Source organism: Panthera pardus, unplaced genomic scaffold, assembly GCF_024362965.1.
Source record: "Panthera pardus isolate Hobbes unplaced genomic scaffold, ASM2436296v1 HiC_scaffold_6, whole genome shotgun sequence".
In the NCBI taxonomy this organism is placed as follows: domain Eukaryota; kingdom Metazoa; phylum Chordata; class Mammalia; order Carnivora; family Felidae; genus Panthera; species Panthera pardus.
In genome coordinates, this window is record NW_026526991.1 from 31,437,711 (window position 1) to 31,726,068 (window position 288,358).

Sequence of the window (288,358 nt, forward strand, 5' to 3'; positions counted from 1 at the left end):
TTCCACACAATGTAACCCAACATCCTTTGTTGACTGTTAGTAAGCTAAATGGAGTTTTTACCTAAGTGATAAACTAGTTCACTAAGCACTTGATTGAAAAGAAAATATTATTCTAATAACAGTATTCAGTAATTTTAAATCTCCAGTGGAAGACTGGATTCCATTCTTCTGATTTTTGTCAGACTACCTCCAAACTTGCAGGTAAGGCAGCTAGTGGCATCAAAAAGAGAGATTTCTCCATTTATTTCTTTTTTTAATGTTTATTTATTTTTAGAGAAGAAGAGAAAGCATGCAGGGGAATGTCAGAGAGAGAGGGAGACAGAGGATCTGAAGCAGGCAGCACACTGACAGCAGACAGCCCAATGAAAGGCTCTAACTCACAAGCCATGACATCATGATCTGAGCCAAAGTTGGACGCTTAACCTGAGCCAACCAGATGTACTAAGAATACTCCATTTCTAAATTAGAATCAAACTGGTAGGAACCTCTGGAGTCAAGAGAACTGTCTTTTAGTAAAATGATTAGGAAATATAAGCTTAAATGTCATTTTTTTAAAGCACTGCTGTGCCATTTTGTTCATGTGGATGAAGTCCAAGTCGCTAAGCTCTTTTCATTCATTCACTCATATATTCAACAGGCATTGAATTAAGTAATAAAAATTGTATTAACTACTAAAATATGGAAGACATACTCATTATGTTTGTGAATCTTAAAATTTCTTCATTTATACTGGAGTGTGTCTTCAGAAGATGTTAGTAACTTGGTCTGTTTCTTAACGATGATAGCTCTGAAATGTGCTAATAGATTTACAAAGCCCTTAAAAAAGGGTGCCAGTAAAATAGAGATAGAGATAGGAGCCATTTAGCTTGTCCTAAAAAGTATTTCCTATATTGAGAGTATTCTCAATGAATATAGACAATGTATTCATCGTCTATAAAAGTGATTGGGGGAGGGTGGAGGTGGAAGAAGAGAGGATTTGTACAGACATGCTGACAAGGGATCATTTCTTTCAGATCCTGTGTTACATTTCACTTTCTCTATTTTTTTTTAATGTTTGTTTATTTTTTAAGAGAGAGATAGACAGAGCCTGAGCAGGGGAGGAGCAGAGAGAGTGGGAGACACAGATTCGGAAGCAAGATCATGACCTGAGCCGAAGTAGGATGCCTAATCCACTGAGCAACCCAGGAGCCCCTATACCACATCTTTATTCATTCATCTACTGATGGACACTTGGGCTGCTTCCATAATTAGGCTATTTTAAATGATGCCTAAATATATAAATATAGGGTTGCATACATCTTTTTGAATTAGTTTTTTCATATTCTTTAGGTAAATACCCAGTAGTGGAATTACTGGATCATATGGTAAGTTTTAATTTTTTGAGGAACTTCAGTACTATTTTCCATAGTGTCTGCACCAGTTTGCATTTCCCCCAACAGTGCACAAAGGTTCCTTTTTCTCCACAGCCTCACCAACACTTGTTTCTTATGGATTTGATTTTAGCCATTCTGACAAGTATGAGGTTATAGCTCATTGTGGGTTTTTAAAATTTTTTTTAATGTTTATTTATTTTTGAAGGAGAGAGATACAGAGCGTGAGCAGGGAGGGGAAGAGAGAGAGAGGGAGACACAGAAACCAAAGCAGGCCCCAGGCTCTAAGCTGTCAGCAAATCACAACGAGGGGCACCTGGGAGGCTTAGTCAGTTAAGCAGCCAACTTCACTTTCTCTATTGAAGTAATTGCCTTTGTTAGTGAAGTTTCCAAGATATTAAAGCTCCATTCCCACACTGCATCTATACCCTACTGGGTGGCTTGCCACTAAAGATGGCTGAGCTATATGACACTAGCTACACTTCAGCAAAAAGTGTGTACATTATTCCTTGCTAGCATTATTTCCAAAAATCTCTGCTATAATGAGTTTGGCTGGAAAAGTCATAAACATCAAAAATCTTTCTCACTTTTATATCTATTCCTTAAAGTTTAATACACAGCTAATCTACCCTCCCTTGATCCTTTTTCCCTTGATTCTATGTGGGCCCCCAGATTGTTTTGTAATCCTATAAGAAATATTAGTCCCCTATCACAGAAGTCTTTCCCAAGAAAAAATTGCCAATCCAATCATAACATTCTGCTAGGAAGGTAAATCACAAGGATAAAGAGAATTCTGATTCTTCTTTCTTCCCATAAAAAGCCCCAATCCAGTATGGAAATCTCACTGTGTATAGATTAGCATCCACTTCATATCATTAGCCACTCTGAAGCTAGAGTAATGACAGTGTGGGAAATAATTTTTACTGAAAAGAATAAGATTACGGGAAATGTAGCATTTGAGAAAATTTTAGTCACGGCAATGTTGAGCCAACTAGAGGGAAAAAAAGACAGATAACCTAATTAAAAGAAATTCTTGGGCAATAAAAAGCTGATTTTACAGAAAGATTTTACAAAAAGGAGACAGTCTTAAATTCTATATTCATTCCTATCTCTGAGATAAATAATGTTGAGCAACAAATGATGAAATGCTGAACAATTCTGCATGGGAACATTGACAGTACTGGGCAATTGATTTTATTTTTATTTTATTTTTTTTGCAATTGGTAGCTTTTATTTTTATTTTATTTATTTATTTATTTATTTATTTATTTATTATTTTAATATGAAGTTTATTTTCTTTTTTTTTCTTTTTTTATTTTATTTTTTTCATGAAATTTATCCTCAAATTGGTTTCCATACAACACCCAGTGCTCATCCCAACAGGTGCCCTCCTCAATGCCCATCACCCACCCTCCCCTCCCTCCCACCCCCCATCAACCCTCAGTTTATTCTCAGTTTTTAATAGTATCTTATGGTTTGGCTCCCTCCCTCTCTAAACTTTTTTTCCTTCCCCTCCCCATGGTCTTAAATTTCTCAGGATCCACATAAGAGTGAAAACATATGGTATCTGTCTTTCTCTGTATGACTTATTTCACTTAGCATCACACTCTCCAGTTCCATCCACGTTGCTACAAAAGGCCATATTTCATTCTTTCTCATTGCCAAGTAGTATTCCATTGTGCATATAAACCATAATGTCTTTATCCATTCATCAGTTGATGGACATTGAGGCTCTTTCCATAATTTGGCTATTGTTGAAAGTGCTGCTATAAACATTAGGGTACAAGTTGGGCAATTGATTTTAAAGCCCTGATACCCCTCCCTGATACAAGGGAAGTGGCCATTTCAATTCAGATGAGAATCGACACAGACTTAAAAGAGGGAGAAATGAATTTAACGATTAAATAAAAAGAAAAAAATCAAATAGTACTGGTATAATATCTTTAGAGATTTTCCTTGGCCACATATCCCAAGGGTTTCAGCAGGTAATTCAGTTTAGTTTCCTAAGAACTGCATTCTTGACAGCAGGCTGTATTTATAGTTATTCTTAAGGTAATTGCATGGTAATGCATTATTTTGTCAAGTCTTAGTATATATTTAGTTATTTTCAATATATTCCTACATTATCTTTGTAAAGCCCCAAGTAAAATAACTCTTTAAGCTTTTATTAAAGGCAATGATCTAATCCAATAAATACAAGATAATTGCTAATATTCAGAGTCCTGAATGGCTAAGGAAGCACAGCCATCAGAGAGAGAATAGTGCTATATTCTATACTATATAACTGATTCCCACTGAGATGTGCAAAGAGCTCCTGCATCAACCATGTCATAGACCTTGCTACTAGTTGGCAGGTAGGAGAAAACTCTTTACGACAATTTTTATTGCCAGTGAGCTGAAATGTTTATGTACCTCCATTGTCAATGAGAGCATTCTTGGTTTCCTAACCAAAACTATAAGGAATAATAAGTAGCAATAAAAATGACCACTTAATGTAATCTTAAAAGATACAGATTCAGAATATAGATTTAAAAAGGCACTTTAATAAAATATTAACTAACTCAGTATTGGAACTGGGAACTTAATGCATCTTAAAATTTATTCTAGACTTAAGGCATGTTTTGTTTTCTTCCAATTTCAGATTTACTAGCCATGACTATTAACTTCTTTAAGTTCTATTTCAAATACCATCTCTTTAGTGAAGCTGTCTTTGACCTCTATCTGCAAATAGGGATACTTTCTCCAGCAGGACTCACTGTTCTCCATATAGGCTCCTAGAACACTTTGTATTTAACTCTGTCATAATTTGTTATTAGAGTTGGTTGTTGTTACGTATTCCTTTCCCACTAGCTGTGAAATTATCTAAGGACAGCATTTTATTAGTATGTTTATCCCCAGTGCTTAATACAGTGCCTAAAACTGAGTGGTCACATATTAAATATGGGTTTGGTATATTCCATGTGCATCTTCATTTTCAAAATTCTCTGTGGATTATGTTCAGCCAAAAGACAAAAGACCTACTGACTTAGACTTCCCTTCTGTTAAGAACTCTTTAAGCAAGTCTCAGAATTTGATGCCTTTATACAGCTATGGACATATATTATGAAATGTATTATCAGATAGATCATATGTCTGGATCACGTTTTTAAACTACATTTTATTTAAAGTCTATATGATCCATCCAGAGACAATTCAACTATTAAGAAGCAAAAAACTCTAAGCAGCTACTGAAGAACATTGTGTGATAGATCAAGTTCTTCTGGGTGCCTGATAAAAGGTTTTAAAAGGCTTCTGATTGAATTTTTAAAGGAATTCATCTTTATAACCCTTGTAAGAATAAAATAATGTGATTAGTGTCTGACTGACAACAGGGTGTCCTGAATTCTTCTACTGATGTGGGTTTACTCTGAAGTATCCCAAGTGAAGTTGCTTTCAAAAACTTAGCTTACTTACAGGAAAATGTCAATTGTCATGAGCACATGGTAATCATTAGACTGATCAGTACATGGCTTTCCTGTTTTGTGTTTATAGCCATTTGTTTCTAGTACACTTACCATTGTGTGTATCCTCCTTGTAGTGTTTTTACTGGTGTTGATTTAGATTCAACTATGAAATTTTTGGCTAGGTACAGAAGACAAGAATTTTTTTAGGATTATACTGATATTTTCAGTCCAGGCCACACACAGAAGACAACACTGTCAGTGCCAGTGTCATGTCCTCAGCACATGAAAGGATGACTGAATTAGCATGGAAGTCTAATTTAACAAAATCCTGTAATGTTCAGTAATTAAATAATTACTCCTATTAGGAAAACTAGGGCACTCCTCATTCACCAGCAAGACAACAAAGATAGCATCAGTCCTAATCTCAATTCCAGAGGGCTTTTTTTTTTAATATATAGAAACTAACAAGCTAATTTTAAAATGTATCTGGAAATGTTAAAACCCAGAATATTCTACATAGTCATGAAAAAGAAGACTAAGGTTGGAGAACTTATATTACCTGATTTCAAGACTTGATATAAAACTATAATAACCAATCAGTGTGGGTCTGGCATACAGATCAACAAATAGATCAATAGAACAGAATAGGGAGCTCAGAAATGGACTTACACTTAGTTTTTTGGTTTTTGATAAAGGCTCCAAAACAATCTAATGAGAAACAAAAGCCTTTTGGCAAATGGTGCTGAAATAAATGTTCACATGAAAACAATAAACTCTGGCCATACACATACCACACACAAAACTAATTTGATATGGATCACAGATGTAATACAAAATTAACATCATGAAAATTTTTAAATGAAATATAGAAAAACCATTGTGACCTGGGGGGGTAGCCAAAGTTTTCTCAGATAAGAGAAGACATTAAATAACAAAACAAAAAATAATAGAATTCATTAAAATAAAAATTTACTCATTAAAAGACACCATTAAGACAATAGGCAAGTAATAGAGTATGAAAAAATATTTATTAAACTTATATGTACTAAAGGACTGATATCCTTTACTATACATATAGATATGGGTATGTCAACAGCATGGTTATTTTGTTGGCTGTTTATAGGTAGAAACTAATGAGAAACTGTAGCCAGATCAGCATTGGTAAGAGGAAGTTCAGATTGCTGAGCCCATGTATAGCTTCTATCCTGTCACCATGGCCAGTCTACCTATGAGTTCACTGAACAAGTACTAGATGGAGAAAGAGATATTTGACATTTTGGAGAACATGTCTTTTGGTACACTTAATTGTTGAAAGAGTTCTCTATAGTAGATGCCATTTAGTGAGGACTCACGAGACAATTATTTTCACACTAGATGTCAAGCTTGAGAAGTTCATCCATATGCATTTTTCCAAACCTCCTTGCCACTACACTTTCAGTCCTGTTCTTCCTAAGTCCCTGGTCATAAAACCAAACCACTAGCAATTTCCCATAAGTCAATGTAGATTCATTCTTCTGATCATCTTTTTTTTCTAGACAAGGTAGACACTAAAATGTCCCACTCAATGTTCTGCCTACTAGAGTGATTTATATTCACTCTCTTCCTCCAGACCACCCCTGAGTGAGGTTGTCATGTTACAGCAGTGCAGCTATGGTTGGTGCTAGCAAATTGTGTATAACCATCTATAAACCAGGCTTTTTTTTCCTCCTCAACTGACTGGTCATAAGGAGCTCTCCATAAGATCACAGGTGTGTACTGAAAGCAATGAGACAATGCAGCAGCTGGAGTCAGTGTCAAAGGAGCCTGAGCCTATATATACTATTTCCATTTGATGACAGAGTGCTGTTGTACGTGTCCAACTTAATGGCAGGTCAGAAACACCCAGTTTGAGATGGAAAGCTCAGGTCACATGGTCACTTGATGTTCCATGGCTAGGCATTCAGTCTCTACCAGGACCCAATAGGAAGTTAGGATATATTTCTCAAAGGAGGAATAATAATCTGCAGAAAAAGGCAAAGGTTTACTCCAAAGTTCTGGAGGTCTGATATTCTCCTATTGGTGCTTGCAAGCAACTCCACAGTACATCAATATTTGCCATAGATGCTCTGAGTATCATTGGATCTGCTAAGTCATGAGGCCCAATTAGCAGAGCAACCTGTATTTGATGCCTTAACTTGCTGCACAGACTTCTCTTGCTCTGGTCCTTACTCAACATCAGGACCCTCATGGGTTACTCAGTAAATGGTTTCAATTAAGACATTCAAATAAGGTGCACATTGTCTCCCAAATCCATAATGGCTATGTAGCATCGAGCCCCATTTAGTGCTAGGTGGTACAGGCACAACAATCTTTGAGGGGATATGTTCATTGGTTCCAAACCATTGGGCTTGAAATTTCAATGATGTGGCAGACCTCTGAATTTTCATGTGATTTCTCTCCCTTCCTCTGCTTTGCAAATATTGGGCCAATTAATGCAATCTGTGAGTTGTGGCTTCTCTTTTTCAACAACACTAAGATAACTCTGTGAACTATTCTAAACTGTCACACTGGATGGAGTTTTACATAATCCTGTGACTTTACATAGCACATACAATATCTTCTGTATTAGTTTCCCATTGCTGCTGTAACAATTGCCACACGTTAGAGGCTTTAAATAACATATACTTATTGTCTTACAATTCTGGACATAAGAAGTTCAAAATGTGTTGGCAGGTCTGCATTCCTTCTGGGGGCCCTCAGGGAGAATTGATTACTTTCCCTTTTCTAGTTTCTAAAGACTATCTGAATTCCTTGTCTCATGTCCCTGTATTACTCTGACTTTGTCCATGGTCTCATCACCTTCTCTGACTCTGACCCTCCTGCCTTTCTCTTATAAGGACCCTTGTGATTATTTTGGGCCCACTTGGATAATACAGGATAATCCTTTATCTCAAAATCATTAACTTTATCACATCTGCAAATCCCTTTTACCGTGTAAAGTAGCATTTTCACAGGTTCTGGGGATTGGGATGTGGACATATTTGGGTGCCATTATTCTGCCTGCCACATCCTAAACTGAGGGCTGCCTTGAAAACATTTCAGAAGAATTCCAATCCATTTTTTCTTTCTTTTGTGGTTCTTGCCCAGAATTTCTATAAAAATCAAAGTAAATATTTTTCCTTTATCTGACTTCTGACTGATCCAAGTGTTGTCTGTTTAACCCTTGTTTTGGTGTCTTGGAGCAAAGTGTAGAGAGATGGTGTTTCAGAGAGAGAGTGTGGGATCTGAGTCTTGGCATTGCTACTGACTATGGTGGGTTTGGTATGTTTTCTTATATGTAAAGTAAAAGCGCTTTTACTCTAGAAATTAAACTGCATGATGTAGGTTAAACACCTAGCTTGATATTTGACACAGAGAGGAACACTTCACAGATGGGGGTGGTTATTATTATAACAGCTACAATTACTCATTTAGATTAGACATTCTTAACTCTAAGTGTTCATGAGAATCATTAACAAAACAACAAAGTCCAGGAACCACCCTCAGAGATTATGATTTAATTGCTCTATGATAGCTTCTGGACATCAGTATTTTTTTAAAAAGCCCCCCAGATAATTCTAGTTGACGATCAAGGTTGAGAAAACACTGACTTACATGAAGTTGGCTAGGATATTAACCAAATCTTTTCTTGTATTGTGGCACATTTAAAAAACTCTTTCTTTTAAAGTCATTATTTAAAAACATATTTTGCAAGGGGGTGCCTGGGTGACTCAGTCAGTTAAGCATCCAGCTCTTGATTTCAGCACTGGTCATCATCTCACAGTTCATGGGATCATGCTCCACATCACTTTGGGGCTCTATGCTAACAGTGAGGAGCCTGCTTGGGATTCCCGCTTCCCCCCCATCCCCCACCTCTCTCCCTCTCTCTCTTTCCCTGTCCCTCCCCTATTTGTGCTTACTCTCTCTCTCTCTCTCAAAAATAAACATTAAAAAATACATATTTTACAAATATAATTTGACTAAAGCACACATGTGGTGAACAGATGTACATTGATTGCAAAAGACTCTTTTTTCTCTAATGTGTTTAGGCTCTAAAAAATATTATAGTTTTATCTTTTTGACAAATAATGATTTTACTTGAAAAAAATTATTTCTCTATTGAGCATCCATAAGAGGTTTTCAACATTTTAATATAGTTTTTGAATATAGTGGGAAATAGTGACTTGTTTAAAAATTGTCATTTAATATTTAATGTCAGTATTTTAACATAGCTCAGAAATTATTTCCAATATGTCTGAGGGTATGTTCTTGCTAAAAACAATCTCTATGAATTTTGTCCTGTGGCTTCAGAATAAGCATTTGTCTCAGATTATCTGTTGAAGATTCTGATTGTGTGTCCATAAAATTAACAAGATGATTTAATGAACTCAAAACAACCAATTGATGAGGGTAAGATAATTTTGAAGCAAACTAACTGAATGAATTGACAGGTTATTTGAATTTATCTACCTTTCTAACTATCATCTATAGATTTAAAAATTAAATTATTGGTAATGTATAGAAAAGAGATGTATACCATATTCCAAATTGCAGGGGTTTGTGTTACTGTTATTTTAATTTTGGAATCAGTATTTTAAAGATAACTTTTAGTGAATTAAGCCTTTATTCGGGTTAAAATAGACTCTGACCCAGACTCATGTTTAGATATCTTTGTGAAGAACAAAATAAAACTGTGTATCCATATCAAGTTATTTTTGGGAATAGCTGGAGCAAATATCCTTCACAGCCAACTATTTTTATATAAGGATAAATAATGAGAAACAGAACATATATTTGAGTATCAAGCTAAGCAAAACAGGCAAAAATCAGTATTTTCTCATTCATGAAAAGACTATCATATTTCCCCTTAATAACATAGTGCATTAATCCCCTAAATATTTTCAAGAGAATAAATAAATCCTCTTGCTAAGAGTATCATTCTAGTAAGTATCAAAAGAAAACTAACTTTTCTTATATTCTTTTCTACCAATTATTTACCATTTGCTACAAGTATTTTTTTTTTCTAGATAAAAGGAATACATTCCTTTTGTGAAAAGGCTTTTTTTTTTTTTTTTTTTTTTTTTTTTTTTTTTTTTAAAGAAAGGTAATCATAGATCCCTCCTGGTCCTCTCTGTTGCTAAAATTATGGTAGAACAATAGTCTGCAAAATGAGATGATCCCATTCCAGTAGTTGTGCAAAGCAATCCATTGGGGAATGGGAAGAAAATATTCACTTACCTCTATTTATTATGTAGCATTCATACAGAAAGAAATAAAACACATTCAGATTTAAAATACGAATTGACAGTAGTATGTGTATATAATTTATAAATGAATTGCTATATATTGGGACTGTATACAAAATTATTTTTCTCTGAGTGATATGTGATCAAAGGAGTGTGAAGATTTGCTAGCATTGGTGCCCTTTTTCCAGCTGCATCCATGTGAACTCTGGATATGGCTGCAGAGTGCTGGATTTAGAAGAGTCTGAAAAGAGTGGATTTCTCTACATGATAGAATGAGAAGATATTGGAATAGGATGGAGTGAATGGCACATTTCTACACTCCTAGTGGGAGGGATGAGGAAAAAAAGGTGAGGAAAAAGAAAGAAGGAAAAAATGGAGAGTCCAGGCTATTGCCTGTAAGAAGACCACATTTAGAAGTGTTATAGAGTAGTTTTGGGGTGCCTGGGTGGCTCAGTCGGTTAAGCGTCCGACTTTGGCTCAGGTCATGATCTCACGGTTTGTGAGTTAGAGCCTGCATCGGGCTCTGTGCTGACAGCTCAGAGCCTGGAGCCTGGAGCTTGCTTAGGGTTCTGTGTCTCTTTCTACCTCTGCTCCTCCCCCACTTGTGCTCTGTCTCTGTCTCTCAAAAATAAATAAACGTTAAAAAAAATTTTTTTTAAAGAAGTCTTATAGGGTAGTTTAATAGCAAAGATTTTTTAAAACAGGGGCTTCTTTTACTTAATGTTACATAATTTAAGTGTTAGTTGATGACCTTTCTCCCGTGATTCCCAAATCTCCAGTAAAAGTTTTTCCATCTGCCACAGCCTTGAATATATGGTGACTGGGAGGAGGAAATAAAGAGGAGAGGCCACATTCACATCATTGCCATGGCAGCAATTGCATTATCTGCTTCCTAGCTGTGGAATCATGAGCATCATGTAACACTGAGGCTTATCAATTTATTTCTAAAACTCCTCTTCCAGCCTTGCCCTGGAACCTTGACCCAACACTATGCTGCCTAACCTGGATTTCACCTTTTTTGGGTAACTGTTTATTTTTTTCTCAGTTACAATCCTTGAGTCAATACTGGTAAACTATAGTTAGTGTATTTGATTAAGTTACCTTCAGAATTTTGACGTATTTTCAGAAACATGGGCATATTAATGATGGTGAGAGTGTGAGTGTTAGTAGAGGAAGAAAAGGCGGTATTCCCAGGATACCACAGGGGTTTTTCTAGCATATAAAAGGAATAGCACAGTCTCTGGAGTTTATCCAAGAAAAGAGGGCTTAAATTCAATACCAGGACCTGCACTAACAATGGAAATTTGTGCTATAATATAACATCTTTGAGTCATAAGTTCCTCATTTAAAAATGGAGATAAGAATACCTACTTACCTAGAGATGTTTAAAAAAAAAGAAATGTTAAAGAAGTTAATTATATATATATATAAAATGTCTGGCACAGAATACTCAGTTAATAGTAGCTGTTGTTGTTATTATTATAATAATAGTATATATATATATAATCAAATCTGGTCATCTAAACACTTATTAACCTCACAGTATAACACAGGATAACTTGGACAGGCAAACTACATAACTGATGTCCCAAAGTGCTTCATTCCTAACTGATTAAGTCAGGCAAGTACCCTCTCACATATACATTGGATTTGTTTTACTCAAGCTATTATATTTTTCTCCTTATATGTTACATAAACAAACTACAAAATAAAATAGTACTTCAAAATCTCTTATGTTTATTCTTTTTTCATATAACCTTACCTTATCCTTATTTTATTCTTTAAAATGTTTATGTTGCTGGCTGGCAAAAACAACCTAAAGACTTAAAAAAAATCCATACCATATAAGCAGGGAAAAGTTTAACCGTTTCTCAGAATATGTGTTTTCTCTGTGTATGCGTGTGTGTTACAATAGAATCTTGAAGAAAAAGATTTTATACAAATCTAATAACTTTTTAATTATTGATGTGTTTTTCTCTTTTCCTTTCTTTGTCCAAGTTAGCTTGAAATATCTGTTTAACAGGAAGGAGATAAGAACTTCTTACTAGAGAAATACAAGACGTGAAGAGGTCGGATTCAGCCACTAATATGCAAACTAGAGCTCTGTGTAACCAAGAAACAAGATTACAGTTAAGAGAGCAAGAGGGAAAACTTTCCAGATTACATCATTTTCTCCATTAAAATATCAAGGGCTTGAAGGACCTAGCTTACAGAGCTCTCCTGTCCCACAGAGATACTTCTTAACCCATGACAGAAAAGTAGCCAAGCTTGCTTCTCTGTGGCAGAAAGGAGATGCTATGAAGGGAAAGGAAAACAAACAAAAAGCCCATTTTCTGGTCCCAGGAGAGAATGGGAAGGGACAAGCAAGAAAAAGAAGCATGAAGTGAGTGTATGACAACCTCCACCCCCCATCCCGATTTACTTTCAGAGAGAGGAAAATGTGGTTTAGAAAAGTGAAGGTAACGTGGGAGGAGAGTGACTGTTCCCCAATTTCCTATTTAAGATGCAGAAAGAGCTCACCTTATGTGATGCTCTTGTGGCTTGGCCATACTTCCTTGATGTTCTATGAGATAGGAGAGAGGGGCCTTAGGGCTTAACTTTGCCAAGCTGCTTTCTAGACTTAAATGATATGAATGAATGTTGAGAATAGAGAGATCAGCTATGGGGCTTACTGGGAGCAGCACAATGATCTCTGGCAGAGATTAAGGTTTGAGAGTTGGAGGACATGGAAGAACCTTGTGGGTCTGTAGCTAGCCAGGAATCAAGTCAGCTAGGGAATGCCATCAAAATCTGGTTAGGACAAGAGGCATCATTTTCTGAGTAACACTCCCTACAGACCAGCAGTAGAGACTGCATCTAATTGAAATCAGATGCTAACCAGGGCTCCTCCATAGTAATTCTAGGACTTTCTTTCCAACCTCATCTGGGAATCCCTTTCACCCTTCCTAGGTTGGAACACTTGTTTCTTGAAGCACACACTTCTTTGTTTTCATCCTCATTATTTTCTGGAACATACCAGTTTCCTGAAAGAGTTTTTTGGGGAGAGGAATGATCTTAGGTACCTGAAAATGTCTTTATAATATTATAAGTATTATATTACACGTATCCCTCAATTAACAGTTTTAGTTTATTTCTGAGAACCCATTGCTAACTCAAAAGTTGTTTAGAAAAAGAATAATTCCATCAGTTTTAAGGGGGAAAAATATATTGTATTTCTTTCCCAACGCAAAATAATACCCAAATGATTTTCACAGAAAAATATATCAATTGAGCAAATAATTACTTATATAACTAAACTATAATAATCTGAAAATAAATATACATGGTTTGTAGGTGAAATTTAATAATAAATATTTATTGTACTCATCGAGAGAAGAGTCAACTTGATAGTGGGTAGTGGTTAGTGGAGGAAAGTATAGGAAGCAATTCTTTGAAAGAGTGGAAAATGTGATAGATAATGAACTTTTAGGCAGGCATTCGGTATCTGAAGCAGGTATGCTTTATAATTTTGTTTTCTTTGAGACTGTGATAAAATAAATGCCATGCATGACCACATTTTTAAATATATACACATAATATTTATGTACTAAGGGTCATAGAAAACCATGTGTTTTCCTCCTTGGCTATTTATTCATATTTAAGAATGGGGCACTAAAATGCTGACTGGACAGTGTATGTTCAGAGGTTAGATGTGTGGATTGGGGGGTTGAGACTGTGTGGTGACTGAAAGGGGACACAGATTCTTGCTTTAGAACCCTCAAATTATAGAAGCTGTAGGATTTTCCTTTTAGACTGGTTTGTTTCTTCAGAAAGCACTGCTCCAATCTTTAACTAAGGAATGCATTTGATGGATGGCATAGGCTTAGCTATCAGTATTCTCAAAGCTGAATATGAGAGGACGGCTAGGGTCTCCTAGTTCCCTCCATATACTTTCAATTAATCAAGTCTTCAGTATATGTCTCTAAGGCTAGTGCCAGGCTGACTCAATTTCTCCAGAGAACAAATTTCTTTTATACTACCAGCATGCAGGAAGGTAGATACTGGCAAAAGGATGGAATTAAGATGCCTAACAGACTTTCAAACAATCTTTCTGCCCTCTATGGTACCTAATGCTTCTGATTCATGAATGTTTATGGTTCTGTGATGCTTATCCTCTTGTGTCATTTGACATCTTTGTCTATAAAAACTTAGATTTCCATTTTTTCTTCTTTGCTTACATCAGTTACTAATTCGTTCATTGGCTTTCCCACTTCAAAAATTTGTTGACATCCGTTATATAACATCATCTCCCACCCTTTTGCCCCTTCTAGTTTATACATTGTTATTCATTTACAACAGTTTTGAAAGAAAAAGGGCAAACATGAGTTCCTCTATAATATTTAACTAAAAATTTTCTTCTCTCTCTTTTTCTCAGGAAAAGACAAAACAAAAGTTTGCTCACATCAAATGATTTTGAACTAAAATTTTCAGACCAAAGAGTAAAATTGAAGGACTATAGTGACAAAAAAATGAGAACTTAGGAAGTGTTCTAATTGACCTGGAAGTGAAACTTGGGATAGTGTGGTATGGGGAGTTTAATTATTAAATGGTACCACAGTCATTAATGTGTAAAAGAAAAGACTTTAGTGTTAAGTAAACCTGGATTCAATTTGGGACCTGCCATTTATTAGCTGTCACCTAGAAAAAGTTGCTTTGGCTTCCTCCTTTGTAAAGTGAAGACAGCTAATGTCTATGATAAGGTTTTCATGAGGATTAAAGTAGGTAATATTAAGTGCTTAATCTAATACCTCACACAAACATGGTGCTCTTTGATAGTTATTACATAAATTTGGCTACCCATCATAATATTTTGTACTCCTGAAGAGTTCTAATTTCATAACACTATTATTTTTTACTGTTTTTATATAGGATTTAAATAGTATATATAGTAAATACATCATATAGAGTATGAGCATATTATATTGTATAAAGTATGAGTGAGCAAGTTGAAAAGGCACCAGCAGAAGAGGGATGCAGAAAGAAACATAAAGAAGAACCAGAATCTAAAGTTTCATCTTTGAAACCACCTATTCCCATTCTACTCTACCTGCCTTCCACATTGTAAAGACATTTCTACAAGTGGTGGTTGCTCAAAGCTATCCACTGAGCTCTCCTGTGGATGTGGAAAGGATTCGATCTATTCCAGGAAAAAGGAGTAAAATTTACAGCTGAGCTAAACCTCTGAGTGTCACAAAGGGTTGAAGGTTATGAACAGACACTTCACCTGGCTTCTTCCACTGACTCTATTCTCTGCTTCCCTGTGGTCTTCTTTGGGATTTTAGCATAAGTCTATCTTCACAACCACAGGCAAACTTCCACCAGAGTTGTTGACCAGGGATCAAATGTGCAGTATCATGTTTTGGTATTTGTTTGAAGTACCCAAGGATATCAAATCTTGCAAAGAAAACCTGGAAAAATGCATGTGTTGGTCCTTTATTAAAATCAAACTTCAGATTAAGGTCTAAATCTGAAATTTGAACTGCTTAAGGAAAATTATAAATATTAAAACCACTTTTCAATCATTTTCCAAGCCAGGCAAATTTCCCTTAACCCAGCCTCTAACATATCTATATATGTATCTATCTACCTCCTTCTCTGTCTGTCTGTCTCTCCATTGATACCATTATGGAGTTACTAAAGTAATTCTCTTGTTTAAAGCCTTTTTTTTTTTCTTTTTTCTGTTCTAAGTTGAGCATGGCTACAGACAGAATCAATTTTGGAATAATTTGTCAAATAATTTATATTGAAAATTTCAGTGGAAGGAAAAGATAGAAGCTCCACATATGCATAAAACTCTACCTAAATAAATAATACTACATGCACATATAAACACATTTTAAGTTTAATTTACCCATTCTTATTCTTTTAACACCTTCAACTAATAACAACATTTATAGCCTGAACATTTCCTCTGGGCATAGAGAAACACTCTTTTATTTATTCCAAATTTTCTACCTCATTATCTTTAATAACATACATTGTCTTCTCAGTTATTTTCAAGGAGAAAATGATTAAAAGGCAGTTACAGATAAGAGAGCCTTTAAGGACTTCAAGAAAAGGGATCTGGTTTCAGGCTGAATTTACTATCTTCTTGATGCCTGATTCAGACTGAAGGCAGGAACTTTTTAGTACGCTAAGTTATAATTTAAAATTTTTCACATGTGGAAATTATGCTGGTGTCTGATAGAGTTTGGGTCCCAATCTAATCACACTAGTCCATCACAGTGGAAAACCCTTCCTGGCTGTGATCGGAGAGAGAGAGATGCAACAGACAAAAGGATCAGTGAGAATCAGCATGAGAAGGACTTGGTCTATTTCTGGCTTTGGAGACAGAGGACAGGGAGAACAAGACAAAGAATGCAGGTGGCCTCTAAAACCTGAAAAAGGCAGAGAAATGAATTCTTCCCTAGAACTTCCAGGAAGGCACTCAGAGCTGGCCAATACCTTGTTTATAGCCCAGTGAGATTATGCATCTGACTTCTGACCCACAGAACTATAAGATAATAAATTTCTGTTGTTTTATATCCCTAAGTTGGTAGTGACTTGCTATGGCAGCCATATAAAACTAACACACAAACTTCAGTAAATTTTATAATCTAAGCATTTCCTTAGTGTTTCAACTGTGTTAAAATAGAAATTATCTTAATAAAATATTTTCTATAATAGAGAGAATAAGTAATTAAAATTTTTCAATATTTCATATGACAAGTCTAGGAGTTAATAAACTTTGTACATGAAGTTTTTACTCACAAGAATGCAAACAGCTATCTTAATCACAAGTAAATTTTAAAATTCAAAAGAAACTTCCAGTTATAAGACAAGTTTTGGGGATGTAATGTACAGGATATGGACTGTAGTTAATACTGTATTACACATTTGAAACTTGCCAAAAGAGTAGGTCGTAAAAGTTCTTATCAGAAGAAAAAAAAGCTTTGTAATGATATGAAATGATGGATGTTAACTAAACTTATTGTGGTAATCTTTCACAATATATATTTATATCAAATTGTTACATTGTGCACCTTAAACTAATACAATGCTACATCTCAATTAAATCTCAATAAAACTGGAAAATATTAAGGGGCATCTGGGTGGCTCAGTCAGTTAAACTTATGACTCTTGGTTTCAGCTCAGATCATGATCTCACAGCTTGTGAGATCAAGCCCTGTATCAGGCTCTGTGCTGACAGTGCAAAGCCTGCTTGGGATTTTCTCTTTCCCTCTCTCTTTCTGCCCTTCCCCTGCTCACACTGTCTCTCGTCTCTCTCAAAAATAAATAAATTTTTAAAAAATTAAAAAAATAAAACTGGAAAATATTAAAAGTGCAAAAGAAAGTGCTTTCATAATACCAAAGAAGAAATCTTATGTAAATTTTAAAAATAATATACAATATCTCTTGTCACAAAGGAGCTATCAAATTAATTTCTTACTATGTCTCAAAGTCTATACTAGTCATAGCTATGTCCCAAGTGATCAAATATTCTTATCAAGGCTTGAAGAAGTGACTTATAAAGCTGTTTGTGACATGTTCTAAATATATTTCAATTCCAGGTCTTTTGTGTATGAATAAAACCAAATATCAAGATTCACAAGCACAAGTTGAAGAAAATACACTAACATCTGGAAATTTACATCATAAGAAGAGACGGTGTCATGGAAAACAAAGGAATAAATGATTCATCTTTTGGGAATGTTTGCTTCCTGGAAAGTAAAGGCAATTTTCCTCTAAAGTGAGAAATGTGGTGAATTTAACATAAAAACAGAATAGATAAGACAAAACAACCTAACATACTCAAAATCAAATTCCTATAGCAGAGAATAATCTGGATATTTTCTATAATAACATGCTGTTTGTTAATGTATGTAATCAGTACTCAGAATAAGGCACCAAGCATGTTTAGATCTCTGCTGTGCAGAACATTCTGTTAGGTACTGTGAGATATTTCAGAAAATCTGGTCCCTGACATTAAAGAGTTTACTCCCTGCGAGTCAACAGGGAATTACTACATGACAATTATCAAGGAGCACACAATATTAAAATGACATAGAAGAATGACAGGAATAAAATGTGATTAGTCAGGGAAGAGAATAGATAGGAATCCATATCCAGAAATAAATAGGGTTGCCAGGTGCACAGTGCAAATGGAGATGTGCTGAGAAAGCCACTTTCAGAGAAAAAATATGTCCCCTACCAGTCCTTCAAGATGACTTAAATTTTTGCCATTTATCTGACCTGTCAGCTATTCATCTATCCAGAAAATATTTATTGAATTCTACACACCAAGTTGCATGCATGTCAATGTAAGTATTTTCCTTTCTTTCTCCTTTTTTCTTCATTTCTGGGTCATTTTAAATATGATTGTTCTGTGGAAGAGATAACATAGAAAATCATTATTAGATCCTAACATGTAATTATGACCCACATTTTCCTCTCCTCCCTCTTTCTCACTTCACTGAAGAATTACACTAACCTTTTAGTTCATGTTCCAAACACCCATTGTCTACACTACTGTCAGAGCAATCTTCTAAAATTGTAATTCTCATTATTTTCTCATGGTATTGATTGCTTTCAAAATTTACCTGTCCAGTAGCTCGATTCTCCAGGGCCCTAAAAGAATAGCTGAAGTGAAATGATGAAAAGTTTAGACACACACGGTGAGTAGTTCAAGAAATGACCTGAGCTTGACCACTTTTATGAAGTCTAGAGGTCCTGGTAAAACACCCACATGAGAGATATATAGGTAATGATATAATGGAGCATGGGTGCATGAATATATTTTTAAAAGGTATCATTTTCTGGAAAGAAAGATAACAGGTTAGCATTTGCTATGAGCATGATTGGTCTACATACAATCACCAGGAGTTTGGAACTTACACATTTAGCAATCAATCCATACAAAATTGGCAAGTCATAACATGAGGATGGGGTACCTTCTGAAGAAGATGAATTTTAAGGGAAAAGAGCAAAGAACAAGGGATTAATTCCTGGAAATCTCTATAGGGTGGTAGAAAAAAAGGATATCAGAGAAAGAGCATTGAGAGAAATAATAGAAGAAATGAATCTTATAAAATTTGTATTAGTGTTGTAAAAAAAATTCTATTTCATTTGTAGTCAGAGTTTGTATATGGGACGATGTTAAGTAAAATAAAGTATTCTGTGAAATTACTCCTGATTTTTCTCTGGGTCAGGAGGGTTTTGATATTAAGCAGGCTAAATGGTTCCAATTCTTCTTTTCTTGAAATTAAATAAACCAGAGCTGCTTTTTTGACTGTTTATAAAAGAAGAAAATGAGCTGCCAAGATACAGTTAATAATATTGTGTATCTTTGAGTTTGTCACGGAGGGACTTTTAACAAGCCCTAGCATGATCTTGTTTTTGCATACCCCAGCCAAATAACTTCTCAAATTTCTTATTCTTAAAACTGCTCATTAGTTCAAGCTGGTAATCTAACTACAGCAATAGCCAAGAAACATTGCTTATTCAGCCACTAGAACAAACTGAGCTGCTTTAAGTGATTTTACCTACTGACTCATTAAAATGAACCATCATAATCCAATCTTTTTATTTATGCTGAAGTAGCTAATGGCTAAAGGTGTTTTAATTTATCAACAAGAGTTTATACATAACTTGCCTATGAGGAAAAACATAATTTTAGGATGTTATCCAAGAACATAGACCCTACAAGAAGAGACAAGAATCAAGAAATAAAAAGGCAAAAGGGGAAAGTTTATACAGTCCTGCAACTTTTAAATTCCCATTATTGAAGTGTTTCAGAGGTTGATCTGCCCAGAGATGGCCATGGCTCTTCCCTCCCCAGCGCCCCACCCCCCCCCAATTCCAAAGCACATCACAACCTCTGCTTCCATTGTTAATTTCCCTTCTGCTGCTTTAAAAAAAAAAAAAAAATTAAAGTTTATTTATTTTTGAGAGAGAGAGTGAGAGAGGGGCAGAGAGTGAGAACCCCAAGCAAGCTCCACACTGCCCTTGCAGAGACTGATGTGGGGCTCAAACCCACAGACTGTGAGATCATGACCTAAGCCAAAACCGGGAGTCTGATGCCCAACTGACTGAGCCATCCAGGTGCTCCAAGGACCCTTCTGATTACATTGGGTCCGCCCAGATAATCTAAGAATAAATTTTTATCAAAACATCCTTAATTTAATCACATCTGTAAGAGCACTTTGCCATTTGAGGTAACATATTTACAGAGTCCCAAGATTAGGATATGGACATCTTTTGAAGGCCATTATTCAGCTTACCACAATCACTATACCAGGGAACTCATAACTAACTGGAAAAGACTCTCAGCTGATTCATGAACTTCTTTAATTATATCTAACCTGCTACTTTTACAAAAATTTTTCACTGTATAGATGCACATTTGGGAAAGTGCCAGTTCTCTAAACTTTGTGTCTTTCACCTATAAAATGGAATTAAGGCCTACTTCCATAATAGGGATGTTCTAAGGATTAAATGACATAGTGGATGAAGAGCAATCCCCACTGCATCATACAAGAGTGCTGTGGCATTGTGCTGAAAAGTGAGTCTTCGGTGCAGAGGGGACACATTCAACTTACTGTTGCATGTTTGCAGTACACTGGAATTTCATACTAGTCACACTGAAACAACTTGAATTAAATTGCATGCTTGATGAGAGAAAGAAATAATATAAAAATATATACCATGCTACCTGTCATTCTACCCAATAGACATATGAAAGAATGAGTATGTAATGGGTTACTTGAATCTGCTCTTCCTTGGTAAGGTTCAGTGTTCTCAGTTGCCCATCCCATGTCTTACTCCTGAACTTTGTGTGAATATCAAGGGCTTCTTTGCCTTTTTCTGTTTGAAGACATGAATAGAGACTACCTGCTCCCTTCCCACTTGCCCCTCCATGGAAATTCAGGCTACATTTCAATTTCTCATAATTTCAACCATTCATTAAGGTCATGAGTAAAATGTCTACCTCACAGACTCCATCCTCTGAGCTACACCTTGGCCATACTTGACTATTCGAGATTTTCAAAGACCTTCTGAGAAGTTGCTCCTAGATATGATCCCATATATGAGCCATCTATGAAGAGAGATAACTAAGGAAAAATAAATATCAAAAGAAAACACATCAAAAAGAAGAAAACACAACACAGGCAACTATTTAAAAAAAACATATTTTACAGAATCATACCCTTTACTCCACTCCCTGAGACCTGCACAACCTGCTTCAATTACCCTTGTATGTGCTGACATTAGGTACATCCATTCTAGGAAAGCTGTGCCCTAAACAGTGGACTTGAAGACAAGACCTCCATGGTAATTACTTCAGTTGCTCTTTAAAATTTTTAATAATTCTCTTTCAAGGATTGGTTTTTCTATTTATTATCAATGTTCTGAGCTATAATCAATTGTTACCTTTTTCTCAGCTCTTTACCCTTATGCTTTCTTTCTCATTGCATTTGGTGTTCAATTTTGAGAAGAAATCTAAAGGATTTAGGAACCTATATGGCTACCTGAAAGAGGAGTGTTCTATGACCCAGCAATTGCACTAGGAATTTATTCAAAAGCTACAAAAATGCTGATTCAAAGGGGCACATGCACCCGATGTTTATAGCAGCACTATCAACAATAGCCCAATTATGAAAAGAGCCCAAATGTCCATTGACTGATGAATAAAGAAGATGTGAGATATATATATATATATATATATACACATATGTACATACATACATACATACATACATACATACAATGGAATATTGGTGACCAAACAGAATGAAAGCTTGCCATTTGCAACAATGTGGATGGAACTGGAGAGTATTATGCTAAGCGACATAAGTCAGTCAGAGAAAGATATCATACAATTTCATTCATATGTGGAAATTTTAAAAACTCAACAGATAAACATAGATAGGGGAAGGGATGGAAAAATAAGATAAAAACAGAGAAGGAGGCAAACCATAAGAGACTCTTAAATACAGAGAACAAACTGAGGGTTGTTGGAGGAGAGGTAGTTAGGGTTAAATGGGTGATGGGCATTAAGGAGGGCGCTTTTTCAGGATGAGAACTGGGTATCATATGTAAGAAATGAATCACTGGGTTCTACTCCTGAAGCCAAGACTACACTGTACGTCGACTAACTAGAATTTAAAGTAAACAAATTAAAAAAAAATAAACTAGGAAGAAGAAGAAGGAGGAGGAGGAGTAGAAGGAGGAGAAAGAAGAAGGAAGAAAGGAGAAAGAAGAAGAAAGAAGAAAGAAGTGTTCTAGACAAAGAATGAGAAGTACAAGGGCCTTGAAGAGGGAGCTCAGTAAGAAGACTGGCTGACAGGAAGTGAAACAGTTGAGGACGAGAGAGGTAGGAGCTAAGCCAGAAGGATAATGTAGGAGTTTTAAAAGCACATTAGTCAGACTTATTTCTTGCAAATTTTTCAAAAGGATACAAAATCCAGAAAATGTGAAAAAAAAGTCCTCATAGTCCCCACTGTTGTGCAATTTTATCAGTTCCAATCTGTCTTTCATTAATGTCAGACTGACTCCAGAGAAAAACGTTGCTTTGAAAAAATTTTTTCTTGGATTATGAAGCATTGAAAATTTAAATGCTTAAAAATTATGTATCAGATTTTTTTATAATTTCATGTGACAGGAAACCCAATCTAAAAGGGATTAAGAAGCGTTTAAGAACAAAGGGAAAGTAATTGCTTCATGTATCTGAAAAATCAATTATTTGATGGGTAAAGGGGAATGGGAAATTTAGGCTTCCAATTATGGAAAGAATAAGTCACAGGGATAAATGTACAGGTACAGCATAAGAAATGTAGTCAATGGTACTGTACTAATATTGTATAGTATGACACATGGTAACTACACTTGTGGTGGACATAGGATAATGTAGAGAGTTGTTGAATCACTATGTTGTACACCTGAAAATAATGTAACACTATGTGTCACCTATGTTTGAGCTAGCTGTTCTAACTCTAGACTTGGATTGTTCCTCAATCAAATCTAATGGAAAAAGAATGAGAGATTTTGGGAAGTTCCAGCATGTTACTAATTTTTATTATGTCACATACAAACTCCTGAACTTGGCTACAAATGGCCATATCCAAGGGGATGGAATATGTTTATTTCTCTCAATTCCTATCCAGTAGAACATCCCTGAATGAATCTCCAAATGGTGGTACCAGAAATAGGGTGACTTGATGTTTGACAGCAAATAGACAACCGAGGAAATAAATGTTCACTTATTTGTCTACCCCATCTTTTCATCCAATCATCTTTTAAAATATCTCTATCTACATAAAAAAACTTATGCTATGTCCCACAGAAAACACAATATCCTCACCTTTCCCAAAGCAGTAACAAGTCTCATTCACTTACTGCATATATCTGTTAAGTACAAAATATCTTCTCAGTGCACAGTCTTTTCAGACCCATCTCTAACTCCTCTCAGCCCACAGAACTAATGCTATATAATATGTTTAATGAATACCAAAACATCCAATACACCTTTCCTTGCTAATCTGACATTGGGGAAGAGATACAACATACAGCAGTTGCTGCTACATAACTCATCATATCTTGCACATAGAGAAGGCAAAGACACTTCAACTCAGTAGTGAAATGTGGTTCCTTGGTCAACAAATCTAGTTGTCCTGTGCTCTCTAGAAGGATCTTTATTGCATTGTTGAGAAGGAAATGATTAATGACAGGTTAATAAACCACTTACTAGTGGGGATAATGGGGGGAAAGAATTATGTCCACCAGATCTTCTTGCACATAGGGATTCCCTAACTACAATATAGGATATTTCTGATCCATCTATTTTTCTTACTGTAGAAAAACCTGACATTTATAGATTTTGCCTGTATCTGGTGTCTGTAACCTTTGAAATATTAATAAAGTTTGATGTAAAGTGAGATCTATGATTTTAGTGGGTGTGTTTTGATAATTCAATCTAGTGAGTTAACACAATTGTTTTCCATGACCATAACTGAGATGAGTAACGTAATTCTTTATCAGTGTTCTTTGTTTAACCTCAAGTTCTGGAGCCTGAGGATGATTTTCAGGTTTGAGACAACCCTAGCCTCTTGTTTGTAAAGAATGAGACTTCTCTAATAGTAAAATTTATTTAAACTCTTGATATAATTTTAATCTATTTTCATTCACTCTATAGCATGGGGTAGTAAACAGAGATATGAAGAATCAGTGTTTAAATCTGAAAAATCACCCTTCAATTTCCTGTCTTCTAGAAATTGACTATGACCACTATTTGGCTTTAATTATGTGCTCCTAAAAAATATGTTGAAGTCCTAACTCTTGGTACCTCAGAATGTGACCTTGTCTGCAACCAGGGTCATTGCAGATATAATTAGTTAAGATGGGATCATACTAGAGTGGGCCCTAAATCCAGTATTACTGGTGCCCTTAAAGGAAGACACATAGATACAGAGAGAATGCCATGTGAATGGAGGCAGATTCAAGTGATACATCTACAAACCAAAGAATGTAAGAATTGTTGACAATAGTCAGAAGCTATGAAGAAGTCATGGAACAGATTCTCCTTCAATGCCTCCAGAAGGAACCAACACTGCTAACACCTTGATTTTAGACTTTAGCCTCCAGAACTGTGAAACAATAAATTTCTGTTTTAAGCCATCCAAGTTTGTATTTTGGTGCAAGTTGGTACTCTGTTATAGCAGCCCTAAGAAACTAATACAGCCACAATGCACTGCTAATGACATTAGGCCTGGGCTGAATGTGTTTTGTTTTGTATCTGTGCCCCTGGACTGCATATTCCCAATGGGAGTAATTTATCCCCTTCTTGGGCCATGACTGCTTAAATGGAAATATGTGTGAGAAGTCGGAGATACTAGAATCGCTTCTCAACTACCATTCTTGCTAAATTGTCCCACCTCTGATTTTGCTTGAGTCAACAGTAGCCTGGGGCAGAGAACTTGGCTTTTCCAACCCTGTCAATATACTTGCAGCTATCTCAGATTTCAGACTGCAGGTAAAGGACCATCATACAAAACAATATTCTCTGATTTGTTTTCAGATGGAACAGATCCAGCTTAAAACTTCCTCGTTCTGGTTTGACCTTACTAATGACTCTATTTTGCTGAATTTTTCAAAACAAGTTCCCTTGTCCTGTAGTCTTGTTCAGCACAAGACACAGAGTGGACAATTTAACCAGTTATTTTGCTTATGCTTAATTAAAATTCTTTTCAAGTCTGGGATTGAGAGACCTGCACTGCCCACCATGGGACCTCATGAGCTTGGCCAGACAACATACACAGTATAGTTCCTGCTCAAAAGCTGGCACAACCAAATATGGCTCAAGATTCTTCCACTTTGGTTTACTTTATTGCCTTTCCAAATGTAGTTAGACCAGGTTTCTAACAATATCCACTGTGACCTAACTTTTTGTCTCTATAATCAACTACTTTGTCCTAGCTGTATTCTCACATAAGATCTCTCCATGTGGTGAGATGGTTGTCACAATTTTAAACTCTCATTTTCTCTCAAGTCATTGGTGTTAGCAAAATCAAGGGTCATTTCATTGGCTTTGATCTGGTTACATTCTCATTCCTAAATGAATCATAATAGATGGATTAATACCAAGTGCTTAATGACAAGTCTGAGTCATATGCTCCGGCCTCTACACCTCCAAAAACATATGGGCTCATTATGAGGAAGGACTAAATCCCCAAATGGCCATTTGCAGAAGTGGAGGACATTGAATATCGACAGTCAGAAAATGTGTAAATAACAGAATTAAAACTTTTTTTTTTTTAATTTGTATTTGAAAAATATATAATGCCTACAGGAGAAAATAAAAACCACTGGACCAGTCAACTGATGAATGGATAAAGACTATAGCATATCCACATAATGGAATATTACTTGGTAATAAACTATTGATGAATGCGTCTAAAATTTTTTTTGAGTGTGTCTTAGCTTGGGTTGCTATAACAAAATGCCACAGACCTGGTGGCTTAAACAACAGATATTTATTACTGATAGTTCTGGAGGCTGACAACAAAGAGCCAGCAGGTACTCACGCCCAGTGAAAACTCTCTCCTTGCCATGCAGATGGCTGCCGTCTTGCTGTGTTCTCATCAAGTGGGAAGACAGAACTCTGATCTCTCTTCCTCTTCTTATAAAAACACTAATCCCATCCCATCCCCACTGTTATGAACTTATCTAAACCTAATTACCTCCCAAGTGCTCCATCTCTGATTATATTAGGGGTTCAGACTTCAACATATGAATCTGTAGGTGGGGCACAAACATTCAGTCCATTGCAAGAGTGGAAAGCCAGACAAATAATGTATGATGCCCTTATATATAACTGTAGAAAAGGTAAACTAATCTACAGAGGCATAAAGCAGATCAATTGTTTTAGGGACAGGGCTGGAAAGGAATAGTGGGACTGGAGGGACTACTCAGGGCATGAGAAACTTTGAGAAGTGTATATGTTCACTATCATGATTATGGTGATGGTTTCACAGGTGTATATAAGTGTCAAATTTAACCAATTGTACACTTTAGATATGAACAGTTCACTGTATGTCAATTATCTCAATAAAACTGTTTTAAAAATATTCTATGGTACATTCTTCCAGTCATTCTCTGTATTTGATATTACTAAACTGATTGTAGAATTCTTTTATAAATGGTTCACCTAAATTTTTATTGTATTTTTCCATATTTTTAACACATCTTTTAATATTACACTTCTTTTTGAGGTTTATTATACATCTGGAAAAAAGCATATATCATGAATTGCCAAAAATTGAACATATCTGTGCAAATATCCCTCAGACCAAGAAGCAGACCAGAACATCAATGCCCACTTCACATTCCTTTCCAATAAACATTCTATTTCCCTTCCTAACAGAACCACTATTCTGACTTGTAACAGCACAAATTCATCGTGCCAGTTTTGAGTTTCATATTAATAGAATTGTAATAGTAGTATCTTTTGTGTTTGGCTTTATCCAGTATTATATTTGCGAGACCCAGCCATGTTGCTTCATGTAGCAGTGATTCATGCATATTCATTATATATTCATAGCATTTCATCGTTTGACTATATCATAAATATCTTGTCTGGTTTTCATGAGTATTTTGGTTATTTCAAGGTTGGAGCTTGCACAGTTAATCCTAAGATTATTCTTGTATCTTGTAGAGCATGTGTAGGTATATTTTTGTCAGTACACCTCAGAGTAGAATTGTTGGGTCATGAATATTTGTATCACCCTAAAAAATTCCTTTGGCTTCCTTCGCTCCTGACCCATACTTTAGTACTAGAAATTTACAAATAGTCCGCTCTGGAATTGCATATAAATGCAATCATATATGATGTACTCTTGTATATGGCTTCTTTTTGCTCAGAGATACAATTTTTTTTTTTTTTTAATTGCTGAAGAGTGTTTCATTTGAATAGATTGCGCTTTGTTTATCCATTTATCTGATGAGCATTTGGGCTGTCTCCAGTTTTGTTACCATGAATAAAGCTACTGTGAACATTTGCATTATGATTAAAGAGCACGGTCTTGGAATTTACTGAGGTTTCCTTTATGGTCTGATACATAGTGTGGTTTTGTAAAGATTCCTTATGTGCTAGGAAATAATGCATTGTGTCAAGTGAAATTCTATATAAATTTAATAGGTCAAGGTTATTTAGATCTTTATCCAGTTATTTTTTTCTCTGCTTGACCCCTTAGTTTCTCAGAGGATTTTGTTAAAATCTCTAGTTACAATTTCTGATTTCCCTGTACTATTACTCCTTAAAATCTCTAGTTACAATTTCTGATTTATTTCCCTGTACTATTACTCGCTGTTATTTTTAGATTATATTGTTGATGTATGTGTTTATGATGGACATGTCTTGTTACATTGTTCCTTTTACTAGTATGCATCATTCATCTTCTCTTCTGGCCTTGAATTTTGTTTTGTCATGTATTAAAATTGTTACCCTGGCTTGCTTTGATTCATATTTACTGGTAGGCTTTTTCTCATACTTTTGCTTCTATATAAAAGCGTTTCAGGGACAACATGTTGTTGGACCTTGTATCTATAACTCAATGTAATTATATAAAACTTAGTTGAATATAATGAAAACAAAAGAGAGCTCTAACAGCTTATTTTTTGTTAGGTTTAACTTATTTTACATTCATTTGAATTACTGCTACATTAGTCCTTTATATCTTAGCATCTTTTTTTGTACTGCACTTTCATTTGCCCTGGCCCCATTACTAAATTCCATCGGGCTACGGTGAGTTTTCTTCTGATGGATTAAAAGTTACAAATTGTTCATATATTTGTAGTATTTGTTTTTAACCTAAGCCCCATAATGTTTAATGATGTCTTAAACTTTGCCACTGTTTTTGAGTAAATAAACCATTAGTAAGCTCTCATGTTCTTTTGGTTTCTCCCCTACCTCCTCCTTCCCTGCTTTAAACTGGATATACTTTTTCTTTTAGTTTCTCTTTCTTAAACTTATCCAATAGGCATGGGGTTTGGAAGAGAGGATGGGAGGAATGAACACCTCTGGATGTGATGTTTAATAGATCACTGGGTTCATGGTCCTGAAGTTTAGAGAAACTCTAGGCTGGAGGTTTGGAATCCTATAAAGCTGAAACCACTGCTCAAAGGAAACAGGGAAATAAAAAGGGTAGAAGAGAGAACATTGGTACTTAAGGTAGAGGAATAAATTAAAAAGCTTGCAAATGACACTGCAGATCCATCACCAAGGGAAATTGCAGTGTCATATAAAGAGATCATGTATTAAAAATGTACACACTACAAAAGGTTCCCAATTTACAATGGTTTGACTTATGATTTTTTGCCTTTATGATGGTGTAAGAGATATACATTCAGTAGAAACTGTATTTCAGTTTGAATTTTGATCCTGTCCTGGGCTAGTGATACCCAGTATGATACTCTCTAGTATGGTGGTGGGCAGGATCAGCCAGCCATGAGATAATCAATACACTGACAACTGTTCTATACCCATACAACCACTGTTTTTCACTTTCAGTACAGTATTCAATAGTTTCATGAGACATTCAACACTTTATTATAAAACAGGCTTTGTGTCTAATGATTTTGCCCAATTGTAGGCTAATGTAATTGTTCTGAGAACATTTAACATAGGCTAAGCTATGATGTTCACTAAGTTAGATGTATTAAGAACATTTTCAACTTACAATATTTTCAACTTCAACGGGTTTATTAGTATGTAACCCCATCATAAATCAAGTAAGATCTGTATATTCACTACTCAGGAATTAGTTTTACAGATGTCACTATTGAGCATAAGTCCAATTCTGCTGACAGTTTGATTACTCTGATTCCACTCCCAAAAGGCAGTTACCTGGCCTGCCAGTGCCCATCAAAAACAGGATTCTGGTCATAAGTGGCCTTCTTGCAGTTACAAAGATTTTCTGTGGTCTTTCGCAATTCCTTGCTTAGATAGGCGGAATGGTGGAGAAACTCCATATCCCTCAAATAACTCCCACTGTATTGCCTGCAACTTTATAAAGAAAGAAGTTCATTTGATTTACTGTTAAGATGACTAACAAGACCTATCATTTGTAGTTTAACATGGATTAATCAGATGACTTTCCTAATATCAGAAACTAAATCCATGGGGGAAGGAAGGAATAAGGACAATGGAGTTTAACCACTGAAGTCTTTAAGAAAGGGAAAACTAGAATGGTTTGGTGAGAAGTATTTTGCTTAAGGTAAAAACTGAAGGCATCAGGTTCCTATACAATAAAAACACGACTTGACGGGAATTATGCTATCCATTGGCAGAGTCACAGAAATGTTACTTTGAATAAAGTGGGTTCCAAAGAACATGAATTTGCCTGAGATTAAGTCTTCAGAGACTTTTAGGAAAGATTTTATCTTATGCTACCTTCCTAAAAGCAGTGAACAGCAAAGAACAAGTTCCTTAGCTAGCTAAGGAACCAGCATTAAATATCTAATAATCTGTTTGCTACACAACCATCATTAACATTATCTCTGCTAACACATAAAGCAAATCATATGTATCAAATGCAAGCCTAAGCCTGTGATTACATTAATGATTAACATCTATTATTTACTACATACCTAAGCCTTATGATTACATTAATGATTAACATCTATCATTTACTATACCACGAACTATCCTAAACAATTTAAATATATTAATATTTTTAATATAAATATATAGATTTTTCCACTTGCTGAATTTATTTCAACAAATCAACTTAGAAATGTCATAAAACTTCTGACATATAAACATACTGCCATGTTATGAAACAGATGTTAACACCCGCTAAAAGTCAATAATCACTTGTTAGGAAAGCTGTTCATTAATAAGGCCAGTCTTTAGCAAAACTAAAACCATTGTTTCTTTAGTTTTCCCAATCTAATAAAATATTATCAAGCCACAATCAAATAAAATAAAGACAACACTGGATGGATAGATCAGTACTACTGGTTGGTTACAGCTGTAAACAGATTCATGTTGATACTACGTGAAAAAAAATTAAGCCAATTACATCAAATAAATCATGGCTTTTCTTTAACACAATTTACTACGTGATGTTAATTATGGTCCTTATCAAACATGTTTGGTAAAGACTATTTACAATGTACATGGCTGAGCATGCATTATTTATAGTTACAAAAATACCTGCCAGTTTATACAATAGGATATATACATATTAAACCTATATAAATGTAAACCAAGGACATATAGGTTAAACATTCCTTTAAGTTATATTAGTAAGGGTGGTACCAAGATTTGAATCCAGGCAGATCCATAACTCAGACTCCTAATTATTTCACCACACTGACTTCTACTTATGTGTATAAAAATCCATATTTGAATTTGTCTCATTTTCTTTAGTTTCTGTCACTAAGGGTTGAAAATGTATCACTGTTCTTGAAGCAATTTAACACGTCTTTCTCATATCACTGCTAATAAAAACTACCCACCAGCTCTTCTGTCTTTGTGGGGCAGAAATCTGTTGATACACTACTGTACTTCTCATTTGAACACTAAAAGGCAATTCAGGTGAAGGTTTTAAAAAGCATTTTATACTGAATATTTAGAAATATGGTACACACAGACACCACCATAATATAAAATGCATATAATATTAAACTATTTTCTTATAAACCCTTAACATGGATGGCTGATAGCTTCCAAGAGACAAAATTTTGGACAAAGGTACCAGATATTTTGGGGGGTTCATTTTAAATATCATTTAGTCATGCAAACAATTAGGAAGTTTTTAAAAAAATAAATATGACAAATATATGGATTTCTGAAGTAGAAACTGACATACAAATCTATATATTTTCATAATAGTTCTCATTAAAGCATCTTCAAAGAAGTATTCTGCAACATGAAGTGGAGAGGTCAAATTAGATGTAATGAAAACGCATGAGGTTTTATTAGAATTGTGTAATTCACATACTAAATATTTACATAAACGTAAACACAAAATTGCAAACATATTTGTTTTATCCTCCAAGTCATGAGCTTCATGAAATCACTTACTGGTATAGTTACAAGATAAACCTCCCAATTCTGAATGTTAACAAGGAAATACCATAGGAGCAATAGGAGAAAAATGTAATTCTTTCTTCTGAGCAGTGAAAAAGTAACCTAACTGCCCCTTCGGGATTGTCAAAGCTTTCCTAGAACTCCTGGGAGAATATATTCTTTTGTAAAACAGTGAGAACTAAAACTACATCGCTTTACCAGCACACAGACCTATGATAAGCTTTCTTTTCCAAACATACAGATGCCTACAACTATGAACCATAGGTTAGTGACCTGTACTAAAATGCCCCTAACCATCCATATCCCTATAAAGGCAGTTCCAAAGAGGTGGGAAAAAATCTATTACCTTTTTTCACTTGAACAGCTTCAATAAAATTTCTACTATGAGTTTAAAGAGAATAATCACCTTACACATAAGCAAGCTTGACGGTACTTAAGATGAAATAAATACTAGTTATCAGAAGAGCATAATTATTAAAACATCAAAACTTAACCGGGTTATGTTACTAAATTAAAAAGTTAACACAGAAGAGATAAAGAGGATTTTCTTGAACTAATTTAGAATTTCCTGAACTAATTTTGAGCAGTGGTCATTAACCCTGACTACAAATTAGAACCTGAGAACTTTAAGAAAAATAGAAGCATGGCCCCCTAAGAAATTCAGATTAAATTGTTGTGGGGTGGGATTCATATTTAAGAGCCCTCCAAATGATTCTAATATGAAGTGAGGGTTGAAACATTAATTTGGAAAAATCATTAATTACTCAGGGTGGATTTGACTTAAATAAATTATTTAAAACTCAAATACATGAGCACTTCCTACATGATAGGCATTGTTCTAAGTGCAAATAAGGAGGAAATTCTTTTTTTCTATAAAAATCATTGGATAACAATATATTTTTTATCTTTTCAATAGTTATACAATTTTATTAAAATATTACTCAAAGCTCTTATTATAATCTGCTGTCATGAAAGATTCTCTTTACTTTTCTGAATTATCTTTGTTTGATACTATAACAGAAGAGATCAAACTCAGAAACTTTTTCTCAAGATACGTGGAGAGAACATAAGATTAACATAGATTTTGTTTTTCAAGTCATAGTATATGAGGTATTCTCCATCTTATACCTGGAGTCACAAATCCATAATTTAAAAACTGAAACTGGGTATTGCTTTAAATCCTGAATAGAATCTCCTAAATCAAAAATGAACTATGACTGGTGTCAGTGCTTGATTTAAATTGCCTAAAAAATAATCTATGACACAACCTCAGGGAAGCTAGTAAGAGTGGGTCTTTAATGTAGACTATGTTTCTTGTGACCTATTTAGAAAATATTTCTTTATAAAAACTTACAGTAATGATTTTTGAAACAATTTAGTTATCTCAGAGGAACAGAAATACAGTTTTTTAAATTCTACATAATTAGAAATCAGTTACTATCTCAGGATGATAGCTTGAGCTTTAACATTTTAAATTAAAACCAACTTTACTCGATACTGTAAAACTCATTTGAAATGTATTTTAACTCAAAAAATCAGATATAAATTAATAAATTTGATTTATATCTACTCTTCAACCTAACAGTTTTCAGGTTTAAATTTGCTAAAATTAACTATTAATCCTATATGAGGCTAACTACCTTTTATAGCTGGAAAGTATGCCAAAGACGATGAAATTTTGTTTAAACTGTAATATATGCATTTATAGGAAAATGCAACAGCAATTTGTTTTCCATAGTTGATGGAATTAAAACAGCTTTAAATTTTTTATGAAAGCTCAGTAGTCAAAATAAATATTTAATAAAAATATACACCATAGGAAGATATCAAGAACTTAGTGTTTAAAAATAAAACTTTGTCACATTGTTTTGCCTTCAGTTAAATAAAGAACTCAATTTAGTTGTTTAAAGTATCTAAGAATGATTATGTTTTTGGAACAATTAAAATTCAAATAACACTAGAGAGAGAACACTAAGATGAAAGAGAATCTTATTATGTTTTAACTCAAAAGTTTAAATGAAGTTATAATTATTGGAACTTTTTCAATCTGACTAGACTCTAATAAACCTGAACAGTTTGGGGAGTAAAAAAATCAAAGATAGCTATGATTTATGTGGGGTTCATGCTGTGAAACTCTCAGTATGTAAAAAAATAAAAATACAGTATATATGAGCACCATTAGAAATGTGTGTGTGTATTTAAAACTTTACCTGATTAAAAATTGCATTTCAGAGTAAAGTTAAGGACAAGCACACAATTATGAAAAATACATTCTTAAACTAACATGTCATAGGACTTATTTTAAAAAGTTTTACCTGGCAGTCCTTCTAAAAATCAACCAAAGAACATAACCTAAAAGAAGCCAGTATTCTTTTGTGGTGCCAAGTTCCTTTGTTAAACAGAAGTTACCAAAGAAAAAAGAATGTGTTCATTAAGTGTTTTCAATCCATAGTCAGATTCCAAAGGTAACAGAAGGTAATGAAGTCAACTAATAAATGCAAATTCATAGAATAAACTAGCATATGTTGAATCTGCCCCCAAGGGTTTATCATTCAGGCTTTAGATTATTTTTGAGAGTAGTCAAGATTACTCTGCAGGTAGATTCTTCTACATAAAAGATATAAATTTGCCAACTGTAATTTAGTATTTCTGCTATATTTGCCAAAACTCAGAACTACTGTCATATCTTATACAATACATACCCTGGGGTAACACAGGTATTTAATGAAAATCGTATTTTGATCCTATGTAGAGGCAGCTCATGATAGACTGTCACATGTACACTTGTTGTTTTTTCAAAGCTCCCAGTATAAACAATCACATAAGATAGACTGAAGTTATTTGAAGACATTGTCACATGATAAATAATGCTATTCACCATTTAAAATACGTTCAATCTCTTCTAGTCTTTTTAAAGCAGCAACTCTTTTTTTCTCAATTTCTTTGATTTCTTTTGTTGTTTTATGGGGGGTCTCTTTGTCTGCACTTTTTCCCAATAGTTTGTTGGACTTAGACTGACTTTTATTATCACTTGGTTTTATGATCTGTGTAGGTCTGGGTTCACTTCTTACTTCTTTTACATTTTCAGTTGGAATTTTGTCTCCTTCTACACCTGAAGTCTTACCAGCTGGGGATACTGGCTGTTCTGCAAAACTAGATGAGGATATTTTATCCCTGACTATATTCAAATGGCGTTGAATATATTCTTCATGTGGTGCTAATGCCAATGTTTCAACCAGGCATCTTTCAGCTTTTAGTAAGTCCTTCTCTTCAAAATAAACAACACAAAGATTGTGTTTTCCTTGCACATTGTTTGGATCCATCTCCAAAATTTTTTCAAAACATTTTTTTGCTCCAAGTATATCTTTCTTTTGATTCATCAGAATGTCTCCCTTTAAAATGAGACCCTTGATATGGTCAGGATAGTATCTGAGTAACTCTTCCAAAATTGGCAAAGCCATTAATTCCTTTGCAGTCTGAGAATACAGGAGAGCCAGATTAAATAAAGCACTTCTAAAATCGGCTTGTAATTTTATGGCTTTCTTCATCCACATCTCTGCTTCACTGTCCTTTTTGTCATCCATGGCAAGCATTCCCAAATTGAAATAACCATTAGCATCTTGTGGCTCTTCATTTATGTAGCTAAGAAGGCGTTTTCTAGCTTCAGGTCTAAGTTTAACCTCACCTAAGAATAATTTTTTTAAAGAAAAAATACATATTGTTAACAAATGAATTAATAAGCCTGAGGAACAAAAGCCACTTTCAGTATTTATCTAGTTAAGATTACAAAAAGACAGCATCAAAACAACTAATTTCTGTACCTACATCAAAAAGTGGAATGAAAAAAACCCAAAGTTTTCCCAGGAAAGACAGTTGTGTTTGAAACACTGAAATGATAGCCCACTTCTTTTCCTTTAAAGCAGAAAGAGTGCCTCAAAAATCAGAAGGGATGACATATCTCCTTAGTTAACCATCTAACTGGTAGTAGCAGAGGAAGAAAACGCAATTAGGGGGAAGAGGCCTGGGATTTGCCAAAAATGACATGTATTCTAATCTTGACTCTATTAACACTATGACTTTATACATTAAACAAATAACTTCTCTGGGTTAGCCTGCTGAATTTTCTAGGCATTACATGGGATATATGTAAAACAGCTCAGCAAATAGTAACTACTACTGGATAAGCAGAATGTTTCAGTCTTACAAAATCAGATTTTTAATTACTTCAATTTTTTAAAGATTTTCAAAGGTAAAAATATACCATTAAATCTAAAGCTTATAAATTTAAATATAAATTAGGATGCAAATATTTGAGATAATTTCTATTGCAAATAAATAGAAAAACTTCAAGTTCCACAACTACAAATCTTAGGGTGCAATCTTGTGTTGAATACTGGGCATTTTTCATGATTGCCAAGGTTAGCTAACTTTACAAAAACATTAGCTTTTCTCTAAATTTATGTTTTGAATACCAGGCATAAATATCTTCCTCTATACTTTTATTTGACAGTAAGATGAATAAAAAACATTGTAAAATAAATCAGTCAGCTTAAGTTCTTATCTTGAACTAGTTTTACTAAACTAGCCATATGACATTTGGGGTAATTATTAGATCTATTTGGTCCTTACTCTAATATACTAAATAGAACAATGGCAAAAGTAAATTCAAATACCCTCTTTAACTCAAATACTATGATTTTATGATTCTTTCATTTTTTGTAAAAGTTTTTAAAAAGTAAGATTTAACTACAAAAATCTAAATGTACAAATTTTTTCCAAATTAAAAATTAAGATTATAAATTATAAATACTGCCTTTTGTTGTAGTACTAAAGTACCCATGTATCAAAGATCCTAATTTACTGTCACGAATGATTTAGTTTTGTTAAATTACAAAAAATTGTAAATTACAATAATACGTCACAAAATAAAACTAGATATAAAATGATACCAAAAGTACTTGCTCTTACAAATCAAGGTAAAATACATTGTTCTGTTTTTTTTCTAAAATAAATAGAAATATAATGCTCGTCTCCCTAGAAATAATTATATAAGAATTTTTGCAAGTTCTGATTATTTGGATGGTATATTTAGGAGTAAGAAATTATATATTTCTGTGCATAAAATTGACAAAATAGATTAAAAAGGCACTGCTTACTAGACTGCTTGAATATTAAGTCTTAACACATACCCAAAGAACTAATAATTGTGTTAAGGCATATTACTTGAAAACTTTAAGTATTTTAAATATTCTTATATTTATCTGCAGTTTTGATATAAACTATTCATAAAACGTTTGCTACTCATAATGTAATTTAAGTTCAGATTTCATTATACTTCAAACTATAATGTGTTTAAATATAGAACTATTTTAAGAAAACATACCTGATTCTTGCATTAATATAGCAGAATTGAATAATGCTAGCTTATGCTTTGGATTTAATTCTAAAGCACGATTAAAATTTTTTAGGGCTTCATTTGGTTCTTTAAGTTCAATATGAACAATCGCCAAGTTGTACCAAAGATCTGCATTATTTCTGTCCAGCTCTAGTGCTTTAAGATATGCTTCTTTTGCCTTAAGAGGTTTATTCATTTTTAAAAGCAATTCTCCTCTGTGGAAAAATCAAACACAAGCTTTACTTACAACATTACCATGTCAATGTGTAGATACAATTTTTTTAAGTTTCAACTTTTTCCACGTATTCACAGCTTTCCTTTTTCCTTTTAACCCAGGCTTTTAAAGTTTTCTACCAAAAATATCTGAAAATGTCCTCAAACCTGAACTCATTAGTTTAGCAAATTTGGTTTGTTAGGTTTTCAAGTATAATTAAAGAAAGAAACAGCATACCTGACTTTAAAGGGTAAGATGCGGGGAGGTATCCAAGAAAGGGGAACAGAGAAAATATATTCTTTAATTGTATCTTGAAAGAAGGCAGACCAGACTACATCATAAAATTGGCAGCGACAAGAATGGGAGATTAAGTTTTCAGGGGACCAAATAATAGCATTTGAAGAAGGAAAATAAATATGGGAGTGATGGGGAAATTCCAGTATTCAAATCTATGTTAGAAGTCTCGTTTATAAAGAGCAGAATGAAAATTTTGCCCCTTCTTATATTAATTTAGTATTCTACAATGTATTCTTATAAAATGGCCATTCATTAAAACGAAAGAAAAAACTCCCCAAAACAACAAAAAGAGTTTTTAAAAAAGCTGACTAGTAGTCAGGGTAGGAGGGCACTAGTGCCACCTGCAGGTACCTTTGAGGAACACATGTGGAACAGAAGATCACAGTTTGAAAACCATTTTACAAATCCTTCTAATACGGATCTATTATCTGTTAGAGCTTTAAAAAGTCATTTTGTTTAAGCACATATGTGCAAATAAATTTAGGCAGTAATATGAGAATACTTTTATTATGATACCATTATGTCCTTTAAGTATAAGCATAGGAATAAAATCAAATGAATGACTAATATTCTCAATTAAAGCAACTTCTGGAAAGAGCATCTGTCCAAGATGTTATTTTTTAATGCAGATTGTTGAATAATTCTTCATAGATTAACACATGACAGATTTTATTTATATATGCAACCCCACTAAACTTAGCTAATTTCAACAACTACTGGATAAAACTGAACAAAGACAGCTTCCCAACTTATGAACAGATTTTTATCTCAAAAACTAATGAAATTCTGAATGCATTTTCCCCATAAGAACAATGTTAAAAATTATGATTAGGTTTCTGGGCCAGCGGATGAAGCAGAGTTTAATACACAATTTTACTCAAGTATAATACAAATGATAATCCTTACATGGTAAAATATATTAAGTTCTCTCTAACATGTGCGGCCAAAAGTTTTTGTACTGACAACTAAAAAGTTTCTTTGTGATAAATAAAAGGCATAATAACCAATCAGTTGTCAGTATTTAAGAAAGCTCTTGAGAGTTGGATATTAGAAGTAATTATTAGAAAATACAAGTTTCAAGTGCTTTAAGTAAAAAAGAATGTGACAATAAGAAGTAAATGAAACTAACAAGAAGCTTCTACTCTTTCTTCCGTATAAAACCTTAGTTTGCTACTACAAGTGACAGTCAATTTCAAATCAAATCAATTAAATTTGATTGTAAGTCTAAACTAGGGTATGTTTCTATGTTCTTGGTCACAAATAAGATTACTAAAAGAAAAAAAAAGGCAATTTAGTTCAGACAGTCAAAATGTACATGCAGATACAGCTTCAATTCTCTGTAATACAACTTAAAAGTGAACTACAAATACCTGCTAATATAAGCCTGCTTGAAGTCAGGTCTCATGCTTATTGCTTGTCGGTACAGCTGATCTGCTTCTTCCAGCCGGGACTCATTTGCTCTGATCAGATTGGCCAGATTAATATAAACGTTTAGGTGGTTAGGGGCAATTCTGGCTGCATATTTTTTACCAGGAATAATCTGTTCAGAAAAACATAACTGGATGTTTCAGTACCACATAAAAATAAAAAATAAGTATTCTTAGTAGCTTACTTCAAATATATATGACATAAAAAGGTTATGGTACCAGTTTGTATTGCTATACTGAAATAAGTCATAAAAACGTGAAAGTACCTACAGTATTTATAAAATGTTAATAAAATAATTAATATTTTGTGGTATTAAAGGAGATAATATTTTTTCACTCATGCCAGCTCAATGGAATATTGTTAGCTTTTTATTCACATGCATCATTTTATAAAATCCTAACTAAATCTAAACTTTTGAGACTAAGGTCTGTTAGCATATTTGTATCAGACAAGGAATAGAAAGAACTCGGGTCTCTTTCCTCTCAGTCTAGTGTATTTGTTACAGCATGTCAGCTTCCATGTTGTCAGCAAAGTACTTCCTGGTTGTGACAGGGTGGTTAATTTGTTAAGAGTTATACTAAAGCCTCATTTGGTAGAATTAGGAAATAAAATTCCCTTGTTAACTGATTTTTCAGGTTAAGTAAAGATTATAAAAGATATATAGACCCAAATTTTCAATGAAAGTAAAAAATTATATCTGAAAAAAGTCTATATTGAACACAATATAACTTTAGAATCTTAGGACTGAAACAATGCTTAAGATCATGTGGTCCAACTGTTTTTGAAACATTTACCAAACTATATCTAGTTATTTTAATATTATAATTATTAATGTAATATTAATATATACTACCATTGAGAAGACTGTAGTGCAGTTTTTTTGTAATGTTTATTTTTGAGAGAGAGAGAAAGAGAAAGACAGAAAGAGAGAGAGCATGCACCAGTGGGGGAAGGGCAGTGACGGAGGGAGACACAGCATCCATAGCAGGCTCTAGGCTCTGAACTGTCAGCATAGAGCCTGACATGGGGCTTGAACTCACTCATAAACCGCAAGATCATGACCTGAGCCAAAGTCCGACACTTAACCAACTGAGCCACCCAGGTGCCCTGCAAACCATCTTTTCTGATGAAAGACAGGATCTGACTTTCCAACTTTCATGCTATATTATAATATCCAGTGAATTTTCTGCATGTGTCATTGTTACAACTGAACACAATACAGCAACAGAGGTATATCCCCTCATTTTATTAGTTTCTTATTCATTTATCTTTTGATAGGAATAATGTTGCATTTAGTGCTTAATGTACTATATAAAAATCTCTTCACTTAAAGTTACTTAACTCATTGATAACTTGTAATCAAGAATATCTAAAATTCATAACTTTATAAAATTTTTTAAAACATAAGTTTAATCTTTGCCTTTTTAAAATTTATTTATTTATTTTTGAGAGCGAGTGTATGCACACGAGCATGTGGAAGGGGTGGAAAGCAGGTTCTACACTATCAGGCACAGAGTCCAATGCGGAGCTCGAACTCACCAACTGTGAGATCACGACCTGAGCCGAACTCAAGAGTTGGATGCTTAACCAACTGAGCCACCCAAGCTCTCCTAGAAATTTTTTTTTAATTAAGTGAGCTAGAAAAGTAAATATAATCCTTTATAAAACTTGTAGTACTGTGCTCAGCAAAATAAGTTAAGTCAGAGAAAGACAAATACTATATGATTTCACTCATGTGGAATTTAAGAAACAAGCAAGCAAAGGAGAAAGAGAGGTAAAACAAGAAACAAACTCCTAAATATAGAGAACTGATGGTTACCAGAGGGAAGATTGGCGGGGAGATGGGTGAAACAGGGAATGGGGATTAAAGAGTGCACTTGTATGAAAGTGTTGAATTACTATATTGTACACCTGAAACTATTATCACACTATATGTTAATTAGACTTTAAATAAAAACTTGTAGTAATAAATGGTTTATTGGACACTTTACATTTGTATCAACAAATTGAAGAAAAGATAATCTAGGTAATTCTATTCAATATGGACATCTAGTAGATATGACACAATAGAAATAAATTATGACAACTTACTTGGGGCATCAGGGACTTAGCCATCATGTAAGATTCTTCAGCTTCTTTGGTTCTATTTAAATTTTTATAAGTTCTTCCTACATTCATGTGAGCACCAATATCATCTAAAATTAAAAAAAAAATCATTTGTTGGCAAATATACTAAATAGTATTCAATGTAAACCCAAAGTTTCTAGCAACAAAACACTAGGCAAAAAAATACAAAAGCAAGCAACAGGTCCTGCATCCTCCTTAAAGTTCTTCTAACACAGAGTGATCGATGCTATACTAGAAAATTATGTCATAAAGTACTCTAAGGACAGAAACTGCATATATGACATGAAAGGGGAGATATAGAGGTAATAAAGAAATCTGTATCATTTCTCTTCAGATTTTACTATACTATACTAAGGCTTGTTTCCATTTCCTTGATGCATAGCTCTGGAATTCACTCAAAATGTATGGCTCAACTCTAAAAGTAAAAAGATCTACAAGTGAAAAAGATCATGATTCCTAGAATTATTTCGAGTGTTATACCTAACAAATATACATGCATGGTGGGATGGGGCAATGAGACTGTGAAAAAACTCTGCAATTTTGTTTTTTAAAATTTTTCTGAATGTGGTCAGAATGCAAGTATAATAAAATATTAGGATTCTCCAGTACCACTTAAGATGCAGCAGCCCATCCTACATAACATATTTATAACTTTTTAAAAGGCTGTGTTACTATCAGTATGTCAGAAACTTTTATCTGATTTTCTGGTATGGAGAATCAAACCCACAGCAAATTTTTTCAGGGAAACAAAAAATATGTTATTTAAATAAGAAAGATATTAGGGCCCACTGCATACTACTTTTAGGACACATTTCCCAGTAAATATTTCAAAGGTTTGGAATAAAGATAGAAGAGAGAAGATCTTAAATCAGACAAATGTTATTGAATGAATCTCTCGCAGACATGACAAGGTTTCACATTATGATTTCTACTTGCCTATGACACCAATGATTTTGCCTGCTGGACAGTTTTCTGCCTGCACCTCCTAGGACACATAGGGGCCAAGCATATATATCTTAGTCATTCTCTTAGGATGATAGTAAACAGTCCTAAAATCTTGGTACATTATGTTTCAGGCTGGTAATTGTGCACACTGCACAGAAAATGTCACATGCAGCACAGGTTTGGTTAAAGAAGTAAGGGACAAGATTGGGAGGAAAGGGCTGATTTTTTGTTTTTTGATGTACTGCTGAGTCTTTAAAAAAAAAAAAAATTAATGTTTATTTATTTTTGAGACAGAGAGAGACAGAGCATGAACAGGGGAGGGTCAGAGAGAGAGGGAGACACAGAATCCCAAGCAGGCTCCGGGCTCTGAGCTGTCAGCACAGAGCCCGACGCAGGGCTTGAACTCTCAAACGGTGAGATCATGACCTGAGCTGAAGTCGGGCACTCAACCGACTGAGCCACCCAGGTGCCCCAATGAGTCTTAAGGGGTTTCAGGAGAGAGGTCAAGAGGGAAATAAAAAAAAAAAGAAAAAAAATTGCTTAGGCAAACCATTCCCAGTCCTGGCTGCAAATTAGGATACCTATGTACTTTCAAAAAGTCACATAACCTCAGCACCACCTCACTCTATCAAAATAGAATCTATAGAAACATGATCTGGGAAAATGTTTTTATAAGGTTTCAAAGGAGGTTCTGATGTAGAACCAAGGTTGAAATTCACTGCATTACCAAGAGCATATAAAAATAGAGTAGGTAGTATTTGCTCTTATATAGCTCATTTTTTTTTAATTTCAAATAAATCTATATCATTTATTTTTATGTATTTTTAATTTTTTAAAGTTTTTATTTTTTTAATTCTTTTTTTTTATAATATTTATTTTTGAGAGAGAGAGAGAGAGAAAGAGCCTGAGCAGGGGAGGGGCAGAGAAAGAGGGAGACGCAGAATCCAAAGCAGGCCCCAGGCTCTGAGCTATCAGCACAGAGCCCGAAGCAGGGCTGGAACTAATGGACCATGAGATCATGACCTGAGCTGAAGTCAGATGCTTAACTGACTGGGCCACTCAGGCTCCTCAAATCTATACCATTTATTATGGAGATCAGAAAGTTACTTAGAAAAACTAAGTTACTAAGAACCTGAAAAAAATTAATTATAAAGTGAGAATTTAAGGAAAGAACAAAGAAACTGGTAGTTTAGATAAACAAAATTCAGTGAAGTATTTACAATGTTATTGACATCAGCTCCAATCGTAGAAAGAAAATATGTTGGGGCGCCTGGGTGGCTCAGTCGGTTAAGCGTCTGACTTTGGCTCAAGTCATAATCTCATGGCTCATGGATTCAAACCCCACATTGGGTTCTGTACTGACAGCTCAGAGCCTGGAGTCTGCTTCAGATTCTGTGGTCTCCCTCTCTCTCTCTGCACTTACCCCTTTCACACTCTACCTTCTGTATCAAAAATAAACATTAAAAAAATTTTTTTTTAATAAAAGAAAAGAAAGAGGTTACCTACTTGGGTGAAAGACAAGGCAAATTAATACCCACAGAAATCAGGTTCTTAAAATTATGGCAAGGAGATATTGTCATCAACGCAGACTTCAGACACTAGAGTAAGGCAGCCCTACTTTCTCAAAGAACTAAGGTAGCAATTAGATATCCTACAACAAAGCTAATAAAATGAAAGACAAAATTTCTAAGCAGTTTCTTATAAGTTAACAGAGTTTTAAGATTTCAGAGAAGGAAATAACCATTACTAGAGTAAAGTAAATTTAAATTTGAAAACAAAAAGGGTTGGAAAAGAAGACAAGATATAAAAAGCAATGACATTTAAATGACTTTTAAAAAGCTATAGGATTTCAACAGACAGTCTTGCTATTATGAGTATGCTATCCAAACCAACAATAGCATGAATCTAGCAGTCTATCTTTAATTCAATGTAAATGAGAACTGACAAGTACTAGGCAACTTTGTACCTAATAATTCCTTTTCCACCAACAATGAAGCTAAGCAATCTCACACTGGTGGCCCTGGCATCTATGTTGCTTTCCAGTATTTCCTATCTACAAAATTATCTGTCAATTCATCTAAAGAGATAAACTTAAAAACACCTGAAAACTCATAAATACTCTTTAAACATTTCCATATTGACAACATCAAAGTTGAACTACAGGTCCATGATTTTTTTCTCGCATGAATAATTTCAAAGATTTGGATTTAGATAAAAATGAAATCAAAACAAACCTTACAGAATTCTGGTGTTCCTTGACAAAAATCTATCCTTGTCTTGTAAAGATGTTTATGGAAACTGCAATTCCATTTGTAAAAATTTTATCTTTGTGAATTGAAATTTTTTTTTTTAAACACTGGTAACCATCAAAACAAAAAAACCACAATTCTTCGTTTAACACAACATGTGTGTCACCTTCTCAGACCACTGCATAATTTATAATCTTACTCTGGTTAAGCAAGAAAAGCCTTCAGACTCAATGTTTTATTTATTTTTTTAAAGTAATTTTAAAATGTTATGAATCCCTATTTATGTGCTCAACTGTTCCAAGGTTTTAAATATCTAGATACTTGTTACCCCAAATTTTTACCTCTAGTCCCAATATCCCTTATCTCCAGTCTTATGAATCTATCTGTGTATGTGTAACACTGACAAAAAAGGACTCTTGATATCCCTCCATATATGCCATTTCATCTATCAAATCTATGAAGAACACAACTAAAAAACAAAGAAAAAGCTAGGATGCCTCTAAATACCAAATTCAATGTTTCTAACTTTATGTACTTTTTCAAGTACTTTACGTACATAGAGGGGAGGGGCAAAGAGGAAGAGAAAGAATCCCAAATAAACTGGTTTACCTATTTTCTTAGCCCATGGCTAATTAGAAACAGCAATTTTGAGAATATTGTAGAGAAGTCATACTAATGGAAGTATCAGCAATTATCTCAAGAAAGGCAAAGAGTGACAACTGACAATGAAGGGAAAAATTATTTTAACACCGAGTACTTGTACCTGGCAAAGCTATACTTCACCAAATGGATTATCAGTACCACCCAACAACTCTGCTATATCAAAATAAATTCCTTAAATGTCTAAGTAGCTCTAACATATAATCCAACTCAAAATAAGACAGCATCGAGCACTATAGTTTTCAAGTCACCTGGAATGAACAAACCTCTTACTTTTATTTTCCCAAATATAATTCAAGTTTTAAAAACAAGCTATCCAAATAGTTTTATTAATTAATAATGCTTACCTGGCTGAACATGAGTAGCCTGTAAGAAGTATTTCAAAGCTCTCTCAAAGTTCTTTTCATTTTCCAGAGCATGACCCACATTATTCCATAATTTGGCATTATTTTTATTTACCTTAAATACATAAGCATAGATAGAAATTAGTTACAATTAAGAAAATACAACTCCAATTAACACAGATATTTATCTGGTATACCATTAGGAATGGAGTATTCTACAGAGATATCCACGAATGGGTGAAGGTGGTCAAAGATACAAACTTTCAGTTACAAGATAAATAAGTTCTATGGATGCAAGGTATAGCATGGTGATTATAGTTAACAATGTTGTATATTTGAAAGTTTCTGAGAGTAGACCTTCAAAATTCTCATCAAAAGAGAAAAACTGTAAATATGTGACAGATGTTAACTTGTTGCAGTAATTATTTTGTAATATATCCATAAATTACATTGTACACCTTAAACTAATACAAAGTTATATGTCAATTCTACCTCAATAAAACTTGAAAAGTGATTGAGACTTTCTCCCAAAAAAGAAAAACTTGTGGATCTATATCTATATATAAATATATGTATCTCCAATCAACCCAGATATTTGTTTGGTATATTATTAGAAATGGAGTGTTTGACAGAGGTGTCCCTGGAGAGGAGAAATAAGCAAAATGAACACGGCTTCACCAAATTTACTCTCCTTCCTTTTAACATCAACATACTAAAACCATAGCAGTCTGATTTCATCTGTTTTATATATTAGAATTTTACTAAAACTTTTATTTGATCAAAGCAGCTTGGAGTGCTGGCTGACTCAGTCAGTAGAGAATGTGACTCTTAATCTCAGGGCCATGAATTCAAGTCCCACATTGGACACAGACCTTACTAAAAAGAAAACCAAAAAACAAGCTACAATGTTGTTTGAAAGCTGCTCTATTTATATTCTTTTGGAAGAGAAGGTATTTGAACATGAGAATATATTTAACACTTCACTATTTATTTTTTAGGCTTAGTATAAAGCTGTTTATGTGGTCTATTATGGTAATGGGAGCCCTGGGATTAAAGTTCTAAGTTGATCTGTGCTTTCAGAGTTCACTGATGGGCATGGTGTTCCTGCAGGAAGAGGATGGTAGCTGGCCAAGGAACTAGCTTCAGTGACTAGGACTGTGGTTTTGAGATTGTCCTAGGAGTAAGGATAAGCAAAATCTTGAAAATTATGGGGCTCCACTGGTATTTTAGGAGTGCAGATTAAGAGGAATGGTAATGAGGTCTCTTCTATTTATAAACTTCTGAGCTAGAGGAAAGAGTGGAGCTACTGAGACTAAATGATAGTCATGTGATCTTAAACTGATGTCAAATCAAGAAATGACATTGACTACTGGAATGAAGCAGTATTCTAGTAAAGCCAGGCAATGGGGAGTACAGAAATAGCCAAAAAGAATTTAAGAATTTACAGATTTGAAGAGAAGCACCTGAAAAACAAAATCATTGGTTTTAACTTTTACAGAAACCAAATTTTATGATTTTTAAAAAGACCTTATTCCTAGATGTTGTCCATTCTACAGAAATGCTTTATCACTCCTTCCTGCCAGTGCGTATCTTAACTACCATACTGTAACCACCGGTTATCTTCCACATAGTAAGGTGCCATTTTTGTTATGTATTTTATTTCATTGAATCTAAGATGCCATCATTTCTAAGACTCACCATTAAGAAAAAAATAAGCCACTAAGGGCGCCTGGGTGGCTCAGTGGGTTAAGCATCCGACTTTGGCTCAGGGAATGATCTCACGGCTGGTGAGTTCAAGCCCTGCGTCAGGCTCTGTGCTGACAGCTCAGAGCCTGGAGCCTGCTTTGGATTCTGTGTCTCCCTCTCTCCCTGCCCCTCCCCTGCTCCTGCTCTGTCTCGCTCAAAAATAAATAAACGTTTAAAAAAAAAATTAAAAAAAAAAAAAGAAAAAAGGAAAAAATAAGCCACTAATTGTTAAGATGCCTCTCACTCTAAGATTTATTCTGATTTTAGAGATGTTAAAAGGTAAAAATAAAAAAAAAGAAAAAAGAAAAAGTGCACCTTTAGAACTAGTGAACTATATATAGTATTCTTAAATTTTTTTTTTTTTTAATGTTTATTTATATTTGAGAAAGAGAGATAGAGCCTGAGCAGGGGAGAGGTAAAGAGGGAGACATAGAATCCGAAGCAGGCTCCAGGCTTTGAGCTATCAGCACAGAGCCTGATGCAGGGCTCGAACTCATAAGCTGTGAGATCATGACCAGAGCCGAAGTCCAATGCTTAACCAACTGGGCCACCTAGGCTCCCCTACAGTATTTTTAAACATTCTATTATCATTTGAGCTTCTAACAACTATATAGTATTTCGAAAATTATTCATATATGCTGTAGACATACAACTAAGTACTATTCAGAGCCATGGTTATGGTATATATTATATAAAGAACAAATTTTTATTAATCTTTTGGTGAAGTACTTAAAATTGACAGTTAAATGTCTAATGAAATGTAAAAACATCTTAAACATGACTATAAGAAATCATTAATGACATACTTTCCTGTCATTCTGGGTAATACTTTACCTTCAAGGCTGACATAAACAATGTATATTCAGACTCCCAATCCCAATTTCTGTGGAGTGTTTTTAAGGCATGAGTGAATATCACCATAGACAGACAAACCCAGGATAACTTTTTTAATACACTGTTTAAAAGAAAAAAGCAGAACAAAAACAACATTATCTATATCACCAGAAGCATTTTACCTTTTACAATAGAGGTAAGAAATATGTTAAATATCCCCAAATATCATGTTTGAGTTTATTTTAAGGAATGAGGATCCTTCTAACAATCATCCAACTTCAAAAGCAACACCAAAAAATTAAATATTATGCACACTGCCTTCTACTTCAGTCTTAAATTATATTAAATATTCCACTATTGGTCTCTATTTCAAAAAGTCTGCTTAAGTTTAATGACAAAAAACCCGATAAACCAATTTTTAAGTATGACTTTCTTTTTGGGGCTTTTACTTACAACTTGAACATTCTTAATTGTGTTCATCAAGGGTCTATTTTATCATTGGCTGTATTTTAAAAAATTTTGGCTTACCCAGACTGCATCTATACCACAGATTATCATGACATTCTTTGAATATTTTTACATTCTAAAGCTAGAGTTATTTATGACAAGTCATAGTAAAACTAACTCTTTATATAATAGATACAATATAGCTTATATAGCTTTAGGCTAATTATTTGGGAAACAATTCCTCATGTATAAAAAGGTTACACTTCAATAATCCCTATGATCACATTCATTACTAATGTTCTCTGAGTCTATTTTTTTGTCTCAGTAACACAGTTTAACTTCTTTCATTTTGACAGATCCACTTAATCAGGATAAGAGTGCATGGATCAGAAAGAAAATGGACACTGAAGGCAGTGAGATGTAAATGTGAATCAAGAGTCTACTCTTTACTAGCTGTGTGATCTTGAGGTAATCTGGTTCAGTAACTTGTATGAGCTTCAATTTTCAAATGTGCACACCAGAGTTAAGGAAAGTTAGATTAAATGAGAAAACAAATCTAAAAGGTCTATCATGGCTCTTGGCACCTGGGAAGCACTCAAAAACTGGTAGTAATTATAACTGGATAAATGGGTAGAAGTTAAGAGAAAAGGCTTGGTAGATGTTAGCAAAAATTGTAGACATGGATGAGATCATCCAAAGAGAATATGCATTGTGACAAAAATGGCTGTGAATAAAACTCTGAGAAATAAATATTTAAAGAGCAGTTACAGCAATAAGAATCTGAGAAGAGTCTGAACGGAGATGAAGAGACATGGAAGAGAATTAGGAGAGACACTTTTTACAGATGCCCAGGAAATAAATTTTAAATACAAGCACTGACTGGATTTAGTTACTAGAACGCAATGATATAGAGAGAAGTCAGAATTCTGTGTGTTGAAGGATGACTAGAAAGTGAGAAAGCAGAGTCGGTGACCATTTCTTGCATATATACAATGTGAATATTCTGTTCCTTAATTGTTAGTTTGAGGCCTCTAGGACATGGTAGTTATGATGAAGATAGTGATATCAAATTACAGACTGCTTACTATATGCATTTTACATATATTAAATCAACATGACTCACTTAAATAAGAAGCCTATATCTTAGTTCACTGCATGTGGAAGTGGCAATGGTAATTTGTAACTTTAGTCTCAATAATATCCTTGTTTTCATTTGGGTCTAACTCAAAGTGTGTTAGGTTTCAGGCTTACAACAAAATTATATAAATAAGAGAAAGAACAAAGGGTGAGGTGGGTGCCATGGAGCTTTCTTAACTTCAATTACAGAAATATGAGGAAACGATCAAGATGGAAAATAAAAAGGTATAAAAATATGACTTATAAAACTAAACACTTTAAATACTTAAATGTATCACACTTAATTCTATAGTTTGTAAGCATTAAATGAACTAACATTTTAATTCACCTTTTGTTTGATATTTTCTGCCATCCATGGGCTACCAAAATACAGAACCCCATGCTAGGAACATATAATACTCGCTCAGCAACAACAAATCCCACTGGGAAGAAAAGGTTTGATGCAGGAATAAATGGTAATGCCATTAGACAAAGTGCCTACAAAGAAAAATAAGACATTTTATTTAAAAAATATGTGGACATTCAATAGCAAAATCCAAATATTTTATCATTTAACTTGAATGATAAATGACCATTAATTTGAATGGTTCACTGCACTGGTGGACCATTTTTAATAATACTCTAAACAATACTAGTTTAAACATAAGGAAGGCAATTTAGGGATAGTAATAACAGACATCAGGATTATGTCACCAAAGTGAGATCAAGCTAGAATTTATAACCAGAGATCATCCAATTAAATAAAAAAAACTTGGGGGGAATATATATAAATAAGACAATTTTTATACATCCAACTAAAGTACGTGTGGTAAAAATAAACTGATAAAGATGTTAACAGGTTTTAACAAAAGAAAACCAATCATACAAGTTTTTATAATTTTACTACTGTAACTATTCAAATATTGGAAATTGAGGAAATGACATAAGGTATACTTCAGACAAGACAGTAGACTACTACTTCTGTACCCCAGCATTACTTGCATAACATTCTGATGGATCATATACATTTAACAGTGGCTTAGTATATACACAAAAATAAAACTGCCCCATTAAATAGTAGTCCTTTATTCTACAAGAATTTCTAAAATTCTAACACTGTACATTGACATAAAACATCATAAAAATGCTTAATTTGTTTTTGCCATTTTGAAAATGAGTTAACATAAGGTTGCTAGATTATAAAGCCATTAAAAAGATAGGATACAAACAGCTAGCACACAAATAACTTGTGAAAGAAGTTGGTTGTTATTAAGACACCTGTTTCTATGGATATCTGCTTCCACAATTTGTTACCCTAATTTGTTTTATAGTATCTAACTGAATAACTGCAAATTGTTCCTTGAGCTTCAGAAGTTTGAGTCTTCTAACAGTTTGAGAGGAAAGATTGTTTTTCCTTTATTATATTTTATTAGTAAAATATAGATACAGAGATGTGTATTTCTCCATCACAAATTAATGACTTGTAATGAGGAAATAACTCTAAAGCACTACCAAATTGCTCAGTATCATGCTAATTTACAGATCTAAAATTTTAGTGTTTTCTTTTTGATCAAAAAGGTAAAACATTCAGAGTACATAATTCACTTTCCATTTCCCAAGAGTGGTTGATAAAAATAACCAGCTAGCTGCAAAAGAGACATTCCAAAATATGTAGTCCTTTTCTAAAAACAAACAAGAAAACATTTTTTTAAATAATTCATGGCTTCCTTATAGCAATTTTATTTAAAAGAATTAAAAGTGTTAAATTCATTCAAAGATGCATTGGTTATGATGCATAAGCGGCATACACAAAAAACAATCTCACAAAAAACCTACCGGTTCCTAGATAAGGAATGCCTCTAATTAACTTAATGAAAAGTTCTAATATGTTCTCTACTGGTATATGCTAACCTAGGTAACTATGGCTACCATAAGTTCCTTCTTCAGTAATATAAAACTCTCTTTAAAACAACAGGTGTTAGGAGTGCCTTGCTGGCTCAGATGGTTAAGTATCTGACTTCAGCTCAGGTGATGATTTCATGGTTTGTTGGTTCGAGCCCCATGTCGGGCTCTGTGCTGACAGCCCAGAGCCTGGAGTCTGCTTTTGATTCTGTGTCTCTCTCTCTGCCCCTCCCCCACTTGCACTCTGTCAAAAATAACATTAAAAAAACAACAACAACAAAAAAGAAAAGGCGGTAGTGGAAAGCTCACAGAGTTTGGACAAATCTCTTTCACTTCTTATTTCTTATGTAACATAATAAGGTAAACCACTCAATCATCTTGCCAATCAGTTTCTTCATAAAAAGGGATTAATAACTGCTTATATTGTTGATACATATGGCATTTTATTTAGTAAGTGCTTATCATGGTATCTGGTACTTGGCAGGTACTCCTCTGATCTACTCAGTCCCTTCCATAGATCTTCAGAAAATATCACCATAAAAAATAACCTGTTTAGTACTCTCTTAAGGCAGTACTTAAGGTCACAATTGTTCTTTTGTACACATAAAATAAAATTTATGTAAATCTATGCTTACTTCACTGGCACGATCCTCTTTTTATTTTTTATTCAGCTTACATTACATAAATCATTACTTTATTTGCCCAAATTTTAAATTCACCCAACCTTCCTTATTTTTCCTTTCTTTTAGCAGAACCTCAGCTTTGGATGTGTTCTACCATATATCTGCTTTGTATTTACCTGAGCAACAAAGCACTACTAGAGACAGTCCCAAAGCAGAACAGATTAGTATCATCAAAAATTCATGGTCAACTTCAAAATGATTCTTAAGACTGCTCAGAATTTCTAGGTTTCTTTGGTAGGCTCATTCCCACTCTCCTAGATTTTAAATCTTGATTACTTTACTCAAACTTCTGATCCATGACATTTTCAGCAGGTGACTATACTTCCAAACATACAGAGAAAACTACACTCATAAAACAAGAATTCCTTCAATTCCCTGCTCCTATACCAACCAACATCCACATTCACATGTATTTCCATCCATTCTGAGATATAAGAGGCATCTCCATCTGTCTCAGGCCAAACCTGAGCTGTATCTACATGGCCCTTGCTCCGCACAAATCTCACAATTAGCCATCCCTTCATTTACTCAGCCACTTTCTAATCAACTGTATCGTTCCTATCCATATTTAAATATGCCCTTGTCTCCCCAATCTTAAACATGTCCTTTGACAACATATATTTACGTTACCATTCATTATGTACTTCAGGTGTAAATCAAGTTCCCACACTCTTATGAAAGCACTTTTATAGTGGGGGTATGAAGTAGCTCGTTTTAACCCCACTTAATCAACAGTTCAAATCAATGAGTATGTTTTTGCAAATCAACCCATTATTGACATCCCCTGCTTCTAAAAGTCAGCCAACTGAGTACTCCAATCAAAGTGATTCTCCTACTTCTGAAGGTACACCAAATCTAGATCTTCATGCTTCCTCCAAGCTCTACATGAGATCAGTCTGTGATACTTGAAGTCGGCATAGTATTCTCTCACTTAGCTAGTAATAAATTCAAGTTTGCTCATCCTTTGAGATATTCAAAGTTGAGTTACCCTATGGGTTGGTTATCTACACTAGCAATCTTCACGTCCTCATCTCCTAATCAAATTTTTCCACAGAAATAAATTTCATTTAAGTAACTAATACACCAAAAGAGGTAAAATATGACTGATCTCACTTTTCTGCTTCACAGCATCTGTTAGTGATAACCATTCCATCTTCCTTAAAACATTTACTTACCTTCTGTCCACTTGGTCTAGCTCCTACTTAGGTTCATTCTCTTCTACACAGTATCTAAATACAGAAGGTCTTTTTTTTTTTTTTAATTTATTTTATTTTATTTTTATTATTTTCTCAAGTTAATATACAGTGTGGTCATGGCTTCAGGAGTAGAACCTGGTGATTCATCTCTTACATCTGACACCCTGTGCTCATCTCGAAAAGTGCCCTCCTTAATGCCTGTCACCCATTTAACACACTCCTCACCAACCTTCAGTTTGTTCTCTGTATTTAAGAGTCTCTTATGGTTTGCCACCCTCTCTGTTTTCATCTTATTTTTCCTTCCCTCCTCCTATGTTCATCTGTTAAGGTCCTCAAATTCTACATATAAGTGAAATCATAGATCTTTCTCTGACTTATTTTAAGCAGGCTCTGCACTCAGTGTGGAGCACAGCGTGGGGCTTGAACTCAGGATCCTGAGAACAAAATCTGTATTGAGATCCAGAGTCAGATGCTTAACCAACTAAGGCACCTAGGCACCCCCAAATATAGAAGTTTTTTAAAGACCTACTTGTAGGTTTCTTTTCTTTTCACTCTATCTAGACCCTTCAACTATCTACTGAGGAAGAATTAAGACCAAATACTCCAAGGCATTAATTATGTGTATGAATTATCTTCTATTCCATGCATCTACAATGGTAATAGCTGATTACTATCTTTGAGAACAGTGACAAAACCCCAGGTGAGAAACCTCTAAAATCGCCATAAACTTTCCTAATCATATCCTGGTTTCAATTACTATCTCTATGCCAATACTGCAATCAATTTTTTATGTGTAGCTTAGGCGACTCTGAACTCCAGGCACCAGGTGCTATTCAAATTCCCCACTAGGATCAAACTCAACAGATCAAAAAATAATAGTAAATATGATCTTTCTCCCAAACCCTATATTCTTTCAATTGTCTCTATATATCAGAGATTAGCTTCAAATTTTTCCAAAATGCCAATTCCCTGGTAATCGGGGCCTTGTATTTATCATATCCTCAGTGCCTAAAATGCTGCCTGGTACACAGATCACAACAAAAAACTTAGTGAATGACTAAATTAATCTAGTGACTGCAGCCAGGTATGATGTATTTGTAAAGTATTAAAAACACTTTCTGGCATGTAGCAAATGCTCAAGAAAATGTTAAAGATTATTATTGTCTTCAATAATTTAAAGGAAAACAAAACTGTTAGAAGTGACAGCAAAGTAAGAAAATTACAAAGAAATACATCCCTGAATAAGAAGACTTTGTACATAATCAGAGTCCTCTGAACATAGTAAAAAATAACTCACAGAATAATTAAGTCTTACTAATGAGAACTAAAGAGCTAATATGTTTCTAGCTGTCTACCTTACATGACATTCTTCTCTGTGTCAAGAAAACAAAGTATATAATATGATCCATTTCCTCAAAAAAAGTGTATAATCTACTTGGATAAAGAAGTAGAAGATAATGATGCCAAAAGGGATGCTTCATGATTTCAGAGTTCCTACCAAATAGGGAAATTTATAACCAGTTTTTATTTTACATGCTGAATATATATGCCTGCATATGAAATTCTGATATATATATATGTGTGTATATATATATATATAACCTAAAATAAATTAATAAATTAGGGTGATGTTGAATAAACAAAAATACTGTTTCTAAGAAGATGCTTTGACAAATTAAAGGTGGTCTTTAAATCAACTGAATGTTGTATCAATTGAAAAATTAAGAAAGTTTTCTTACCATTAAAACAGTCTTGGAGGAATCACCAGGGTATCTGAGACTGAATACCCCCAAAGCCCCCAAAAAGCAAAAGAAAATAAATGTGGCAAGATTTCGAATATCTAGAAATGATTCTATAAGTGGTATTGTTCCCATGGTCCAATCACAGCACAGTTCCGAAGGATTTAATAGAAGCCAAGCATTCAAGGGAAGGAGGTAGTTAAAAGTTAGCTGCCTTGTAGGAGTTGGGCTTACAGCAGCTGGGTTATCAAATCTGTAAAAAGATTTAAAAAAAAGTTATTTAATCTAAAACACGTTTCAAACACAAAATTAATATGTAACATATAAATAAAATACCAAAAAAGCAGTATTTCATATGTAATCTCACTTAAAATGACAAAGTATTTTTTATGAATACCTCAGTCCTCACTGAAGTTCAAAATGTCCAACCCTTATGAAATATCTAGTTGAGAATCTATGAAGAATGGTTGGAAGGGCAACTAGATCAGACATGTGTACCCTGCAGAAGTGCTTTCATTAAATTATAACCTGATTAAAAGTAAAAAGACAATTTTAATAGACTCGTTGTAGGTGCTGTACGAGTGCTTCTGAGAACACTAACCAATATTTTCTTCTGCATGAGATGCTTCTTTCAGCACTAAATGCTAATAAAAATTATGCTTCCTAGAAAGAAAGGTTTTCTTTTGTCATGGACAGAAAAAACTATCACCTATGAGCTTTTCCTCTTTGCTTAAACTTTTAGGAAGCTGAAACCAAATTTCCAGTATAGAATAGTAGCTGTATTTCCCTATGTAACATTTTATTTGTGTTCTACTTTTTCTCCTACTATATACTAACATAAGCTTATACTTTTTTTCCAAGTTTTTATTTAAATTCTAGTTAACATACATGGTAAAACATATGTGGTTTCTGTGTAGAATTTAGTGATTCATCACTTATATATAACTTATATATAACATATATAATTTATATATATAAGTGCTATCCCAAGTGCCCTCCTTAATGCCCATCACCCATTTAGCCCATCCCCCACCCACCTCCCTCCATCAACCTTCAGTTTGTTCTCTATAGTTAAGAGTCTCTTACAGTTTGCTTATATCCTATTTTATATTTGTCCAGGCCATGATATATTACATGTATGTTTCATTAATTCAGTCTGCTTCTTGCAAACTAAGTCAAACCATAGTCAAATCATTTTTTAAGTATATTTCAAATGAATGGCTTCAGATACTCATTTCTTTAGGCTACATTCAAAATTTTATTGGTTTTGTTAATATTAGTCTTTAAAAACCCAATTTCTCATTTTATAATGAATGAGTTAATAAAAAAAATCAACCTCTACCATTTATTTGACTTGGTCTTCTTAAAAATTCAAATGGCTGGGAAACAGTAAATACTATTTAAACAAATAACATCATTTTTAAAACTTTCATATTTGAATGTCTACATATATGAAAAATAACAAATCTTGAGTCAAGGCTTGAATTATCAAATAACGAACAGAACTAAACACAAGGCTGTCTTTTTTCCTATAATCCACTATTTGAAGTTCAGTTTTATAATTAATAGTTTATTTAGAATAGCTGATTTAATAACTGTACTATAGAAAAAGAACATGTGGCAAAGCATGTGAAACCATATTATAGTCAACTTCACTGATAATTTAATACAAGAAATTTATATATACACATACTTTTAAATGCTTATATTTGGAAAATATATATTTATATGTAATATAATCCATATAGCAATCCACATGTACACAAAATACATTAATACATATAAACCACATTATCATACTACAGAAATGGAGATAAAAACAGTTGATGCAAAGTCTCTAAAAGGAATAAAAACAGTAACACTGAATATGAGGGTAAAGAAGGAAATATAAAATATTATTTACAGTTTAATCTCTTTTCCATATTTTACTATTTAAATAAGTTGGTTCAGTTTAGCACAGCTAGACTCAGAAGTAAAAATTCATGAAATTAGAAAGTAATTATTCTTCAAAGAAAAAAATGCTACTGAAAGGAATATTGCGTGGAAATGTTAAAAAGAAAGTGCTTAATGTAAGAGAATTATCTGAATAAAATTTTATTCTAGCCTGGGCCAGCAATGCATTATCATGGATAGCACCTGAACAACATTTTGGCCATCTGTTAAAAAAGATCTTGCATGTAACGTTAGTTACTTAAATAAAATTGGATAAGAAACTAGTACAAATTTCATTTTATTTTTTTTTAACTTTTTTATTTTTTTGAGAGACAGTGTGAGTTGGGGAGGGGCAGAGAGAGAGAGAGAGAGAGAGAGAGAGAGAGAGAGAGAGAGAGAGAGAGAATGAATATCCCAAGTAGGTTCTGCAATGTTAGGGCAGAGCCCCAATGCAGGATTCAATCTCACAAACCATGAGATCATGACCTGAGTCGAAATTGAGAATTAGATGCTTAACCGACAGAGTCACCCAGGTGCCCCTATAAATTTCATTATAAATTTTACCCTGAAAAAGGTGAAATGGGAAATGCTAAATGTTAGAGCAGGAAAACAAGATATGTAGACTGTTAAATTCAGTATAACTTTTGCTTCTAGTCTTTTTTTTTTTTTTTTTTTATGTTTTTATTTTATTTTTGAGAGAGACACAGAGTGCTAGTGGGGGGAGGGGCAGGGAGAGAACAAGACACAGAATCCAAAGCAGGCTCCAGGCTCTGAGCTATCAGCAGAAAGCCTGATGTGGGGCTCGAACTCACGGACGGTGAGATCATGACCTGAGCTGAAGTCGGACACCCAACTGACTGAGCCGCCCAGGCGCCCCTTTTTGCTTCTAGTCTTAAAGGAGAGAAGAACTGGACAAGACATAACACAGTTGGGTATCAGGCAAAGAAAGACGATGATACCCAAGAGAAGGAAAACAAATGAGGGAAACCCTACCTGGAAAGTTCAATACTTGGATACAGTTCTTAGTCTGTGGAGCATTGAGGGAGAACCCAGTGGAGCCTAGGAGTATCCCTGAGTTGTGAAGATGGAACTGGGATCCCTAGGAGCCCAGGTCGATAGAGTCAGTGGGGGAGAATACCAGAGAGAAGAAAGCTGCTGAGAAAGAGAACTCAGATCTGTAGAGGGTCTCCTTCCAGTTTGTAGTACTGATCAGAACCGATCAGCATATATATATATATGGAAATACTCAAGGTCAGTGTAGTGGGTTGAACCATGTCTCTGAAACATTCATGTCTATCCAGAACCTCAGATTTTTTTCCTTATTTGGAAATAGGTTCTTTGCCAATGTAATTAGTCAAGTTAGGATGAAGTCACACTGGATTAGGGTGAGCCTTAAACCAAATGTATAATCACTGCAGTGATACAGCAACACACCAAGGAATGCCAAAGACTGCTAGCAACCACTAGAAGCTACTAGGAAAGAGGCATGGAACAGACTTCTTCCTGAGAGTCTTCAGAAGGAACCAACTATGCCTGACACAGTTTGGACTGTGGCCTCCATCACTGTAAGAGAATAAATTTCTGCTGCTTTAAGCTACCCAGTTTCTGCTAATTTGTTACAGCAGCAGGAAAAATAATAGAAATAGGAAACTACCTCTCAAACGAATTAGATAAAAATTCTCAAATGCCATACAGAGCTAGGAATAGTTCCTCAGCAGCCAGAATAAAAGCCCTCATAAGTCACAGTCTATCAGACAGAATCAGTAGTGGAAGAAAATTACCTCTATCATAAATGCTGCTGTGGTCTCATATAACAAAGCTTAAGAGCAAGACTAGAAGATGAAACATCTCTCAAATAACTTAAATGCATCCCAAAATAAAGCTCTAAAATATTTATAGGAATATATTAAAGTAAAACTCACATATGGCATCTACTAAAAAATTACTGGGCATGTGAAAAAGTAGAAACATATAATCTATGAGGAGAAAAATTATTCAATCTAAACTAAGAAAGGACACACACAAGAAAATTAGTAGATGAAGACATTAAAGTACTAGAACATGTAAAGACATGAAACATAGAAAAAAGGCTTAAACAGAATTTCTAGAGATGAAAACAATGTCTGAAATGAAAAAGAACTAGAAAAAATTAAAGGGAGACTCGACATTGCATAAAAAAGACCAGTGAACTTGAATGCAAAGCAGAAGAAACTACCAAAATGAAAACGGAGAAAACAGTTCTGGGAGGGGAATAAACAGAGCATTAGTGTGACAACTTCAAAAGGCCTAATTTACATGTAATTGGGGTCCTAGAAGAATAGAAACAAATTTCAATGAGTAATGGCTAAAACATTTCCAAAATTTACATACTAAAACATATAGATTCTAAACTCAGTTAACCTAAGCACAGTACACATGAAAATAAAAGTAAGCGTAACCAGAAGTTTGTATCATTTGACCACCTTCACCCAAATTTTGTTATATAATAAGTATGTCCTACAGTAGTAATATGCAGCATGGGGACTACAGGTAATAATACCATATTACATATTTGAAAGCTGCAAAGAAAGTAGATCGTAAAAGTTTTCATCACAAGAAAAACATTTTCTGTAATTATGTATGGTGATGGATGTTAAGTAAATTTATTGTGATAATTTCTCAATACGCATATACTAAATCATGACACTGTATACCTAAAATTCATATAGTGTTATATATCAGTTATGTCTCAATTTAAAAAATAAAATAAAAAGAGAAACAATGGTGAGGAGAAAATAATAAAAGCAGGCATAGAGAAAAAGACACACTATATGCAGAAGCACAAAAATAAAGATGACAGAGGTTCTCCCAGTAAAAACAATGCAAGCTAGAAAATAGTAGAGCAACATTTTTAGAGTGCTGACTGCAAAACAGTCAGTGTGGAATTCTAAACTCAGGGAAAATATTTTTCAAAAACAAAGGTAAAATAAAGATATTTTTATATACAAAAGCTAAAACAATTTGGCATCAACAGACCTACAGGTCAAGAAATGATAAAGTCCTTTAGTCACAAACAAAAATGGTACAATACGAAAATCACATTAAATGTAAATAGCTGAAACACCTCATTTAAAAAACAGATTATCTGATCAAACAAAAAAGGAAGACCCAATTATATGCAGCCTGTAAGATACCAACTTCAAAGATACTGATAGTAGTGCCTGGATGGCTCAGTTGGTTAAGTGTTCGACTCTTGATTTCAGCTCAGGTCATGATCTCATGGTTTGTGGGATTGAGACCTGCCCTGGGCTCTGTGCTGACAGTTCAAAGCTTGCTTGGAATTTTCTTTCTCCCTCTCTCTCTCTCCCTGCTCTCTCAAAATAAAAAAAAAAAAAGATATTGATAAAAAGTAAAAAGATGGAAAAAGATAAACCATGTAACTCTAACAAAAGATATATAAAGTGAATTTCTGAGTAAAGATTATTACTAAGGATAAAGAAACTCATTAATAAAGGTAAAGGGATTAATTCATCAAGACATTATAATCCTAGATGTTAACCACTTGAAAATAGAGCTTTAAAACACATGAAGTAAAAACTACAAGAAATAGACCAATCTACAATTATAGTCAAAGATTTCAACATCCTCTACTTTATAATAGAACAAGTAGACAAAAATCACTTAAACTATATAAGACATCACTTAATAACCAATTAAGTTAAAATAGGTTAAAGTTTCATTAGGTTAAAATCATTTTCATTCGTTGGTTTCATGAGTGTACTCAATATGTCAAAATTTACTAATTTGTACATTATAAATATATGCAGGTTTTAAAAAAATATTAATTATACAAAAAGCTGTTAAAAAAAACTTCAATGTAGGGGCACCTGGGTGGCTTAGTCATTTAGCAGCCAACTCTTAATTTCAGCTCAGGTCGTGATCTCACGATTCATGAGATCGAGTCCCGCATCGGGCTCTGTGCTGACAGCGTGGAGCCTGCTTGGAATTCTCTCACCCTCTCTCTCTGCTCCTCCCTTGCTTGTGCTGTTTTTACTCTCTCTCAAAGTAAATAAATAAACATGAAAAAAGAAAAAAAAAAACTCAATGTAAATCAAACACTTCTATTATAATCACTGAACATCAAGAGTTAAAGAAAGAATGAAAACAAAACAAAACAAAACAAAAACAAAAAAAAGAATCAGAATTTCCATACCTGGTGAATACTGGAAGTTGGGACTGAATGACCTGGACTCTAATCACAACAAGTAATAGGGTACTGAACATCAAAACAATGAGTTTTATTAGTGTCTGCAGCATAGAAAATGGAATATTACTCTTCCCACGGAAAAACTGTCCGGCAGTAGTACATAATAATGGCAAAGTATACTGCAATAGGAAAAAAAAAGTTTTAAATAACAATATACTACAACGTTTTCAACAATGCAATACATTCAAAATGCAAGATTAGATATAAATTGACTGTAATTATAAAATCAGTATGGAGCAATGTGTGGAACTGATAAGGAATAAAACTGAATCCAATAATCTTACCCAATAATGAATCATATTGGACGGTATTACTGTGTACATTTCCAAATTACCTAATGATTCCATTATTGAAACTGAAACAACAGTCTTAAAAAACTGAAGGAGTTATAAAATGTTAAGTAATTTTCAGTGGATACGAGGACAAAATATGCCAGTTTCTTGCAAATTTTTGGTAACATTATTGGTAAAGAGAATAATTTATAATGACACATTTAGAAACCAAGTTTATTATCATCAAATTCAAATAGGATAAAAGATAACAATAAAAATTGTATTTCTCCTTACCCCCTGGGCAATAAATACTTCATACACACAGCAAATTCCCACAACTGTTATTCCTTGTTCTTTACACAATGTTGCAACAGCAACTAAAACCACTGTCAAAGCAATTGGAGTCCATACTGCAATTTAAGAACAGAAAAATATAAACTACACAAAACAATTTTATAGTATCATAAATGAATATTTTAAGTTATACAACTGTTGGACATTACTAAAAAACTCATGATTCTATATTCACATTTGTGTTATTTCCCATTAACCTATACTTCATATTTCAAAATGTATTTAAATGTTGTGATTTTATATACCCAAAACAAAACATCGAAATGTATAACTTAAACTAAAAAATTTTTGTAGAGAGGAAAATTATCTAATGAAATGTTTTTAAAAAGTTTATTTAGTTTGAGAGAGAGAGACAGCATGCACGCATGCATGCACGCACACAGGGAGGGGTGGGGGGGGGGGGGTAGAGAATCCCAAGCAGGCTCCCTGCTGTCAGCACAGAGCCCAAAGCTGGGCTCAATTTCAGGAACCCTGAGATCATGACCTGAGCTGAAATCAAGAGTCAAATACTTAACCGACTTAGCCACCCAGGCGCCCTGAAATACTAATTTTTAAAACAAAGTAGGGTGGCCAAATTGGAGAAGGGAAGCTTAAAGGCTGGAGTGTTGTGATTAATGAACCATGTATGTGAAATGAAGGCAAATTCTTTAAATTATTACACAGACATCTATATGTTTTATTATATCTGTCATTTATTAAAAACTTCAAACTGAAAACTACTAAGCAAAGTAGAATAACATTCTTATTTTAAAGAGTATAAAAACTGAAACAGATAAATAGAATTTAAATTAATACTATTCTTTTAAAAAATCTGCATTAGAGGGCACCTGGGTGGCTCAGTCAGTTAAGTGTCAAACTCTTGGTTTCAGCTCAGGTCATGATCTCACGGTTTTGTGGGTTCGAGCCCTGCATTGGGCTGTGCTGGTAGTGTTCCTCTCTCTCTCTGCCCCTCCCCTTCTTGCACTCTCTCTCAGGATATATATACACACACATATATATGTACATATATATATATACTTAAAAATACTATCAATAGAATATTCATAAGTTCTACTTAAATAGAAAACCTACTTCATCAACTTTAAGCAATATCAACTAGTTTAGTAATAATTTGATTCAAGAAGAATGAATTTTGAGAATAATTCCATATCTACTAATTTGCTTTATGACTTTGAACAAGTTTTCTGAGCTTAAGTTTTCCTTAAAATTTCCGTAAAATATGACCTCTGATTCTTTTCAAGTTAAAAAAGCATATTGCAGTATAATTGTGTGACCTCAGGTTTATTTATTAAGAACATTAATCAGAGCAAAATCTCAAATAATTGACTTAAATCCAAGTATAAATAGAAAAATAATTCATGAGTTTGATATATCTTCTTTTGTTCTTGGGCTTACTACAGAAATTCATTTATTTTTGAAATTGTTTTCAACTTTAAAATACTCTACTGATTAAAATTACTGTAAGAAAAACAACTCAAAAAACCTTCAAACACTATTGGAGATACCCAGTAAAACAGTATTCCTTTCCTCAAAAAAAAAAAAAAAAAAAAATCTCATATTCCAGTCAGATCAAAACCATCAATACAAAAGTACATTATACCAAGGAATGAAACATAATGCTAAATTCTGTAAGAAATTCATACAGGAAAGAAATCAATAGATGATTATTTACAAAACAAGCTGAACCTAAAGTTGAACCTTGAAGATATATACATAGAAAAACTGGGGAAGAGGTATGCATGCATAGAGAGGAGGAGGGAATAAGCTTATTAGCAAATGAATGATACAGAGAATAGTATGAATGGAAGGGTATGAATATAATAAAAATTAGTGGGAAATAACGGCCTTGAAAAGATATTTAAAACAATATATCAAATGGCTTGTATAACCAGTTTAGCATATATTATTTGAGTCTCAAAATCACTCTACTGTGATATAAGGGAAGATGTAATCATGTGCATTTTTAAGAAGAAAGAATTTTAGAGGTCCAAAAAACAGTCATGCACAATAAAGAAATCAGGACTTTAACTTGGTTCTTCTGACATTAAATTCAGAGCTTCTCCCTAGTTTGTAATTCCACTCCAAGACAGAAAGCAAACAGCTGCATTCTGTAATGCTGGATTCAATCTCAGCAACTAACAGCTCTAATAAAGGCAAAAGGTTTATTGAAACCAGTCGCTTCAGTTCTTCAACTTTTGGTGATTACATTACTGTATGAACACATACTTTGATTTTATAAATAGATCTCTGGGGTTAAAGTTAACCACGTGTAATTTTGCCCAAAACAAGTCCCCCTGCTAGATACACTAACAACACTTAAAAATATACATGTATAAATACAGAATCCATTTCAATCATTAAAATTCATTCCAATTTCAAAATATAGGTTTCTAAACTGAATTTTACATGTATAAAGATACAAACCTTTAGCAATCACATATTCAAATAGTTATTTTAAGTATCTACTACATTTTGTGGAGGAGAAAGATAATAGTCATATAAACAAGATTTATTTGTTAACTGATGATCTAAGTGTTAATAAAGAAAAACAGAAGGTGAAGGGAAATAGAAAGGAATGGGAAGATGAGTGGTGCTGCTAATGGCATCTGAGCAGAAACCCAAAGTAACAGAAAGAAGCAAAGGCCCTGAGGTGGATCATGCTTTCAAAATGGGTGTGGGTCATGAATAACCTAGAATTTAAAGTGATCAAATAATTACAAATTGGAAACCTTTGCAAGGACACGTACATTAAATAGTGAATACAAAAGATGATGACAAATCTGTTTATGGTCTCAAGTATAAAATTATGTAATGTGGAATAGGACTATGGGAGTTAAGAGGACAGAGAGAGGTCCAAAGCAGGTTCAGCACTTTTTTTAATTATAATTTAATCACTGACTTGGTCATTTGCTCAACAAGTATATACTGAACACCTACTGTATACCAGGAACTCCATTCCAGGAAATGGAGATAGAAACCTACCTATATTACAAATCTAAGACAACACTAAAGGTGTTTGGCTAAATCACTTATTTGTTGAAACTTAGTTTCCGTTAATGTAAAATTAGGCCCCTTATCATCAGTACTTTGGGTTTATAGTGAGAAAATTCTCCAATGATGTAGGGAAAAAAAAATTAAAGGTTAGATCAACCAAATACAGGTTACTATTATGTAAAACCTCTTTCAGGTCTACTGTTCACACAACTAAAAAATCATTTTTATTGCCTGGAACTTGTTTTCTGATAATACCTGGCATAACTAGGATTAATGAGCTAATGTGTACAAAGCATTTTCCAGGGTGGACCACATGGTAGAGACTCCATAAATAGCTGAACTATGATCAACACCTAATAAAAGTTATATTCTAATAGGCTTTCAACTTTATCTAAACAATACAATGCATGGCCTTCACAGGTGTTATTATAGAAAGACAACTGAAGTATTAGTACTTGTATCTTTGATAGGTAACAACAGATGGAACTAGGAATGACTCTAAAACTCCTATACTCTAGGGTAAATTTTTTAAGTTAAATTAAATACAGAATCTGTTAGTCATGATAAAATATAAACTGCATACAAAAATAATTTTTACTATTGACAATGTTGCATATCATGTTCGTATGTCCATACGTGCTGAAATAGTATAATATATAAACCCAAGTGTGACATATATTTTATAACAAATAGAGTAAATAAAAATTACTTAGCAAGTTTTATATCTATAGAAAAAAAATTAAATGTTAGACACTTACCTATGGAATTATCTGGTCCTTTTGATTTGGTATATGACAAAAATGCAGCTAGAAAAAAGATAGATGACAAAAGTTCTGCTCTTCCTACAACACCGGTTACCTAAAAAGGGAAAGGGAGAGGAGTTCGTATTAATGAAGAGCCTCTTGAAAATTTAACTACCATATATAATAGGAACAGCACTTTAGAAATTAAATTGCCATAATTTTTCAAGCATATTTCAGTTTCTTAGACATGCTTTGAGTGCCCTCGTGTGGTGAATCTGTGTATCTTCCATAAAAATAAATTTTCCAGTGACTCTACAATAGTTCTGTTATCATCACTATTTTGAAATAATTGCAGACGCACAGGGAGTTGCAAAAATAGATACAGAGAAGTCCTGTGTACGGTTTACCCAGCTTCCATCAACAGTAACATCTTATATAATATTAGTACAATATCTAGAGTAGGTCTTAATTAAAAAAGACAAAAAACCTAAGACCTTACATATTTTCTTAAAATACAAGTGTTCTTAAAATATAAAAACATCATAAATTCAGTAAGGTCTATCTCAAAATAAACTTATAAACTAAAGACAATGAACTTTAAAAAGTCCTTTTAAATTCTACAAAATTAAATATAAAACCCTCAAACCTCTTCCTCTGAAGTATGCCTGAGTGCCTGAATCAGTTAAGCGTTAACTCCTGATTTCAGCTCAGGTCATGATCTCTGCTGTCAGCATAGAGCATGTGTGGGATTCTCTCTCTCCCTCTCAAAACAAATAAACTTAAAAAAAAGAAAAAAAAGAGGCCAGTATATAAAAAGTTTGGGGGTGCCTAGGGGGCTCAGTCAGTTAAGCATCGACCCCTGATTTCAGCTCAGGTCATGATCTCTGCTGACAGTGTGCAGCCTGCTTGGGATTCTCTCTCTGCCTTTGTCCCACTCATACTCTCTCTCAAAATAAATAAACTTAAAAACAAAGTACTCTTGTGACACCTGGGTGGTTCAGTTGGTTAAGCATCAACTTTGGCTCAGGTCATGATCTCATGGCCTATGAGTTCAAGACCCGCATCGGGCTCTGTGTTGACAGCTCTAAGCCTGGAGCCTGCTTCGGATGCTGTGTCTCCCTCTCTCTCTGCCCCTCCCTGGCTCATGCTCTGTCTCAAAAATAAACAAACACTTAAAAAAATTTTTTTAAATAAATAAAAAATTAAAAAAAGAAAAAAAAAGTACTCTGAATTCACTGTAGAATTTAAAACAACCTATCATTTTTATAAACATATGGAAAAATATCTGTTCAATTAGACATAAAAAGGTTCAAGACAGTGAGAGACACACACCCCTTCTAATACACACACACACATTCAAACACTTGGAGTTTAAACATACACATTTTTGCTTACAACCAAAAGCTCATAACAAAGCAATTGAACAGAGTCCTCTTTGCTCTGTTGTGCACAGTTTTGGGGTTTCACGGTTTTCAAGAAAAATAAAGTTATAGTTTATGTCTTAGGAGGTACTGGCTGACAGACACATTGGCAACAGCAGAGACAGCTAACAATTTTGAAACACATGGCAAGAGACAACATGAAAGTACTGGGTATCATCATTTGTTAGGATGTGTTTATGTTTACATATATTTTGATATATTTTCATCCTTTACTTAAATTTGCCTTACTAAATATTTCCTATCCTTTGAAACACAATGCCAAGTTGACAAATATTTTAAATCTATATTCATAAAAAAATTAGCAAAAAAGACCTATATTCATTTATATTTTACATTACTAATCTTGAGCAAGTATACCTTATACCCTTAAATAATAAATGCTTGTTTCAAAACTTGTTTTAAATTTAAAAATTTTATGTAGCCTAGAAAGTTAAGACTTACACTAATTTAAAAATCTTCAAATATTTGATTTAAAGCCACAGTTAAATTTTTTCTTAAAAACATATACCATTATAATCATTATGTAGGCTCTGCTAAAAAAAAAAAAAAAAAGAAAAAAATTGATTCACAGTTTTACTTACTGCTTCTGTGTGTATTGGGTGCACTGCAAAAAGTAAAGAAGCAATGACACTACTCCTGTTGTCCAGAAAAAGTTTGCAGACTTTAAGAAATATCACACTAACCACAGCATGAAAAATCATATTTAGGAGATGATATGACATTGGTTTCAGCTCACTAAACAGATAATTTAAGCGAAATGTCAATACTGTTAAGGGACGGTAAGACTTGTGGCTTCTCTCCTGAAAGGAAAAAAACAATCATCATCATTAAAGTACCATGGTCCTTCAGGGCACACAAACTAATTGCTGCATTTACTGTTGAAACTAGCAATAAAATAATGAAGTGAATGCTCCAAGGATAACACAAACATAAAATACAGCTTTATAAGCTGTGTTTTCCTATTTCCTTAGTCCCAAAACAAGGCAATTTCCTCTCCTAAATATAATGAAGAATCAACAGCAGAGGGAGAACATTTGACTTTTAACTCCTCTTTAACACACAAATTAAAAAAAGAGAAAAATAGGGGCACCTGGGTGGCTCAGTTGGTTGAGTGTCCGACTCCTGATTTCAGCTCAGGTCATGATACCAGAGTTGTGGGATCAAGTCCTGCATCAGGCTCTGCACTGAGGGGTGGAGCCCGCCTAAGGTTCTCTTTCTCTGCCCCACTCTGTCCCTCCCCCCACTCTTGTGTGCTCCCTAAAAATAAAAATATAAAATAAAATAAAAATATAATAATAGCACTGATCAAATTAGACCAAAAGATTCCTTCCAAAGCCTATATCCCCATCTATACCAATACCAGCATTTACATAACTGCTGGATAGCTCTTCAAAAATAAATATAAGAATTAAATGTTTACCAGCACAGTTTAAACGGTGAAGTCTCAAAATGATACTGTCTAGTTGTTTTATGAAAAATACCTTTGTAATGTATACACCTGAATATATTAAGCCAAAAACTCACTAAATACTACACAGAGGATAATACAAAAGCAAAAACTTTCTTAGTTTTTGCTGAATTTCTTTACAAACTGTAAGGTTCACTTAACCAGAAAAGTTTTACTGTAAGACAAAATTAAAGCCGATTTAAGAATAAAACACAGGTCAAAACCACATAAAATATTACCCTAGCTATTTTTAAAAATTTTAGCTCGGGAAGATGGAGGTGTAGGAGGACACTGGGCTCACCGTGTCCTGCTGATCACTTAGATAGATTCCACCTATACCTGCCTAAATAACCCAGAAAACCGCCAGAACACTAGCAGAACGGATTCTCTGGAGCCAAGCGCAGACGAGAGGCCCACGGAAGAGGGTAGGAAGGGCGGCGAGGCAGTGCGTGCTACACGGACTGGCGGGAGGCAGCTGGGGCAGAGGGGCAGCCCGCCGGCCAAGCAGAGGCCCCAAGTCTGGCTGGCAAAAGCGGAGGAGCCAGACGGAGTGTGTTCTGACAGCAAGAGGGACTTGACATCTGGAAGGTTGTAAGTTAACAGCTCTGCTTGGAAAGCGGGAAGGCTGGAGGAAAACAGGAAGGAGAGTTGTTGAGCCCCTGGCGACAAAGCTCAGCTTGGCAGGGAACAAAAGCGCTCGCCAGCGCCATCTCCCTCGCCCATCCCCCAGCCAAAATCCCAAAGGGAACCAGTTCCCGCCAGGTAACTTGCTTGCACTGTGTAACACCCAATGCTGTGCTTCTGCAGATCCATCCCTCCGGCAGCGGGTCTGACTCCCTCCCCCTGCCACAGGGCCCCTCCTGAAGTGGATCACCTAAGGAGAAGCGAGCTGAGACTGCCCCTCCTGCCCCTGTGCACCTAACCTATTCACCCCAGCTAATATGCCAGATCCTCAGCACCACATGCCTCACAGTATGCAAGTAGCCCAGATGGACCAAGCCACCCCACAGTGAATCCCACCCCTAGGAAAGGGGAAGAGAAGGTACATACCAGTCTGACTGTGGCCCCAGCAGTGGGCTGGGGGCAGACATCAGGTCTGACTGTGGCCCTGCCCACCAACACAAGTTATTCAAGACAGCACAGGGGAAGTGCCCTGCAGTCCCGCACCACTCCAGGGACTATCCAAAATGACGAAATGGAAGAATTCCCCTCAAAAGAACCTCCAGGAAATAACGACTGCTAATGAACTGATCAAAAAGGATTTAAACAATATAACAGAAAGTGAATTTAGAATAACAGTCATAAAATTGATCGCTGGGCTTGAAAACAGTATACAGGACAGCAGAGAATCTATTGCTACAGAGATCAAGGGACTAAGGAACAGTCAGGAGGAGCTAAAAAATGCTATTAATGAACTGCAAAATAAAATGGAGATGACCACGGCTCGGACTGAAGAGGCAGAGGAGAGAATAGGTGAACTAGAAGATAAAATTATGGAAAAAGAGGAAGCTGAGAAACAGAGAGATAAAAAAATCCAGGAGTATGAGGGGAAAATTAGAGAACTAAGTGATGCACTAAAGAGAAATAATCTACGCATAATTGATATTCCAGAGAAGGAAGAAAGAGGGAAAGGTACTGAAGGTGTACTTGAAGAAATCATAGCCGAGAACTTCCCTGATCTGGGGAAGGAAAAAGGCACTGAAATCCAAGAGGCAAAGAGAACTCCCTTCAGACGTAACTTGAATCAATCTTCTGCACGACACATCACAGTGAAACTGGCAAAATACAAGGATAAAGAGAAAATTCTGAAACCAGCTAGGGATAAACATGCTCTAACATATAAAGGGAGACCTATAAGACTCGTGACCGATCTCTCTGCTGAAACTTGGCAGGCCAGAAAGGAATGGCAGGAGATCTTCGATGTGATGAACAGAAAAAATATGCAGCCGAGAATCCTTTATCCAGTAAGTCTGTCATTTAGAATAGAATGAGAGATAAAGGTCTTCCCAAACAAACAAAAACTGAAGGAATTAGTCACCACTAAACCAGCCCTACAAGAGATCCTAAGGGGGATCCTGTGAGACAAAGTACCAGAGACATCGCTACAAGCATGAAACCTATGGACATCACAATGACTCTAAACCCATATCTTTCTATAATAACACTGAATGTAAATGGACTAAATGTGCCAACCAAAAGACATAGGGTATCAGAATGGATAAAAAAACAAGACCAATCTTATTTCTACATAGATATATGAGAGGGGATGGAGAACTATTAATCATGCTACTGGAAGTCAAAAGAAAGCTGGAGTAGCCATACTTGTATTAGACAAACTAGACTTTAAATTAAAGACTGTAACAAGAGATGAAGGAGGGTATTATATAATAATTACAGGATCTATCCCTCAGGGAGAGCTAACAATTATAAATGTCTATGCACCGAATACAGGAGCCCCCAAATATATAAACAATTACTCACAAACATAAACAACCTTATTGATAGAATGTGGTAATTGCAGGGGACTTTAACACTCCACTTACAGAAATGAATAGATCATCTAGACACACGATCAATAAAGAAACAAGGGCCCTGAATGATACATTGGATCAGATGGACTTGACAGATATATTTAGAACTCTGCATCCCAAAGCAAGAGAATATACTTTCTTCTCCAGTGCACATGGAACATTCTCCAAGATAGATCACATACTGGGTCACAAAACAGCCCTTCATAAGTATACAAGAAATGAGATCATACCATTCATACTTTCAGACCACAATGCTATGAAGCTTGAAATCAATCACAGGAAAGAGTCTGGAAAACCTCCAAAAGCATGGAGATTAAAGAACACACTACTAAAGAATGAATGGGTCAACCAAGCAATTAGAGAAGAAATTAAAAAATATATGGAAATGAAAATGAAAATACAACAATCCAAATGCTTTGGGATGCAGGGAAGGCAGTCCTGAGAGGAAAATACATTGCAATCCAGGCCTATCTCAAGAAACAAGAAAAATCCCAAATACAAAATCTAACAGCACACCTAAAGAAAATAGAAGCAGAACAGCAAAGACACCCCAAACCCAGCAGAAGAAGAGAACTAATAAAGATCAGAGCAGAAATACACAATATAGAACCTAAAAAAGCTGTAGAGCAGATCAATGAAACCAGGATTTGGTTTTTTAGAAAAATAAACAAAATTGATAAACCTCTAGCCAGGCTTCTCAAAAAGAAAAGGGAGATGGCCCAAATAGATAAAATCATGAATGAAAATGGAATTATTACAACCAATCCCTCAGAGATACAAACAATTATCAGGGAATACTATGAAAAATTATATGCCAACAAACTGGACAACCTGGAAGAAATGGACAAATTCCTAAACACCCACACACTTCCAAAACTCAATCAGGAGGAAATAGAAAGCAGCGAAGAAATTCAATTGGTTATCAAAAATCTCCCAACCGATAAGAGTCCAGGACCAGATGGCTTCCCAGGGGAGTTCTACCATACATTTAAAGCAGAGATAATACCTATCCTTCTCAAGCTATTCTAAAAAATAGAAAGGGAAGGAAAACTTCCAGACTCATTCTATGAAGCTAGTATTACTTTGATTCCTAAACCAGACAGAGACCCAGTAAAAAAAGAGACTACAGGCCAATATCCCTGATGAATATGGATGCAAAAATTCTCAATAAGATACTAGCAAATCGAATTCAACAACATATAAAAAGAATTATTCACCATGATCAAGTGGGATTCATTCATGGGATGCAGGGCTGGTGCAACATTCGCAAATCGATCAACGTGATACATCACATTAGTAAAAGAAAAGATAAGAACCATATGATCCTGTCAATCGATGCAGAAAAGGCATTTGACAAAATTCAGCAAACTTTCTTAATAAAAACCCTCGAGAAAGTCGGGATAGAAGGAACATACTTAAAGATCATGAAAGCCATTTATGAAAAGCCCACAGCTAACATCATCCTCAATGGGGAAAAACTGAGAGCTTTTTCCCTGAGATCAGGAACACGACAGGGATGTCCACTCTCACCGCTGTTGTTTAACATAGTGCAGGAAGTTCTAGCGTCAACAATCAGACAACAAAAGGAAATCAAAGACATCAAAATTGGCAAAGATGAAGTCAAGCTTTCACTTTTTGCAGATGACAGGATATTATACATGGAAGATCGATAGACTCCACCAAAAGTCTGCTAGAACTGATACATGAATTTAGCAAAGTTGCAGGATACAAAATCAAGGTACAGAAACCAGTTGCATTCTTATACATTAATAATGAAGCAACAGAAAGACAAATAAAGCAACTGATCCCATTCACAATTGCACCAAGAAGCATAAAATACCTAGGAATTAATCTAACCAAAGATGTACATAATCTGTATGCTGAAAACTATAGAAAGCTTATGAAGGAAACTGAAGAAAATATAAAGAAATGGAAAAACATTCTGTGCTCATGGATTGGAAGAATAAATATTGTCAAAATGTCAATACTACCCAAAGCTATCTACACATTCAATGCAATCCCAATCAAAATTGCACCAGCATTCTTCTCAAAGCTAGAACAAGCAATCCTAAAATTCATGTGGAACCACAAAAGGCCCCGAATAGCCAAAGTAATTTTGAAGAAGACCAAAGGAGGAGGCATCACAATCCCAGACTTTAGCCTCTACTACAAAGCTGTAATCATCACGACAGCATGGTATTGGCACAAAAACAGACACATAGACCAATGGAATAGAATAGAAACCCCAGTACTAGACCCACAAATGTATGGCCAACTCATCTTTGACAAAGCAGGAAAGAACATCCAATGGAAAAAAGACAATCTCTTTAACAAATGGTGCTGGGAGAACTGGACAGCAACATGCAGAAGGTTGAAACTAGACCACTTTCTCACACCATTCACAAAAATAAACTCAAAATGGATAAAGGACCTGAATGTGAGACAGGAAACCATCAAAACCATAGAGGAGAAAGCAGAAAAAGACCTCTCTGACCTCAGTCGTAGCAATTTCTTACTTGACACATCCCCAAAGGCAAGGGAATTAAAAGCAAAAATGAACTACTGGGACCTTATGAAGATAAAAAGCTTCTGCACAGCAAAGGAAACAACCAACAAAACTAAAAGGCAACCAATGGAATGGGAAAAGATATTTGCAAATGACATATCGGACAAAGGGCTAGTATCCAAAATCTATAAAGAGCTCACCAAACTCCGCACCTGAAAAACAAATAACCCAGTGAAGAAATGGGCAGAAAACATGAATAGACACTTCTCTAAAGAAGACATCCAGATGGCCAACAGGCACATGAAAAGATGCTCAACATCGCTCCTTATTAGGGAAATACAAATCAAAACCACACTCAGATATCACCTCACGCCAGTCAGAGTGGCCAAAATGAACAAATCAGGAGACCATAGATGCTGGAGAGGATGTGGAGAAACGGGAACCCTCTTGCACTGTTGGTGGGAATGCAAATTGGTGCAGCCACTCTGGAAAACAGTGTGGAGGTTCCTCAAAAAATTAAAAATAGACCTACCCTATGGCCCAGCAGTAGCACTGCTAGAAATTTACCCAAGGGATACAAGAGTACTGATGCATAGGGGCACTTGTACCCCAATGTTTATAGCAGCACTCTCAACAATAGCCAAATTATGGAAAGAGCCTCAATGTCCATCAACTGATGAATGGATAAAGAAATTGTGGTTTATATACACAATGGAATACTATGTGGCAATGAGAAAGAACGAAATATGGCCCTTTGTAGCAACGTGGATGGAACTGGAGAGTGTGATGCTAAGTGAAGTAAGCCATACAGAGAAAGACAGATATCATATGTTTTCACTCTTATGTGGATCCTGAGAAACTTTACAGAAACCCATGGGGGAGGGGAAGGAAAAAAAAAAACCAACAAGTGGTTAGAGTGGGAGAGAGCCAAAGCATAAGAGACTCCTAAAATCTGAGAACAAACTGGGGCGCCTGGGTGGCTCAGTCGGTTAAGCATCCGACTTCAGCTCAGGTCATGATCTCGCTGTCCGTGAGTTCGAGCCCCGTGTCGGGCTCTGGGCTGATGGCTCAGAACCTGGAGCCTGCTTCCGATTCTGTCTCCCTCTCTCTCTGCCCCTCCCCCGTTCATGCTCTGTCTCTCTCTGTCTCAAAAATAAATAAAACCTTAAAAAAAAAAAAAAATCTGAGAACAAACAGGGTTGATGGGGGATGGGAAGGGGGGAGGGTGGGTAATGGGTATTGAGGAGGGCACCTTTTGGGATGAGCACTGAGTGTTGTACGGAAACCAATTTGACAATAAAAACCAATTTGATAATAAATTTCATCTATTAAAAAAAATAAATAAATAAAAATTGTATGTAAGGGTATTCAAATTCAGCTTCTTTGCTCTCTTACCTCTTACCATATCTTGCTGGGACCCTGGTATTATACTTGTAAGCTTTTCATCCCTACTAGGGAATGTTAGGAACCACAAGGAACAAATATTTCTCCTTTGAAAATAGGAACATTTTAATATCTCTATACTGACTACACACACCATGAGTGTTGTCTACTTAGAATGTTCTTTGCTGCTTATTTTCTGTATATCATTGGCTTTAGCTCAGGCAGACAAAATTATTTTTAAGGCACTATACTGAACTGACATGATTTGTATCCAATAGCAAAAAAAAGGTTCTAGAAACCTTTTGAGAGCCTAAAATGTTACCATAGTTCCAATGGGACATGTTCGCCAGCTGAATGGATAAAGTCTGAAAATGCAAGGGGAACAGGTTATTTTTAATTGCAATATATATGATTTTTTTTGTTAGGTCTATTAGAGAGCCATAGGTAATGGCCAATTAAAAAATTAATTATTAACATAACTAATTATAGTAAATCTTGGATTGCAAAAGTAACTCGTTCTAAGTGTTCCACAAAACAAGGAAATATTTCTAATAAATTTTAACTTGATAAATGAGTAATATCTTACAATAGTAGTATGTGAAACAAAGTCACATGATCACAACTGAGACAAGGCGCGCGCTCTCTCTCTCTCTCTCTCTCTCTCTCTCTCTCTCTCTCTGGCTGTGGAATTGTGGGTGACCATCTCCCATGGTCACATGCTTGATCTCAGGCTGTGGCAGAAATCGGTGGTTTCAGAACTCTGGAGGGTGCCCACAACTGGCACTAGTGTCTTGTTTGTCACTTCAAACTACCTATGTACGTACTTCACTTTTCCATACAAGAGTAAGCTAAGGAATGCTTTGTTTCATTTTACGTCAGACTGCCTTCAGATATAGACTCTTTCCTCTGCTGTCTTACTGCCAGTTTCATTAAATATGACAAGAATTTATCAATACTGTATTGTAGTATCTCTGCAAGCGTATATGATGGCCCCCATGCAGAAAAAGGTTGAAAAGAAAGGCAGTGAGAAGGAGATGATCATGGTGGATGTTAAGAAGGAAATCATTGAGCAGTACAAACAAGGCATGCAAGTGGCCGAAATTGCAAGATTTTATGGAAGTCTACATCTGCATCTCATCTGGAGAGGAGGAGAAAAAGGTAGAGGAATCCCTCACTTCAAATGAGATTAGGGAGAAGTGTAAAATGTGGAAACGGTGCAAAATTTTATAGAAATGTACCACCCAAATAAGGCTGTGGCAGTGTGAGTGATGAATCTATTTAATGGCAATGCAATGTCACATTTCCACAAAATCCTCAAAAGGAGGCAAAAGCAAGTGCCAGTGGATAGGTTCTTTGTTTAAGTTGCACAAAAAGAGGAAGATTCCATGGAGTCTATAGATAGCAGTGATTCCGTTAGTGATGGTGAAAGTTGTCCTACACAATAACACTCTTCTCTCGTCTCCCTCACACCAGCCACTAAAGTTTTCAAAGGTAAGTGCAGATTAATTTTTCTTTATATTTTGTATTTTCTTAATTTTATATTATATTGCAGTGTGGTAATGGAATAAGCTTAGGAATTCCCTGAGCCTGCACTGATGGGTTAACAAGGCATAAAGAATTAAAAAGCCATAGGATACTCACACCCAAATTTGGGTAAACAAGATTAGGTAAGTAAGTATAGAGAGGGTGGGCCAATGCCCCAATATAAAAGTATATGAGGTAAATAAGGTTGGTATTCAGGGAAGATACCACCCGCCCCCTCCCCCCCCCCCCCCCCCCAACTCCCCAACTTAGTATTATAGCAGAAAGCTGCTTTTGCAGAAGGACCAAATTAGGTAAACAGGTAAATAGGGCTATAGACCACTGCAGGGCAAAGCTGCCCAGAGCAGAGCTAATTAACAAAAGAAAGGTTCCTAGTTGACTCTGAGGTTACATGTTCCACCTTTCTTGTCCCCAGACAAGTTTAGGTAAACAGGTGGTGCCTGAGGTCTGCTGTAAACAACCTTCCTCTGGGCACCAGGATTTTTTGTTTTGTATTAACCCAAACCCCTAACCCTGCATATCTTCAAGATCCCCTTTCCCATGAGTCCATGAGTTAATGTTTACAGTTTCATTCTCTCTTTCTGCACGTTCATCACCATGTTTGTAAGCCTTCTGATCCTAATAAGAAAGGAGCAAGGACCCTTAATCAGGGGCTCTTGTCTTCTCCCGGACATTAGCCATCTTTTGCATTTTAATCCTGCATCTCGCTTTCTTGCTAGACAAGAAAGAACTCTAGGCCCAGAGTCTACGACATTACAGTATTGTAATCATTTTTATATGAATATTTTTGGGTTGTGGAACAAATCATCTGAGTTTACAAATATTGTATTTGTAAAACTCAGATTTGGAAATCTGAGTTTCCATTATTTCTTATGGGGAAATTTGCTTTGACATATAAGTGCTTTGGATTACAAGCATGTTTCCAGAACAAATTATGCTCACAAACCAGTATTTTACTGTATTTACACAATTCATTAGTAATCTGAGACTCTGCTATGACAAATAATCATTAGCATAGTAGATAACAGGTTTACTCTTCGAAAGTACAGTAAAACAGCTATATTACAAACAAAATAATATAGATCATTATTAAATTCAGGTATATTAAAAGAAAATTTAATTACTCATATTATTAGGTGGCAATAGAAACATAGGCATGAATATAATGAGTGAATTAGCTGACAGTTCCCTGCTAATGTGAATCTCCATATAGTTGAGGCAATATCTAGTGCAATGGGATTATTTGCAAACATTACCTTAAGATAGATATATTGTAGGCCAAATGCCAGACAAGAGTGGCTCATTACAGCTCAGTGGTTTTCAACCATGGCTGCACCAGAGAATCACTTGGATAACTTAAGAAACACCCAATCCTCTATCCCCCCAAAATCCTACAATAAAAAAGCGAACACACACAAAAAGAACAAGACAAAAATATTGATGGTTACATCCCATTCTGAGCTAACTGTAACTAACAAGTTTGAGTAGAGCCTTGGTAACATTTTAAGTGCCCCAGGCAACTGTAATATGCAGCCGGATTTATAATCCACCGAACCATTCAAAAACAGAGTATTACTATCTAAAGAATGGGTTTATAAAAGAGATGATCTAAACACTGAGAAGCCAAAAGGAGTCTAAAGATCCCTAATGTGCCAGTATTCATACAGTTCACGAGAATGTTCTAAGCCCAAAATGTGTCTTTAAGCTCTATACTGGCACAAAAATCCTTATATAAATGTTTGGTGATCTGCACACAGGCCTCTAGCCTATCAGTACTTAATGACATCAACCATTAGATCTTTGTGCTAATTCCAGGCTTGTCAAGAAAACATATAATACCTAAATACTATTCAGAACAATTTTTCCCTAGTGGCATGTTTCCCAACAGGAAAAGAAGATGCCCATCTGAAAACAGGAGGAAGCACCAATCTCCACCATATATTGTTATTCTAATTTGTTCATTCATTTTGTCTGAGTTTATTATTATGAGTATTTTCTTAGTGTGCCCACTTATAGGTGCTTTGAACAAAATCAAATATTGTATTTGTAAAGCTGAGGAAATCATATTGACACGAAGGTATGATAACTTTCATGAGACCTTTAATCTAGCCAGCTAACCTTTCAGTTTAAAATCTCAATGCCATGATTAATATCACAACAGATACTAGCTTAAGTTGTAGGAATGGACACGTAGTTCTAAGGGTCTCTGGGGATAAAAGGTAGAAGGAAATAAACTGACTAGAAAATAATGTATCTTATTATAGAACCATTATTTTTTACTCATTATCAAATATGTATTTTTTTTAAAGGCTAGAATTAGGTGAGAACAGGAAGGTTTAAGAAAATAAAGTCTGCTTTTTAACAAGAAAAAATACTTATGTGCTGTCACTAAAGGAATGACAGACTTCACCCCCACCCTTGAGAGACTTCCATATTTAAAGCCTGGTTGGGATTCTCTCTCTCTCTGCCCTTCCTAAACTCATGATCACGTGAGTGCACACATGCACTATCACTCTCAAAAAAAAAGTCTAATCTATTTATACTGAAGTCACATATTTTCAGATGGTTAAATATATCCAAAGTGGTCATCTCTTTGGCCTGAATCATGGAAAAAGAGAAAATTAGCAAGAAATAGATTTGTTTACACTTACTCGTATCCTAATATGTTTGGTTTTCACACACATATATTATTTTTAAAAAGATTAAACCAAGGTATACAACTAAGGAAAGAACCATGTACTGCTTTAAAGACGATAACCACATCTTCAACTTCCTATCTAACATACAAATTTTTGGGAAACAAATTCATAAATGCTATGATGCCAATGTCGATAGAGAATTACGAGTAATAAACTACTAGAATTATTTAAAATCTGAGATACATATAAGCAATAAATAACTACTTACCTCAGACATAGGGGTTCCCCAGAAGTCATTCTGAAATAAAGTTTTTAAAGGTGTAGATGGATGCAGGTCTTTATTATCCAGTATTGCTGAAACATCATCAAAAACAAAACCACAAAAGAGGCTGTTCCAATAGCAGGCAGTAACCACACCTACTATTAAGGTTACTTCTTTGAGGTTAATATCAGCCATCTTTTCCACAAGCACTTGTGGATAAAATCTAGGAGGGAAAAATCATGAAAATAAAATAAGCATCATTTTTTTCAAGTAAGTAAAATTTTAGTAGAAGGATAAGTAAAATAGCGAATGCTAATTCTCCTTGAGAATATTTCAAAGCTCAGCTCAAATATCATCCACCTCTAAAAAGCATTAGCTGCTCACTCTTCAAATTTCTAACTTAAAATTAATTGCTGCTTCATGAATTTCAAACCTCTACTACAATCACACCACTTACTTAATCTCTGGATTTATATCTCTAGCTAACTAGATAGTGAATTCCTTATAAGTCGTCACAGGTCAGATTACTCAGGGAAACAGATATACATACAAAAAACTTAAAAAAAAACTAGTATGGTCTACTCAAGGAGTAGTAAATAAATCTTAGTGGGAAGAACAGTAAATTTTTGTGGGAAAACAAATATTTGAAAAAACATTGAACATGGATTTTCTGAAATGTATCTTGAAACTTCTATTTTAATACTTAATATACTAGAAGATCAACTATTACCTAAATCAGGTGTCCAAACTTGCAGCCCACAGCCTTGGTTTGGTTAAAACCTTTTAAACATATCTGTCTTAAATGTCTCTATAGGAATTCTAAGCCTAAGCTAGCTGTATACTAGCCATTTAAGTATCGTCTTGTCTTTAACTCTGACTTGTTTGATTGATTTATGTTATCTGGCCCATATAAGCTTAAAACCCAGTTCTAAATAGTGTTTCTTTTTCTTTTTACCACAAATGGTTTTAATATAGGGAATGGGCTTCACACATGAAAATTCATAATTAAGTCATTGTTTTAGAGAGGATTCAGTGAGGGGTACCTGGGTGGCTCAGTCGGTTAAGCATCCAGCTCTTGATTTCAGCTCAAGTCACGTATCTCATGGATGCAAAGGATGGAGCCCCGTGTCTGGCTCTGCACTGACAGCACAGAGCTTGCTTGCAATTCTCTCCCACCCCCTCTGCCCCTTCTCATTGGTGCTCTCTCAAAATAATTTTTTTTTTTTTTTAAATAAAGGATTCAGTGAGAGAATGGTTTAGAGTAAAAGGCACTATAATAACTGGATGATACTGAAGAATCAGCCCTATAATTAAAATAAGGGTACTCTTGAAAAACAAGCTGATGATCTACTTTTTTAGCTTGAGTAGTATCATTAGGATCATTTTAGGCTCATCACTTGTGGAAGATAGAACTATGCCCCCCTCCCAAACTGTCCACATCCAAATCCCCTGATCCTGTGAATATGTTACCTTACATGGTAAAAGAGACTTTACAAGTTGTGATTACATGGAGGGTTTTGCGATGAAGAGATTATATCCTTAATTATCTGGTGGGCCAATTCAATGACACGAAACCTTACAAAAGGCAGGCAGAAGAGTCAGAAAAGCAGAGATGAGAGTGATGTGACAGCAGGCTAGGGCCATAAGGCAAGGAATGATGGCAGCCTCTAGAAGGTGGAAAGGCAAAAAAACCACTTTCTTCATTAGATTCTAAAGGGACCACAGCCCTATTGACATTTCAATTTTAGTCTAGTGAAACCCATTTTGCATGTCCTTAGTTATAAAATAAATTTGTTGGGGCGCCTGTGTGGCTCAGTCCATTATGCGTCTGACTTCAGCTTAGGTCATAATCTCCCGGTTTATGAGTTTGAGCGCTGCATCGTACTCTGTGCTGACAGCTTGGAGCCCGCTTGGGATTCAGTGTCTCCCACTTTCTGACCCTCCCCTGCTCATGCTCTCTCTTCTCAAGAATAAATAAACAGTAAAAAAATAAATAAATAGAATTTTTGTTACTTTAAGCCAGCATGTTTGTGATAATTTGTTATAGCAGCAAGAAGAAAAAATACATCACTCACAGAGCCAGAAGATCTAAGGCCTGATATACATCTGGCCTAGATGTAGAGAGGAAGAATACAGTAGGGAGGGCAGAGAGAGATTTAAAATCAGACGTAAGTTTATATAAAGATACACACACAAGCCTATTAAAGTGCCTTTAGAATTGGATAGGAAAACCTTAGAATATATTACACTTAAAGAAATGCAAAATCCAATGCTACCAATCACCAAAAGAAATTAGCTGTACCTTTTGAAGGATAGTTTTAACTAAAAGAAAAATTATCTAAGGGTTTATCTTGAGTCCACAAGTGATTTATCATCTCTAAAGAGTAAGACCTTATACCTTATTATCATAGAAAAAGCTGATAGCACTTGTTTAAAGATTGGAGACTGACCAGGCATTATTTGCCTCACTCATTCTCAACTACACACTAAAATGACAAAGTATTAAAAGAGAAAAGAAAGGGGGGTATAAATTCCCAAGGATAAACACCACTGGAGGGGCAATCATAGCAAGTTTTGGAAGCTGGAAAAACAAAATTTAGCAAGTAACCTAACAGAGCTCAGGAAAGTGAATCTAAAGCTTAAGGTGGAAAACTTAAAAAGTTTTTTGCATCCCTGCCAGCATCAATCTCAAAACTGGTGACAAGATCTCAAGAAATAGGTTGGAACATATGGATTTGTTAGAATTTAGACCCCTTTCCCATTGGGTACAGGCAAGTGACCTCTTCTATAGCAGAGGAGAAGATCAGAGACTTCCTCTCTGAAATAGGTGAAATACAAGGTGTCTGACACAGAAGACACAAGTCAGAAGAAAGGTAGCAAACTGAAAATGAGGGTTAACCAGAAGTCTGTCTATATACATTTTGAGACACTCCAGCTCTTTTTTACAAACTGGTATAGAATCTTATAAAATATTACAACTCTGGAAACAAACAAAAAGGACTCTAAAAGTTTCCACAAAGAAAACAGGTTCCATACCAAAGATTATGAATCCAAACAAATCTTTTTTTTTTCTTTCACTAGTACTGGAAGCTAGATGCAGAAGAAAAAGGGAGTAATGCTTCAAGTTTCTGAGGGATAATAATTTCCAACCTAAAATTCTATGTTAATAAACACAAATTACCCAACTAAGAAACTAGAATAAAAATATTTTAAGACATTCAAGGTCTTAAAAACATTACCTCTGTCTCCTCTTTTCAGGAAACTAATAGAAGATGTATACCAGTAAAATTAGGGAGTATACTAAGAAACAGAGAGAGGGAAATCAGGAGACGGGATCCAATGCAAGATAGCAACAAAAGAAATACCCAAAAGAAAACAAAAACTAAACAAAACAAAGCAAAAAAAGAAATACCCAGAATGACAACCATGCAAGCAAGTCAACTAACCACTTCATACTAGAATAGGTCAGAAAGTTCTTGAACAACACTCCCAAGAAGATATAAACAGAGCACCGAATGGGTGAGAACCATGTTACTCTTACAGTGTGTGTGTGTGTGTGTGTGTGTGTGTGTGTGTGTGTGTGTGTAATTGAAATTTAGGAAAACAAAACAACTCAGAACATCCACCATGGGATAGATGAAAATCAGGTCTTGTGTATCGGTCAGAAACCTCTCTCCCATAAATAATGTCAGGTCCCTGACCTGGTGACACTTGGAGTTCTTACCCCAAACTGCTGTTAAACTATTTGGTTAAACATTCTCACCACAGGAAAAATTAAAATAAATAGAGGAAATAGGAGTAAATTAAACCTGTGGTTTTACTACTTCACAGTTATATTTGGGAATTAACATGTATTTGATTATTAGAGTACTTATATTGTTCAGAAGAATCTTATACACTGTAGACTCTTGATATATTAGCTTCAAAAAGAATTTAAAATGCAATTTTATATGACACAATGATATGTAAAATATACATAATATTAAATTATTGGCCATGCAGTTTGTGGATTTAGGCTTTTTAGCTGAAAAGTATACTAATTTAGCCAAGTTTGCAAATATATTGGAATTTTTGTAAGGACTTGGGAGTTGCTATAGTTTTAAGTTTAATTTATTAGGTGTATACAAATTGTTTTAAGTATTGAGAAAATTTTGCTTTTTAAGTCAGGTGTCTTGAGTCCTTGAATAAAAATTAGGCTCAGTTGGTTAAGCATCCGACTTCGGCTCAGGTCATGATCTCACGGGTTCCTGAGTTTGAGCCTCCTATCTGGCTCTCTGCTCTCAGCACAGAGCCTGCTTCAAATTCTGTCTCCCCCTCTCTCTCTGCCCCTCCCATGCTCATGCTCTCTCTCAAAAATAAACATTAAAAAAATAATAAAAATACATTAAAATTATAAATGAAATTTTAAATTAAGGCAATTTAACCAAGTTTTAAATGTAGCTTATGCATTTAGTCCTTTCAATTTGAGTTATATAAAAAAGGGGGGTGGGGGGGGCGTGTAAGTTTACAAACATAATAAGACTTTTAGGTTGAATTTAAAGGTTTACAAAACATAAGGTTATAAAATGTTACTTTTAAAAACTTGGACAGTTCCCAGGATTTCTAAATATAGTTAGGTAATTAAGAGTTATACAATCACATTAAGTTGCAAACAGTTCCATTCAGTAATTGACGTGCTCAATGCCAACATAATAATCAAAACCCTCAACTTGATTTAACTTTAGGGATTGTCTTCTGCTCCAAGCTCAAGCTCACTGCAAATGAGAAGCCTTGTGACATGGAGAGGGGGTTCAATGCTTCTCTTTCTTTACCTAGAGATGATAGTACCTTACATGCTTGTTAAACATAAAGAAAGGAAAGCAAAAATGCTTACTTGACCATTATATCAAAGATGAGATTCTCATAGGTGTTTGTTACCATGTACCCCTTTTTCTAAAAATCCAGTAGTACAATTGTGGAAAAAATAAACCTACAGGAAAATTTTATATGAATTTGTGACTATTTAACCTGGAAAGTAGAGTTCTCTCAGTTCAATAATTTCATGATCTTCTTCAATAAGAATAATCTATATTTTATGACTATTTTAAAGTGTATAAAACTTTGGCCTGCAAAGTTTATGAAGTATTTACTCTGACTCTTCCTAATCTTTCCAGTCTCATGTCAAGAGACAAGCGTCAGCTTGCTGCACACTGAGTCTTCTCTACTAGAACAGACTAAATGAAATATTTTATACACAGTGGATACTAAAGTTCTCATGGTTATGCTTTATTATAGATGCTGGAAAATAACCTACCATTCGTTTTCTTGATAAAGCAGCAAAAAAGGGAATGGAAATAACATCTGAACAAAATTAGTTGACTGATACAGGGAACAGAGGTAGCAATTACAAAAGGGAAAGTCTTTTTTGTGAAATGATTTTGATTAAATAAAACTGCTCATAAAACCAGAGAGAAGACAGAAGGCAGGTCCAGGCAAGTATTCCTGTAGCAGGGACATTTATAAAATTATCACATCTCTTGGTATCACTCTTCTCTTGGTAAAAACTGACTGATGCAGAAAATATGATAAAAAAAACAACAGTTTTAGTGATATTCCTCAAAATTAGAGTGACTGAAGTAGAACTTGAGTTAAATTTGATTCACAGCTACGTACATACTATAATGCATAAGGACCTAGACCATAGCAAACTTGTTTCCTGTTGTATCGCCCTTGTCTAGCTGTTGGGGAAGGTCATTGAAAAGATGTGACTGACAGGGGGGCCTGAGTGGGCCAGTTGGTTAAACCTCCGATTTTTGATTTTGGCTCAGGTCACGTTTGTGGGATTGAGCCCCGCATAGGGCTCTGTGCTGACAGCACAGAGTCAGCTCGGGATTCTCTTTTTCTCCCCCTCTGCCTTTTCCCCACCTGCACGCCAAAATAAACTTAAAAAAAACAAAAAACAAATGTGACTGCCAGCTGATCTATAAATTGGGCCCAAGTGATCTGTCCCCTCCAGTTGGAATGTGGGTTGTTTGCTTTTCATGCAAGCTTTGCTATCCCAAAGGCTACTGCAAGGACATAGCCTTGAGATAATGATATGGTTTTGAGAACACCTGCACAATATACTTGACTGAACCCAATTAAGGCCTCTCTATATAAACTTTTCAGATTGGGTGGGTGCAGGGGTTCATTAGTCTTTCCACTATGCAAGACAAGCCTCATAGGTAAGTACCCTTTACTTAGTGAAGCTGCCACCTTCCAACCTGGAATGGCCTTCCCCTTTGTCTCTCTGCCCTCCATGTTCAGAAGCCAGTTTCGGATTACACCTGGAAAGCTCCTAAGGAGGTTATAAGTCAATGCTAGGACAGTGTACAAGCTCAAAAATACTGTTAGAGTAAAAAAAAATGAAATTTAAGCAAGATTTTGCATTTTGTCAGGACTGTAATTGAGATCTGGGTAACAGTCTTGGGTTCATTAACTATTAGGAAATTACTTAGGTTCTCTGAATTTATTTTCACTTCTGAAAAGTGAAAATACAATTTACCATTAGACCAGGTACCTTGAGATGCTGGCAATATAAATGTGAACAAGAGGATGAGGGGAACTAAGAGTAGTAAAGATGAAAACAGACAAACGAAACTAGTAAATGAATATACAGAATAGTGATAATGAATGAAAAACAAGAAAAAAAACAAGGTGCTACAGAAAAATCAGATTCCACGAAAATAAATATGCAGTTTTAAGCACATGATTAGATCTCATCTCTTCCTTGCTAAATTATGAATTAAAAACTGAACATGAAAAACGTAATTCAAATTCTTGAGTAAACAAAGTTACATCATTAGAATGTGATATTTACTACAGACAGCAAGACTGAAGAAGAAGCACTCCACAGATACTGGTCCCAGCATGCCTGAGGAGGTAGTATGGCAGTCAAGAGAATGTTCTCCAGCCAGAAAGATCCATGCCCAATATCACACTATTTAAGCACAGTACTTAACTTCTCCAAGCTTAAGTTTTTTAACTTAGTTGGAAAATGAGGACAATATAGGCACCTACTCCACTGGACTGTGATGAAGAGTAAGTGAGATAGTGTGACAAAGTTATAGTATTGGCATTTGTATAGTTATGGCATTTCCATAAAATATATAGATTAATGGAACAAGATAGCCCAGAAATGAACAAAGGACCAAAAATACGTAAGGAAGAAAGTAGAGTCTAATAACTGGTGTTGGGAAAACTGGAGAGCCACATGTGAAAGAATGAAAGTGCATAATCTTACAGTACTCACAAAAATCAATACAAAATGGATTAAAGACTTGAATGTAAGACCCGAAACTATAAAACTCCTAGAAGTAAACATAAAGGTAAGCTCCTCGACACTGACCTTGACAATGATTTTTTTTTTTGGATTTGAAACCAAAAGCAAAAAGGAAAAATAAACAAGTGGGACAACATTAAAAAGCTTCTGCACACCAAACTATTAACAAAATGAAAAGGCAACTTATGGAATGGGAGAAAATACCTGCAAATCATACATCTGATAAAGGATTAGTATCTGAAATATGTAAGGAACTTAAACAGCTCAACAGCAAAAAAAACAAAAGAATCTGATTTAAAAACAGGCATAGGCACCTGGGTGGCTCAGTCAGTTAAGAGTCCAACTCTTGATTCCAGCTCAGGTCTTGACCTCACAGGTGCGTGAGTTTGAGCCCAGAGTTTCTTTTTTTTTTTTGTCAGGGCAGAGCCTGCTTGGGATTCTCTGTCTTCTTCTCTTTGCCCCTCTCCCATTCTTTCTATCAAAAATAAACATTTAAACAAACAAAAAAACAAAAGAACTTCTTCCAAAGACTTACAAATGGCCAACAGGTACATGAAAAGGTGCTCAATATCACTACAGCAGGAAAATGCAAATCAAAACCCTGAGACACCACCGCACACCTGTCAGTTAACTGTCATCATGAAGACAAAAGATAACAACTGTGGTCAAGGATGTGGAGAAGAGAGAACCCTCGCACACTGTTGGTGGGAATGTAAACCAGTGCAGCCTCTATGGAAAACAGCCAGGAGGTCACTCACGATTTAAAACAGAACTACCATATTATCAAGCAATTACACTTCTGGATATACATCCGAAGCAAATGAAACCACTATCTAGATGAGATATCCATTGCAGATACCCTCCATATCCATTGCAGAATTATTTACAATAGCCAAGACGTGGAAATACCTTAAGTGACCACTGGCAGATGAATCAAGAAAATGTGGTATATACATACAATGGAACATTACTCAGCCATGAAAAGAATGAAATCTTGCAATTTGGGACAACATGGAAGGACCCTGGGAGCATTATGCTAAGTGAAATAAGTCAGACGGAAAAAGACAAATACCGTATGATCTAACATGTGCAATCTAAAACAACAACAACAACAACAAAAACCAAAACAACCAAAAAACAAAAACGAACTCATTGAAACAAAGAACAGACTAGTCAAAAGGTAAAACTTAGAGTTACAAGGTACGCAGGTTCTGGGGATGTAATGTAAGCATGTGAAAAAGATAATGAACTTTATGTGGCATATAATCTCCGTAAAGGATACAACAAAATCATCATTCCTACATTTTAAAGACATTCATCAGATTTGTATCTTACGAAATCGGTATGTTTTTATTTTTTACTGAGCTATTTGTTTTACCCAAACACGTGGTTTGGAAAAAAATCTGTATATTTTCAGAAGGAAAATATATCAATTACAATTAAGAAAAAGTCCTAAAAAGAAGATAACTGTAAGAGGCAATGGTCCAAACAGTTGAAAATGTCATTTCAAGTTTAAGGCTTTTTCAGAAAGTTACCTACTAGTGTATTATATTTCAGAATGGCTGAGCGCAGCAGGATGGGGAAACTTTGTCCAAAAGAACTGTAAACACCTGAGAACACTTTCATATAAGGGCATCTTCGGTAACCAAGCAAGTGACAGTTTCCGGGCTGGTGAATACTGAGGCCCTTCTCTCTCCACCCCAGCAGTAGCCTGGACAAATTCTGAACTCCCCTCTCTGGAGCCTTCACTCTATGCCAGTACCTCAACCTTCAGGTCCTCCGATCCACGAAGGCTACGGTGCTACAGGTAAGGCGGACAGAAAAGAATGTGTCCTTTTCTCGATTCTTTACTCACCCCGAAATCACGATCTTGGCGGCGCGGCCCCACTCCACTATACTGAATGGATTCTGAGAGCAAAGAAAACTAAAACTTTTTCTTCTTACAGAGGGCACCACCCGGGGAACGTTTGCAAACCCCTAAGGAGAAGGGTGCTTCCCACCTCTTCAGACCTGGACCGAGTCCTTCCGCCCCAAAGCACGAGCTTCGTTAAGCCGGGACCGCTCCCCTCAACTCCTCCCCCGCCGCTGACCCGTAGCCCGACCTCACCTGGGAGCAGTTCCACCAGGAGACGGCTTAGGGAAATCTCAGGAAAAGCGGCCCAGCGAGTGACGCCACCGAAGGCACAGTCATGGTCTATCTAATTCTGGTCACCGGCGCACACGCGCCTCAGCCACTGCGCCTCCCGCCTCCGGGTCGTTCCCCCACCACCCCAGCACCGTCGCAGCCTCCCGCATTGCACGCCGGGAACAGCCTACCTCCACATCTCAGAGACTTCATTTCCCAGCATGCACAAATATTGCATGCAGAACTGCACTCTGGGATTTGGAGTCCTCATCCCTCACCTTCTCCCAGTCTTTAACAGAGAGTACAAGGGACCTTGCAGGAGAATCTAAACGCAAAGCATCACCCAAGGTCGTGAAATGTAGGCTCCCCTCGCATCCGGGGCCTTGTTCCGTCTTTAGCTGGGTGGGGAATGGTGTCGCCTAGCAGCCGCTGCCGCTCTTGATTGCACTGGACCAGTTGGCGGGATCCAGAGACCCGGTGGAAGCGCGCTGTGGAGCGGTCGGGCGTAGCGGCGGGACCAAGCTTGGTCCGTGCGGCAGATGAGGGGACGCTGCTGGTTGCCATCCTTGGTTAGGTGGGTGGATTTTGGTGAGAGGGAGCAGCAAGTTTCTTTCCAAGCAGGTTCTTTAAGCCTCAGGGCCCGTATGTAACAGCCTAGCTTCCCTGCTCCGTAGTCTTTGGTTGGCGACCCATTTGTCTTCTAGCTTCGGCCCTGGTTTCCTCGGCCTACCTGCGCCCATTTCAGCCGTTTCCGCACCCTTTTTACCCCCAGTTCCTGCTTCTCCGAATCAGGATTCATTTTCAGCCTTCCAGGCAGCCCCGCGCTTGGCACCATTAGATATTCGAGCGCCTCTAGTGGTAAGGGGGGGCGTAGAGGAGGAGACGCAGAACCTTAGTTCTTATCTAGATGAGTCTTAGGAAGGGAACTTGTAGTTTATTCAGCTGGTGCAGCATCTGCTGGTTTGTGCCAGCTGTAATTTTGATCAAGGCTATATATATCTGTATATATGTATATCCGTCATACAATTAAGGAGCCATTGCTCTTTGCTAACATCTTAGAGTTATAATGATGTAATCTACAAAAACAGTAATGTTGTTTACATTGAAAATGCTAATACCCACCTGTTTTGTTACAGAAGGTAAAGCGCAGTGAAAGATTTCACGATGCCACCTAATATAAACTGGAAAGAAATAATAAAAGTTGACCCAGATGACCTGCCTCGTCAAGAAGAATTGGCAGATAATTTACTGGTTTCCTTATCCAAGGTGCTTAACTGATAAACAATACATAGTTGTTTGTTTGATGATTAAGTTGTCCACGAAATCAATGAATGTCACAAATGGAAGAGTTCTCATATTTTGCCTAAGGGTTATAAAATATAAAATAGTTGCTTTCTCTTTACTTAGGTGGAAATAAGTGAGCTAAAACATGCAAGTCAAGAAAATGTGATACACCTTTTCAGAATTACTCAATCACTAATGAAGGTTTGTATGCTGTGGGTTTTAACAATGGTTTTGACTATTAGAGGACGTTTAAGGAACTGTTCTTAAATAAGTTAATCTTTATGAAAGTACCAAGATCACTGAAAATGAGATTGCTTCAAATGTGGATTAAGGATTTTAGTGTGCAAAACATTGCTAGTTTCTGCTCTAAAGTTCCTAGAAGAATGTATAAGGGAAACAGGATGGGGGTGTTTAAAAATAACATACGGAGGTCCTTTGTTAATTATGTTAACATAATTCTGAAGTCAGAATGAAAACTATGAATGACTTCTGTAGGGATTTGTTAGGAGGGGGAGAGATTTTGGTGTGAGAGGCCTCATAAAGGGCAAAGGCCAATGAGTATACTGCAGGTAGAAATCACCCTAAATAAAAACTGGGACTAGAAAATGTGCTTATTCTTTACATTTGAGGAGACAGGTGCAGAAAGTTAATAGTAAATTGTAGAGAAAATAAATGTTGGGTATAGTTTACAGTAGTCTAAGTGTATTTTATGCTATTGCCTATGAGGAACTGTTAGGATTTTTGAGCCACAATTGATTGATTCAAAAGTATTCCTTAGGAAGGCTAAACTAGGTATGTTAAAAGGACAGAATGAAGGGAATTGAAGCTGTTTAGACAGAACGTTGTGAAGGAGGTTAAACATAAGATTCTGGACTAGAATAATGACAATTGGAATAGGAAAAGATAGTAGAAAACATTACGGAAAAATTAGAACATTAGAAAAGTTACATTACCACGTATGAGATTGAGGAGAAAAAGAGGAATCAAAGATATTTTGAAGCTGTCATATCCTTAAATAAGAAAGTCATCTATTCAACAAACATTTACTGAAAATCTCCATATCCCACGTACTGAAGGCATTAAATACTAGGAAAGCAAATGAAACAAAGTCCTTGTTTTCAGTGCTTTTGTAAAGGCATATTGAAATAACTTTTCTTTTTAAATGTTTAGATGAAAGCTCAAGAAGTAGAACTAGCTTTGGAGGAAGTTGAAAAAGCTGGAGAAGAACAAGCAAAATTCGGTAATGCCCTGGAAGAAGTTTATCATAGTGTCCAATAGGGGACTCCGTTTAACATATTCTATAAAATGTGTGTATTCCCAACTTACTTTGAAAGACATGTGTAGAACTCCTGTTTTATGGATGAGGTATAGAAGTTACTTTCTCTTATGTTACCTTATTACAATCATGATGGAGTCTTTAAAAATAATTTTATTACTTTATTGAAATTTATGTAAAAGTTTGTTTTGAGATAAATCTGACCAATTGAAACTTTTTTTTTAATAGAAAATCAATTAAAAACTAAAGTAATGAAACTGGAAAACGAACTGGAGGTATGTCCTTTTGTATTTCCCTAGGGTGTAATTGTTAATTTCATTACTTTGAATTAATACTTTTACAATTTTCTGTTGTCTGGAAAATCACAAGAGTGATATTGTGTTCATAATTAATTGTTCAACATATATTATATATTTATTACATACTTTAAATTCTAAGAATTGAGCATTCAGTTGTGAACAAAATAAAAACATTAAATAACCTGAAGTTTACAGACTAGAGGGTTATACAGAAGATTACTAATAACTGAGTTGGCATGGAGGCATATGGGAATTTGAGGAATGGTGACAGAAGGATATGGCAGAAGAAGTAGCTTTTGAGAAAGCTAAGAGCCAAAATATGAATGTAGTGTTAAGGAACCAAGACATTGAAATTCCTGAGAATGTGGGAAGGAATGTGCTACAAAAATTAGCCTTTAAAAGGGAGAAAAGACCTTCTTTTTAATAGGAAGAATGGATGTGTATAGGAGCTTTTATGTTTGTAGGTTTAGTACCTGGAAGTGGAGAGATTGGAGGGATTGCTAAAAATAAGAGGGGAAGATATATGGTCAAATTTTAAGGAAGATTAAGCTTCAAAAATAGTGGAGAATGAAGTGGAGATTAGGAGATATAGAGTCAGATGATTTGAGTTCAAATCCTGATTCTTTCACTTATTAACTGTGAACTGGGAGGAGTTATTTTTTATCCCCTACTGTATATCCATCTCCTAGAAGAATATCAGCCACTCTCAGTTAATACTTACTAAATTAATTCTGAAGTTGGACTCATTCTGTTGGTGTTTAGCCAGGTACCTGCTGTGGAATGGAAGGATAGGGCTGTGGGAGATACTAGTAAGAAAGTGGTTGATGTGGTGATTATGAAATGTCAGCTGATGGGTAAAGAAATCAAGATTTGATTGGTGGGAGAGGTTAGAGTGGAGTCCAGGGATTAGAGGGTCCTGTGAGGTCAGAGGGCAGGTATACTAGGAATCATGAGAGAATGTTTCTGCTGGCACAATGTTCTGGTGTGGGCATGAAAGTGGGAGGCTATAGTGAATTCAAGAAGCATGTAAAAAAAAAAAAAAAAAAAAAAGTGAGAGAGAGAGACCAGAATGAGAGTTATATGGATGTGGAAACTGCTTAGTGGGGCTTTTTGTGGAAGACTAGGAGCCATGTGCCAAAAATTCTCAATGAATTTTGAGAGGGAACAGTTGGGAAGTTAGTAGTTTGCTACTACCCTGAGTAGGTAGGGATTAGATAACTGGATATCATGTGGAATTCAAAGCAGCTGGAATTTTCACAAAATGATGGAGGAAGGATAGCCTGGAAGTTGCAGGTTGAGGTAAATCAACACCATGTCTTGACCCTAAGGTCTATGGGATGTGAAAGAATGAGCATCTCCCAATTAAAAGACTTCCAAAGGAATTAGTATATTAAAGGAACCAAATTGGACCTAAGGCAGGGAGATGGAGAGTATGATTCAGTAAAAGGGCTGGGGGTATAAAAAATTTATCTTGATTTTTGAGAGCACAATGGAAGGTTTTCTGAAGGAGGAAAAAAGTGAGAAAAGTATTATATAGGATTAAGACAACTGTATTGTAAAGAGATGAATGTGAGACAGGTAGATGACAAAAGGATGTTTTGGACTATGAGTCCAAATAACAGGAACATGAAGTGAAATGGATTTAATTTGCTATAAGATTTTTTTTTTTTTTTTAAAGTAAACTACCCCTAATGTGAGGCTCGAACTCATGACCATGAGATCAAGAGTTGAATGCCCTACTTACTAAGCCAGCCAGGTGCCCAATCTGGCACAAGATTTTATTTTTTATTTTTTTATTTTTTTATTTTTTTTATTTTATTTTATTTTATTTTTTTATTTTTTAATATATGAAATACACACAAGATTTTAAAGATGACCTTAGTCTAGGCCAATCTAGTATAGTAACACTAATCACTTGTGGTTATTTGCAAATGGCTATTTAAACTTAAATTCATTACAATTAAAATTAAAAATTCAGTTCTGTAGTTGCAGTAGCCACATTTCAAGTGCTCAAAGCCACATGTAGGTAGTGGTTGTAGTACTCTACTGTGCAGAGAACATTTCCATTATCCTAGAAAGTCCTGTTAGACAGCAATGGTCTAAAGAGAGTCTGAGGGAAAGGGCAGGTTAAGAGCACCAGAGGTCAGCGACTGGGTGGAGGCCCTGGTGAGTTGTAGCCTGGTTTCAGAGTTCTGATGCTCAGGAGAAGCCTTCATAGCTCATTGCCTGTGTTCTCTGCCTGTGTGGTTTAGTCTGGGGTCTGTGGCTCAGTGGTTATAATAGAGCCTGAATGATTGACAGTCCATTTGTAGCTGTGGGTGGCTCAGAAAAAGTTTAAGGGCTTGCCAGTCTGCAAACTAAAGCTCAAATTAACAGTTTTAAAAACAGGTTCTTAAGCTAACATGATTTTAAACATCTGGTGCTGATTATAATACAAATTTAAAGTCAGTTTATTGTTGATTCTCCAATTATAATGAGATTGATTTATAGTTTTGGTTTAATTTAAGATGGCTCAGCAATCTGCAGGTGGTCGTGACACTCGGTTTTTACGTGATGAAATCCGCCAACTTGAAAAGCAATTGGAACAAAAAGATAGAGAATTGGAGGACATGGAAAAGGAGTTGGAGAAAGAGAAGAAAGTTAATGAACAAGTAAGGAACATTTTTTCAATGAATCTTAACCATTTAAGTTACGTAAAAACACCTGATTATGCATTTTATAGTGGTAAGTATCAGTTAGTATGTTTTATGTGAGAATTGATGTACTGTATACTTATCTCTACGGTTTTACATCACTGTTCATGTTGTCATCACATCTTTAAATCAAATTCCTTGTCTTCAAGAGTACCTCAACTTTATGCAATAAATAGCTATCCATAAAAAAGTAAAGGTTCTTAAGTTGTGTTAATGCCAACATTTTGTAAATCAATGCATATTTTAAATCATAATATTTCATCATTTATACAAATATAGTCATTACCTTTTAGGTTATTCCTTGTTATTTTTAAGATAATTCATGCAGTGTACACTTAAATTTAGTTTGAGGGCAAAATTTTTGGCAGATGAATTTGTAAATTCCTGTCGGAAAACAACATGTTTCCTAATTTGCCTCACCTGTCAGTCAACTTATACAAAATCTGCTGCCCAAGTGTGGTAACTGTCCCATCCCAGATTCTCAGAAGCTTTCTCTACCTTTGTGTCCTTTAAGTGAATGGTGTATTACATCCTGAGAATCTTATTTTGTCCATTGTTCTCTTAGAAATAGAAGGTGGTAAATTAAAAAAAAATTTTTTTAACGTTTTTTATTTATTTTTGAGAGAGGGAGAGACAGAGCATGAACAGGGGAGGGTCAGAGAGAGGGAGACACAGAATCTGAAACAGGCTCCAGGCTCTGAGCTGTCAGCACAGAGCCCGACACGGGGCTCGAACTCACGGACCACGAGATCATGACCTGAGCTGAAGTCGGCCGCTCAACCGACTGAGCCACCCAGGCGCCCCGAAGGTGGTAAATTTTAAATAAACAACAATGATTATAAGGTGATGTTGCTATTTAAAAGAATCTGTTATAAATTTATTTGTAAGGAAAAACATCCCTATTCTTGCTGTATCCATTTTCTTATATAATTTAGAAGATTCATATAAGAGTGAGCTATTTATACACTTGTTGTAGTGGAAAAAGTATGGATTAATGGCGCCTAAAGATTAGAAATAAGTTCTTAGAGGATTGTCTGTTTAGTTGACTCAGTAAAACGTAATAGACCTATGGCTTTCTTAATAATCATAAAGGATTTGGGGGCGCCTGGGTGACTCAGTCGGTTAAGCATCCAACTTTGGCTCAGGTCATGATCTCACAGTTCGTGGGTTTGAGCCGCGCATCCAGCTCTGTGCTGACAGCTCAGAACCTGGAGCCTGCTTCAGATTCTGTGTCTCCCCATTCTCTCTCTGCCCCTCCCCCACTCATGCTTTGTCTCTGTCTTTGTGTCTCAAAAATAAGTGTTAAAAAAAATAATCATAAGGGATTTAACCTATGATCTACAGTAATGGAATTGCTTGTTGGGATGTTTGTGGTTTTCTAGACCATTGTTCTTCTGTCTAGCCCATGTATTAGTCAACTTTTTTGCCATTCATACCACATACCCTTAGTGAATCACAACTACCTTGTCCATTCTTCTTAGACTACTATCTTTATTCATAGGTACATACACAGAGAGCTTGAATACATAGGCTGTATACCATTCTAGTTGCTAGATTCTTTGAGATGGAATATGAATATGAGTTGTTGGCAATTTCTTCTTTGCCCTTAACCAGTCATTCAGTTTTATTGAGTATTCACAGCTTGCCAGAGACAGGGCAATAATATTATGCTTCTTGATATTCATTGTCAATAACAAATGTAACATGGATGATACTCTGGGGTGGGATATCTAAATCAATCTTGAGGTTCAGGAAGTTGATTTGTAAACTAAGAGTGAAGTAGGAGTTAGTCTGGCAAGGGAATGGGATGGCCTTGGTGGTTAAAGAAATGGCATTCTGGGCTGAAGATACAGCATTTGCTAAGATCTAGAGGGAAGAGATGGCATGGTGAATTCAGGGAACTACAGTTACTCATTCTGGCTGAAATATAAGTAAAATAGCTAGTATAGAATCCTTACTAATTGCCAGTTACCTTATATGCACTCATTTTTTATTCCTCATTTCATACTTATCATATAAGATAGGTAACATTTCCCCATGCTATAGATGAGGAAACTGAGGCACAGAAAGATTAATTGTCCATGATTACAGAAATAATAAGTTGTAAGACCAGGATTTAAATCCAAACTTACTCAGTGAGTCTGTGTTCTAAACCACTATACTATCCTGCCTTCCTAGTTCAAACATTTGTGATCCTCTGGAGAGATAAGCACAGGTCAGTTTCTAAGGAATTTGCTCTTTTTCCTAAAAGGAACCAATGAAGAATTTTGAATCCAAGAATATCATGATGAGATCTATATTTTTGAAATTTATTCAGCTTTAGAGAGAGTGGATTGAAGGGGACTAGGAATAGTAAGGAGACAGGTGTGGTAATTCAGGCAGGTGCCAATGATGGACTAATTAAAGTCATAACTCAAGGGATTAAGGGCTGGAGACACGTTTAGAGAGGTAGGTGTAATTGGATGTAGTGAATGATTGATTGTCAGACGAGAGGGAGGAAAGGAGAGGGGCCCCACTAAGGAGGGATGCAGGAGGGGTTTAGAAGGTGTGCAATTAGTTTTCACTTTTATACATGTTGAGTCCAAGGTCCCAGTGGGCATATTCACAAAAGAGATCTATGGATTTGGAATTCATGAAAGAAAGTGTGGATGATGATTTGTGAGTTATCAACATAGATATTGAAGCCATAGAAATGACTGTAAGGCGATCTCTGAGAAATGTCTAATGAATAGGAAGAGGTGCTTCAAGGAACAACACTTTAGAAAGGACAAAAATAAAAAATGTGATGTTTGACAAACTAAGAGAAAGGAGCATGAGTAGTGTTAAATGCTTCAGTGTTCTTTACATCTCTGTCCTTGTTAAAATTTTCCAATTCATAAACGATGGGACTGTTTCTTACCTCCTAGCTGATGATGATGATAAGGATGATGATGATGGTGATGATGATAGTAGTAGTAGGTAAACTCCTCAAATTTGTGTAGCATTTTGCATTTTGTTATAAACTTTCTGTAACCTTTTTATTTTGAAAACTATCAAATAAACATGCATATACTTTTCATACAGATTCCCCAATTATCAAAATTTTACCACATTTATTTTACCTGTCAGTTTCTTTGTTTTAAGAAAAAATCTTTTTTGAATATTTATTTTTGAGAGACAGAGACAGAACACAAGCAGGGGAGGAGGAGAGAGGGAGACACAGAATCCAAAGCAGGCTCCAGGCTCTGAGCTCTCAACACAGAGCCTGATGTGGGGCTCAAACCCACAAACTGTGAGATCATGACCTGAGCCAAAGTCAGACTCCCAATGGACTGAGCCACCTAGGTGCCCTTCTGTCAGTATCTTTGTAAACACATATCTCCCTCTCTTTCTCTTTGCTGCGTCAGTTAAGAGTTGACTGCAGATAAGATGATACTTCACACTGAAATATTTCAGCATGTCTCTCCTAAAAAGTGTATTCCCCAAAATAACCACTATATAATTACCATATGCAGGAAATTTAATATTTATTCAATACTCTACTATCTAGTCTATAAACATATTTTTTTCTATTGGCCTAATAATGCCCTTCACAGTCCTCCACCCAATATCCAAGGTTCCATCAAGGTTCACATACTGATTTGGTTATTTATTATAGACTTAAATGTATTATAATTGCAAACCACTGATATTTTATTTTTTCCTTGAATAAGAGGCAAAAGCAGAAAAGTGAAAGGTCATAAGAGGGCTGGGGTTTGGACAACGGATGAAAAAAATCTATGATAATGGTTATAATATTTGTTTTGGGAAACAAAAAGAGTCATAACTGAAATCATCTATATAAGGAGAAGGAACACTCCATAATTTTTTTTGTTATTTCATGCACTGAGCATTGTGCTGATGACTTTATATACAATGTACTTAATTTTTACATCAACATATGAAACGGAAGAATTGAATTTAAGAGATGGTAAATGATTTGTTCATATTGTACTAGAAATTGGTGGACGAAGAATATAAACTTGGGCCAGTCTGATTTCAGATTGCTTCTTTTTAACCATTATGTTGTACTGCCTTATATTTCTAAGTAATTTAATGCTCAACAGAACACAGAATATTCTAGACCTGACATAGAAGAACTGCAAAATGCTAAAGATTTTGGACAGAAAATTACTGTTTATTAGATTTTGGCAGGAGTGGGGGTGGATAATCTGTATACAAAACTTTGGTTAGAGTTTTGGTTTTAGTTTGATTATTGAAGCTTTTAAACTTAACCTGTTTTACTTTTCCCAATCCTTAGATTTCACAAATTTTGGATTATTGTTCATGTCTTGGATCAACGTGAAATCCTTAACAGTTAATCATTCTCTACTTCATTAGAGAGGATTTCAAATTTAAATTGATCGGCTGAAAGCCTGGTTTTATATTGAATCACTGCTGAATTTTATTATTATTAATCTTCTTTTTTTTTTTTTTTTTTTTTTTTTTTTTTTTTTTGCTATTTTAGTTGGCTCTTCGAAATGAGGAGGCAGAGAATGAAAACAGCAAATTAAGAAGAGAGGTTGGTAAAAAATTTTAGTAGTTGTGGCAGTTCAACAAAGATACTTGTTAAAAAAGTTTTCGTAAATTTATACTCTAACTAGAACTGGATTCTTCTAATAATGTTTTCAAGCTGGCTGATTTTATGATATGAATTTGTCTCAGGGAAATAGAAAATGAGAGTTGAAGCCATCAAGTACTGTATTCATCTCTTACTTTACGTGGGTAAATTTTGCTTTGTTTTATAAGCCATTCTTTGTTTGCTAACTGACTGTACAACTGGATTTCTGTCTTATCGCTCTTCTTTTACCTACTGTTCTTTTAAATGTTTTGTTTTTTCATGAAATCTTAAAAGTTCTTTATTATTTGGCTCAAAAGAGCCAAATAATATTTGTGCATTGTTTACCCTTATAGGAGTTCTTATCTTTTTAACATAATCAAAATATTCTTTGTTTTGTTTGATTATGAGTATTCTTGCTTTCTTTGATCATCCAAAATAATATCTCATTCTCCTATAATTTCTCATTTTGGTTTTAATTTCTAATGCTTGTTTTTTAATTATATATTTCCTTTCTTGTTTCTAATTACATTTTTCCTGTTCTTTTCTGGAGAACAAACGTCTAAAGAAAAAGGTGAGACTTTAAGGGTGGTGATACCTTGGGAATTTCAAGATCTGTTTTGAGATCCCTATTTAGAGGATGAAATTTTTGTTCTCTGGATAGTTTCTTAATAGAAAATACTGTATTTGGTCTTCTTCCAGAATGAGCAACTTCGTCAGGATATTGTTGACTATCAGAAACAAATAGATTCTCAAAAAGAAACACTTTTGTCAAGAAGAGGAGAAGACAGTGACTACCGATCACAGTTGTCTAAAAAAAACTATGAACTTGTCCAATATCTGGATGAAATTCAGGTAAAATAGAAGTCATTTCAAGGCAATGATTCTTGTAAAATTTTAATCTTGTTATAATGTAAATCTAGTGTTTGGTCCTACATTTAAATCCTTTAGTAGAAATCTTCAACTATGCATTTGTAAACGTGAAATAAATTACATCTTTGAAGTTACAAATGTTGCAAATTCATTCATTTTATATGCCTATTTTGGGCATTGCTTAAAAAGAACTAAACTTTTTTAGGTGGAATTTGCTTTATATTTAATTTAATTGGTCAAAAACAATTGGTATTACAGACCTAGTAGAAAGAATTCTCTGGATCTAGTAGATCAAGTGGAAAGAATTCTCTGCTCTCCAGCAGATAGTTAAGACTCTGTTTAACTTTAATTTAGTTTAAATTTCAGTTTCTTAACTATTACGTTTTTAACTTTATTAGACTTTAACAGAAGCTAATGAAAAAATTGAAGTTCAGAATCAAGAAATGAGAAAAAATCTAGAAGAGTCTGTACAGGAGATGGAAAAGATGACTGATGAGTATAACAGGATGAAAGCTATTGTACATCAGACAGATAATATAATGGACCAATTAAAAAAGGAAAATGATCATTATCGGCTTCAAGTAAGAATTGCTGTTAGATTAACTCATTTGTGCAGACTTCATGTTGTATCATTACTATTTGTGTGAAGCTGAAAAGTACTTTAACTTTCTAGGATGTGTATTTTTGTCTTATGCTGTAATGTATTCTCTTATACTGTAATATGTTGCCATGCTGATCTATTTGTCCATATGTGTTTCTCTAATGGGACACAAGGTATCCTTTATGTATACCTCATTATTCTTGCCATTTAGGATATATAGTTGATACCTGAATGAATGTGTAGACAGCAATCCGGGAAGCTAATAAATGTGGGGATTTTCTGCTAAAGATTCTTAGAAGCCCTGTGGGCCATGAAGTTAAATTTTACACCTTAAAATAAATATAAATATCCTAGAAAAGCAATACATTGCTCATTTTTTACATGGATTAAACTAGTGTAAAACATAGAATAATGCTGAAACATATAGTTCTCTAGTAATGACAAATAATTATACCTTTGTAATGAGACAGAAACCATTAAATATTGCCTCTAACTACAGAACTGCTCCAATAATGAATGTGCATTGGTAATGTATATGTGTATACACGTATGAGGATGTATAATGTATATATGTAATGTATGTATAAATATGCATATATAACGAATATGTATATATTGTGCTATTTTGCAACAATTCTTGAAATAATTGTTGCCTTTTAGGTGCAGGAGCTTACAGACCTTCTGAAAGCAAAAAATGAAGAAGATGATCCAGTCATGGCTGCTGTCAATGCAAAAGTAGAAGAATGGAAGGTGTTTTTTTCAGTTGACATAATGGGTTTTGCATTTGTATTTTTGATTTCAATTTCTTAGTTTTCTTTAAAGGCCTTTGGTAGTTAATGACATTTTTATTAGGCAATATTTAAAGTACATCAAATGTCCTAGTTACAGGAGCACTAAGTGCTCTCTCTTGTGGAATCCTCTAGCTTATTTGTTAGTAAATTAGTTCTTCCACATCAGCGAGTTAAACTTTAAGCTGAACTTTTTGATAGAAGTCTAAGTCTAAATCATAACATATTTGTCCTCTAAAATAGATAATTCTAAGTAAAATTAAAAAATTTTCAACATAACTCATAGTTACTCTGCATATGTATTATAGTTCCAGGTTTAATTTTAGTTTTTTTAATTCTCACATCAAATCAAACTATTGATTTTCAGTGGAAATGGGAGAAAGGAAAGGGATCTTTTAGAATCATCTGAGTTTTTTTCCAAAGAACACCTTTCAGGCTCCTCCCCAATCTCCAACCCCAACCAGATCCCCTGGCCTTACCATATCAGAAGCTAAGGGTTATGATGACTATATATTTTGAAAAAAGTCTGAAGCTATTCTGAATGAGTAATTCTAATTTTAAAAGCTGTCATTTCCATAGTTATTGTTTTTTAACAGTTCATATAAATCTTGTTGGCTATTTGGAATTGGTTATCTGGGAAGCTCAGATAACCTATATTTTAAACGCAAGCAGTAGGAGTGGAAATGAGGCCCAAAGAGTCAATTGGAGATTAGTAAACTTTCTGTAAAAGTCCAGAGAATAAATATTTTAGACCATCTGGTCTCTGGTATAACTAAACTCTGCTATTATAACATGAAACCAGCCACAGACAATAGATAGATAGATGAATGAGCAAGGTTGTTTCCTAATAAATCTTTATAAAAACAGGCAGCAGGCCAAATTTGGCCTTTGATTCTGTTTTTTCATTCCTGGATAAAAAGTTTTTACATTATTTTAATTTGGGAGGGAGAGATGGTAGTATAGTATTCTACTGCAGTTTACTTTGTTTTCACTTAATGCCTTTTAAGAATGATAAATAGAGTACTGGTTTATTCTTTTTAATTGCTTTGTAATTTTTCTTTATAGATAAGTTATTTATTTAATTGATTCCCTATTGTGTGACACTTAGCAAGATTCTGGTTTTTGATATTAGAAGCAATGTTTCAGGGGTGCAAGGGTGGCTTTGTTGGTTAAATCCAACTGTTGGTTTCAGCTCAGGTCATGATCTCACGGTTTCATGAGTTCCAGCCCCACATCAGGCTCTGCACTGACAGTGAGGAGCCTGCTTGGGATTCTTTCTCTCCTTCTCTCTCTGCCCCTCCCCCATTCATGTTGTGTGTGTGTCTCTCCCTCCCTCAAGATAAATAAATTAAAAAAAAAGAAACAGTGTTATAATTAATTCTTTATGTATTTGTTATTTTGCAAATATGCAGGTTAAATTGCTACAAGTTGTGATACATATCCAAATATATACCTCCAGTTTGACACTTGTCTTTAGGCTTTATGGTATTTTTTGCCATGAAGTATTTCTTTTTATATTATATAGTTTATTTTTTTTTGTGCCTTTTTATCATAATTAGAAAGGGTTCTGAGTATAAAATTGTTTTCTCGTACTTTCTTCTAGTGGCTCCTAATTTCATCTTTTACATTTAAGTCTTTGAAGCATGTATAATTAATTTTGGCATGAAGAATGAGGTATGGATGCAGTAGACCTACTCAGTCATCCAAACATTATATATTGAACATTTTATCTTTCCCCTACTGAAATAGTTTTATTTTTAATATATACGAAACTTCTGTTGAATTTGAATTTATTTTTGGACTCTCTCCTTTATATTGATTGATATGTTTTCTAACCATGTATCTTTTAGTTATTGTTATGTATAAATATTTGTAAAAGCTGTTCATTTTTCAGCTTTTACATGCTTTCCTATGAACTTATTTTTTTTAATATAAATTTTAGAAATAGTTCTTAAAAATCACATTTTAGAGACGTCAGGTTGGTTCAGTTGGTTAAGTGTCCAACTTTTGATTTCGGCCCAGGTCATGATCTCACAGTCCTGAGATCAAGCCCTGTGTTGGGTTCTGGGCTGGGCATGGGACCTGCTTGGGATTCTCTCTCTCCCTCTCCCCCTTCCCTGCCCTCTATCTCTTTCTCTCTCGCTTTAAAAAAAAAAAAAAATAAAGAAAGAAAAGAAAAGAAAAAGAAGAAATCTTATTTTATTGGATATGTGATAAATTTATAAGCTAATTTATAAGTTGATTTTGGTATTTGGTTCTTCTAGCAAAGAACACAAGACATCCTTAATTCAAAATATTTTATGCCTCTTGGTGGCATTTTAAAGTTTTCTCCATAAAGATTAATCGTGCAAAACTTTTTTGTAGTTGTATGAAGGTATTTATAACATGGATAGGTTTTGGAAGCTTTTGATTGTTGAAAGATTGAATTTCTAAAGCAACAAAAATTTTTTAAAATGTTAAAACAGCAACTTAATGTATATTTTTGAATCATTTCTTACTTGAACTTAAGATTATACACACAAAAGGAACAATGATACGCAAATAGTTGCTGATACTTTGTTACTTCAAAGTGAATTTTATTTCCTGTATTTTCTTGAAATATGCTAATGGTATATATTAAGAGTATTTATCATAAGTGAAAAATGATTTGTCAATTTTCCTCTTATGTAACAGATCCTATGTTGTTTATATCTAGTTAATTTTGTCTTCTAAAGATGATGAAATTATTGAATATCAGCAAATGTTACATAACCTGAGAGAGAAATTGAAAAATGCCCAGCTTGATGCTGATAAAAGTAGTGTGATGGCTCTACAACAGGTAAAACCTTTTCACAATTTGGTTTATTAAAGTAGTCAACGTGTCTAACTTAGTGGCTTGCACTATTGGGTATATAATAAAGTCTTTTAAAGTCCAGTCCCAAGAAACAATTAGAATTAAGTTTAGAGTTAGGAATAGAATTATTTTGTGTATTTTTCTGTGTTGATGCAGATAATACCCATATTGTTTTGATTGAGAATTATTTAATAAGAAACTTAAAAACTTTTATAAACTTAAAAATAGCTTCATACTCTGTTAACATTTATCATATCGTATGTTAGTGCTGAAATGTCCTGTATAATGTGAAAAAAGCTAAAAGTGCGGTTGTAATTTGTGCTACATATTTTACTTTTGGGACAGCTGGGTGGCTCGGTTGGTTGAGCATCTGACTCTTGATTTCGGCTCAGGTCGTGATCTCACGGTTCATGGGATCAAGCCCATGTCCGGCTCTGCACTTACTGTGCAGATCCTGCTTGGCACTGTCTCCCTCTCTCTCTGCCCCTCCCCCACTTGTGTTATCTCTCTTTCTCTCTCTGTCTCTTCTCTCTCAAAATAAATAAACATTTTAAAATACATAAAATAAAAAATAAAAAGATTTTTATTTTGGTACAAATATATTCATGTAGCAGTTATACTTTCATCATCTGGGCTCTGTGGTCATAATCCAAAAGAGGGAAATTTGGGTAGTATTTGGAGGATAAGAACAATTGCAAGGGACAGTATTTTGAATGAAGCACTGTAAGGTGAAAGATGGTAATGGATGGGTCATGAGGAATGGTAGCCTGAAAGTCCTATGAAGCCATTAATGTTAGAAAGTTCTGGAACTCCCTTTGCCGGGATGTTAGCCATTATATCCATCTGTGTTAGAGTGACAGCAGTGTACCTAACACTGCGTAGTGCAGTTGAGGGTCTACAAGGTAGTAGAAGACATAATTTTGATCCATAAAAAATATATTCTATAGTCTTGTTGAAAAAAACACAAGACCTACTTTTTTCCTTACTTTTAAAATGTAGGTTAACATTCATGAAGAAATAACATTCATTATTGAAAAATATTTTATAGGGTATACAAGAACGAGATAGTCAAATTAAGATGCTCACTGAGCAAGTGGAACAATATACAAAAGAAATGGAAAAAAATACTTTCATTATTGAAGATTTGAAAAATGAGCTTCAAAGAAACAAAGGTAATTCAATGTTGAATAAGTATATAAAGTTATTTTATGTACCATCCAATTTTACAAGTATTTTTATTATGTCTTGTCATTATATGTATTATTGATTTTTCTTTTTGAATTTTATCATAATTTCAAAAAATTATACAGTATGTTATTACTACTTTACATATATTGCTAGTGTTTAAATTTTTAAGTGATGGAGATATTTTCAGTAATTTTTCCCTGATGAAAATTACATTAACATTTATTACCAGATTAGTTACATGAAGAAATGAAAAATGGTGATATAATTAATTATACTTATTTATCCCCTTTTTTATAATTAACAAAGAATAGAAGAGAATAAAATTGTGATGCATGTAGCAGCATTGTAGATAGTTTTCAGAAGTTCTTTGACTCATCAACATTTGAATTAACCTTACCCAATTTAATGTCTCATCTTATTCTCCCTACCCTGGGTCATACTGCTTTGCCTAATACATCTAAGTAGAAGCACATGCAACATCAATGGTCTTCTGTTGCCACAGCACTACATGCCATAGTTATACCAGGGCACATTAATGCAAACTATTCATGATAAATTCATGACGGATTTAACATAGTTGCTGAAGATAAAAAAATAAAACACAAAGGGAAATAGCTAGGGAGTGTGTATGTGTGTAAGTGAAATAATGGTGGTGGTGGTGGTGGTTGGAGTTGTGGTTGTAATTTTTTTTACATGTTTTTTTTGTTTTTTTGTTTTTGTTTTTTGGTTTTTTTTTTGGGAGAGAGAGTGTGTGAGTGGGGGAGAGGGACAGAGGGAGAGGTCTCAGTGTGAAGAACTACATGGGGCTCGATCTCATGACCCTGGGAGTTGGAGGCTCAACACACTGATCCACCCAGGTGCCCCTGTATGTTGTAATTTAGAAAGTGAGGCAAAAGCCTCATTGAGGAGATACTTGAACAAACACACCAAGTGAGGTAGTAATCCAGGCAGATATCCCTAAACAATGGGAATGAGTGTAAAGGCACTGAAGCAGGAGTGTACCTAGCATGTTGAAGAACAACAAAGAAGCCTTTGTGGCTGGACCAGTGGGCAAGTGGGGTAATAGGTGATGAAATCAGAGGTAACCAGGGACCATGTCATATGGGGACTTACAGTTCACTATAAGGACTTTGGCTTTTATTTTAAGTGAGAAGAAGCACCAAAGAAAGTTTCTGAAGATGGGAATGATATAATTTGATCCATGCTGTATCTGCAATAGACCATAGGGGTGTTAAGGACAGAAGTAGGCAAACCTGTTTAGGGCTGGGTTTCCAGCAGGTTCAGAAATGATCAGGTACTTAGTTAAATAGGACATGTTAAGTTTGAGATGCTTATCAGACATCCGACTGAAAGTATTAAATAGGCACTTGTATTTATAGAAGTCGAGATGGAGGACAACAGTCTCAGGTTCAACATATAAATTTGGGAACCATATGTGTAAAAATGGTAGTTGGAGTCAGGAAGCTGGCTGAAATCATCAAAGGAACAAATGTTAAGAAAAATAACAAAGATTGAGCCCGAGGATGCTTTTACTTAGAGGCTAGGGAGATGAAAGGGAGCAACCGAAGGAGGCTTAGAGATAGGGGAAAATCAGGAATGTGTGGAGTCCTGAAAACCACATGAGGAAAGTCAGCAAGGAAGAGAGTAAGCAACCGTGTTTAGAGCTATATCCAATGCTGCGGATAAGTCATGAGCACTGAAAATTGACTAGTGGATTTAACAGTGGTCATTTTTGGTTTAAGAGAAAGTAGGTAGAGATGAAATAAAACAGTATGGAAACTCTTTTGAAGACTTTGTATGAAGGGAAGGAGAAAAATGGAGTAGTAACTTGCATGAGGAAAAGTGTTTTTTCTTCTTAAAATGGAAGAAACAATCATGCTTCTAGGTTAAAGGAAAGATCCACTAAAGAAAAAAAAATTGATGCATTGATGAAGCAGGACAGAGAGAGAACTTCTGGAGCAATATCCTTGTGAAGGCATTGGGATGGGAGCTAGCGTTCCAGTGGGGGTAGTTGGCCTTAGGATCACAGAGAACTCATCCATAATAACAGGAAGGAAGGTGGAGTGTGTAGATACAGAAGCAGGTAACTGTGTAGATGACCTGATGGTGGGAACAGGTGGATCTGTATTGATTGCTTCTCTTTTCTCAAGCAAGTTAGGATTGGGGAAGATGTGTTAGCAGTTTGAGGAGAGAAGAAAAGAGAAGGTATATAATGGCTATCTGGAAGAGTGAACAGACTAGGGAAATGTAATATGATTGTTGAGCCAACAACAAAGCCCATTTGTTACACTTATTTCTATGTGTGTGTGTATTATGTATTTATCAGAATTATACTTTGACAGTAGTTTAAACTGCTTTAAAAGGGTGATTGATACCATGGGTTTTGCATATTCCAGCCACCAGGAGAAAAAGAGGCAGTTGATCTCTGCTATCAAATAAGAAACAGGTCTTATCTAATGACATTTCAGTCAGTCCACAGTCATATGACCCCTAAAGTCACAGAAGGTGTGTCTACTAATGTATACTGTATACCTGAAGTGAATTTGTAAATTGACCGAGGTTTTCATTGGCCAGCATTAGGTTTAGTTATTAGAAATAGAGATTTGGTAAATGGTAGCAAAATCAAGACAGAAGTTTATTTTTCTCCTTGTGTAATGATGTAGAATTAGGCAGTCCAGGGTATTGCCCTCATCTGTTTCATCCAAGATGGACCTTTCCCCTCCTATCCATATCCCAAACTGCAAGGTAGAGGAGGCAGGGCAGGAGGCATATGACACACACTGAAGGTTAGTCAGGTAAATATGTTGTGGAGAGCCATGTGGAAGAAGGAAGAATAGATACTGGGAGGAGTCAGGCTCTGTTACATTCTCCATCTAGGCTTTTTACTCCAGAGAGGAGGGCTCGTTTCTTATAAACATACGTGATCTCCCACACGAATCCATTACCACCTACTTTTAAGTATGTGCTCCAAATCAGTGGGTGCTCATGGATAAGAATGATTTGTGTTGATCATAGGAATACGATATTTACCTCAAGCAACCTCAAGCAACAGTTTGGTAAGGAAATCTAGGTGGAGATTTTGTAGCTATGAAGTTTAGCTGCAAGTGGCAGAAAAAAATCAAATGTAATAGTGTTTTAAACAGGACAGAAATATATTCTTCCATGATGTAAACAAAGTTGAAGCAACTAGTTTGGGGTTGGTATGATACCTGTTCAAATATTGGGTATCAGGTGCCGTGTTACTTGTTGTTCTGCCTATCTTAACGTGTAGTATCCATTTCATGTTCTGAGTGTTTGAGTTCCAGACTTAATACCATATTCCAGATAGCAGGAAGGAAGAAAGAGGCATTCAGTTGTCTCCTTTAAAAACAGTTCCTAAAATACACATATGGCTTGTTTACTTGTATCCCGTTAGTCACACAACCACATCTAGCTGTTGGGGTATAAGGGGAAATTTAGTCTGTATTTCAAATGGCTGTGTGTCTAACTAAAATTGCAAAGCTCTAAGGCAGTGGACAAAGGTTCAACAGTAGGAACAGATAGCTCATGGTTTTTGCCACAGTGATCATTCTTTGAAAACAGTGTTTTACAGTCTTTTACGATCCATAACCTTTCAGCTAAGATTTTATTGAACTTTTTAACTTGTTTTATCATGAAAATAAAAACAAATTTTATTTTAAAGATATAAAATTATAAATTAATATTAAAGGGATTTTCTTTAGTGACACAACACTTTTCCTGCTTCCCGTATTGGAATCAAGGATTTAAAGGAAGAAGTAGTCAATTCAATTCTATTAATTCATGAATTTTTTTTTCCCCCTGTAGGTGCTTCAACTCTTTCCCAACAGACTCATTATATGAAAATTCAGTCAAAGGTTCAAATGTTAGAAGAGAAAACTAAAGAGGCTGAGAGAACAGCTGAACTGGCTGAGGCTGATGCTAGGGAAAAGGATAAAGAACTAGTTGAGACTCTAAAGCGATTAAAAGATTATGAATCGGTATGTATTTTTATCTTGTCCATCAAGGAGCTTACAATATTCTTGCCACTTACAGTGAGACTGTTCTATGCTGTATACTGTGTTCCTTTAAAAGCCTTCAGAAGTGCTTTGTGTTCAAGGTTCTCTTACTCAAACTTTTGAGTAGCATTTACTTTTCAGCAAGAGAACTGTTTTCTCATCATTTGATCAAAACATTTTGCCCTGATAAGCAACTTTGGTGAGGCAGCAAGTTTAGTTTTCTTGTCTAGATGTGACACCATTGGTTTATTTGATAAAAGTTATTTCAGGGACAGTTTTGCTGCCTACTGTGCCGACACACAGTGCTTACTCTGTACTTTTGGTATTTTTAAATCTAATTATCACTAAAACAGGCATCTAATGGCTTACGTATTCTAATAGTATCACTGATTTATTATTCCTTTCCTACATTTTGTTATGTGTTTTATATGTCATTTTCTGAGTCACTTTGTTATTAGGATGCTATACTGGGAAGTTTCAGCTGTTCCATTTTCCATCATTATTGCTGGATTTGGTTTTTGAAAGAACAATAAAAAGCATTTAATGACACAAATCTTACATATATGTGTACTTCCGCTTAGACTTAATAAGAAAATAAATTCATGAATTTGATAATTTATTCAAATAAACCATGTTATACTTAAATTAGATTGGATATTTTTCAGGGAATATATGGTTTAGAAGATGCTGTTATTGAAATAAAGAATTGTAAAAACCAGATTAAAATAAGAGATCGAGAGATTGAAGTATTGACGAAGGAAATCAATAAACTTGAGTTGAAGATCAATGATTTCCTCGATGAAAATGAGGCACTTAGGGAGCGTGTGGGTGAGTCATCTTTTAAGTCCATAGTTTGATCAACCCTAATTGTCAAGTCATTTTTTTGTTTTCCTTCTTGTTTATTCAGTATTACTTTAAAATAGGTGAGTGTTTTTTTTTTTTTTTTTCTTTTCCCAAATCAATCCTCTAAAAATATTTAATACAAAAGTGGAGCTGCTCTGATTGAAGTGGGGTTGAGGATTAAATGGGGTTGGGATGGTGGGTGGTCAGACCTGGAGCAGGGTTTTATTCATTCTGGATCTCTTCATTAATAATTGCTTGTTTAAAAACTGAAAGTCTACTAAGTTAATACCACACGTTAGAAGTTAACCACCCCCCATCTGTATGACCCATGTTAGTTTGCAAAGTGCTCTTGTTCAGGTAAATTCATGAGGACATTTAGAAGTACTGGTTAAGTACTTTTATATTTATGCTGCTTAATTTTTACTTTGGTCTAGTATTTTAAGGTTACTATTGATTCTAAGAAGTAATTGGTAAATTTGGCTTGGAAGTTTATTGATTTCAGTAAATAGTTCATTAATGAGTATTTTTCATTTGAATGTTAAATTATGACAGTGCAATCTAAATTGCTACTTTGAAATGAAAATAAAAACCGAAATATTGATTTCATTATACTTGGTAAATCCCAGTTAATGCTTTCTTAGAGTTAAAATGATCATCTGCGAAAACTATTCTCTAGAGGAAGGAAAAGTAAATATTTATAAAGATGATTTATTTGTAAAATGTATGTAAGTACGACCCAGAATCATGCCAGTACCCCAGGTTAGCCTTCTGATCAGCTTCAGATCACAGCCAACTTTAAACTAGAGGTCGCTAAAGATGACTGAGCCAATTGGACAGCTGTCACAAACACCAGATTGTCTGTATTTGAAAGCCTCCAAATCTTGGTTTATACTGCTTGAGATGATCTTCATGTCTACTCAGTAATAGAAAGTTAGGCACGCTGGGGACATCAGACTAGTAATGATAATGTAATTTATATTGATATTAATAATGACTACTGTGTGCCAGGCATTGGACTAAGTATGTTATATGGGTTAATTTTTTATACCCTTGACAACAAGCCGAAAAAATAAATACAGTATTATTCCTACAACTTAGTTAATAATTGACAGTGAGAATTGAGTGCAACTCTGTTTTATTCCAAAGCTTTTGTTCTGAATTAACACATTCTAGGACTTTCATAATAACCTAACGTGGAGAAGAAGACTGATCCTGAAATATATTGTCAGGATTTCCATTAATAATTGTGATAAAATATTGACTTGTAAGGTTATAGTTCAAATATCTGGAAATTCTTGCACAAAAAGTACCCCATTCTCTAGTGATACTGGCTAAATAAGTGATAATCATTTGCTTGATGATAATCAATTGCTATATGAAGTTTTTATAGTTCATTTGATTGTTGATAAGGTTTTAATTGTATTGCTTTCTATTTTAGGCCTTGAACCGAAGACAATGATTGATTTAACTGAATTTAGAAATAGCAAAAGCTTAAAGCAACAGCAGTACAGAGCTGAAAACCAGATTCTTTTGAAAGAGGCAAGTGTGATGGTCAGTTAGTTATTTTCTGGTTGAACTAAAAAGAAATACTAATAATTTGTACTTTGTAGATTGAAAGTCTAGAGGAAGAACGACTTGATCTGAAAAAAAAAATTCGCCAAATGGCTCAAGAAAGAGGAAAAAGAGCTGCAACTTCAGGTATATCCAAATCTATATTTGCAGATATATTCCAAATCTTTAAAAGAATCATTGGAAAGTGAATTGTCAGGAGCTGAAATCTTCTGTATTTTAGAAATATTAACATGGGTCTTCTACAAGTTTAATAAATGAAATAATGGCCTGATGAGAAGTATTTGAGTATCATTGGTTTCTATCCTAAATCTGAAACAGGTAAAAACAGAAAAATAAATAAACAAAAATAAGTGAAAAGAAAACTTTAGAATCATCAACTTTTGAAAACTTCACAGTTGGTCTGTTAATTTCTAGGCAATTCCAATACATTGTGATCAATAATGATAGAATTTAGTAATTTCTACATTAATATATGTGGCTGTTAATATTTTTTCCTTTCCTTAAGAGCAATGCAGTGAAAACTTTTTGCAGATTATTCTTTTTAAGTAATGTTTTATTGAATAAAAATTAACTTTTTTATCTTACTTGGTATCAGGAGAATAATTGGTTTAGTTTTCTAATAGCCATTGCATTGCCTTTTTTTCAGACCATAGAGAAGGAATTTTTTTTTAACTTCACCCAAGTCCACAAGTGTCTGAATAACAGAGGGTTTTTTCATTGGTTGGTTTGGTTTGGTTTTGGTTTGTTTCAATTTTTTTAGCATCATGGTCTCTATATCAAAAAATTTCTAAAAGGAAAAACTCCATAATTTATTAACATATTAACTAGCTTACTCATTCATGGTTCTTAGCTATTTTATATGTCATTAAACTATTTTAGTAGTTATTAACAAACACTTTAATATAGAATAGGTAAAGAATGATAGAGAAGCTAAAAGTCATATTAGTTTCTCATATTATTAATATTAAAAGTGAGCTGTGGGGTGCCTGGGTGGCGGAGTTGGTTAAGGGTCTGACTCTTGATCTTGGCTCAGGTCGTGATCACACAGTTCTTGAGATAGAGTCCCACAGTTCTTGAGCTCTGCACTGACAGCTTAGGGACTGCTTAGGATTCTCTCTGCCTCTCTCTCTGCCCCTTCCCCACTGGCACACACTCTCTCACAAAATAAATAAACTTAAAAAGAAGAATTAAAAGAAATAAGCTAGATTAGAAAGTGGTATAGGCTACATGTGGATCAAGGATTTTGGAAATAATTCTTTTGTTTGAGTTAGAACTTGATTTTACTTTTTAAGAATTAAAGGATTGGAATAATGGAGAACTCTTTTATGTTTCTAATTTGTTAATTCTTTTATGTGTAGGATTAACCATTGAGGACCTAAACCTAACTGAAAACTTTTCTCAAGAAAATAGAGTAGGAGAAAGGAAATTTGATTTTGCAAGCCTCAAAAATATAAGTGAAACACAATTAAAGGTAAACAGTATAAAGTGTTGTTATGGCAAAGAGAACGAAGAAAAATGTTATTATCAGTGCTTTCATTTCTGCCTCCCATATTTTATTTTGGACATTGCATCTTTTTGTAGTTGTTAAATAAAAAATAAAATGAAACTTTTTAAAATTTAAATAACCTGTTAATCCAAAGATTAATGAGACCTTATTTACTCTGAATATAGATTATGAGTTCAGATGAAATAGAGCTGCTGCATAGGAGACCTTCATTCAGTATTCCACAGTTATATCAGAATGGGCCAGAAGAGAATGTCACCATAGGATCATTATCAAGAATGTTATCTGAAATTCAACATAGTGTAGAAAGTGAAGTGGATCCTTTGGTCTCTTTAACTAAACATTCTTCATCCGTACAAGTAACAGATAATAATTCACCTCCAGAAATGATTACAATAAAGGAGATTTTTAAAGCACCATGTCTACAATCTTTAAGAAATCTAGAATCATTAGTCATTACCTTTAGTAGGAAGAGCCATGAAGAAATAGATGACTACTTATACTCTTTCTGACAACTCCATGAAGAATGTGTCTAGAAGCCATCAGGTTCTTGAGAAAACTAGTTTCACACAAAACGGTTCATCTTTACAAGCCCTATCAACAGCTTCCGACTTGATGGAGAAGTTATCACTTAGGCAAAAATCTGTGATAGTTTGTGAACAAATTCATGATAATAGGGCTGACATGGAAAAATCACAAGTAGCAACAGCAGAAGATGAACAGGTTCATACCCAGATAAAATATGCTGATACCAGTTTGAAAGAAGGTATAAGAAAGAGTGAAGTACCTTTACAGACAGAGGTTTTGAAAAGTGAACTTGAAGTTAATCTTCCAGATCCTGTGCCTATTACTGCACAATCAAAATCACCTCAGATAGATCCACTTGAAAATCTTATAGAACAGCTACAGAGAGAACTAGTATTTCTTAGATCTCAGGTGAGCTTTCCTCCAAATTACATTCCTGGGATCATTTTTTTATTAATGCCTTTTTAATGGCTTCTCTAACAAAGTTCTATAAAATAATAATTATAATAAGAATTTTTTGTTTGCGTGTAACACTAATTTATACACACACATTCGTTTTTAAAAAATCTAAAAATGCAGTAAATTTGATATGAAATCATTGACTTGCCTAATTTATTATTTCTTTAGAATGAAGTGCTAGCACAGGATTTATTGATCAAGGAAGCACAGAATAGAAATGCAGAAATAGAGCTTGAACGTCATAGAAGCCAGACAGAACAGGTAGTATAAAGACAGACCATTAAAAGAGTAGATTGTGGTACTAAAGACAAAAACTTCCATTATATTTTTCTCCCTTTTGTTGTAGGGGCGGGGATCACCATCTGTTTTACCTTTCAGATTTTATTTTTATTACTGCTGCTAGGTTTCTATAGCTTGTTTCTTGTGTGTTACACCTCAGCTGATCAAATTTTCTTAACTTGGAAACTATAAACTATTGGGATAGTTTGTAAAAAAAAATAAATAAATAAATTTTATTCTTTATGTTCTTTACAGAATGAATTTCTTTCAAGAGAACTAATTGAAAAGGAAAGAGATTTAGAAAGAGGTAGAACAGTAATAACCAAATTTCAGAATAAATGTGAGTTACTATTATCTCTTATTTTTCGGTACTTATTTATCCTATACTGAAAACCATGGATCTAAAAGGATTTTAATACATTCTCTGTTTTCTAGTCTGTTTTTAACCTTTATTGTCTCCATAATACATAGACTTCTGTCTCATTCATCTGTTTGGTTTGCCTTGCTCTATTCGTTGTCAGAGAAAGTTATTAATCTGGATTTTTTGTAATGACAAATAAGTCAGTTTTTTTGTTGTCCAATAAAAGTTAAGTGAGAAAAACAAATTTAAAAGATTTTTAATAAAGTGAAGGCAAAGTATGTTCATGACTTCTTTCTTTCAACTATGAAATATAAATATGTATATATTTATATATATGTGCATGTAATTTAATAAGGTATATCATTTAACTCAACTATTCACACATTGGATTTTAGTTAAAAAAGTTTTTACATTTATTTACATTTGTATTTCCAAATGGGTATTTTTTCTGTATATGAAATATTTGTTATTTGTATAGAATAGCATAAATTGTGAAGAAGGTAGTCACTGAATGAGAAAAATATGTCCTTTTAGTAAAAGAATTAGTTGAAGAAAATAAGCAACTGGAAGAAGGTATGAAAGAAATATTGCAAGCTATTAAAGAAATGCAGAAAGATCCTGATGTTAAAGGGGAAACATCTCTAATTATTCCTAGTCTTGAAAGACTAGTTAACGTAAGTTTTTTCATGTTAGTTTTGTTTTGTTGTTTCGTATTTTTAAGATGTTGTTCCACTGTTCTCCGGTCTTCATGGTTTATGATGAGATATTTATGGTCATTAGAGTCATTATTCTCCTGTTTGTTACATGTGGTTTTTCTCAGGTTGCTTTGAAAATTTCCTCTTTTATTTGGTTTTCACTAGTTTTACTATAATGTGCCTTGGTATGTGGGTAGGTATGTGAGTGTGCACATACATCTATGTATGTATGTGTATGTTTGGGGTTTGCTGAGCTTCTTGAATCTGTTTACTTATGCCATTTGTCACAATTGGAAAGTTTTCCACTTTATTTCTACAATATTTTTTCTGCCCCATTGTCTCTGGGACTCCAGTGACACATTAGACCTTTTGATATTGTCTCATAGGTTTTTGAGGCTTTGTTCATTTTTTCTTCTAATTATGTATCTTCTCCTGATTGGGTGATTGCTACGTATCTTTTTTTAAAAATTTATTTACTTATTTACTTTTAATTTACATCCCAGTTAGTTAGCATATAGTGCAAAAATGATTTCAGGAGTAGATTCCAGTGATTCATTCCCTATGTATAACACCCAGTACTCATTCCAACGGGTGTCTTCTTTAATGCCCCTTACCCATTTAGCCCATCCCCCTCTCCCGCAGCCCCTTCAGCAACCCTCAGTTTGTTCTTTGTATTTAAGAGTCTCTTATATATTTTGTCCCTCTCCCTGTTTTTATATTATTTTTGTCCTCCTTCCCTTATGTTCATCTGTTTTATATCTTTAATTGCACTAGTGAAGTCATACGGTATTTGTTTTTCTCTGACTTATTTCACTTAGCATAATACCCTTTAGTTCCATCTACATTGTTTGCAAATGGCAAGATTCCATTCTTTTTGATTGCTGAGTAATACTCCATTGTGTGTATATGTATGTATGTATATATACGTATATATGTGTGTGCGTATGTATATATGTGTATATATATACATACGTACACACATATATATACACACCACATCTTCTTTATCCATTCATCCATCGATGGACATTTGGGCTCTTTCCATACTTTGGCTATTGTCAGTAGTGCTGCTATAAACATTGGGGTGCATGTGCCCCTTCAAAACAGCACACCTGTATCCCTTGGATATATATCTAGTAGTGCTGGGCTGTAGGGTAGTTCTATTTTTAATTTTTTGAGGAACCTGCATACTGTTGTGCAGAGTGGCTGCACCTGTTTGCATTCCCACCAGCAGTGCAAAGAGATCCTCTTTCTCCGCATCCTCACCAGCGTCTATTATTGCCTGAGTTGTTAATTTTAGCCATTCTGACTGGTGTGAGGTGGTATCTCATTGTGATTTTAATATGTATTTCCCTAATGAGTGATATTGAACATTTTTTCATGTGTCTGTTAGCCATCTGGATGTCTTCTTTGGAAAAGTGTCTCTTTATGTCTTTTGCCCATTTCTTTACTGGGGTGAAGAATTTGTTTTTGGGTGTTGAGTTTGGTAACTAACTCTTTGGATTTTGGATACTAACCTTTTATATGACATGTCATTTGCAAATATCTTCTCCCATTCCGTTGGTTGCTGTTTAGTTTTGCTGATTGTTTCCTTCGCTGTGTAGAAGCTTTTTACCTTGATGAGGCCCAATAGTTCATTTTTGCTTTTGCTTCCCTTGCCTCCAGAGACCTGTTGAGTAAGAAGTTGCTGTGGCCAAGGTCACAGGTCACTGATATTTTCCTCTATCATCTCCATTTTTGTTTCAAACATCAGCCTGAGACTTGTGAGACTTTTTAAACAGAATTTGGAGTTCCCTTTGGCTGGTTATTTTCTTTCTGGAATTCCCATCTCACTTTCCTATGACTTTGGGCTCCATCTCTGGTTTTCTCAGCCAGAAAGATCACAGGTCACTACAACGAAGCCTGCCCACCCCACACCATCCCCTTCCCCCCCACAAAAGGAATATTCACTTTTCATTGGTTCTGTCTTCCAAGTTTTATCTCCAGAACCTTTAAATAGTTGTTTTTTGTATTAACTTGTTAAGCATGGGTCTTTTAGGACCTTATACCACAAACTTAGAAGTATAATAGAATGTAGTAAGAATATTTTAAATATTCCAGTGCTTACACATTGCTACAGGAATGTTAGCTATCAAATAATAAACTATTTATATTTACTATGTAGAGATTGGAGAATTCTACGGTATTAATGAGTGTTACATAAACTTGAATAAAATACACATTTTAAATTCTTAATATTTAAGGGGCGTCTGGGTGTTTCATTTGATTAAGTGTCCAACTCTTAATTTCAGCTTAGGTCATGATCTTTTTAATGTTTATTTACTTATTTTTAGAGAGAATGAAAGTGTTGGAGCAGGGGAGGGGCAGAGAGAGAGGGATTAGGACAGAATTCCTCTGCCAGTGCAGAGTCCATTTCAGACCTTGAATTCACAAACCCCCAGATCGTGACCTGAGCTGAAATCAAGAGTTGGACGCTCAACTGAGTGAGCCACCCAGGCGCCCCTAAGATCAAACTGTTTTCTGAGGGAAGCTCTACTTAGTAACCAAATACAAACAGAACAAATAGCCCAGGAAATCCTAATTTCGTCTATTTCAGTTCGCAGCTTCTGGTCTTCTCAGGACCCCTACTTCCAGAGATTTCATCTGCTTCTATCCTGGGTTGTCATTCTTTTTTCTGATTGGTATGCCCTCTGTGCAATTCACATGACCTTACCTGCTGTAAGAAATCTTCAGAATCAGTGATATGTTAGATATCTCTGCATTATGTACTTTATGTCACTTTCTATAGCCACAGGATATTCTTCAGTGCCTCTAATTACCATCTATTTTGGCCTCATTTTACTAAGAGGCCATGTACAACATGGTGCTATTTGTCAGCAAGACAGTTAACTAGACTACCTTGTCGTCTGTCACAATACCTCCTTGCACCTACTTCTGTCTTCCTAGTATAACTTTTGAATTAGTATTAACTTATTTCTGTAAGGCCTTCTCTGATCTCCTTGGGATAAAGGCTTGCTTTTATAAAACTACTGCCGCAAATTAAACTCTGGATCACCCTCCTGAGCAGGAGATTGCACTTGGTTTTACTCATCTTAACCTTCCTTGTCTTCTGCCTTCCTTTGTGAAGCTTTACTTTGCAATTAGCAGTTTTGTTATGTATAGTTTATTTTTTTATTTTTATTTTTTTAAGTTTATTTATCTCAAATTTATCCTGAATCGTGAGATCATGACCTGAGCCGAAATCAAGAGTCAGATGCTTAACCAACTCAGCCACCCAGGCGCCCCTAGTTTCTTTAAAATGCAAATATATTTATATGTATGTACTGTATAGATGTGTATGGGGTATATGTATATTTATGTGTGCCATTGTTGGAGAATTAGGACCAGTGCAGCCTCTTGGAAAATATTTTACTATTTGACATGTTATTTTTGTTTATCCAACACTCTTAGATAATACTCTGTTACCATACTTAGCATTTTTATCATCTGTGCTTCAACTGTGTGGAGAGGAAGCAATAAAAAGTCATTTAATTAAATGTAACTATTTTATTCTTTTGCTCGTTCTTTACGGGTGCTGCATAGTTTCAAAGTATTTGCATATAAGTTATCTCATCTTGACTGTATAAAAACTTTGTGAAGCAGACAGATCTAACATTACCTCTTTAGAGATAAGGAAAGTAAGGTATAAAGAATTTAATTCACTGCTGAGCTAGTAAGAGATTGGTTAGGATTTGAACCCTAGTCCTCTTATTCCCTTCCAGTTTTTCCAGTCTACCACTCTACTAAAATTAGGTAAATGTTTGTTAATTGTTTTAATGAGGTAATTACTATGCTTGGTAAAGCTTATGTAAGTTAATCTAGAGTTTTGTAAATTTAGATTCCTAAATAAATGGATTTAGCATATTTTGTTATACCTGGCAGTGGGAACAGTAAAATGCTTAAATGTGAATTTTATTTACGGGTAATTTTTTAAATGATGATTTCAGTATTTTGCTTCACATTTCTTCAATATAATCTAAATATGTTAGGCTATAGAATCAAAGAATGCAGAAGGAATCTTTGATGCAAATCTGCATTTGAAAGCCCAAGTTGATCAACTTACTGGAAGGAATGAAGAATTAAGACAGGAGCTCAGGGAATCTCGGAAGGAGGCTATAAATTATTCTCAGCAGTTGGCAAAAGCAAATTTAAAGGTAAAACTTTTCTTAAATAATAGAAAATGCTAAGCATTATGAACATAGGCTTAATATGAAACTTAATTTTTTTAAAATCACTGAGAAAATGCCTCTTAAATTAATTCAACAATAAGAAAACTCCTTTTTGGAGTTTTCTTAATTAAGTGGGAAATAACTACTTTTATAATAAAAAAGAATACAAAAATTCTAAGTCTCTGCCTGGGTTTCTAAATAGAATTTGAAAGTATAATTTAATTAATGCCTGGTAGGGCATTCATACAGTTCCTTTTTAAAAATAATTCTGTACGAAGTATAAGTTACTGCTTTTAAATTTGTCTTTGGGTGTAAGAGATGTGTTTCTCATTTCTGAACTCTGTCTTTCCAGATTGATCATCTCGAAAAAGAAGCCATTCTTTTAAGGCAATCAGAAGGATCAAATGTTGTTTTTAAAGGAGTAGACTTACCTGATGAGATAGCACCATCTAGTGCCAACATTATTAATTCTCAAAATGAATATTTAATACGTATCTTACAGGTAGTAAAAATTTTGCATGTGAATAACAAAAGTAATTGATAATATGTTTTTAATTTAGTCTTCATACATTCTTTTGAGTTCTTAGAATATTAGCATTGAGGTATATTTTTATAGATTTTGATATTAAATGGAATTTGTAAATAAAAGAAATTTATTCTTCATCTGCATGAGAAGCATGTTGACATATCTTGTGCACATACAGGTCATATGAAATATATGATAGTAGAATAACATGCAGCAGCCAAAGTAGTAGTGTATAATTAAGGGGAGACCTTTTATTTAGTGTTGGTTGGATAAGCAATTCAAGTGAATAAAGTCTTGACAGAGCTTTTTGGTGAAATGATTAGAATTGTTCCTTTTTTGTGTTAACTACAAGAAAAAGGTTTTAAACCCAATTGTCTTTAATGTTTTTCTTCCCTTTATCTTGTAAAGTGTTAGTTAATCCATTAGTGAATTAGGAAGGGAAGTGCTTGCCCTGTTTGTCATTTTTGCTGTCTATATTGTGGTCATTGTGAATGGCCTAATGAGAGGTGCTTTTCATTATTTCATTTGAAGTGTAAATACCCATAACATTATGTTCATTAAAAATATAATTATAGGGGTGCCTGGATTGACCGTCCAACTCTTGGTTTCAGCTCAGGTCATGATCTCATGGTTTTTGAGTTCAAGCCCTGCATCAGGCTGTATGCACACAGCACAGAGCCTGCTTCAGATCCTCTGTCTCCCTCTTTGCCCCTCCCCTGCTCACACTTGCACTCTCTGTCTCTCAAAAATAAATAAATGTTAAAAAATTTTTAAGGAAATATAATTACAAAAATGTATTTGAAATAAATGAAAATACATTTTTGATTATAAGCACTACTGTTTCCATCTCCTAGATGATCCATTTGTAACTGTACTTGAGTTCTGATTATCAAATACTTGTTTCTGTGTTTGGAAATTAATCTTTTTTTGAAAATTAGAATTTGTGTGTTATCTAAGTCAGGGAGGGACAACCTTACCACTTATTAGAACATTACTTTATAGTGCATGTTATATTACTACTTCTAAGTTTATAACTTTAGCAAATTTTTTTAAGTTTATTTATTTTGAGAGAGACGGGGAGTAGAGAAGGGGCAGAGAGAGCAGGAGAGAGAGAATCCCAAGCAGGCTCCATGCTGTCAGTGAGGAGCCCGACATGGGGCTGGAACTCATGAACTGTGAGATCATGATCTGAGCTGAAATCAAGAGTCAGATGCTTAACCAACTGAGCCACCCAGGCACCCCTTAGCACTTTATAACTTATTCTCCTGCAGTGTAGGACACTGTCAACAAGTAATGACAGTATTGTCATGTTGCTTGAGATGAAATTCATTTTTTTTTTATCTTTATAGAAAAAAAAACATATGAGAGGTATTGTGGTAGATTAGGGAGCACGTATTGGGACTCTGAAAACCTGTTCATAGTGGCAAAACAGGTACTTGGACTCCCATACCTAGGAGTGATGGACATAGCCAAAGCCTTTAGAGTCATGACCTGATTTCAGGTGTTCGATCTGCATGTAAATATAGCATCTGACACCAAGTTTGCCATATTATATATGCTTAGAAATGATTACCAAGTGTAGTGGTGATGAGTTTTTTAATGTTAAGCTAATCTTTCCAAGTCTCTTTCTTCATTTATAAAATGAAATAATTGGAAAGGACATTTGAATAGAGGCATGAACAGTTAAGTTCACAAAAGGGTCTGTGAGGCTGAGTGGACTGGAGGTAAGTTTGTAGCCATTGTATCTGATAATTTATATGGTTACGGAAACTAACAAATATGATAAAAATAATGTTACCAATTTTATAGTACTTCTTTTTAAACATATTGCCTCATTCCATATGCCTTAAACTAAGATATTCAAAATAGTATAGAAATTATCTGAGCTGCTAATGGATTTGGTAACTATTCTCTTCTATATATTTTTCTGTAATCTTGTCAGATTATGAATTTATACTTTCAAATATAAAATATATTCTTATTCTTTTTTAATCCTTATTTCTAAACCAATTTTTAGGAACTAGAATATAAAGAAAATAAATTAAAAAATTTAGAAGATTCTCTTGAGGACTATAACAGAAAATTTGCAGTAATTCGTCATCAACAGAGTTTATTATATAAAGAATATCTAAGGTATAAATGTTAACAAAACTTTATAATTTGGTTGCAGTATGTTCTTATTAATGATGAAACTAATGTAAGGGAATACTTAGATATTTTGTTTTACCCTTCCCTCATACCTCTTTCCTCCTACTTTATGTCTTAGTTTCCTTATCTATAAATTTCTGAGATAGTAATGCCTTTTTCATAGGGTTGTTATAAAATTTAATTAAATTGTTACATAGAAATGCTCAGATATGAGCATTTGGTAAATGTCCTGGCACATGAATATTTTGTAAATGTCAGCTGTTAGCATCATTCTTCATCATCACTGTCAGCATTATTGATATATATCCATTGAGACTATTACATTTCTCCGTATCTCTACTATTTCATCTGTATCAACAGAAAAATTTTCTTATTAGTCATTAGAATACCTGAGCAAAGGTGATTTAAACATGAAGGGTAATTATTATGTGATCTAACAAGAAACCCAAAGCTAATTATAGGGTAGGTCATGTTTAGGGGTTGTTATTATCTCCTATTATAGTTTATAAAACAGATGCAGGAGTTCAAGAAAGATGGAGTCATGCCCGCTGAAGAAGAGGCAATTTTTTTTCCACATGACTTTTCATTTTTAGATAAAACATTTTTTCCAAAGTCTTCTAGCAGAGCAGATTTTGACTCAGATCACTTTAGCCAGAGTTGGGCCAATGAGCTGTCCGAGTCCTATGTTCAAGTCCAAACTATTCAGTGGCAAAGAGAATGAACGATGTCACTGTAATTTGTTTATGCTGACTGGATTTCTGGTGACTGGAATGTCTCTTGGGTGGGCAGCAGTATCTTACCTTTTAAGTCAAATGATTTCTAATAATGTCTGTATTCTATATTTTGCAAGTATTTAAATTAACACTGAAGCTTAAGACTAGGGTCTGAAAATTGAGACCTGATTTCCAGAATTACTTTGGAGTGTTGATTATTTTCCTATTTTCTGTTTTCAATAAATTGTTTATAAGATCCATCATCATTTGTTATATTGTAACAGTTGTAGAGTTGTGATTCATGGAATAATGAAAGTAACTTGATAATTTCTTTACACTGCATTTATTTAATAAAAATATAACTTACAGGCTAAATCCTTTTGGAATGGAATTTTGAGTTATTCTGTTATCGGATACCAGTAGCTATGATGTCTGTTATTTCATGAAAACTTTAAATTTCCATAATTTAAAGTTATCTTTTTCTGTAAGTATTAGGTGTATTATATTGTCATTTTTTATTTTAAGTGAAAAGGAGACGTGGAAAACAGAATCTGAAACAATGAAAGAGGAAAAGAAAAAACTTGAGGATCAAATCCAACAAGGTGCTATAAAAGTAAAAGAATATAATGTGAGTAAAAACCCTTCAAAATCAATATATACTATTGTACAAATTAAGATAGCTACGTTCACTAAGTAATGTAAACGTGTCTTTGTGCAGAATTTGCTTAGTGCTCTTCAGATGGATTCGGATGAAATGAAAAAAACACTTTCAGAATATAGTAGAAAAATTACAGTCTTACAAGTGAATGAAAAGTCACTCATAAGACAATATACTACTTTAGTAGAATTGGAGCGACAGCTTAGGAAAGAAAACGGGAAACAGAAGAATGAATTGATATCAATGGAAGCTGAAGTTGGTGAAAAAATTGGACGTTTGCAACGATTTAAGGTACATCTGATTTTTTTTTTTTTTTTTACTCTATGAAAACTTTCAGTTATGAGGAAGAGAGGATCATACAATGAACAGCCATCTCCTGGATTAATAGTTAACATCTATTAACATTCTGCCATAATTGTTTCATCTGTTTTTTGTAGGAATAAATTGTAGACATTTCTTCCCTAAATATTTTAGTGTGCATTTCTAAAAAAGCCTTTTTTTGTTTACATAACCACAAACTTTATCACATCTAACAAAATTGGCAATAATTGCCTCACATTATCTAATGTCCCGACCATATTCACATTTCCTCCGTTATCCCAGGATCCAGTTAAGGACCCTGTGATGTATTTGGGTATTACATTCATAAGCCTTTATTTTTTTTCATGTCTTCAATATTCATAGAATCTCCCCTGTTTTTTTTTTTCTCTTTGTGAAAAATGTTGAAGATTCGTGATTATTTTCTTTTGTAATTTTGTTTGTTCCTCTGTTTGTTATTTACTAAAAGCTTTGAAGCCTTGTTTATGTCAGATTAAACGTTTTTTGACAAGAATACTCCATCAGTAATGCTTTGTACTTTAGAAGTAATTATTTATATTGCATCACTTCAAGAGATGGAATGTCTGGTAGTCCCGTGTTTAGTGAGTGATTATTATCTTAAGGGGGAGACAGCCATATATCTCTATTATAAAGTGATTTAGTTAACTGGTGATATTTTGGTCCATGCAAATAACCAATTCTTTGTTAGTGCTCATAATGGGTTTAGCATCCACTGATGATTGTTGTTACCTGACTCAGTTATTTCATTAGAGTTGCAAACATTATTTTTCTAGTTATATTATACTTTCTACACTTATTAGCAGATATTCTTTTATAAAATATAGAGCTTTTCTTCATTAGCCCAGCCTATTCGGTTATTTTGAAGTATAGTTCCTACTAGAAAGGCAAGACAAAAGCTTCCTCCTTTCCTTTTAATGACTAGTCTTCAGAAATCAGAGTTGATAGACTCTGCTTCTTCTACCTGTTTGCCCGACTTCCCCATCTTTCTCTTCTTTCAGTATCATTACAGACTAACACACTTAGTCATTATTTGTCTTCATTTTGGCCAATGGGAGCCCTTTAAATTTTTTTTTTTTTTACATTTTATTTATTTTTGAGAAACAGAGTGAGACAAAGCGTGAGCGGGGGAGGGGCAGAGAGAGAAGGAGACAGAATCTGAAGCAGGCTCCAGGCTCTGAGCAAGCAGTCAGCACAGAGCCTGATGCGGGGCTTGAACCCACAAACTGAGATCATGACCTGAGCCGAAGTCGGATGCTCAACCGACTGAGCCACCCAGGCGCCAATGGGAGCCCTTACTTTTTTCTTACATGGAAATCTGTTATTAATATTAAAATAATTATTCTGTAATATTTACACATTAATTTGAAGATAATCTTGCATTGGTATTAGCAGTGACAACAGCAGTGCTACCAGATTTAGTTTAAAATATCTTTATAGTTCTTGGGGTGCCTGGGTGGCTCAGTCTGTTAAGCATCCAACTCTTGGTTTTGGCTCAGGGCATGATCTCACGATTTTGTGAGTGCAGGCCCCACATCAGGCTCTGTGCTGACAGTGAGGAGCCTGCTTGGGATTCTCTCCCTCCCTCTCTCTCAGCCCCTCCCCTGCTCACTCTGTCTCTTTCTCAAAATAAATAAATAAACCTAAAAAAAATTTTAATTTCCTTATACTTCTTATTTTCCTTAGAATATCTTTCAATAGGATGTATAGTCAAGGTAATATATTCTACAGTAACTTGAAATAATTCTCCTCCTTTTGAGGTTATACTATAAATTTGATGTATAATTAGGCTCATTTGTTTTGCATTTGTCTTCAAACTCATAGTTACTTTTAGTTTCTTTTTTAAAATTGATTTGAATATATGAAACATTTGCATCTTTTAAACATGTAGTCAGAGAAATCTTACTTCTGTCCCTGTACCTTTGACTCCATTCTGCCCTAACTGCTACAGGTAACTGATCATCTTTTTAATGTTTCTTTTCGAAGATATTAACAGACATAAGAAGCTGCATGCTGTGTGTACTCTTCTACACCTTGCTTTACATCTTGTCTTATATAGCTTATTTTAAGCATGTACAAGTTCAGTTTACATATCCAAATTTACATAGGATCATATAAACGCATAAGCGTTCAAAGTAAAATTAAAATGAAGTTGAGTTCCTTTTAAGGATAGTAATAAGTGAAATTGTCATGCTAACAAACTTACTTTCAATATGATCTTAAAGCTGAATCCTGAGGCAAAAAGGAACTTGTTGAATAATTAAAGCTGTTTTTATTTGGACATGTGATAAGGACATTTTGAGTCTTTTTAAAAAAATTTTTTAGTGTTTATTTTGAGAGAGGGAGAAAGAGAGAGTGCGTGAGCGAGTGGGGGGGGGGGGGCAAAGAGAGGGGGAGACACAGAATCCGAAGCAGGCTCCAGGTTCTGAGCTGTCAGCACAGAGCCCAATGCAGGGCTCGAACTCACGAACTGTGAGATGATAACCGGAGCAGAAGTCAGACGCTGAACCAACTGAGCCACCCAGGTGCTCCAGGACATTTTGAGTCTTAAGAAATGTACTTGTTTTTTACTTTTGTGCTTTCCTGAAGTATTGCAAATATAGTGAGTGTGTGAGATAGAAGGGGAAAAAAGAACTAGAATGTTCTTCTGTTCAACCTGACTATTCGACCTGGATTTGGGGAGATAGTACACAACAATTGGAAAGCTGAAAATTGGATATTTTTAGGAGATGGGAAATAGGAAACCCCTCCCCACACAAAGAATGTGTGAAATCAGATTCTAAGAGTAAGGTAGAATTATGTGTACTTACTTAAATGAAAAGAAGCTATCAAAATGAGACATGAAGCACTACCACAAATATTTCTCCCTCATTGCTATCCTTCACAAGAAATGATAACTGTAGTTCTTTATCTTCCTCACTTTATAAATTTGGTTATTCCTTGCACTACTTCGTCAACTTTAGAGAGAAAAGTTCAGATGTTTCTTCGTAGTGTTAATACAGAGTCTTCGAGTAGTGAATTTTTATAATTGTATAGCTGATGAGTAGAATGTAAAACAAGTAACTAAAGTCATTGGTATTATTAGAGACAGCTAATTGAGAGAAAATTTTTCTCACTAAGTATTGTTTCTTTCATGTGAATAAAAGGTTTTCTCTTTAATTACAAAACTAGTCTGTGTAACTATAATAAGCAGAAATAGGTAAATTGTAATGTGGTAAATCTAATTTTGCCATTCAGCTAACTAAAGGCAAGTTATTTTTAAGCTTATGAAATTTAGAAAAGCCATCCAGAGGTACATTCTTTTTTTTTTTTTTTTAATACAATTTATTGTCAAACTGGCTAACATACAGTGTATATAGTGTGCTCTTGGTTTTGAGGGTAGATTCCTCTGATTCATCGCTTACATGCAACACCCAGTGCTCATCCCAACAAGTGCCTTCCTCAATGCCCATCACCCATTTTCCCCTCTCCCCCACCCCCATCAACCCTTAGTTTGTTCTCTGTATTTAAGAGTCTCTTACAGTTTGCCTCCCTCCCTCTGTTTGTAACCATTTTTTCCCCTTCCCTTCCCCCATGGTCTTCTGTTAAGTTTTTCAAGTTCCACATATGAGTGAAAACATATGGTATCTGTCTTTCTCTGCCTGACTTATTTTACTTAGCATAATACCCTCCAGTTCCATCCACGATGCTGCAACTGGCAGGATTTCATTTTTTCTCATTGCCAAGTAGTATTATTCTGGGTGATACATATTTTCTTGCTGCTGTGTATTATGCTTTTCTGAAATTGAATTTCATTTTACTATGATAGTTATGAAAGGATTTCCTTTTTTTTTCATTTTTATTATGATTTAAAATTTCTAAATAGTACTATTTCTTCTACTAAAGAAATGAATAATTATTGTAATATTTTTAATACATAAGAAATCTTTTCTTTAGTGATTCTAAAATCTGTTTTGCTTTCAGCTATATTATCTTATCCTTCTGAAAAGTGGCTAGTACTTCACTAGGAAAAAATATACCAACTTGATTCAGTGTGTCTTTGTTTACATAGGAAATGGCCATTTTCAAGATTGCAGCTCTGCAAAAAGTTATAGATAATAGTGTTTCTTTGTCTGAGCTAGAATTGGCCAATAAACAGTACAATGAACTGACTGCGAAATACAGGGACATCTTGCAAAAAGATAATATGCTTGTTCAAAGAACAAATAACTTGGAACACTTAGAGGTAAGTGTATATAGTCCTTGAACCTTGTAATATTAGCTGTTCCTCTTGGGTGCTATCTGTAGGTGCGGAATGACTTCATCCTTTCATCCTCCTTAGTCCACTTGCAGAATTTTATTGAATCAAGACGCTTAACACCAGGCACTTAAAAAAGAAACAGAAGCATGAACCAGACAGGTTACAGATGATTGTAACCGAAAGAGGAGGCATCATTAAGTACCCATCCTTCTCTCTTCTCCCTGATCCCAGTGCAACTTATTTTCTTGTACCCCTTGGTTTATGTTTCTTGGGATGGATATAGCCGAGAATGGCTCTTCCTGACCCTGGATGAGCTGTGGAAATCCCCATCCTTTCTAACTGTACAGATAAGGAAAATAGGATGAAGTATCACATATTCAAACAGTCTGTGGATATGGCCCAGAACCCTTGTCGTCCTCTTCTAGCCACTTGACCTCCATACCTTTAACGCAAGCAAAACCAGCTCCTGATTTGTTCATCTTCCTCTTCAGAAATAGGGGCTTGTGTCTTTTGACATCTTCTCTTTTGTGATCTTCTCCTAGGAGTGGAATGAGGTCTGATTTTGTTAGCTTCATAGATTTTACTTGCTTAGAGGGACACATTCAATAAAACACCCAAATGTTATTTTGAATAGCTTTGAATGACTCCTATAAAAATATCTGAGTGATTTATTAATACTAACTAGCAATAATCATGATCAGTTTACTTTTTACTGTTTTGCCAAAGGGAGATGATTATGTTAATTTCTGTAGAAAATTTTGAATATTTAGGTGTGGTAATAATTTATTTTTCCCCATTTTTCATGTCCTTTGCACGCTTCCTCTGTATGATTTTAGAATCCATGTAAGGAAAAAAAAAACCAAGAAAATCCATGTAAGAAATATATTATGTAGATAACAGCAATGAGTAATTTTTAACTTATTTATCTATTTTTCCAAAGAATATTTTTCATCTTTCCTTAAAATTAAAAAAAAAAAATGCGTTTGTGTTATATTCTTTCCCGCATCTCGATTATAATTCTGAGTATATTTTTATCCCTATTGACAGTGTGTCAGTTTTATTCTTTATTATGTGTATTGTGGTAGCCCTTACTCTATCCCTATCTCCTGTGTTACCTCCTCCTTACTTCCACCACTATGGTCATTCTAAACATGAATCTGACCATGGGACAACGCCTTTGCTTCACACCTATCAATCACTGTCAGCCACTTAAAGAATAAAAGCCAAATTCCTTTTGTGATTAGCCCCCACTTACCTCATGTCATCTCCTATGGTGCTCTAAGTACTTTTACAATTTGTTTTTGAAATTGAACTACCAGTTTGCTGGGACACAGTGTTTTTTCTCATATATATATTCTTATGTACCTGCTGTTTCCTTGTCTCGAAAGCCCTCCCAGGGCTCTCCACTTATGTGCTCAGTGAATTTCTATTCATGTTTAAAACTTTGTTCAGGGGCACCTGGGTGGCTCAGTCAGTTAAGCATCTGACTTCGGCTCAGGTCATGATATCTCAGTTCGTGAGTTTGAGCCCCACATTGGGCTCTGTGCTGATAGCTCGGAGCCTGGAGCCTGCTTTGGATTCTGTGTCTCTTCCTCTCTCTGCCTCTCCCATAATAAATAATATAAATAAACATTAAAAATGTTATATATAACAAATAAACATTAAATAAATAATAAATAATAAACATTAAAATAATAAACTCAATAATAAATAAACATTAAAAAAAGAAAAACCTTTGTTCAGACACTGTCTTTTTTTCTGAAGCATCTTTCTTTATAGAACAAAGTCTCTCTGTCTATATTCTCTATCTTGTACCTGTTTCTGCTATTTATATCACATCATAATAAGAGTGTTTGTATGTCTCCATCCCCTACTGGAATATATTCTTGATATCAGGAATTCTATTTAATTCACTTTTATGTGTTTAGTACTTCCTCTTTGGCACACAGAACTAATAAATGTTGACCTCAAGAGAGTTATTAATGGTGTAGAGCCATGGTGCAAAGGTCATCAGATGTGGTGATTAGGAAATTGTTGATGCCTTTCAAGAGTAAAGTTCCTTTTTTCTTTTTTTTTAATTTATTTATTTTGAGAGAGCGAGAGCAGGGGAGGGGCTGAGAGAGAGCAAGAGAGAGAGAGAAGCCCAACCAGACTTCATGCTCAGCGAAGAGCCCAATGCAGAGTTCAGTCTCACAATTGTCAGATATGACCTGAGCTGAAATCAAGAGTTGGCCACTTAACTGACTGAGCCAACCAGGAGCCCCAAGGGTAGACTTTATTGAGAGTAAAAGTGGTAAAAATCAATTTTCAGAATATAAAGAGAGTGGATGATAAGAAAATGCAAAAACTGAATGGGTGGGGGTGATAAGGCAACAGAAAAACTAGAAATCTGATGATAGAAGTAAAAAGAAATTAGATACAGGTTGAAGTAGGATCAAGAGAAGGATTTATTTTATCAACTGTTTTTTTTTTTCTTTTTTTTAAACAGGCCAATGAAGTTTGAGGGTAGAGGGAAAGAAAATTTAGAGCAAATAGGGAGAGGTCAATTGAAGATTCTAGAGGTGGGTGGTAAAAGTGTGGGTGCAGGGCACCCCACCGAGGGCAGGGGAATAAGAATGGCATCTGGAGCAAGACCAGAGTTCTTGAAAGTCTGGAAGTAAGAGGGAAAAAAAGGTAGAAAGATGTTAAAACCTCTAAGCCCTCTTTTTTCCCCCCCTATGTATTTTCAGTATCTAGAACAGGGTTGTAATTGTGCACATTACCAGAAAGTCACATTGTATTCCCTTATCTTGCTTTCTTTTTTATCATAACGTCCTCTTAAAAAAAATAAATAAAACTAAATAAAACCTCATTATCCTGTTATTCTTCGTAATATGTATTATGTAACATTGTATTATGTATTGGCTTCTTTTCCAACTACCCCCTGCCCAACACAAGTTCTAGGACAGAATTTCTTTATATGATTCAAGGGCTTAAAATACCTGGCATATAGTTAGTATTCTGTTTGTTAAAACAAAGAGTAAATGAGCATATTAAATTTATGTGCCAACTCCTACATTTTTGTGTCCAGTCTGCCTTTTCGGTACTGTAATGGGATTATCTATTTTACAAATCCTGTTTCAAGAGGATCTCAAATTTAACATATCCAGAATGTCTGTTTCTGTCATAGTTGTTTCCGTTTCAATAGGTGCTGCTGTTACCTACTCCATGAAGGCAGATACCTTAGAGTTACTTTCTGTCATTCCTTTCCCCTGTCATTTTTATTTCCCAAATGTAATTCATTCATATGTGTGTCCTCTTTTCTCCATCTTCACTGCTGTGACCCTACTCATCAGGATTTTGTATTTTCTTAATTTTGATTTCTCTGCTTACCCCTTTATTTATTCTCCACATTGCATTCAGAATGGTTGTTTAAAACGTCCTCCTTAAAGAAGCTCCTGGGTGGCTCAGTCAGCTAAGCATCCGACTTCAGCTCAGGTCATTATCTCGCAGTTCGAAAGTTCAAGCCCTGCTTTGGGCTCTGCTGACAGCTGAGTCTGGAGCCTGCTTTGGATTCTGTCTCTCCCCCTCTCTGCCCCTCCCTTGCTCATGCTCAGTCTCTTTCTCAAAAATAAATAAACATTAAATTAAAAAAAAAACAACAAAAATACTTCCTCCTTAGATGTTTAAATGATTTCCTATTATATATTAAGTTAAATTCTAGTTCCTTATCTTGACATACCATGCCCTGCCTGGTATGACCCCCTATTATCACTCCAAGTTTATCTTATACCACTCGTCACTGTTATTTTTGCTGTCTGTGCTTAAGTCCTCTAATGCCCCAAACTCAGTCCTCCATCAGAGCATCAGGGTTTATCAACACATAGCTCTTCTCTCTGGCTGGCTTCTTGTCAACACTGGCTCCTTGAGCCCTTGGGTGGCTCAGGTGGGTAAGTGTCTAGCTCTTGATTTTGGCTCAGGTCATGATCTCACAGTACATGGGTTTGAGCCTTCTTTAACCTTTCTATCTTGATATGGTTCCTTTTATTTTGCTCTGGATCCATACTCTGTTTCTTTCTAGATCTTTACATTCTTAGAGTTTTTGGTTTGCTTACCTGTTCACTGTCTTCTGCCTTCCATACCCTCCCCAACTCCTGCTACACACAGATACCCACAGATGCTAAATGGTGAGGCCTGTGAAGGCCAGTATTTTGTCTGTTTCTTTCCACCGTGGACATGAAGTACAGCACCTGACATGATGGTGTGCTAGTGATGCTCGGTAACTGTGTGAGAAACTCTAAGCATTCCAGCTTGGCCAAAGTGAACATAGCAGAAGCTAATATTCGGAAGTCACATATTGGATATATTTTGATTATTTTAACATACTTTCTTTATATATGTGTGTGTGTATACGTGTGTTTATACATGTATGTGTGTATATATTCCGTGTAGGGAAGCTCCTAATTTTGTTTAAAAAAACCAGATTGTGAGTTTTAGGAGATATTATATAAAGTTAAGTCAATATCACTTATATCATATTAGTCTGAATTATAATGTAGTTTCTCAGTGATGTTTCTGTTTTATTGAGTGTGAAAATGCATCCCTGAAAGAACAAGTGGACTCTATAAATAAAGAACTGGAGATTACCAAGGAAAAACTTTACACTGTTGAACAAGCCTGGGAACAAGAAACTAAATTAGGTAAGTATGATGACTCTGATAATGTAAAATGATGAAAATCTAATAGTGAATACGTTATTCATTTATAGTTCCTTTTCTATATCAGATGAAAAGGAAGTATTTTGATAAAAATGAACTCTGCCTAACAGTTTAATTTAGCAGACAGTTGATGAATAGTATCTTATGCTAATCTCTACCAAAATTTGGTTTTTAGTTAGTAGATGAGTTTCGTTAGTAGATGAGATTAGTTCATATATGTTAAAAAATTATGACAGAGCATTAACTATTTTGAACCATTTAACCATAAAGACTGGTGATAATCTTAAATACCTATATTTTAGTGGTAGTATTTAGAAGTTTTCCACTGCATGTAATATGTGTAAAGTTATATTAGGAATGTACCATTTAATACATTTAAATTAAAAGGTCACCATAAAACATCAAAATAATTTTGAAAAGAGTTTATATTGCCTATAGCTTTACTATTATTATTTTTTTGTATTCCCTTATACATGTTTACATGAGTACTGGGTGTTGTATAAAAGTGTAGAATCACTATACTGTACACCCAAAACTAATATTACACTGTATGTTAACTAACTGGAATTTAAATAAAAACTTAATAAAATAAATAAAATGTAAATGACTCTAATAGTAAACATACATATACTTTAAATTATAATGAACATTATATACTGTATTCATTTAGTAGATATTAATATATTTGCTTTATTCATCATTCTTACACATACAAATATCCATGTAATATCTTACTGTTTGAGTGATTAAATCACGAGGCCTTCTTATTTTTGCTGTTGTTTATGGTGCTCAATGAACATCTTCATGTATATCTAACAGATATTATGACAGATATTAAAATCTTTGTGGGTCCTGCTAGGATTTTCCTTATTCATTTTTCAAATGGTTTTCTATATTCATTTTTAAATGATTATCTTAGTTTATGATGTTTAAATAATTTTATCTTACTAGCATTGTGCTTTATAATTTTCAAATAAATTTGCTCCTTTAGATAAAGTGTTTTTGTATGTTTGTTTTCTAGATCTTAGAGCTCTAATGTTATTCAAGGTTTCTGTTACAAAATAGAGCTGTTTTATTAAATTGGTAACTGGGACGTGTAGTAGTTTAGTGAAGCCTAACATTGGGCCTAATATTATCTAAAATAAGCTATTTTTAGAAATGTGATTTTTAATTCTTTAAGAAATTAAAAGTGAATTGATTTCCATGTAACTGCTACCTGAAAGAAGGTATCATTTAAGCTAAAATATAAAAAAAAGAGTATTACATACAATTGTAGTAAGTTCTCTGTTCATTTTACTCTGTCTCTCTTAAATAAGTGCTGGATTCCCTGTAGAAATTCCTAAATTTCTATAAGGACTAACTTTTATTATCATTTGACTGATGAAGAATATAAGTTCCCGAGAGATTAAATGGGATAGGCAGTTTCCAAACAGTAAGTAACAGAGCTAAGACTGGAATCTAGGTCTATCATAATTCATAAGGCTTGTGTGTTTTCTGTGGAACCATATTATTGCATCCTTGTATACAGTGTCCAGGGGTGCCTGGGTAGCTCAGTCAGTTAAGCGTCTGACTTCAGCTCAGGTTATAATCTCATAGTTTGTGAGTTTGAGCCCTGCATCAGTCTCTGTGCTGACAGCTCAGAACCCGGAGCCTGCTTTGGATTCTGTGTCTCCCTCTCTCCCTGCCCCTCCCCTGCTTGCACTCCGTTTCTCTCTCTCCCTCTCTGTCAAAAATAAATAAACGTTAAAAAAAAAAAAAAAAAAAGTTTCTAAAATATTTGGCATCTAATTTTGATAACAGCTTGTGATTGACTTAGTATTGTTGCATATAGGAAATGAATCAAGCATGGATAAGGCAAAGAAATCAATAACCAACAGTGAAATTGTTTCTATTTCAAAAAAAATTACTATGCTGGAGATGAAAGAATTAAATGAAAGGCAGCGGGCTGAACATTCTCAAAAAATGTATGAACATGCAAGGACTTCATTAAAGCAAATGGAAGAACGTAATTTTGAATTGGAAACCAAATTTGCTGAGGTTTGATATAATTTTTATCATGTAATTGGCATAAAGGATTAGTCATGTTAGACATTTTATATTGTAAGAGATTTGTTTGTATTTCTGAAGTAATGTTAATATAGTGCTGTGTTTCATAAAAGATGTGTTTTAAATCTGAAACATTTAAAAAGAAGACAGGTATTTCTGTGAATGAGTTCTTATTTTTCATCAGCATTACATTATTAGATTTAATGTAAAAAGATATTATTTGCTTAGTTATGATAATTGCCTTCCACTACCATCCATTCATTTAACAAATATTTATTGATGCCTGTTACATGCCAGACACTGTATGGGGGCTAGTTTTATCACAGGAAATAAAATAGGCAGTAATCTCTGCTCTTGGGACTTTACATTTTAATAGTAAGTTTTAGACCTTTTTGATATGCTCAGAAATATTAAATTGGTTGGCAATTAAAACAGTTTGCAAACATTCAACAATTAATGATGAAGCGGCACGTTTATAATGTTTACCTTGAGAATTAGTATACTTTTCCAAACATATTTGTCATTTTGTTTATTTTAACTGAGTCACTAAGTATATGTTAAGATTTTATTAACTCATTTATGTTTATTTATAGATGATATAATTGAAGTCAAGCATAATGAGTATAACTACGTTTCAAACAAATGTTAAAAAATCAGATTCAAATATTAGACTATGAGTTGTCTAATATAAATGACTTTTGGTGGGTTGACATATAACCTGAGTTCTTATAATCTGTTCCTGACTCTCTTTACCCTCTTCAATCTATTCTTAATATTTCACACTCAATTCATTATCCAGACTAATGCTAAGTAAAGAGAACTGTGGTAATATCTAAGTTGAGAAGAAAATCTCACCAAAAACTAATATATCTGAACATTTTTGTTGCTTTTCTTAGCTTACCAAAATCAATTTGGAAGCACAGAAAGTGGAACAGATGTTAAGAGATGAACTAGCTGATAGTGTGAGCAAGACAGTAAGTGATGCTGATAGGCAACGGATTCTAGAATTAGAGAAGAACGAAATGGAACTAAAAGTTGAAGTGTCAAAGTAAGTGCATGCAAACTTTTTAGTCATTAGGTGCATCTACTCTAGTTGATTTTTAAGAAACCTAATTACAGTGGTTCGGGGTAATATTCTTAGTGGAATTGATACTGGTTGTTTTTATTTTTGTTTTTTTTGTAAGAATAAGGTGAAGTACTAACAAGATTAGTTTTTAACAGGCATGAATAATAATACTGAAGAGGAAATAACTTTTCAAGATTCATGTTTTTCAGAGTCCAGGAATAGTATTGCAGAAAGCACTGAATTTGGAATCAAGACCCTATGCAGTCGAGTTCTTCCACATACTAATATTTTTTTGGAGGGAAGTGGGGTGGTCATTCAACTTATTTAAACTTAAGTTTCTTATATCTGATAAAAAGATAGTATCCAGAATACATAAAGAAATTATACAACTCAACCCAAAAAAAAACCAAATAATCTGATTAAAAATGGGTAGAAGAAATGAACAGACATTTCTCTAAAGAAGATATCTAGATGGCCAATGGACACATGAAAAGATCCTCTCAGCATCAAGGGAAATGCAAATCAAAACTGCAATGAAAAAACACCTCACACCTGTCAGAATACTAAAATCAAACCATAAAAAACAAGTATTGGCAAGGATGTAGAGAAAAAAGAACCCTCTTGCAAATGGTTGTTGGGAATGCAAATGGTGCAACCACTGGAAAAAAGTATGGTTGTTCCTCAAAAAGTTAAAAACAGAACTACCCTAAATACTACTAGGTATTTACCCCCCAAAACAAAAACACTAATTCAAAGGATACATGCACCTCCATGTTTGTAGCAGCATTATTTACAATAGCCGAATTATGGAAGCAGCCCAAGTGTCCATGATAGATGAATGGATAAAGAAGTGGTGTGTATATGTAGGTATATGTATATATATAAAGGAATATTATTCTGCCATAAAAAAGAATGAAATTTTGCCATTTACAACGACGTGGATGAGCTAGAGAATACAATGCTAAGTGAAATAAATCAGTCAGAAAAAGACAAATACCATATGACTTCACTCATATGTGAAATTTAAGAAACAAAGCAAAGGGAAAAAAAAGAGGAAGAGACACAAACCAAGAAACAGACTCTTAACTATAGGGAACAAACTGATGGTTATCAGAGGAGAGGTGGGTAGGGGGATGGGTTAATTAGGTGATGGGGATTAAGGAACGAATTTGTCAGGAAGAGCCCTGGGTGACGTATGGAATTGTTGAATCACTATATTGTACACCTGAAACTAGTATAACACTGTATTTTAACTATACTGAAATAAAACAACATAACATAAATGTAAATGAAATAAATATATTAAGAAATTGCTATAGCCACCCCAAATTTAAGCAACCACTACCCTGATCAGTCAGTGTCATTAGGGAAGACCCTCCACCAGCAAAAAGATTATGGATAGCTGAAAGCTCGGATAGATGATGGTTCGCATTTTTTAGCAATAAGATAATTTTTAATTAAAAAAAAAATAAAGGGGTGCCTGGGTGGCTCATTCCGGTAAGCATCTGGCTCTTGGTTTCGGCTCAGGTCATGATCTCATGGTTCGTGAGTTCGAGCCCTGCATCCAGCTCGGTGCTGACCTCATGGAACCTGCTTGGGATTCTCTCTCTGCCCCTCACCCCTTCCCCCCATTTCTCTCTCACTCTCTGAAAATAAATAAACTTAAAAAAAATAATGAAATAAACTTGTTTTTTTCTCCTTTTTAAGGGAGCACTAGTATCTCTTCTACTTGTTTCATAAGATTGCTGTAAAATGAAAAATTCAGATTTTGATTCAGTTTACATTTTTTGAGTACTATATACTGTGCTAAGTATTAAACATATATTAACTCGTATAATTACACTTAATAACCTTAAAGTAACATTGTGATTTTTATTTTACATGTGGAAATAGTTTATTCACTTGGAACACAAAATATATCTAAGGAGTAAATATTGTGTGTGAGATAGATGCTATGTACTCATTCTCATGGGTGATTTTGTGTTACTTCAGTAGAAACGTAATAGGAGCCGTAACATAAGTTGATCTGTCAACCACAAAATAATTTATAAAAAGGGTTTTATGATTAGCGTATTATAAAGTAATACCCATTTTTTTGGAGTATTGATAGTTTTGAGAATGTCCATCATTTTCATCCCATTTCACTATGAAGGACTCCATTTTGTATTCTTCCTCTTACCTCATAGACCTCACCTTTTGAGATAATTTAATTTACAATTATGCATTTTATTTTAATTTTTAAAACTTATGTAACTGGTAATGAGCATAATCAATATAAGGGAACCTTATTTATATGTCACAGTGCACTAAAATTATTCTAGCCCAAAGTAAAATGAATTTTTGCTTTACCTGTGTGATCGTGTAATAGTAGTCTTGGAGAAAATTTAATAATTTACCATCAAGCTTCTCCCATTTTTTGTAATTGTAGTAAGCATATAATCTTTCTTTTTTTCATTTCTGACAGTTTGTAAATTTAAAGCATATATTAATCCATCTAGGGAACCTAGGAATCTTAAATTTCTGTATCCTTAACTGTACAATTATGTCAAATAAACCTACCTTAAACCTTATTCTAGCTCTTTGAAACTAGGGTAATAAGTATCTTATGAAAAAAGTGTGGGAGACTAGTCCTATGGCCATATACATTTGGAAAATGCTGTATAGATAGATAATTTTTTACTTTGGAACTTTTCAACATTTCATACAATACTATGTATTACGAATTTTCAACGGGGAGGGATGTTGGGAATGGAGTTTTTTTGACAGAACTCTCATGGAATTATTTCATTAAATGGTTTAGGAAATTTTGCTTTAGTATGTCACACCAAGAAGAGATGCTGGAAATTAGTGGCTTTTCCAAGAATCTAGAAATCTGAAATACTAGTATTTACTTAGAAAATGGACCTAATTGTTCCTGAAGTGTTTTTTCATTTCCTAGACTGAGAGAGATTTCTGATATTGCCAAAAGACAAGTTGAAATTTTAAATATACAACAACAGTCCAGGGAAAAAGAAGTAGAATCCGTCAGAATGCAACTGTTAGACTATCAGGTAAGTACAGTATTGGCTCTTGTAAGTGGATTTTTTTCTTTTTCCTAAATTCACATTAGATATTGGATAATTTTATGGTTTTAATCAGAGGCTGTATCAAATGGAAGCTCCTGTACTTGTTCATTGTAACCTGATTAGAAAACTCTTTAATTTGAAATATCTTTCATGGTACAGAAAAACATTTACATACCTACAGGTACATTGTGCTGGTCGCTAATTAAAGTTAAGGTTTGAGGAGAAAGTCTTTCAGAACTGTATTTTCTCTTGTATTAATATGTAGCTTTTTACATATTCTCCCATTATAAATTTTTTAAGATTAAAAAAATTGTCAACATTAGTGTTGTCCCGGCATTGATATTTACATATGGAAGTTTAAAAAAAAAACAACAAAACAGTAATATGCCAACTGTTATTTAGTTGGATACTAGATTTAGATTTTAAGTATGTTTGATTCTGGGGTTTTTTCTTTGACAAGTTTTTGGTAATCTAAAGCCAGGCTAGATTTTTATAGGATCTCATATAGCATACTTTTTTAAATTTTATGTAGTAGGTCATGGTTTTAAATCCATGAAAAGTGTCATTAGAAAAACTTGAAACTTATAAATATATACTCTTTATATCAGGCACAGTCTGATGAAAAGGCACTAATTGCCAAGTTGCATCAACACGTCGTCTCTCTTCAAATCAGTGAGGCTACTGCGCTTGGCAAGTTGGAATCAGTTACATCTAAACTGCAGAAAATGGAGGCCTGTAATTTGCGCTTAGAGCAGAAACTTGATGAAAAGGAACAGGCTCTCTATTATGCCCGTCTGGAGGGGAGAAACAGAGCAAAACATCTGCGCCAAACAATTCAGTCTCTCCGACGACAGTTTAGTGGAGCTTTACCCTTAGCACAGCAGGAAAAGTTCTCTAAAACGATGATTCAATTACAAAACGACAAACTTAAGATAATGCAAGAAATGAAAACTTCTCAACAAGAGCATAGAAATATGGAGAACAAAGCAATGGAAATGGAATTAAAGTTAAAGGGGCTGGAAGAGTTAATAAGCACTTTAAAGGATGCCAGGGGAGCCCAAAAGGTAAAACATTGGTTTTTGGTTCAGTATTTCCAAAAGAGTTACAAAGTAATTTTAAGTTTTTAATAAATAGCTATCTGAAAAATGTTTTGTATAAGACAAAAATTCCAATTACGTTATTCATTTAGGTTTTGTAAGTTAAGGCTTGGCTATTTGAATGTCTAATTGTAAAAATAAAATGAGACTCTTCTAAACTGTGATTTTGGTAGAAATGCTTAGATTGTATACTATGAAAGAACTTTAAACATTCTAGAAAAGCTTATATATATTAGCTAAATACTAATTTTAGTTATTCATAAACATTATAGTGGTTATCAGTTGAATTCTACCCTTCATAATTATTATCTGTTTAAAATTATTTACAGGTAGTAGGCCCACATTTACTTTTTAATATAATTTTGTTTTTACCTTCATTTGGTATGCATTAAATGAAAAGTAATTACCTTGCTACTTAATTTTAATCTCTAGGTTAGAAGTATTTAGGATTTCCATTTTTGAAAGTAAAACCAATGTTTCAATGACATATATGAAAATAATAAATGAAAGTGTTAGTATTATCCATTCTCACATAATTTGAAGAATGTTTTATGTTAAGATGGCACATATTTTTATAAAAGTCTATGAAAATTCTAAGTAAACTTTGCTGTGTGGCTGAACCAAGAATAATTTTTATCTCAAAGAATATGTATTAATTTCAATGAAAATTATTAGGATCAATGGAGAAATAATTATATGGACAGTGTTTACATTTGTACATGTAATTTATAAATGTTTAGGTAATCAGTTGGCATATGAAAATAGAAGAACTACGTCTTCAAGAGCTTAAACTAAATAGAGAATTAGTCAAGGATAAAGAAGAAATAAAATATTTGAATAATATAATTTCTGAATATGAGCATACAATCAGCAGTCTGGAGGAAGAAATTGTGCAGCAAAACAAGGTTTCATTTTATATTTATTTTGTGGTCTTGTTGCTAAGATACTAAACATAAGAATATTGTATGAGTGATTCCATTATTCTCTTTTTTTTTTAAGTTTATTTATTATGAGAGAGAATGTGTGCGGTATGCATGTGTGCAAGCTGGGGAAGGGGAGAGAGAGAGAGAATCCCAAGCAGACTCCGGGCTATTAACCCAGAGCCTGATATGGGGCTCCATTTTGTGAACCTTGAGATCATGACCTGAGCCGAAACCAAGGGTCAGATGCTTAACCGACAGAACCACCCAGGCACCCGTGCATTATACTCTTAATTGATTGTAGCTCTCATTGTTATTGTTATAACATATTCGTTGTCTTATTTTTGTTAATACTTATTTATTTATTTTGAGAGAGCAAGTGAGCAAGCATGAGTGGGGGAGGGGCAGAGAGAGGGAGAGAGAGAATCCCAAGCAGACTCCAGGGGGCTGTCAGCGCAGAGCCTGGCGCAGAGTTTGATCTCACATGAGGTCATGACCTGAATGGAAATCAAGAGTTGGACGCTTAACCCACTTAGCCAGCCAGGTGCCCCTGTTTCTTATTTTCTAAGGCATTCAAAAATTTGTATTTATTTACTTATGTTGTAATAGTAGTTTTAAACTTAAAAGAAATAATACATAAATTTATTTGGTAATTAATTTTTATTTTGACATTAGTTATGTGACTCTTCACAGTTACGAGTCTCTAGTGGCTCTCATTGATGGAGTAGGAGAAGGCAGCTTGGTGTAGAATAAAGCACATATACTTTAGAGGCAGACAAAATTCCCTAAGCTCATGCTTGCTTGCCTCAAAATTTGTTGTTCCCTCCACTTAAAGTGTTCTTAGCCCAGATCCTTGTATTGTTTATGCTTTCATTGCTTCTGGGTCTTAGCTCCAGTGTCTTACCTCATCAGTGAGGCCTTTATTAGCCACCCAGTATACAACAGTAAATTCTGCCATCAAGATTCCCTAACTAGGGATTATCTAAGTTCATTTTTCTCCAGCACTCATCATCCTGTAACATGTTACATGCGTATTTATTTATTGCCTAGAATAGCGCTTAGCACATAGTTCATGTCATTAAATGTGATGGATGGATGCATGCATGGAGAGATTGAAATCCTGACGTCACATTTTCTATCTCTGTGATCTAAGGCAAGTTACTTAATCTCTCTGAGTTTGCATCCTTTTTCCATAAAATGAGAATACAGTGACCCCAAAGGGTTGTTGTAAGGATTAAATAAGAACATGTATGTAAACTTTTTTGTCATATGCCTGGTCAATGTCTGTGTATCTGATAGTTTCATGAAGAAAGGCAGATGGCCTGGGATCAAAGAGAAGTTGAGCTAGAACGTCAACTAGACATGTTTGACCATCAGCAAAATGAAATACTAAAAGCAGCACAAAAGGTATGAATGATTAACTCTGTTTGCTACTCTATAGCATGGCCTATAGTGTTAACCCACAGAAGTGGTTTTAAAGTCCAATCAAATTTTATTGATATTGCCTTCTTTTATTTCAAATATAAGTGAGGTTTAACCATGTTTTGTCCTATAGTTGTAACAGTATTATTCTTAGTGATGTAACTGCTTTTTCTCAAAAATGCTATTTCTTAATAGTTTGAAGAGGCGACAGGATCATTGCCAGACCCTAGTTTGCCCCTTCCAAATCAACTTGAGATTGCTCTAAGAAAAATTAAGGAAAATGTTCGAATAATCCTAGAAACACGGGCAACTTGTAAATCACTAGAAGAGGTAATAAGAATTTGCATTTTTATTAGTGTATTATTGGGTATGTTTCTAGAATTTTCTAAATATTTTTTAACAGGACTGAAGCATAGAATCATGAATCTGTTGCTAACTCTAATCTTCTTTTCTACTCTAGTATAATGTTCTTAATAAAGAGCATTATTATAAGGAACACCAGATAGGGTTAATGTGAATCATTTCATCACTACTTGTCACTCACTGATGAGTAGTAGTAAACATGAAAGGAAACAAAAAGCATCTTGTAGTTTTATGAGCAATATATTACCTTTTCTCTATATGATCAAGAATTGTTTTCATACTTGTTTATTTTTATGTTTTATTTTGAAGTGCATGCTGTATGCTCTGAATCAGTTTCAGTTCATTCCTTTTATGGGTGGTTAAAAGGTTTGCAAGAGAGCTAGAAATTATTTCTTTAATCTGGGTCTTAAATTTGATTAATATGTGATCAAATCTCTTTATTACATCATACAGAAAATGTAAACTGAAGATGATTTTCATTTTGGTTTGCATCTAAACATAGTAATGGTAAATACATTTAAAAATTTTGTAAATGGTAAAAAAAATTGTAAATAGTACATTTTTAATCAATTGAAACAGTTTTTTTCAGTAATTGTAGGATTTGTCACTTATGTGAATTGCCACTGAGTTATTTGATTTAAAATATCTGCCTTAATCCTACAGAAGAGTAAACATTTTTCCTATTTTATTTTAATAAGCTACAGATTTTATAATGGTGATTCATTGACCTAGGCCACTAAAGTTCCAATTTTTTTATACTCAGCTGACTTTTATGGCTTACTTTTCTGGGGCTCTGATAGTTATTGGGCCAAACTAAAAGAAATGATTTATTACATTTCCTTTCTAAATCTACTACCACCACACACATTTCTCATTCTAAAATTACAAGAGCTAAATAAAGTGAACAGTGAAGTTTATAACACATTATAATCTTATAAATAAATGTGCATGCAGACAAGTGTGCTGCCACATGGAAATATAAGAAATATAACCTTATTAATATCAGTATATCACTAATATAAGTATGATGTGAAAAATAAAGTGAAACTCCTTTTTTTTTGCTTATAATTAATCTGACCAAAATTCAGATGAAGCATTCTAAAATGAAAATATATACTTTAATAATTTTATTATGATTTGATCATTGCAGAAGCTAAAAGAAAAAGAATCTGCTTTACGGTTAGCAGAGCAAAATATTCTGTCAAGGGACAAAGTCATCACTGAACTAAGGCTTCGATTGCCTGCCACTGCAGAACGTGAAAAGCTTATAGCCGAACTAGGCAGAAAAGAGGTAGAACCAAAATCACATCACACACTGAAAATTGCTCAGCAGACCATTGCAAATATGCAGGCAAGGTTAAACCAAAAGGAAGAAGTGTTAAAGAAGTACCAACATCTTCTGGAAAAAGCAAGAGAGGTATGTTATTACATTATGCTTTGCTCTTTTCTTTATTATGTTTTTTAGTCAAATGCCAAATACTATTCTTCCCTGAAGTGGTAGTTTCTTGTTTTCAAGTGATTCTATTTAGGAATTTTTACTTTCACATGATTGGATTAAAGCTCTGTCAGTAAACCTGGCAGTTTGTAAATGTGTATTTTTCTCTTATGACTGACTAAACCAGGACTAGCTGTCATGGTGAAACCGTTACGATTTTGAAAAATATCAATGGAGTTTATAGGTAAAGATTGAGGCAATAAGTTAGAATGAAATCTATCACACTAGTTAGCAGTCAGTGGAAATCTGATTTGCTAGAATGTTGATAGGAAAATCTATAACATTTAAAAAATTTTCTAGAAACAAGTTAAAAGATGATGGATACATATTATTCTAATATTAAGAATAAATTATGATTTAAGGCTGGATTTGCCAATATGAATATGTACCAGGGGAATAAATACTGGTGTAAATATATTTATATGTACGCCATACAGGTAATGTTCCTTCCCTATCTCATAGGGATTTTGGAAGATTAAAGGTAATAAGATATTTAAGATCTTTAGAATGTGAATTTATTTAATAGTTTATGACACAATTTTGATTTGCTATAAACAGGAGCAAAGAGAAATTGTTAAGAAACATGAAGAAGACCTTCATATTCTTCATCGTAAATTAGAACTACAGGCTGAGAGTTCACTCAATAAATTCAAACAAACAGCTTGGGTAAGATTCTGGGAACTTTGTTCTATCCTTTTTTTTTTTTCTTTTTTTAATTTTTACTTATTTTGGTGGAGGCGGAGGGGCAGAGAGGGAGAGAGAGAATCCCAAGTAGGCTTCACACTGTCAGCACAGAGCCTGATGTAGGGTTGATCCCACGAACCACGAGATCATGACTGGAGCTGAAATCAAGAGTCAGATGCTTAACAGGCTGAGCCACCCAGGCACCCCTGTTCTATTCTTTGTTGATTTTTGAGACCATATAATTGAAAATTTAGCTCTCATGATTTTTTTTTTTTTTTTTTGAGTAGAAGCCATCCTATGTGTGTTGGAATAATCACAGCTCTGATCGTTTTTCCCCCTACATCCACGTCTTTAGTAGCTCACCACTGCCTACAAAATCATGTTTATATTTATTAGCCATGTGCTCAAAGCCTTGTATGATCTAACTTCAGTCTTTCTTTTCAATTCTGTTCACCGTAAGTTTACCAATATGTAACTGCTTTTCATGTTCTGAATTCAATTAATACTTGCTTCCTTTGATCTTTGTCTTCTATATATGTGAACTGACCTAACTTTCATCTCCTAACATGGAAATCTTACCATTCTTTTTTTTTTTTTTTTTTAAGTTTACTTATTTTGAGAGAGAGAGAGAGAGAGAGAGAGAACGAGAGAAAACAAACATGAGTAGGGGAGGGGTGAAGAGGGAGAGACAGCAAATCCCAGGCAGGCTCTGCACTGTCAGTGTGTGTCTGATGCGGGGCTCAAACTCACACGTGTGAAGTCACGACCTGAGCTGAACATATCTTAGCATTCTTAAGCCTTAGCTAATGAATTCAGTCAACATTTATTGATCGTCCACTACATGTGGATGCTTTGCTCAATATTGGGACCACAAAGAATAAGATCTGTATTTCTTGTCTTCATAGGCTAGTAAATCATTAAATTTAAATTAGAAATCATATTTTAATCATTTGAGGAACCAAATTAAAATTATGGAATAGGTATGGCATTGGGTTGTACATGCTCATGGCTAATTTATTCATATTTCCTAGGATTTAATAAAACAGTCCCCTACTCCAGTTCCTACCAACAAGCATTTTATTCGTCTGGCTGAGATGGAACAGACAGTAGCAGAACAAGATGATTCTCTCTCCTCACTTTTAGCCAAACTAAAAGAAGTATCTCAAGATTTAGAGAGACAAAAAGAAATCACTGAATTAAAAATCAAAGAATTTGAAAATACCAAATTGCGGTAAGTTTTAGGAATGTATTATAAAAACAGGCAAATGGTAATAATGATAGAATGAGGATAAATGTAAGCATTTGCTGTGTCATGCATGGTCTAAAACCTTTATGTGTATTATCTCATCTCATTTTATTCTCAGGACTATTATGACATAGATTATTCTCTCCATTTTTCATATAGGGAACAAGGCCACAGGAATGCTCAGTAACATGCCTTAGGAGGAGATAGATAAGCCACGATTTGAATCTAGTTAATCTGGCCCAAGAGCCAACTCATGATTCTTGTTCTATACTCTCATTTTTAACTTCTTTAATTAAAGCATCCATTTAATCATCTATAAAATAGAAATGACCTTGTCTCCTTCTATATGAAGGCCAAATGATACTGTATGTGAAAGTAATTTGAAAATTGTAAAGTAACATATAAATATGGAACTTTTGTTTACACACCTGTAACAGTTTCTAGCACATAACAGAGGTTCAATATTTGTTGAATGAAAAATTATTTTTTTTAATTAATCATAGTGACAGCATTCATTTGCTCTATTAGAGATTTTAAACGTTCAACCAGTTTATCAGAATATAGATTTTAGATCTAAAATAGGTTTATAGTGTATTTTGTAATCATTGTAGAATGTTAGGAATGAGAGAGTGTCTGCATTGTGCGAATGGCAGCCTAGGTCCTTGGATTGCCCGTGAGAAGATTTACGTGGGGATCAGTGCTCAGAATAAAAACGTCCAGAAGGAAAGTAGCAAGCACAAAGCAGTTTATTAAAGTAAAAGTACACTCCAAGGTGGGAAAGGAGAGTGGGTAGGTTCCCTGAGGTGGAATAAGCCCCTAGGTTGTTTTGGAATTAGATAGTATTGGGTTTCTCTGGGCTGGGAGAAGCCCCATCATTTGGGAAACTCCTCCCACAGTTTGGGAGGGGGAGTCTGACCCTGTAACGTTTGCACCAGAACCTTCATGTGGCAGGTGGGTCGAGGAGGAGTAGAGGCAGGTAGGGGTATCTATGCATTATAGTGAGTCTAAGGGTTACCCTGGGGCAGAGGTGGAAGAGGAGAGTGCATGTTCTCTGCACCTGTGGCTCTTGATCTATCAGGCCCAGGGTCTTGAAGCCACAAAGCCCCCATGTTGAACTCTGGCTTATAATGTGTTCTTTTTTTTTTTTTTTTTCTTTTAATTGTGGTCCTTGCCTCCACTTCAGGCCTCTGTCATTCCCTTTCAAGGACTTGGGACTCTGCCTCAGGGTGTTCCTTAAGCACTGCTCTTGTCTAGCCTCTACCTAACAGCTGTCTCTGTGGACCTCAATTTCTCATCTGAAAAAAATGAGAAAGTTGAACTACTTGACTTTATAATTCCATTCCAGCTCTGAAAGTCTTACAATTTTATATTCTTAACCTACTTATCCAAGATGTCTCTGACAATATTAACACTACTTTTGCTTTATTAAGAAGCTACCACTTTTAAGAAATTACTCTCTGAAAGAAAAAGAGAACCAGCAATAGTATTTGGTATCTTTTCAATCTCATTTCCCCCATTGTATTAAATTTTCTACATGAGATGTTATTTTTGGTAAGTTTCTGTCATGTTTTGGAGTATAAAATTGCTTGTGCTTTTGAATCTAATTCCTGAGTGTAGAAAATAATCATCTTTTGAAATACCTTGTATATATATAAATTTTTGCCACATGAAATCCTTGAGTGGTTGTTTTGTACTTTACCATTGTCATTTTAAACTAAAACTGTACTTTTATTCTGTGTGCACATGGATATGTGTATTTTAATGTGTCTTAAGAAATTATAGACCTGTGTGTTTACTTTAGTAAGACCTCATATTTTCATAATTTGATAATTATTTGTAGTAACTTCAGTTTTTGTTACATCTTGCAGGAGACATAGTATTTAAAGTGCTATTTTGTTCCTTATATTGTCTAGAGGTACAAAATTACTTGATGCAGTTGTTGCCAAAAATAGTAAATAACTACAAGGAAAAGTCTATTTTATGTTAAGTTTAAGGGTTAAGTGGAACAAAGAATTGTTCTTGTTTTGATTTGAATTAAGACTTAGGTTGTAGGGATACTTAGGACCCAATATTTGCTCTTTACAAAATTCCTATCCATCAGAGTGTTAATTGCAGCAACCTCACCATTAAATACATATGTTTGCTTATATTAGGCTCCAAGAAAACCATGCATATGAAGTGAAAAAAGTGAAAGCAGAAGTAGAGGATTTAAGGTGTCTTCTGGCCCAGTCACAAAAGGAGTCACAGAGTTTAAAATCTGAACTTCAGGCTCAAAAAGAAGCAAATTCAAGAGCTCCAACAACTACAATGAGAAATCTAGTAGAACGGCTAAAGAGCCAGTTAGCCTTGAAAGAGAAACAACAAAAAGTAAGTAACAACAGAGTATTGTCAATATTTAGGGAATATATGTGGTAATAGATTGCTTTTAAAAAGACTTGTAAAAGATTATATATATAAATCTGTTGTACTAAAAAATATGAGCTTTGTCTTATGCTATTAAGTAGGATATTCGCCTTTTGGTGGGGTTTTAAAGTACAGATATAGCCCAGTTTCTTTGTATGTTGTCATCAGTTTGATTTGTGGGTTATCTGTAGGAAATAAGGGGAAGTCTTAATCCCATTATTTTCTCTCCTTTTCTAACTGGGATTTTATGCTACTGAGGCTATTTTGAATAATATTTTGAATGATTGAACAATTTTAGGGAGTATGAGGGAGATAATGACAGTGAGGAGGAAAGTTTAAAGAAGGAAGTCACAGAAATAGATTTTTGAGAAGCAGTTGGTCAGCGGATTGTCTGAGGTATTTTTCAAATTTATCTCAGGTTTGAGATACTCAATTGTTTTAGAAGGTGCCACTGTATTTCTGTGCTAGCTTGTGAAATTTATTGGCAAATTTCAAGTCTCTTCTAATCCTATCATTTTACTTGTCTATATAAATTCCATTAATTTCACTTGTACTAAGTAATTCAGATAAATATCTAAACTTGGATATTGAAGGGGGGCACCTGGGTGGCTCAGTCAGTTAAACATCCAACTTCAGCTCAGGTCATGATCTCATGGTTCGTGGGTTCAAGCCCCATGTTGGGCTTTGTGCTAATAGCTCAGAGCCTGGAGCTTGCTTCAGAATCTGTGTCTCCCTCTCTTTCTGCCTTTCCCCAACTCCTGCTCTGTCTCTCTCGCTCTTAAAAATAAACAAACACTAAAAAATAAATAAATAAACAACCAAACTTGTATACTGAAAACAAAACATACGGCTTTTATAGCACAAATGGCTTGATTTAATATTGGTTCTCAAAATTAGTGTCAAGATTTTGAACTCACATGCAGTTTGAAAAGAATTGAGTGCAATTATTATAGAAATTTCATTTGAAAAAGTTGGACTCTTTGTGAATTATGTTTGCGTAAAGACATGGCATTTTAGGAAAATAGTTAAAAGTGATGCATGTTAATTTTTTTGTATTATGCGTTGTTCATATAAAATATTCTAAAAAAGTGTATATGTTATAATATTCAGGCACTTAGTCGAGCACTTTTGGAACTCCGGACAGAAATGACAGCAGCAGCTGAAGAACGTATTATTTCTGCAACTTCTCAGAAAGAGGCAAACCTCAATGTTCAACAAATGGTTGATCGACATACTAAAGAGCTAAAGGTGAATGTCAACACATTCATTAATATAACAAAATTCCTTATAATTACTATTAGAAGAGGATCCACTTTGATATATAGCAATTTTGATAATGAATAGAGAATTTATTCTAATGAATTACTGATAGATAGATAAACATACATTTTTGAGTAATAAGAATCTTCATTGTTCTCACACTGATGGTCATCTTGGAAATTAGCAAAAATAGACCATTATTAGCTACTTCTTCCTAATAGAATTAACGAAGATTTTACTTAGAATTTTTGTTTCTGTGTTGATGAGATATGTATGTAGATTTCCTTGTTTTATTTCTTTTGCTTCATCAAATTTTTCTAATTTTTTACTAGTTCATAATATGAGTTAATTAGCTTTCCTTTTTTTCTCCCTGAAATAGTTTATGGAGATTATATAGTCCTTGACATTTAATCCATAGAGCTGTGTAACTCTGAAGGCTTTTTTGAAGTTAAATATGTATTTTTTTGGCTATGTATTTTATTGTTTTCAAACATGATAGAGCATTAGATTTGGTGATTTAAGATTATTTTTACAAAACACATGTATTTCATAATGGTTTTTAAATTTCTTTACATAAAGTTTCATAGAGTATATTCTGCATAACGTGAAAAATATAAAAATTGTGTTTTATTTTGTTTGTAATTTTGATTTACTCTCGACTTACTTGTGTGTGCTCTTCACCACCATTAAATTGTGTAGGGACTGGATTTTACTTAGGTGTTTTTGTTTTGCTTTGTTTTTAAGTTTATTTCTTTAGTAATCTCTCTACCTATCATGGGGCTCAAACTCACAACCCTGAGGGGCACCTGGGTGGCTCAGTCAGTTAAGTGTCTGACTTTGGCTCAGGTCACGATCTCACAGTTCATGAGTTCAGGTCCCAGGTCAGGCTCGGTGCAACATCTCAGAGCCTGGAGCCTACTTCAGATTCTGTGTCTCCCTCCCTCTCTGCCCTCCCCTGCTTGCATTCGCTCTCTCTCAAAAATAAGTAAACAGTAAAAATTTTTTAAAAAAACCTCAGGACCAAGATCACCATCAAGAGTCACATGCTCTTCTGACTGAGCCAGACAGGCGTCCTTCTCTCTCATTGTACCTATATGTACAATGAGTACATATAGGTACATATAGGTACAATGAATCTCTCATTGTACCTATCAAGATTATCAGTATAGTTGACAGTAAAAACCCATTAAGTAAATAAATATATAAACAGGAATACCCCTTTGTTGATTTCTTCCTCAATACCTCTTTGCCTGAAATGTCATCTTCTCTGAATCCTTAACAGTCTTAAAGTCCTTTTTCTTGAAGCCTTTTCTGACTTCTCCTGGACAGTGTATGTTTCTTCTAACTGTATTATAATAGTGCTAAATTTCTTGTTAGTGTTATTGGTAATAATTTTGACCTGTAGTAGTTTATCCAACAAAACCTACTAAGTACCAGTATTTTTATCGCTGTTACTGTATGGGACAGCTGGGAACTCCTGTATAGTGGGTGGCTTCAACATACTGTCAAGCACTGCAAGTTACCCTTTTATGTCCTGTCTTTACAAAGTGGGTTAGTACTACAAGTTAGAGATTTTGTTTTATACTGGCATTTTAAATGCCATGTACATTCATATGTCCTTGTTCCTTTAAATCAGTTCCACCATAATAAAACCTTTGCTTATTTGATAAAATTTTGTTTCTGGGTGTTTGCTGAAGCTGAATTGCCTTAGACTGTTTCTTCATGTTTTGTTTTTCTCAAAAGAGACTTGGTTCATTTGAAACGAAGACAGAAAAATATATGTAGTTAGTGGGGTTTTTTTCCCTGCGACCTTAAAAATTCAGATTGAAACTTTACTTTTAGTAAGTTTTAATTTTATAAGCATTAACTAAACCTTTTTTAATAAGTATTATTAAAAATAATTTGTTTCAATAAAAATTTAGATCCACTTTCTTTTTAATAAGTAATAGATGTATTATATTTTATTGTTGATACTTGATGAAGATTCATGAATTAAACCTCTCTTTGTTTTAGTCACAAATTGAAGACTTAAGTGAAAATCTTTTAAAGTTGAAAGAAGCTCTTAAAACAAGTAAAAACAGAGAAAACTCATTAACTGATAATTTGAATGACTTAACCAATGAACTGCAAAAAAAACAAAAAGCTTATAATAAAATGCTTAGAGAGAAAGATGGAATTGATCAAGAGAATGATGAACTGAAAAGGCAAATTAAAAGACTGACCAGTGGATTACAGGTAATTTTATGTTTAATTGTGATAATGTCTTTTATTTAAAATATGTAGGTAGTTTATTCCCACTTTTTAATTTCACCTATTTGCTGAAACAACTTTCAGATCACTTTGATTAATGTGGCTAATTCCTTCAGTGACCTCTGTTGTATTTGTTGTTTTAGAGTAGCCTATCTTTAAAATGCAGAAGCATCCATAGTGCGTCAGTAGTGCATTTAGAAAATGTGGTTAGCTATAGCCTCAAAAGTTTCTATAATTGGACTATTTATTGTGTATTTTGTTTGGTACTTTTTTACTTCTAAAATGTAAAAATACATCTTATATTTTAGGGAAAATCTCTGTTAGATAATAAACAAAGTTTAATTGAAGAACTCCAAAAGAAAATTAAAAAGCTAGAAAGCCAACTGGAAAGAAAGGTGGATGAGGCAGAAATAAAGCCTATGAAAGAAAAGGTATGTGAAGAAAAAACATACTGATTAATATGTTTAACGTAATGAGAGCCTAACTTAAATTATATAATTGATGAATAGGTAATATATGCTAGAGGCTCCTGGGCTGCTCATTTGGTTGAGAGTCTAACTCTTGATTTTGGCTCAGGTCATGATCCCAGGGTCATGGGATTGAGCCCTAATTTGGCTCCATGCGCATGGAGCCTGCTTCAGATTCTGTCTCTCCGCCAGCCCCTCTCCCCAGCTTGTGCGTGCGCACGCTCTCTCTCTCTCTCTCTCTCAAAAATACTGTATTAATTTGAGGACCTAACACGTAATATAAATAATATAGAGAAGTCTAAGATGAGTTTCTGTCCTTTAGAAATTTAGTGACCCTAGATCATGACCTGAACCAAAATCAAGATTCAGACACTAACCAACTGAGCCACGATGGTGCCCCTATAATGTAATTCCCACTCAGAAGTGACTACAACATCATTATGTCCTCTTCCTGACAAAGTACCTCTAAAATCCCCTCACACCTTACATATCCAGCTTTTCCCCAATATAGTTGTTTATGCAGGTAGGTGCTTTTGACCTTTGGGAAAGAAAGTTGGGCGTTTTTAGTCTACTACCTTGACCCAAATGTGTCCTTTTTATCATCCAGTAGAATGGACTGTTAGTTCAGGGTAAACAAAGTGATTTGGAATTCAGTATTGGTAGTAATCAATAACGAAACCACTCATAAATTGATTCTGTAATGTGAGAAAAGTTGCTTAAAATTTTCTAACAGGTTAACTAGTCAACTATTTTGTAATAAATATTACTGATAGAAATTATCAATCCTCCAAATCCCTTCAATTGGCTAAAGTGCATATAATTAAATTTGTTACAAATAATAAAATGAAGACTTAGTAGCACTGAAAATATATCAATAGAGACCTGAGAAATATTGGTGTTAGTAGTAGCCTGGAGAAGCTAAGGTTAGGAAAAATTTTTATTGTAAAATTTGTGCAGAAAATATTCAATATCTATAAAATAATTTCAATAACATGGACATAAAAAAGAAAATTAAGGAATTTTAATGCCACTGAATAGAAAATAGTAATGGGATTAAAATGTCTTAATAGAGGGGCGCCTGGGTGGCTCAGTCGGTTGAGCGCCGACTTCGGCTCAGGTCACGATCTCGCGGTCCGTGAGTTCGAGCCCCGCATCGGGCCCCTGTGCTGACAGCTCAGAGCCCGGAGCCTGTTTCAGATTCTGTGTCTCCCTCTCTCTGACCCTCCCCCATTCATGCTCTGTCTCTCTCTGTCTCAAAAAATAAATGTTAAAAAAAAAAATAAAATGTCTTAATAGAGTATATTCCAAAAAATTTTTGTCCTATGAAAATTCACCAGTGTTAGTATAATTTTTATTAAAATATTTTCATTTATATACATTGAACCACAATACTTGCTGTCTGAAGCTTTTCTGGTAAAAATTGCAAGATAAAAATGTCCTTATTCTTACAGTTTGCTTTCTTTGCTGCCTCCCCACTTGGACGAAGGTCTGATCCTCAGATACCAGTTCCTAACCTGATTCCTGTCAGAAAGCCTTGTGACTTTGCCTAGACTCCTAATCTCTGTTTCAGTTTATTTCTCCTTAAAATAGAAATGATACTATTTGCATTGCCAATTTCCCAAGATTATTTTGGCAGTCAAATGAGACAATATATGCAAGTCTTTTGTAAGCCATCAAGTCCATACCACTGTATGATATTATATTATTACTAATTAGAAAAAGAGGACAACACATAGAGCAACACTAATATTAAATTTTCTATCCAGGAATCTAGCAAGAGTATTATTTCAAATTCCACAGTATTGGGCGTTTCTAATTTATGGATGTTTTTATACTCAATGATTTCATGCTGAAATTTCTGTACATTTTTCTCTGTCAACACACCCCCATGCCTTACATTCCTGTGTTTTTTATGCTGTTACACTTTTCTCCATAGCATTTATTATTATCTGACATACTAGAGATTTACCTATGTGTTTATCTTTTGGACTATAAGCTTTAATGGCAAGAATTCTACCATTATTTGGTTATTGTTGTATAACCACCACCTACAACAGTCCCTAGTCCCTAGCATGTATTAGATACTCAGTATTTGTTAAATGAATGAAAAATTTTAAATGCAGTCACATTATTCTGAAATCCATCCTAAGTGGCTCTTGGTACACAAACCATGACAAAAGAACTTCTCCCTGCATCTTCTCTTCTCCCCTAGTCAAGAACAGATCTGTGGTGATGTTTGCCTTTGTTATTTTTTTCTTGTGGTTCATTTTTAAATAATTCCAGCCTTGTTTCCCTCAGTCTTACTTCAGAGGCTGGTATCAGAGGGTGAATGCCCAATTCCATGCTGCAGAATTATTTATTTATATACCATTATGCCCAAGCTAATATTTACATTCCTGGAAGTACACAAAATTTCTTGTATATATTTCAGAAAAAAAATAATTATTAAACATTTACCGAAGTTTTTATGTTTTTTTAAAGGATAGTTGCTAACTGAATTAAATAAATAAGGTAAAAAATTGGCCAGTATCAAAGAAGATAGTTTTGATAGGGCAATGTATCTTAGATGGGCATTTGACTTTAAACTATGGCTTTTAACTCTTTCAGCCCTGACATTGCCTTTTGTAATAAACAGTGTTTTATAATATCCACATGAAATTTATGGTTAATAGAAATTACCTACATGTGTAATTTCAAAAATATCATTATAGGGGCGCCTGGGTGGCTCAGTCGGGTAAGCGTCTGACTTCGGCTCAGGTCATGATCTCATGGTTCGTGAGTTCGAGCCCTGTGTCGGGCTCTGTGCTGACAGCTCGGAGCTTGGAGCTGCTTCAGAGTCTGTGTCCCCCTCTCTCTCTGCCCCACCCCTGCTTGTGCTCTGTCTCTCTCTGTCTTTCAAAAATGAATAAACACACAAAAAAAATTTTCTTTAAATATTATTATAAATGCCCTAATTGAAATATAAAGGAGAAACAAAATAATTCACAAAAATAATATGTTTCTACATCTGTCATGTTTCAACATGAAGATGCTCTGGCATACTACACTAGAAAACATAAGGAAATAGACTTATAGCATTAAGGTGAATTCAGAGCTACAAGTGCAAACTGATGGAAATGTATTCAGTGGCATTACTAATGCCATTAACTATTTCTCTTCCGTGCTCAGCACTTACCAGCAGCTAACATACTACAAAATATTTTTTTTCTTGCTTTTTTTCTGTATTTTGCTCCCCTTCCCTGATCTACCCAACCAACATAAATTAGACTATAATGCTTTTTCTCTGATTTTTCTCTGATCAGAGAGTGCTTCTACACTTAATGCCGAGAGTGGTATGGCAGATGATTAGCAGTATATAACCATCTGTTGGATAAGATTTGAAGAGGCTGTGATGCTAGGAGATTGCTATTTTGGTCAAAATTGGGTTGGTCATTTGTACATACATATTTTTGTTAGAAGCTTACATTGGTCATGATCATCTTTATTAGAATCTTTACTTAAAGACTTTTAAGTCTGTTGACATTAGTCCAAACTGTTCCCTAGAATTTTACCCATCAATAATAGAATACAGAACCTTTAAACTGAAGGGCATTTTTGTTAGTAGCTTGGCATGTCTAAAGATTCTAGACATTATATAGCAAAATGAATGTATTCACATATTCCCTAGGAGGTATTGGTTTACCATTGTTCCAGTAAATTGTAATTAATCTTGAAATTAAAATATTGGTAATTTTCTCCCTCGTTATTGTTTACAGAGTGCCAAAGAAGAATTAATTAGGTGGGAAGAAGGTAAAAAATGGCAAACCAAAATAGAAGGAATTAGAAACAAGTTAAAAGAGAAAGAGGGGGAAGTGTATATTCTAACAAAGCAGTTGAATACTTTGAAGGATCTTTTTGCCAAGTGAGTTTAAATTTAACCCTAGTTAATTGTTTGTGAAGTCTTTAATTGATCTGGAAGTTACATAGTTTTATTGTATTTGATAGTACATATTTGATGTTATATTTGAGAAATTTCATAGTTTTAATTATGATTTATTATCTGTGATTCACTTTATTTTCTTTAAAATGTGTTTAAAATTATTTTAACAATTTGTAAACGGAGTTTCCTACAATTTTGAAATGTTAGCTCATAGCAAATACAGCAAGATCTAGTTTTTGGGTTTTTTTTATGATGTTGTTTAATTAGTAGTAAGCTTCAGTTTAATAAATTGAACAAGTAAAACAGTGAATTTTATATTTTCATGATGCTATATTGAATCCCACAGGGCTGACAAAGAGAAACTTACTTTGCAGAGGAAACTAAAAACAACTGGCATTACTGTTGATCAGGTTATGGGAGTGCGAGCTTTGGAGTCAGAAAAAGAGTTGGAAGAATTGAAAAAGAGAAATCTTGACTTAGAAAATGACATATCATATATGAGGTAAGCTGTTATGTGAAAATGTGGGACCTATTACAATGAAGAAATACTGGCTGACCCAAAAAAACTGATGTAATGAATGTGTATTATTTAGGCTTGGGTTCTGTTCTCTTTTCCCGTGGGAATTAAGATAGGTTCTTTGTATGCCACGTAATTTGGATTGTATTCTTGAACTTCTGAATATCATGTTGTGAAACTTTGGATCTTGGTTAAATTCTATGGAAAATGTAGTATTTTTGTTTTCACAGGCAGGCAGTCTTGGATAGGTTCAGGCCCCGAGTTCCCACCTGCTTTCTATGGGCTGTGGTTCTAGTATCAGTTTTGTTTTCAAAGCCTTTATAGTCTCTTTGGTTCCGTCCTGCCTGTGCACCTCCCTGTTGGAAGTCTGGTATACGGGCTGCCTTCCATCCATTAGTTCAGTTCTGTGAGTCGTTGCTACTGTAAGATCAGATTCATACACACACAGCTCAACGTTGAGGCCAGAAGTTCATGAACGACATTATAGGATCCCTTTCTTGAGTTCCTCCCTTTCTGCCATCTCCCTGACACTGTCTGTTTCCCCAGGGCTCCCCCTTTTCGTATTTCAGATGAAATCTGGGGCTCTGGTTACCCTGTTCTACTGTTTACTTTAGCAATTTTGTGTATGTCTGGAGCCAAGCAATAGGAGGGCAGAAAGGGGAATGGGGAGGGAGGGGGCTACTTCCCGTCTACCCCTTTAGTAATCACAACTCTACCAATTTCCTAAATATTTTGACTCCTGTGGGTTCCCATGCAGCCTATGCCACCAGTAGTATGGGATTGCTTGAGGGTTGGAGTACGAGAGAACAGAGAGAACAAAAAAATATTGGGGGGGTGAGATTTTGTCTTGGAGAGTATCATAAGTGCCCTCTCTCCTTGCTGGAGCTAGAACTCTAAGGCTTCCCTGGAGCTTCCTCCCTCAGTGCTAACACTCACCTTCAGGTTTCAAGCAGTGTTGTGTTCAGCCCAAGACACACTAGAAGCAATGGAAAGGTAAATTGCTGCTGTTTGCTGCGACTTCAGATTCTGGTATACTGTCCCACTCTGTAAAATATTTACTTTTCAGAGTTCTCAAATAGCTGTTCCATGCATTTGGGAGAGACAAGATTGGGTGTGTTTACTCCACTCTACCTAGAACCAGACCCCCTCCCTGCCCCCAGTGTCATTTCTTTAGCAAAGCTTTTGAAATTGGTTTCATCATCTCTTTCCAAGCTATGTCTTCTGATAAAATCATGTCTTAACACCCAAAACTGTAATTTTCTGCTTTATTCATTTCTTCTTAGATGAACTTAGATTAGTTTTACAAAATTTGTTACTTCTTCTTCTAAGTACTTACAAGCAGCCCAGAATCATATTAATGATTATTTTCTAAGTGTGGTACCTGCCTGTTATATTTGGACATGGGGATACTTACTGTTCTTAATTTTTTTTTAATATGAAATTTGTTTCATTGAGAACATAAATGAAACATTTCATTGTTTCATTAAGAACATTGGTTTCCATGTTCTTAAATTTATCATATGTTTTTCCTCTCCATTGATCTTCAAAAATTACCATTAGTGTTTCTTTATTAATGCCTGTGATCATGTCTGTATTAATGTAATATGAACTTCTTTAAAGAAGTACCCATGAGTTTCTAGCCTACATTCGATTCCCTTTTTTTCTAAGTCATTGTTTCTTAAATCCTCCAGAATTTTCCTTGATGGAGAAGAAAAAAGTGATTAAGAATTCTTTCTTGCAACATCTATTTTGTAGTTACTGTCTGATCCCAGTAGTGGCTCCTTCTCTTCTTTGTTTTTCTTGATCTAAACATGTGTTCAAAACAATGTTAAACCCTTTTTTTCTCCTTTGCAGTTTTCACAGGATCAAATATTTTCGTTTTGAAACCTAATACTTTTAGAGGTTTAATTTGTTTTTTCTAATAATGTGAACCTGTATGGGCTGAAATAATTGGAGAAGATTTGATAGAAGAGATTGAACTGGCCTTCTGTCTCAGTTCAACTGTGAATTTCTAAATTTTATGAATCAAATCTAGATATTAAAGGGAGGAAGGACATTCCAAGAAAGCAGAACCCTAGCAGAGACATGGTGGCAGGGGTGAAACTTTCATGTTGGGTAAGGGCAGATTTTTTTGCCTTACTAAAGGTGGACTCCTGGACAATTAGGTTGAATAGGTATAGTGGGGCCAGATTATGAAGGGCCTTAGGCGACACATGTGAGACTTGGACTAACAGATTGTTATCTGGCACCACTAAGAGCCTTTTTTATATTGTTGAGCTTTTTGAGAAGTATGTCATGATATTATTATATAGTGTTTTAAAAATAGTATTTTGATTCATCTTACACAATTCCATATAAATAGATGCATGTTCTTTAAAGATGTTAATGTATTTCTATAAATCTAAATACACTTGTTAACTCATAATTCAAAAGAGCCCTACAGTGAATCCTCTATAATATATATGTAATTAGACTATATAATTAGACTATATATATAATATATATATGTAATATATATATAGACTATAATCTAAATAGTCATGTCCTAATTTTTATAAAATTTATAAGTTTTATAGAAATTAAAATAAATACAATGTTAACAAATACATTATATATTTTCTTTTCTTTATTTTAATACAATAAAGCTGTGGAAAGTTGGTGTTTGAATAGTAAAGAGTCTCTTGTTTTTTATCATAGGACCCGTCAAGCTCTTCCTCGAGATTCTGTCATAGAAGATTTACATTTACAAAATAGATACCTCCAAGAAAAACTACATGTTTTAGAAAAACAGTTTTCAAAGGATGCATATTCTAGACCTTCAGTAAGGGTACATCTTTTTATTTTTCTGTTTTTAGTAAAAGTGATATAAACTTTTACCTTTATCTGGCCCAAAACCTTAAGCTTCTTCTTATTAATATTAATGTACTAAATCCAACTTTTATTTTTGCCAGGTACTGATGTATATTAACTTGTTTAATCCTTCTTACATAAGTAGACCTAAGATTCTTAGACTTTGCATAAAACTGTATTCCAGAGATTTTAAAGAAGTTAATTATTTTGAGTTTTGCTGTGGCAAGAACATACAATTAAGTAAATTAGAAAAATACAGCATTGTTTCCATTCAAATGTGTGATACATTCTAGTTTTCCTTTATAAAAAAATCATTAATGTAGAATTGTTTGTTGTATATTACCTTAAAGCAATAGTGTGTATATTTTTGTTATTTTTTTCTTCTTTTCATGTTTCTTCTCTTTCTTCTGCTTCAAGCAGAATCTGTTATGTGACACAACTACGCTTTCTACCCTTGCTACCAGTGTTAATAAATATAGGCATAATATTTATCACAAAAAGAGCACTTTCCACAAGAACAAAAAAAAACCCATAATGGTGTTCAGAATTAAAAATGGGAAGGGAATAGATGCCAGTAACAACTTACATCATCAGGTACCTAAAAGTATTCTACGGCATTACAGTAATGAAGAAAGACACACAACAGAAGATATTGTAGATTCTGCGGAGTTAAATAAATCTGAGGCAAGACCAAAAAATAAATCAAGTCCGTTTAGGTCAACTAATGGTACCATGGCAGATGTTAAGTCCAATTTTGAAAATGAACCAGATCCTGAAATTGAGAAAATTAATCAAGACTATCATGAAAATAATAAACAGGAACATGAAAACAAGGAAGAGAATGAGCTAGGCAAGAATGTGAAAGGAAAGGGACACACAGCTGAAGATGTGAGTCACGACCACCACATGGATCCAGAAGGATCTGCCGGAGAAGACCGTGATTGTGCCACAGTTGCTGCTGCACTGACTGAGAGTGCTGAGGAGGAAGCACAGGCAAATTCTGAAACCGATGTACCAGTCCAGCCAAGAAATGAAGTGTCCCAGGTTTGAGTCCATGGCAGTCCTGTGTTTGTTTCTTATAGCAAGTGGTATACAGTATGTGGTGCAAACGGAAATCAATTGCGTAGGATTTGTAAAAAAATATTAACTATTCATGAAGTGTGTATTAAGCTCTAATTGACAAGTTCCTATAAAAATTAATGGTTATGCATTTCTTATTGATTTTAGTACTCACTGTTTTACCACTGGTACTCACTTAAAAAGTGTTAGGTAACAGGATAACAAAAACCAGGCTCTTTAGAGGTATGCATTTTGCCTTAGAAATTTCTAACTCAAGGTGCTCTGAAATCTCATCACAAACTTTTATTACAGTGAATAATATCAGTAAAAATGTGTTAGGATACTGTGTGACATTACTTGGTCATCTTTTTGCCACATATTTTATAACATACTTTTGTATAATGAATAAAGGGAGTTTGCATGTGTTGCTGTCTATGTTGTATTAGGCTCGATGCTGAGGTATAATTTTCACATATTTGCAGAGTATTGTTTCTGTTTTACATGGGAAGCGTGGAGCATGAGTATCATCTCTAGTGATGCAGAACCAGGATCTAAACACAGGTCTAACTTCACAGTTGATGATCTCTCCATGTACACACTACTTTTGGTCAGTTTACAATGCAGTACAGACTAAGACATGTTTGTCTCCACTTGAAATCAAATAGAATATATCTTTTTTTTTTCCCCTTATCCTTTCCACCTAGATATGCCAGTCACCTAAGTCCTAAACACATCAATAAAAACAAACATTTAAACCTTAAGAGAAAATGGGGAGGGGGGGGTGCCTGGGTGGCTCAGTTGGTTAAGCATCTGACTCTTGATTTCTGCTTAGGTCATGATCTCATGTTTCATGGGATCGAGCCCTGCATCAGGCTCCACACTAATAGTGTGGAGCCTGTTTGGGATTCTCTCTCTCCCTCTCTCTCTGCCCCTCCCCCACTCTCTCAAAATAAATAAACATTTAAAAAAATAAAAATAAAGGTTAAGAAAACATGGATGAAAGTGACTTCTTATTTCATATCTTTATCCAAGTTCATAATGCTTCTCTTTTTTCCCTTGATAATAAGTAACTGTAAAATTGAGGCTCCCACTGTGTGTTTCTTAACTCCCATCCACTAAGAATTTGGTTTCTAGCACTGTATTCCTTTCAACAGGATTCCTCTTCCATAAAAGAATTGGAAATCTCATAAAATTCATTATGCAAGAATTTTACTTATATTACTTTTACACAATACAGAGTTTCATTAGAATTTGTTTTCCAGAAATTGGACGATTTCAACTAATACTTTTTGTTTTTTGAGAATTGTGGGGAAAAAACGATCTGTATGTACTTACATAATTGCATCCATGTTTTAGGAGAATGTGTTAAAAAAAAATCCTCATGTGAGATCATCAGATAGAATTACTCTCTTCTGTGGTTGATAATTAGCAAATATTATGTCTGTCAATCAGTGGTACCCATAAGTGTTTATCACTTGTTAAATCGCTACCACAGACAGAAGAGATGAAGTGAGGGTGACAGAAGAGCTCAGGGACAGGGCATTCATTACAGATTTCCATGTCTGAAGAGGCCTTAAAAATTACCCCATCTTGTGCCTTCATTTGTAAGATGCAGAAACTGAGGACCTTGCAGGTGGCATGCTTTGCCTAGTGTTAGCCTAATAGTAGCAGAATCAGAATGGATACTTGGGTTATTTGACAGAGAATGAGCATAAGCAAGGACATATTCCTGTGGTACAGACATTAACAAATATGTCTGTCTTTTGCACACAAAGAGATGCACACACATTCCTTTGAACAAAGACAAGTCAGGTTGGACACAGGCAGTGTTTCTGCCAGGGTTCTGCGCCCTCAGGTCAGAATCAAATAGCCTAGAATTTCTTTACTTTTCTATATTCTATGTTTTAATGTCTTTAATTTCTTTTGCTTTTATTACCCAAGGGTAAATATATCGGAATATGAAGTATTTAACCTACTGCTAATTTAAAAGCTATTATAGAGCCATGGATATATTTGTATAACATTGCATTTTTTAAACTATAATGTCTTTGGAGTTATTGACTTGATAGCCCATCAAACCACAGAGAGAGAATGGGATGGGGGAGGAAAAACTAAAGCTATGCTGAGTACTTGCACAAAATGTTTCATATGATGCTCATAACAATCATAGGAGGTGGGTGGTTTTCTACCCCCTTTATAGAAAAAAGGAAATCAAGCACATATTTCTCTTTCAAATGACCTGTAGTTTAGAATGAGAAGGAAGAACGAACATAAATAATAGCCCAAGGTAGATTCGTGCCAAAAGAAATGCAATATAGTGTTACTGGATATCAGAGGAGGAAGTTATTACTTGCACTTAAGGAACGAAGAAGAGCTTTCCGAAAGAGGAAAGAATTAAGGCACTTCTTTTTGGAGGCTCGTGTGTTAGTTTGCTAGGGCTATTGTAACAAAGCACCACAGATTTGGTGACCTGACAAATTTATTCTCACAGTTCTGGAAGCCATGAGTCCAAAATCAAGGTATTGGCAGGGTTGATGACTCCTTTAACCTGTGAGGGAAGAATCTATTCCAGGCCATTCTCCTTGGCTTGTAGATGGCCAGTTGTGCCCTCTTTACATTATCTTCTTTCTATGCATATCTCTGTATCAAAATTTCCCTTTTTCATAAGAACACTACTCATACCGGGTTAGGGCCAACCCTAATGACCCTAACTTGAGTACCTCTGGAAAAGCCCTATATCCAAACAAGGTCACATTCTGAGGTACTGGGATTAGGACTTCAACGTATGAATTTTGGGGTGGGGTAGGATTTAGGGCATAATATAAACCATAACAAATAATAGTCATATTTTACTTTTGGACAGGAAAAATTAGCACAAATTAGTCTTAGAAGAGCATATACATGTAGACATTATACGTGTGGATGTTTTTAAGACATACTTCACTGTGCTTTCTATATTAAACTGTATTACCTTTTCTCCTGCAATTTTTATATTCTGACTTCTTTAGGGTCATTTTTTTTTTAGAGTTCTCTAATTTTTCATATTTTTTGAGGGAAAGTGTACCATTTTAGGTTTTCTTATCCAATATGTCCTATATAACTTTTATTACTAAAATTTAAAAATATTCCTAACTTTATTTTCCTGAAGACTTCAGGAATAGAGTCAGATGAACACTGTCAAAGAGAACAAGAGCTTCAGAGGGAAAACTTAAAGCTGTCATCTGAAAATATTGAACTAAAATTTCAGCTTGAACAAGCAAATAAAGATTTGCCAAGATTAAAGGTAAATTTAATGTTCTTTAGTTAAGAAATCTAATACCTGAAAACCTTTTCTCCCTCTTTGTATTAGTTTATGAAGATGCCAGAAACTCATATTCATAAAATATTATGGTAGTGGTATGTTTTCTACATTTGTTCATGTAACAATTATTTATTGAAAGCCTACTTTGTTGTCAGGTACTCTTCTAGGTGCTGGGAAACAGCAATCAAAATATTTCTTGCACACATAGAATTTATATTCTAGTGGGAAAGGCTGATAATAGGTAATATGCAGTATGTCCGCTGATGTTAAGTTGATGTTAAGTGGTAAGGAGAAAAGCATGGTTGGTGTGAAAGGTGTGTGTGGTGGGGGGAGGGTTGGTTGGGACTGTATGGAATTGCTATTTAAATTAGGGTAATAGGAGAAGGCTTTCTTAATAAAATATTTTATCAGAGAGCTAGGGCAGGAGGTTAGGAAGTGGGTCATACAAATACTGGAAAGAGAGTTCCAGACAACAGAAATAGCAAGTTCAAAGTCCTGAGGCCAAGTGGATGGTTGGTATATTTCAAAAACAATTATCACTCTTAATTAGGATATTTCTTTAAAAAAATTAAGTAAGTCTTTAAGCTTAAAAAATTAGGATAATTATCTCTTTTAAGAATTTTGATGTTTATAAGAAGTTTATCTTTGGTTTTCCAAATCTCATCCTATTTATGGGAATCTCTTTTTCTTTTTGCTGGCTAATTGTTTCAGTTCTGTTTTCTAACCTGGAATATTAGCAGTCTGTTAATTCCACTGGTAATGATATAATTAAGTTATGTCCTGCTTCTAGAACACTTATTTTTACATTATTAGAACCCATACTATTAGATCAGCTGTTTCTCTCTACCATCTGGATAAGGATCTATATATGTCATTTATGGGGTGGTTAAAATCAGAGTTCTAAAACTGGAAGGGTGCCTGGGTGGCTCAGTTAAGTGTCCTACTCTTGATTTTGGCTCAGGTCATGATCTCACGGTTTGTGAGTTTGAGCCCCGCGTGGGTTCTGCACTGACCACGGGGAGCCTGCTTGGGATTCTTTCTCTCCCTTTCTCTCTGCCTCTCCTCCACTTGCATGCACATGCACATACACTCTCTCTCAGAATAAATAAACATTTACAAAAAATAAACTACATTTATATAAAGGCAGTAATGTGGAAAATATTTCTTGAAATTTACGTATAAAATATTCTTGTATCACTGCCCTTAAATATATGTCTTAGTTCAAAGTCCTTATTGCTGTAGAGACCTTGTTCAATTAGGCTATATAGTTGAAGAAATTGATAGTTCAAATGAATTGTTTTCCTTTCCTTTTCAGTGGCTATAGCTATGTTAAACTGTTATGTGTTTGCTTTAATCTTTCAGAATCAAGTAAGAGATTTGAAGGAAATGTGTGAATTTCTTAAGAAAGAAAAAGCAGAAGTTGAGCGGAAACTTGGCCACGTTAGAGGGGTGAGTGTGTGAGAATATGCCATATATTTGTGTTGATTTCAGCAGTGATAAGCTGGAAATGAAAAACAAAAAAAGTTTGGATTCATCAAAACAGTAGTGATATACCTTTACTTACCTGTAGTCTTGGTTTTTATTCTGCAGATCTACAATGTAAAACATCATTAAGCTTTTCTTTGTGTTTCAAATTAATGTATTTTAACATTAACAAGCTGTAACATGTCACATATAACAAGCATTTTATTTCAACTGGACACCACATCATCTTTTTTCATTGCATTTCCCTTCACACCTTGAAAACCTTTAACTTCTAGGAATCTTCCTTCTGTTCATTAAGGTAACTACTCACTGCTCCTTGGTCCAATTCTAACATTTTGTGACTATTTGTTCTATGATTTCCATGGCAACTTCTTAGTATAATGCTCTGTAAATGTTTCCTAGGTTTTTTTATTCATATGTTTTTCTTCTAATGTTATTTTGTATTCATTTTTTACAATGAATAAATGCTGTTTTTGAGGCCCAGGCCAAAGATTTAAACCCCTGTTGTTTTCATGTTAGCAAGGGGCACAGATAGAAGCAATCAATTTAAAAACTTATTCAAGTAATAACATTAAATATGTGACAGATTTGGTGAAAATACTGAGTTGTTATTAGAAAAAAGTATTCAGAACAAATATCTAGCTTGACAGCAACATTCATTTCATAAATAAAAACCTGGGGGTACCTGGGTGGCTCAGTTGGTTAAGAATCCGACTTCCACTCAGGCCATGATCTCACAATTTATGAGTTTGAGCCCCCTGTCGGGCTCTGTGCTGACAGCCCAGAGCCTGGAGCCTGCTTCAGATTCTGTGTCTCCCTCTATCTGCCCCTCCCCTGCTCATGCTCTCTCTCTCTCTCTCTCTCTCTCTCTCTTCCCAAAAGTAAACAAACATTAATAATTTTTTTAAATGGGTTAATTTGATTTTTAATTATGATAGTATGTATTAAAATTATGTATTATAAGGTTATTCATTATATAGTGTGAATACTGACTAAAATGCAAAAACAATAAGCAGATTATTTTACTCAACTCTTAAACTATTTTATTTTAAAGCATAAGCAGTTGAACTTCCTAATTGGTGACCTATCTCTGTTGATAACTCTACACTAGGTTTTTTTAAGTGCAGATGTCTCTTGTATTTATACTGGACAGAAACTGAATTTCTTAATCATGGCCATTGTTAGAAAATCACCTCTATTCTGCAATTCAAATTTGGTAACTCATGAGCTCTTTAATGACACAACTCTTCTTTTGTGGGTTTTTTTTTTTTTTTCCCCATGTCAAAAGAATTCTGGTATACTGGAAAGAACATTAGCTAAATCGAGTATTTAGGTTCTTAGCTTTATTCATTTGGAACAGACATCAAATTTAGAGTATTTAAGCTGTTACTCATTAGCTACATGACTAGGAATATCATATTCTCTGAGTCTTGATTTGCTTGTATGTAAAGTAAGAATTATAATTCCTATTGCATAGAGTTATTGTAATGATAAATTGAATACAAGTTTTGGCTTCAAATGTTAGGAATCAGAAATGAATGTAATAATGAGTGTGTTATGTTGTTAGTGTTTGATATCATACTCTTTCAGATATTTGATTGAATAAAAAGTTAATTTATTCTTTTGTAGGCTGGTAGAAGTGGAAAGACAATTCCAGAACTAGAAAAAACCATTGGTTTAATGAAAAAAGTAGTTGAAAAAGTCCAAAGGGAAAATGAACAGTTGAAAAAAGCATCAGGAGTACTGACCAGTGAAAAAATGGCTAATATTGAGCTGGAAAATGAAAAGTTGAAGGTAATATATTGTCAAGTTGGCTAAAATACAGCGTATACAGTGTGCTCTTGTTTTGTGGTAGATTCCCATGATTCATCGCTTACACAACACCCAGTGCTTATCCCCACAAGTGCCTTCCTCAGTGCTCATCACCCATTTTCCCCTCTCTCCCTCTTCCCCCTCCCATCAACCATTTGTTCTCTGTATTTAAGAGTCTCTTATGGTTTGCCTCCCTCCCTCTCTGCAACTATTTTTTTACTTCCCTTCCACCATGGTCTTCTGTTAAGTTTCTCAATGTGATAATTTGCATGGAATGTTTTCACCATTATAATTTCCATTTTCTTTTAAATTTTTTAAATGTTTATTCATTCTTCGGGGACTTGGGGTGGGGGAGAGAGAGCAGGAGAGGGGCTGAGAGGGAGGAAGACCCAGAATCCAAAGCAGGCTCCAGGCTCTGAGCTGTCAGCACAGAGCCCGACGCGGGGCTTGAATTCACAGACCTCGAGATCATGACCTGAGCCGAAGTCAGACGCCCAGCTGACTGAGCCACTCAGGCACCCCAACATAATTTCCATGTTTTAGAGAAAATTTTTAAATATATTCCTGCTATTTAAAACGGTTTTAAGAGATGCAGTAACTGTTTTACATATACAGAAAAACCTGTCGGAGACAAGGCCAAGAGAAATTAGAGTAGCTCCACTTGGGCATTTTATTATTTCAAGACCAATGGTTCTCACTCTGGCATTCTCACTCACTAGTGTCTATTTTCAAATATGCAGGTGCCTAAGCCCCCAAGCCTGACATTGATTAGATTCTTTTGGGGTGGGTCCTACCATAGGTGTTGTGATTTTAAGTCATCAGCTCGTTCTAATGTGTAGCCAAGGTTGGGAACCTCTGCTCTAGATGACCAGTATGAAAGGGAAAACTTTAATTCTATCAAAAATAATCTCTAAAACTGTTATGGATTAAGTTTTACGAGTTTATAGGATCGTCTTTTATTTCCTTGTTCCGATAATGTATAATTTATCTTTTACTAGGCAGAATTAGAAAAACTTAAAGTTCATCTTGGACGTCAGTTGAGCATGCACTATGAATCCAAGACCAAAGGCACAGAGAAAATTGTTGCGGAAAATGAAAGACTTCGTAAAGAACTTAAAAAAGTATGACTTTCTTTACTGATTATAATTACTTTTTTATCTTAAGTAATATATCTTTGAAAAAGTGAATGAAAAATTTGATGAGAATGTCTATTCAAAGTAGATATTCAGAGACTTAGGAATTGTATCTTTTTGGCTGCCATCCTTTCACTATGAGGAACATTGAAAATACAAAAATTAAGAAGCAGTATAATGTAGAAGCCACATGTCTGGGAGTCAAATCCTAGCTCTATTACTAACTGGCTGTGGAAACAAGGACAAGCTACCAGCCCCCCTCTAATGCTCAATTTCCTCGTCTATGAAGTTGGGAATCATAAATATCTCTTTCACAGAACTCCTGTGGGACTTGAGTTAATATTTGTGTACATGGCCTAGAACAATGATTGGTATAGAGTAAGGAATATATGAAACGGTTATGTTAAATAGTAAGATCCCTTTCTATTTCTATTTAAGTCGTGAAATATATTCCTTGCCCCAGACAACTAGGTGTTATTATTTATATGGATGATTCAGTGAATAAACTGAAATTGAGATTTTTAAACTGGTTACAATAGTATCTGAATATATTGTGAGGCCATAGTGGTAGTGTGCTTTGCATGGATGTTTACTAGTGGAAATAATTTATGGTACTTACACATAGTTTGTGCTCATAGCTAGGTCTCTCAAATATTCGTCAAAACAAAACCTCTTTTAAGTGTGTTAAGACATTATCCCATTATTCTATAAATACTATGACAAATGTAACCAAACAAAACGACAAATTTGTTTTTAATTTTTTTAATGTTTTTTGTTTTATTTTGAGAGAGAGAGAGAGAGAGAGAGAGAAAGCACGAGTGGGGGAGGAGCCAAGAGCGAGGGAGACACAGAATCTGAAGCAGGTCCAGGCTCTGAGCCATCAGCCCAGAGCCTGATTTGGGGCTCAACTCACAAAACACGAGATCATGACCTGAGCCAAAGTCGATGCTTAACTGACTGAGCCACACAGACACACCAAAAATGACAAACTTAAAGCAACCGCTAGAGTAAAATACTTGCAAATGTATTTTTTTAATGTTTATTTATTTATTGTGAGAAAGAGTACGGGTGCATGAGTGCGGGAGGGGCAGAGAGAGAGAGGGAGAGAGAATCACAAGCAGGCTTTGCACTGAAAGTGGGGCTCGATCTTAACAAATCGTGAGCTCGTGACCTGAGCCAAAATCAAGAGTTGGACACTTAAGTGACTGAGCTACCCCATGTGCCCACAAATGTATTTTTCTAACCTGGTTTACATCATCTGTTGTTCTAATTATTATGATCATACTGCTGTTTTAGAGTAAAGGAAACATTGGATTTTTATTAGAATTTTAATCAGCGTTTAGAGCTCCAGGTTACTTTTGTTTTCTAATTTGTGGTGGTAATTTTGAATATATTGCATCTATGAGAACAGTATTGTTTTGTCATCATGTACTAATTAGCCTTTAATGATAGGAGACTGAAGCTGCAGAGAAATTGCGGATAGCTAAGAATAATTTAGAGATATTAAATGAGAAGATGACAGTTCAACTAGAAGAGACTGGCAAGAGATTACAGTTGGCAGAAAGTAGAGGTCCACAGCTTGAAGGTGCTGACAGCAAGAGCTGGAAATCAATTGTTGTTACAAGGTAGGAACAAATAATTTATCATTTGCACAAAGTTTAATCAGTTCCAATGCTGCCTTTATTGTTTCAAAAGAATAGGACACTACTCTGATTAATTTAGTTCTTTCCTGATGAACTATTTGGTTGTTTGCTTTAATAGGATACTTTTGGCAGTGCTAGGACAGAAAAAAAAAAAGTGTTTTTTTCTTCCTTCAAACATTTAATGAATGTGGGTGGCAGGATATGGACACACCGGGGCTGGGGCTGGGCTGAGGGTGTTGGAGCTGGGTCCTTGGTTCCTAACACAGTACTGAGAGCGCTCAGAATCCACTCCCCTGCTTCCCAGTTCTCTCTTAACTCTGTGAGAAGGCTAGTGCGAGGGGGTAAAAGGAAATAATGTGTGATAGGTATCAGGGAAAAGGGGTCTCTTTTGTCTGCCTGGACCCCAGCTGAGGTGCTCAACCACCGACTCTATCCAGTAGACTTCTTGGTTGGTCCTTTATTTCCTTCTACAATCACACGTAGACTCAGAAGGGATTTTGAGTTACTTTGAGATTTTTTAAGCAGATAATATACTCAGTACATACTACATTCCACACACTCTGCTTCACGTTAGATGTATCTCTAAAAGGCCGACTTTGGGGCGCCTGGGTGGCGCAGGCGGTTAAGCGTCCGACTTCAGCCAGGTCACGATCTCGCGGTCCGTGAGTTCGAGCCCCGCGTCAGGCTCTGGGCTGATGGCTCGGAGCCTGGTGCCTGCTTCTGATTCTGTGTCTCCCTCTCTCTCTGCCCCTCCCCCGTTCATGCTCTGTCTCTCTCTGTCCCAAAAATAAATAAAAAACGTTGAAAAAAAAAAAAATTTAAAAGGCCGACTTTGTCTGGTTCCTGTGGAACCAGGTGGTTTCCATGACTTTGGAATACCTAATTCTCACTATGGCCTTAAATAAATTACAACTCTTCTGTGAGTTCAAGTTTTGTTGTTTTTTTGATCTATAGAGATGGTCGTCTGTCTTTCCTTTTCTGAAAAGGGCTCTGTGAAGCTACAGAAAAGATTATTAATGTGAAAAGGGTTTATAAGCATTTGAAAGGGGTGATATTTAACCGTAATTGAAGAGGACTTTGCCTTATACATAATTTGTGTGTTTTTAATCTGTGCACTGTACAGGTAACTGAGCACTGGGTAAGGCCTTCAGTAAACTCCTGAAAAAGTTATGTAAATTATGTAGAATCCACTTGACAGAGTGAAGGCTAATCCTGTCTGATCTTTGACCTCAAGAACCTCCCTAAATTCCAAAGAAAAAAAAAAAAACTTGTTAAGATCTGCAGCTGGGATTATACACCCACCTCAGTGAAGTGTTTAGAGATCTCTTCTGGGACCCTTGACACATTAGATCTCTCCCATGCTGCAATCTTCATAGATGTTCTATTTACTCAACAGACCAATGACATCTGTTGTCATCAGTCCTTATACTGACTGCTAAGACAGGCCGGGTGATGCCGCAGCTATTATGTATGGGGTGATCAGAGAAGATTGGGTGGCACTTGAGCAGAGAATCGAATGAAGTGAAGGAGTAAGCTTCTGGTATTTCATCCCTTCGGTGGAGTCTGTCAGGTTAAGAACACTCCTTTCTGATCATGGTTTCTCAGATTTATCAAAAACTATTTGAGGGGCGCCTGGGTGGCTCAGTCGGTTAAGCGTCTGACTTTGGCTCAGGTCATGATCTCACAGTTATTGAGTTCAAGCCCCGCGTCGGGCTCTGTGCTGACAGCTCGGAGCCTGGAGCTTGCTTCGGATTCTGTGTCTCATTCTCTCTGCCCCTCCCAACTTGTGCTCTGTCTCTCAAAAATAAATAAATGTAAAAAACAAAAACAAAACCATTTGAATGTATTGAAATAATAATTTCTGTTCCTTGTAATGTCCTTACCTGATTTTGTTGCCAAAGCATTCTTTTTCTTTTCTGTGGGAAACTTTGAATATTATAAGCATTGTCTCCCTTTAAGGTGGTATGATATGTTTTTAAAATCATTTTGGCTCAATGTTTTAAAATTTCCTTTTGGAGTCTAGATTTTTTTTAAATTATTGGTCATTTCTTTAAAGGTTACAGATCTATTCAGATTGTCATATACCATTTTCTCACCCATGCTTTTGCATATTTTTCCTCTCCCAATAGTGTCCTTTTGGTTTTGCTCTACCTGGGTACCTTTTTTTGTATGCTTCTATGCAGGTATACATAATGTATGTATGAACTGCTTAGTTTGTGATTTTTATTTCTGAGACTACCCTGTAATACCGAATTTGATAATGTGATGAATTGCACTAATTTTTGGTTTGTCACTGAAAAAAAAAAAACTAATTGTAATCTTTTTGCTAGTGATCAAACAGGCTCCATCCTTGTTTATAACCTTGGGAAACACCTAAATCCTCTATTTTAATTGGCTTGTTAATTAGGGGTACTTATCCCTTGTTGTCACCTAATGCTAAGTAAATATGCAGCAGTAAAAGATTTGAATAGAAGAAGCAGTGTAAGATACTCTTTATTTTTAGTGCAATGACTTGAACTGGCTTTTAAATCAATGAATTATTTCCATGTCTACACTATTTTTTCTTTACTTTTAGAATGTATGAAACCAAGCTGAAAGAACTGGAAACTGACATTGCCAAAAAAACGCAAAACCTTACTGATCTTAAACAGCTTGTAAAACAAGCAACAGAGAGGGAACAAAAAGCTAAGAAATACACTGAAGACCTCGAGCAACAAGCAAGTAATTTTTCTTTCCGAGAAAATAATGCATTTCATCTCAAGCCACTTCTTGGCATTATCTTATGTATATAAAAATGAACTCTTGGGGCAACTGGGTGGCTCAGTTGGTTAAGTGCCTGACTTCACCTCAGGTCATGGTCTTGCAGTTCGTGAATTCAAGCCCTGCATGGAGCTTCTGCTGTCGGCGCAGAGCCCGGCTTCAGATCCTCTGTTCCCCCTTCTCCCTGCCCCTCGCCTGCTCAAGCTCTCTCAAAAATAAGCATTTAAAAAAAATTTTTTTTAATGGAACTCAATTCCTCCCCTAGAAGGCCCCTCTCAAGTGAATGGCACCACCATTCAACCATTTGTTTAAGCCAAAAACCTTAGATTATCAATTCCTTCTTTCACACCCCATCTTTTTCATTAAATAACATCAGCTCTTATTTTCAAAATAGATCTCAAATTTGACGTCTCCACACCTCCAACACTGTCAGTCTAAGCTATTCTCTCACATGTGAACTGTTACAATTTCCTAACTGGCCTCCCTGCTTCCACTCTTGCCTTGTTTCACTTTGTCCCTATTCCTGATCTCTTCTCCACATGGCTGAAGAGTCAGCCGTTTAAGTATAAAGAAAATCCTAGCACCCTGTCCTCAGAGTCTTCTGGTGGTTCCCCATTACCCCAGAATAAAATTCTAAAGTACTCTGCATAGCCTATAAGGACCTATGTGGTCCGGCATCTGGTTTCCTTTCTAGCCTCATCTTTGCTTTCCCTCATTCACACTGACCTTCGAGTCCTTTGAATTGGCCAAACTCAAGCTTTAGGATCTTGCACTTGTTTGCCTCTGTACCGAAATATTTTCATAGCCCCCTAGATCTCTGATAAAACAGAGGCTCCTCAGACCTTCCTTAGCCCTTCATCTACCTTCCATGGCTCTCCATCCTCTTACCCTGAGTTATTCTTCTTGATAGTCCTTCCTTCCTCTGGCACATTACTATATCCTCAGTGCCTGGGCAAGCAGTACTCAGTAATTATCGAATGATTAGTGAATAGAACACCATAGATAAGTGCTCATATGTGCTTTTGGAAAACCCCACATTCAAGATGCTTTACTGAAAATATGTATCGTTCTAAAATTCTAGTTCCATATCAAACTTTGCTCTCTTTTTATTGTGCCCAAAGATTGAGATTCTCAAACATGTTCCTGAAGGTGCTGAGACAGAGCAGAGCCTTCAACAGGCGCTTCAAGTTCTAAGGTACATTATCTGTTCATATGACTACCATTTAAGAAAAAAATCTTTTGATGTAACCAGGTTTGCTATATCTAGAGATTAGGATTTTTCAAACTTGATGCCTAACAGGCTTATCAGTCTTATTTCATCCTTCTAATGCCAATTACTCTTTTACATAATAGATGCTGAAAAAAACAAAACAGGGTCAACCAGATCCTAATTTGCCCAGAGGCAAATATTAATTAATGAAAAAAATTATTTACTTTCCGGATTCTGTGTGGAATACTGCCATGAGGTTCCTCCAACAGGAAAACTCTTAAAAATGATATCAGATCAGGGGTGCCTGGGTGGCTCAGTGGGTTAGGCGGCCGACCTCAGCTCAGGTCATGATCTCGCGGTTTGTGAGTTCGAGCCCCGCGTTGGGCTCTGTGCTGACAGCTCAGAGCCTGGAGCCTGTTTCAGATTCTGTGTCTCCCTCTCTCTGACCCTCCCCCGTTCATGCTCTGTCTCTGTCTCAAAAATAAATAAACGTTAAAAAAAAAAAAAAATTAAAAAAAAAATGGTATCAGATCAGACTTTACAAAACAAAGAATTTTCATTTTGACCTCAGTTTGAGAATGGTAGCATTACAGTAGTGAGAGTAAATGAATAAATGTTTACCTTTATAACTATCAGCAAGTTATAAGCAATGCACATCACACAGTTTATAATACTTGTATTTTATGAAGCAATGTCTGGTTTTTGTTATTGTTTTAATACATAATCATTGTGTTCTAGATTAGCTAATAGACAGCTGGAAAAAGAAAAGGCAGAATTAATCCATCAGTTAGAAGTTAACAAAGACCAAAGTGGAGCTGAAAGCGCCATATCTGGTAAAGTATTTTATAACATACTTATAGCATGTGAGCTAACCCAAGTGTTTTAATTAGGGTTTGCCTTTTTTATTTATTCAGATTTTTGATGACTGTCTTCGTATAAAGTCAAATCGCTGGAACAGGTTTTTAGAGCTCTTTGCTTCTTCCAACAATAATGTTCCTATTGAGTCCTTTAAGTTGTTTATAATATTGAGTAGCAGGTGCTCAAGTGTTTTTCTCTTTGTGTTCCATATGGTGTTAACATTTAATCATGATACAAGGCTAAGCAATGAATACTAGGTCTCTTGATTCCATTTTCTAAGTACAGGCCCTTTTAAACCCTCTGAACGTTATCTTCTAAAAGTTGTCATCTTATTAACTTAAAATTAACTACATACAGTAAACATTGCCTATATTTTTTCTCCTTTTACAAAGTAAAACAAAGTCTAGCCTTCTACATGCTTCTGTTCAGAAGTGATCAATCATTCTACTGCTGTGTGCATATGTATACATAATGCACATATGCATATATGCATATATGCATATGTGCATTATGTATACATACACACACAATTAATGGTTGATCCTCATTATTTTCAGATTCTGTATTTGTGAATTCAGCCACTCACTAAAATTTACTTGTAACCCCCAAAACCAGTACTCCTGGTGCTTTTGCAGATACACAGCACTGAAAAATTTAACTTTTGACCCGTGTTTTTCAGATGAGATGCAACAAAATGAAGCTCTGCATTCTTGCATCCTTATTTCAGCTCTCATATAGATGAGAGACGGTACGAGGTTATGGAGACAGTATGAGACAGTACAGCATAGGGTGATAAACTGGTTCTGGAGCCAGTTGGACACGGTTTAAATCCCAATTCTGACACTTACTAGTGGGGCAGCCTCAGAAGAATCACTTGATACTTCTGAATTTTTTCTGAACAATTTTTTTTAAAACACAACAGAATTGACCAGGGGCGCTCAGTCAGCCACTGGGTGGCTCAGTTGAGCATCCGACTTCAGCTCAGGTCATGATCTTGCGGTCCGTGAGTTTGAGCCCCGCATCAGGCTCTGTGCTTGACAGCTAAGAGCCTGGTGTCTGCTTTGGATTCTTTGTCTCCCTCTCTCTCTGCATCTCCCCCACTAGCACTCTGTCTCTCTCTCTCAAAAATAAACATTAAAAAAAAAAAATTGACCAGAATGAGTTGTTTCCAGGATTTAAAATTTTAATCTATGTGAGATCTGAGTATGTATATGTATGTACGTTTTCCCTATGAGTAACGGTTTAATATTCACTAATTCATTGTTCATGTTGACTTTTTAGAACATCACTGTAAACAAGAGTCATTTGTTCATTATGTATATTTGATAGCCTGATGGAAATGGCAAATTCTGTTCCAAAGGATTATACCAATTTGTATCTGAACAATCTTGGATTATTTCATACAGCTTTTTCAGTATTCCACCACATATTCTTGTTACTACTGTGTATGAGCTATCATGTAGGAGTTGTACCAGACACTATGCTAAGTGCTTTAACAAGGATTTTATAACTTTGATAACCCTGTGTGGTGGGTACCATTGTCTTCATTTCACCTGTGATCTTTACCTTAAAGAGGCTAACACGGTCACAACAGCTAGAAAGTGAGAGAAGTAGGATGAAACCTAAATCTGAAACTCCAAAGCCCCTCACTGTTCTCAGCTATTGATGACAGAAACTGTATTACTGCCAAGAAGCAACTAAAAATAGTCAAGTCAGGGGCGCCTGGGTGGCTCAGTCGGTTGGGCTTCCGACTTCGGCTCAGGTCACGATCTCACAGTCCGTGAGTTCGAGCCCCGCGTCGGGCTCTGGGCTGATGGCTCAGAGCCTGGAGCCTGCTTCCGATTCTGTGTCTCCCTCTCTCTCTGCCCCTCCCCAGTTCATGCTGTGTCTCTCTCTGTCTCAAAAATAAAAATTAAAAAAAAAAACGTTAAAAAAAAAAAAAAAATTTTAAAAATAGTCAAGTCAGTCTCCAGGATCTCTTAAATTTTTTTTTTAATGTTTATTTATTTTTGAGAAAGAGCATGAGCAGGAAGAAGGGCTGAGAGAGGAGACACAGAATCTGAAGCAGGCTCTAGGCTGAGCGGTCAGCACAGAGCCCAGTGTGGGGCTCAGACCCACAAGCTGTAGGATCGTGACCTGAGCCGAAGCTGGACATTTACCCGACAAGCCACCCAGGTGCCCCACAACAGGATCTCTTATCGCAGCCAGCTTAGTGTACTAGACTAGCACAGTACCAAAGACTTGTTAATACTGTTGACATTAGGCTAGTTCTCTCTAAACCTCACTTTCCTGAGAGGAAATTTCTGAACCCTATATTCTTCATCTTTTTAAAGAAGATAGATAAGGATACCTATTATATTTCAAAGACTGTTAAGGTTCAAAATCAAACCAAAACTGTCTTGGCAATCCTAAAGCACTATTTAAATACAAAGTAGCAACAAGAATATATGGGAGAATATTGAAAAAGTTGTATGAAATAGTCAAGTATTGTTATTAATTGGTATAATGCTTTAGAACAGAATTCACCATTTCTATCAAGCTATCAAATATCATTAAACTAACTTTCAGGAAGTGCTATACATAATAATCACTTTTGCTGCACTATTTCATTACTAATCTTTGTAACATATAGCATCCCAGTGATTAAGAACCAACTCTATAAAAAATCATTAGCACTTTCTACAAAGGTGAGTGAAATTTTGAAAAATATTTTTCTCTGCTTTCCAAATTAATATGGGTTCTGCTAACTCTATTCCCAAAGGATGAGGAAAATATTTCCTGTCTTCAACTTATAATTAGGGGACCATTCCAAATGATCCTTAATAGAAATATGCTTCCTATCTCATTCATGAAAATGTCAACTGCCCATTATATTTTCAAACTTGAGCATTACTTTTAAAATTTTACCCTTCAATGGCTGCAAAATATAACCTATGTAGTGTTTAAAGAAAATGGTTCTAGCAAAGAGGGCAATTAAATAAATCCTACATGTCCACTGATTCTCATTATAAAATTAGAGATATGTTAACTCCAGGTGAGGGGGGTGGTAAGAATCTAATAAATTAAAGCCTTTGTGCTCTATTTGTGTACTTAACGTTTTCCAACCACGGTATTTAGGGTGTATTATCCACACTGCCTACCAAGTTTTTCACGTAGTAATTACACAGTAAATGTGTGTACACACATTTACCGATACAGAACAGCCAGTACTGTTGGGTATCGGGAGCCTTGGCCAATACCCAACTTGGGTTGGAGCCCCTTCCCTAACAAACAGTCTACTTACTCTTTTGCTGTACTTTGAGTACCTAACAATTTTTCCTGGCTCTATATTTTTTCTCTGGAAAATAATTTCTCCCATATAAAAATTAAGCTGATTCTACACATTTAATACCTAGCATATTCCTTTTCTCTTGGTCTGCTACAGAATTACCTGAGAGGTAGCATTACAGTATTCACATCCTGAAAAGTGTTCCAGTCATAAAATGCCATATTTTTCCAGGTTCTGGTTTCATAAGTTTTCTACTTACATTCTCTAAAATAAATCCTTTGTCAGAGTGGGGAAAAGTGGAGTCTAATTTTTATAATTTTTTTTGGCAGATCTTGATCAACTAACGGAAAAGGTAAAAGATTTAGAGACACAGCTCAAAACCTCAGATATAGAAAAGCAGTATTTGAAGGTAATTAATTTTATCAAATTATAATATTATAAATGTTTTGTGAAAATAGCTATTAAAAACAAATTTTATGAACACTATCTATGAGTTTTAAGTATGCATCCTAAAAACTCCTGGGGTTACATAATATACTTAATATTTTGACCTTAACATTTCAGAGTTCATTATATTTAACGATGTTAAAAATACTGAAGAGCTACAAAAAAAAAAAAAAAAAAAACAGACAAAACAAATAGTATTAAAGAGTAAATTTATTTTTTAATTTTCACAAATATAGCTCATTATTTTAATATATTTTCTTAAGTTTTGGGTCACACTGGGAACAGTGCCTTTTATTTCCTTTTGAAATTCTTTTCAAGAATAGCTCCTTTAAAGAAAGATACTTGCTATGCTTTATCTCTTAAAGAATCTATAAACAGAACAAGAGAGCATGAATTGGAGAATTAACTAGTAATCACTGGCTATTCTAAATGGTCACTAAAGTTCAAATGGTCCCTTTACCAGAGGCCTCTTATCCAGGTAGAAGTTCTAGAGTTTCCCTAATCCTAAATATATATACACACACACACATATATATATGAAGTTGACTATTAAAAAAAATAGGTATTTGTAAAAATATAAATGAAGCCTAAACCAAAGAATCTTAACATAACTTGTGTAGTGAATAGCCAAGTCTTTGATTACCTCAGTGAGAGTATCTGATATGCTTTTGGATAAAGATTAAATATCCACCCCCTACACACACAATTTAAGAACTGATAAATTCCAAAGACTAGGACATAATTTACAGAACAGTTTGATTTGCCAGTTAACAAGTTTGTTACTTAAAACCTTGTACAGTGATACCTTATTAACAGAATCCTAAGAAAATACTTATGCCTATATAGTTTCTATTTGATTATTCAAGTTACTTTGGATTTTATGTTTGTAATTACATCTCTTTAGCTCAAACCTAAATGTATTTTATTCCTACCTATACCTTTTAAAGTTATCATGTTTCTATTAGGAGGAAATAAAAAAGCTGAAAAAAGAACTGGAAAACTTTGATCCTTCATTTTTTGAAGAAATTGAAGATCTGAAGTATAATTATAAAGAAGAAGTGAAAAAGAATATTCTCTTAGAAGAGAAGTTAAAAAAACTTTCTGAACAATTTGGAGTTGAATTAAGCAGTCCTGTTGCTGCTTCTGAACAGTCTGAAGATGAAGAGGAAAGTCCTGCTAATTTCCCCATTTATTAAGGACCACCTATAACTGTAGTTTTATTTATTTATTAACTTTGTAAGTTAAAACTCCATCAGGAAATCAAGTCTCTGACCTACATGATTTCCATCTCCATATCCTGTACCTTGGAAGGTTTAGTAAAATTTACTAGATATCCAATTTAAAATTAAATTGGAAATTTACTAAAATTTAGTGAATTTTAAATTTAGTAATTTAAAATATGAAATTTTAAACATTAGAAAAGTATATTTTTTTAGATTTTTAAATTATGTCTATCAAATGAGCTATGATGAATTTCTGTACATTCATAATATTTAAGTTTTTTAAAGAGTATGAGGGTGAACTTTAATAATTTTAACATTTAAAATTGGACTTTTACATATACTTACATACTTATATAAGACTAATTTTATATATATGTACATGTATATAAACACGTTATGAGGTTACAGCTATATGTTTTGTTAAGTGTCTAGTAAGATTAAATTGTTTTTTAAATTCTTTAATTCTCAAAATTAATGATCCAGAATTGTTTAACTGATGTTTTTAAATTACTACCCAGTAATGGTAGACAGAATCCAACCTTTGTACAAGGTGGGGAGATTACTATTACATTTTTTTAAGTTTAGTGGTTAAAATTCATTTGCTGCTTCTAAATAAAATCTTGAATAGACATTTGCAACTGGGAAATTCATTTCCTGAAATGCTAGAAGATGTATTACTATATTAGACACTGAACCTTGAGATTTTTTACCTTCTCCACATGGCAGAATATTCAAGGTTTAAATATAATAAAGCTGTTTTTTAATTGCATTTCTAGTTTATACATCAAGTATGATATCTCTGAGTCTGCCAAATTTCTGATTATCTATTTTTGAAAGAAGATTAAACAAACTCTTAGTATCAAAGGCATGGTCATACTTGTTCAGGTTCATGTTGATAATAACAGGTTTTGAATTCATGTAAGTATCTGGAATTGGCCAGCATAAACCAAGATGATGGCGATGAACCTAAAAAGAGAAAAAAGGGTATTTAGATTTTAGATTTTATTACCTTCATTCACTTACAAATATTTGAGTGCCCACCATCTGCCAGGCACTATTTAAGGCTCCACTTTCTTACCCTTTTTTTTTTCATAGCTGTTCTTCTCCTGACATATTATATATTTACGTGTTACTGTCTATCTTCCCCATTAGACTGTGAGCTTCATGAAGGCACAGACATTGTTTTGTTGACTCTGTATTTCCAACACCTGGAAACATGCCAGGAACATAATCAGGGGCTCCATAAAAATGTAATGGAGTCTGTTGCTGAGTGCAGAAGCTAGCCAATTGAAAAATATGGGTGGAGAGGCATTCTAAATATCATGGGGTAGAATGGTGCTTTTTGCTCTGATTGCAGTTACTTAAGTATGGTTAGGACATATACAGTATGGGTATGTTTGGCAGCTGGGGGTGTACAGCAGTTCCAGAAAGTGAAGCAAGGGTCCTATCATGAATAATCTTTATGCCACTAAGCAGTTTTATGTAGCAAAGTAACATTTTTACTTACTGTGAAGAATGGACAGAAAAGGGAGAAGACTGAAAGATAACATTTAGGAGGGTGATATAGTAAATCAAGCATGAATTTTGGCTTAACTTAAAATTAAATGCCAACTGGTTGGGGAGAAGTATATATTCAATAGATCAGAATCTTTAAGAAATAATTGTATGTATGAAATAATGGAGAGAGGGGTTAAAAATGCTATCTGATGTTTTGAATTGCTGGGAGTTGGGGTTGGTATGACAAAGGTCCAGTTTTGAACATTACTAATTTCAGGAACCTGTCCGAAATCGAGTAGACAAATCCAAGAGACAGAAAGGGCACAAAGTATAAACTAATTGATTCTGTAAATATTAACTGTCACCCTGGCACTTTTAACTCAAATTCTATAATCAAGTTTGGGAAATGCGGAGTTAAACTATGCTGATTATCTCAGAGATCATTCATGTGCAACATCCACAAGAAGGGAATATGTAATGTGCAGTTTTTCCAGACATTTTCATCAGCTTAATTCTGAAGGCCATGTAGGACAACCAAAGCCCCAGAAAATGAATCCATATTGGGAAACATTATTTTATCATATAAAGAATGGTGGCATGTGAGATGAGGAAATTAAATTTCTTTACAACACATTAGAATTAACTGCAATTTGTACAGAGTATTCTCGTGCCACTTCTACTTTGTTTTAGGAACATAAGACAAAATAATCCCACAAGCTATTTTTTGCCATTACCTTGATTAAACAGCCATCATTGCAATGCCATACTATTCCTTCAATTTTACCCTCTCTGCAACCTTCAAACCAGGATAATAGATCATTGTGCTTCAAGGTTGGTAGATTTCTTATTTGAAATGCCCCATGTGGTATAAGAAGATGTAATGGATGCTTCTTGCTTCCTAACCCTAAATGGTAAAAATTTCCATTAGGCACATAAAGGTTTCAAAAAGAAATGAGAACATTTACTTCTCCAAATAAAAAAGCCTTTTAAAGCATTTAGGAATAAATTTACCAAAAAGTTTAGTTGGTTTCCTGGAAGAGAGATATACCACAAGTGATCTCATTCACAAGTGTCACCTTACCTCATTAAATCTAAATTTCACCTTCATATACTCTACACTAGGGGTCAGCAAACTATGACCTGTGGGCCAAATCCAACCGAACACCTGTTTTCGTAGTTTCAGTGGAACACAGTTATACCCATTCTTTTAAGTACTATTTATGGCCTTGTTTCAGAGGTATAGCCTACAGAACCTAAGTATTTATTATCTGTACTTTTACAGACGTCTGCCAAACCCTTCTCTATACCATTAGCCAAGTTCACTTATCAATGTCTGCCAAACAGCCACACTGGATCTCTGATAACTTGTATAATTACTATCGTAACTTTTTTTTTTAACGTTTTTTTTTGTTTGTTTTTTTTGTTTTTTTTTTTGAGACAGAGACAGAGCATGAACGGGGGAGGGGCAGAGAGAGAGGGAGACACAGAATCAGAAGCAGGCTCCAGGCTCTGAGCCATCAGCCCAGAGCCCGACGCGGGGCTCGAACTCACGGACCGTGAGATCGTGACCTGAGCTGAAGTCGGACGCTTAACCGACTGAGCCACCCAGGCGCCCCAGACTATTGTAACTTCTTTATACCTGCCAATCAGTCAGCTTCTGATCTCTATACAGGATTTTCCTATTCCAGCTTTAATGTCCTTGAATCCAGCTTCATCTGCCTATCAACAATGTACTCCCCAGTGCCCTCTGGACTTAGACTCCATTCGTCATAGTACAGATTCTAATGCTCATTATGCTATTCAGTGTCAATTCTTTAATTTATTCTTAGCTATTAATACTAAACTAATTACCTAGCCATGAAAAACACATAATTTTCATTCAACACAGTTCACATAAATTTAAAAAAAAAAAAAGTTACACTTGAATAATTACTTTTCATAAATAGCTCTATAATGTTATCATAGGAAAGAATGAGAAGTTAATTCAACCTTTTGGATTAATGGTTAGAGTCATGAATAAATTTCTCCGTGGACGTAAATAGAAATGGCTATAATTCTAAAAGCTATTTAACTCTAATTAGTCATTTTAGTGTGTTTTAAGTTGAACCCAGGAAGTTCTCTTTATAAGTGACAGTTACTGTAACTGAATAGGAAAAGTCTTCACTCACCATATGGGTTTCCATTAATATTTGTTCCGATAAGCTCTAGTGTTTGTTCAAGGAGATCTGATAGCGGCACCGCACTAATTTCCAAAAGACCAGGATCATCAGGATGATGCTTCAGTACCAGGGCAACTTCAAATTCATAATTAACTACAGAGGAATGCCAGCAATACTGTTTGTTGTTTTTCTCCACTGGTACCCAACCTATCAGGCAAAGAAAACACTATTACTACATTGCTGTTCTTTGGATTTAGACGTGAGGTAATTTTTACTTTTGTTGTACATTCTCAATGTTTTTTGGATGTTTATCACACACAGATTATCATTTTTTAATCAGTGATAATGTTAGCAGTTTTACTACTCAATCACAATCATTTTTTAATAATAAGGTTATTTTTTTATTCTGTTGAGGAATTAACCTGTTTGGTGATTCAGTACAGAGCACTCAGCATTCCTTTACCAGAAAATTTACCTTTTCAAGAACTGAACCTTATTTATTTATTTTTTTAAGTTTTCTCTCCACTTTATCTCCATTTTCAAGGACAACAGACCATGTATTAAGTGTTCCACAATTCACTGCACTGTTCCAATATAAACTGAATAATGTATTGATTCCACATGTATTGAACGTTATTGCTATTCCTAACTCCTGTTACCAGAATAGGATCCTTCATTGTGGACAATTCTTTATCAAACAATCACTAGGCTACATATGCCATTGTGACCGTCATATCTTTGGCCTTCAGTAGTCATTCAGGTGACTATAATAATCTTTACTGGTCCATTTGTCTCCAGGGAAACCCAACCTACTTTTATCATAATCCTGCTTTAAAAATTTAAATTTAGTTCTGCTGCACCCCTGCTTAACAATCAACATCAGGATGAACTTCAGACTCCTTTAAATGAAATATAAACCCCTTTAAGATCTGAGCCCATTCCACATCTCCAGCCTCAACTTTTATAATGTCCTCCAGGGTCATACACCCTAAACATTCCAGCCACAGAGAAGCATTACATAAAACTTCCAAGACTCCAAATCTCTGCTCTTCATGGGAGTTTGCCTAAGCTGACCTCTCTTTCCTGCCAGCTAACTTCCTGGTTCCTAATCTTCAGTACAGATGTCCTCTCCCCTTAGAAGCCTCCTCTAAACACCACAGGCTCATCTAGAGTTCTTCCTGTTTTCTCTGACTATACCCTGTGGATGCTTTCCTCTTAGTTCTTAAATCAGACCAATATTGCATTTCCTCTGGTGTCTAAAAGATCAAGGTTCTGATCTTCATTTCTGTATTACTAGAACCTGAGTACTCTGCACATTATAGGTACTCAAGACATAGCTGCTGAACTAAACCTTTATCTGGGGTATCTTTCCATTCAGCACACTTTTGCAAAAATTTTCACATCCCCAAAAACTATAGGTAGCAAACTAACTCAGAGAAGATTCTAAACCTGTGAGGACATTTTTAATATAAAACATCTTTATAGATTATTAATATAAATTAGATTCAGAAATTTTGTGTTATACAGATAAATACTATAAAGAACCAGATTAAAATTAAATTCTGCAATTTCTGGATCTTTTGTTCTTTTTACGAATAAAAACAAAAGCACATTTTAGAAAAGTTTTCATGATACCAGGAATGTGTCCATTTTCATCAGGCATCGGATTCCCATTTAATTGTTCTATTTCCTTCGCTGGTATCCAGCACTCTGGAACAGGTTTGAAGTCCTCCTCAACATTCCAAAAAAATTCTAAAATAGTTCAATAATTTTATATGTGGTGATGCTTTAAAAAAAAAATTAAAAAGACTGAATAAATTCAACGTGGGAACAGGTAGTAAACCCCATTCAGGTATCATAATTATTCTCCATCATCAACACCATGCAACTGCACTTCTCAGGGTTAGAGTATACTAGCACTTTAAATTTTCAATTTTGAACCCACCACCATAAGTAAATAGTGCATAAAACTCTAAAGTAGCCAGTGTTCCAGTATGTGTAGATTTATGATAAATTTTTAATACACTATAAGTATGTATATATAAATATATACATGAAAGAGTGGATATATAATGATTAATGTATGTATCTACTTATAAAATACTTAGAGGCATTTTAACGTAATAATTAAAAATACTGATAATCCTTTGAGATTTGTGTCTGATTTATAAAATTATGGACTTCTCTCTTAGATAACAAAACCAAAATGTGTTACTCTTTATAATATATATATATATATATATATATATATATATATATGTATGTATGTTTTAATAATATCAACATACTCTAATGAAGAGTCATAAAAATGTTAGGAAAACAATTTAAAATATTTTTCAAAAACAATCTTTTACATATAAAGATACTCAATTACAATTTTCTTCTTTTCCCTAAGTGCTTAAATTTTAAGAAGGATATAATGTGTAGAATACCACAGCAAGAAATAAGCCAAAACTATAGATTTAAGTCAGAAAAAAATGAAAAAAAAAAAAAAAAAGAAAAGAAAAAGGCTCACTAACCTTTTGAGTTTTGTTTTGAATGTAGAAAATTTTTAAATCTTTTCTCAGCTAATTTGTTAGGTTTTCTATCTAGTCGAGCCCAAAGGTATGGCTGACCTAAAAAAAATATTAATAATAAAAGGGAAAAGTATAAGAGGCAAACAATAAAACTTATCTTGGAAGACATTTCAGTATAAAGTTTTTCAATAAACAGTAGGGTGACCTTCCCTAAAAGCAGCAATCCTAGATAACAAAGGTAAACATGTATTCTAACAGACACCGTATGTGATGTATTCTTACCAGCAGTACCTGATGTAGTAAGACTGAAGTCTTTGGTTGAAGAATGGTAAACCTGAGATAAAAGTAAATATGTAACCCTGTCATAAGGACATTCCACTGCCATATTTTATTAGCAACTAGAATTTGTGAGAAAGCTACCTCTATACTAAATGGAAACATATCCAGATTATCATATTCACACTTTTCCTGAAACGTAACTGTGTGCTGTAAGGGTTAGTTCCCAAAAATCTGTAATTAGGCTGAGCTGTTTTGCATGGCTCTGATCCCTGGTTCAAGGCATGAAACAGTGATTATTAGTGATTTGTAATCATGGACCTAAGAAGTTTCAGGCAGTGTGCCTGCATTCTTTACTTACAGCAGTGAGACGAATGAGTCTTCTACCTGGTTTTAGTAAGACTCCTGGAGGGCTCTGCGGTTGAGGCTGGTTACTTAGCAGGAAGATGTCTCTGTGACCAGCAGAATATAAAATTCCTCAGCTGAGGGGTGCCTGAGTGGCTCAGTCAGTTAACCAACCGTACAACTCATGACTTCAGCTCAGGTCATGATCTCAGTTTAAGCCCCACTTCAGGCTCTGCACTGACAGTGTGGAGCCTGCTTAGGATTCTCTCCCTTCTCTCTCAAAATAAATAAGTTAAAAACAATAAAAATCCCCAGCTGAGACTCCATTTTGGATTCCATTACCGAAGTGTGTTCTCTTCATACATCAGTGGTTCCTGATTTGAGAAAGTGTGTCCCATTAGGACCTTGGGGGCTGGGAGCAATGGAAAGGGGGGTCGGTGGGGAGGGTACCAATAGGTGCTTTCACCTGGTCTTCCCAAACCCTTTGCTGTGATGTACATCCTTACTTTTCATGCCCTTGATAATGCTGTGTACCCTTTACCTGCAATAAACTGAGGATTTGCAATCACTGTCATTTGGGGTCCTGCCCTGTAAGTTTTCTTTAATAATCCATTCATGCTTAACTGCCACTAGTATACATCATACATAATGATGCATATTTAAGTTTTTTAATGTAAATATGAAAGCCTGAAAAATCTTTTAGTTTCTTCAAATATACTTTGAAATTATTGATTATAGTTTGTTTCAGACATTACGTATTACCTATTAACTATCCCAGTAAATAAGATGAAGAACCAGATTAAAATTATATTGTCATTTCTGGTTGAACGGACCTTTTGTTCTTTTTACTACTAAATATAAAAAACTCATTTCACTCATACCCATTAAGATGGCTACTACTACCAAACAAACATTTGTGTTGGTGAGGATGTGGAGAAACTGCAACCCTTGTGCACTGTGGGTAGGAACATAAATCGTGCAGCTACTATGGAAAACAGTACGGCAGTTCCTCAAAAAATTAAAAACAGAATTACTATATGAGCTAGCAATTCCACTTCTTTGAATATATACCCAAAAGAATTGAAAGCAGGTCTCAAGGAGATATTTGCCCACCATGTTCACAGCAGCATTGTTTATAACAGCCAAAATGTGAAAGCAGCCCAAGTGTACAATGAGGGGTGAATGCCATATACATAAAACTATGTGGCACACACATAAAATTATGTGGTACATACAAACATAATGTAGTATATACACACAGCGAAATGTTACTCAGCCTTAACAATGAAGGGAATTCTGACAGGAATTACACCGCGGATGAACACTGAAATCAGCTTGTCAAAAAAAGACAAATACTGTATGATTCCAGATGTATGAGGTATCTAGAACAGTCAAAACCATAGAGACAAAGTAGAATGGTGGTTGTCAAGGACTAGATGAGGAGGAACAGTGAATTATTTAATGGGTACTGAGTTTCAATTTTGCAAGATGAAGAGTTCTGCAGATAGATGGTGGTGACAGTAGCGTAACGATGAACTGTACACTTAAAATGGTTAAGATAGTAAATTGTGTTGTGTATTTTAATCACAATTAAAAATGGAAAAATATGCATTTCAGAAAAGATTTCCTGATAACAGGAATGTGTCTAGTTTACATTTAACTGCTCTGTTTGTCTTGCTGGAATTAAGAGGTCATTTTACTATCCGCAGGAAATCACAAAGATCATTTCTCCTTTCAATGCATTTTTTGTCCTTAACTGACAATTTCTATTTTAGTTTCTAGCTCTCAAAAGGCATTAAATTGAAATAAATTAGATACTGCCAATAGTAATAAAAACTAAGGAGTTGGCAGCAGAATCAGGGGCGTAAGAACAAGCTTTAGGATTAAACAAAGGTTCCATCACCTATTCAGTCATTCATTAATTATATGGTCTTGGACAAATTATTTAAGTTCTCTGAAGATCGGTTTCCGTATCTGTGAAATGGAGAGGCTACTGTGCAAATTAGAGATAACATGTATAAAGCATTTATCACATTGTCTGCCTTTAATGAGTATTAAATGTTAATTACCTTTTCCTCCCTCAAGAGAAAGATAAGTGTAACATTTGTGACTTTATTATTGTGCTATTATAGTTAGAGTGCGAAGGGTTTATGAAGGGTAAATGCCCCATTTCAGATATATATAGTTTGTAAAGTGATTAAAGATATTTGTAGGGGTGCGTGGGTGGCGTGGTCAGTTAAGCGTCCAACTTTGGCTCAGGTCACAATCTCGTGTTTCGTGGGTTTGAGCCCCTCATCGGGCTTAGAGCCTGGAACCTGCTTCGGATCCTGTGTCTCCCTCTCTCTTTGCCCCTCCCCAACTCGCACTGTCTGTCTCTCTCAAAAACAAACATTAATAATAATAATAATAATATTTGTAGTAGTTTTATTTTACCTTTATAGTTAGTAATATAACAACATGTTCCATCCACTTTTTCTGTTGGAATTGCACTGTATATATCTGCATCTAATGCCTTGTGACTTATAGTTTCAGTTGCCAAAACTTTAAATGGCTTAAAAAAGAGAGAAAGAAAACTGGTTTAAGATCAACAGTCTCTACACCTTCACACATACTCCCACCTGAAATGTTCTTAATTTCACTATTTCTGAAGTATAATCTCCTGCTTACCTTGCAAGACAATTTAAAAACATTTGTCCCGTGAAATTCTCATGAATCACCCCTTCCTTTCTATCACAGCAATACCTGTTTTCCCACACAGATTTGCAATTATTCATGTTTCTTTATCCACCATAATGAGCTGACACCAGGAACCGTGTCCTATACAGCACTGTATCCCTAGCACAGACTGTTCCATCATCCACTTGAGAACTTGACAATTATTTGCTAAATGCCTTCTATGGGTCAAGTAAGCATTGTCCTCCACACTAGGAAATATAAAGGTTAATAAAAAAAGAATACCTGCCTTTGGTAGAACTTTCATTTGAATGAGTGGGAAAATAGTAACAGAATGTGTAATACAATGTCAGGTATAATTTATAATTGATGCTAAGAAGAAAAACAAATGGGACTCTTTCAGCTTTAGCAGTAGTAAATTGCAAAACTTACGGTTTTCCTACTGTCAGGAAGAGCCGCCAACACCAACAAGAATGGAGGAAAAGACAGTTTCTGCGATTCCTACCAACTTTTTATCTGTAGCTTATTTTTATTTCTGAGAAAGACTTAAGCCACCATTTTACAGTATAAATTAACATTCAACTTTCATGTGAAAAATACTGCACAATACTGGTGTGTACAGGTTTAAAACTAGTATGTGGAAGTACTATTTCAGAGGCACGTAGACTTAGGAAATTAGCACCACTCTGTTCCTGACTCAGTACTTTCAAGATAAAACAATGATCGGGGATTTATCACTAACTTCTGCAATTAGTAGCAGACGATATCAATTTAACCTGTGGTAGCAGAAGAGAGGAGGTTTGGCCCAACAGCAGTGTTTGTGTGTATTCAAATTTACCAAGGATCCTACGGAGGAGATTACTCTGATGGAGCTCTTGATGAGTCTCCAAATATTCCTTCCATAAGAATCAATTTTCAACCACTCTTTGCTAGCACCATGTCCAAAAGACAATATAAGATACCAAAGGGTACACAAAGTTCCCCGTCTCATTGAAGTCTTTAAACTGTGACTGGAAAAAACAAGGCATGTATGTTTGAAAAGTAATAGTAAATGTCAACTGAGTGATCCTCTACAACTTCTGGGTGGAAGAACTCACTGGGATAACTAAGATGATCAAAGATTTCAGAGAAGGTCTGATTCGAAAATCCCGGAAGTAATCCAGGCAAAGTGCACAGCCTGAGCAAAAACAGACGAGACTGTGCCCGGAGTGTTCACAGGATGAAAGAGACTTTACTCAAATAGAGACTTCCCTTTAAGGAGGCAAGTCTGTCACAAACACACATGGCATTTTCTGCTGCACTGAGCCCAGGCACCTCATGGTAGGTCCAACAGGCACTTCAAGAGTAGAATGGACCTGATTAATGGGAAGCCTTGAATTACAGTTAAGGATTTGGATACTATGCTATAAATAATAGCGTAAGCTAATCTTAACTACAGAGGGACATGAACAGGGGCTTATTTTTCCAGGTGTAGGGTCCTTTTACAAACTACACGCCTCCACCCCCAACGTACAAAGTTGAGAATCACAGCTAGAGTGAATCACTACTTGGTTTGTTATGACTAAAAAAACACAAGTTTGGCAACTACTGCTACAGACATTTAGTAGTTAACTGCAGGGTTTTGACTAGGGAAGACCCTAACAATGATCATTCCGGGTGGCAATAAAGAACGATTAGGCAGTGCCATAAACTGTGCATAAACTATTAAGAACTATAACAGCAATGGCACTAAAAAGGATGTTATAAGGCAAAAAGTGTCAAGGTGAATGGAAAATTGGCACAAAAAGGTTCCAAGGTTCATTCTTTAATTCAACAAATATTCACCCAGTGCCTACTACACGTCAGGTCCTAAAAATTGGGACTAGAAACAACAAGGCAGTCTCAAAACAAGAACACATGTGCAAACGATGTAAAGGGGGGTGGGAGCCTATGCCAAATGCACATGATGAATTTTGTATAAGTTCAAAGTACTCAATATCTGGGGATTCTGCCATCAAGGACTTTCCTACATATTAAAGAATTACCCTGATACTGGCTACTAATCATTCACCAGTACTTACTAAGGTCCCTCGATGTGTAAAACCCAGTGCTGAGAGAAACACCCAGAGATGGGAACACTAGTTAGAATCAAGCAGGTAATTACTGGTAACAATACGTGAGATCTGATCTTTAGTGACCTAATTAGGCTAGTTGTCAACACCACCATCGTTCCTAGGTTAGAACTGGCAAAGCAAGTCTTCTACAATCTCCACTTTGTCACCACATTCTTGAAAGTAGAAAGTTTGGACTGCGGTGATTATGCGAATCTTAAAGGGTCTTCCCCAAAAAGGTGGTAACCTGAGAAAAGGAACACTATTTAAGATGTGGGATTTCAATTTCCATGAGACGGCAAGTTTGAATCGCCTCATCATAAAACTTCTCTCGTAGATTCCCTCCCTTGCAACTAACAAGGTACGAGAACCTGGAGCTCGGGGAGTAGAGACCCGTATCCCAGACCTCCCCAGCGAAAATTGCAAAAAAGCTCCCGACCTGCAGGGCGGCTCTATAGCGCCCGGCAGCCCCTGAGCGGCCGCTCCACGGGGCCGCACACCTCGGTACCTGATGCTCCCTTTTGGTGGAGGGCTCCTCTTTCACCTCCGTCACAAACACACATGGCATTTTCCGCTGCACCGAACCTAGGCGCCTCATGGTAGGTCCAAAAGACAGTGCGAATGCTGAGCTCGTTTCCAAAACAGCACCCCGGCCAGGAAAGCGTCCCCTGCAAACAGCCGCCGTGCTCAAGCCACGCACACTGCGCGCCCAAGCACGGCGGCAACGCCCCCACGTCCCCCAACAACAAGCGTGGGGCGGAGACGCACGCGTAGAAGCGGCCACCTGACCGCGGCGCCTTCTGGGACTTGTAGTGCGGAACCCAAAGTACCTCCGTATGCACTCCCGCGAGCGTTGGTCCGGTGTTACCATGAACGAGATCCGTTTTCTGTGTTGTGTGTACTTAACCACACTGATGATAACTGATATAACTGATGATATTTATGAAAATTAAATGATATCAAGTTATAAGTAAAGAATCATTTCAGATGGCGATTTAACACCATTCTGGTGAAAGCTAATTGCTTGTTTTCTTTAATAAGTTCCTCATTGAAGCATTATAGAAGTTTAGAGATATCCAGAGACATTTCAAGTCCTAATGGAAACAGATTTCCCAAGAGGAGTGCTAGAAAACGCTACAATTAAAACACCTGGGAACCCACCCCTCATAGTAATACAGTTTGGATTACGCCTTATTGTGAAGCATAGTATGGTTGAAATTGGTTCTGATGTTCTTTCCTGAATGCAAAGTTTAGCATTAGACTAATCCAAAACCCGATTTCATTCTCAATTTTTTTTCATAGGAATCTCATTTATCTTCAGTATGAGCTCCAAAAGAATCCAAATGGCTTGAGTTGTTGGGAGTCAGTCAGCTGCAGAGCTAAAAACAGCTTTATTTGACTTAGTGCTTAAAAGAATATTGGAGGGTAAGTGATAAATTAATGATTGAATAAAATATTAAATATTTAGTAATAGTAGCCTTTCTGTCTTGTTGAGGCTAGTAGTCTTTACCAGTGAAGTTTTGACTACTGCCATTTTTATGTGCTTGGACAAGACCCACATCTCATTTCTATAATTGTGTTATCGGCAAGAACCGTAGAGTCCAGCATTTTCCTGACTTAGCCCTTGGAAAAAATATCTATATATAAAAGAGGGTTTCCAAAGAATAAAATATCCACCACCACCACCACCCCCCCCAAAAGCGCTATTTTTTTATTACTGGATTCACAGAGGAAGAGAAAAGAGATTTGCCATTTCAAAGTATTTACTTCCTCTTCTATCTTTTTCTCCTAGGAAAACACAAAATGGCCAAATATATATAAGGGACAGGGGCGAATAGAACACCTGATGCTGGCTGTGAGCTATTGGGACCAGACACTTAGTTAAGCACCAGTGATTTTCTGTTCTTCCAGAGGAATCCTAACAAGCAGCTTGTTTCATGGGTCTCAAGGGAACAACAATTAAATAACCCTCACAACTATCAACTGCCATTTCCCAAACTGCCACAGAATCTTCTAGATCCAACATTATGTCATTTCTGAGAGGGATCATCTTCTAAAACATTCTACTTGCTGTTTGAATAGTGGCAGCAAGGCTAACCATTCCTCAGGAAACACTCTATTTCCACTGCTTTGATTTTATCAGTGCTTGGAGCAAAGCCTTTGGCTGAGACAGAGGAGCCCAGGTTAGGGGAGAGACACAGTTCCAATTCACAGTTACAAATGGGGCTCCTATTCTAATGCGTAGCAGCCAACAGCTTTGCCTGATTCTCATAAACCTGAAGAGCCAGCAAGGAGTTACTACCAGCCCCTGTACTTAGAGTGGTATTATTGGATCACAAACTGAAAGAGTTTCTTCTCTGACTGATGTGTTAGTGTTCTAGCAAGCACCAAAGATGAAAGACACTGAATGTGAGTCTACCTTGGCCAACACAAAATACTTACAGAATTTTCAGGCCTACTCCCAGTGGTGGAGACAAATTTCCCATCACTCTTCATTACAGGGAGTAAAAATCCTCTTGAGTATGGTCACAGCTTTTCCTGAAAGACTAGAGTGAATTTCACATCAGGAAAGAAGTGAATAAGGGGTTAAAAAAAAAGAAAAGAAAAAAAAAGAGAGTTTTGTTTAAAAAAAAAAAAAAAGAAGAAATTAAAGCTCCATGCTAAAGACTACCAAAATATACAGATCTATTTACTGTTCTTTGCAATAACAAAACAAAAATTCCCATCATGGTTTGACCTATTTTTGCTGTGTCTAATGGAAATGTAATTGTCCCCAACAAACCCTAAAAGGTAAAAACCTTTTTTTTTTTTTATCCTTTCCCCTATGTTAACCATGATGTTGCATGTAATCATGCAATAATGGTGTTTGGTAACAGTATTTGGAATTAATCCATGCAGCTAAAAGCCCATAGGCAGAGAGAGAATTTATCTGGAGGAAAAGACCACTGAAAGATATTTCTTAGAGATGCTGCTCTCAGTAATTTAGGTGCTTAAAATGAATACTTTGTTGTTCTAGAGTTAGAAAATAGATTAAAACAGAAAGCAAGATATTAAGGTTTTTTTTAAAATATATATCTTTGCTAATATTTTCAAGGGTTTAGCCAAGTCTTTATTCTCTACTTCTTCACTTAAATACTACCCATTTATTTTTACTTTTTCTCTTATTTATAGTTATAGGCACACAACTCTTTTCTAAATTTTAGTTTATTTTATTTCTTAGATTTTACCTTAAAGTATAGATTCAGAGAGTTCATACCAATTAGTCTGTTTTACTTAACGAAAATGGGAATCCATATATCTTTATCTTATTAATTTCCAATTCAAAGTACCTTACATTTTAAAAATACATTTTGATCTACTAAACTGTCATCTCTATGGCATCTTCTACATCACCTACTATGAATAATTTTATTAAATTTTGCTACATTTTAGTTCTTTTAGTAAAAAAACTAAGATGAAGAAAGACCTCTAACTGCTGATTGAAAAGTCTCATTCTGGGAATCAGAGTACTTCACCTTGTCTTCAACAATTCTCAAAATTTACAGACACTCTGGAACCTTTCTGCTATAGGAAGATGTTATTCCTCCTTTTATGATGGATGAAAAATGAGTGAATATAGCTACAAGATGAATAAATAGTCCAGCTTATTTCCAGGTACCTATTAAAATAACACAATCTGAATGATTTTTTCCCAATTCATTGGATAGCAGTAAGTATATATTTAAATAATTGTATTTATTATCTTGGAGTATAGATAGTATATTTACATATTTTAAAAATGTGTTTTTTTTTCTAAACCATATATAGAAATGAGAATTTAGAAAACAGCTATTTACTTGTGAAATACTTAATATTTTTGACTATGAAATTAGGAACTAGTTTAAGTCCCATATTCAATCAGAACATTAAAAGACAAAATATTTTATTTTTACTAGCCTATTTGGTTAATATACTAGAATTGAGAAAGAAAGACCATACAGAATTCACTAAGATAGGCTGGCCTGCAGTTACGTGTGAGGTCAGTTATGATGAGCAAACAATGGATTAGGTAACAATGAGGAAAATTCTGGAAGTTTGAGTTTGTGTGCTTACTAGCAACCACATTCAACATTTCTGCAAAGCTAGAGAAGGTATCTTCTAATTTAAATTTCTTTAAGAATTATCTATGGTGTAATATACTGTCAACAGGAGGTCAGTTTTAAAGGAATACTACTGATAGCCTGAAAGACTGTGGAAAAGAAATTTTCCCCCCTTACGCACTGATAGTTCTCATATTTGCATTCCTGCAATTCTTATATTAAAAAACATTGGATTAGCAGCAAGAGAGTTGAAAATGGCAGAAGTTGGGAATGACTGCTATTTCTTTTTTAATTCAACATGCATAAAGGTAAATATTGTACAATTTATGGTACTTCACATGCTTAAGCTTTTTAGTAGAATGAAGGAAGATAAGGCAATAATTTGTATTGCTGAGTCAAAATTTATTATTTTCCTGCAAAATATTATACATATTTTCAATCTGAAGTAAAAGCTTATCATGTATTTTTGACATATTGAATTTCTCTAAGGAAATTAAAATTATTATTTGTTTACAATTGTTAAATGCCTATGGATTTTTTGTCTTCATGTCTCACTTTTGCCTATATAATGACTCATTGAGACATCAGATTTTTAATACTGAAACATATTGAAACATTGTATGATACATCATATTGTTATGGTTAGTGTGATTCCAATCATATAAATTCAAAAAGTTAAATTCACCTTACTATCAAACTTTGTTTAATAAATCTAATTGATTTCCTATTTGAAATTTATTAACCCAATTACTGAATTTTTCCCTGTTGACATTTAACAGCAAATATATGATAACGTGGAAAAAGGAAAAGAAGTAATATAAACAAATTAGCTAAATATGAATTCAAGTTTTTAAGGCTAAAGGGGAAAAATATTTAAGAGATTAGAATTAATGGATCTCACTGAAACCAAATAAATGTAGAAACTTGGAGCTTCATGTTCATGCCAAAATGAAAGACACAATGAATGTGATTTAAAGTGTTTCATCTCTGCTAGGAAAACTGAATGGGTTCAACCTCTTTGACCATAAGAATTAAATCCATTTCAATTGCCTGTCCCCTTATAATTAAACATAGAGATGATAAATAATAATAGAATTTCTATTCCATATGTGCAGAGTTTTGTCTGTTTTATTGCTGTATCCTCAAGTACTTAGCACAGTAATTTATGGGTGGTAAATTCTTACTAAATAATTAAATTATTAAATAACAATAATAATAGCAACCACAATACCTTCCTCATATAATTTTTACAATCTGTGAAGAGGGCATTTTATTCCTTTCATACAGATAAGGAAACTGAGGCACAGAAAGGGTGAGTAATGTATTAACTTTGTAACTATGGACAAGTAATGGAACCAAGAGTTCAAATACTGGTTTATCTAGCCCCTGTCCACTATCCTATACTACGAGATCCACAAATCCACTTTTAAAAAGGGGAAATAGTGAAGACAGGAGTAAGAGGGTAATAAAAGATAAGAAAAAAACATGGAACATGTGCCAAAAGAGAATTCAATGGAATATTTTTGTTGTATGTGACATACCTCTCTGTCAAGAAGATAATGGCCTGCAGTTTTTCCAACTGTGGACCTATGTGTAAAAGATGCAGACAAAAAAAAAAAAAAAAGCAATAGCATCCCATTAAAATGATCCACATTTGCTTTTGTTGGTATATAAAGATGTTTATATATGTATTGGCACAATTGTTTATCTCTGTAGACCAAGGGCATAAAGCACAGAGATTTACTGTAGCATAATGTGGTAATTCCCTAAAATTCCACAATAATATAAAGTTTAAGCTCCATTCACTTCCCCTGTAGAAACACACTTAACAGTATCTCCATAGACTGAGAAAACATTATCTAATAAAGGGATTGATTAATGGAGATCATCTTCACAATTAGAATATGACTAGTGTTTCTTAAAAACAAGACAAAGAGCTGGCTTTTTCCAGAAAGAGAAATTAAATTGTTCTGTCATTGGATTGTGATTAAAACTATCACTGCTCTCATATATCTATTCTTAGTGAATCATATGGACTAACAGATAACAAAAAGTAGCAATTTATCAGTGACTTGTGGCATGTTGTACTATTTAATCATTATATTATCAGTCTCTCACTAAAATTAAACACATTTGCTAAAATTTAGACCTATGACTTTGTTTTGTAGTATTTTTTGTGATTCTAATTTGATCTAGTCATATTTTCTTTAATTAATTAGCAACCTACTGTTGTTGAACACTAACGCCAGTATGTTGAGTTTGCTATACTGTTTACTTGTTTCTTTTAGGGTTCCCAGTGCCGATTCCGACACTGTGAAGAGGCCCTTGGCAGTGACACTGTGTGCTCATTATGGAGAGAGGGAAAATGTTTAGATCCACTTTGCAGATTTAGACACATGGAAATGCAGGTAGAATTACGCACCATCATCATGTTTATTAAAAGAATCTCCCTTCAGTAATATTGAAATGTACACTCTTACAACACAATAGAGAAAAAATGATTCTTTCTTCCACTACTTAATTTTAGGCACTTTGCATGTTGCTCAATTTAAATTCTTATAAAAATGGAGGACTATATTTTAGAAATATCCATTGCATCTTTTAAATAGCAGACTTTAGAAACACTGAAAGCCAGAAAACACACATGATCCTAAATCAGTAATCGTGATAGTTTTGTCACATGTAGCACGTTGTATTTATTTTGAGTATGGCATCTGATCATTACATTTCCCCCACCTCCTTTGTCTAGCAAAACTGCAGCATTTCATGCTTCTGGGAAACTCAACCTCTTGGTTGTGTGAAGATCAGTTGTATCTTTTATCACAGCAAACCTCGAAATATCAATGGATTATTTTTGCCACCAAGTAGCAGTGAGTATATTTTTTTAATAACATGGACATATACCATATTATAATCTGGTTTTGGATTAGCAGTGCAGAATGACAGATTAAATTAAGTATGCCAAAATGAATGTGATTTAATAGCCAATGGATAATTTGGGATGACTCTAGAATCGTGAGATAAGGCTTAGAATGAGCCATCAAGTAACTGCCAAGATGAAGTGAACAAAGAGCAAGTTAAACTTTCTCAGTGCACGGCTAAAGTGGACTGGATTCACCTGAAAGTGAAATGACTACTGACCTCACTAGGCAGAAGGAAATTGTGTCTCAGCAAAGCATCTTTCAACTGGAGCCAAGCTTGGCTATCATGCCTCACTGTTGCTCCCTGTGAGTGTACAGAAACCTATCTTATAAGGGGGCATGCTCTGGGCTGCACACTTCAGCTTCTAAAAGAACAGCTGTACATGTGGTTCTTCTTAAGCTTCAGTTGTGGAGAAAACGCAATCCCATTGCTGCAAAAGCTGTGGCACAACTCAATCTACATAGATGATCCTGAGACTGCTTTGTGGTGAATGTCAACATAAGTTCTGGGAAGGGGATACAGAGGACATGATACCCCAAAACAGTTAGTGGCAAGAAGCTTGCTTAAGGAGTTGGGATAGTCAGTTTCCCTAGTGCTATAGCTCTACACCAGTCTCCTGCTATGGCCAATGGAATCATTTTAGAAATGAGCTTATAGGTTATCAGTCCTTTAGGATTTGAAAAATTGGCTTCAGATAATCCTTGGCAAATGGTAAAAATTAGGTCCTCTACCTTCTTTTGGAAAACTCTGACCTCATGGAAGTCATCATATATACAATACCTTGATCAACAATTCTCTTCCTCACTAGACTGCAAACATCATAAGGATGGAGATCATAACTAGTTTCCTCACCAGTGCTCTCTGCAGTGTCTGGAGCACAGATATTCAGTAAAATTGGATGTACAGATAGATGGATGGGGGATGGACAAATGACTGGAAACTACTGGGTACCTACTGTAGTGAAAGTTATTGTACCTACTAACTGATCAACTTCGCTTCATTGGTTTACACAGAGTATGATTTTATTTCACCAGGAATGTTGTACTAAATTCCTTCTACATAGTTAATACTCTGCTTCTTAGTGGTCTATGATAAAATTACTATTTTTCAAACCAGTTCTTTCAGAACTAGAGGAAAACAGACTGTGTCTCTGTACAAAAGAAGGGTACAACTGACAATTATTGGGCTCCTCATTGTTAGAAATGCCCTGAGCTAAATTCTGTAGGGATTACATGTTTTTTACTCTAATTTTTAGACATAGAATCTGGTGGCTAAAGGTAACTTCTGGCTTTTCTGGAAGTCTTAATTTCTTCAACAGGTATCAAGACTGAGTCTGACTCTTAGAGTAAGCTTTCCTCTCTCTCAATAGAATCAAGACCAGATCCATGCACTGGGACCAAAGCCTAGGCATCATACCTTCATTGTAAGAGGGATAAGTGAGTTTCGTAGGCTGCTAATACCCTGCTTTCTCATACCTCCTTCCTCTATAGGCACAAGAGGGAGCCCCATACACCCATAACACCCTCCCACACACCCTCAACACACAACCCTTATCTGTTTTGAATTCACCAGGACCAATTTCATTCTGCCCTTTATTTCCATTTATCTGAGTTTATTTTTGAACAATAAAAACACTCCTGTGTGTTTATTATTTGCTCTCATACCACTACCATACAACACTTTAGATGTTGTGGATTTTTCCCACATCAATGATTTTTTTCCAAGCAACACTCTACACCACCATCTGGTGTCCTACAATTCAGTTCTAACACTACTAGGAGTTAACACAGAGCCCATGGGTTGAGGGCTCCCAAAAGACTCCCCCACCCAAAAAACTACTTCAGATGTCAATCAAAAGTAGTAGATCCCCAGGCTACTCAAACTCCTAACTGGGCTACAAATTGGAGGTTTCCATGATCTCCCTCCTCAGCTTCCATCATCTGCTAGAATAGTTCACAGAACTCAGGGAGCTAATTACTTGTGTTGACCAGTTTATTTTATACTGTAGGAAATCATAAAGGATACAGATGAACAGTCAGATGAAGAAGTACATAGAGTGAGGTCTGGAAGGATCCAGAGCACAGGAACTTCTATTGTGGAATTGGGGTGTGCTGTCCATATGCAGATGTGTTCACCAATTTGGAAGCTCTTCTAATCCCATATTTTTGGAATTTTTGTGGAGGCTTTTATTGTGCAGACATGATTATTAACTCAATATCCAGCCCCTCTCCCCTTCCTAGAGGATGGGGAGGAGAGGGCTGAAAGTTCTAAGCCTCTAATTATGGCTTGATCTTTCTGGTGACAACTCCCCTTCCTGAAGGTATTAGGAGCCCACCCAGAGTCATCTCTTTAGAGCAAAGGACTCTCCTATCACCCAGGAAATTTCTGAGATTTGAGTTCTATGTCAGGAAGCAGTGTCAAAAGCCAAATATTAGAACAAAAGATGCTCCCCCATACTCTTGTTATTTATGAAATTACAAGGATTTTAGGAGCTCTGTTCCAGGAACTGGTGATAGAGACCAATATATATGTTTTCTATTATTTAATATCAGTGAATACCAGAAAGCCCATCTCTCAATTGACTCATGTCTATCCTTATTTGGTCCCTTGCATCCATGCCTCCCCAACTTTCCATTATCAGCAGGATTCTTCCTCAACTTCCTCTCTGAACTTTCCCTTCATCTTCATATCTAACATAAGCATAATTTTCTTCTCCAGACCCTACTTCTCCTGCAGCACTTTGCCAAATGGTGGCTGTTTTTTTTTCTCCCAGCTCTCAAGTAGCATTTGACCTGGAGGTGAGGTAGAAGGTTTCCTTGGTCCTTACTGCCAACTTCAAACTGCTCTCTGTCCCTTCTCCCTAAAGCCATCCAGCTTGTATTTCATGCCAACAGATTATTAACAGCCAACAGTGTTGCTGGTTTTTGTTGTTGTTTTTTTGCCTCTGTTTACATCCATCCAGGTCTCTCCTTGTTTTTCAGAAGTCTGAACTCCTGGCTCATTGTCCTCACATTGTACTCCTGTGTCAATTCTTGGTGATTTCAATATATAAAAATATGATATGCACATCACCCTAGCCTCTCAGTTCCTCGAACTCAATTCCTCCACTGATCTTTTCTTCCCCATCTCAGTCACTCTCTCTTAGTCATAACCAAATGCTAATTACCACCACGTACCCCATGATCTCGATTACATGCATTTCACCCTATGGCTTGTTTTCTATTTCAGTCCTTCCAGAATCTTGAGGTAAACAATGCTTCAAGTCCACTGGGACCTTCAATTCATTGTTTGTACCATCTTTTCATAATCCCTTACCCCCCGGATATCTTCTCGAACCTCAATCTAGTAATCTGTCCCTTGCATACAACTTCTACTCTCTTGCTACTTTCTGCCTTCACTGTACTTGCTTAGCAACCATAAACACAACTTGCCACCTACTCAGTTCCTGAATCTATCACAGCTGAACATAGCTTTGGTAAAATATGTAGGTGTGCTTATTGAATTAAATTCATGACCACAGACCTCAAATGAGACCTTAATGCTGACTGCCAATCATACCACACAATACTTCCCCAGTTCTTCTATATTCTCCTACACCTTCGTTTCATACCTTCCTCCTTCCTTAAACTTCCTATCCCCCCACCCACCTTAGGTGATGACCTTACATCTGACTGAACTGAGAAACTTTAAGTACTGAGGATAGCCTCCACAAATTTCCATCTATACTCATCTATTAGAATGTGTACTTGCCTTTTCCCTACTCTTACCAAAGATGAGCGCCTAGCCAAAGGCTATCTTTCCATTTATTAACTACATCTTATCCACTCTGGTCTACTCAAGAACACTGATGCAACAAGTCTTTCCTCTGTCTTCTATATCATTTTTTTTCATTTTTATTGGATCATTCCTATCAGCATACAAGTATATATTTATTTCTCTAATTAAGGAAAAAATACTCCATTCTCTTGATTCATTCTCTCACAAGCTACAAACCCATATTTTTCTTTCCCTTTGTAGCAGTTCTCCTCAAAACGGTTGTCTATTCCTGCTGTTATCGGATCTTCCTCTCCCATTGTCTCTTAATCCTGTGTAAAAAAAAGGCTTTTCAGCCCCTTTCACCAGTGTTACACAAATTGTTAAATCCAGTGGTCAATTCTCAGTCTTTACATAATTTGAACCATTAGCAATATTTGATGCGATGCTATACTTAAAAAAATTTTTTTTCTAACGCTTGTGTACATAGTGCTCTATTTTCACTCTCCCTTGTTGATTTTTCCTCAACTTCTTACATGTGGAATGTTCTAGGAGATAGTCCTTAGTTCTCTTTTCTGTCTACTCCCTTGGTAATCTCATATCTCACATCCAATCCATACAAAAATCCTGATTACTTTCTTAACATATCCAGAGTCTGCCTTTTCTCATCATTCCTGCTACTCCCACCCTGGGCCATGCCACTACCATCATCTGATGCCTGAATTATCGCAACAGCCTCTTAACTCTTCAACTCTTGTCCTTCTATGTCTGTTCTAAGCACAGTTGCCAGAGTGATACGCTCAGATGTCATACTTCCAGTGGCTTTTCATTTAATTCAGAGTAAAAGCAGAGTCCTTAACAGAGGCTTACATGACCCTACTTGATTTGATGCCCTGTTGACTCTGAATTTATCTTACATAACTCTTTTACTTGCTCACTCTCTCCAACCACACTAGTTCCCTTGCTTTTCCCTGCTTTAGGGGCTTTGCATGAAATGCTCTTCTGTTAATATCTTTATAGCTAATTCCTTTACCTCTTCAAGGCTTTCCACAAAAATGACCTATTAATGAGGTCTAATCTAAACACTCTTCTTGGAATGTAGTCAGCCTTATCACTTCCTCCCTACACATTTCCAATATTCCTGGCCTTGCTCTCCATTCTTTTTGAGATACACACACACACACAGACACACACACATTTCAGATACAGTAGAAGTTCCTTGTTTACTACGTCTATTGTTTCTTGTCTGACTCTGCCCTATAGAGTGAAAGTTCCATAACAGCAGGAATCTTTATTTTGTTCACGGATGAATCCCAAGCACTTAAAGAAGGAACATAATATTACCCTTCACACAGTTGCCAATTCCACCCTAGGATGTCCTGAGCAGTATGGATTTGTGTTAAGCAGGCAACTATTTTCCCTCTGCCCAGACACATTTCTGTTCTATAGGAAAGAAGATTTAATTTCCAGAACTGAATTAACAAACTTAAGGAATTAACATACTTGTTTGAGTTATGTGTTGAACTACCATATCATCTGTTCATTTAAAAAATATTTCAACTCAATAAGAATAATTTGATTTTCTGTAAACCTAATCTTTCCTACAGTATTTCCAGGAACACTGATCTACCAAGGTTCACATTAACCCAAACTAGGACCATAAATCTTCTCACCTTACACAAAATTTACAAGGTTATACCTTTATTACAATCCACCTTTTTATGTTTCAGTAAGGGCATATGATTAATAAATTCAGGGTGGGATTATGACAACTTTTTATAGTAAAATGTAAGTATCGGCTCACACATAGCACTGTGGAGTTTATGTATAGTGTTGTCTCTTAGGTTAAAATAAGGGAAAATTTAGATATTTATTTTTAGGAGCGAGCGAGAGAGAGAGAGAAAGCTAGCGCAAGCAGGGGAGGGGCAGAGGGAGAGGAGGGAGAGAAAGAATCTTAAGCAGGCTCCTTGCCCAGCACACATGGCACTTGATCTCAGGAACTGTGAGGTCATGACCTGAGCCAAAATCAAGAGTTGGGCACTTAACCGACTGAGCCACCCTGGTGCCCCCAAATTTAGATATTTAAATGTGCAACCTGTAAAACTTTCTAGGGCTTCTGCTTGAGAAATTGAGACCCCATCATGGGTTGGAGCCACAGCCATGCTATCTAAGTCACCAGCTGTGCTCTTCCAGAATGAGCTGCTTGCCAAAAGCAATTTTTCAATATGTGATTTGCCATTGTATATCTTTAAGCACTAAGTGCAATTATCAAAAGTTCTACATATTTTGTCTGAGAATATAAAACTGCCAGTTAGTCTTTTTGCAATTTAAAATTTAACCTGCTAGCAAATTAAAAAAGGTTTTGGACTCTTTTGAAAGAGACTTCATTTAAATGTTGCTAAACCAGACATTTAAAAAAGAGGTCTAATCCCTCTGGTTACCATCCTCAAATTTAAAAGCAAATAGCTAATAAACTAAATCATAATGCTAAGAAAACATAATTCAGTTGATATTTGCTATAATTATAAGAATTTTCTAGGCATTTCTGAGTACATATTATATTTTCTTTGCAAGCATGGTACGTATGTGCTCTTTCTTCCATGGTATACATCAGAGGTGAGCGTATTCAGACAAACCCTTCCTCTTAAGAAAATCTCTAAGTTTAGTTAAGGGATAATTTGCTCAAAACACAGTGGCTCAAACACTGAAGCACCTGCTCACCTCCTTGGCTAATTGCCACATTATTCTACGATAGATAATTGAATAGAATAATTTGATTCTTATTTTTTCTAAGTCAGTGTCTTAGAGGTGCCTTGGACAGCTGACTATCTGACCAGTTGAAATGAACTTTAGATCAGCTCACTTTAGAAAGTCTAGCTTAGGGGCACCTGGTGGCTCAGTTGGTTAAGCATCTGACTTTGGTTTGGGTCATGATCTTGCAATTTGTGAGTTCAAGCCCAGCGTCAGGCTCTGTGCTGACAATTCAGAGCCTGGAGCCTGCTTCGGATTCTGTGTCTCCCTCTCTCTCTGCCTCTCCCCCACTTGTGCTCTGTCTCTCTCTGTCTCTCAAAAATGAATAAATGTAAAAATAAATTAGAAAGTCTAGCCTATTCTATATGTGTACATGACCTTTTTATTCTAAGCATTGGCAAACGATTGTAATTTATATGGTTCTTAAATAGTTTAATAAACACTTTGACTTGAATATTTGACTTGGCAAAACAGACTAATTTTGTGTGTGGGTTGGGGGGGGGAACAGTTGTTAATAGTTATAAGAAGAAAAGAAACGTGTTGAACTCCATTCTTTCCTCTTTTGGGAAGAGGGGGATGGGTAGTGTAAATGCCCTAACCCACACAGTGGTGATGCCTGGAACAATTTGTGGTTGGATGGGGGACTCTTCATCCTGACTGGACACTGTTTATGTTCTCATCTTTGGTCCAAAGTGCCTTGTAAAAGTGCAACAAAATAAAGGCATGTACTCAAATAGGAGTTCTCTAGGCCTAACATTTGTTAGTTACCTTTGCATTTGAGACCTCCACCGATTTGTTCTTTAGGATTATGTAAACTGAAACTTTAATTATGATTTAAAAAAAAATGAAGTCAGGTGACAAGAAACAAGAAAAATCTCATATTCAGTGCTTTCACATAATTTCTAAAATTAAGTATTTTCTTGTGGCAGCACTATGTTGGGCACTTTGCATGCCTCTTCACAAAAACCTGCTAAATAGATACTATCAACATCCCCATTATAGATGAGGCAACTGAGGCCTAGGAAAGCTAAACATCTTAGGCAGGATACCTGGTTCTGTTAGACTCTAAGACTGTCTTACAAAAACAAAACAACAACAAGAAAACCAGAGATGGCATTTCAAGAATGCTCCAGTTCTTTTGGTCATTTGAGTGGACTCACCCACAAGACTTCCTAACCCGGCTTCATCCTTTTGAGAGGCTAATTCTACTCTACACTTCCCTACCCCGTAGCGTTCCTTTTAAAGCTATTAAGATCCTTTACTTTAATAGAAAACTCCCTTTTTTTCTTTTAATTTACAGTAAACAGTGAACTACATCTAGCATTTCTGAGTTACGTATATTTCCATTAAATAAGGTTTCCTCTTTCTCTAAGTTTATTTTTTCCATTTATTTGTGGCAACACATCAGTGAAATTTCTTCCCTTTAATCATCTGAAGCCCAGAAGTGAAGGTACCCCGTCTGGTGTTCACCTAATCCAGAGGTCCTCAACTCTAGCTCCCAATTAGAATTACTGGGGGAGTTTAGGGGCGCCTGGGTGGCTCAGTTGGTTAAGTGTCTGACTTCAGCTCAGGTCATGATCTCACAGTTCCTGGGTTCAAACCCTGCATTGGGCTCTGTGCTGACAGCTCAGAGCCTGGAGTCTGCTTCAGATTCTGTGTCTCCCTCTTTCTCTGCTCCTCCGCCACTCACACTCTGTGTCTCCCTCTCTCTCAAAAATAAATAAAACACTTAAAAAATTTAGAATTACTGGAGGAGCTTAAAAAAATAATAACCAACAATGACAACAAAAAATTTCCTAGTCACCACCTAGACCACCAATTAAACTGATAAGTGTTGAGTCCAGCCTTCACTGTGTGTTTTTCCTCCAACATTTCACTTCAAACATTTTCAACAGAGAAGCTGCAAAAATAGTTCAATGAACAGCCATCCATGTACTCTTCAACAGATACACAAATAAACATTTTGTCAAATTACTCTTTTCCCTCTATTGTACTTACATATATGTAAGTATAATATTTACCTATATGCATATAGTGTACCTATAATTATTTATCCCCCTTTTTAAGAACTATTCAATTACTTGGAGATCTAATGAAATTGCAGTTTGATTCAGTGTGTCTAGGCTGGGACCTGGGTCAGCATTTCTAACAAGCTGTCAGGTTCCCAGGACAATGTGTTGAATAGTGTAGCCTTATAGTTGTTTTTGTTTTTTTCAATCCAGGATCCAATTAGGCACCATTTATTGCAATTAGTTGTCATGTCTTTTTAATATCTACATGATTTTTTTTCTTTCATTTGACATTTTAAAGAATTCAGGCTGGTTGCTTTGCAGAATATCCTTTATTTATTTATTTATTTTTGTTTAAAAAATTTTAAATGTTTATTTCTTTTTGAGAGAGAGAGAGAGTGTGAGCAAAGGAGGGGCAGAGAGAGAGGGAGACAGAGGATCCAAAGCAGACTCTGTGCTGAGAGCAGAGAGTCCCATGTGGGGCTTGAACTCACGAACCAACCATGAGATCATGACCTGAGCCGAAGTCGGATGTTTAACCGACTGAGACACCCAGACACCCCCAGAATATATTTTAAATGGGAATTTGTTTGTTTGTTTTATCCTACTTAGATTTAGATTAAACATTTTTGGCAAGAATACTGCAAAGAAGATGAATCAATATATTTTAAAAACTATACAGATGTTTCTAATGCCCTAATCAAATCATTCCATGAGGTTTTTCCTAAAGAATTATGAAAAGTAAAGAAAAAAATTGAAAAGCCTCTACTCTGGGGGTTATACAAAAAAATAATCATCTTTTTAACTCTTTCAACCAAAGGGAAGGATAGTACCCAATTCCCAAAGAATATGAATAAAAACAACTTATTTGTCTAAAAATAACTGAATCATTCAAGCAAAAGATTCTTATAATCTACCTGTTTTGCCTTTGTATTGCCTTTGTTCTAGTTATGGAAGGAATTTATAGCAGGGAATATTGCATTATGATGACAGCCTGCATGACATATGAGTGAAAGGAATTGAATTTGTTTTGAAAATAGATTAAGCACAGAAAGTAGTTGTTCATTTTTGAAATGTCTGGCCATGACACAGTGGTCTATCATATATACTAAACGAGATTCTCTTGGTTGAAAAGCACTGATGTCCTGTTAAATGTTTAAAAACTTATTCTCCTCCCTGTCCCCACTCTGCCAAAAATAAAAACAAAAACAAAACAAAATGCAGAATTTGCTTATTTCCATAGAGCAAATATTCTTACCATCGATGATTTCAAGTTACCAGTGTAACATCTATCAGCTTGCAAAATAACAATCAGTTCTCATTTGCTGATCTGAGTCTACTCCAGTACACCACTGATTTTAAAAAGACAAACCCACCTTCATCAGATTTGAGGGAAAACTGGAAATTATTGGCTCATGTACCTGAAGAGATTAAGGACAGAGCTGAACTTAGACCCAGATGTATCTAGGGCTTCCTTTGCCAACCCTTGGCTCTGGGCTTGTTGCCATTCTCCGCATACTAGAGTTGCCCCCAGAAGCCCAAAGATGGAGAACCCTGAGTCAGACTGGATTAAAATCTCATTTTGCCACATACTTCCCACCATAACCTTGGGCAGCTTAATATCTCTGTGGCCTAGTTTCTTCATCTGTATAGTAGAGATAGTAATAATACCTATATCATGGGGTTGGTTTAGATATTTAATGAATTAATACCTAATAGTTCAGAAGAATCTCTGGCAACGAGTAAACACTCATTATTGTCATCATTACCATTGTCATTCCAAAGTAAACTCTGAAGGAAGAAATCTTTTTCAAGTTAAAGCCTTAACATTGAGCCTCATCTAATGATGTGGGAAACATATTCATCCCTGGTAATTGTTCAGGCCAAGGGAATAGCTAATCCTTGGGTCTAGGATGTCATTGTCATTCAAATTAAAGGAATTGAAGATGGGGAAAAGGTGATTCCCTGAAGGAAAACTAATGTCTTTTGCCTAAAATGAGGGAAGGAGTGACTACAAAAACAGTGATGTTACTACATGATATAAAAAAAGTATGTCTTTTTCCAAAGAGTTAGATGAAATCGATCTGATCACACCAAAATTGATTTTAGTGGTATGAAACCATGCTATAGGTAGAAAAATCAAGGTGATGAAAATGATCTATTTGTGTAAATTCATGGAAAGTACATTACAGTACTTCTTTAAAATGCAAATCCCATGGGAAAGTTACTGTAAAACAACAAAGATATACTAATATGTATCAAAACTGTTAGTACACCATTGTTTTAACCACTATAAAGAGGGAAAATTTAACTGTCTAAATGGAATTTTTTTGTTTTTGCATTACTTGATTACCAACTAATTCACCTGAATTATTTTATTCCATAATTTAACTGGGTAGTTTCTTGTCACCAAAATTGCTGTTTTTCCTATATTGTAACTTTCTCCTTCCGATGTATATTTTAATACACTCAATGGCAAGGTTATCATGAACATTGGTCTTTATTTTTGATGAACTATTCCTTAAAACATTTTTATTAAACTCATCATAAATTTAAATAGTTGCAAAAGTTCCAACATTTTATCAACACTGACATTTAAAAATGAAAATCGATATACTCTTGTAAATACATCAGATGACATTTGAATTGCCGTATGATTTGATACTCATCATATACTTTAAAAATATAAGAACAGTAATCTCAATCAAAATTCAAACGAGTCCTAAAATTTATGTAGAACTGCAAAGAGACCAAGAACAGTGAGGACTGCTTGAAGAACAACAAAATGATAGCACTTGTTCAACCATATTTCAAGGCCTATAAAGTGATACAGATTAGAATAGTGTTGTATTAGCCAAGGGCTAACCAAACTGACAAATGGGATACAATAAGAAGCTGGAGATCCCTGCAGAGATGGATACTTGATTTGTAACAGGTGGCATGGCTGATCAATGGGTAAAGGATGATCTTTTCAGTTAATGAGTTAAGGGTGGACTACTCTGACACCATACATAAAAATTAATTCTAGGTAAATTATAGACCAAAATGTAAAAGGCCAATCTTTAAAGGTTTCAAAAGGTAATAAACACACAGAAAGTATTAGCTATTAAAGAAATGATGAATAAATTTGGATGCATTAAAATTAAAATCTGTATTCACCAAAAACACCGTAAAAGAATGAAAAGATAAGCCATAGAATGGGAGAAAATATGTGCAGCATATGTTGTTACAAGACTTCAATAAAAGACTTTAACTCAATTGTTTGAAGAAAAATCAAGACAGAGAACCTGATGGAACAGGTTTCTCTGTAGGCATTATTGACATTCTGGCCTAGATGGTTCTTTGGTGTGGTGGGGGTGAGGTGAGGTTGGGGGCGTGGGGGTAGGGACTATGCTATGCATTATGGGATTAGCAGCATTTTTGGCTCATACCCATGAGATGCCAACAAAAGGTACACTCAGCCATTGCCAAATGTTCCTTAGGGGAAGGAATAAAATCATCCCCAGCCGAGAACCACTGTGGTAGAAGAATTAGCAGAAAGCATAAACAAGATTTTGAAAAAAATAGGAAATCCAAATGTCAACCAACAAATGAAAATGTGATCAATTTATTAGTAATCAAGGAAATGAAAAAGGAAATCACTTTGAGATATCAAGTTACACTCATTGTACTGGCAAAAAATTTTAAATCTACCAACTGTTGGTAAAACAAAGAGCACTGGGAATTCTTGGGCACTGTAGTTAGTATAAACTGAAACAAGCACTTTGGAAACAGTCTAGAATGATCTCGAGGAAAAGTTATACATAACTTAGTCCAAGTAACTCCACTTTCGGAGCATATATCCTAAAAATATTAATTCCCATGTGCATCCAGATATATGTAAATGAATGTTCACAGCAGTATTTTTTGTAATGCCTGAAGGCTAGAAATAACATAAATGTTCAATAATAGTGGGATATATAAAGAGATTGTGGTACATTCATTCAATGGATACCATACAGTAATGAAAATTAATAAAAGAAATATGCAAGCAAGGATACATCTCACAGTTATAATGTTGAGTGGTAGAAGACAGAAAAAAGAGTGCATACTCTTGAATTCCATTGATAAAATGGAACATTTGTAAAATTAAACTTTATTTTTAGAAATACATACTTAGTAGTGAAACTATAAGAAAAATCACAAAGTGATTATTATAAATCACGATGAACATACCTAGTGTGGGTAATGGAGAAGGAAAGTGATATGAACTGGAGAGGACACAGAGGGGGCTGTTATTTCTTGACTTAAGCATTGGCTTTGTGATGTTTGTTACATTACACATTTTATGATTTGTGCACTGTTCTGGATATGTGTTATATTTGACAGTTTTCAAAAGGTGATAAATACTTCAAAAATTTCTTCAAAAATTAAAAAAAAAATCTTTCCTTCTCCTAAAACTATTATTTTCATTTTCTTCCTTCACATTTTTATCCAAATCTAATATTTTTATGCTTGAGTTTTATTGAGCACCTATGAAATTTAAGTATAATAAAAATGTATATATAAATTGAAATCTAAATTTTTGTTTTATTTTCTATGACAGCAAGTTTCTACACTATGGATCCTCATAATCATTAACACATTTTTAAAATAAATTTCTTTAGGGTTGTTATTATTACAATTATTATTAATACATAATTTGTAAACAGCATAATTACATTGCACACTTTGATAAATTATTCTTGCACATAAAAATAGACTTTTATTGGAAAATTATCTATTAATGAGATATTGATCAAAATTATTCTCATCTGTTTATGAAATAAAAAGGCATATAGCTAAAAGCCAATATCCAGCACTAGCATGTTATTCTAATTCTACCAAGAGAGTTAGGAGATAGTTAATATTTTATAAGCTGAAATAAAGTGAGGACTGATTTTAATAAGAACAATTCATAATATTTGATAAAATGGGTCTTAACTACCTCATGGAACAACACGCAATTAGAAGAAAGTCATTTCAAAATATTTCTTACCCACTGGTTTTATCTAAGATATCATGAGTAATTTGGCAACCCTGTAAATAATTACACCTGAATTAAAAAAAATTGTGATTCTAAGGTAACTTTCAAAAATGCATCGTAAAGGGTTCCATGGATCTACTCCCTAGTAAGGCAACAATAGTTGATGAAAATTATATTAAACAAAAAGTAAAGTGTCTGGAAATTGTCCTAAGGACATATAGCGAGTTTATTTATTCAAGAAATCTGTTAAATATCAGTAAGAACAAATCACCACCCACTCCTCTTTCCATTCCTCAGTTCACTGTGGCAGAAGTTCTACACCAGGTGATTTAACCAAGAACACAGGGGGTACTCTGCCTCCAGCTCCCTGCTGAGGACTATGGTATCTTCCTAGGAGGAGCAGGCTGCTACCATTTCTCATACTCCCTCCCTCACAGCTTCATGTTGAAAGAGCTCTATTTTTCAGGCTGAGAGTTCTGGGTCTTCTCCTATCCAGCCCCACTCATGGGGCACTTCTATTACAGAGGTAGCAGGCTTAGAATAAGAAGCCCCAAATTACCCAATTGCAAGAAGGGACAAACCAAAAATATCAGAGGCTATCCCCCTACCTAGTGCCTGCTTATAAAGCAGGGGTGTCATTCCAAGAGAAGTGAGTGCCTGTCCCTGTTCCCAATAGTGGCACTAAGGTTTTGTTTAGGCAGGAGAGGTAGGCTGTAAGAGCAGAGAGCTCTGAGGCTCTCCAAAAGAGATCTGAATTTATCTGGAACAGAACAGAGCATGGGAAAGTTTATAATTATGACACTCTGGAAAACAATGGCGAGTTTGGGGGTAAGAAATGATGAAGAGACTGGTAGCTCTATGAGAGCAACAAGCTAAACTGTAAACCAGATTTGACCAAAGACAACCAAGGAAAGAGTTAAGAAGAGCTCTCCTGGGATTGGAACAAACTTGAAAGACTGGACTCAAAAACTACCTCTGCAAAGGGATCAGAACTTAAGTGAATCGAATGGTGAAGCAGATTATGCCTGAGTGCACTAGTGAAAATAATAGAGCAATCAACCAGCAAGGAATGGAGTCTGACAGCTGTCAGAGATACCAACAGAGGTAGATAGCTTAACAGAGAAACCAAGGAAAGAGACAAAGAGAGTCCTGATAAAACCATTGTCATTCCCGGATCACTGTGGATATGTCAAGGCTACATCCTCTGAGGAGTGACATCAGGGGCTATATAGAGTGGGAGAAAATAGGTTTTGCTAAAATAGTTTGACCAAATCACTAAAATATTAAAAATCAAACAACAACAAACCCTTGGGCTAGGGTTGAGAAATCAAGATCCAGAGTTGCTACAATATATTGTCCAAACTGTCCAGTTTTAAGAAAACTATAAAAAATGTATAAGACATGGAAAGATGCAAGAAAGTGTAACTCACACATAGGAAAAAAATGTAGGCAACAAAATGCCTTGAGAGGGCTAAGATGTTAGAGTTAGTAGATATAATTTAAGCAGTTATAATATTTTCAAAATTCTACAGAAAATAGATATTGTGCTTAAAGATATTAAGGTAGGTATAATGATAATGTCTCAATAGAGAATATCAATAAATAGATGCAAACTATGAATAGAAATGAAATTGAAATTCTAGAGTTGCATAGTATAACAATTGAAATGAAAAAAAAAATATTAGAAGGGCTCAACATATTTTAGCTGACAGAACAATCAGGAAACTTAAAGAGATTATACAGTCTGAAAAAGAGAGAGAGAACAGAAATAATGGTTGAAAACTCCTCAAATTTAATGAGAAATATTAATCTACATATTCAAGAAGCTCAACAAATTCTAAGTAGAATAAGCCCAAAGATATCTGCATCCAGACACATTGCAGTTAAAATGTTAAATGTCAAAAACAAAAACAAATTTTTGAAAACAACAAAGTAAACATAATTTGTCACATATAAAATAACCTCAGTAAGATTCAGACACACTGTAGTCCATAAGGCAGTAGAAGGACACAAAGTACTAAAAGAAGAAAAAATATATATGCATATGTATATAATGTATTTTTGAGCCCATAACATTAAGAAATGTAATATATTTGTCAATAAGAGCATAACAGAGGCAGGTGGGAGAAAATCTATTTAATAGTATGGAAATGATACCAGGTGGTAACTCAAATACATAGAAATAAATGAAGAGAATCAGAAATTATAAATAAGGGGCACCTGGGTGGCTGAATCGGTTAAACGTTCAACTCTTAAGCTCATGATTCATGAGTTTGAGCCCTGCATCAGGCTGTGTGCTGACAGCATGGAGCCTGTTTGGGATTCTGTATTTCTCCCCCTCTCTCTGCCCCTCCCCTGCTTGCACACACTCTCCCTCAAAAAAATAAACATTAAAAAAATTATATAAAAAAGAAATGAGAAATAAAAAAGTTAATATGACAAACCCTATATATATATATTTTCTCTTCCTTTTCCTTGAAGCTCCTTTAAAAGATACCAAGTTAGGGGTCCCTGGGTAGCTCAGTCAGTTGAGCATCTGATTCTTGATTTTGGCTCAGGTCATGATCTCACCAGTTTCATGAGTTGAAGCCCGACATCAGGCTCTGTGCTGTTAGCCTGGGATTCTCCCTCTCCCTCTGTCCCTCTCCTGATTGCACTCTCTGTATTCCTCAAAAATAAATGATAAAAAACCTTTTAAAAGATACACATTTAAGCAAAGTAAATAATTATAACAATGTATTTTTGGGTTTGTAACACATATAGATGTAATATAACAACAATAGCACAAATTGGGAAGGGGAAAAAGGAATAGAGCTATATAGGAATAACCTTATTAGTTTTAGCTGAAATTAAATAGTATAAATCTGTGATTTATACACAGGTGATTATGGTAAGTTAGGAAGTATATGGTAAGCTCTAGAGCAACTCCCAAGAAGATACCTTTAAAAATAGGGAAAAATCATAAAAATAATCAAAATATTGCACTAAAAAATATTCACTCACTGCAAAAGAAAGCAGTGGAGGAAGAGAGGAATAAAAAAGCAAACAGGAAGTAAAATGACAGATAAATATCCAATATATCATTAATAGCATTGAATATGATTGGTTAAAAATACAGAAAAACAGCAGACACTGCCAGATTAAAAATAAATATTCAACTATATGTTATCTACAGGAGACACATTTTAGGTTCAAAAACTCAAGTTGAAAGTGAGAGGATGAAAAAGATGTACTATGCAAACAATTATAAACAACAAGGAAATAGAAGACTTGAACAACTATAAAACAACACAACTGAATATATCTGTAGAACATTCTTTGCAACAATAGCAGAATACATATATTTCTCAAGTGCAAATGGAACAATCTCCAGGATAAAGTATATATTAGGCCATAAAACAAAGCTCAATAAATTTGAGATTGTAGAAATCATACAATGTCTGTTCTCCAAACAATGGAATTAGAAATTAATAGGAGAAAAAAATAATGGTAAATTCACAAATATGTAGAAATTAAACAACACACCTGCAAACAACCAAGAAATTACATGGAAAATTATAAGAGAATTACAAGGAAAATTAGCCAATGCTTTGAAATGAATGAAAATGAAGAAACAGCATACTAAAACTCACGAGATGCACCTAAAGCAGTACGTAGAAGAAATGTTACAGTTGTAATGCCTATATTTAACAATATGATCTGAGGGGTGCCTGGGTGGCTCAGTTGGTTGAGTGTCCAACATTATTTGGTTCAGGTCATGATCTCATGGTTAGTGAGTTTGAGTCCTGCGCGAGGCCCTGCGCTGATAATGCAGAGCCTGAGCCTGCTTCACATTCTATTCTCTCTCTGCCACTCCCCTACTTGTGTGTGCACTCTCTCTTTCTCAAAAATAAATATAAAAATTTTAGTAAAAAAATGAAAATATGATCTCAAATTAATAACTTGATTTTACATTTTAAGACTCTGGAAAAAGGAGCAAAGTAAACCTAAAGCAAACAGAAGGAAGAAAATAATACAGAGTAAAGCAGAAATAATGAAATAGAGAGTAAAAAACTGACAGAGAACATCAATGAAAGCAGTGATAAGATCAAGGAAATTGAAACTCTAGCTAGACTAACCGAGAAAAAAAGAAGTAAGACTGAAATGACTAAAGACTGAAATGAAAGAGGGGACATACTACCAATCTTACAGAAATAATAAAGATTAGAAGGGAATACTATGAACAAATATTATTTTACAACTAATGAAATGGACAACTTTCTAGGAAGATACAAACTACCAAAACTGACTCCAGAAAATAAAAATTGAAAATCTGAACAGACCTATAATAAGGAGATAGAATAAGCACTTAAAAATCTTCCTACAAATAAAAACTCAGGTTCATATGGCTTTACTATTGAATTATACCAAAAATTTGAAGAAAAATTAATAACCAACTCTTCACACTCTTCCAAAAATATAGAAGATGGGGGACTATTTTCCAACTCATTTTATGAGGCTGGTATTTACTCTTATTTTAAAACCAGACTAAGACATCACAGGTAAATTACAGACCAATATTCCTGGTGAATAGAGACACAAAAATATTTAATAAAATTATAGAAAATGAAATCCACCAACATTTAAAAAAGGATTATATTCCATGACCAAATGAGATTCATCCCAGAAGTTCAAGGTTGGTTTAACTTTTAAAAATCAATTACTGTAATACACCACATTGATAGAATAAAGAGGAAAAAACATGATCATAATGAAGAAAGTGCATTTAACAAAACCCAAAACTCTTTTGTGACTAAAAAATAAAGAAATAAAACACTAGCCAAACTAGGAATAGAAGGGTACTTACTCAACCTGCTAAAGGATATATGAAAAATCTCCAACTAACATGATACTTAATGGTGAAAGACTGAAAGCATTTCCCCTAAGATCAAGAACAATCACGTTCATTCTTGGCATTTACATTTAAGCCAAGTATGTTCATCCTTGTCACTTGTATTCAAGCCAGAGGAATTGGGCAATGATAACAAATAAAAGGCAATTAGCTTGGGAAAAAAAGAAATGAACTTATCTCTATACATATGGCATTATCTTTTATTTTAAAAATTCTAGAAATCATTAAAAAACTATTAGAACTAATAAATTCACCAAGGTTACAGGGTAAAAGACTAATATATGATAATTGGTTAGGTTTCTATTTATTAGCAAGGAACACATAATTAAATGAAAAAGGAAAATTAAAGGAAAAAATTAAAGGAAAAAAGCAATTACACATAATAGCATCACAAAGAATAAAATATTTAGGAATTAATTTAGCACAAGAAGTACAAATATTACACTCAAAACTATAAAATATTGTTGCAAGAAATTAAAGAAACTTTAAAAAAATAGAAAGAATAGCTCATGTTCATACATTGGCTATATTGTTATCATAGTAATTCTCCTCAAATTGATCTATAGTTTCAATGTCACCCTTGTCAAAATCCCAAATGACTTTGAAGAATTGACAAGCTGATTCTAAAATGTATATGGAAATTCAAAGGACCAAGATAGCAAAAACAATCTTGAAAATGAAGAACAAAGCTATAGAGCTCAGTGTTAATAATTTCAAAATCTAGACATTATTACAAAGCTATAGTAATCAAAACCACCTGATACTGGCATAAAAATAGGTATATAGATATAGATCAATGGGATAGAACTGAGAGACCAGAAATAAACCTTTATATCAATCAACCTAAGGTCAATTGGTTTTTGACAAGGATACATAGATCATTCAATGGGGAGAAAGAGTATTTTCAACAAAGGGTGTTAGGGCAACTGGATAGCCACATAAAGTTATTTTGTACTTCTTCCTCACACCTTACACAAAAAAGTTAACTCAAAATAGATAAAAAACCTAAAGAGCTAATGTTATAAAACTCTTATAAGGAACCTTAGGTTATGCAAAGCCTTCTGAGAGACACCAGAAGGGCAAGAAACCAAATGAGAAATGGATTAGATTTTATCAAAATTAGAAACTTTTGTGTTTCAAAGAATACCATGAAGAAAATGATCAGACAACCCACAGCATGGGAGAAATATCTGCAAATCCTATATCTGACAAGGGGCTTGTATCCAGAATATATAAAGAATTCTTGTAACCCAATAATATAAACATAATCCTATGAAAAATATGGGCAAGGAATCTGAAGACATTTCTCAGAGATTTACAAATGGCCAATAAATTCATGAAGATGTTCATCATGTATCATCAACCGTTAGATAAATGTAAATTGAAACCACAATGAGCTACCACTTCATACCCATCAAGATGGTTTAATCAAAAACATATAGTAAGTGTTAACAAGGATGTGAAGAATTTGGAATCTTCATACATTGCAGAAAGGCATGTAAAATGGTACAATTGTTTTGGAAAACATTCTGGCAACTCCTCAAAATATTAAACAGAGTCAGCATGTTTCCCAGTGATTCCACTTCTAGGTATATATCCAAGAGATGTTGAAAACATATGTCCACATGAAAACTTGTACACAAATGTTCATACCTACATTATAACAGCCAAAGCAGTGGAAATAACCCACGTATCCACCTTCAGATGAATGGATAAATTGTGGTATATGTCTACAGTGGAATATTATTTGTATAAAAAGGGAATACAGTATTATTACAGGTGACAGCATGACTAAACCTTGAAAACACTATGGTTAAGTGGAAGACGTCATATACAAAAGACCACATATTGTATGATTCCACTCACATGAAATATGTAGAATAGGCAAATTCATAGAAACAAGGTATGTCAGTGCTTGTGTAGAGGTATGGGTGTTTGAAAGACATGAAGAGTAACTGCTAATGGGAATAGGTTTCTTCTTTGGAGTGATGTCCTAAAATTAGGGCAATGGTTGCACAACTCTGTAAATATACTAAAAACTATTGAACTGTATATTTATATTGGTGACTTGTATGGTGTATGAATTACATCTCAATGAAGCTTCTAAAAATGTGGCTCTAAAATTTACTGTTTAGAATGTTCAGTGAAGCTTTTGCAGCTAATGCAGCTAATGACAAGTCTTGGGAATATATATTGAGAATAGCTAAAAAGCTTTATTTAAAGCCATGTTTTTCCTTCAGAGTTTTTACCAGTACTTTCCTTCCATTGATGTCAAGAGACTTTCCCCTCAAGAGTTATATATTATATAACATTAGTCCAGAAATGGGAGAGGCAGAATTTTTCAACAAAAATTCTTAACTGCTGCCATACTCTACCATGCATTTGAATTTAGAATGTTCCAAAACGGACACTGGTAGCACTTTTTCTAATACTTTGTGTATTCATTTTCTGTTACTGCTGTAACAAATTACCATCAACCAAGTGGCTTTAACAACCCATTTGATATCTTGTAGATCTATACTCTAGAAATTCCACGAAGACTTTCTGATTAAAATTAAGCTGTCTCCAGGGAAGCATTTCTTCTAAAGACTCTGGGAGAGAACCTCTTTCCTTGCCTTTTCCAGTTTCTATAGGCCTCCTGTATTCCATGGTTCATGTCCTCCTTCTTCCATCTTCGATGAAAGTCAAGTCCTTCTGACACTGCATCACTTGACATAGTTTGCATTGTCACATCTCTTTTCCTGGCTCTCTTTCTCTGCATCTCTCTTCCATTTGTAAAGATCCTTTTGATTACTTTGAGCCCACCTGGATAATTCAGGGCAAAAAATCTGCCAATTTTAAGGTCACCTGATTATGTCTTAATTCTACCTGCAGCCTCAATACCTCTTTCTCATATAACTTAATAAATACACAAGGTCTAGGGATTAGGACATGGACATCTTGGGGGGGGGGGTATTATTTTGCCTACCACATCATGATTTTCTCCTAGTAGAAATGTATATAAATTAAGGTAATGGAGAAAGCCCTATGGGTTTATGGTAGTTTGGTTTATCACTAACGGAGGATTTCTCTTTTGAGCATGTGCTATAGTAAATTCTGGCATGAGTGAAGGGTAGGCCTTTATCTTGTACAGTGGAGGAAAGGATATTGTAAACTTAAGCCTGTTCTTAGGCAAACCGACTTTAGGGGAAAGACAAATATGGAAGTTGAGGATCTGGAATTGTATTCCTTGCTTTCAAATAATTGGGATATGGCATACTCACTTAAAGACTTTCTATAATCTAGAACCCTAGTTAGATGATCATTCATTTGGGGCAGTGGTTTCCAAATTTGGCTGATTTCATAATTACCTGAGACTTTTAAAAAATAAAATTAGATTTCCAGGCTTTAATCTAGACCTGCTAAATCAGAAGTTCAGAAAGCAGAGACTTAAAAGATGTTTTGAATAATTTCTTTAGTTGATTCTGGTAATTAGCCAAATTTGATAACTACTCATTTAGAAAACAAAGGGGGTTGAATTGATGATGAAAGAAGATTCATATGTTCACTAGCTTTTTCTAGTAATTGCTTGTTAGTTTTGAAGGTTATAGAACATTTAAATATGACCTAGAACTTTGGACAGTCTGGCCAATGTGTAGCCAATAGAGGAATGTGAAAGTTTCACGCTTTCTCACTTCCAAGTAATCAGGCAGCCACCGAAAACTAGAACAATTGGATTATTCTTGTTTTGCTGTATATACTCTGCCATTATAAGCTATGCCATATTTGAATCTGCCTTCATTAATTTGTTGTAATTAGTTAAGTTATTCTTATTCACATATATAGTGTAAGAATACAGTGATACTTATGATTACTATGCATTTATACCAAAAGTGTGATATACCAAATCATGGTTATAATTCCTATCTAAAATCTATGAATTGGCATATTTTCTGCACTTTACAGGCAAAATGTTGATCTTTTTTAGTTTGATAACCTTTCCAGAAATAAGACGAGATACCTCTTAACAAAATGCATAATAAATCAGGAGTTAACTGTTGATCATTAGACATGTATATAATATAGATCTTAAAAGGACAGAAATTTTGTATTTTCTCTGTAGATATCACACCACAGAAAGAAACTCAGGAAGGAATTCCACCCCTGACCCAGAGTCAGGAACCCCTGAAACCTCAGGAGAATATATCACGACCCATTCATCATCCTTTAGTTTTAAAAACTAACTTTGAGGAAGAAGAGGAGGAAGGAGATGAACAAAATGGTTAGTAAGGCTTTTCTCAGATTTACAATGAACATTCAAAACCCTATCATGTTTTTTAATTTATTTTTTAACTGTTAGAGGTTTATAATGTAATAAATAGGGCAGAATTTGGTAAGAAAATAGCTTCAATTTTATTAAGTATATTAAATTCATTATGTTCTAATTTGTTCTACATCTATATATGATCATTTGGATTGGAGAGTTTTTGTCGTATGATGTCTGGGAGATAGACCTCATTTAAATAGGGACAGTTGCTTACACTGATTTTTCTAATATGTGAAATACGGCAGTTTGAGACATTTACTAGTATGCAAATTACTGATTTTAAAAATTCCAAAAAATCCCACCTGTGAGAACAATATTTGGGATTCTTAATTCTGATTTGTATATTTTCATACCATTTGGCTTTGGGACAATTTAATTAAAAAAGATGTACATATATCCTATAGATGCATCTAGTTTATGGACAAAGACTCCTGAAGAAATTGAAGAAAAAAGAGCAATAAAGGAGATGTGTTATAAATCCGGTAAGAAATCAAACATTTGTGGATTTTCTAATGTTTGATGTGACAAATATACTAACCACTAGCTTTCTCATGGGAGATTAGGTGAATACTACAGATTTCATACTCCAGATATTTCATCATCAAAAAGCATAGCCTCTACAGCAGACAAAGAGTTAGAAAAGCCTTTGGAAAATGGCAGTGAATTGCAAGAAGGTAAGGCATGAAAAGGCAGCATTTCAAGGTGATGTATAAGAGATACTTGGTGTGATAGGTTGTGAATTATTTAGTAAGATGTACACTAGAGCTAATGATAAATAATACATCAGAATTGAGAGAGAGAAGGAAATGCTTTTATCAGATGACCTAAATTTAATATGAAAAGCTGCTATTAATTATGCTTTCCCAGAGGAGGTGCAGAATGAAAAGACTACATAAACACATGGGGGCATTACACCCTCGATGCAGTAATTCTATAAATATCTTGCTTTTACCATCTTTTTTTTCTTTGCAAATCACTCTCCCTGTGAAGTAGGGGCTATTTTTCTCTGTGAATAGAAAGGACAACCTAGCCCTAAAAGGACAAAAGGGAGATCACAGGATGACGTTAGTGGCAGAACAAGGATACATTTGTGCATTGAATGAGTGCCTTATGTGTACCAGGCAATTTCAGAGGCAATGCAGCTGGATTATTCCAAGGCTGGACCTTTCATGGATCTTATGCTTTGGTGAATCTGATTTCAGTGTTGGTAAACAATTTGCCCTCAAAGGCAAGATAAGAAGAACATTATTTTCTGGATGTAAAACCAGAAACTCAGAGAAAATCCATGGGTGTTACGAGTTTATATGGTTTTCCTGCCATGAGGATGAGATGAAAGGCAAGTTTTGCTGAAGTAGGAGATTTGAATCCTCTCCTCTCACTAAAAGTAAAAAATGATAATTGGGAAAATCTCCAGGATCAAGTAGAGGATAAAGAGTAAAATGCCTGCCAGTCAAGTACATATGTGGTAAACTATTTAAACATATGGCAGTAGGTGGCAGCAACATACTATTAGATGTTAGATGTTAAAATGATAGGAAAGACTTAACTGATAGGCGAGAACCACATCTAGAGAAGGGCACATTGCCCGCATTACCTGGACAAGAAAGCAAAACCAATAATACAAGTCAGCAATGAATATAAAACAGTATATTACCATTAGGGATTAAAGATAATTACATGTACTTTTGCCTTAAATTATGGTTTTAAAAGCCTTTTATATTTAAATAATTTCAGTTAATTCATGAATAACCTTCACCAGATTTTCCCAAATATCAGTGTTTTACACATTTGATTTTCACTCTTCCTTTCTCTAAATATATACATTGTTATTTTTTCTAAACTGTTAGTGTAAGAGTAGGTTGCAGATATGATGCTCCTGCATAACTCTTACATAACTTTAGTATAACCATCAAAATCAGGATATTACCACTGATCTGATATTATTTACAGAATTTTAAACAAATTTCACCTGCTGTGCCATCCATGTCCTTTATGGTAAAATGAACTTTTTTTTTTTTCTGGTTTAGAATCCAATCCAGAATCACAAGGTGCATTAGATTATCATGTCTCTCTTTATTCTGCTTTTAATAGCTTATTTTAGTAAAAAATTATCTAGAGATGTATAAGAAAAATTCTAAGAATTATTTAATTATCACAGTATAATTACTATTTGTCAGTGGTAGACTCTAATGCTTTTTACTCAATTTGTTCATGATGAATAGGTATAATCAAAAGAAATATTATAAAATTCATTATATGAAGAACATAGCAAATAAGTTAAATATATTATACATACATAGTAATGTTAGATTGTTTAAATTTTTAAATTGCCATTTAATAAATAATACATATAGGAAAACAAACTTGCTTGCTATTTTCTTGATAATTATAAAATATGCTTAAAATTCATATATTTATAAATTTATTGTTCATCATATCACTATGCAAACAATAATTGCACTAACTTTTAGGCTTTTTACTATCATCATGAATTTTATGTAAGTACCTAATGGCTCCTGGGGTGATTTTCTATTTTTTTTCTTTTTTTTTTCTTATTTTTTCTTAATTTTTTAGGGGATGGTCTTACAGTTCCAACAAAATTTAGCCTATCTGAAAGGCAAGGTGAGATAAAAGCATCATTGGATAGGAAACCAAGGACTGACATTGCTGCTTTTGAAAATGGAGGTGAGTTAATTTATAACTGGTTGATTCTGAATATATCACCATATAATAAATGAGTCAAATTTCCTCTCTCATAGCTAATTTTGTTTTTTCAAAATATTTTTGACATTTCTATTGTTGGCTTTGGGTAAGACACTTGAGGCCTGGAAATGTATATAATTAATTGCTATATATGAATCCTTATTAGTAGAATGTCTGACACATGAGGTGCACTCTGTGAATATTTGTAGAATAAACGATTTTATGTTTAAACAATTGAATGGCTAGATGAATGAGACATGTTTATAAAATTGACAGATGTCTGGAAGTTAATATGCTGGATCAATGAGCCAAGTTTAAACAAGGTAAAGTCAAGCTGTGATAAACATAGTCTTGCATTTAAGTTCAAGACATTAATGGTAGATTTTCTTCAAGTCGGGAAAGACTCGACATGATACAGATTGTGAAGAAAAAAATAACTGTTTTTTGTTGTCCACAAGGTTTAAAAATTATTCAGTAATTGGTGATTGCTACCAAATAGCTCAGGTAAACTCACATTGAATTATTAGGAGTAGTATAGGAAGATCATTAAATGTGATAAGTCATTTAAAGTACCCAGTGGAGTGTCTGATACATAGAAGAATGCTGCATAAATGTCAATTATTATTTATACCAGTTCCACTGATTTCTGTACAGGGTAGTCCACATTTGTGTGTCATTTTTAAAAAAGGCTACTTGAAACAAATATTTTATGTTACAAAAGTGTAACTTGTATGGTGAAGAATCTGGAAATTAAGTATATAACATTTAAAACAATTATGGATGTTTATCTTGGAAAATGGAAGAACTTTAAGGAACATAAAAATTGCGTTCGTATATCTGAAGATCTTATATTGAAGATAAATTATATTTATTCTGAGTACCTCTAAAGGGTGGTACAGGGTAGAAATAAAGATTTCCATATGTTAAAGGAAAATTAATTTTGTTGACTATGTGAATTTTTTTTGCAATTATCTGTATGTAAGTGTATATACTGTATATTCATATACATATATATGCACATGTATTAATTTAAACATATATGATATATATAGAGATGTGGGTGGTATCACTAAGAAGTGTTTAAACAAAACTGGCAAAGGTATATTGTAGAGGATAATCCTGTATTGGAAGATAGTGTTTTACAACTTTCTGCCATCATAGCCACTGACAGTAAGGTATTGTCATAGGAGGTGACTGTTATGTTCCACAGAGGATCATATTCCTTGGAGTAGATGAAAAGGAAGCTGTAACTGAAGAGAAAGAAATTACCATGTCAAAATGTTCAAATACTAAAGGTAATGAACCATCCTATAGTTTTAATCCGTTCATAATTTGGATTGAGAAATGTAAATATAAAGCTTGACACTTGAAACGAATGTAAGAGGCAAGGTCATAAATTAAAATATACACTAAATCCAGTGATTCGGAGTCAAGAGCCCTAAGGTTTCAGTCCTGGTCTGTCCCTAAGTGTTTGACCACGAGACTTCATCTCTTTTAGCTTCAGTCTCCTTATCTGAAGTATTTGCCTGTTGGACTACATAATTTCTAGGAGTGTTGCTAGATCTACAGTTATTGGTTCTTTTAAATGGTAAAACCAAGTCCTTTTTAGTTTCTTTTTCCAACTTCAAATACTCCGTGTGATTGAATTTTCTTAAAAAGCTTTGTTTGTGAACACTGTGAAGAGTATTAATTTCATGATGACTTCTATGACTTCCTCATTTTGTAATTATTACCAACTATAGTTTGTGAATAATCAAGAGACATAATAAAATCATAGTTTGTACCTCATAGTTTTGTACTCTCTTTACCATGGTTAGAAGCCCCCAGCTAGTACCTCTCTGCTGGGCAGCTCTCTTAGTCACAGACTAAAAGTTTAGCTGTCCTGTAATTAGAGGGCTTTACATATTCTGCATCCAAATGTTAAACAATTTCGTCTACTGTTTTGCCCACCCTTAAATAAACATTTTCAAGAATAGGTTAAGGCACTTGTGATCGAATAATTCTTATGGGAAATGATATGTAAATCTTTTCTTCTCACTCAAAGATGGAAACCTTTTGCTGAATCGATCAAAAAAACAAAAAACAAAAAAATTCTAACTACAGTAATAACCGTTGCCACTCTTCACATGTAGCTGTTTAAATTTAAACTAAAATGAAATTTTTAAAAATTCAGCTCTTCAGTTGCATTAGCCATATTCCAAGTGCTCAGTATCTACATATGACTAGTGGCTATCATTTTGTACAGTACAGACTGAGAAAATTTCCATCGTTGTATAAGGCTCTGTTAGACAGTCCTGCTCCAAAGCATAGAACACACGAAAGTTGTTCCACTTAAATTATTTCTGGAACCTATTTTTAAATCAGCACATTTGATTTAAAACTGATAACCTTCTGATTGTTTCTTATGAAATTATTAAAAATATTGCCACAAATATATTATTTATATATTGAAGATAATGTCTGTATATCAGATATTTAATGTTTTGTTAGTGACAAATTTTGGGGACTCAATGTAGTGGTTAGGGAATTTCAGTGTTGTAAAAATTAATATATATATTTTAAAGAGGTATACCCATCATATAATGTTTGAAAAGTAAAATACCAACTGAAACCTTCTTTTACTAATATTGATATTTTATTTTTTTAATTTGCTTTAAAAGATAACAAGGACAGCCCTCATCCAAAGCGTTCCCTAACTACCCGACTAGTACCTACAACGCATGTATTAAATGCTACTGAGAATATCAGTATGAAGTGCAGAGAGGACCCCTCTTCAAGTGAGACATTAGCTCTATCACTTTTTGGCCTTAGATATATTTGTCTTATCATGGATTTGTTTTGCTTATTTGAAATAGAATTTTTAAAATGAAAGAAAAAAGGATGTTTTGAAAATTATTCAGGATTAAGAATTAAAAACAATATTCTTCTACTAACTTGGACAATGAATTGTGATGTAGGTCCTAGTAAATTATATACATACCCACTAGTTTAATTTAGGTATTAAAATTAATGATATACTACCTTCTTGGAAGATTCATTAGTACACCCTTTAAATTTAACCCATAGTGGGATACATTGACAAATTTTTATTATGTGTTGGATTATTTTTCATGATTTGGCTTTACCATGCCATTCTGTATTCTGAGCTACTTCTCTTGATACAATTAAGACTCATGAATCTTCCTTTCTGTTTCCTTCCTTCCTTCCTTCCTTCCTTCCTTCTTTCATTTATTTCATTTACTGAAACTATAATGTTCTTGGATCCCAGCCAGGCATTGAAGGGAACCATGATGGTTTTACTCCTAAGAAGCTTAGTAACATTTGTTAAAAATATGGTTTCCAAATCCTAGGAGTGGGAGCTTGAGAAACATGATGGTTTACTCCTAAGAAGCTCAGTTTAGTGACATTTGTTAAAAATATGGTTTTCAAATCTTAGGAATGGGAGCTTGAGGGTAAGGGTGGAGCATGATATTTGGAGAGGAGGTGGTGAATCAGAATTCAAACTTAATGCTTAAGCTGAATTTGAGAGCTAGGGCAAAGACAGATTTAGTAGTCCACTACAGAGAGCTAATGTAATCTACATAGTGAACTTGATGTTCATTTTCTGTGTTCAATAGTGAATGTTTAGGACCTCCACACAGAGAAATAACAAAGAATGGCCTGTATACTAAATTGTTTTAAGAGTCTCTGGAGAAATGTACCTTAGAAATTCCTAGAAGATTGAGCTTGTATATAAATTTTTCAGTGTAAAAATATGCCAGTAAAAAGTGAATAATTTAGTACTATTAGCACTTACAATTCTGACTACTTAGTCTTGTTTCACCAAACTAACCTTATACTCAAATTCTTAAAGCTTAAAAGAATAAAGTAATATTCACTAAAAGTATTTTACATTAATCCACCTTCTTAAGAAGTAGATTTATGTTCAAAATAACAATTCTAAAACTACTTAAAAATAACATTATAATAAGATATATAATTATATTTGGAATATAATTTTGTATTCTTTTAAACAATCCACAAATTCTTTTTGGGAGGAAACATTTCCTCTGAGGAATGCTACGTATCAAAAATTTTCTCATCAATCAATTTTCAGGATAGCCTTTCTCTTGAGGGTGGGGTGCTTTAAAAAATAAGTCACACTTTGTTCTAGAAAGTAAAATATTAGTGTAGTGCATTTATTTTTTTTTCTCTTGCTTGACATGTGTATGCACAGATATGTAATTATCACCTATAGTAATTTTCAGATTAAAGCATCTCTTAAAAACCTGTAAAAATTTGTATCTTCTTCAAGTGAATGATGTCCAGCCAGTGAGGAAGCCTCACTTTAAAGGTGTGAAGAAAAGAAAATGGATTTATGATGAACCAAAGAATTTTCCTGGCCAAGGAATGCAGAGAGGTAAAGGATCTTTGTATTTGATATTTCTAAATTATAATTTGAAACAAAATTAAATATAAAATAATAATTTCTACCTGAAAAACAAATTACTGTTGTGCAACACGTTATTTTACATGTCAACCCACATCCTATAGATTTAATTCTCTTAGCACACATTGTCTTCCATAGTGCAAACATTTACCATGCAGTATGTTATTTATGGGTATGAAACCAGCTTGTTTTATCCCTCACTCCCCTCCTGCTTTCTTTTACAGCAGTACAGGCCCCAAATCCCAAAAATAAAATGAGTTACCATCGCAATAATAAAAACAGAAGTGCTGAGAATGCATCCTATATCCATGTTCAGAGAGATGCTATCAGGACTGTCTCACTGAGTGCACCTCCCCGCAGCAGGCCCACAAATAGGTCCTACAATAAAGTCGATGTTAACAAGGAACCCAAACTCAACCTTTGTCCAGGTGAGGCTCTTTCCTTACATGATTTATTCATGCACGTGGTTTGCAATCCCATGGAATCACCTGATGGTCCAAGTAATCTTCATCCCTATCCAACTGGTATTCTGTTTCCAGGCCATCACTACCACCATGATGTCTTAGAGAACTAGTGGGAAGATTTCTTCCACAAGCAGGAGTGCACACGGTTTAAAGGATATGTTAGGGAGCACCCGGGTGTCTCAGTCAGTTAAGCTTCCGACTTCAGCTCAGGTCATGATCCCATGTCTCGTGGGTTTGAGCCCCATGTCAGACTCTGCTGAGAGCTTGGAGTCTGGAGCCTGCTTCAGATTCTGTCTCCATCTCTTTCGGCCCCTCCCCCACTCACACTCTGTTTCTCTCTCCCTCTCTCTCTCAAAAATAAACATTAAAAAAATTAAAAAGAAGGATATGTTAAAAAATGTGTTGGGTGCAGATGACTAGACATTGAACCTCTCTAGTGTTTTGTCTCACACCATCACACTTTGTTCCCCCTGGATAAGCTTTATTTCACTCTTGAGGATTGTTTTCAAATGGTTGACATTTTCTTGTTCCACTAACCGCATTGTTCAGTCACCACTTTCAGGTAGTGCCTTGGCTTTTCTTTAAGCCTTCATGATTGCTTTCTGAAAGGGTTAGTTTGGGGGTTAACTGCAATATTTTTGACAACCTCTCATCTCTCCCACCATGCACAGATTGCTTCTAAATCATTTCATCATGTAATAGGCAAAGTCATAGTATATGTCAGTAAGTACAAGGCCACAAGGGAGGAAGGAACCATATCTTTTCTTCCTGTCTCAGATGAATTTTGCTCTTTTGAAGATGGGTTTCAGTTTTCTCAACTTAACAAAAGGCCACTTAATTCCCTCTAATTTTGTGTTTGTATTTTCCTGTGTTCACAGTCTAGTTAGTGGCGTTCTGGATGTTGTGTACTTTCTGAAACATAAGTAAAAATTCAGTGTCTCTCTTAGGTCCTTACTTTTATAATTTAAAGTAAAGTTAGCTTTATTAAATTGTTTTCCTTCTATTTGTCTTAGAAATAAATGATATATGGGTTTATATGTAAAATAAGAATATTCTTAGGTGAAACAGTCTTAATTTTATTTATTACTATTGTTTTATTATTAAATTTATTATTTTACTGTGAGTGGATGGCTGTCTAGATCTGTGTTAAGGTGGTCACAGTTATGTTCACTATTGCTTTTGGGCTATTGGTGCAAATGTCAACACAGGAAAAAAAGCAAAGAAATTCCTGGTATTATTATGAACCATGCTTTTAGAATCATAGCTGCATAGTAATACTTAAAAACACAAATAGAACATTGTTAGATAATCATTCAGGTATAAACTTGCCAGAGGAAATGAGGTATTTCTAGACCGAGTCAGTATATAAAGGCTTTGGTTTCCTGGGGACAGTGAGTTGGTAGTATGGTAGAGCAAAATCACTGCCATCATGGGAGTCACTTTATGGAAGGTAAAGGGAATTGGCGGTGCCTTCTAGATCTTTTCTTTCTTCTACAAGTATTAGCAGAATTGTATATAAAATCATGGTAAAGCAAGGCAATGAAATATTTTTATCACATCCAGATATCACAGTCCCCTTTAGCTTAGCCTCATGGGGAGAGCCTCATTTGAAGAATTGGGCAGCCAAATTATAGGGACATAACCATGTTCATTGATAACATATATGGTCTTAATAAACTCACTTGGGTTCCTAATGCCTTAGCTTTGAAATGCTAAAATAAATTACTCAGAGAATAGCTTCACCTCTGAGATGTTTATAACTTTGAGACACTTTTGGAATATGATTTTAAAGTAAGAAAATATTTAATTCTGGTCTTCTTTTTTTCTCAGATAAATATATGTCAACATCATATAATGGTTCAGCCTGGCGAAAAAGGATTCCTTTTTCAAAAACATATTCAAAAACTGAAAAGATATATACAGGTAAATATTTACTAGTGATTTTAATGTATCATACAATTATAAAAAATGAATGACAAGTTTCTAAGGTCAGGAAACATATTTTAGAAAAATTTAGAAAATTTCCATGATATTGGAGTTTAGTAGAAATAAACACATGTAGTAGTAGCAATTTAATTTCCTTTTTTTATTGTGTTCTCCTTTGTGTTATCAGAAATCTTCTGAAAAACCTCTCTCCTTAGATACAAGCTTAGCAGTTGCAGCAATTATGTGTTAAAATGTATTCTTTGTTGAACTGCAAAGTGAATATATAAAACCATATCTTAACACAAAATATCAAAGCCCTACTATTATCCACCATACACAAATATTAGCTGATGCAGTCTGACAGGGCACCTAAGATGAAGTTTCCAGGGCAGGATGCTCTGAGTGACTGTGGTGTCCCCCTTGTGTTCTGCTCTCTGGAAGAGTGTGGGGATCCTAGGAACCTCCCCAGGATGAAGTTTGAGGCAGACCCAACCTCAGGTGATTGTTTTTCTAAAAAGCTTAGTGGCTTCTCCGAGCTGATCTGGGACTGGCACAGCAGATTTGGAAAACCACACAGGATAAAACAGTTGCAGTTACTTTCCAGAAATTTGAATCTTTCAGAAAAAAATAGAGAGTTTCTACCTAAATCATTAGCCTAGAACTTTCAGAATCATCTGAAATCCATAAACTCTTTTACAAGAGCTTCCCAGAATGAAAACTGAACATATCCAGGTTAGAAACTGTCCACGTTCCAAAAAAAAAAAAACACACACAAAAAAAAAAACAAAAACAGCTGAGATCTTAAGTAGTATCTCTCAGAACTCTTGACTTCAACTGTGCAGTCAATTGTTTTTCTTTTTTGGCCCAGATCTTTCAAATCATATTATACTCCAAGAGAACTCTGCTGTGGCACTATTTAATTGGCTATATTTTCTCTTAGATTTCTGTGCGTTTTCACATGTAATTGCATTTACTTTTGGGGGAAAGGACGTGAAAAGCTGGTAAAAATCCTGGATAAAACTACACATTGTTGAGCCACATCTTTTTCTCCTGTGGTTTCCTTGTGAGTGCGATATTATTTGGAGTATTAAAGGGCATGCTCCTCATCCCCTGTCCCTATCCCAGTGACTGCTCTTGTTTCCCGGCAGCCTTCTCCTCTCCCATCCTAGGTAGTTAAACATGAATTACAGAAGGATTTGGGGGGGGTGGAGGGATCACATCAGAGCAAGAAACATGTACCATCCGTGTATGGCACAGGAAAAGGGATGTGCAGGGGATGTAAGCTTATAAAACTTTTTCCCATTCAATCTGTAGAGCAAGGAGGAGGGTATGGAGAGGCAGCAAGGAACCAGGTACAGTGGGGGGCCACTTATTACATACTAGTCCCCTTCTGCTCTTCTCCTGTCACCTCCAGCTATGCCAGGGCTCCGGGGCAGAAAGTCAGTGATGGATTTCCCTTTGAAGTTTATAAGAATCTGAACATAAACAGGATCTGCATTGTACGTCCCAGATGCAACCCAGGGAGAAAAGCTTTGGAGAGAATTTATCAATGCCATCTGGTGGTGGGAGTGTCTAACATGAGACAGGGCCGGAGACAGCCTCTAGAGATTCCCAAGCTCCAAGTTTGCTTGGGAGGGCATCATGTATTCTTGTGAGTTTCAAGTGAAAGTGAGTTCCCCAGGAGAGGGCCAGAGGGCTACACAAAGTCTCCTGGCTGGGACTGGAAGCATAGCATCAAAGATGACTTTGTGGTCGGGCCCTATTAGAGGAGTGGACTCCAATCTCAAATTATTACGAGAATCTCAAAAGATTGTTCTGCCAGGGAGTGGATTATAAACCAAATTATCCACTTGTTACTTGCGATTGAAATATTGTCTGAGGGCAACCAGCAATGATACCACCTGGGAATTCGTTAGAAATGTAGTATCTCCATATCAGACATCCTGGATTAGAATCTGCATATTAACAAGTTCCCCAGGTGATTAAGAGGCACATTAAAGTTTGAGAAACCATAGGCTATGTTGTCTGGACCACCATTCACCAGCACAGGACCCAGGCCTTGTGGAGACCCAAGATTGCTGAAATAATATTCTCTTCCAAGCTGTCATAATGAAGTAAACATTCTCCCCTGTTCCAACCCTAAAAATGAGGATAAGCAGCAGAAAGGTGAGGGAGGGAGGGAAAAAAATCCTGAGAAAGAATTTCAGATCAAATGTGGTTGAAATGTAAATGTGAAATAACTAAGAAATCACTGAAATTGACTAAGTTTATGTGAAAAGGACTAGATAAGTTTTCTACATCGGGCAGAATGGGGACATAGAGTCAAGAAATTAAATAGAATTATAAAAATAAAGTTTTCTTATTTACCTGAGCTTTTGATTGGGAAATTTGTAACTCCTAAACTCCTATCCTTTCCAATTGTTGTTGTGATTCTCAGACTAGAGAAAGACTAGCTTGTGTTTCTTCCCCTGCACTTCCTGCTAGGGCACAGAGGAGCGATTTCAGCATTTCCCAGTGGACAGATGGGCTGCTGGAGAGAGAAGGCAGAAAGCACAAGCTGCCACTAGTCTATTCCACTAAGGAATATCTCAGAGCCAAGGCTACAGAAGTGTAAATGGGCGAGAGGAGCCTTTTGGGAAAATGCTGTCTGATGCTATGAGGATAATGCAGTAGGAGAGAAAAATGTGTGGGAACCAAGGAGAGGAGCAAAAGGCGATTAGAGATGTCAGCCCTCCCTTGAGGCTGCATGTCCTTTCTGATCAGGATAGAGCTGGTGTGACTGGAGGTGCCTGTCTCTGTAGGATAGAACATCCATTCTGTTCATTCTGGGTGTACCAAGGTACAACCTTATATGTAGTATTGTTTCCATTCCTTTTCATCCCTCCATCCAAATGCAAAAGCTTTGGAAAGAAATGGAATTAGTTTGTATGGTGTTTTGAAAATTTATGAATTAAGACAATGAGCTTAGTTTTTGTTTTGCCTTAAGATTTATGGTAAGTAATTAGCCAAAGAAATGCAGAATGATGGTGCCCTGAAGAATGCTGAACAAGAAAATAATTGAAGGATTTTCTGTGTTTTATTATTAGAGCCAAGAAGAAATGGGAGCAAGTAAATCTGGAGGTTGAGAGAAGAGAAAAATGAGAAGAGAAAAGTGCCAGATATCATCTGATTTACAATCAAAAGTGAAAATTCAAAGAATGAGATATTCAAGTACTCCATACTATATACTGGGTAGCCAAAGATGATAAAATGCAAATTCTGAAAATAAGATGCAGGAAGTACATTGTGCTCTTTCAAAACTGATAAAAATGCAAATTACAAACAGCTGCCTGTGTATTTATATAGGTCTGGAATTCATTCTATGTATTGCCACAAACATTTAATAAAATTTAAAAGTTTGACAATTAAAATCATTCTTTAATTGTAAATAAACTAAGTTAGATTGCACACATTGAGAAGTGAAATTGTGCCTTTGATCTCTGTTTTGCAATATTCTTTACAGAAGAAACCTCACATTTTCTTTCTTTACTTAGATTTTAAGCTGGGCCCTCAGTGACAGTAACAGATAAAATGTAAACAAATTCAGTGAAGTCCCAGGGTTACAGTTTGGTGATGAGTATGTTAGAGGAATTCCAATAGAAATGCACTTTGATGTGTTGTAGAAAGGAAAAAAGAAGATTGTTTTTTTAGGCAGGGCAGTGCTGAACAATGTCTTTTAATTGGCAACTACAAAATCTATCTGCCAAGATGGGCTAGATTCAGAAATGAAAAATAAACATTTTTCTACTGAGAAAACAAAAATCATACAATCATATTGAAGAAAAAGACTTGTTAAAGGAAAAAAAAGTGAATTAATGAAGCGATGTCTCAAAAGTATTAGTGAGATTTTAAGGCTTTAAATAACTCTGGAAATATAAATGCTTACAAATGAAAGACATCACTTGAAAACTTATTTCCATTTCTTTTGCACTTGTTTAGAAGAATAAATTATTAATTAACTTAAAAAATACATCTGCAAAGTAACTAAAACCAGAACTTAAAATTAAGAATTTATTCTTCAAATTTAAAGATCAGGATGAGAGCAATATACGTAATTAACCTTTCAAAGGGTGTTTTTGTAAGTTTGTAGCATTTATACTTCTGAGTTTTATTAAAGCTCAGAACTTCTCTAAGACTTTGGGACACCCTGTATTGATATTTTCATGCATCTTGTGGATATTAGTAGACTCTTGTTCAATATTTATTGTGGAGGTCATCAGAGTTTAAGCTTAGAAATATTTTAAAACATTCTATAAGATACAATTCCAGCATGTGGAGTAATAAGTCCTAGTTTCTAGCTTCTAATGGTGTTCTGTCTACCCACTTTCAAAAACATGGGGGTATAGTCATTTTGTTTTCACAAATAGTGTGGACAGAAATGAAAACTGTGCCAGCAAAATATCTTGGTGAGAGACAGGATGCAAGAGAGCAGAGTTGAAAGCCTGTCTAGACGGAGGCTGATAGGAAACATCCATAATTCCACTTAACAGATCCTCATGTCCTTCTAAAACTTCATCTAGTGCTAAAGAAGGAAGCATTCTAAGAAGGAAGTTCAAGTGTTCTTTCTCAACATACAGATTCTCAGTGTGTACCTTTATTACATGCAAAATGCTGAAGACTGGATGAGGAAAGAGAAAAATCTGAAAGAAGACTTGAATGTCATTCTCTTGAATGTGTATGTGCATTATTCCCAAACAAGTGGACATTTTTGTTACGATAAACTTTGTCTAAGAGGACCAAGTGGATAGTGACATAAACCAACCCTGTTTTTATATTTGTGATTTAGGGAAAAGGCATGACTTTAATGCAGTAAACTATTAGCCAAGAAAGAAGACAGCAAGCCCCCCAAATAAGGATAGAGGATAACAAAGATAAGTGGACCATCCAGAAATGTACTAAGCCAGTGAGAAGTTATGCCTGCTGACTCCTACACATAAAAGCAATGCATTTAAGCCTACGTTTATGGAGCCAGCAGAAGGCAGTTGCTTTTCTGGCACATACAAAAGCTTTCAATGAATTTGATGGATGTACTATGATTCTATTCTTTTCAAAATGCATCAGTAATAAAAATAATAAAATAACATTTATTCAATGTTTAGTATATTAGTTTTCTAGGGCTGTCACAACACAGCACCATAAACCGGGTGGTGGCTCAAACAATAGAAATTTATTGTCTCGTAGTTCTGGGGCTATAAATCAAGGTGTTGGCAGCATTGATTCCTTCTGACGGGTGTAAGGGAGAATCTGTTCCTGGCCCATCTCATTGGCATTGTAGATTCTATCTTCTCTTTGTGTCTCTTCATACCACTCTCCCGTGTGTGTGTGTGTGTGTGTGTGTGTGTGTGTGTGTGTGTATTTATTCAAATTTTCTCTTTTATAAAGACATGAATCATATTAGAAACCACTCTAATGACCTCATGTTAACTTGATTACCTCTGTAAGGATCCAATTTCCATAGAAGGTCAACTTCTGAGGTACTGGTGGTAAGCACTTCAGCATATTAATTTGTGGGGGGGCACATAACAATGTCTCCTGGATCTTCCCAGCATGGGGAGGTAGGTCTTAAATGACAAATCAACTCTAACATTTCCATCTCTCTAAGCCTTTGAATTCCTTCCTTTACAAGTAAACCAAGGCAGATATGGCATTTCTAGCTCACTCACTCTGGGCCCTTTTTAGCCCATACTTAAGCCAACCAACCAACCAAACTGTTGGAACCCTTTATAATTCCCCAAGTTGTGACATTAAAAGTAGAACCACTGTTTAGTGTGCCATACCAACAAATTCATTGGAATTCAACTTCATGCTACTTTCACTATTATTCCACATCTTTAATATCCATTCCCACACATAGTCCCAGGATTTTTCTTTGTATAAATTAGCAAACTCAAATAGTTTTTTTGGAATGTATTAAACGTCTCCATGGGTCACACTTTTTACCTCATAGTTGGTGAGGCCTGGTGGGACTTTAGTCTAATTATAGGTCTACTAGCAAAGAGTAGTGGTCAGGGTCAGTCCTGAGGGGAATCAGTATTAGTTTACATGGCAACTGCCTCAGTTAATCTCAGATGTGGGTGGTGTGGCTGCTTCTGTTAGGAATGCAGAGGCTAATTCTACTGGCAAAGACTCATCAGAGTTTAGAGGCTAATGTGTCCTCAGCTTCATGAGGGTCTTCCAACATGTCTCCATTCCAACTTTCAGGACAATGCTCTTTCCCAATCAATACCCTCACTGTAACAGTAAATAACCTGTGAGTTTGGGAGTTTAATTTGCATTTCAATTCAGCCACTCACAGGATAAGATTATAGATTTGTTTTTCAGAAATCCCAGCCCTGTGTCTATGAGAGTAAGGGGTCTTTCTATCAGGGCAGCTTTCAGATTGTTTATGTGATGTGTGAGCTAGGAATTCAAGATCCTTGCTTCTCATACGTGTTTGGCTGTGAGTATACAATGGTGATATTTTCTGTATTTCTATTGCCATATCACACCGTGCATGATCAGTGCTCTCTTTACTACTAAAATTAGAGTCATTAGTGTCTTTAAATCTAATCATATTAGAGAGTCAATTTCAGAATTCCCAGAACCAACTCAGAAAACTCACCTCTAATATTATGTTCCTGTAGAGCCACTCTCAGCACCAAAATCTGCATTAGGGCTCTCCAGAGAAACAGAATCAAGAGAGGAGATCTATATATAATTTATAATCTACAATTTATATAGAGAGAATAATTTTAAAGACTTGAATTACACAATTTTTGAGCCTTTGCAAGTCTAAAATCTGATGGGGGAGGCCAGCAGACTGGAGACTTACTGGAGTTTAAAGACAGTCTGATAGAGAATTCCTTCTTACTTGAGAAGGTCAGCCTTTTGTGCTATTCAGGATGAGGCCCATCCATATTATGGAGAGCAATCTGTTATACTCAAAGTCCACCAATTTAAATGTAAATCTCATCTAAAAATATCCTTGCAGAAACATCTAGAATAATGTATGACTAAATACCTGGGTAATTCTTCCCTATCCAAAGTGACACATAAAATCAATCTACCAGGATAACCCAGATGATCCCACTATTTTAAGGTCAGATGATTAACAACCTTAATTCCCCTTTGCCACATACTCTAACATATTCACAGGTTCTAGGGATCCAGGTGTGGGCATCTTTGGGGAGCTTTTCTGCCTACCACAACTACCTTTCTTATGCACAATAAAACTAATAGTTGTTACTACATCACAGGCACTATACTACATGAAATAACTCATTTAAACATTAGTACTCCATCCCATAAAAATAAACTATGAGCTAGGGATTATTATTGCCCCCATTAATGAGAAAATTAGACACTGAGTAGTTAGCTCATTTGTAATTGGCAGAAGCAGGATGGTACCATGAGTGCCTGTGACTCTAGCCTATTCTCTACACTCCACTAGACCTGTTGCATATCTGATTATACTTCCTTTCCTCAGGGCCCAATTTACTCTAAAGCCATACTGGACCACTCTGGGCCAGTGATAAAAACTTTGGAGTCATGACAGTAAAACTCATAGTCAAGGTTTCTTCCCTATTACCTCCCTTTTGTCCTCCCTTAATAGTGGTGTCGATATGTTGTTCATAACCATGTCTTTTCCTCATAAAATAAGGAAAAAGCAAATATCAGAACATGTATATTGTATATTGTATTACATTTGAGTTTTCTGAAAATCAAGTCAAGAAGAAAACACAGCTATATCATAAAACAATACTAGTGTCCCCTCAAATTATTTTTTCACAGTACTATATTCTAAATGCAATTCATTTTATGCGAGCATACTGTAACTATATTAGTTCATTTGGGGTGCTATAACAAAATACCATAGACTAGGTGGTATTAAACAACAAATATTTATCATAATTTTGTAGGCTGGGAAGTCCAAGATCCAGGTACTGGAGATTTGGTGTCTGGTGCGGGTCCACTTCCTGAGTCATAAATGACTTCTTGCTATGGCCTCTTATGGTGGAAGGGAAGAGGGAACATTCTGAGGTCTCTGTTTCAAGGATACTAATTCCATTTACGAAGGCTCCACCCTCATGACCTTTTTGGTTCCCAAAGGCACTACATGGGGGGGGGGTTAGGATCTCAACATAAGAAGTGGGGGGACACAAATATTCTGTCTATAGCAGCAATTCATTCAATAAATGTTGAAAGAACACCCTCTGAGGTTAAGCCATCTGCTAGATGCTATGGATACAAAAATAAGCCAAGTCTTTCCCTCTAAATGTTTCTAATGTGTCATGCAAAGAGTGATTTATATAATATGTGTGCCAAAGTAGAGGTATAGAATAGGTACTATGGGAATATGGAAAAGGCATGCTTCACAGATATTTCAAGTGAAAATCTAGCTTGGCATTGACTGGTCACAGGATCTCTCAAAAATTTCCTTGCTGCTAGCATTTCTTTTTATGAGCAGGAGTGCCAATTTATAGCATGGCATGAGGTATTGGCCTGCACCCCATTCTGACACCACTATGGGATAAAAGATGAACTGTTAACTTTGCAGGAGCAGTTACCTTCTACTTTAGGTTGGAGAGACATTCTTTGTGCTCTCCAGAGAGGTGTTGGTGAGAATACAGGTTTTACAGAGAACTTTTTTCTTGGACACACCTACTTTCTGTTATGCAGTTATATTATGTATAGTGATTAGCTTATTTCTTCTATTAGGTAATGAGCGTTTGTAAGGAAAGAACAGTCTCTTTCCTTCTTTATATCCCTTCCATCTGGAATATAATAGTCACTTAATATTTGATGAATGCTCTAATGCCTACCTCTGAGAATCCTTTTTCCTGCCTCAACCAGTACAAATTTTAACAAAGGAATGTAGCACCATTGCCAAGATTTTTGTGTTTTGAGAGACTTATCCTAGGCAAGGACTCCACAGGCCATGGAAACATATCTATATGGAGACATGCTCCTCCCTCTAGAGTATGCTCTAGTATCACAGAAGTCAGATTTCACTGTTCAAATCATCTTGAGCCCATTTCTTGGACTGCATGAGTCTCTCCCTTAAGACATTCCTCCAAAGGATGAACCTATTAAAGAGTTGGAGAAGCAAACCTATTTTCAAGGTGTTAACAGAGGTGGAAAGTGTGGGTTGTCATGTCTATACATATACATATGTATATGTGTGTATATACACACACACACACACACACATGTATATATACACATACAGATACACATATACAAGGTGTATATGGAACACAGCAGGGAATAGGAAGAAAAGAAGGTTCACCTTGTTCCAGGAGATTGAGGTTCTTCATGCTTCTAGTTTCTAGTGCAGAACTCTGAATTTTCCCAGAATTCTAAATACAAACCCAAGTCTTCTAGTTACTGTGCAGGGTTATTTGTCAGCTTGATTTATAATTTTTAAATATTTAAATATATGGTATGTGAATCTTCATGTCTACTCTTCCTCTAGGCTCAGCAAATATTAGGGATAGTCTTAGCACCCACATGCCAAAGAGAAACAGTTTCTATTTTTCATATTTTCCTATTAATTATGTAGCAGGTGGGATCTGAACACTAATTGTTTCTTTTATGCAAACTGTGGACAGAACAAGAAAGTCTGTATTAACTGTAACAGGAATCTAGATTTTTCCAGAGATTTGTCCTCATAGTGAAGGAGCTAGGCTGAGCAGAAGGGTCAGTGTTAATTACATTTTTTAAATATATTTCAGGTGGGGAATGTATTGGACAAGTATGTGATTCCTAAATAGTTTCTAATTCCTTGATTCTACACTGCCTAGGTAATTCAGAGGCTTATTGTTGTGTGGAGCTGTTGTGGATATTAAGAAAGCCTCAGGCAAAACCAGAAGTTCTGTAAACTATTCTGTGAAAAGTAATGCATACCATTGTTCTTTGCTATTAACCAAAGAGTGATTAGGGAAAGTCATTTGATCTTGTTTAGTCCTTCTTCTAATCTTTAATATTAAGAATCTAAAGCAAAGTAAGCCCAAGATTTAGAATAGCTTCATAATTAAAGACAGTACTAGAATGTCTTAAGTGGTCATATTTTCTCAAGTATTTCCATGCTATTTTGCTCTAGTATTACATTATTAATTGTAATAATAAGGTAATAAATTGAACTTAGTATAGTGCCTGCAACATAGTAACTACCCAGTAAATTGTAACTTCTATGAAAACATAATTAATTGTAAACAATGAAACATGAATACTCAGTTTCTAGCAGTATGGTAAAATATTTATTCAAAGAATAACATCCCTTTTTGGAAGAACATACCAAAATATGCCACATTTAGAAATAACACACTGTAAAACAAAAACATCTCTTTCAGTGCATGTCTGCAGTAAGGAAAGAAAAAAATGTCCTCAGAAACCAGAATGACAAGAGGGGAGTCCAGAAGAATAAGGAAGCATGAGAACTGGTGTTTGCCTTGGGGTATCTGCAGAATCTTGGTGCCACAGAGTTTGAACTTTAATGGTCCACAACTGGAGAATGAAAAACAATGTCTAAGGCATGAACAGAGTTGGGGACAGGATGAAAAACTTCACAAAAATCCAGGACGCATTAAAGATGATAATGTTCAGAGAGGAAACTAGAAAAAGAACAATTACCTTGTAGACAGAGACAGTGTGAATACATAACCTCTTCTCTTAAAATTTCTAAAGACCTAACTTTTTTTTCAGGTGAATATTGGATTTGAATCAACATTATCAAAATGTCCCAATACACTTGAAGTGCAAAATATAGTACAAAGTGTTGTCAAATTGGTAAGTGCCCCAGGCACTTGGATGAAGTAAAAGTAAATCATTTCTGGTTTCTGGTCTCTAAATTCAGATACTGAGGAATTGCCAAAGAAAAAGTCCCAAGTAATGCAAATTTTTAATTAAAAAATTAAACACATAGAAACAACCATTGGTCAACTGTAGCAACAATATATTAAATCAGACCTGCCAAAAATATGAGAAGTGTTTTTAATAATTAAAAAATAAAATAATGCATTGAAAATATGAAGAATGACAAAAAGCTATCAATATTGGCCAGAAATATTGAAAAGAAGGTGGAAAAAATAAAGGATAGAGATTAGAAATTGCTGAAAAAAGTATAAACTGAAGGATATATTTGAGGTAAGTTATTCATAATAGATCACAGAGAGACTAAAAAATGTAAAATATAAAAGAAAGGTAAACAGAGAAAAACGAAAGGTAAAGAGATAAAGCATAATTGGAGTTCAGAGAAGACAATACAGAAAATTATAGAAAGACAAGATAATGGTTGGATTTTTCAGAATGGCTAAAAAACACCACCCTTAGATACAGTAAGCCCACTGGGTCAAAAGAGAATGAACAAAAAGAATCTCATATCTGTACCCTCTGCCTGGGACTGTAGTATATCAAAAATAACATCTTAAATCAAATTGAAAGAAAAGACAATTTGCCAACAAAAAAAGAAATATTATGTCCATATTAGAATTCTACATATCAGCAGATCCATACAATAATGAAAAAATCAATGCACTGAAAGATAATAATCTAGACAAGAATGTGCTGCCACTTTTCAAGAATATGAAAGAAATAAAACTCTTTTAGACAAATCAAAACTGAAATCTTTGCCAAATTACTAAATTTACATCTGAAGGAAATTCTTCATGAAGGAAAGTGATTTACAAAATAATCTTGACGACCAAAAAGAATTGTTAACAAAGAACATTAATTTATGGCTTAATTTAATAAAACGATGACTGTATAGGCAATAACAAAGTTTTCTAATCTGTAAGTTCAAAAAAATCATGATAGAACTAAAATCTTAGACAATAAGTATACATAGGTTATAAGAATGGGTTATAAGAATAGATTATAACCAGATTTAAGGGAAACTGAGTTGAACATATAAGAACATATAACTTATATATAAGAACATAATCTTATATGTTCAACTGAGTTGAACATATAAGATTGTGTGGAATATACTTTATACGTTGAAGGAGGCACCATGCAAATCATAATCCAAGTACAAATATACTGTACTTGTATAAAAGAGTAAGAAATGGTATAATCTTAGACACTATGCATGCTAAAAATTTGTAGAATAACTGCAAGAAAAGAGAAACCATATTATTGACTAATTGGTGGAGAGAATTAAAGGGAATAAGAAAAATTTTTTTTAAGTGAAAAGCACGCACGTGAGAGAGAAGTTCTACAAAAAGCACAAAATAAATCAGCAAAAATAAATTCAAACATATCAGCAATCACAATGTAAATGCAGAGAATTCTAATTGATTAGTATTTTTATAAGCTGTAAATATTATCCAGGTGTATAATATTTCAAACATATCCACTTAAAACTTCAGAACACAAAGGGTAAGATGACAGGGTAGGAGGATCCTAAGCTGACCTCATTCCATAGATACAACTAGAAAACACCCACATCAATGTAAATAACCCTGAAAATGACCTGAAGACTGGCAGAACAGACTCTCTACAGCTAAATGTAGAGAAGAGACCACATTGGAAGAAGGTAGAAAGGGTGGAAACATAGTCCAGAGCTAATCAGATCTCCAGGACTATCCATGGAAGTGAGGGAAACCACAGGCATGAAGAACAGAAAGAAACGGACACCACACCAGGTATCCCAGGCACGAGGAACCTACAGAGAGAAGATAAATTCTCATAACATTTGGCTTTGAAAACCACAGGGGCATAATTTCATGAGTTTTTACAATCAGCAGGGCTTAACACCTGGAACTTTAAAAATCAGTAGCCTCAACTTTGAGAGAACCAGGAGGATGACAGGAAACTGAATCCCCACCCTCAGAGAAATAGCACAACAAACAGCTCAGTGAAGACACAGCATGGAAGCAGCAGTTTGAAAAATGCCAGTCGTATATGGGAAGATTTATTTACTAATCTCAGAAAGTGCTGGAGGGGCAGGAATCTTTTGGGAGAGTTTTTCAGGAACAAAGAACTGGTGCTATTTCCCTCCCCCTCCCCTACTCCAAGCCTAGGCACACTGACACCTGTGGCATCAGCATGGGGCAAACATTCTCCACCTAAGTTGCTAAAAGTGAGTCCCACTTCTATATTCTACTGAAGACCCACCCCCTCCAACCATTCAAGGCAGGAGTTTCCTAAAGTGGCTTCAGGTCCTCTCCCACAGCAGACCCACATATACCTTGCTAACAGTGTGCCCTTACCTCTTATTATGTTGTGGACCTGCCCCCTCCAATATGCCCTTGGCCAGAGCCCATCCAAAGTGGAGCCAGAAGCATGGCAATGTGCAAGCATCCCCAACAGGGAGACCACCACTCTCAACTGACTCCTGCCCAGGAGTGAGAGAAAGATAATTACACACACCAGTCTCACTGTGGCCCTTGCAGTGGTCTGAGGGCAGACATCTGGTCTGACTGCAGGCCCTAACCAACAATGAAAGCTTCTCAGGGCACAACACAGGGAAAGTGCCCTACTGTTCAGTGCTGTTACATTTCTGGCAAACAGATGGTCTGAATCAATTCAAGCCCAAGGCATCCCCAGACTGGACCAGTAAAAACACAGGGACCAAATCCTGGCTACAATAGGCAAAGAGAACCATTGCAGATGATTAGACTGAAGGCAAAAGTGGCTCAGCCACTTTCTGATGAACATGGGACATTGCAGCATGGCACTACAAGGACCTCTTCTTCATAAGGTCACTACTTTCAAAAGCAGGATACATAGCTGAATTTCCTAACACACAGAAACAGACACAGAGAGTTAGACTAAATGAGAAAACAGAGGAATATGTCCCAGGTGAAATTACAGGACAAAATCACCAGAGAGCTAAATGAAACAGAGGTAAGTAATATGACTGATAGAGAATTTGAAGTAATGATCATAAAGATACTCATTGGACTTGAAAGAGTGGAGAACCTCAGTGAGACCACTGACAAAAGGACAGAAGACATAAATAGGAAATAATCAGAGGTGAAGAACTCAATAAATTAAACTAAAAATACACTAAATAGAATAAATAATAGACTAGAGGAAGCAAAAGAATGGATCAAAGACCTGGAGGATGGAGTAATGGAACAGAATCAAGCTGAACAGGAGAGAGGAAAAAAAAATAAAAATAGACTTAGGGAATTTGGTTACACCATGAAGCATAATAACATTCACATTATAGGGATTCCAGAAGATAAGAGAGAGAAAAGGGGGCAGAGAGTTTACTTGAAGAAATAACAACTGAAGACTTACCAAATCTGGGCAAGGAAACAGACATCCAGATCCAAGAGGCACAGAGAGACCCCAACAAAATCAAGACAAAGAGGTAAATACCAAGACATATGGTAACTAAAATGGCAAAAAGTAGTAACAGAGAACTTTAAAAGCAGAAAGAGAAAAGGTAACAGTTACATATAAGGAAACCACAATAAAACTATGAGCAGATTTTTCAGAAGAAACTTTGCAGGCCAGAAGGTATGCCATAATATATCCAAAATGGTAAAGAAAAAATCCTGCAGCCAAGAATACCCTATCCATCAACATTATCATTCAGAAAAGAAGGAGAGACAAAGAGTTTCCCAGACAAACAAAAGTTAAAGGAATTCATGACCACTAAGCCATTCCTACAGAAAATATTAAATATGACTCTTAGAGTGGAAAGGAAAGAATATAAGTAGCAGAAAGAAAAAGTACAAAGCACAAAAGGTAAAAAAAATAAGTATATCTGTAAAAATCAGCCAAGAAATTCACAAAATAAAAGGATGTAAAGTATGACATAATAAACCTAAAACATGATGCAGGGAGGAGTAAAGAATGGGTCCAAACTGGGGCACCTGGGTAGCTCAGTCGGTTGAGTGTCCAACTTTGGCTCAAGTCATGATCTCATAATTCATGGGTTTGAACCCTGTGTTGGGCTCTGTACTGAAAGCTTGGAGCCTGGAGCCTTCTTCAGATTCTGTGTCTCCTCATCTTTCTGCCCCTTCCCTGCTCCCATTCTCTCTTTCTCTCTCTCTCTCTCTCTCTCACTCGCTCGCTTGCTCTCGCTCTCTCAAAAATAAATAAAACATTAAAAATAATTTTTAAAAAAGGACGGTTTCAAACTTAAGTGACCATCAACTTAATATAGATTGCTATATGCATAATATACTGTATACAAATCAAATGGTAACCACAAATCAAAAATGAGTAATAGATACGCAAAAAATAAACAGAAAGTAATCAAAGTGTATCACCAAAGTAAGCCAGCAAACTGCGAAAGAAGGAACAGAGTACAAAACAATAATAAAGTAAGTAACAAAATGATGACAAGTACATAACTATCAATAATTACTTTGAATGAAAATGGACTAAATGCTCCAATCAAAAGACACAGGGTGACAGAATGGATAAAATAGCAAGACCAATCTATCTGCTGCCTACAAGGGACTCATGTCAGACCTAAAGACACATGCAGCTTGAAAGGAAAGGGATGGAGAAGCATTTTTCATGCAAATGGAAGTGAAAAGAAAGTCAGGGTAGCAATACTTATATAAGCAAATAGACTTTAAAACAAAGAATGTAACAAGAGGCAAAGAAGGACACTAATAATAAGGGGGACAATCTGACAAGAACATATAAAATTCATAAATATTTATGCACTCAACATGGAGGCACCCAAATACACAAAGCAGCTAGTAATGAGCACAAAGGAAGTAACCAATGGGAATGCAATAATCACAGGGGATTTTAGCACCCCACTTACTTCAATGGATAAATCATCCAAACAGAAAATCAACAAGGAAACAGAAGCTTTGAATGACACATTGTAGCAGATGGATCTCACATAAGTTCGGAACATTTCATCCTAAACCAGCAGAATACACTTTCTTTTCAAGTGCACATGGAACATTCTTCAGAATAGATCACATATTAGGCCACAAAACAATTCTCAACAAATTCAAAAAGATTGAAGTCATCCCATGCATCTTTTCTGACCACAAAGCTATGAAACTAGAAATTTACTATAAGAAGAAATCTGGAAAAAACACAAATACATGGAGACTAAATAACATGTTACTAAACAATGAATGAATCAACCGAAAAAATCAAAGAGAAAATAAGGCCGCCTAGGTGGCTCAGTCGGATAGGTGTCGGACTTCAGCTCAGGTCATGATTTCACAGTCGGTGGGTTCGAGCCCTGTGTCAGGCTCTGTGCTGGCAGCTTGGAGCCTGGAGCCTGCTTCAGAGTCTGTGTCTCCCTCTCTTCCCCTCCCATGCTCAAAATCTGTCTCTGTCTCTCAATAATAAATAAACACTAAGAACAAAAATAATGAAAAATTAAAGATAAAATTAAAAAGTTAATGGAGACAAATGAAAATGAAAACACAACAGTCCAAAATCTTTGGGATGCAGCAAAAGCTGTTCTAAAAATAAGTTTTATAGCAATATAGACCTACCTCAAGAAGTAAGAAAAATATCAAATAAACAACCTAAACTTATAGTAAAGGAACTAGAAAAAAAGAACAAACAAAACCCCAAGCTAGTACAAGGAAGAACATAATAAAGATTAGAATTGAAATAAATGAAATAGAAACTATTAATAATGATAATAATAATAATAATAATAATAATAATAACAGATCAATAAAACCAGGAGCTGGTTCTTTGAAAAGAAAAAAAAGTCTTTAGTGAGACCCACCAAAGGAGAGAGAAAGAGAGAGAGAGAGAGAGAGAACTCAAATAAACAAAGTTAGAAATGAAAGAGGAGAAATAATTAACACTACAGAATTACAAAGAATTATAACAGAATATTATGAAAAATTATATGCCAACAAATTGGACAACCTAGAAGAAATGGGTAAATTTCTAGAAACATATAACCTCCCCAAACTGAATCAGAAACAAATAAAAATTTTAAACAAACCAATTACCAACAATGAAACTGAATTGGTAATCAAAAAACTCCCAAGAAACAAAACTCCAAGATCAGATGACTTCACAGTTAAACTCTACCATTTAAAGAAGAGTTAATACCTATTCTCAAACTATTTTAAAAAAATAAAAGAGGAATGGACAGTTCCAAATTCATTCTATAAGGCCAGCATTACTCTGATAAAGACACTACAAAAAAAAAAAAAAAAAAAGGACAACTACAGGACAATATCTCTAACAAATATAGATGCAAAAATTTTCAACAAAATATTAACAGATTGAATCCAACAATACACTAAAAAAATCATTCACCACAATCAAATAGGATTTATTCTCGGAATACAACTGTGGTTCAATATTCACAAATCAATCAATGTGATAGATTACATATACAAGATAAAGAAAAACCATATGATCATTTCAATAGATGCAGAAAAAACATTTGATAAAATACAATATCCACTCATGATAAAAACCCTTAACAAAGTATGTTTAGAGGATACATACATCAACATAATAAAGGGAATATGTGAAAAACCTCCAACTAACATTATATCAATGTGAAAAATTGAGAGATTTCCCCCAAAGATCAGAAGCAAGACAAGAATGTCCATTCTCACCATTCTTATTCAACATAGTATTAGAAGTCTTAGCTAGAGCAATCAGACTAGAAAAGTAAATAAAAGACATCCAAGTTGGTAAGGAATAAGTGAAACTTTCACTATTATCAGATGACATGATGCTATATATAGAAAACCCTAAAGACACCACCAAAAAACTACTAAAACTGATTAATGAATTCAGTAAAGTCACAGGATACAAAATCAATATACAGAAATCCATTGCATTTCTATATATAATAATGATGTAGCAGAAAGAGAAATTGAGAAGACAATCCCACTTATAATTACACCAAAAATAATATAATACCTAGAAATAACTTAACGAAAGAAGTTAAAGGCCTGTACTCTGAAAAACTATAAAATATTGATGACAGAAATTGAAGATGACACAAAGAAATAGAAAAGATATTCCACGCTCATAGATTGGAAGAACAAATATTGTTAAAATGCCCATAAGACCCAAAGAAATATAAAAACCTAATGAAATCCCTATCAAAATGCCAACAGTATTTTTTACAGAATTAGAACAAATAATTTAAAAGTTTTTAGGGAATGAGGCTCCTGGATGGCTTAGTCGGTTGAGCATCAACTTCAGCTCAGGTCAAGATCTTGCAGTTTGTGAGTTCTAGCCTCGTGTTGTCTCCATACTGACAGCTAGGAGCCTGGAGCCTGCTTTGGATTCTGTGTCTCCTTCTCTATCTACCCCTACTCTGCCTGTGCTCTGTTTCTCCCTCTCTCTCTCTCTCTCTCTCTCTCTCTCAAAAAGAAATAAACATTAAAAAATAAATAACATAAAATAACATAAAATAAAATAAAATAAAATAAAATAAAATTTGTATGGAACCACAAAAGACCATAAGTAGCCAAAGCAATCTTGTAAAAGAAGAACAAAACTGGAAGTATCACAATCCTAGATTTCATGATATACTACAAAGCTATAGTAATCAAAACAGCATGGTACTGGCACAAAAACAGACACATAGATCAATGGAACAGAATAGACACCCCAGAAATAAACGCACGCTTATATAATCAACGAATCTTTGGCAAATGATGCAAGAACATGACGAAAAGTCTCTTCAGTAAATGGTGTTGGGAAAATTGAACATCTTCATGCAAAAGAATGAAACTAGATCATTTTATTACACCATAAACAAAAATAAACTCAAAATGGATTAACGATCTAAATGTAAGACATGAAATCATAAAAATTCTACAAGAGAACACATCAGTTGTGGTGATGTTTTTCTAGACATATCTCCAGGGGCAAGGGAAACAAAAGCAAAAGTAAAGTATTGGGACTACATCAAAATAAAAAGCTTTCTCACACCTGGAAAGAAAGAACAGGAAAAAATGATGGTCAGGGATTTAATCAACACAGATATAAGTAAGATGTATGACCTAGAATTTAAAACCATAGCTATGAGAATACTAGCTGGGGTTGAAAAAAGCACAGATGACCACAGAGAATCCCTTTCTGGGGGAGACAAAAGAATTAAATCTAGTCAGGGTGAAAGTAAAAATGGTATAACTGAGGTGCAATCTCCAATGGATGCCATGATGGCAAGGATGGATGAAGCAGAGCAGTGAATCAGTGATATAGAAGATAAAATTATGGAAAATAATGAAGCAGAAAAAAAAGGGGAACAAAGGCAAAAGATTATGATACAAGACTTTAATAACTCAGTGACTTATTAAAAAAGAATAGCATTTGAATCATAGGAGTCCCAGAAGATGAAGAGAGAGAAAAAAAGGACAGACAGTTTATGTGAGCAAATTATAGATGAAAAATTTCCTAATCTGAGGAAAGAACAGACATCAAAATCCAAGAAGCACAGAGAACACCCATTACATTCAACAAAAAACGACCATCACCAAGAAATATCATAGTCAAACTCACAAAATACACAGAGAAGGAAAGAATCATGAAAGCAGCAAGAGAAAAAAAGTCCTTAACAAGGACTTTTACAAGGGAAGAAGGAAACATACAAGGACTTTTACAAGGGAAGACAGATCAGATTTGCAGTAGATATGACCACAGAAACTTGGCAGGCCAGAAAGGAATGACAGGATATATTCAACATGATGAATAAGAAAAAATATGCAGCCAAGAATTATTTATCCACCAAAGCTGTCATTCAAAATAGGAGAGATAAAGAGTTTCCCAGACAAATAAAATGTAACGAGTTCATGACTGCTAAACCAGCCCTGCAAGTAATTTTAAGAGGGACTCTTTGAATGGAGAAAAAAAACAAAACAAAACAAAAAAGACCAAGAGCAACAAAGATTAGAAAGGACCAAAGAACATCACCAGAAACACCAACTCCATAGGCAACACAATGGCACTAAACTCATATCTTTCACTCTAAATGTAAATGGACTAAATGTTCTAATCAAAAGACATAGGGTATCAGAATGGATAAAAAAATAATACTCATCTATATGCTACCTACAAGAGACTCATTTTAGACTTAAAGACACCTGAAGATTCAAAGTAAGAGCATGGAGAAACATCTATCATGCTAATGAATGTCAAAAAAAGCCAGAGAAGCCATATTTATATCAGACAAACTATATTTTAAAACAAAGACTGTAATAAGAGATTAAGAAGGGCATTATATCATAATTAAGGGGTCTATCTACCAAGAAGATTCTTTTGAAGCTGTTCAAAAAAATAGAAATGGAAGGAAAACTTTCAAACTCATTCCATGAGGCCAGCATCACCTGGATTCCAAAACTGGACAAAGACCCCACCAAAAAGGAGAACTATAGACCAATTTCCCTGATGAACATGGTTTCAAAAATTCTCAACAAGATACTAGCAAACCCAATCCAACAACACATTAAAAGAATTATTCACCATGATCAAGAGGGATTTATTACTGGGCTGTAGGGGTGGTTCAATATCCACAAATCAATCAATGTGATACATCACATTAATAAAAGAAAGGATAAGAATCACATGATCCTCTCAATAGAAAAAGCATTTGACAAAATACAGCATCAAACCCTTAAGAATGTAGGGTAGAATGAACATATCTCAACATCATAAAGGCCATATATGAAAGATCCTCAGCTAATACCATCTTCAATGGGGAAAAACTGAGAGCTTTCCCCCTAAGGTCAGGAACACGATAAGGATGTCCACTCTCCCCACTGTTGTTCAACATAGTGTCGGAAGTCCTAGCCTCAGCAATCAGACAACGAAATGAAATAAAAGCAATCCAAATTGGCAAGGAAACAGTCAAACTTTCAGTCTTCACAGATAACATGATACTGTACATGGAAAACCTGAAAGACCCCACCAAAAAACTTCTAGAACTGATACATGAATTCAGCAAAGTCACAGGATACCAAAGCAACATACAGAAGTCAGTAACATTTTTATACACCAATAATGAAGCAGGAGAAAGAGAAATAAAAGAATTTATACCATTTACAATTGTACCAAATACCATAAAATACCTAGAAATAAACTTAACCAAAGAAGTGAAAGATTTGTATGCTGAAAACTATAGAAAACTTATGGAAATAACTGAAGAGGTCACAAAGAAATGAAAAAACCTTCCATGTGCATGAATTGGAAGAACAACTGTTAAAATGTCTACACTACCCAAAGCAATCCACACATTCAATGCAATCCCTATTAAATGACACCAGCATTCTTCACAGAGCTAGAACAAACAATTCTAAAATTTGTATGGAACCAGAAAAGATCCAGAATAGCCAAAGTAATGTTGAAAAAGAAAAACCTGGAGACATTACAATTCTGGACATCAATCTATATTATAAAGCTGTAATCATAAGACAGTATGGTACTAGCACAAAAACACACACTTAGATCAGTGGAACAGAATACAGAACCCAGAAACATACCTACAAACATATGGCCAACTAATCTTCAACAAAGCAGGAAAGAATACCCAGTGGAAAAAAGACAGCCTCTTCAGCAAATGCTGTTGGGAAAACTGGACAGTGACATGCACAAGAATGACCCTGGACCACTTTCTTATACCACACACAAAAGTAAACTCAAATTGGGTGAAATACCTAAATGTGAGACAGGAAGCCATCAAAATCTTAGAGGAGAAAACAGGCAACAACCTCTTTGACTTCAGCTGCAGCAACTTCTTACCAGACTGTCTCTCAGTCATGGGAAACAAAAGCAAAAACAAACTATTGGGACCTCATCAAGATAAAAACCTTTGGCACAATGAGGGAAACAAATCCACAAAATGAAAAGACAGCCAACGAAATGGGAGAAGATATTTTCAAATGACATGTCAGATAAATGGTTAGTGTCCAAAATCTATAAAGAACTTATCAAACTCAATACCCCCAAAATCCAAATAATCCAATGAAGCAATGGGCAAAAGACATGGACAGACAGTTTTGAAAAAAAGACATTCAGATGGCTAATAGACATGAAAAGATGCTCAAAATCACTCATCATCAGGGAATTACAAATTGAAACCACAATGAGATATCAACTTACACCTGTTAGAACTGCTAAAATTAACAATGGAGGAAAATAACAGATGCTGGTGAGGATGCAAAGAAAGGGGAATACTTTTGCACTGCTGGTTTGAATGCAAACTGGTAAAGCCACTCTGGAAAACAGCATGGAAATCCCCCCAAAAATAAAAATAGAGCTTCCCTACGACTCTGCAATTGCACTACTAGGTATTTATTCATAGAATAAAATAATGCTGATTATATGGGGCACATGCACTATTAACAATAGCCCAATTATTGAAAGAGCCCAAATGTCCATTGACAGATGAATAGATAAAGATGTGGTATATGCACATACAATGAAATATTACTTGGTGACCTAAAAGAATGTTATCTTGCCATTTGCAACAACATGAATGGAATTAGAATGTATTATGCAAAACAAAATAAGTCAGAGAAAGATAAATATCATATTGACTTCATTCATATGGAATTTAAGAAGCCCAACAGATGATCATAGGGGAAAGGGAAGAAAAATGAAATAAAAACACAAAGGGAGGCAAACCATAAGCTCTTAAATACAAAAAACAAACTCAGGGTTGCTGGCAGGGTATTAGGTGGGGGGATGGGCTAAATGGGTGATGGGCATTAAGGAGGGCAGACATTGGGATGAGCACTGGGTGTTATATGTGAGTGATGAATCATTAAATTCTACCCCTGAAACCATTATTACACTATATGTTAACTCGCTTGGATTTATAAGAAATTAGGCACTAGTCCTCTGATATTTATGATTTATGGGGCTGTGTGTTTCATAGTATCTCTCTTTTTAATTCATTATTCCTGGATTGCATATAACTTATCTCAGTACGACTATTTTTACCTAAATTCTTTTTTCTTAGGTTGACTTGAGGGACCCAAATAACTTGTTTTCAACTCTAATCTTAGGGTATATGTATGCTACCTTTAAGAAAAGTTTACTGTAGGCAGTCTTTCCTTTGAAAATGATTTTTGGCTGCTCTTACTAGAGGCTGTCATTTGACCTGGAAGTGAAAGTCCTAGCTAGAGAGTTTCTCTTTACTTAAAACTATTTTGTCACAAATTGGAGTATAAACTGCTTGGCCAGAAAAATAAATAAATAAATAAATATAAAATAAATAAAAAATAAAAAATAAAAAAAGCCACAACTTCTACTTTGCTCCTGGCATAAACTCAAAAGGACAATTTGTACCATTTGTAAGCTAATCAAAACAGATCATCCACAGTAAAGCTGGGAGAACTTTTGGTTCCAATTCAATCTGTTTGAGTTGGTTTTGGATGGTAGTGTTTATGGAGATAATTGCCCCATTGCCAAATTGATGTTTATTTTCTCTCCACCTCCAACCCCCAGGAGAAAAGACTGCCATAGAACAAATTAAGAGTGATTAAGCAGGAAAAGTAGGTAATTACCAATAAGTTCAATAAACTCACATAAGGTTTGGAGCCAAAAGGGCATTTTTTAGGCTCCTGGGTTTATCATTTGCTAGTTGTTTGACCTAAGAGAAAATACTTAATCTCTGCATACAAATTTCCTCATTTGTAATATTAGGGTTTCCTGACAGATTGTTATGCACATTAGAGATAATATATGAAGTGCCAAGAGTTTTTCCTGGGATAGGGGTGTTTTTTCATAAATGGTAACTGCTTATTACTATTGAGCTAAATATAATAAGGTCTGGATGTTTCAGCTGGGGCATAGGCTAGAAATACAGTTTGAAGTTGTTTTTGAGAACAGATTGATAATTCTCAGACTCACTTATTCCTCTTCTATGAGATCTCCTGGTGGCTAAGGATACACAAATGTTTTCCTTTTTTAAATGTTTGATTCAGAAACAAATCTATATCAAATATTTAATAGGAATATATATCTAAAACATAAAAACAAGATACATTTTATAAGTTATACCACTAAAATTTAAAAAATAAATCACAGATTTGGGGTGCCTGGGTGGCTCAGTCAGTTGAGTGTCTGACTTCAGCTCAGGTAATGATCTCACGGTCTGTGAGTTCTGGCCCCGCATTGGGCTCTGTAGTGACAGCTTGGAGCCTAGAGCCTGCTTCGGATTCTGTGTCTCCCTCTCTCTGCCCCTCCCTGGTTCATGCTGTCTCTCTCTACCTCCCAAAAATAAATAAATGTTTAAAAAATTAAAAAAAAATAAGTCACAGATTGTAGAAGAATTTAAAGTGCTTTCATTTTTCTTTTTAAAATTATGATTTAATAATTTATGCTCCCCAGGCATGTGGTCCTGGGAAATTTCTAGCCCTGGGCTAGGACATCACAGATCTTCATAAAGTTTACTAAATGATTTTTACACAGGAAAATAATTTCAAATATGCTGATTTCTGACACCCAGAACTTCTCTATTCCCTTTATAAATAGCAGGTTATTATATTTTTAAGTACATAAAATGTTTAACATCACACTAAGTAAATTCTTATTCAAAACACAAATTATTTATCAGAAAGATATATTTAAAATTAAATAGGAAGCATTTGTTAGTTTGTTGATTTTATGGGTTATCCATGACCTGCTTCTTCCATGGGTCCTATTTTTGGGAAAAAATAATTCTATTTATATATAGCATATATTTTTTGAATCATCTTCAGAGTAACATTGTTACCTAATTTGTAAATTTTATTATCTGAAATACATTAACATATTAATGTGATATACTAAGGGTTCCTTATTTTCAGAAGTACATAAAGTTCAGATTTCACACTTGGTCACCCTTGTTCAGGTGGTCTGCTGATAAATGTTTAACAACTTGTTCTCAGGAAAATTATCTGCAATTTGTTGCATTGGTGGGATTTGTAGCATAAAAACACCTAATAGACTAATTTAAACCTGCAAAAGTTAAGTCATTGAACGCAGAATTCGGAAGAAATGTTTACAATGGGCTCTCCTAGCTGGAAAGAGCTCACTCCAGTATCCCTCTACATATTTTCCATGTTCTGAAGACATTATTTAAAATAATAAAATTGAATTTAATTCAGATTGAGTGTCTATATGAACCAGTTCCTATTTAGATATTGGGAACATCCCTTTATATATTATATACAGTACGCTTATTTGTTTATTGTCAGTTTTTACCCTAAAATAAGCTTATGAAGGTAAGAAATTTTTCTTTTTAGTTAATTATTGATTTCTCTGAGCCTAGAATGATGGCTGACAAACAGCAGGCAATAAATAAAGATTTGTTGAATCAAATGAAGGAGACTCAATCTCTGTCTTCAATGAGATTACATTCTATCAGAAAAGGAAACAAAAAAAGAATAAAACCAAATAAGAGCATATTATAATAAGTTTTAATATTTTTCTAAAGTTGAAAATTAACTTCTAATAAATTCTATAATACTATAGTTAATAATAATTTATAGGGGCGCCTGGGTGGCTCAGTCAGTTAAGCATCTTACTTCGGCTCAGGTCATGATCTCGTGGTCAGTGAGTTCAAATCCCCCATGCAGCTCTGTGCTGACACCTCAGAGCCTGGAGCCTGCTTCAGATTCTTTGTCCCCTTCTCTCTCTGCCTTCCCCCTCTTGCACTCTCTAAGATAAATAAACATTAACAAAAATAATAATAATTTATATCTCTCCTAAAAATTATATTTTATTGAAGTGCTGTATGTTGATTGTGCAAAAAATAGCAGCAATAATGCCAGGAGTAACAGTAACTTACAGGGTACTCATTCCATGATAGGCATATGCTCAGTGAATTACATGTCTTATTGAATTTAATTCTCATAATATTCTTTCAAATATGCACCAATTTTACCTTCTTACTTTATGAGAAAACCTCAGTTCCAAATAGTTCAGTAAGTTGCTCAAGTCAACATCCACTAAGTGTCAGGTTCCATTTTAAACCTAAGACTTTTTGATTCTAGATGCTATGTTCTTACCTTCTATTCAGGTTAATGCAACTTTCCCTCTTTGTTGTTTCAAAATGGTCTTGGAGCATTCATATTTTAATTTTTATGTTTTGCAATCTGCAGCTGCAGACCAGCAGTTAGGATTATTTTTTTAAAATAAAAGATGCTCTACCATTGGCAATAGGGTCTCTACAAAATGTTTCAAATTGGCCACAGGATTTGAATGAGTTCATTATAGGTTACAAAAGGAGAGAGTCATAAATAATCTTCTTAAGGGTCTTGGGAATCCACTGGCAAGCTGTGAATGGATATTAATGATCCATTTCCCTTTAGATAGGTATTTTAGGGCCTTTGGTGGAAAACAGGGTAATTATGCATTTTGTATACTAACTACTATTTATTCTCTTATCTAGTAGCTATACAATTTTTATATGATAATTTATCCACTGTCTTCACCTGATTTTTGTAATTGTCCTGATCCTGTCACTTACTGGTATATGACTCTTGGCATGTAAATGAAGACATTAATAATACAACCTTAGAGTTGAGAGGAGTCAATAAGATGACCCAAGTAAAGTATTTAAAAAATTTTTTTTTTATTGTTTATTTTTGAGAGAGAGAGAGAGACAGACAGACAGAGAGTACAACTGGGGGAAGGGCAGAGAGAGAGGGAGAATCCCAAGCAGGCTCCGAGCTTTTAGCACAGAGCCCCATGTGGGGCTTGAACTCACAAAACGGGAGATCATGACCTAAGCCTGAATGCTTAACAGACAGAGCTGCCCAGGTGTCCCTAAAGTATTTTAAATAGTACCTGGTAAATGGTATGCAATTGCTGTGTATTAGCTCTTATTATTGTTATTTTGAATAATACTGGAGAGATCTAAGCTAAGGGAGAATGACTTTCATTTCACAAATTAGGTGACAGATTGCTGACCACTATTCTCTGCTCTGAAGTATAGTGTTATTTTATAGGACCTAGGGATGGGTGATAAGTGCAGTGCTGGCTGGGGCACAGTAAAGATCTTTACTCTTGTTATATATTCTGTCAAATATTCCAGTTAATTGGCAGTTCAGAAATGTTTTTTTTCAAATATATTCCCACTTTGCTTTAGGTGTTCAATTATCATTATTTAACTTTCTTCGTATTTTCCATTGCAAAGTTGCTTTATTTCCTATTAGAACATATTTATTTATTCACATTTTTTAATGTTTATTTTTGAGAGAGAGAGAGAGACAGAGCATAAGTGGGGGAAAGGCAGAGAGAGGGGGAGACACAGAGTCCAAAGCAGGCTCCAGGCTCTGAGCTGTCAGCACAGAGCCTCAGGCAGGGCTCAAACTCACAACTATGAAATCGTGACCTGAGCTGAAGTCAGATGCTTAACTGACTGAGCTACCCAGGCACATAAGTTTTTAGAATAGGAACTATATTTTATTCAATGCTATGTCTTCTAAAATTCCATTTTATAGATTCTTCAATAGTTGTTGAAACAGAAATTCAGAGAAAGCAAAGGAGAAGTGATAAGCCTACGAAGTGTGTGTTTTTTCTAATGGAATCTGATTTTTAATTATCACCTTTTCTTATTTTACTTCATATCCGTCTGTGTCCTAGGTGAAATTCCATTTGAAATGCATTCACATATTTATTTCACAAACTATACCAATGAAGGTGCTCAGCCTGTTTATGTTAGGAATTAATCAAGATTTGGATAACTGAATTATTTAAGTTCGAACTTAGGTTTTGCCTCTAAAGACACAAAAAGGCACTGATAGCCATTGATTCCTCAGTTCATTTTTGCTTTTTCGTGCAACAAATATTTACGTGAGCACTTCCTCAATACCTTTATCAAAATGTCAGTGATACAGCAGCAGTAAACAAACCAGAAAAAAGAGAAAAAAATTCCTGCCTTCATGGAGCTTTTATAGTATTGGGGAGAGACAGACAGACAATGAATAAATTATAAGTTAATATAAAAATAAATTCTATGGGGAAAGATAAAACAAATTAAAGTGTGTAGAATATTTGAAGGGTAGAATTTACCATTTTATGTAGGGTAGGGGAGCTCACAGGGCAGCATTTTGAACAAAGGTCTGAAGGAAGTGAGCACACAAGTAGTGCAGACATATAACCATCAACATACGCCAGACAGAGGGAATAATAAATACCAAGAGCCTAAGTTATTAGTGTGCTTGGTGTTATTAAAGAAAACTTGTACCCCACAAAGTTAAGTAGGCAAAGAATATTTTATTTAAGACTATTGTAAAGGGGAAGAGAGATTGAACTCCACATAGGACTGGAGATTTTTAAGAGCTGGGTTGTTGAGATCATATCCAATCGGTGTCCATTAATTGGCTTTACCCAAAGGAAAGCAAGCTTTTTCATATCTTCATGGACAGGAAGTGGTGTTCCAATGTAGAACATGGAAGTTAGTCTCTTATCCTCCCTGGGAGAGGGAGACTGGGAGATGGGGCACTATCTTTCTTGATGGTTGCTTTTCAAAGAGATGGCTTTGAAGATAAGAATAGACATTTTTCCAAAGAAGACATCCAGAGGGCTAACAGACACATGAAAAGATGCTCAACATCACTCATCATCAGTGAAATACAAATCAAAACTACAATGAGATATCACCTCACACCTGTCAGAATGGCTAAACTAACCACTCAGGAAACAACATATTTTGGTGAGGATGGGGAGAAAGGGGAACCCTCTTACACTGTTGGTAGGAATGAAAACTGCAGCCACTCTGGAAAACAGTATGGAGGCTCCTCAAAAAGTTAAAAATATAACTACCCTACCATCCAGCAATTGTACTACTAGGTATTTACCCAAAGGATACAAAAATACTGATTGAAGGGACACATGCACCCTGATGTTTATAGCCAAATTATGGAAAGATCCTAAATGTCCATTGGCTGATGAATGGATAAAGAAGATGTGGAATCTATATCTATCTATATCGATATTGATATCAATATAAATATTGATACAGATATATAATGGAATATTACTCAACCATCAAAAAGAATGAAATTTTGCCATTTGCAATGATGTGGATAGAACTGAAGAGTATTACACTAAATGAAACAAGTCAGTCAGAGAAAGACAAATACCATATGATTTCACTCATATGTGGGATATGAGAAACAAAATAGATGAACATAGGGGAAGAGAAAAAAGAGAGACAGTCAAACCATAAGAGACACTTAACTATAGAGAACAAACTGATGGTTGCTGGAGAAGAGGTGGGTGGGGGGATAGGCTAAATCGGCAATGGGTATTAAGGAGGGATATTGTAGTGATGAGCCCTGGGTGTTATAGGTAAGTGATGAATCACTACATTCTACTCCTAAAACCAATATTACACTACATGTTAAGTAACAATAATTTAAATTAAAACCTGAAACAAAAATAAATAAATAAATAAATAAATAAATTCATTAATTAATAAAATTTTCTAATAGCTACACTTTAGAAAGAAAAAAAAAAGGGAATAGCCAAAGAAGTCAGTGTGTCTAGATGGTGTGGGTGTGTGTGTGGGGAGGCAGGGGCTGATGCATAAAAATGAAGTTAGGAAGGGGGGCTATGGAGACAGGTTAGATAGGGATATGTCGGTATCTCCAGACCTCAGCCTTTTCTCTGAGAGCCCTGGAAGCCATTTGAGGGTTTTGAGCACAAGAATACCACAATCTACTTTCTATTTCTAAAGGACCATGGTGGCTGCTAAAGAGAACAAAGTCCATATAGGAGGGGATCTATAGCCTCCTGGACACCAGTTAGAAGGCTATCACCATAATCCCAGTGGGAGAGCATGTAGTTTGGGACAAAGTGGTGGTGGCAAATGTGTGACAAGTAGCTGAATTCTAATGTGCTCAGCAGTGAAAGCCACAAGATTTCTCATGGATTTTTAATGGGGGAGAAACAGAGAAGTCAGGCTAACTCCAAGGATTTTAGTATGAGAAAATGGAAGGCTGGAGGCTATAAGAGAAATGGGAAGTTTGGTTTTGGACTGTGTTCAGTTCGAGATGCTTCAAAGGGAATGTCTCTGATGACAATTGAAAATGTTTCTATCTTTTTTCTAAAAATTCGTATTTTAAGAAGTCCTGAAACCTTAATTCTCAGATTCCATTCTCTTATTAAAAGGCAATTATTTATTATTGAATTGGGAATTTTTTCAGATTTCATTAATAGAAGAGCCAAACCTCAGAAGAAAGCTTGAAAAAATAGTTACTACAAATGAAGTTAAAGAAAATATCAATGTTCTGAACGCCAGAGGTCAGCAGTATCACAGAAATAGAAGATGAATCCAGGAAGCATTCACAGTAAGACATTTCACTGGGGCACTTTTATTTCTAACTCAATGATGCTAGCAGTAGATGTCTTCAGAAATGAAAATAAACAATGCATAACCTTTTCATCAAAGGTATTTTATATAAAGAAAACAGAATATTTCAGTTTATAAGGATCCAGAAAACTGTAATGTAGCTTGGGGGCTTCTATAGTATTTGAAAATATAAGCATGAAAACAGAGGGAGCAGGGGACACTGGGACATATTTTTTTCTGGATGCCCTTGCTGAAATCATGCTGGCAGTGATGAATTGCATTAGGGTAGAGAAGAGAGCAGCTCAGATATCCCCAGTTCAAATTTGGTATTCCTCTCAAGGGCCAGGCTGCAGCTTTGGTATATGTTCCTCCTAAGAAAGGTGACATTGTGGCTAGGCCCTACTTAAATCAGTGGTAGCTGTTGAGGCCAGTAGGTCATGCGTGCTTGAGTCAGGGGTGGTAATCTTCCTTCCATCAGGGACTAGAGGAGGATGCAAGAAATAAAACAAGAAAAGAAATAGTGCATAAAGGAAGACAGTGCAGAGTTAAAGCCAAAGTAATAAAACTTTAGAGTCTTCCAAAAAGGATGAAGGAAAAAAAGAGAAACATTTATTTTCATATGAGCAAAAAGGACACACAGACTTGTGTAAAATAGGTAGTATACTCCTTTTTGTTAGAAAAGAGAGTAGATAAGTAAATTGTTAGGAGCTAAAATACTAGATTTAAATTTGGGGGAAGGGTGATTATCTATTGGAGAAATTCATTTATTTTGATAAACTATTAAAAGGGGTATGTGTGTAAGAGATATAGACGCAGAGAAAGAGACCAAACAGCTGTTTCTCCACAGACTGCTTCACCCTCTGTTAAACTGCTATGTAGAGACAGAAATATATTCACTCAGGATATGTCTCTTTGCAATGGGATTTAAAAATATGATATGCTCATAGAAAGACCTTATTCTATGCCAAAATAGCTGCCTTGCTTTCTCTGTGGAATAGAGAAGGATATAAATGTTTATATAATTTTATAGGGGTACAGGACAAATGCATTATAATTTATTGCCCTGAAACCATGAAGGGCAATGGGGTAAATGGACTAAAAAATTGTTAAGACCAATTAGGCACACATGCTTACAAAGTGCCACAAATATAATCATTATTTGCACCCCTTGAAATTCCCCTTTTATCCCCACTTCATTCATCTGTAAGATCAATTATATATCTTTGCTCCTTTCAACCATAGTCTCTTATCTCTTCCAGACAAAGGACTTTGGGTATTGATGAATTTTGTCCCAGTTTTTCTTTCCTGGATCATTAAAGCCAGCCTTCCTCCTTTCCTCCCATCTTTCTTTAATTTCTGTTTCCTTCCCTCTCTCCCACCTTCCTTTATTACTTCCCTTATTTTCTCCCTTCTTGGCTCCCCCCTTCCTTTTTTTTTTTCCCTCCTTCTCTCCCTCCCTTCTTCCTGTCTTCTTGTCTTCAATGAGTATGTATTAAGCTCACTACATGGCAGACACTATACTTAAAGGTAAGATTAGAGAGAAGAGGACACGAAGTCCCTGCGCTCAAGACACTCCAGTTCAGTTAGACAGATAGGAGAACAAATAAAGTGCTGTTCAGTAAATGCTGTATTGAAAGAATTCACGTTTTCTCTATTTTAAAGCTCATAACCCAGGCAAGTAGAATGTCTATTATTATTTTCATTTTACATGTATGATAAAAGGATTAGAGATGTCAAATGATACACATAAAAATTCCTCATTATCAAACAAGTAGTGAATAGACTGCATGAAGTTGCTGTTTTCAAAGTTACCATGCTATCACTTCCTTCTCACCCTTCATTATATCCCTTTTCCTGGTTGTATAGGACACTCTCATTACTTCTTTTCTTTGTGACTCTGGCTTCATTTCTAGTTCCCCGTGTCACGTTCATTGCTAGACTTTTTTCTCAACCACACCTGGAGCTGATGTGCATAAGTATTTTGTTTGTTTGGTTGGTTTTTTCAGTGAAGAATTGAGTGGCTGTCCTTTCCCTGATGATTTTCCAACTATTCAACACAACAGACAATGCTTTCAATGGTACAGATTAGTTTATTAGTTTGCATTTGTTTGGCAGTTAGAGATCCTAGCTCTTGAAGGATGAGATATGGTTTATATTAATTATGTCATTAACAAAGTTAGTTTTGTTTTTTTTTTTTAACGTTTTGCTTATTTTTGAGACAGGGAGAGACAGAGCATGAACAGAGGAGGGTCAGAGAGAGGGAGACACAGAATCTGAAACAGGATCCAGGCTCTGAGCTGTCAGCACAGAGCCCAACGCGGGGCTCAAACTCACGGACCGCGAGATCATGACCTGAGCCGAAGTCGGCTGCTTAACCCACTGAGTCACCCAGGCACCCGAATAAAGTTAGTTTTTTAGAGCAGTTTCTCCAGAGTCCAGCTCCAGCAGGTACAGGGGTTCCCGAAGGATGAACGGCATCAGCAAAAAAGTGAAAATAAAATAAAACAAAAATAAAATGGACACAGACAACAGCAGTGTGTTAGACTGGCCACTTTACTGTAGCAAGCGTGGCATTATATTTGTTAGCAAGTTCCTCGTAGCATGTGTTATCTATGTTTCTCTGCATTACCTAATTCTAAAAATGTTCCTTTGTGTGATCACCCATAAAGGAACAACATAGTTATTTTCTTGTAACATTCCCTCCTACCCTTTCAAGGTCATCTAGCGCTCAGCACCTCAAATGGGATGTTTTACAAGGACATGACTTCTAAATTGTTCCTTTGTCCCATTTGCAGTACAAGGGACAAAAGTATTCGCTTTGGTCTGGGGTGCCGGGAGGGAGCCAAGAGGGCCCTGGGAACCCACTGGGAACCCACGCCTTATGTGCTCCCAGAGAGACAATGTATACCTAGGAACTAATGAACCATTCTGTACTTTAACCCACCAGGTCCAGTTATCATCTGGAATGCCTCCTGGGGGCCAAGTGGGCCTAGGGGTTGGAGTAACTTGTATCCATAGATACCTTCCTTTGTTGCCAGAGTGGGCATTTCAAACCCATTTGTCCCCCTCCTTGGCTGGGAAATATGTGGGCCTATCCTTCCTTTAGGTAGAGGAGTCTTCATAGGGGGTGGCAAGGGCTGGATGTAGGTCTGCATAATTTCCCTGCGGACTCTTATTTCTTTCCCCGATGGTTCCATTCCCGGGGAGTCCGTCATGGGCAATTCCCCAACTGAAAATTCCTCAGGTACTTTCATTGGAAGGGGGGCTGCCCAACCAACGCTAAGGCCAAATTACATAAAAGAAGGAGTACAAGAAGCTTCACTTTCGGTGGGCTGCCATTCAGTCCCGATCTGTCCACGGCCCGGGCCCTGCCATCAGGCTCGTTGGATAGCTCGGCCCCCAGCAAGTTTCAGTCTCACAGAAAAATTGAAATGAAAGCATAGAGTTCCCATATATGCTCTACTTCTGAGAGCCTCTTTTGCTATCAACATCCCACACTACAGTGTTACAGTAGATGTTATATAGATGTTATATACAGTGTTATAATAGATGAACCTATACTGAAACATCATTATCACCCAAAGTCCATGGTTTACATTAGAGTTCCCTCTCGGTGCTGTATATTATATGGGTTTTGACAAGTATATAAGGACATGTATGTTTACTGCTGTATCATACAGAATAGCTTCACTGACCTAAAAATCCTCAGTGCTCTGCCTATGCATCCCTCCCTCTCCTTAAACTCCTGATCTTTTGTTTTCCTGATTTTGTTATTGTCCCCATATTTTTGCCTTTTCCAGAATGTCACATCGTTGAAATCATACAGTGTGTGGCCTTTTCAAATTGGTTTCTTTCATTTAGTACTGTGCATTTAAGGTTCCTCTGTGTCTTTTCATGGATTGATAATTCATTTCTTTTCAGTCCTGAATAATATTCCATTGTCTGGGTGTACCACCATTTCTTTTTCCATTCACCAAAGGAAGGAATTTTGGTGGTTTGGTTGCTTCAATTTTGGCAATTTCTTCCCTTTTTTTTAGCATCAATTATTCTTCTTTTAAAACCTTTGTTAGTGGTTTCGCTGAGTTTGCAATATATGTTTACAACTGATCAAAATTCATTTCAAATGATACTGTACCACTTCATGAGTAGTATGAGTAACTTAAATATAAAATAATCCGAATTCTTCATTCCTGTCCCTTGTATCATTGCTGTCATACATAAACACACACACAGGCATCAGTACATTGAATACACTCTTGCCATTATTATTTTGAATAAATGTTGTCTGTTAGATCAATTAAAATAAGAAAAATAAAACTTTTTATTTTTTCCTTCACTTGTTCATTCTTTTATGCACTTCCATTTTTTATGTAGATCCAAGTTTCTGTCCTGTTTTATTTTCCTTCTCTCTGAAGAACTTTTAACATTTCTTTCAAGGTAGGTCTATTGGCAACACACTTCCTCATTTTTTTGTTTATCTGAAAAAGTCTTTATTTCTTCTTTACTTTTGATGGATAATCTCTCAGGATACAGAATTCTAGATTGGTGTTTTTCTTCTCTTAACACTTTAAATATTCCACTCCATTCTCTTCTTTGTATGGTTTCTGAGGAGAAGTCAGATTTTTTTTTTTTTTTTTGCTTCTTCATAGGCAGAGTATTTTTTTTTCCTCTGACTTCTTTCAAGATGTTTTTATCTTTGATTTTCTCAAATTTGAATATGATATGCATAATTGTAGTTTTGCATTTTGTTTTTTGTTTGGCATTTACTCTGCTTGATATTCTCTGAACTTCCTTGATCTGTGGTCTGGTGCCTGACATTAATTTGGGGGAAATTCTCAGTCATTATTCCTTCAAATATTGCTTCTGTTCATTTTCCTCTTTCTTCATCGTTTGGTGTTTTTATTATCCATGTGTCACACATTTTTAGTTGTCTAAAACTAAATATCCAGTTCTTGGATATTCTATTTTTTTCAGTGTTTTTCTTTTAGCTTTCAGTTTTAGAAGTTTTTACTGTCATATCATCAAGCATCAGATTCTTTTTTTTTTTTAAACTGAGGTATAACTGACATAACACCATATTAGTTTTAGGTATACAACAAAATCATTCAATATTTGTATTGCAAAATGATCATTACAATAAGTGCAGTTAACATGCATCATTATACATAGTTATAGTTTTTTCTCTTGATGAGAATTTTCATGATCCACTCTAGCTACTTTCAAATATGAAATACAGTATTATTAAGCATAAGTTACTATGCTGTCTGTTACATTCTCATGACTTACTTTATAAGTGGAAATTTATACCTTTGACTCCTTTTATTTATTTCACCCATCCTTTGTCTCCTGCCTCAGGTTGCCATGAATCTGTTCTCTTTATCCATGAGCTTGGTTGTGTGTGTGTGTGTGTGTGTGTGTGTGTGTGTGCACGCGCACACACACACACACACACACACACACTTTGTTTTGTTTTCAAGATTCCATATAAGTGAGATCATATTTATCTTTGTATCCTTTCCTGTGACACAGAGATTTTTTTCCCTAGTCATTTCCAATCGATTAGTAAGCCCATCCAAAGTATTCTTTATTTCTCTTAAGATGTATTTGACTTCTAGCATTTCTTTTTAATTTTTTCTTAGAATTTCCATTTCTCTGCTTACATTATCTGTTTCTTGCACGTTGTCTACTTTCCCCATTAAAACCCTTAGTAGGGGCGCCTAGCTGGCTCACTGAGTTAAGTGTCTTGACTTCGGCTCAGGTCATGATTTTGCAGTTTGTGGGTTCCAGCCCCACATCGGGCTCTGTGTTGATAGCTCAGAACCTGGAGCCTGCTTCAGAGTCTGTATCTCCCTCTCTCTCTGCCTCTGCCCTGTGCGCGCTCTCTCTCTCTCTCTCTCTCTCTCAAAAATAAACAAACATTAAAAAATTAAAAAAAAACCTCTTAGTATATTAATCATAGTTTTAAAAATTCCTGGTCTGATCATTTCTGTCATATCTGACTCTGGTTCTGATGTTTGTTCAGTCTTTTCAAACTGTATTTTTTGCCTTTTGGTGTGCCTTGTAAATTTTGTTGAAAAGTGGACATGGGGCACTTGGGTGGCTCAGTTGGTTAAGCGTGTGACTTCAGCTCAGGTCAAGATCTCATGGTTTGTGAGTTTGAGCCCTGCATCTGGCTCTCTGGTGTCAGCACAGAACTTGCATCAGATTCTCTTCCCCCCCTCTCTGTGCCCCACCCCAAATAAATAAACATTAACAAAAAAGAAAAGTGGACATGACATACTATGTAAGAGAAACAGCAGAAAAAAGGCCTTTTGTAATGGTAAGGTGTGGGGGAAGAGGAAGCCTTCTATAGTCTTATGATTAGATGTTGGAGTTTTTGTGAGCCTGTGCCTCTGGACTGTGAATTTCATCAGTGCTTCTCAGTTTTCCTCCCTTAGGTGGGGCAGAATTTCTAGTGTGGCCTGAAGTTGGCTATTTCCCTCTTTCTAGGTTTTTTAGGCTGTGGTAAAAAAATGTTTCATCTGAGGAAAGGCTTTTTAAAGAACAGAATGCTCTATGGGGCACCTGGGTGGCTCAGGTGGTTAAGTGACAGACTTCAGCTCAGGTTATGATCTCACGGTTTGTGGGTTCCAGGCCCTTGTTGGGTTCTGTGCTGACAGCTTGTAGCCTGGCGACTGCTTCAGATTCTGTGTGTCCCTGGCTCTCTGCCTTTTCCCCACTTGCACTCTGTCTCTCTGAAAAATAAATAAATGTTAAAAAAACAAAGAAAGAACAGAATTCTCTGGTGTATTCAAAATAGTTAACTTTTCCTCTCCTCCTGATGGAAACATTTTATCTAATGTTCACTGTGGGACCTAGTAGGGCTTCTGAAGTTAAAACTCCTACTGGAGTTTTTAACTCTCAGAGTTACCCAAACTAAGCCTCCAACAATAATTAATCAATCACAGTTCAGGTTTTCCTGCCCCCATCACTGGTTCCTGAGGAGGTTTCTGCCCTTGTGAGTTGTGATTCTTTGTTTCTGCCTATCTTTCCAATTTGGGGGGCAATGGTTTGCCTTGTGATTTCACTTCTAAGAAGGGTTGTTGATATTTTCAGTTTGTTCAGCTTTACTTATTGTTAAGATAGAATGGCAATTTCTAAACTCCTTACGTGCCGAACTGGAAACCTGAAGCCATTTTATATTAATGTTAACAATGATGGAATAGGGAAGCAGAATGTGAATGGTAGCAAGATAGGTAACAATAGGAGATATTTCATATGAGATTCGCATTCTTGGTTATAATGGTTCAGATTCCTATCAGAGGAGTAAACTACAGGATATTTCCTTTAACATGCTTACATAATTTAGTTGTCTCCTGAAAATATTTAATCTTTGTAAATTCTAATTTCAAGTAGTTTTATTTTAATATTGTAAATTTTAATATTGAAATTTATCGTCAAATTGTTTTCCATACAACACCCAGTGCTCATCCCAACAGGTGTCCTCCTCAATACCAATCACCAACCCTTTCCTCCCTCCTACCCCCTATCAACCCTCAGTTTGTTCTCAGTTTTTAACAGTCTTTTATGTTTCGGTTCCCTCTCTCTCTCTAACCTTTTTTTTCCCTCTATCCCTCCCCCATGGTCTTCTGTTAAGCTTCTCAGGATCCACATAGGAGTGAAAACTTATGGTATCTGTCTTTCTCCGTATGACTTATTTCACTTAGTATAACACTCTCCAGTTCCATCCACGTTGCTACAAAAGGCCATATTTCATTCTTTTTCATTGCCACATAGTATTCCATTGTGTATATAAACCACAACTTCTTTTTCCATTCATCAGTTGATGGACATTTAGGCTCTTTCCATAATGTGGCTATTGTTGAAAGTGCTGCTATAAACATTGGGGTACAAGTGCCCCTATGCATCAGCACTACTGTATCCCTTGGGTAAATTCCTGGCAGTGCTATTGCTGGGTCATAGGGTAGTTCTATTTTTAATTATTTGAGGAACCTCCACACTGTTTTCCAGAACGGCTGCACCAGTTTGCATTTCCACCAACAGTGCAAGAGGGTTCCTGTTTCTCCACATCCTCGCCAGCATCTATAGTCTCCTGATTTGTTCATTTTAGCCACTCTGACTGGAGTGAGGTGGTATCTAAGTGTGGTTTTGATTTGTATTTCCCTGATGAGGAGCGACCTTGAGCATCTTTTCATGTGCCTGTTGGCCATCTGGATGTCTTCTTTAGAGAAGTCTATAAGACACTAGCAAATAGAATTCAACAGCATATAAAAAGAATTATTCACCATGATCAAGTGGGATTCATTCCCGGGATGCAGGGCTGGTTCAACATTCGCAAATCAATGTGATACATCACATTAATAAAAGAAAAGATAAGAACCATATGATCCTGTCAATCGATGCAGAAAAAGTATTTGACAAAATTGAGCATCCTTTCTTAATAAAAACCTTTGAGAAAGTCAGGATAGAAGGAACATACTTAAACATCATAAAAGCCATTTATGAAAAGCCCACAGCTATATCACGCTCAATGGGGAAAACTCAGAGCTTTCCCCCTGATACCAGGAACACAATAGGGATGTCCACTCTCACTGCTATTGTTCAACATAGTGTTGGAAGTTCTAGCATCAGCAATCAGACGCCAAAAGGAAATCAAAGGCATCAAAATTGGCAAAGATGAAGTCAAGCTTTCCCTTTTTGCAGATGACATGATGTTATACATGGAAAACCTGATAGACTCCACCCAAAGTCTGATGGAACTGATCCATGAATTTAGCAAAGTCGCAGGATACAAAATCAATGTACAGAAGTCAGTTGCATTCTTATACACTAACAATGAAGCAACAGAAAGACAAATAAAGAAACTGATCCCATTCACAATTGCACCAAGAAGCATAAAATAACTAGGAATAAACCCGACCAAAGATGTAAAAGATCTGTATGTTGAAAACTATAGAAAGCTTATGAAGGAAATTGAAGAAGATACAAAGAAATGGAAGTTTATTCTTCTGATTGGAAGAATAAATATTGTCAAAATGTCACTACTACCCGAAGCTATCTACATATTCAATGCAATCCCAATCAAAATTGCACCAGCATTCTTCTTGAAGCTAGAAGAAGCAATCCTAAAATTTGTATGGAACCACAAAAGACACCAAATAGCCAAAGTAATTTTGAAGAACACCAAAGCAGGAGGCCTCACAATCCCAGACTTTAGCCTCTACTACAAAACTGTAATCATCAAGACAGCATGGTATTGGCACAAAAACAGACACATAGACCAATGGAATAGAATAGAAACCCCAGAATTAGACACATAAAAGTATGGCCAACTCATCTTTGACAAAGCAGGAAAGAATATCCAATGGAAAAAAGACAGTCTCTTTAACAAATGGTGCTGGGAGAGAGCTGGACAGCAACATGCAGAAGAATGAAACTAGACCACTTTCTCACACCATTCACAAAAACAAACTCAAAATGGATAAAGGACCTGAATGTGAGACAGGAAACCATCAAAACCCTAGAGGAGAAAGTAGGAAAACACCTCTCTGACCTCAACCACAGCAATTTCTTACTTGACACATCCCCAAAGGCAAGGGAATTAAAAGCAAAAATGAACTATTGGGACCTCATGAAGATAAAAAGCTTCTGCACTGCAAAGGAAACAATCAACAAAACTAAAAGGCAACCAACGGAATGGGAAAAGATACTTGCAAATGACATATCAGACAAAGGGCTAGTATCCAAAATCTAGAAAGAACTCACTAAACTCCACATCTGAAAAACAAATCATCCGGTGAAGAAATGGGCAGAAACGTGAATAGACACTTCTCTAATCAAGTGATTTTAAATATTCCTCTTTTACTTTAGATGTATTCAGAAGTATTAAAAGTGTATTCTGAAAGTGAAACAAAGGTCTAGACAATTATTACATTGAAAACTTTGTGTCAAATAATTTTAGGAAACTCCACAAATTATGACTTTCTCTAATAGCAGAAAATTTTAGTGTAGTCCATTAAAGACTCTACAAAATTTTAAAGAAACTTGTTTACTTTGATTTACCCAGAGTGAAATGAAAATGATTTAAAAACCAAGTCCCCTATTTTCCTGAATAACATATGTTAATGTCTTATGGAAATATATTCCTTGAACATCCTTTGAGACCCTTTGGGTAGTTTTCTCATTGGTCTAGTCATTCAATAAATATTTATTGAGCTCCCTGGCTTGTTGAAAGAGGAAAGGGGTGATAGATTTAGGTTAGCACTCTCTTCTGGAATTTATCACACACATTTATCCCTCGTCCTGGGAAAAAGGCTATCAGCACATTTGCCTCACAGAGAGAAGACCTCATCCATGATTACTCAAAAAAAAGTGAAAAGATAAATACATTCTGGGATGTAACGTACAGCATGGTGATTATCATTAACAATACAATATATATTTGAAAGTTGCTAAAAGAGTAGATTTTAGAAGTTCCCATTATAAGAAAAAAGTTGTACCCATGTGAATTGATGGATGTTAGCTTACTGTGGCAGTCATTTCACAATATATATACATATCAAACCATTATATGGTACAACTTAAACTAATACAGTGTTATACATCAATTATAGCCCAATAAAACTGTAAAGAAGTAGGTGGTACTTAGCTTCAGAGCTATTGTTGAGTATTCTTCAGATAGACCTCACATCAGACGAGAGGAAGAATGGTAATTGTCACAGACTTAAAGTTTAGTTTCATCTTTTCTGAGTTTGTGAAAAAGTTAATTGTAAAAATTTCCCAAGAGCACTTTTTCTCAAACAGAAGTAACTTTATCCCCCAGGGGATAGTCGGCAATGTCTACAGACATTTTGATGGTCATTATTAGCAATGTTACTGGTATCTAGTGGGCAGAGGGTGTTGCTAAATGCATTCTACAATGCATATGATAGCCCCTCACAACAAACTTATCTTGTCCTAAATGTTAATAATGTTGATGTTGAAGCCCTCTGATAAAGTGTTATTTACACAGGAACAGATAAGCCATAATGTAAGTATTGTTAGGCCTGGGATGATTATAATTTTATGAACACTGAACCTGGTGAACAAAATACAGAAAAGAGTACAAGTTTCAAATATTCCACCTTTATAACTGCAAGTTATACTAATTTTGGAATAGTACCTGAATTTTGCTTCTATTCTTATATTTAAGTGCTGATAGTTAGGGACACAACTCAGATTTCCTTTTTTTGTAAAAAATTTCCTTGTACCAGTGTTCTCGAACTGTGTCAATGACCTCAGTTTTTCAGAGAGAATGTCATGTATATTGAACTCTTTTTCCTCACTCTTCAGGACTGGACTCCTAGAAGAGTTAGCTAAGAAAGAACCTACAGCTTGAAATCACTTTTCTCAATGTGAGAGCTATGTATGAAATGTGGCCATTAGTTCTTTCTACACTGTGCTATTACAGTACAAAAGGGGCTGTTCAATCAGTAAGATTAAAAGAAAAGTAAGAACAAAGAACAGAATGGATATAATGTGAATCTGCTGCGACCCAGTTCAACTTTTGGACTTCTGTGCCTCTGCACCTTTCCAGCTGTGTGACCTTGTGCAAATAACCCAACCTCTGTCAGCCTCTATCTTGTCACTGTGTAAGGGACATAATAAGATGTCTATCTACAGGGCAGCTGTATGTGGACTGCTCAGTATTGTCTGGTATATAGTAAAGTTTCAATAAATATTACCTACCATTATCTCTTTTTTTGCCCTTTACCAAATATTATTGAGCTCCAATTACATGATAAGCTCCATGCCAGATACTGGGGATTGTATGGTAAGCCAAACAAACAAACAAACAAACAAACACCAAAATGGGTCTTTGCTCTTATGAAACTTTGTATTGAGGGGATGTGAAAGACATTAATCAATAACCACACAAATAAATCATATTTTTGTGGTTGTCCTAAAGAGAGTCTAAATGTGGTTGTCCTAAATGGGTCTATCACATATAACTGAGGAATGTGACCCCCTCTGGATCCCAAGGGGCCCTTGGAAAAATCCTACTTCTGGGCTAAGAAACCTTTTGGATCTTTGTATTGTGACAGCTATTTCTTTACCCTCAACATTGAGAAATGGTCACTAGTGTTCTTAACGTGAGGTACTATAAGTTCTGACTGTTCCATCTGAAGAAATACTTTCTACATGGTACAGCAAAGACAGAAAATAGGAATGAGTAATGTTGTTTAAAATTCTTGTATCTTCCTCTTTTTGGAATTTGTGTCTGCTACTTTCTAGTTTTGTTTTTTTTTTTTTAAGTTTATTTATTTGGTTTTGAGAGACAGACGGAGAAAGAGAGAATGAACTGGGGAGGGGAAGAGAGAGAGGGAGACACAGAATCTGAAGTAAGCCCCAGGGTCTGAGCTGTCAGCAGAGCCCAACACAGGGCTGGAGCCCACAAACTGTGAAATCACGACCTGAGCTGAGGTCAGATGCTCAACCAACTGAGCCACTCAAGCGCCCCGCTACTTTCTAGTTTTTGACTTTTCTATAGGGAATGGAAACAGTGCCACTGCCTCTCACTGACTTGAATATAAAAAAGAGAGGTTGTTCTTGGACCTTTTACCACGAGTAATCAACTGGTTTATAAAGACAGAGTTGGGCCTTTGTGTGATTACAAATACATTCTCTCTTTGGATGCAGCTACTGGGTAATATCTGTGGAAGATGACTATTGCTGTATTTCTTTTTTTTTTTGTCTAAGATGGTGGTGGGTGGGGGAGATCTCCCACCTCCCAGCTATTTAAGCAAATGAAACTTTATCAGCAGAGAGATAAGGAATCAGTGAAGAAAGCATGGGATTATGACTTGATATTATCTTGGATAGAAAATAAAAGACTTGTCAAAAAACCCTTTGCCTGACCCCTTTTAGTGGTCTATTTGTCTTATAAGTTTAGAAAAAGATCAATCCATCTGTGAGGGCCTGTGGAAGAAACTTAGCTGTCCAAAACCCATTCTCCATTTCTTTCTTTCCAAGCAGAGTCAGACTGTGTTTAACAGCCCCTTTTGCAGTTAGGTGAGGCTGTGGGAATGACTGGGGTGATAAATGTATTTCCAGGCCTGGCACAGAAAATACCCCAAGGACCTCCTCTTGTTTGCTCTCCTTTATGGCTGTCCAGAGTCACAAGCCCCAGGGTGAATCTGGAAGCTACAGACCTTGAAGATGGCAGAGGCTCTAAAAGTCTAGGTCCTTGAACAGGTATATGAAGCAGCCCCCCACCCGACCCCAGTAGGAAACGTCTGCCTGGGACTTTTACAAAAGAAATATTCTTCTTGATCCTCAAACCATTGCATTTTAGAAACTTATTTGTTATTGCAGTGTAATTGAGCTAACTAATACAGGGGCTGGTGAAAAGAAGGGACATATCCATGACAATGGAATGATGTCAAATGTTAGTGAGGCCAGAGAGTTCTCTCAGAAGAAACGGTGATGGAGTTGTTAACTTTGCTGTTGATATAGTAGTTCTGAAACACTGCTTTACCCACACATAGGACTGGATTGTGAAAAGAATTCACAGAATCAGATCTCTTAGTAGATATCAGTGTTTGCCACACGATACTACAGATGAAAGTATCAAAATGCTCAGATGCAGCAAAGAAAGGTCTGACACACTACACATGGTTTGCAAAGTGCTACATCAGATATGGCCCTCTAGCCCAAAACAGAGGAAGTCTTAGGTGTGGTTTGCTAGGTTTTATTACTGTGGGGAGTGCCACAATTATGAAACATCTTTATTTTATACCCCAGAGAACTGCATAACTTACAGAACATCCCTCAGGGAGCTATACCTCCTAGATCCTGGGTCTTGCTCACTGTAGCTAAACCTTAGCCAGCAGCATCAGGGAAACCTATGAAATACAAGGATATTTCAGAGACAAAGTCTCTTCTTCCTAGTCTATATTAATGGTCTTTTTACCCAGAAGTCCAAATGACAAGAATTTTAAACCTAGTGGTTACCTGCAACTTTTCTTTTTCCTAATAGCATTCTCCCATGAAGGAGGCAAATGGATCCCAGATCAGTCTTTTAACTCCTTCTTTATGATTTTTTAACTCTACTATAAGAGAAATAGATAGATCATTTGTATTTTATGTCCCCTGCCAAAGGCTGAAAGAAAGCGGATAAACCAATTTGTGCTTGATAAGTAGCCCCATGTTTATTAAGCTCTCCACTTTGCACTAGGGCAATTGATAAGGCTTGGAAATAATGTAGAAACTACAGAGGTTACATAGCTAGTGAATGGTCAAGTTGGGACCACTGCATTAGGACCTAGCTGCTAAATTAGTTCCTCTAACTTGAGCTACTTTCCTAGTCAGTGAAATGTAGTTCTTTGGCCACACTTTGACTATACTTTTCTGAGATCCACCAACTTCTGATGACTGTGTATTTGTGACAAAAAGTGGTGTGATGGCTAGTAAAACATACACAGAATAATTATTATTTTAATCCATCTTCAAATTTCCAGTCAAATTTTAGTGTGTTAATCTCAACAATTGCTTTCGGGAGAACAAGGGGAAGACCAAAGATAGGAGAAGGTAAAGTGTTTCAAAGGTGAAGAGTTTAGAAAATTAGAGTAGAAGGAATTGAGAACTTCATTTTATTCGGTTCACTTTTAGGAATAGTTTTCCAGACTCACCATCTTATTAAACAAACTGGTGTCCATAAGAGCTGAAAACTCAACAATGAATGAAAGGAACAGAGAGGGTTTCCTGATCTGTCTGCCAGTTTTAACAATGAAAAACAATAGGTGTGCGTGTGTGTGTGTGTGTGTGTGTGTGTGTGAACATTTAAAGTTAACCTTTAAAATGTACAAAAAGCAACAAGAGCTACAATAATCAAGATACATTCCACAAAGATTAAAAATATGTATGATCATAGATTAAGGTAGAATAAAAATGCATGTAATTTCTCCATATATTTTATACTGTGAAATATTTTAGGATAATGACCTATCTTATTCATTTTTTCATCCCTAATAAGTAAGCTCCTATTACACTTTTAATTTTTGTAGTACTAGAATCATCTTAGCACTCTTGGTGTGTTCACATGGGTTTTCTCTCTTATAAGCAGGGACTAGCCAGCCAACTGTCTCCTGTGACCATGCGCAAAGGAAGTGAAGGAACAATGGTTTAATAAACTTTTAAATCACTTTCTTAGCTGGAATTTTTGTTCACTTTTTCCCTAATGGCCTCGGTATAAATGAACACCTTGAGTTTCTGAAAATATTACCTTATACGCCTTTTTAAATCTAATAATATAATCAATGAAATTTCTTACATTTGTAAATAGTACGTTACTTTATGTGCTATCTAATAAGGATTTCCTTATGTGATTTATCCTTTAATTTCTACAACCAATGGAAGTAGGGATATTATTCCTCTTTTATTTATCAGCAAACCAAAGTTTGGACATGCTAGTTGACTTGCCTCATGGTTATGCCTACCATATGAAGTTCTAGCACTCAAATACAAGTTTTATACATTATTTTAAATAAACTACACACAAAGACAGTTGTATTGTTAAAATTAAAAGTTACACCTGCTTATGGCATTGGAGATTATACAAATATATAAAGGAGGGAATTAAAATCATCTATAATCTCACGGTTGTGAGATGACTGTCAGCATCTTGATATATTTCCATCCACTATATTTTCTTTTTCCCCCCAGTATGTTTTCTATGCTTATGTATATATATTTTTTACACTTAAAAATCATACAATATACTCAGTTTGTATTTAGCTTTTTTAATTTCTGTATCAGCCCAGTTTGGAACCTTTGACTAAACCTACTTGGGCAATTAAGTTTTATTACTGTAGGGCCTAGAATAATAATACCTAGATTATTATACAAAAGAGATGAGCAGAAAGGCTTTGCATCTCAGGGTTAATTGCTATCACTCTGTAATGTAGCTTACTATGTGTCAGGCATTATTCCAATCATTTTACATGCATTAATTAATTTAATCCTTATATCAACCCTATAAGGTATGTAGTGTTATTATCACCATTTTGCATGGGCAAAACAGGCACAGGTTAGTTAAATATTTTACCAAATTTTATGCAGCTATTGGGTAAAAGGGCTGGAAGTTGACTCTGAGCTATCTGAATCCAGAGTTCATGATCTTAACTACCTACACTCACTGCCTTTTGGAGTTTGGACTCTTCTCTAAAACACTGTTCTGAGGAAGTAAACAGCTATGTGAATGCCTAAAAAACTTAGTGTTACAAAGCTTTGGGACCTTAAATGAGGGTCACTGGGCCTCACCCAAAATGGAGAGTGGAGTTGTTGGCAGAGTGGCCCTCCTTTAAAGGATCATGGTTAGGGAGCTCAGCAAGAGAGACTTGGACAGACCTAGGGGAGAGACTTAACTGTGGTATGTGCTGGCAGGGCTGGGGTAAACTACTCTGAACAGTGCATCTGTGAGGTTGGGAGGACAAGCTGCAATTGGGTAGACATTAGATCTCTTCTCAGCTTGGGAAAAGAAGGCTGGCCCACCCCTCTCGTACCATACAAGCCCTATGGCTCTTGGATGATGGTTAAGGGGCATGTGGTGATATAAAGGAAAGGAGTCCCAAGTAGCTGATTGTTAGATGGGAGCTCAAGTCAATTCTAATATAATTTGAGTTATATATATAATTTGAGTTATACAGTGGGCACAAAAAAATCTACTATACTTATGTAACCATTGCTTTATAATCGAATATTTACTTAATTGACATAAATAACGCTGTAACAAACATGTTTGAATTTTTACATTTTAGAGAAAGAATTTTATAAAATGGTATATAATTTCTCATGCATAATGTTAAGCAGCAGAAACATTAAACAATAAATTATAAACTGACCTACTCCATTTATATGGAATTCAAGAATTGGTAGCATTATTTCATATTGATAAAGTAAGAATGAAAGTTACTTCTGTGAGTAACTGATTCAGAAAGCAGACAAGAGAGCCTTCTGGGAGGTGTTGAAAATGTTTTATATCACGACCTAGGTGGTATCTACAGGGATATATATTTATATATATATATATATATATATGTATATGTGTATATACATATGTATATATATATATATATACACACACACACATATCTATATGTGTATATACACATGTATATATATATACACATATGTAAAAGTATATGAAGATGTACACTTAAGATATCTGCCCTTAACTGCTGGATTATTATACCTAAAAATGAAGAGATTAATAATCAAATAGAAGTCTGATATTCAGGACCTCTTTTGTTTCCCAACTTAAAGGAATTTCCTGTTTTTCTTTTTCATCTTATGCTTGATAGTCTGTATCAAGGGTTGCAAATTTTGACCTGTTGACCAAATATGGCCCTTTCCCTGTATTTGTAAATAAAATTTTATTGAAATAGAGCTATGCTCATTTGTTTATGCATTGTAAGCATTGCTTTCATGCTATAATGGCATGATTGAGTAGTATGACAGAGACTGTATCCCCCACAAAACCTAAAATATTCAATGTATGGTCTTTTAGAAGAAAAGTTTTTGATTTTTGGTCTATATGATCTTTTGGTTCCTTTCCAAAACAGAGATTTTGCCTATATGATACTAGAGTCCAGGATATTTTCCTCTGGAGACTTCTCTAGAACCAATGCCAATACTTCTTAAGATCTATTATCTGTAAAGAGAAAGAGGACCACAGCTCTTCTTTGTCTTGATCTTGAATCTCCACATTATACTTTAATTAAAAAAAAAAAGGAACAGAAGTGTTTTGAGTATAAACATTTCCAAAACATTTAACATGGGTTTGGACTGAAACCATGATTCATATAGAAAGTGTTCTTTGTATAGGAAGAATGGTGAGGAAATCCAGAACAGAGGGATATAGAATTAGAATTTTATTTCTATCAGTTTTTAGGATATGAAGGTAAAAAAAGAAAAAAATAGGAAAGAAACTACCCTGAGAAGTCTTCCAGTTCTACCTCTGCAATGTTTCAAGTCTGAAAGTTGGCTAAAGCTTAATAATTCTTACCTTGGGGCTGTAGATAACCTGCTGTTTGATTTAAGGCATTAGAAAAGCGATCAGCTTGCTCTGGATAAAATTGCTGCAGAATAAACAGCCTCATAAGCCTACCACTTCTGTGTTTTCACTGTATTATTCACCTCTTCAGTTTCTCTCCACTGTCTGGTAGCTTCATAGGGTTTCACGGCATCTATTCCTAGCCTATGATATTAATGATGCCAAAAGGCAGCCCTCAGATATACAGCTGTTTTAGGAAAGCTTTACTGGAGCAATCTTAATATAACTCCAGAGTTTCTTGGGTTTTTTGTTTTGTTTGGCTCTTTTTCCCCTTTGTCCTGTAGAAGCTACAATTTGCCATTTCTTGCGGCTACTTACATTTTCTCCCCTGCTGACACTCTGAATTAAGGTAGTTATTAAGTTACCATTCTATTCCTTTGGGACAATCCTATCTCCATACACTATAGGTAGAACCTTTTCAGCAACCTGCTGTTCACAAATCAGAAACTATAGCAGAAGTCAAGCAATTCCCTTGTTGTCATTTCGGACATATTGAGCACTGACAATGAACTGAGTATACAAAACAGAAGGTTCCTTCCCTCTACAAGCTTACAATGTTGGTCTTCAAAGATATATAAGCTCTTAGGGAAAACAGAGCAGCTAAAATTAGTGAAGTCAGTGATATTAACAGATTTTAAAAATAGAGTCAAAGAATGCTCAGTGAAGAGGAAAAAATAATTCTTCAGCTTTGAGGCCATGGCCTATATCTCCCATTTGCTCTACTACAATGCTCCACAAAGCTTGAAGTTCTTTAGAGTTCACAGAAAGAGTCTGATAATCTGTCATTAAGCTATAGTTCTCCTGGTCGTTGGCAAGACAGAACCTATCATGCCACATTTCTCTGAAGAGGGGCTGCTACCCAATTGTTGCTGTTGTCCCTGAGCTCAGAGGAGAGGTCCCATGGGCTAGGAGCCAGATTTCTTAGGAGGGCATGCCAGTCCAATGGAGCTGATATCGATGGAGCTGGTTCTCTGAGTGCCGGGGAAACTGAAAACTGGATTCACTCGCTGTTTTGGAAAGGAACTGCCACTGCCAAGGTGAAGACTCCTTGCTGATATGTTGCTCACAGGAAACAGAGCAGTCAGGAAGCCCAACAGAGAACAGGAAAAAGTAAGCCCTTTCCTCCTCCTCCAACCTAGCAGGCTCCTTCTGGCCCCTGTCATTGTCAAAGCTTAGCAGGCAGCAGTTTGTATACAGTAAGTGGTTTGCAGAGTATCATCACAAAGGGTAGGAGAAGGTGGGTTTGGAGGTGAGACAGTACCTTTACAAGAGGCATAATCATTTTCCCCATAAAGCTATGTTCTGTTTTCATTGTTTGTATTGAAATGGTGATGGGTATTAAGAAGTGCACAGTTATTTCTCAACTGTGCTGCAGACCAGTTAGACTATCCAGGAGTGAAAAAGAGAGAAAGAAGAAAGGTTTTGTGCTAGACACTGACTTCACTTTCAGTTTGAGACTTCACTTTCAGTTTCAGATTATTATTGACCAATTAGGCATGTTCTCAATATGTAGGAAACAGAAAAAAAAATGAGAAAAAGTGAGTAGAGAGGCAATCATTTCACAAAGAAGTTTTCTCTAGCTTCCAAACATCATACAATTTCTCCATACTATTTATCCTGATCCTCTCATACTCTGTAATGCTCTGGGTGGAACATGATACGTAAAACACCCAGAATAAGCTTAGCGCCTTCAATTAAGAAAGGCATGGTGAGCATATGCTTGCAATTCTTCTTCATGCATGGAAGACTCAACATGGTTTCTGTTTGTTTTACTGGCTAAATGCTATGCAGTTGGCTGTCATCTGGTATGTCAGTCGGTATAGCACACAAATGGCTTTGCTTTCTCATTTCCCACAGGCAGTATTTGTAATAGCATGATTATGTGTCCAGAATTCAAATGAACTTAGAAAAAAAAAAACATGAGCTGAGTGCTATAGCATTAGAGTTTATTAAGACTGGAAGGTAATGGTTTCACTGGAGAACATTGTTTGCTACAGATAATAATGAAGAGACCCTTGCATGCTATACTAGGGGTGAAAATAAAGAGGAGCCAGGTATAATCAACCCAGTAGACTAGACTTAATTTTAAACTCACTGAAATACATCATCTCAAACATTTAAAGGAAATAATGTGCCTGAAGAAAATAGAATAAATAACCCAATTAAAGTTACAGAACACTAGATTTTGATTGTGAGCATTAAAGAATGAGGGGATTGCACTATTATTTTAATTATGATTTCTAGACAATCACTGCTATATTTTTTTGTGACAGCATAATGTACTTTGACTACGGACAGTAGGAACCAGTTCTTAAATATATCTTTTCTTCAAAAAAATCTTCTCTGTGATTTCAACCACCAGTTTATTCAGATTATTGTTGCTTTATTTTATTTTTTCACATCCTTGGAATGAACTTGGCTACACTATACATCTTTAAGAACTTCAAAGAACTTTAAGGAAGATACAATTGAGTGTGAATCTTGCCTCTGGATACTTTGGATAAAACATATAAGCAGGCCCAGAGTTCAATTTCTTTTCTAAAATGGGGATAAGGATAAGCTTAGACTGGTTAACAACTTCAGCCCTCTGACTTGCCTGTACGTGCACCAAAACATTAGCTATTATTAGTATTATTAGCTAGCATTATGTAATTATAACTATATTGCTATATTTATCACTCTTAGTATTACACTTAATAACATTAAGAATTATTATGGTTATTTTAGTACCTATGTTTGTTATTTCTCTACAGGCTAATTTACCCTTGTAGTTGAAAAGCATCACTTGTTTTCTTGCCCATGTGTCCTGCCTGAAGGAGCAGCAAGCTGGAGAAAATAAAACTCTATTAAGGGAAGTGAGCACAAGGCTATTCCACAGCTGCTCTGTATAATGCCAGTGTGTCAGTGGGCAACATTCTCTAGTTTGAATTTACCTGCTAGGGCGAAGCTTACTGGGGGCGAATTTAGTTTGCATGAAGGATGTAACATCTTGGTGATCAAGAAGGCATTTCAAATTCAAATCAACATCATCTAGCAGCACCAATACTAATGAAACAACCATTTGCATTCCTATAGACTAACAATGGTGTGGGAAATCAGTTAAAAATGATACTTGATTTGCATGACTGTTGTGGAATACTTTGCAATCTATCATTAGATCAGCACTCAAGAATTTGAACTTGCTGCACGGAAGATAAACGAGGTTCCTAATTTAGTCTTATTAACTTCCCAGGATACTCCAGAGATTATGGGATTTCTGTGAATGATTTGAACAGGCTTTGATTCTCTCTACATTTGGGACATATATTAGAGAAGTAGAATTTGGAGACACATATGGCAGGGCTACAAGGTGGAAATAACTTGGAAATTTTTCCTAAGATTTTGGCTAAATTAGTTAAACTAATTGGTAATCCCTTTCCTGAAATGTCAAATAACTGTGACATGTTGAAATGATGTGCTTGGTTTTAACCACTTGCAAGTGAAATTCCAGGACTCTAGCATCTGCTCCTGGGCCAAGACAGTGACTAATGCCTGCTGTTAGTATTGCTAGAAAAGAGTGTCATTCTGTGGGCATCTTTTCTTGATAATTAAAGAATGTCTTCAAACTCACTGTCCATGGTGGGAAATTTTCTTCCCAAGTCTATTTCTCCACTTAGAGAAACACTTAATTTATAACCATTGCATGGCAGTGAAGTGAGTTAGTCTACGACCCCAGCACGTGCACCTAATAGAGTATATTATCCCTCCAAAGGGTAAGGTTCAGATATTTCTTGGTTTTGTTCTTAGGTTTAATAAATATGATGCAGGTTAATGAGTGACTCAGCTGTAATGATCACTGATGTACACAATGTAATCTTATTTAAGATGATCTAATAGAACTTGAACTTACCCATTTCATTCCATCTCTAATAACTTTTTCTTAACTAAGGCCTGGTGGACAGATGTTAAGATTCTTCTCCCCAAGCCATGTTGGGGAACTCCACATGGCAAGGAACTTCTGGGAGCTGAAGGTGACCTCTGCCAAGAGTCAGCAAAAATAAAAGCTTTTAGTTCTAAAACCACAAGGGACTAAAGGTTGCCAACAACCATGAAAGAAGCAGATCCTTCCCTAGTCTCCAAATGAGAACACGACCCTGGCTGACACATTGCAACCATATAAAACCTTGAGCCAGGGAAGCCATATTTAAATTCCTAATCCATACAAACAGGTGTATGTGGTTTTGAACCACTAAATATGTGATATGATTATGTAGCATAACAAAATTAATACAATAGGTGATTATCATCAAAGGCTAAAATACGGCCCCAGCTTTTGTTTTTTTTAAACCGACTATAAACTTGGTCCTACTCTAATTTATTCTCTACTCTGCAGTCACTGTTCTTTCCAAAATACAAATCCGATTATGTCACTCCCTTGCTCAAATCTCTCCAGAGACTGTACATTTCTGAAGTCCCTTCACCATCTGTTTCCTATGTACCTCTCCTGACTGCTTCCAATTACTTTCCTCCCACCTCACACAAGACTTTACTCCATAGAAGCACTTCAGCCTTTGCACATGATCCATTTATTCCACATTTGCCTTTCAATTCTCAATGTAGGTATGCTTCCTAAACTTAAGTCACAAGCTTCTGTTTGCTACTGGAAAACTATATACTTTAATATTAATTTTTTAAGTAAATTATAATTGCTTATTGACTTACATATTTCTTCCATTGACTAGATACTTCTGGGGAGAGAAGCCACAGCGCATTCATCACAAACATCCACTTACAACACAATGACTAGCGTGAAATACACAGTCCATAATTATCTCACAAATGAAGGTTACACACCTTTCTAAATGGAAAGGAGTGTTGCACAAAGTCCCACTCAACTGGCTTACACTACATCCCTCACTTTATAGTTACGGTCATTGTCTTCCTTCTTTGGTTTGATTAGTCTAAAATCAGCGGTTCTTAAGTTTGCCAGATTCAAGACCTACCATTATGGATATTTGTTTAAAATGCAAAGCTTTCTTTCAATCTGATAGTGACTGCGTGAAGCTCTATAAAAGATAACCTAGGAATCTATTATTTAACCAGTACTCTTTGCAACTCTTATGATTTAACAAGTTTGGAAACACTTGTTTGAAATGATTACGTATTATTGACTGTTGCATGCTCGAGTCCCACCTAGTTGGCCTGTGGAGCCAATTAAATCAGCCACATTAATTACCTACTGTTGCTACATCACTGAGTTCCCCTGACTTGCACTGGCTGAGTGGTTGATTTTATGTTTTCCCACAGCTCTTCTCCCAGAACCCTTACATATACTCACCTGTGTTGACTACCTCTTGGGCCCACTACATTGCAATTTTAGAGGTGGCCATTGCTTGATGTTGACTCATTCTTTTTCCCTTGATACTAATTTACACTAAAATTAAACCATAACTCAATGTAGCCCCTTACTTCCCAGAATGCAGTTTTCTAATTTACTTTCTACCTAGGTGTTCCTGAGTCACAAAACAGCAATTTCCATGAGAATGTAGATGTTGTAACTGTATAAAAACATTGATCACATTTTAAGTAAATGCAAGATTTTTTTTTTTTTACTTTCAATTGTCTCTTCTCAGAGGATTTAAATGCATAAGTAAAATAGAAACATAGTTAAATATTCCCAATCTTCCGTAAGTGATAGGAATTTTATATCAATATTATTACTGTCATTTCATACATACTAAAATACTCCTTTATTCCAGTTATAGGGCTAACCATGTTGGGTGGGCAGCAGGGTGCTAAATATACAAAGTAGATTCCAAGTCTTCAGAAAGTTTCAGATCCTAATCCCATTCATTATTAAGCAGACCATTCTAGACAAGTGACTGAACTGCCCTGCACCTTGATTCTCTCAGCTGTAGAAATAGGGGTAACAATAGGGTTTTGTGACAAGATTTAATATAAATAGTTTAGGGAAGTATCTGGCACATGGCAAGTTCTCCATTAACACAAAATTTAAAAATGCAGGTGAAATGAGGCTAATCAATCTTGTCAGTGACTTTATTTTTTATTTTAATTAATTAGCTAGCTAATTAATTAATTAATTAATTTTTGAGAGAGAGAGTGAGAGGATGAGCAGGGGAGGGGCAGAGAGACAGGAAGAGAGAGAGAACCCCAAGCAGGGTCCACACTGTCAGTTTGGACTGACGTGGGGTTTGAACCCACGAACGATGAGAGTAGCCCAAAATCAAGAGTAGGATGCTTAACTGACTGAGCCACCCAGGTGGCCCCGTCAGTGATTTTAAACCAGGTCACAATGGCTTAAAAACGATATGGAATTATAACTGGGAATATCACATTAACTCATAACTGGGAATTCAAAGTAGAGGTGGGTCAGCACCAGTCACAGTTTGTTCAGAGATCAGGTTCTTTTTCTCTCTTTTCTCTTGGTTCTTTCTCTTTTTGCATGTAGGTTTGTCTTAAGGATGGCTTCCATCATAATTGAAACATGACACCAGAGAAACAAGGGAACTTTTCTCCATACTCACTTTGGTGGAAGAGAGAAGAGCATCTCATCTCTCTTAGTTAAGGAATAAGGCAGAATTTTCTCACAAAGGTTTCGTATTCCTCATCACTGAAGTGGGCACTAGCCCACTCGAGAAAAATCACTGACAGGGGAGATAGTATTTCCTTTCACAATCAGATTTGAGGTCAGTTGTAAAAGCTACACTGCTACTTGTTTCTCATCGGGGTAGAGGAATTAGTAAGTTAACCACAGTGTTCACTATACAGAATTATTTTTCAATTATAAAAAGAACAAGATAGTTTGCATGATTGGTAACATCTTTTCTATCTCTAATATTCTGTGGTTTTCTATCAGAGAAATGATTGTTTTCTGACACCTTGGAATAATTAGGAAAAAGTACATGTAGTTAGTAAAACACCAAAATATGATGTATTTGTGCTTTTCAGTAACAAGTTAAATGATAATAATTACTATACTTTTGAAGTAGTGATAAAAGTAAATGATAGATTAAGATCTCTGTTGTGATTTCAGACATTGCTAATACTACTGTGAATTTTTGCCTACATTAATAATTGCAGAAAATTACATATTTCAGTTAGAACATAATGTAAATAAAGATTAATTGTTTTCCTCACCTTAGTCTACAAAACTTCTTCTATCCATGGACCTTTCAGGAATTCATGGATCCCAGATTAAGAACCCCTGTTACAAAGCATTGTTTTAGGAAATCAAGAAAAGCCCATGATATGAAGAATCATAGTTGCAATTCTCTTATAGCATTTACTACAGTTTCCCCATAATCTGATTATGAGACTATGTGGTATATTTTCATAATTAGATTGTGGCCTCCTTAAAGGAGAGAGACATATCATCTACATCTTTGATTACTTATAGCACTAATCTTAAAACTGACTGCAATAAAATCACTTTGAGAGATTAAAAAATAACAGATGCTTTCCATCTACCCTAGACTGTCTGGATCAGAATGTCTGCAAAGAGATCTGGAAGTCTGTATTTCTAAAGGCTTCTAAGACAATAGTGATGCAGTTAGCTTCACCAAGTAGGTGATTCACATTGGGGAACCACTGTCGTTTAACACCTGACATAACGCCTTACACAAATTACATTCTCAGCAAATGGTTAGGGATTTGAAAGAGAGAAACTAGGACATATATAAAAAGTTCACATATACAAACCATCCAAACAAAATAAAACAAAACCTCTCACTCAAATATGACATAAAAATGTCTACCAAAAAGGTTTCATTCATGTTGTTGTTGTTGTTGTTGTTATTATTATTATTACATTTAAAGATTACATTGGTTTTATTCAATGATTCATGGATTGGGCAGCACCCCATATAGCAATAGAAAGGAGCTCCATCAGGTGTACTTCCTCAGTAGTGCTGGTCAGGTAATTCCAGGTTGAATGTTAATGGTTATATTCCTGGAGGTAGGAAAGTGGGACATGACTGTAATTAGATATTAAGTCTTGGTTTGCTGATGTGGAATCTAGCACAAGTCACTATATTTTGGACCTGCTGTTTCCTTTTTATCAGAGGCCATTTTAGCCATTTGTGGACAAGATATCCAATAAGATTCACAAGGAAAATTTATCTTTTCAGGGAAGCTCCTTGGTGAAAATTTATCTTGTTATTTGGGATTTCTGGTGTGGGGGACACAGACAGCATTGCACAGACCACTTTGGGAATGGACTTGTTTGTCTCAGCTGCTGCAAGAGCTATTTCCGGGTTTTCTTCCACTGGAGAAAGTTCACCTTACTTCAAGCGAGTCAACTTGCTGAGGTCATGTCCTTCTTAGGCAGCCCACATCCAGTGACTGAAATGTTAGTATAAAGCCAGGCACTTCTGCCCAATTGGGGTCAATTCTGATAACCTGAGACTTTGTCACAGTTGACGTCTCCCTCTGCCCAAACACTTTCTTCCATTCTTTGATAGATGTTGGTCCCTATAAATATCCAGTAGGCCAAGTCTTCATTACATGGTTTGATCGCTTTATTTCCTATAGCACATGCATTTTAATACACTGTGATTTGTCCTGATGCTTGTGTTCAGTGTTAAAGTGGAGGTGGGCTTCACACATTCCCCTAGTGTCTTCTCTGTGATAATGTCATGGAAGGGCTTTCCTGCGATGTTCCATGACTCCATGTTGAAATCACATTTCTCTCTAGTTCATAGAGAGTGTTGGATGTGGGTTGCTTGGAATTTGAATTTAATTTTGAATGGAACCTGACTTAAAGTCATTCCTGTTATTTTTTAATAACAAAATCATGTTTGAAGACATAGTGCATGGCTCTTGTATAAGAATTTTTAACATTAACTTCTCCTAGAATTCGGTGCCAGAGAAATTTTAACTCCTCAAATGAACAGCCATGATTCTATTTACTACAATATAAAAGCCAGGTAGCTTTGACTTGATTGAATAGAATTGACTGGAGAAACAAGATGAAGGAGCTACTGTTTAGTAACTTATGCCAGTTGTACTACAGATGTCATGGTGTCTGGTGACCTGAAGGAGTCAATCGAACACACTTATTCC

General features: G+C 35.2%; 4 protein-coding genes across 19 annotated transcripts; 2 read left to right on the forward strand and 2 right to left on the reverse strand.

The window, feature by feature from the left end:
- Positions 1 to 29,173: 29,173 nt before the first annotated feature.
- On the reverse strand, positions 29,174 to 88,867 carry TMTC3 (transmembrane O-mannosyltransferase targeting cadherins 3). 4 transcript variants are annotated; one of them, XR_002079109.2, is made up of 16 exons: positions 88,707 to 88,867; positions 79,306 to 79,522; positions 67,571 to 67,789; positions 65,563 to 65,662; positions 61,751 to 61,866; positions 61,131 to 61,303; positions 55,007 to 55,259; positions 49,836 to 49,984; positions 47,924 to 48,044; positions 45,347 to 45,458; positions 41,110 to 41,213; positions 38,961 to 39,130; positions 37,068 to 37,294; positions 34,387 to 35,369; positions 31,111 to 31,173; positions 29,174 to 29,653 (listed from the first exon to the last, which is right to left on the reverse strand). XR_002079109.2 is itself a non-coding variant. In XM_019446378.2 (14 exons), exons 2-14 carry the CDS (start codon positions 79,492 to 79,494, stop codon positions 34,555 to 34,557), a joined length of 2,748 nt encoding a protein of 915 aa, XP_019301923.2. In that variant the 5' UTR covers positions 79,495 to 79,522; positions 88,707 to 88,867; the 3' UTR covers positions 31,191 to 34,554. The 4 variants fall into 4 exon arrangements, 1 of the variants encoding a protein (XP_019301923.2); XR_002079108.2 differs by lacking the exon at positions 31,111 to 31,173; XR_002079107.2 differs by having other exon boundaries at positions 29,174 to 31,173.
- Positions 88,868 to 89,018: 151 nt separating this feature from the next.
- Positions 89,019 to 180,815, forward strand: CEP290 (centrosomal protein 290). 7 transcript variants are annotated; one of them, XR_002079106.2, is made up of 54 exons: positions 89,019 to 89,298; positions 89,861 to 89,990; positions 90,132 to 90,209; positions 91,179 to 91,248; positions 91,513 to 91,559; positions 94,091 to 94,234; positions 98,763 to 98,816; positions 99,406 to 99,426; positions 99,555 to 99,707; positions 100,124 to 100,306; positions 100,987 to 101,076; positions 103,810 to 103,932; positions 104,996 to 105,119; positions 108,961 to 109,133; positions 109,817 to 109,979; positions 111,433 to 111,533; positions 111,605 to 111,692; positions 112,925 to 113,037; positions 114,589 to 114,673; positions 115,229 to 115,368; positions 119,418 to 119,582; positions 119,950 to 120,099; positions 122,141 to 122,256; positions 123,510 to 123,612; positions 123,703 to 123,933; positions 128,030 to 128,203; positions 132,786 to 132,897; positions 134,747 to 134,952; positions 135,858 to 136,009; positions 138,966 to 139,077; positions 139,701 to 140,156; positions 140,930 to 141,094; positions 142,409 to 142,516; positions 142,727 to 142,861; positions 144,045 to 144,311; positions 144,948 to 145,055; positions 146,105 to 146,304; positions 148,473 to 148,686; positions 149,833 to 149,970; positions 151,996 to 152,217; positions 152,541 to 152,663; positions 156,455 to 156,600; positions 156,965 to 157,120; positions 159,833 to 159,956; positions 160,406 to 161,029; positions 164,193 to 164,327; positions 165,708 to 165,794; positions 167,460 to 167,624; positions 168,641 to 168,763; positions 170,228 to 170,400; positions 174,300 to 174,373; positions 175,127 to 175,221; positions 178,844 to 178,923; positions 179,909 to 180,019. XR_002079106.2 is itself a non-coding variant. In XM_019446374.2 (54 exons), the coding sequence occupies exons 2-54, from the start codon at positions 89,889 to 89,891 to the stop codon at positions 180,155 to 180,157; spliced, it is 7,440 nt and encodes a 2,479-aa protein (XP_019301919.2). In that variant the 5' UTR covers positions 89,019 to 89,298; positions 89,861 to 89,888; the 3' UTR covers positions 180,158 to 180,815. The 7 variants fall into 7 exon arrangements, 1 of the variants encoding a protein (XP_019301919.2); XM_019446374.2 differs by lacking the exon at positions 160,406 to 161,029 and adding an exon at positions 172,994 to 173,135 and having other exon boundaries at positions 179,927 to 180,815; XR_008419658.1 differs by lacking the exons at positions 178,844 to 178,923; positions 179,909 to 180,019 and adding an exon at positions 172,994 to 173,139 and having other exon boundaries at positions 175,127 to 175,166.
- CUNH12orf29 (chromosome unknown C12orf29 homolog) lies at positions 179,154 to 192,467 on the reverse strand. Of its 3 annotated transcripts, none has more exons than XM_053895672.1 (7): positions 192,180 to 192,467; positions 189,411 to 189,528; positions 186,360 to 186,455; positions 185,476 to 185,592; positions 183,850 to 184,047; positions 182,416 to 182,585; positions 179,154 to 181,150 (listed from the first exon to the last, which is right to left on the reverse strand). In XM_053895672.1, exons 1-7 carry the CDS (start codon positions 192,336 to 192,338, stop codon positions 180,962 to 180,964), a joined length of 1,047 nt encoding a protein of 348 aa, XP_053751647.1. In that variant the 5' UTR covers positions 192,339 to 192,467; the 3' UTR covers positions 179,154 to 180,961. The 3 variants fall into 3 exon arrangements, with proteins under 3 accessions (XP_053751647.1, XP_053751645.1, XP_053751646.1); XM_053895670.1 differs by having other exon boundaries at positions 192,249 to 192,464; XM_053895671.1 differs by lacking the exon at positions 185,476 to 185,592.
- A 269-nt stretch (positions 192,468 to 192,736) lies between these two features.
- On the forward strand, positions 192,737 to 234,429 carry CUNH12orf50 (chromosome unknown C12orf50 homolog). Of its 5 annotated transcripts, XM_019446385.2 has the most exons (15): positions 192,737 to 192,946; positions 193,043 to 193,165; positions 195,286 to 195,394; positions 198,108 to 198,227; positions 198,569 to 198,689; positions 221,253 to 221,411; positions 221,861 to 221,938; positions 222,020 to 222,130; positions 224,031 to 224,141; positions 225,347 to 225,454; positions 226,820 to 226,936; positions 228,454 to 228,558; positions 228,813 to 229,016; positions 230,883 to 230,975; positions 234,065 to 234,429. In XM_019446385.2, exons 4-15 carry the CDS (start codon positions 198,216 to 198,218, stop codon positions 234,088 to 234,090), a joined length of 1,245 nt encoding a protein of 414 aa, XP_019301930.2. In that variant the 5' UTR covers positions 192,737 to 192,946; positions 193,043 to 193,165; positions 195,286 to 195,394; positions 198,108 to 198,215; the 3' UTR covers positions 234,091 to 234,429. The 5 variants fall into 5 exon arrangements, with proteins under 5 accessions (XP_019301930.2, XP_019301929.2, XP_019301927.2 ...); XM_019446384.2 differs by lacking the exons at positions 192,737 to 192,946; positions 193,043 to 193,165; positions 195,286 to 195,394 and adding an exon at positions 195,771 to 195,870; XM_019446381.2 differs by lacking the exons at positions 192,737 to 192,946; positions 193,043 to 193,165; positions 195,286 to 195,394 and adding an exon at positions 195,936 to 196,127 and having other exon boundaries at positions 228,816 to 229,016.
- The last annotated feature ends 53,929 nt before the right edge of the window (positions 234,430 to 288,358 follow it).

Excerpts from the sequence above, each read along its gene's own strand:
- TMTC3 (XM_019446378.2), bottom strand. The coding sequence starts at position 79,494 with ATGGCTGATATTAACCTCAAAGAAGTAACCTTAATAGTAGGTGTGGTT. Across the intron at positions 41,214-45,346 it reads GGCTACTCATGTTCAGCCAG|ATGATATTGGTGCTCACATG; the intron begins GTAAGCATTATT and ends TTTTAATTTTAG. Across the intron at positions 39,131-41,109 it reads CTAAGTCCCTGATGCCCCAA|ATTATTCCTGGTAAAAAATA; the intron begins GTAAGTTGTCAT and ends TTTTCTGAACAG.
- CEP290 (XM_019446374.2), top strand. The coding sequence starts at position 89,889 with ATGCCACCTAATATAAACTGGAAAGAAATAATAAAAGTTGACCCAGAT. Across the intron at positions 91,560-94,090 it reads AACTGGAAAACGAACTGGAG|ATGGCTCAGCAATCTGCAGG; the intron begins GTATGTCCTTTT and ends GTTTAATTTAAG. Across the intron at positions 120,100-122,140 it reads ATTTAATACGTATCTTACAG|GAACTAGAATATAAAGAAAA; the intron begins GTAGTAAAAATT and ends ACCAATTTTTAG.
- CUNH12orf29 (XM_053895672.1), bottom strand. The coding sequence starts at position 192,338 with ATGAGGCGCCTAGGTTCGGTGCAGCGGAAAATGCCATGTGTGTTTGTG. Across the intron at positions 189,529-192,179 it reads GCTATAGAGCCGCCCTGCAG|CCATTTAAAGTTTTGGCAAC; the intron begins GTCGGGAGCTTT and ends CTCTTTTTTAAG. Across the intron at positions 186,456-189,410 it reads TTATATTACTAACTATAAAG|GTCAGCCATACCTTTGGGCT; the intron begins GTAAAATAAAAC and ends TATTTTTTTTAG.
- CUNH12orf50 (XM_019446380.2), top strand. The coding sequence starts at position 196,074 with ATGGCAGAAGTTGGGAATGACTGCTATTTCTTTTTTAATTCAACATGC. Across the intron at positions 225,455-226,819 it reads AAAATGTTCAAATACTAAAG|ATAACAAGGACAGCCCTCAT; the intron begins GTAATGAACCAT and ends TTGCTTTAAAAG. Across the intron at positions 229,017-230,882 it reads CAAACTCAACCTTTGTCCAG|ATAAATATATGTCAACATCA; the intron begins GTGAGGCTCTTT and ends TTTTTTTCTCAG.